Source organism: Ziziphus jujuba, chromosome 5 (genome assembly GCF_031755915.1).
Source record: "Ziziphus jujuba cultivar Dongzao chromosome 5, ASM3175591v1".
NCBI lineage: Eukaryota > Viridiplantae > Streptophyta > Magnoliopsida > Rosales > Rhamnaceae > Ziziphus > Ziziphus jujuba.
In genome coordinates, this window is record NC_083383.1 from 2,736,274 (window position 1) to 2,987,873 (window position 251,600).

Sequence of the window (251,600 nt, forward strand, 5' to 3'; positions counted from 1 at the left end):
TCAGTTCAAGATGGCCTTCTCTACAGAGTTTTGTCCTCCTGCGTACCGTGAGGCGAGAAGGAGAGAGTTCGAGGAACTGCGACAGGGGAACATGACAGTGACCGAGTACGAGAGGAGATTCCGAGAACTATCAGGATTCTGCATGCACCTAATTCCCGATGATCACACGAAGAAGGTGAGGTTCATAGACGGATTGAAAGAGAGCATCGGCTACACCCTTTCTGGATCAGTACATCCCACCTATCAGTCCGCCAGGGATGCAGCGCTCGAGCTAGAGAGACAGGAGGAGATACACAGACCCTCGAGGCGCAGATCATTCGAAGGTTCGTATAGCGGAGTACCTCGACAAGGGGCAGCTAAGAAGAGCCATAGCTCAGGCTCAGACAGTGATGGGTTAAGCCCACGAGGCAGATTCCAGAGGAGAGATAGTTATCGCATGCCCCAGCCAGCTCGCCATTCGATCAGTGTGGATACAAGCTCGTATCAGCAGTCACGCATTAGTTCTCCGCGGATTTGTCCACTTTGTAGGGGGAATCATTCTGGGCAGTGTCAGATGGATGGTTTATGCTTTCGGTGTGGGCAGCCAGGCCACATAAGGAGGGATTGCCCTTATGGTAGCGGCAGTGTGCTAGAAGCAGGTCGACGGACACAGCATACGGGGATATTTCCAGGACAGAGTTCCTAGGGGAGTCAGCCAGTAGGAGTTTCTTCGGGATCAGTCCAGCCGTCTGCAGGATCGAGTCGAGGTAGAGGAAAGAGACCCCAGCAGACAAGTCAAGGCCGGGTGTTTGCTATGACGCAGCAGGGAGCCAGGACTATGCCGACGATTTCACAGATCAAGTGATGGAAGCAGACCTGATCCTGTTGGATCTATCCGGACTTGAAGTAGTGTTGGGCATGGATTGGTTGGCAAGGAACTACTTAGTCGAGGAAGCGACATGGGAGCCCGAAGAGCAGGTGCGTGATCAGAACCCTTGTTTGTTCCAGTGACGCGCGGAAATTTCGAGGATGAAATTTTTGTAAGGGGGGAAGGCTGTAACACCCCGTCCCAAATCGCACCGGAATCCGTGCACGTTGACCGAGGTTGACCGTTGACCAAAGGGGTCAAAAGTTGACTTTTTGACTCGGTGGGAATTTCGAGATGACTAGGGCACCGTGGCGAAGTGCACGATGCCACGAGTTTGTAGACTGGTAGCACGTCGAAAACGGAGCTACGGTTTGAAAGTTATGGATGAAACAAGTTGCGGTCCAAACTGTCCAAGGGGTGCCGGAGTTGACTTTTTGTTTATGGGGAATTGAGCTTTGACTCATGCATGGTTGTGAAGTGCTCGTCGATACGAGTTCACAAACTAGCGGCACGCTCAAAACGGACATCCGGTTAAAAAGTTATGGACGTTTGAAGTTTATCGGATATTGTATTATTTTAATGTTTTTGGGTCGTGAACAGTGAAATGCCACGTGTCAGCTTCTGAGTGGTCCACGTGGCATGAACAGTGTCATGCAGGGTTTTAATTTTGAAAAACTCTCGGGGAAGAGAGAGAAAGAGAAAGAAGAGAGAGAAAGAGAGAGAGGAGAGAGAAAGAGAGAGAGAGAGAGCCACCGCCGGCCACCGGATTTTGCCACTGTTCCGGCCGAGTTACTGTACATGCGCCGGACAGAAAGCTTGCCCACCTCATTTCCGGCAAAACCTCCAAATTTCACGGCGAACGGCCGCCGGACGCGCCCGGATCGGACGTCCGAAGTTTGGCGGCGATTTTTCCCCTCCACCGCCGGCCACCGCGAATCGGCACTATTCCGGCCGATATACAGTACACGCGCCATACACCCAGCATCCTCTCCTCAAGTCCGGCCTACCCACCAAAAATCACGGCCATCGGACCACCGACGCGCCGGGATCGGAGCGTTTTCCGGCGAGGGGTCGAAAATCTTCAAACGGTGATTTCTCCGCCGTCCGACCTCCGTTTTGCTCACCGTCGGTCCCGTTGGATTGCTCTCCTCACGATCTACAAATCTGCAAAATTTCACAGCAAACGGCCACCGTCGGAAAATACTGTTCCGGCGACGGTTGCCGGTGACGTGGCGGCCCGCCGGAAATTACTGTTCCGGCGAGTACCCCGAAAATTCCGGCCAGCTCCAGTCCGCAGTGTTCGACCTCCTGAACCCAAATCCGACTTCCGTTTCCACCAATTCGCGACGGTTTGGGAGAATTGCAGAGCCGAAACCCGAAAAGCTTCCCGATAAAATTCCGACCCCGTCGGGTACGATCATCGAAAATTAAGACCGGATCTGTGATTAGCATCACTCGAGCTTCGATTCGGTATATAACTCGTAAATTCTAGATATCGTTTGTGTTTTGACCCCCCGGGTACCGGGTATTATTTACCCGAATAAAATATTAATTTATTTGACTGTCTGTGAATTTTGTTCTAGGAGCACCGGTGAGTCGTAGAATTGATCCCGTAGTGGATCATGGGTTAATTGCGTGCTCCAGGTGAGTGACCCACCTTCAAATTAATTTTGGGGAATTTAATTGATGAATATATTATGTGTGAATTAAATATTTGGAATTTAATTTCTATGTGCCAAATATTTATTGGATTTATTGTAGAATTATTTATGAATTTATTGGATTTAAGAAAATGCGAATTCTACAAATTTATGCCGTGTGGAATTATTTTATGGTGTTGAGGATTTTGAAATTGGTGTGGTTTTAATGGTAAATTGGGCACGATTTGATTTTCAAATATTTCAAGGAAAATATTTGGTTATGTTGGTGATTTCAATTTTTATAAAATATGCCCATGAAATATTATGAGATTTGATTATGAGATTTTGAGCATTATTTATGCTATTGGGAAAATGTGGATATTTGAATTGATGGATTTGAAAGTTGGTGGATTTGAAAATCATGGAATTTATGGCATTGATTACAAAGAAATTGTGGGAAAATTCCCGGTTCAAGCGGATGGATTATGCCCGCTATGTTTATGAAAAATGTGAAATTTGTTTTATAATTTAAATTTATGGATTTTATAATTTTTAGATGCACCGTGCACGTACTGGTGTTCTGATTATGTGATATGGTATATGTGATATGGTTAGTGTGCACACGGTTGTGATTAGCGCGCAGGTGGGTGTGAGTAGCGCGCGGTTGATATTATGAGGGTGTCCTGTGGATGCCATCGGAGAGGGCGGCCACCCCCCATTGGCCGGGACACCAGGTTAGCAGCGGCGCTGTGGGACGCCACGCGACCGTATGCCGGTTTCTTTCTATAACCTCCTGTCTGGCGGTACCTTGGGACGCTGGGTACTGTTGGCGCCACTGGTATATAGTGGGTGCATCAAATGATTTTCAGAGCTGTGTTTTAAAAATAAAATGTTAATGAAAAATATAATTGTTACCGCTTCTGGTATTTAATTGATGTCTTGGTTTTCGGGAAATATGAATAAAGGGTTTTGTGAAAATGTTTTAAAAGGGGAACCTTTCCAACTGAGAGCATTGTAAGGGTTTTGAGAGAAATTATTATTTCCAACTAATTATTATTTATATACCTATTACCGTGGTATGATAGTGTAGAGTAGTAGGGTCGCTCACTGAGATGATTAGCATCTCACACTCTTAAATTCCGTTCCTCTAGGTACCAGGTTGTCGGTGTTCACTCGGAGCGGACTCGATCTTCCTCGCTGTATTTGTTCGTGCAGTACCTTGTTCTTCTTTTACTGCAGTTGTAATATTTCTTTCACTCTTGTTGTATTTATTTTGCACTGGATTACTGTATTTATTTTTTTAAGTACTGCAATTTGTGGAACCAATTTGTAGTTTGTGGGAGGAATAAGGGGATATTTTTGAAGTGTGTTTTCAGTGCAGGTAAATTTGTGGTAAGTAAATCCCTTAGGGGAGGTGCTGCCGGATTTTCCGTTGGAAGGTTCGGTGGTATTTCCCTGGGATCAGGGCTGTCTAGGGTTCCGGGGAAGGAATTCTGGACAGGTCCTGACAATATTTCCCACGGTAAATTTTGGAAAACGGTACAGTTGGTTTAATAATTATTTTAGACGCATTCATACAGTATTGGTGTTCTGGTATATGTATATGTGGTTCAGCGCGCAAGTATTGTTATTTCACCCGTGAGTTGCCATTGGACCGTGGGCAGGCAAGTTTGTTATTGGCCTCAGCCGCCTCCCTCCTTGGCTGGGATGATGGTTCAGCAGCGGTACTGTCGGGACGCTGAAGTGCCGTTTGCAAGTTTCTCTCTTTAATCCCCCCGCCAATCGGTGCTCAGGATGCTAGGTATCGGAGGGCATCACCGGTATATGGTGTGGTGCGTCAAGTGTATTTGTCAAATGTAGTTTTCAAATAAAGTTTAAAACCCCAAAGGTGTTCAAAAATTATTTATTATAATTTATTACATTTTAATTATATTGGGGTATGTATTTATTTATTTGTTATTTATCAAATGGTTTAATCCCTTGGTTTTCGGGAAGTATGCACATCGGGTTTTGTGAAATTGTTTTAAAAAGGGAACATTTCAAACGGAATGATCGGTGAGAGTTTTGAGGGAAATTATTATTTCCAACAGTTATTATTATTTATTTATTAATTGTTGGTATTTATTCAATTCCCTTAATTGTTATTATTATTATTATTATCATTAAAAGTGTTCAGTAGTTAGGGTCACTCATTGAGATGATTACCATCTCACGTTTTTAAATTCCGTTCCCTTAGGTGCAAGTGGTGGTAGACGTTCTTCCGGAGCGAACCAATTTTCCGCTGCTATCGTGTTTCGAGAAGTACCTTTGTACTCTTTCATTTCAGTGTATTATTTCTTTCATCCTTGTTGTATTTCTGTTGATTAGCACTTCTTAAAGCTCTGTATACTATTGGGATACTTATGTCTTATTTATGCACTGGACTGTTGCTATTGTTATGAAGTGCTGTAAATTGTGGAACAACTTGTAGTTTTGTGGGAGGAATAAGGGTGTGATAATAGAAGTGTGTTTTCAGTGCAGGTAATTTGTGATAAGTCCATCCCTTAGGGGAGGTTCCGCCGGATTTTTCATTGGAGGGTCCGGTAGGGTTTCCCTGGGATCAGGGCTTGTCTAGGATTCCGGTGAAAAATTTTAGACGGGTCCTGACACAATCAATATGTACAAGAACAGTAGTATTTTTTACTAGTATCCTAGTTACATCTCTGCCTGGTTCTTAATTTTACCAAGCAAGCGATTGACGAGTTTATATAATACACACACACACACACACACATATATATATATATGTATATGTATGTACATGTATGTATATGTATTTCATATTATATAAGTTCAGCTCAGCTCCACTACCCATGTAATTTTTCAACTTTGACCGAGATTGACCGTTAACTGTTGACTTTGACCGTTGACCAAGGGGTCAAAAGTTGACTTTTTGACTTGGATGGAATTCTAGGTTGACTGAGGTACCGTTACGAATTACACGCTGGCACGAGTTCGTAAACTAGTAGCACGTTGAAAATGGAGCTACGGTTTGAAAGTTATGAGTAAAACAAGTTGAGGTCTAAACTGTCCAAGGGGTGCCAGAGTTGACTTTTTATTCATGCAAAGTTGAGCTTTGACTCATGCATGTTTGTAAAGTGCTCGTCGATACGAGTCCCTAGACTAGTGGCACGTCCGATTTGAACATGTGGTTTGAAAGTTATGGACCTGTAGAGTTTTTCAAATATTATATTATTTTAATATTATTTTTTAAAATGTGTAACAATGTGCCACGTGTGACTTAATAAATGTGACCATGTGTCACCATGGTGAGATGTCACATGTCAACCATGTTTAATACCAAATTATTATATTATTGTTATTTTATGTAATAATATTATTTTTAATATTATTTAATTATTTTTAATTTATTTCTTTTTCTTTCTTTTTCTTTTCTTTTTTTTCTTTTTTTCTTTTCCCCCACGTGGGAAAAAAGGGGACCCAACCCCGATCCCTCTTCTTCTTCCTTCTTCTTCTTCTTCTCTTTTCTTTTCTTCTTTCCCTCAGGTCCACTGGCCTTCACCAATTTGGTGAGCTTGGTTGCCAAATTTGGTGGTCGGTCAGATGGCGACGCGCCCAGATCGGGCGGTGGAAGCGGTGGCAGCTGTCCCTTTCTCTCCGGCCAAATCCGCCGTGCTCCGGCGCACCTAAGCTGCACTGACCACACCAACCGGCAGCCTGTCATGCGAGCTTCGTCGAAGTGTGCTCAGGTCGCCGGGGAAGCTATCGACGCGCCGGGAAACCTCCATGGAAGCCGGCGGCAGCAGCTCGTCCGGTCACCGGATTCTTGTCGTTTCCGACCGGATTCTCGGTCCATTTCCCTTAATTTGGACCCTCTGATTCCGATTCTGAGCTCCAATTAACTCAATTCCCGTCGATTTGCAAGATACGAAGGGATCAAAACCCGCTGAAGCTTTCCGACCAAATTCCGGCAACCGCCGGTCGAATTGAGCTCAATGGAGGTCGGTAATGTGATCCTCATCTCACAAGCTTTCCATAGACATATAATTTGTCAATTTTGGTTAACGTTTGTGTTAGACCCCCCCGGTACCGGGTATTATTAATCCGAATAAAATATTAATTTATTTGACTGTGTGTGAATTGTGTTCTAGGAGCACGGGTGAGTCGTGAAATTGATCCCATGGAGGATCTTAGGTTAATTGCGTGCTCCAGGTGAGTGACCCACCTTTAAAAATATCTTGGGGTAATTAATTATATTTATGTGGTGTTAAATTGATATCTGGAAATTATGCTCATGTGGTGAAATTTAAATATAATCGGGAATAAAATATTATTTTATATATATATATTTTTCCATTGATGCTAAATGGAATTTTGGGTTACTAAAAATTTCCCGATTATTATTTTATTGTGATTTAATTGTATTTATTATACATGAGCAAGTATTTTCATTAATTATTTGTGTCTGGATTTTTATATTGTTTTTGGGCATAATTGGTTTAAATATTGTAAGAAAAATATTTGTTTAAATTGGTGGTTTAAATTTTATAATTATGCCCGTAGAATATTATTTGTTGAATCTCGTGTTACGAGAAAAATTATTGTTTTATCGGTATCGATGGTTTCGTACCGGGTATGTTAAAAGAAAATATGTGAGATGGTGAATTTGAAAACTGGTATATTTTCCATGGTGAATTTTTGGAAAATCGGTACGGTAATAATTAATTTAATAATTATTTTAGACGCACTCATACAGTATTGGTGTTCCAGTGTATATGTGGTTAGCGCGTAAGTATTATGTCTCCCATGAGTTGCCATTGGACCGAGAGCAGGCAAGTCTTATATATTGCGCATCAGCCGCCCCCCTCCTTGGCTGGGATGACGGTTTCAGCAGCGGTACTGTCGGGATGCCGAAGTGCCGTATGCAAGTTTCTCTCTTTAATCTCCTGCCAGTCGGTGCTCGGGAAGCTGGGTATCGGAGGGCATCACTGGTATATGGTGTGGTGCGTCAAGTATAAATTTTTGGATGGAAATTTCAATCCCCAAAATGTTCAAAAATTATTTATTATAATTTATTACATTTTATTTATATTTGGGGTATTTATCTATTGTTATTAAATTAATTGATCCCTTGGTTTTCGAAAAATATGAATAACGGGTTTTGTGAAAATGTTTTAAAAGGGGAACATTTCCAACGGAGTGAATAGTGAGGGTTTTGAGAAAAAATATTACTTCAATTGTTATTATTATTTATTTATTTAATTATTGATATTAATTAAATTCTTTTATTTGTTATATTATTAATATTAAAGGTGTACAGTAGATAGGATCACTCACTGAGATGATTAGCATCTCTCGTTTTTAAATTCCGTTCCCCTAGGTTCAGGTTGGGAGACGTTGATTGTCCGGGGCGAGCCCAACGTCTCAGTTCGTTGTCGAAAGTCCAAGAAGTATTTCTTCCCTTTTTCCTCTCCATCTTGTATTACTTCTTATCTGTCATTGTATAAATTCCACATTCATTTGTATAATGCTCTGTATACTATATTGGACATGTAGTTACTATTTATGCACTGAGTTGCTGTTATTCTTTTGGAGTGCTGTAAATTTGTGGAATCAATTTGTAGTATTGTGGGAGGAATAAGGGGATGTATATAGAAGTGTGTTTTCAGTGCAGGAAATTTGTGGTAAGTCCTACCCTTAGGAGAGGTGTTGCCGGATTTTCCGTTGGAAGGTTCGATGTTATTTTCCTGGGATCAGGGCTTGTCTAGGGTTCCAGGGAGGAATCTTGGATGGGTCCTGACAACCTATCCGAGTATTGGATCAGAAAATTAAAGAAACTTGAACTGTACATTGGAAAAGTAGAGTGACGCATATAAATGGTGTGAAAATTGAAAAATGAAAAGAGGTCAAGCTGCCATGGATGTATAAATATTAATGCACCCTTGACTCAGGGTTTGCTATTTATTTCAATTCGACCATGGAGTTATCCTTCTGGGGATCTTCTATTATATTTTAAAATCAAATTATACGGTTATACCAATCCAATTCCTTTTTTATACCCAAAATAATTTTATACATTAACGTGCTCGAAAATATCTGAACTGGTCATTTTGACCAGTAAAGCATTAATCCCCTATTAAAGGAAAAAAAAAACTTAAAACCAAAATTAAAAAAAGGGGGAAAAAAACTTGGTATAGTATTTAATATTGACTATAGCAAACTTTTCATTGGAAGGTAAACAAGAGAATTTTGCTATTTGTCATCCGTTGTAATGATCAATATTAAAATCATTATTGACAGAACAATTGTTAATTGATAATATTTGATTATGCATTAATTTTTTATTATAAAAACTTAATTTTTGAAAAAAATGAATCTTATTGGATATAGTCACTTAATCAGCTAAATGGCCTACTAATGATATAAAATAACCTTTTTTATATATGTGTTTGTATTTCTACCATAAGGATACAAATCAATTTTTTGATAAATTAATTAGCTCGCTGTCAATCAGAATATTACCGCAAAATATAGGTAATTTAAACTTGTTTCACAAGCGCATATAAAATCCTATCCTAGTGTTAATTTCTCTTTTGCCTTTTCAAGTTTCCTTCTTCTACTTTGTTTCAGCTTTGTTTATTTGATAACTACTTTCATGCGAATTGGATTGATTAGGTCCTATTAACTAAAAATAATTAATGTGTTTAGTGATAGAATAAATCCCTTGATATGAATATAAAAAAGGTATTGAAGATGAACGAAATTCGCTGATTACTGGTATATCTAATTAAAACAATAAAGCTGGCCTTCTTAACATGTCATATTTGGAATCTTGTGGCTCATCTGTATGATGTATATTAGAAAGAATAAATGCCTCAAAGATTATGAATAATCAATCTCCTTACCAACTTCTGTTCAATGAAAAAAAATCCCCTTACCAAGTAATCCAGGCAACCGATATTGCCATGGGAGAAAAAGTTCCTTCAATAGCAATCAGTTTCTATTCCCATAATACCCTTCAGCCAACACAACTCACAAATTCTTTAAACCAGAACTTCTTTAACCATTTTTTTTTTTTCAAAAAAATAAAGTAAACTCTAATGATTATTTGAGAAAATTAGATGAAAAGCCATTTGTTATTTTGTCTCCAGAGTCTACAAAATCTATTCCAATGTATAAGATAAATCAAAATTGAAAAGAAAGTTTTAAACAAATTCTAAAAAAATTGATAAGATGAAACTAAATAGTAACATTTTATTTTCAATTCAGAAATTCTAGATTTTTAATATTTAAATCTAGACCTGATTTCGATTTACATTCTGATTTACAATCTCTTTTACCATTGATTTATAGTCCCATGTCTCTTATTTTTTTGTTTTTATTTTTTCTCTCTCACATGATCATTATCATCATCTTCATCAGTGTCCTAATTCACTTGATTGGAATGAGGTTATTGTGAGATGAAACCTTTTTATACTGTGGCAATAACTTTATACTTTGGCAATAACGCCACCCTTGCACTCCTTGTTAGATCAGCCCAAGTTGATTCATATATATATATATATATATATATGGCTTTCTTATCAAGTTTTTGTTTAGAATTCATTCTATTCTATTATTAAAAAAGATGTTTTTTGCTACTCTATTACTAATAAGATAAACCTTTAATAAAAATTGTCCAACATCTTTGTTTTTATTTTTATTTTTTTAATGAATAATTTGTTCAAGACATTTAGAAATGAGAATTTCCTATACATCATGTATAGCAATTAATATAAGAGGACCCACACGAAGTGTGTATGGCTAAAGACGAAATAGTAGACAGTCTACTTAGATATATAATTAACGAAGAGAGTACAAGAGAGCTAACTGTTGGGATAAGGAGAATAGATTAACACTACAGAAGTTAAGCAGTATGCAGTTTGAAGCTGAAGATTACAAACTAAAGGACAGGATAAAAGAAACAGTGGCGAACCTAATACACCTTATTATGATATTGTAGCAAGGTAGAGGGTAATAATTAATTATAAAAGAGAAACCCCCCTACTTAATTTTGTATTTCCGTTCGTTAATGTAAGCCATAAGTTCGTTCTTTTCGTCGAGCGAGATGTAACCGTCATTGTTGGCATCAGCCCGGCGCAAAGCACGATGAGCCCTCCAACCGGGGAATCTGGAACCCAGTTCTTGGAAAACTTTCGCCACCTCTTCCTTGCTCAGCACACCATCCTGGTCTTCATTAAATATTTTCGTCAACTTGGCTGATATCTGATCTTCCGTTAGGGGCGGACAAGGTGCAGGCTTGAACGGCATTTTTTCTTCCCTTTTTTTTTTTTTTTTTTTTTTTGATTATTACTGGGATCGATATATAAAAAGCTGTTGGGTTTAATTTGGATACAGCTTTGTACAATGGGCTTATATTTATAAAGCTGAAGTCTACTTTTTCTCTATCTTAATTCACATATATTTGTGTATTCCAATTTTGACCTTTGTAAAATATCTTGTAAAAAGTCGCTAACTTTTTTAGCTTAGTTTGTAGATTCGCAAATATCATGTGTATAATATGCATATGTATATGTTTTTGAAAAATATTCTCGTTTTCCATATTAACTTCAAATGAATGAAAAATATGCTTTTTTTTAGAAAAAAAAATAAATAAATAAAACATATATTAAATGCATTACCGTGTTATACAAATGAAATATATATATATATATAGATATATATGTATTTTGAAAAAACTAAATAATTTCAATTATTTTTTTCCTTTTTACAATAACATAAAATATATATATATATGTATACAAAAGCTTTATTTATTTATTTTTAATTAGTCCCTATCTTTATTTTTTATTTTTTAAGATATTAAACTATTATTATCTTACTAATAGTTTTATTTCTTGAACGGGGATAATGGTATTAACATAGCTTGATATATATAATAAATATATCTTTTGATAGTTTAAGATTTTAGGATTAATATACTTTAACATAATATCATAAGTCGCAGTCGAGAATATAAAACAGTGACAGTGGATAAGGTATAAGGCTATAAATAATGCTTTTTCATCGAAGTTGTGATGCCGCACAATTCAAGAAGAGGATATGAGGAGTGTTGTTGCAAGTTGGAAAAAAGAAAAAGCGACTAAAACATGGGAAGCCACGTTTGCAAATAGAATCTCAATTTGAAAGGCGTTCGTACGTCATTACCATGAAATCATTTATTTGCTCATCAGCCATAAAGATTGTTCTTATTTATTTTTTGTTTTCATATTGTAGAACTCGGTTCGGTGGTTAATCCAAAAGTACCGTTAAGGTTAAAGTTTCAGAGATTACGCTTTAATGTGGTACTTGGCTAATATTTTTTTGAAGGGGCTCAAGCTTCTGGACGACCTTTACAAACACACGAGCATGTAGATCCAATCTTTGTTTGGAGTTACCAAATAGATTAGTGGACTGTTACATTTTTTTTTTTTTTAAAAAAAAAAATCTTTTGTTATTATCTTTTTTCTTTTTCTTTTTTTCCTTTTTCATTTTTCCCCCCAGCATATGCTTGTGGTTTTACTTTGAACCATGGAAAAAAAAAGTTGCTTTTTGGCTTCATTTTGGAATCTTTTCAATGGTTTGGTCTTGGAAGTTATAAAAGATTTTGAAATTTTTTGTGGAATTGGACCCCAACTTTGTTGGAGTTTATTCGCAGCATCCTTTCCACTCTTTAAATCAAAATTACTTAGGCTTAATTGAAATGATCGGATTGAAATTAAAAAGTGCATTAGCTAGCCAAATTAATGTGGATGTGTGTTATTATATCAAATTATTAATGACACACAATATTACTTTAAATATCAATATTCAATTATGTAGTTATTAAGTATGACTTATTGAGTTTTGAAATAGTCCTTCTAAAGAGAATCCAATGGTAACAAATAATATATATATATATATATATTAAAAAGATCCAAATTAAATTCTGTCGTTCAATACGAAAAATGTTGTTTGTTTTATTTTTAATTTTTTTAAAAAAAATCATAACAAGTATACTGTCAGCCCGAGCCTCTTACCCCTATGACAGATACTATTATTCTAAATGGGAGACAAAATGGTCAAAGAAGGCCCATACTCAGTGCGCTAGTGGGCCTGTTGTAAAGGCCGGGACCATTTGGCATAAAGGCTTAAGAAACCGATTGAGCGGAGGAGAATATCACGGCTTTAAAAATTCCACGTGATTGGTAACTGAGCGTCGTTTTGACCTTTCAAACTCCATAAGTTTTCAGTCCTTTCAGAATAATTCAATGGCAAAGTTTGATTGCTTTCTAAATAGAGGAATTGAGGATAAATTTTTTTCTTTTTTTGGTGAATTAGAGAATTGAGTATAAATCCCTAAAACTCAAAAAGTCCCTTAGTATATTAGTTATTTAATTAATTAAATTTCGGTGGGTAAAATTTTTTAAAGGCCAATGACAAAGGTTATGATTTATAATACGCCCATGATGGCATGATATCTCCTTGCCAAACAACACAGCTCTTTGTCAATAATACGATATTGCGTTAGGAGAAGATTTGTCAAGTCAAGTGCCCAATTTTTATTCTTTTTTTTTTTTTTTCCTCAGTAATTGATAATTGGTAAGATTGAGAAAAATGGAGAAAAAGTTGCTGCAGTGCGGTATAGTAAACAGAAAAATAGAGAAAAAAAAGTTTTAATGGCTGCTGCTGCCGTACAGTAGAAAAAGAAAATAATAATTAAAAAAAAGTATAAAAATTATGGACTGAAAGAGAGAAAAATGGCGGAATTGCATAAGAAATAAAATAAAAAGTTTAGAAAAATAGAAGAATGATATAGGACTTTTTTTAAAATTTTAATAAAGTAAGACCAGTTGGTATTTTGCATTTACAAGAAAGTTTAGTCTGTTAGTATAAGTTAATAGAAAATGATGTGAAAATGTGAAAAAGTATGTGCCAATATTTTAAATGAGATATCAATATTTTATTAATGGGATAGGATTGAGAACAGAATTTTGAAGACAGAAGATCTGTATCTATTTATACACTACACCTTGCTACTTCGTTACATTTACAACATATTTTTATGCGTTGAGAATTTGTATTTTGGAAAGTTATTAGGCTTTTTTTTTTTTTTTTTTTTGGTGATATAGTTTATGTATGCTCTCAAGATAGGATAAATATCTACTAAATACTATTTATTTATGAGTCAAGCTCATATCAAAATAACATAATTGGTTTTATCATTATATTTTCCTTTATTAGAGCCAAAAAAAAAAAAGTAAAAAAAAGAAATGGATGCTAGATGCCAAAAGAAATGGAAATATGTGGATATTAATATAAGTCAAAAATTTTTATCAAATTATTATGAAACAATTTTCTTTTATCTTTATGAAAATTTCGCAATCTTTTTTTTATCTTTTCAATAACTTCTAGTATAAACGAAAAGGAGAGAGAGTGTGATGTCTACTTACAATCTCGTATAGATATAAAGATATATCAATTGAACCAACTACATTGAAGAAATGGAATTTTACTTTAAATATCAAATGAATATGCATGTGAATATTATTAAATATGTTGTATTGATCCAGATAACTTGTAATGCAATTCTTAAACCTAGCTAGTATATAACGTATTGATATAAGTAACATTAATCTTATCCCAGTAGTTTTTTTTTTTTTTTTTTAAAGGAGGGTAATCTTATCCCAGTTGACCCATAGAATATTGTTTTTACGATCGAATTATATTTGGTCTAAATTTAACTTAAGCAGTGTTTCTCAAAAAATTAAAAATAAAAAATAAAAAATTAAACCGGTGTGCTAAATTCTATCTAAAGCAGGAGAAATACAAAAAGTTAAATCGGTGAGAACTGTTCCTTTTTTTCAAACAAATTAAAGTAACAAAATTCTCTCTTATCTGCTTCTTTCTTGTTCATCTTTTTTCTTTTTTCTTTTTTTCTTTTTTCTTTTTTTTAATCTCAAATTTGGATTAGGTAATTGGGAAACACGGACATCAAATACCGGCTCGAATTCCAAATTCAGATTAAATTGAAAGTAAAACGTCAATTAATTAACTAAGAATAATTTGAAAGCCTTAAAAGAGGGCGAGAAAATAATAAAACATCAAACAACATGTATAACATACGTGGTGCGAGGTATAATACAAAATAAAGACGAAATGAAAAGGAAAAAGAGACATCCAGTAGAGCTAACTGGTAACTATGGAGAAAATACTACACAAGTTAGCAGTACTCTCCTAAGCTAAATAAAGATTACAACGTAGAGATTGGGAAATAAAGGAGACAGAAATACATGTAAATTATTTAGAATAATGTAAAAGGGGTTAATTATATAATTATTATTATATATAAAGAGAGAAATCAACCCCCTGAAGCTGGTATCCAGCTAGCTAAACGTTGAATTTTCTTTTTCGAAGGTAATCGCTAAATTTTTTAATCTCGTTCCCGGAGATGTAACCGTCGTTGTTGTCATCGGCTTTTTGCAGAGCACGGAAAGCTCTCCACTGAGGGAACAAAGCCTGTTCTTTGAAATATTTCTCCAGCTCTTCCCAGCTCAGCTTGCCATCGTTGTTTTCATCAATTCTTTTCATCAACGTTGCTTCTACCTGCGCTACGGGTTGCTCAATCAAAGGTAAAACTTTGGAAGTGTCTGACCAATGGAGGCCCACAAAGATAGGCATTTTTTTCCTATGCGATTCTGGTTGGTCTTTATATAAAAAAGCTGTAGTGGGTTTTATTTCGATAGAGGATATTGCTGTCTACATGGACTTATATATAGTGCTAGCTAGCGTATAATTTATTCTTTTTCTTAATTTGCATATGTTAGAGCATCTTAATAATATTGTACATTGCCAAAATGTTTTCGCCACCTTACAAAAAATTAGTCATTTAAAAATATATTTTTAAATGTAAACTTTTCTATCTTATGTGTAATATAGATAACAACTCATATTTTTATTAAAAATGTTTTAGAATATTTTGAATGAGAATCAAAATTACAAAGCTAACATGATGCATAAGCAAATATAGACATTATTTTTTTTTTTTTAAATATTCCTCTCCAAGTTTAATTAAATAATAATTTTTAGGATGGTACTAAGAGAAAAATTTTCCATACGCCTCTTCATACATTATAAATGTATGCCACCTTTATATCAACACTTCTAAAAAAAAAAATAACTTTTTAAATAAGAAAGGCATAAGAGGGGAAGAAGTGACACAACTTTAGCTTCCATTTTTGAAATAATTTATGTCAATAACCTTATAAGACAGGAAAATGGTATACTGTTTTAGAAGCCTTGAGTTTATAAATGAAAAAAAATTCCTTTTTTTAATTTAACATATATAAGTATTTATTCTATTTCTCGAGTAGTGGGTATAATGAGAGGGTCTTAGTCGAGAATATGGAATAACAGTGGATAAGGTATGGGGCCAAGAAAAATGATTTTCATAGAAGTTGCGACTGTGCACAATTCAGGATATGAGTTAATCTTGTTGCAAGTAGGTAAAAAGAAAAAGTCGATTCCAAAACATGGAAAATCAAGTTTGCAAATAAAGGCAACAGATCGTCATTATATTGTTGTTTTATTTGTTGCAATTTATTGCATTTTCTTTGAAACCAAACACCTCCAATGATCCCAAAATGTACTGTTCTTCCGTTAGGACCCTTATACGGCATACTTTTTTTCCCCTTCGATTTATAAAACGCAGTGGGTTTTAATTTGTATAGAGGATATTGCTGTGTACGTGGACTTATATATAGAGCTAGCCAGCTAGCTAGGCTACGTATTCTCTATCTCAATTAATTCACATATATTTTTGGATGTTCCGATTTGAACCCTGTAAAATATCTTCTTCTAAAAAGTCGATTATCTTTTAGAGAAAGAGTTGTTTTAAGGGGACTGTCAATAGTTATATATATTTTGCATATCTTTATAACTATTTATAAAAATAGATATCCTGATCTTCAAGATTCAATCTTCTATCAAATTTTAAACTTTTCAAACATTGAAGTTTTTCAGAAAAACAATGAGACACCTTTTATAGTTTCCATTTTTGAAATATTTTGTGTGTTTTTAAACGGTCTTGAGTTTGTAACCAAAAAAAAAAAAAATTCCCTTTTTAATTTAAAATTTGTTTTGCCATATTTCCCGAGTGGTGGGGACACGAGAGGATCTGAGTCTAGAATATGGAACAGTCACAGTGGATAATGTTAGTAAGGCTGAGAAAAATGCTTTCATTCAAAAAGAAAGAAATTGTGATGCAGCACAATTGAGGAAGAGGAGAATCTTGTTTCGAGTAAGGAAAAAGTAGAGGAAAAGTTGACGGAAGCAACGTGGAAAGCCAATTTGCAAATAGAATCTGAAAATTTCGAAAGCATTACGTCATAGCCATTAATCATTTTTCGTTTTTCCTTTTATTTATTTACTCAACCATAAAGCTTGTTATTATATTATTTTTCCTTTTTTTTCAGAAGGATATCCTTTCATTATTATTATTATTATTATTATTATTATTATTATTATTATTATTATCATCATCCAAATCTGGGGCCGGCTGTACCTTTCAAAATATCTGATAAATATCATATTCGTCATTGAATGAATAAATTTAATAATATATACGCCATGAAGATATAATATCTACAGTTTTTTAATACTTATTTATTTTTGAATGTATCTATTCAATATGACTAAAATGATTTGATTTGTTAAATATTTTAGTCCGTTAAACACTCTCCATTTCTTTTTGTTTAGAAATAATACACAATAAATAATTAATTAGAATATAAAATAAATGAGTTATGGATTTTAATAAATGATTAAACATGTCATTTATACATATTATATAATATATATATGCATATCTACTTCTCAAAATTAATCTGACCTAATCCAGTTAATTGAAATATATAACTATATGTTGCAGTTAGTCTTTGTTTATACATTATACATATTAATTTTGTATTAAAAAAGAAAAAAAGAAAAAAGAAAAAAAGAAAGAGACAATAATAGTACTTGGACAAATTAAACATACCTTTAATTTGAAAATAATTTAAAGACGTTGGGAAGTTGTTAATTGTGATATGTATATAAACATGTTAGGACCAAGCGAATTGGAGAATATATAAATAGTTGGTTGGAAGAGTTGGAAAGCTCAGTTGAAGCTTTAATTTGTTAAGCTAAAAGCGGTTGGCGGAACGGGTTTGTGGTTATACTTCCAATCTTGGAAAAACAAGTTGTATTTTGGTTGGATTTGGGCATCTTTTCCATGGTTTGGTCTTTTGGGGTAACCGAAGGAATTGGACCACGACTTGGTTGGAGTTAATTCGCAGCACCCCTGATCCCTTTCACACATTAAAGCAAAATTATTTAATTAAGCTTCTTTAAACTTCCAGAGTGAAATTAAACCGTATAGCAAGAGTGGTTGATTTTCTACGCACTAAATAATAATCTTAAATTTTTAGGATGCCAAAAGAGATGGGAGTATGTGAATATTAGTCGAAGTCAAATTTTATATCAAATTACTAATGAAACATTTTTTTGTATCATTACAATGATTTTTAATATAGATGAGGAGGAGAGAAAATATGGTGTCTACCTACAATTTGTAGATATGGATTTAAAAAATTTATTAATTGAATCAATTAAATTAGATAAACACAATTTTCAATGAATATGCATATGAATATTAGTAAATATGTTGTATTAATCCGCTATTTTGTAATGTAATTCTTAAACCTGGCTAGTGTATAACATATTAGCCAGCGATATAAGTACATTAATCTTATCCCTTTTTTTTATATATATAAAAAAAGATATTCTTATCCCATTTGGCCCATAGAGCATTGTTTTTACAATCAAATCATATATGGTCTGAATTTAACTTAAGTGGTGCTTCTCAAAAAATAAAAAAATAAAAAAATAAAAAAGATTGTGCTAAATTCTATCTAAAACAAGAGAAACACAAAAAGGAAAATCGGTGAGAGAATTTTTCTTTTTTGTCAGTAACAAAATTCTCTCTCATATCCTCCCTTTTTTTTTTTTTTTTTTTAAATCTCAAATTTGGAGTAGGTAATTGAGAAACACGGACATCAAGTGCCGGCGCGAATTCCAAATTAATAAGATTAGTTGAAAGTAAAACGTCAATTGATTAATTAAGAATAATTGAATTAGATTATATCTCATCTTTACAGTTTAAAGTATTAAATATTTATGTTAAATTTTAATAAATTAAATTATTAGTATATATTATCAAAGAATTGTCCGAATGTCACAAGACCCTATGTCACTCGGGTAGCACCTACATCGTCCAAAGCAAATTCAATTCTAACTTAGACAATCTTGAATCTCAGTGCCGCTCAATCTTTGATGTCGTGCAGGTTCTTGGGTTTGAGATCCAAGTGCGTTTTGGACAATTTTGGATCGTGGTGCCATGGGGCAGTTTGAGATCCCAATGTCATCTGGGCAATTTTCAGATCGCAATACTGTTAGGCTATTTGGGATTCTAATGCTGTTCCGTGAATTGGGATTCCGATGAAATTTTGGCGATCTCGACTCCTAAACACTGGTTTCATTTGGATGATCTGAAGTCCTAGCTATTATCGGTTGACTGTTGGGTATTGATTAGTCCCATCCCATCTAAACCCAATTATATTTGTAGGACTAATTGGTCCAATCTTTATTACTACAAAGCTTATGGGTTGGAATATTATGGTCCAATCCCATACTAACTATTTGCTACCAAACATCAGACAAATTTAGTCCAGTCCAGTTCCAACAACTAAACTGGCCTTAATTGTTTTTTGGGTCTATATAAATTATAATTTGTCCAAAGAGGATTTTAGCATGGAAGCAATTCAAATATAATTTGTCCAAATTTAAAGTGATTTATATGATAGTCCAGACCACCTGTATGAGATATTATTTTTTTTTGGGTCTGGAAATCCTTTTACAACTCATCTTTTAAGGTTTTAAAAGGCCTCTCAATGATTAGGAGAATCCTCTTCCAACCCCTATACCTGCTAGTTCCACTGGCCTGGACCTTTTAGGCCCAACCGAGATATTGTCTGCTTTGGAAACTAGGTGGTAAGCCAAATCCTACAAAAGGTCTCGCAATGGCCCCTACTTACCAGTCCCAGGTCTCCCAATGGCCCCGACCTACCAGTCCCAGGTCTCCCAATGGCCCCTACCTACCAGTACCACTGGCACGGGCTTCCAGGCCCAATCACGATATTATCCGCTTTGGGCCTAGCCCGTACGGTTTTAAATTCCCGCATGGGAAGGCCTCGCAAGAGAAAGGTATCCACACCCACTTATATGGAGTGTTTCGTTCCCTTTTCTAACCGATATGGGACTTAACAATCCACCCCTCTTGGAGCCCAGTGTCCTCGCTGGCACACAGATCCGAATCCGGCTCTGATACCATCTGTGATAGCTCAGACCACCCGCATGCGATATTGTCCTCTTTAGGACAGTCCAGACCACCCGCATGCGAGATATTGTCCTCTTTAGGACAGTCCAGACCACCCGCATGCGATATTGTCCTCTTTGAGACTAGAAAATCCTCTTACAACCCAGCTTTGATACCATCTGTGACAGTCCAGACCACCCGCATGCGATATTGTCCTTTTTTGGACTAGAAAATCATCTTACAACCCAGCCGCATGCGATATTGTCCTCTTTGAGAGTAGGGAATCTTCTTACAACCTAGCTCTGATACCATCTGTGACAGTCCAGACCACCCGCATGCGATATTATCATTTTTGGGACTAGAAAATTCTTTAAGATTTTAAAAGGCCTCTCAATGGTTAGGAGAATCCTCTTCCAACCCCTACACCTACCAGTTCCATTGGCCTGGGCCTTCTAGGCCCAACCGAGATATTATCTGCTTTGGAAGCTAGGTGGTGAGCTAAATCCTACAAAAGGTCTCGCAATGGCCCCTACTTACCAGTCCCACTGGCACCGGTTTCTAGGCCCAATCACGATATTGTCCGCTTTGGGCCTAGCACGTACAGTTTTAAGTTCCCTCATGGGAAGGCCTCGCAAGGGAAATGTATTCATATCCACTTATATGGAGTGTTTCGTTCCTCTTTCCAACTGATATGAGACTTAACAATCCACCCCTCTTAGGGCCTAGCATCCTTGCTGGCACACCGATCCGGGTCCGGCTCTAATACCATCTATGACAGCCCAGACCACCCGCATGGAATATATTGTCCTCTTTGGAAGAGTCTAGACCACCCGCATGCGAGATGTTGTCCTCTTTGGGACAGTCCAGACTACTCGCATGCTATATTGTCCTTTTTGAGACTAGGAAATCCTCTTACAACCCAGCTCTGATACCATTTATGACAGTCCAGACCACCCGCATGCGATATTCTCCTTTTTGGGACTAGAAAATCCTCTTACAACCCAGGAGATCTTACAACCCAGGAGAATCCTCTTACAACCCAGCTCTGTGACAGTCCAGACCACCCATATGCGATATTGTCCTTTTTGGGAGTCTAGACCACCCATATGCGAGACCACTCATATGCGATATTGTCCTTTTTGGGACTCTAGACCACCCATATGCGATATTGTCCTTTTTGGGAGTCCAGACCATCTATAAATCCTCTTACAACCCAGCCCTTTAAAAGGGCTCGGAATGGTCCATATGCGATATTGTCCTTTTTGGGAGTCTAGACCATCTATAAATCCTCTTACAACCCAGCCTTTTAAAAGGGCTCGGAATGGTTAGAGGGAATTCTCTTACAACCCCTACCTACTAGTCCCACTGGGATGGGCTTTCAGGACGGGCTTCCAGACCCAATCACGATATTGTCCGCTTTGGGCCTAGCCCGTATGGTTTTATATTCCCTCATGGGAAAGCCTCGCAAGTAAAAGATATCCACACCCACTTATATGGAGTGTTTCGTTCTCCTTTCCAACCGATGTGGAACTTCACAATTTAAGTAAAGGGCAAAAATAAAATAAAAAAATGATGGTAAAACCATGGTAGCTTATGAATTAAGAGTAACACTGTATTCACTTATCAAATTCGGAACAAGTGAAATAAAATATATTTGTATGGAAGGGAATTCGATAGTAGTAAGCTAAACAAATTTAATGATTCTATTTTTTTATTTTTTTTTAACAGAAAAAAATTAATGATTCTCTGGACATAGACATGTGATCAGTTCTGTATACAAGCTTAAAATTTGCTGCTTGATACGACAGAATAGCGCAATCGGTTATCCAGTTCAAATTAATTGAACTTTCAAACTGGTTTGGTTCCGTGTAAGAAGAAAAATAAATAATAATAATAATAATAATAAAATCTGGGATGAGCCAATTTAAATTGAGAACAACCGATATCCTAAATATATATTCTAAATTAATAAAAAAAAAATCAACACAATTACCCCCATGCTAGGTTGTTTGAATAGAGATGTGCATGCAGAAGATTTTATTCTAATAATAATAATAATAATGATGATGATGATGATAAAAATTAAAAAAATAAAAAAAAATAAAAAGAAAGAAGAAGAAGAAAAAGAACTTAGAGATTTTATCAGCAGTTTGAATTTGAAATCACATTATTAACTAATATTATATATATATATATATATATAATAATAATAATAATAATAATGATGATGATGATGATGATAAAAATTAAAAAATTAAAAAAAAAATAAAAAGAAAGAAGAAGAAGAAAAAGAACTTAGAGATTTTATCAGCAGTTTGAATTTGAAATCACATTATTAACTAATATTATATATATATATATATATATATATATTTGTTTTGACCCACAGTTAGGATGTATTTAACGAAAATGGCTATTGCAAATGATCATAAAAAGCACTAAAAAGTTATATATATATATATATATATAATTACAAACATGCAAAATAGCTTGGGGGAGAATTAAAGGTGCCAACAAAGTCTGTTGCCCATTATTTAAATTGATTTAGAGAGAGATATTAGCTAGTTAGTGAACGGAATAGCCATGTTTGAGAGTATATTTGACAAGATTTTCCAACTCATGATCCAAGTTGATATAGCCTCTGTTTTCATGAACATGGCAAAAGGCTCGTAAAGCTCGCCAAGCCGGAAATTTAGAGCCTAGCTCAGAGAATGCATTTTCAAGGTCCTTCCTGCTGAGGAATCCATCTCCATCGTTGTCAAAGCGCCTAAACATACCTTTCAACTGAGTTTCAGTGTATGGTACATGCACACGGCTGCGCCTGCTAGTTGCTTTAAGTACCTCACGCCAATCGGAAGCCGCATTATAGTTGGGGTCGTAAGTCGACATATATATAGATGATCAATACCAGGAGAGAGGTCGTTCAGGCTACTGAGATTCTTAAACTACTAGCTAGTAGTACTGCGTAATTGGTCCTTGATTTAATTTCCAATCCAAGTAATTGACGACTACTTATATATACATATATATATATATATATATATATAGTGCATATAATTCAGCCTCTTCTTGAAACAAAGTAGTTAAGCTCATCATGAACATTTGAAAAGAAGAGTGGCTCACGCGCAGAGTGTGTTTGTGTGTGTGTGTGTGGAAATTGCAATGTGAAAAGATTAGTCAGTCACGCCGCCATGGACGCTTTGATCATTGACTCACCAAGTTGCTTGCTATTTATGTCAATACAATAGGTAGATTCCATTTCCAAGAACAAGGGGTGTAATTCCATAACCGTGAACAATAAAGTTCAACTTGTTTCAAAAACACATGGTACAAATACAATATAGTCATGATTTCTTCGAGTTTATTATATATATATATATATATATATTCCCACTTTTTCAATCGAACAGTTAATTTATTCGTTTGGTAAAGAGGATTTTTTCTAAAGATTAGTATCCCTCTTCTACTTTGCTTAATTTTCTTTCTTTTTATCTTTCAGAGAGCCAATGGATGCGAATCAGGTTCTATTAACTAAGAAATTATTATTAGCTAGGTTTAATGTTGAATAATACCCGGTTAATTCGTGCTGTAAGATATATACGAATTGTAGAAAGAAAAAATGCCTCCAAGCTTTTGAATAATGTCCATACTAACTTTGTTATTGTTATGATTTTGATCAGCAATCTCTTTTTGACAGAACAATCAACGTAAACAATTTCATTTGCCTGCTCTTCAATAATAATTTTTTTTAAAAATAAAAATTAAAGCGGACCAGTGACCCGTTCCAAATTTACATGGGATCCATTGGGCTTTAAATCAGCCCAAGTTGAAGGCTCAATCCATTAAACTATGGAATGGCCTTTATGACGGCGTTTAATTTTAGGCGCGGCAATAAAAAAAAAAACGTCCCGGTGAACCTCCATTCCTCTACTCGAGCACGCTCTACCCTATCCCAACATAGTTACAGCCGCTCCGTATCAAAATTTCTGAACCCCAATGATAACTTCTATTTTCACGCGCTCAGAAATCGTGTTTGTTAATTTTTGAACAAAAAAAAAAAAAGTTACCATCTAAACAATCGGAGAGTGTAATCTACCCTAGCTAACCGCGAGTGATAATAGTACAGTACGCCTTCACGACCTGAACAAATATCCAAAGTGTATGCAAACGACGTTTGTTTTTCGCTCCCTCCAGTTTCCTGCCCCAGTCTCCATGGAGTCCCCAAAACCCTGCGGCACCTCAAACCCTTTCCTTTCCCTCTCTACTTTCATCCACCAGCACTGCCTCCGAATTGGTTCCGAGTTCACCAACCGACTCGAAGACACCAAACGCTTCGCCGGAAACCTAGCCGGGAATTGGCCGCCGGCGGTCACCAGGCGTTTACGTCTGCCTCGGCCTCCTCCAGCCTTCGCATCTCTGGTTCAGCCCAAGCACGCGTTGGCCGCCACTCTGAGCTCCGACCACGTCGCCAAGACTTTAGCCGGCACGGCTGTCTACACTGTTAGCAATTCGAACAATGAGTTCGTGCTTATTTCTGATCCCAATGGAGCTAAGTCGATTGGATTACTCTGTTTTCGTCAGGAGGATGCCGAAGCCTTTCTTGCTCAAGTTAGTGCCGAATTCCTTTTTGCACTTCATATTGTTTTCTAAAAAGTGAAATTCAAGCTTCTATTCGCCGAAGCACATTGTAGTGCAAATCGTAATTTCTTTGAATTCAGACCGCTGAAAAACATATAATTGGAATTTGGCTCCAGCCACTGAATGTGGCTCTTTTCTTTTCCTTTTTTTTAAATAATTTTTTCCCCATTTTTTGCTGTTCAATTTGAAGTGGCTTTGTATCTGTGTTGGTTTCAGGTCCGGTCAAGGAAAAGAGAATTGCGAAGTCAGGCTAAGGTTGTTCCCATTACTCTCGACCAGGTGAAGTCATTTTGCAAATGCTGGTTCTGAGAAATGGTTGTTCTTTCTTGTTATGTGGGTGTATTTTATCCGAAATATCAGAAAATTGAGATGCCCGAATTGCAAAATATTTGTAAGAGTGAAGATTTTCCCTGAAGTTTTTGGCAGGAAAATAGTTTATTGATGACAAAATGATCTATGATAGATGGCTAAAAATGCTATTAGAGTTTTGCAAATACTGAAGGTTTGTCTTATCATTCCATTCAAACTAATGTAGTGAGCCAAATTAAAATAAATTTGATCATAGAGTCAGGCCATATACTCTAAAGGGGCTTTAGGTTCAAACCTTGCCTAAAACAAAGAATGTATGACTCCTAAAACAAAGAATATTGCTCAGCAGCATGATTTAGAAAGTAGTGGAATGCTTCCTCTTCTAGGTGTGATGAGGAGTGAAGACTGTAATGATGGTTGATATATAAATCTTTACTTATTTCCTTGAATATTTACTGCAAATTTTGATATCAGAGCATATTTATACTAAGTTTGCCCTATAAATTTTAGGTATATATGTTGAAGGTTGAAGGAATTGCATTCCGATTTTTGCCTGATCCAGTCCAAATAAAAAATGCACTAGAGGTTAGCTTCTCCAATAATCCACTATGATGTTTCAGCTGCTTTGTGATTACTGCTTATGGATTTTGTTATAGGCTGCAATTGTTACTTATGCTACAATGAACTATCATGTATGACTTTACAATTTTACAGTTTGTTGTCTGGCACAATTTAGATCGGCTAACAATTGGAATAATTTTTTTCTAGCTCAAAGCCACTGATATCAGAAGTGGATTTGATGGAGTTCCTGTTTTTCAGGTATGATATTTTTTTATGGTAAATCTACCAACCTTGTTTGAAAGCTCTGTCGTCCATCATCATTATATCTTTTCCATTTTCCATCCAACCATTCAAACAGAGTTAGCTTGATTTTCTTCTGTAATCATGTTTTGACAGTTATGTGTAGGTTTTTATTACTAATAGAAACATAATGTATTGTAGACTGCCTGACCAGGGATCACGTAAACTTGCAGGGTGTTAAATTGCCATATTGTTGTCTTAAAACTAGTGCAGGTGCCAGGAATCAGATTGCTGACTAACTCCCTTGTAGGAGTGAATTAATTTGACACTTTATCTGATAAGTTATCTCTGTTAACAGTCGGACCTACTGGTTGCGAAGAAGAAGAACAAGCGTTATTGCCCCATATATTTTACAAAGGTTGGTTTGTTACCTTGAGATTCATGCATATGCTTTCCCAGATATTTAATATGTATTTATGAGTATGTTATTAGCTAGTACTTATTATCTGTTTGGTTCCTACACAGGAAGATATAGAAAAAGAATTGTCGAAGGTCTCTAGGGCATCGAAAGGACCAGGGGTTTCTCAAAATATTATGGTATTCTAACGTGCTATATATTTATATTTCTAAATTTCTTTTAAAAAGTGTTGATATTGAAAACTTTCAAATGGGTAGAGTTGTCATTCCCTAGAAGTTCAGAAGCAGCATTATGAGTTTCAAACTTTACTATCATTATCGTTGGAAGCTCTATGAGCAATAAGTTTATATAGTCAGACATCTTGAGATTGTATTCTTTGATTTATATTTTATAGCATGTCTGATTTCTTCTCATATATTTCTTTTTCTTCTGTTCCTAACATTGTTTTATTCTCGTCATATCTTTATATATTGTGTTAACAGGTTGGTAGTCTAGAAGATGTTTTGAGAAAAATGGAGGTATTGGATCTGGTTACTGCAACAATTCATGTTACTCGAGTATTTTGATGACTGTGTTTAATCGTGAATTATTTTATTTGGATGAAATGCAGAGGAGTGAAAAGAACTTGGGCTGGGAAGATCTGATTTTTGTTCCACCGGGCAAAAGTTTCTCTCAACACATTCAAGATGTGATTAAAGCTTGAAGCGATGGAGCATTGAGTTCAACTGACCATAGCAAAGAGCATTTCGTGTGACACGTTATTGTAGGATTTCTGGGGTTTCTGAAAATGGGCCCAAGATTGGTGTACCACCCAAAACTGGTCGTCTTTTGCGAAATGGATCGGACTGGTGGAAGCCCAGTTGTTTGAAAGGAAGCAGATGAAAGTAAGCCCAAAAGCCTAAGTAAGTAGGGAGGGACCCACTCTCAGTTGGTCTAATTGTAAGAGGTTGACAGAAATTGGAGTTGTGATAGTTTACCATACCATCTATCGGCTGCTATTGTCGTGTAAAACATGCCGTCTAATTATTCTGGATTCGGAAATCCAACCTAAAATAATTTTTTATAATGAAACGGCGAATGATGACTGATTATGAAAAGGAGAAAATTATTAAGATATGGAAATTGGTGGAGCCTCGCCATTCCTTAACGGATAACAATGACATTGCATTTCATGTAAGAAGGTGATGGCCCAACTACGTAGTTGTTGGAGGGCCTGTTTCTCTGCCCGCCTTTCAAGATTCCTGGCGTGGTTACCTAATATTTCTACCGATGTTACCATTCTACCCTTGCCTTGGCTTCGAATTATCATGATGCCATATTATTATTATTATTATTATTCACTAGCTCTTTTTCTACTGGAAGAAGGTAAATAAATATATTAACATGGAACCTTTTTATGTTTAAAATTTTCGGATTGTCACCAGTCCCAACTTCTTGTTTGTGGCATTCTTTTAAAAGAAATCAAGCATTCATGATTCCCACAAAAAAAAAAAAAAAAAAACAAAAAAAAAATAAATTAATAATTATTCAATGCTGTGATCATTAGTGTAAAATCGTTGCAGTCGCTACTATTTTTACTGTTTCGTAGTGTTACCATGGTATATGTCCAAGAAAAAAATATTGTTATGGTAGCTGTTAATACCATTGAAAATATGAGGATTTTGTCATTATTTTCATACAAATATATGATTGATGGCGCAGTCATCAACAGTAATAAATAGATTTTAAGCAGGCAAACGTATTCAAATATAACCCAAAGCCAGCAAAACAAACACGTTTTTATTAAAAGGTCGTGTTTCATTTTTATGGTAGTAAGGAGTTGTGAGGTCGGGAAATTGTATGTTTGACAATTTAAGCTTATACATTGTACAGTTCAAAAACAAAATTAATTTGTAATGAAAGGGGCAATTATGAATTATGAAAGCTGATAAAGGGGTATTATGGGGAAGTAAAGGAACGGCCAAGCCGTATTCATACCAACACTATTAAGAAAGGAAATGAAGTTTTTTTGTCCTCCGACCTTTTTGTCTCGAAGGAAATCCAGAACAAGGAAACGACACTTGGAGCTTTATAAATGGTCTGACTTTCATTGAGTTTTACTCTTTTAATTTCTCTCTCTATGTTCTCTAACCACTAGAGCCAAATCCTTTGCTCAAATATTCTAATCATCATCATTTGTTTGCCCCGTATTAAACTAAAGAGAAATTAGTTAGCGATATATATTATATAATAGACGTACGAGACCCCTAGTTGTGAGGCATACCTAGCTTTTACCTTTTTGTCAAGATGGTTGAAGGATTTGGCTTTCTCCAGAAAATGATGAGGGCCACTCCTTCAAAAGCTTTGGTGATGAGAATCAATTTGGCTTTTCTTGGTTTGTTCATCGTTATCTATGCCGGAGTTCTTCTTCTCCGACCATCTTTGTCAGTCTACCATGAGAACGCAGCCTCTCTTGTTAGGTGCTCTTTGCGCGAATGCCATCACAAGGTAAGGTGAGCCGGAACTTTTTTTTTTTTTTTTTTTTGGCATAAATATATATTTACAAAGAGAGATTAGTATATGTTGTTATTAATAATCTTTGTATTCTTTTTTTCTTAGATTGAAAATGGGGTTAAGATGAAGGCAATCTTGGAGGAGTCCGAATCCAATAATTTGCCAAGGCCTAAGAGAAATGTGAGTAACATAGAATTACCAAGCTTCTTATATGAAATGGGAAAGGGAAAGAAGATTGGGATAGTGCACATGGAAGAAGTAGATGTGAGCCAGTGGATTAATACACAGGGTAAAAACATAGTCCCTATAGAGTTTGAGGAGGTATCAGAGCTTTTCAAATGGGAAGATTTGTTTCCTGAGTGGATCGACGAAGAAGAAGAAAGCGATGTGCCGACATGCCCGGAGATACCAATGCCAGATTTCCAAAAGTACGAGAACATGGACATAGTAGTGGCGAAATTGCCATGTAAAAAGGAGGAAGATGAGGAAGGGTGGAGGAGAGACGTGTACAGGCTGCAAGTTCATATGGTGGTGGCAAATTTGGCAGTGAAGAGAGGAAAGAGGAATACAAAAGTGGCGTTGTGGAGCAAGTGCAGGCCAATGCTGGATCTGTTTAGGTGCAATGACCTGGTAAGAAGAGAAGGTGATTGGTGGTTGTATGAGCCAGATATGGCGAAGTTGGAGCAAAAGGTTTCATTGCCTGTTGGGTCTTGCAAGTTGGCTTTGCCTCTTTGGGGAGAAGGTACGCTTACGCTAGCTTTCCAATTTCTACCCCTCTTCTTTGATTCCCCCACCTCATTTTATTATTATTATTATTATTATTTTTTGTTTGGTTTTTACCCAAGTTGAAATATTGAAATTTCATAAGCGTAATTGTGTGGATCACTGGATTGTGAAGATTATTTTTTCGCCAAATTGTGTAATTTTTTATTTTTTGGAAGTTAAAAAATGATTGAAAATAATGATATACTTAAACGCGCCAGGTAGGGGTCGAACCTACGACTTTCTGCTTAGGAAACAGACGCTCTATCCACTGAGCTACAGGCGCTGGTTGGTGGCTGGTGTTTTTCATTTCGGTTTTTTAAAAAAATTGAATATAATTGTTGTTGCCGTCACGGACCACAATCATAGCTGAAGAAAGTTAAAAGCTTTAGTGTAACTAAGAAGCAACCAAATATGAAAGCCACTTTACAACCGAACCCTCTTAGTTTGGAAAAAACTTTAATATATTTGTTTAAAAGCTACCATGGCCTATTTGTTCTTGCAACAAAATAACAACGTGAGAAACATTTATTTGTATTCCATTACAGGAATAGATGAAATCTACGACCTCTCCAGAATCCAACGCACAACAAAGAAAGTCAAACGAGAAGCCTACGCCACTGTGCTCCACTCCTCCGAAGCTTATGTTTGCGGCGCCATTACGCTGGCCCAAAGCCTCCGCCAAACAGGGACCAAGCGCGACCTTATCCTTCTCCTGGATAAGTCCATCTCTGCTACCAAACGCGACGCCCTTGCAGCAGCCGGGTGGCAGCTCCGATTCATCAAGCGCATCCGAAACCCGAGGGCCGAGAAGAACTCCTACAACGAGTACAACTACAGCAAGTTCCGACTCTGGCAACTCACCGACTACGACAAGGTCGTATTCATCGACGCCGACATCGTTGTTCTCCGAAACCTCGACCTCCTCTTCCATTTCCCTCAGATGACCGCCACAGGCAACGACTTTTCGCTCTTCAACTCCGGCATTATGGTCATCGAGCCCTCCAAGTGCACCTTCCGGATTTTCATGAACCACCGCAAAGACGTGGTTTCGTACAACGGCGGCGACCAGGGATTCCTCAACGAGATGTTCGTGTGGTGGCACCGCCTTCCAAGGAGAGTCAACTTCCTTAAGAATTTCTGGTCAAACAGCTCTGTGGAAGCCAGCGTCAAGAACGAGCTTTTCGGGGCTGACCCGCCTAAAGTCTATGCTATACACTACTTGGGTTGGAAGCCTTGGCTTTGTTACCGAGATTACGATTGCAATTGGGATATAGTGGAAAGTCATGTCTATGCGAGTGACGTGGCTCACCACAGGTGGTGGAAGGTGCATGACGCCATGAATAAGAGCTTGCAGAGTTTTTGTGGGTTGAAGAAAAAGAGGAAGACTGACTTGGATTGGGAAAGAAGGAAGGCTAGAAAGATGGAGTTAGCAAACGGGCATTGGAGGATTAATGTTACTGATCCTAGACGGTCTCATTTGGTGGAGTAAAATTTGCATTTTTTGGCTTCTGTTTCCCTTTCTTTTTTTTCTTTTTTCTTTTTTTTTTTTTAATTAGAATGATACTTGGGATTTTTCTTATTTTCAGTGTCATGATTATTTATGTCCGAATATATGTTACAAGAGATGAGGTGGAGCTCTTGTTTGCCACATCGAATTATGTATTTGCACAAAGATAAGGTGGTCCGAAAAGAGATTTCCTTCTGTTTTTTTAATTTCTTTTTTTTATTTGACACATTCAAAAAATGATTTCTCGAAGAAAAATAAAAGTTCAACGTTCCAATAGTTCTAGCTAGCTAGCTAGCTATAGAGGTATCTCAATCTTGTTATTACATTAAATATATAGTAGATCCTATCGGAAAATGGACATAATAAAAGTTCAAAGTTCCAATAATGCTAGCTAGCCATTGAGGTATCTCAATCTTGTTATTACGTTAATATATACAGTACATCCTATCAGAAAATGGATATGTGTTTGGGGTAGGATATGAAATGAATATGTGGGCCGCACTGCGTCACTTCTAAAGTTCTATATTCCATATAAGACTTTTCAAGTCTTCGGGGTGGTTGAATAAATTATACTTGCTTTAATAAATAGCAAGGGGATTGAATCATGCTCTAAACTTTGGAGTGTATTCAAAGTAACATAATCATAAAAGACAATACTAACAATAATATCGTTTTATAAAGGCAATCACGCTTTTGAAAGAGAAGACTACCTATTACATTATGTCATAAAACATAAAGAAAATTCCTTTTTATAAGTTGCAATATTTTTACAATTAAAATAATTTTATTTTGAAATATATTTTCCACATATAAAATTTTCATAGGATCATGAAAGGAAATCATAGATCATGATTATGAGTTATGGATGTAAGTTCTTTCCTGCCCCAAATTTAGTTTGCAATTTGGATTGACCAAAGCAGAAAAAAAAAAAAGGAAAATTGCAATCATAATAATGCTTTAAAGGAAGTGAAGTTGTATTGCTTCTTAAATTTTCTTTGAAAACATGTGTTCTAAATCAAACCTCATTTTAGAAATATGATGCCTTTAACACTTGAATATCAACATCATTCTAGAAGGAAAGTTACTAGCATTTATATATCAAAAGGCATTTGTTCACCTGAAATTGAAATTGGAAGTGCAAGAGTGCAACAACAGGTAAGAAAATGATTGAATATCGGTGCAAAAGCAAAAGTAAGAGAATGGATGATTGAGAAAAGGGAATTGGTTGGCAAAATCTATTTAGGTACAACAACTACGTCATATAGCTATATACATTTTCTTCTGAAACTACATCACCCATCATAGACAATATGTTTATTTGCAAGTTTTATAATTGGTCCAATCACAGTCGTTTCTTGATGGAATCCATATGCTACAATTATATCTGGAAGTGGGTAGAGAGCTTATTCAACATTAAAATGCGCAATCCATGATTTTGTAAAGAGCTTATTCGACATTAAAATGCGCAATCCATGATTTTGTAGGCATCTAGTTTTTCTAGTTTAATTCACTATTTGATATATTCCAGCTTGAATAAACAAGGTCCTTTGGGAAGGACATTATGGCTTTTCATACAACACAATGAAGCAAAGCATACATGGAGGGGTATTTCTTGGGTTTTTTTGATCCTGTACAATCAAGGACGAGAATCTATGGAATATAAAATAGGTGTTGCGAAGGAGAATAACAGAATAAAATCCCCGAAAAGATCCTATGCCGAAAGGTCTGCAGCCTACTGTTTGTGTAAACGGGCTTACCGAATACATCCATGGTCCGCCTACCTTTTGTCTATATTCAGAAAAGCCTGCTTCATATCAATAGTGGGGTCCAACTTGAACCTTTATTAAATGGCCGGTGAAGTTTAGTTGGCATTAGATGGACCAGCCTCAACTTATGAATATGGTAATGGCCCAAAACCAACCCAAAAAAAAAGTAAAAAAGTACTGAACATCGATATTATTATTATTACTTTGGTAAATAGTTAACAGCGATATCTTTTTATTTTTGCGATGCCCCCTGCATCCCCTGCCCCCCAAGACTCGAACCCAGCGTCCACTGGCCGGGCTGGCGTATGCTAACCACTGAACTCCCATGCGAGTCTAGTGAACAGCTATATCTGGTTATTCGTTATTAACTTGAATTTATTCTTTGTGCTACTATGCATTTATCAAAGAAATTCTAAACCTTTTACTGTTGACATAAACCCCAACAAAGTCTTATCGCGCTGCGTTTTCAGATTTCCAATAATACATATAACGTGGCAACGTCAGAGTGTATCGTGCGGCAATTGGAAACAGCCAAAGAAATCCAAATCAAAATCAGTCCACCATGCACTCCACACAAATCCCAATCCACGCCCTCATACATCGTCTACACAAAATGGAAGAATCATGTCTCATCCCCAAACAACAAATGCACACACACATAAAAAAAAACTGCTTGGGAATTGTAATTCTTCTTCCTGGTTCCTACACACGCACCTGGCCGTACCACCAAACAGGAAGCTCAATCTTCTAAATTTCATCAACGGTCGTGATTCGCCCGTCATGTCATGTCACCTGTCTAACATAATTATATTACCGATTGGGCCCCACCAGCAACGGAATTGTTTCAACAAGGGCTTCATCGGTCATTTTGCCACCGATCATATCTTTGCATGTCCTTTTCTGATTTGGATTTTAGGTTCTTACAACCGTTGGGCTTTAATCCTGGCACGAGCTGTAATTTAAACGCGTCTTCTGCTATTACGTAACTGCCCTTCGCAGTGAGTCCCGTGTCGTAATAATCTTCACGGTCGTGGTAATTATTAAAACTAATTTGCCAGGGACATAACCATCATTTTGGTAGAGAGTTTCTTCCCCACGCTATACAAGGCGGGTACACACGTCACTTGAAATTTATGGCGGGCGGTGACTTTTTCCTATTTTATTTATTTCTTTAACTTTATTTGCAACCAGTCGTGTTTTGCGCCAGCTAAATCATTCGGCTCGTTTTTTGAAAGACAAACACTCAATTTTTTTTAAAAAAAAAAATAATTAATTAACCATGTAGCATTTAAATTTCAGTCTCAAAATAATTAATATACACTTTTATTTTTTATAAAGAAAAACTTTCAATCTATAGACTTCATTGAAGGATGAAAACCACCGTTATACCAGAAATATAAAATGTTCTTTTTTATTAAGGAAAATATAAAATGTTATCATTATTTTATTAACCATGGCTTATGAATAAAAAAGTCAAAGATAAAATTATGGATAAGAATTATATTTTTATATAAAAAGAGAAGGGGGAAAAAAAACGAAAAGGATAGAATCTTACAGGTAGAAGAACGGTAATAAAAATAGAAAAGAAAGGAGAAAAAACAGTGAATAAGAGGTGGACAAAAAGAAAGAGACTAGAGAAGGAAGAGGGGGATGAGAAGAGGGCCAATGACAACGGCCCTGAGTCTCCGGCTGTGGTCAAAACTCAGAACAAGCATGGTCTTCTAAGATTCCTTTTTCCAAATAATAATAATAATAATCAATTTCATCATCACCACAAATTGTTTTCTCCCTATAAAAATAATTACGTAAAAATATTATATATAATATTCAAAACGAAAAAAAGAAAAAAATGAAAAAGGAAGTAAAAAATGTCATCTTGAAATTTGGGAAAGAGAGAGGCAACAGATGGATCTAGTCTGTGTGTGACGAGGTAGGCGCCACTCACGTGTACTCTCCCCGTTATTTTCTCATCCTATTTTTGGAACCAGTTTTTCCCACCTTAATTTTTGTTTCATCTATTTGTACATATATATTTGCTAATTTTTATTGTTGTTTTTTATAATTAATTAATTTATATTTTTTTTGGGTTATATTCCAGCAATCAATAAAATCCGTTCAAATTCACTTGACCTTTTCGTTTCTGGTGAATCCTGGTATGTTCCTCTTTCTCTCTCTGTTTTTATTTTTTGTTTTTCTGTTTTTTTCTTTTTTTCTCTCATCTTTTTCGTTCCGTGGGTTTTCTTTGATTTTTATTTTTAACTGCGCCGAATTTAGTTAGTAGCGGGCTTTAATGAGGGATGTTTAAATCCATGATTAGGAGCTGTGGTTCTTGGTTTTAGATTATAGATTTATTCTGTTTTTCATGGTAGAGCTGTAGAAAGAGAGATTCTGAGAATTTGGATTCAAATATTGGGAGCATAAGTTAATTCTTTAAGTAAGTCTGTTGAACTAGCTGCAAATCCAAAGCTTTTAAGTTTCTGAATAATAATTCGTTTAGCATAGCATGCTTTCATTGTTTGTATTCCTATTCTGGGTGAATCCACTTCAAGTTTTGGAGTATTGTTTATATATATATATATATATATATTTTAAAAAAAAATGGTTTATGCTTTTTCATTGGGTTTTTTACGATCGAAATTCATATAGCCAAGGAGCAATAGAATGTGTCAGCGAATAAGACATTCTCATGAGTATCGGATACTAGTATTGTTGGATTTAAGACCCAAAATCCGCTTGAATGTTTGAAGCTTGACTATATTTTATTGTGCTTGAGTTGATTTAACATTTGATTTCTCATGTATTTGGCTGTAACTTCTATTCCATTCACTATGTTCCTTCTTTTTGAAGAAGGCTAGATACAGAAATCGTTATTGACATTCTCACCTGTTATATAATGTGCACCCATCAATTTCTAATTTAAATTCTGGATTTTCTATCTAAAAATTAAGAAATTTTTGCTTCCATTCCAGCCAAGTAGGTTCTTTTAACAAATAATCGTAAATTTTTTATAGTAGTTATATTGTAAGAACCATCTGAAGTAGACAAGAATTTCCTTCTGATTTATAATTTCCATTTTTGGCTAATCCAATTTTCCTTTACTTGGAGCACAGACACCCTTTCAGACCTTCTTATCGCTTTCTGGGAATGGAGGATGTGAAAGTTGGTGAACAGTTGCCTCCAGAATCCTCTTCATCCTCCCACCATGACATTAATTCTATCAAAGAAGATCCTGTCACAGATGGGAAAGCCAAAACGGATGGTCAGTTGTTAGTGATGGAAAATTCCAGATTGGCAACCGCACAAGATGCTTCTGATGGTCTCTCTGTTGGAGAAAGTCAACAACTTCTTTCAACAGATGGTCCAGCTTCTAGCTCAACAACAATTGAAAATAATATATCCGGGACTCCACGTGCATCTGATAGCCCATCTCAAAAACAAAATCAACTTTTTTCATCTGATGCTCAAGATTTAGCTATCCCAACAACAATCAATCAATCAGAGACACATAATCAGGATATTCTGATGGAAGATTCAAAAACTGGAGTTGTACAGAATAGCTCTGATGGTCAGCATTCTCCAGATGGTGGTCCTCACATTGATGATGTGAATTCACCTTCTATTTCCTCTCCTGTGGTAAGACATTCTAAATTTGATGATCATGTAGTACAATCCAATGATCTTGCTCTTCCTGCCACAAAGATTGCTGGAGTTGCTGTTGGAAGACAAGAAGCTGTTGATTCTCCTAGACAGCTTCTTGGAAAACAAGAATCTATTGATTCTCCCAGACAGCTTCTTGGAAAACAAGAATCTGTTGGTTCTCCTAGACTGGTTGATTCTCCTAGACAGCACATAGTTGATACAACAGCACCATTTGAGTCTGTTAAAGAAGCTGTTTCCAAGTTTGGAGGCATTGTTGATTGGAAAGCCCATAAAATCCAGACTGTGGAGGTATATACTTCGCCCTTGTGTTTATGAGACTCTTTTTCTAAATTCAAATTCCATATGCACAGTTGTGATTTTTGTTGATTGGCAAAGCCATTATTATTATTTTTTTTTTTCCCTTTTTATTGCTTTTTGCTGCCAAAAACTGAAAAAAGCAAGTTACTAGAAGTTAGGCAGTAATTGTGGAAACAAATATTTGATATACTGGTATTCCTTTGACATTTTGCCAACTGCTATTGTTGGATTTAGTGGCAGAACCAGATTGTGGCATTAACGGAGAATAGAAATTCAAGGGTTTTGGGATGTGGATGTGGTTTTGGTAGTAGTCTAAGATTGAGAAAGCAGTTTTCCTGGTGCTGATGGTAGTAGAGAAGACTGCGAGTGGAAAAACTTTCTGGTTTAGGATGGTTGAAACTTTGTAAAATTCTCCTCTAGTTACATAATGAGTTCACTTTAGTTACCAGAAAATGATAAAAATTAATTGATTTTTGGTATTTGCTTTTCATGCCATGCTGCTATAGTACTTGGCCACCTTTACTGGTTTTCACCTGGAGGACAAGACTTTTGGAAAGGAAAAAGAAAACACGAAGACACTTATACAGTTTGTTTATGCTTTTTGATAACTTATATTCATGCATATAGGCTTATGGTCTTGGTGTTGGTTCCTGGATTAAAATATTTGTGGCAGCAGCAGCAGCAGCTGTGCTTTTAGCTATGGAGATGGATGAAGTTATTATTGTTCATATTGGTGGTTCTTTTGGCACGGCATTTGCAGTGATTTTGTGAAGAGGAAAAATATTTGCTTCAGAGACTGGAAAGTCACTGTTTAAGTAGGAATGAAATCCTTTATGCAGAAAATAATGTATTGTCATCTATGTATTGCCTTCTTACATTCCATATACTCAAAAAGCTATGAACATTTTTGTTCTTTTGAATCCATATCTAAACGTGCTTCTGAACCATGCATTATGTTCTTTTTTGATCAAAAAGCTATGAATTTATCCATAGATTTTAAATAAACTGCAAATTCTACGCTGTCTGGACAGAGACGCAAGCTTGTGGAACAAGAACTTGAGAAAGCACAGGAGGAGATGCCCGAGTACAGGAGAAAGTCAGAAACTGCTGAAGATTCAAAAATGCAAGTACTGAAAGAGTTGGACAGCACTAAGAGGCTCATTGAAGAATTGAAGCTCAATCTTGAGAGGGCACAAACAGAAGAGCATCAGGCAAAACAAGACTCAGAACTTGCTAAGCTCAGGGTAGAAGAGATGGAGCAAGGGATTGCTGATGAGTCTAGTGTTGCAGCCAAGGCACAACTTGAGGTTGCTAAGGCCAGACATACAGCTGCAGTCTCAGAGCTGAAATCCGTTAAAGAGGAGTTGGACGCACTACGTAAGGAATATGCTTCTTTGGAGACCGATAGAGATGTTGCTGCAAAGAAAGCTTCAGAGGCCATCGCCGCTGCCAAGGAAGTTGAGAAAACAGTGGAAGATCTGACCATTGAGCTGATTGTCACAAAGGAGTCTTTGGAGTCTGCCCATGCTGCACACTTGGAAGCAGAGGAACAAAGAATTGGAGCAGCAATGGCAAGGGAGCAAGATTTTCTTAATTGGGAGAAGGAACTAAAACAAGCAGAAGAGGAGCTCCAGAATCTCAACCGACAAATTCTTTCGGCTAAGGATCTCAAATCAAAGCTGGACACTGCCTCAGCCTTGCTAGTTGATCTCAAAGCTGAATTAGCTGCTTACATGGAAACGAAGTTGAAAGAGGAAAGTGGGGAAGAAGGACACTCAAAAGGTGACCTAGAGGAACCAGGGAAGAAAACCCATACTGACATACAAGCAGCAGTTGCTTCAGCAAAGAAAGAGCTCGAGGAAGTGAACCTCAACATTGAGAAAGCAACTGCCGAAGTAAATTGCTTAAAGGTGGCTGCCACATCATTAAAATCAGAACTTGAAAGTGAGAAATCAGCTCTTGCCGCCATCAGGCAGAGAGAAGGAATGGCATCCGTGGCGGTTGCATCTCTTGAAGCTGAACTTGAGAGGACTAGGTCAGAAATAGCTGTAGTACAAATGAAGGAGAAAGAAGCCAGAGAGAAGATGGTTGAATTACCCAGCCAATTACAAGAAGCTGCACAGGAGGCTGACCAAGCTAAGTCAGCAGCTCAAATGGCCCGTGAAGAGTTGCGCAAAGTAACAGAAGAAGCGGAGCAGGCGAAGGCTGGAGCAAGTACCATTGAGAGTAGATTACTTGCAGCACAAAAGGAAATAGAGGCTGCCAAGGCTTCAGAAAAGTTGGCATTAGCAGCCATTAAGGCTTTACAAGAGAGTGAATCAACAAAGCCTACTGAAGATGTGGATTCACCCACTACTGGGGTTACACTGTCTTTGGAGGAGTATTATGAGCTCAGCAAACGATCTCACGAGGCAGAGGAGAAGGCCAACATAAGGGTTGCGGCTGCAAATTCCCAGATCGAGATAGCAAAAGAATCCGAATTGAAAAGCTTAGAGAAGTTGGAAGAAGTTAATCAGGAGATGGCTGCAAGAAAAGAAGCGCTAAGAAGTGCAATGGAAAAAGCTGAGAAGGCCAAGGAAGGTAAGTTGGGAGTAGAACAGGAGTTGAGGAAATGGAGGGCAGAACACGAGCAAAAAAGAAAGGCTGGTGGTGAATCTGGTCAAGGTGCTGCTGTAAACACAATCAAGAGCCCAAGGTCCAGTGTTGAGGGGAGGAACGAAGCTATGAAAGTTGACCACCAAGCTCCTGCTCCTACTGCTGCTGTTCCTGCTCAGTATGTTTCAAGCCCGAAAGCTTACGTGCTTGCAAATAACACTGAAACTGATTCATCCCCAGAAGTAAAGTCTGGAAAGAAAAAGAAGAAATCATTGTTCCCACGGTTTTTTATGTTTTTGGCGAGAAAAAAATCACATCCGGCTAAGTAAATGTAAACCCCGTTGGAACAAGTACGTGTCCTTGCGGTTGGTGATTTAAGCTGTTTGTTTTTTTTTCCCCGGCAGTTTCTGTGGCAGTGACTGTAAATGCTGGATATGACCTGACAGAAATTTACTTGATTGTACATGTCCTTGATTGTTTGATGTATACTAAGTTGATTGAATTATAAAATTTTCTCACTAAAAAGGGATTATCATGTTATTGTTGCGGTTGGTTTTGGAACAATAAAGTATGTTCATGATGAAAGCTTCTGCAATGTATAGACTTGGAATGTTGAAAATCATCTTTTGTATTATGGCTTATTCGAGTTTCCCCTATTGAAAGAATTTGGGTTCGAGTTTTGTGTATTTTTCACATTGCTGTGTATGATGAAAAGTTCATCGACGGTTAACCAAAAACCAAAAGAGTGGGGGCTCAACTCAACAAGCCCTAGTGTGCTTTTTGCCATTGCTGCGTGGAGAACACATTCCTTATTATCACTCGTAGGCTGTTTTCAAAATTGATGCCATATTATCTACCATTTTTTGTGGTCATGCACACTTGGAACGAGACATAATTTGATTTTATTACCAGGATTTGAATATTCAAAATCGTAAATATAATCTTCATAATAAATAAATATATATATAAATATAATACAACGAATCGAGTATCTTAGGGATTATTCATTTGTTGAAGCGCACTGAAATCCCGGCTTTAGCTCAGTTGGCAGAGCGGAGGACTGTAGTGTTTGCAGCAGATATCCTTAGGTCGCTGGTTCGAATCCGGCAAGCCGGATTTGTTTTTTTGGCTTGCTTTTATAAACCAAAATTTCTATCCAATTTTGCATGGTAAAAGAACGCTGGTTATATCATATTTAAACATCAAAATGCAAATGCAAAATGAACAAAGTTAACAAGATCCAGTGGCCAGTGATCATTAGTCATAGAATGTTGACCAGTGCATCGGAATATATACCTGCTTCCCTTGAACCAGCTTAAAAAAATTGACCCAAAAAGCAAGTCTAGCAAGATAAGTTTACACTCGACAATGCTATCTGACAGCAGAAAGCAACTTGGATTTTCATTTAAGAAGTAGAGTTAGCAAATGTCTGGATGATGGTTCTGTGCCATGGATCGGACAGGTGGTCCACAAGGTTTTCAACCGGTCCAACATGAGTAACAGAAGCTTGAACAAAGAAGCCGAGCATGGCTACCATTGCAAGGCGTCCTGCAGTAAATAACAGCTAATGAACAGTGAAACAAAGATATGGCCTTGAAGTTTTAAGTATTGAGCAAAGATAAAGAAAGAATCAGACCATTCTTGATCTCTTTAAGCTTCCAGTCATGAGCATTCTCGATATCTTTTGCCAGCCCAAGCGGATTTAGCAATGGACCTCCAGGATATCTGTTGATTATATATGAGTGGTTAACTCTTAAGATCCTACTTTTTGAAAATACATCCGCATGTTTGCTTTATGGCTGCAATACAGCAAAATTATTTAAGAAGAAACGTTTTTTTTTTATCAGTTCCTGTCTTTCAGAATTGCATTTGGTAAGAAGATCTTTGGTGCCAAGCATAAAAATGGAAACTTGATTAATTATTAGGCACCACATAGGACATAGTAGATAATGAGATTTTGTAGATGAATTCCTGGCTTTGTATTGATTTCTTATTTGAAAGTCACGGAAATGTTTGTTCCAGCCATATTGAATTGGGGATGTAAATTCTCAGAGAAAACTTCTTGCATGCAAGCCTTCTGCCAATATAAATAAACAAGCAGAAAAATTACCCAGGTTCTAAACCTTCCAGGGAAGCTTCCAACCCCAAAAAAGATCCTTCTTTGGCTTGAGATCCTGGACTAACGAAATCCATGTATCTCTTGGTTTCAACAAATCTACAAACAAGGAAATGACGAATGCAAATACAGCAGCATGAATATCAAAGTAGAAGCAACAAAAACCAAACACTGCTAAAAAAAAAAAAAAAAACTGCAGAAAAAGAAAGAAGTCATTGGTGAACAAAGGGGTTTTAGGCAACGTACCCCATTAAGAAAAGCTGGACAATGAACAAAGTTTCCGTATTGGCGAAGTCATATTTGACCGCACCTGCTTTGTACCAAATGGGTATATCGCTGATTCCTGTTACACGTAGCAGCTGCAAAGGAAACCGGCAAAATATATCGACCATGAGTTAGTTGACGATACAATGCGTGAATTCGAAAATAGTATACAACTTCTTCGTTTCATTTCTGTATCCACCATCAGAGGCCTTGTATATACCTTCTAATCTACAACATGTGGTAGAGGTTACTTCAAGTTCTGATTCAGGATAATCACAAAAGCTCATTGACAATCTCATGTTTAATCCCCTACTAAGGGAACAAGCTTACTCTGTATTCAAACAATTTTTAGGAAATACTTAATGGACTATTTTAACTAGTTCAGAATGGTAGCAAATAATGGACATTTTTTTTTTTTGGTAGACTGCAGCAAATAAAGATGCGAAGTGGTTTGGAAATACTGACATCTGTAAAAAGAATTCCTGCCACCCCAAGCATAGCGAAGCGAGCATGAACTAACTCAGCCTGTACATACCACCTCAAGCTATCCGGATCCTCTCCAAGACCAAGTGGGTCGAATCCATAATCCCCAGCCAGACTATTCAAAAATATCCATTCCCAAATAAACCAAAAAGGAAAAGAGAAATAAATAACATGTTAAATTAAAAAACAATCATAGGGTAAATGAGAAAAATGTAGTAAAGGAATACCTTCCATCGAGGTGAGGTGGAGGATCAAGACCAGGTAGCCATGTAGGGCGTACCTGCGCTTGAGCCACGAAAGCTCGAGTTTTTCCTGGTTTGGTTGGCCATGGCGTGTTTGTTATTCCAAATGACGACTTGAATCCGTTGTTATTGGTGGACAAAGAACATGGAGGAACAAGGAAACCTCTTCCCACTGCAAAGGCCATTCTTTTACTCTATCAGACGCAGAGACTCCACCAGGTCCACAAATTCCACGTACATATATAACTATAAAAACGCGGGCCTACTTACCCAATTATTTGAAGCCACGCGATCGCAGAGCTTATCAGGGCATTCAGATAAGGAAACCATTATGTATTGTGATCCAACGGTTCCAAACTGCTGCCTGCACCTAGCAGCATAAATGGTTTTCACAGATCTTAATTACCAAACAGGCTCGAGTACCGTTTGATTTGATTACTCTAGTGTTGCGAGTTGCGACAATGAGCTTGTATGCTGAGTGCTATTTGCCTTACTGAGTCAAATTAGCTAATAGCTATTGCCAGCTCATATTTCAGTTTTCAATCAGTTAGTTTAGCTGCTATTGATTAGTTAAGTTAAGCCATTAGTTAGCTTGCTTTATAGAAGCTCTGGTGTAAATCCTCGCACTTCAGTTTTTCTATAGTTCAATCAATCATATAATACAGATCTAAGGTATTCTTGTAAACATTTATTTCTTTTTTACCTCTTTTTCTTTTTCTCTTGGTACTGGTTGATTTCTTGTTCTGGAATATCCTTGATTTTGCACCAGAGCAACTAAGCCCTGGCCACCCATTGCTGATCAAGCAAGTGATTCAACTATAGCTGAGTTTTTTTGGTAAATAACTATAGCTAAGTTCAACAGTACTAGGAATGGAAATATAATTTGAGAAATTCTGCTTCATTAAGATATAATTGTACGAAATTACCATTGGAACAATTAGACTGCTGCAAATGCAACACACAAGTACAAATTAGCCCAAATGGTTCATTACTGGAAATCACTTAGCAACCGTATCTAATTAAACAACAATCTTACGGTATAATTGAGAAGCTTTAAATGAAGCATTCGAAACTTCAAAGTTGAAGCTAAGAGAACTGACAAAGTAAACTAATATCAAGTCTTAAAAATGCTATCGCCTGCTGGATATGCTGAAAGAACTGACTTTCATGGGGGTTGCAATAACCAGAGGTGCCTCAGGAGAGTCAGTGACGGCAAATTTCTCATGCATGAAGCGACTGTCAACAATGGAATCATCCTTGAGGACAATCTTGTAACAGTAGCAGCTTTTCAGGCCCTCCTGATTGTGGTAGCACTCATGGGAACCATTCTTCACCTGTTGGAAGTTCCAAATCACACTGAACTTGCCCACAGTTGCAACCAAATGACGCTCTTGCTTCCCATTCTCCGTCACCTACAATTTTGAACCAAGGGTTTAAAATATTTACACACACATAATTAAATTACACAACTATCATTTTGAGTCAAAAAATAGCCGTGCGGTGCAATGAACCACATAAATAGTAACGAAAAATGGACTCAAAACACTTGATCTGCAAATGGTTAAGAAAGAAATATCTTAGTCTTAAACAGATACATAAGAACTGTATGAAATTGTTATCAATTGATCAATAATATACTCAATCATTAAACTCTTAAACCAAAGGGATCAAACAGCATATTGAGAAACATGATTAAGGTACTTCCAGAGAAGAAGTCTGCCTGAGAAAAAGTCTGCCTGAAAAACTCAAACAGGTATCATAAATAAAGGCCCAACAGTCGACAGAAAAGCATCCCCTACCTTCAACAATTAAAGCATATATATTTTGCATTTGTGGATAACTAAGAGAAAAAAGGAGAACAAAGATATAAATACGAAATAAACATTTTAAACAGCCTAACCCAAAGATACACATGTAAATTATATTTTGGCAATTTAATCATTTAAACAAAAAAAAAAACATATCCAGAACGCTACCAAATCACATTAAGATGAGATGCCAAACGTTTATTTGTCAACGAAAATAAGTCAAGCAAAAGAATAGAAAACACAATGATAAAAAGAAAATCCAAAAAAATAACACCAGATATAATTTTTTTCTAGAGAAAGTGCATTTAGATGGCAAAAACTACAAGGACTTACCCACGAAAATTGAGCATTACGGAACTTGTTATTAGTTCCAGCTAAATGCGAATCCAGAGGAGTCAGCTTCAACAGTCTTGGAGCTGAGATTCTGTTACCCATACGACCAGCAAAACCAGTTTTTGCTTTTCCATCTTTATCAGTGAAGACGGCGCATATAAGTATCAAATAGGTGTCTGTCGTGCCCAGAATCCACTTCCCATCAAATGTAACGTCAACATGGGTAATAGGCGAACCAAGCCCTGGAAAAGCTGTTTTTGCCTGTCTCATAGAATTGATTGAATACAACCTGATCTTTCCGTCAAGCGACCCAACAACAATTGAGCCATCACCAGTGGTCGCAAAGCACTGAAAGTTGGTTCCTCTGGAGAATTGGTGTCCTTGGGTCCAATTCAAAATAGGAGCAGCCGAAGTGGCAAGGTCCTGAACCATCCCATTCCTATCACGCATATCCCATCGACAAAGCCTGTTATCATCCAATCCTAAGAATGTTGACCCTGAAGGATCCAACTGAGCTCCCTTGCTGTCATTTGTAATATCTCTCATCGTAATATCAGTTCCATCCTTCTCAAATTTCCACTCTGTAACAATCTTCCCAGTTTCTATATCTAGGTGATGGAGTCCCGTAGAATGAGGCTTCCCTTCCTTCAATGGACTCATGATGAGCATGTTAGTCTCGGCCCTCATAAGCAAAGCCTTTTTGGGGGTTGAATGTACCAAGCTGGATGTGGGCCTGTAATTTCCATTATCAAAGTTCACACAAACGCCTTTCCCATGTATTCCATGAGTAAAATTCTTGACAACCTGAATGCCAGAGTCACCCACCAAAAAACTATTATCTAAAGCACCCAATGCCAAGCTTTGTATACCTCCATTGGCCGCCTCTTCAAACTCCTCCCTCAGATCCTGATTCGCTCTCAATGGTGTAGCAGAACCAGGACTTTTAACAAAAGAATCATCTGCATCTTCCCAAACCGAATCATCTGCCACTTCTGGCTTCGCCCATGCAACAAAATCCTTCCCATAAACCTTAATTTTGTTGGGCTCTGTTGCCTCAACCCCATAAGTGTTCTCGAATAAACAATCTTGGAATTTGGAAACAAATTGCTTATAATCCTCGTCGTTGAAGAACTTCATTGCCCACACACCTTGGGCAACAAAATCAACGCGACGCTGATCGCCAAAAGTCTTCAACTGCATCTCAGCAGAGACTTTCACTCGAATCTTTGAACTAACCCTTAAAACCCATAAAGAATCTTCTCCTTCCTCCTCCTCATCATCGTCTTCTTCATCACCGTTTCCAATTCGAGAGGTTTTAACAAAAGAGTAAGAAGTAAGTTTTTCGGAGGTTACCCATTTTGCTTTGGGGGTGTTTCCACCGATGTGAAGGTAGAGTTTAACAGCATTTTTGAGACTCGGATTCTGGGATGAAGAGTACTTGAGCTTGAGGGCCTTGAGCTTAGCCTCCACTTCGTCCAGCGACGATGGGGTTTTGGGTCGGCGCTCCGAAGATCTCTGGCGGTTCTCTTCATCATCCTCTTCGAAGTCCTGGTAGTTTTCTTCTTCTACTTCGCTTTGTTGCTCGTTATCTTCCTCATCTGAGTCCGAAATATCAAGATCCTCGCGACTGTGAGCCCCACCCATCCTGCTTCCTTTGCCTTTCTTGCAGAAAACAAGTGCAAAGCCGGATCGCCAAAGAGGAAAGAATGAAAAATGCAAAGGTAGAGAATTTGAGAGATGGAAAGGAAAACTGTGTGTTTGTGAAGAGCGCCAAGTTCGAATTTTGAAATTGGTGCCGTTCGCTGTTTGGAAATTTTCTTCGTTTTTTAAGTACTTTTTAGGGTTTTCGAAAGATGAAGGGTAGGTGGGGTCACGGGCAACCGACTATTACAGGTTTGAGTTAGGCTGAGGGGTGACCCGTGTTGCGCGTATATCCAACGGTCTGCTCCAGTGGATACCGAGAAAACCGGTCAAGTTTAAAATTACGAAAGTGATTAAGACAAAATTGAGATATAAAAATTTCTCATCCTCTTTGATTTTCTTCTAGTTTAGGCCCCCCAAAAAAAAATTGTATATATAAACATACATAAAAGTTAATTTAATATATAAATACTGCATTGAAAATTGTTGTCATGCAGCAACGAAACCCAAAGATATATTACCAAAAGTGAAATTTGAAACTCAAAACATGTTTTTCTGAACATCATGGCTCTAAAAGTCTAAACTCATTTCTAGTTCGCCACCAATTGAAATGGACCATGTAATCATCAACATCATGTGAAATTTTGAGTATTTAGGCCGCGTAAGTTCCTGGCCATACGGATCATAAAGAAACTTCCCTCATCCTTGGTAATTTGCTAGCAACTACACCGCCAATAATCTGTTTTTTTTTTTTAATTTTAAATTAAAATATATGTTCGTCTTTAAATATCTTGAATTGGATCCGGAAAAGTTTTTAGAAATATTTCCTGTAAAGGTGGTTGAATATGGGAGAAAAAAAAAATATATACATATATATATATATATATATTATATATAGAATACCAAAATAAGAATATTAATCACTATGAAACCAACTACTGCCTAGTATTTGTATCCAAATTCCAAACTGCCATTACTGGATAAATCTTTATTCATGCCTTCCATCGAAGTGACCTCAATAACACTAATCCCTGAACAGCCATCCCCTCCACTGTCTCTCATCATATCCCTCACTTTTGCTACATCATCCCACCTTCCCTTACTCGCATAAAGATTTGACATCAAAATATAAAACCCACCACTTTTGCTGTCCAACAAAAATAACTTTTTAGCCAAGTACTCACCCAGCTCCACCTCTTGGTGGATGCAACAGGCATTCAGCAAAGCTCCCCATACAGCAAAATCGGGCTCTACATCCATGCTTCTTATCAATGTTAATGCCTCCTCAAACAAGCCAGCACGACCAAAGAGACCAACCATGCAAGCAAAGTGCTGCAAACCTGGCACCATATTGAATTCTTCCCTCATGATTTGGAAGTATTTTCTTCCTTCATCAACAAGACCTCCATGGGTACAAGCTGCTAAAACTCCCAAGAAACTGATTTTATCAGGTTTTAGCCCTTTTTCCTGCACGTCAGAGAAGCAAGCAAGAGCTTTATGCTCTAATCCATACAAACTATAACCCGAAATCATTGAGTTCCATGTTGCCAAACATGGATCTTTGATGCACTTAAACACCCTTTCAGCATGCTCTATTCTTCCGCATTTGGTGTACATGTCTATAAGAGCAGTCCCAACAAAATCTTCCACCCCAAAATCATGTCTCAAGACAAAGTTATGGAGTCTCTCCCCAAACTGCAAATATCCAAGTTGGCCACACCCAGATAGTAAACTAGCAATCGTAATGGCATCTGGACTATGCCCATATATCTTCATTTGACAGAATAACTCAAAGGCATCACTTGACTTTCCAGCCTGCACGCAGCCAGAAATCAAAGAATTCCAACTGATTATTGGTCTCTCATGCATCTCAGAAAACAGAGAAAAAGCAGCTTCTATAGCATCAAACCTTGAATACATGCTTATCAACCCATTTGTCACCAAATTATCAATGCTCAACCCACTCTTGAACCCATAACCATGGAAAGCAAGTGCAATGCCGAAGTGAGCAGGGTCTCTAATCCCACGAAGGATGCTAACCATAGCGACTGCATCCATTTTCATGTCTAACTGCTGCATTTCTGCAAAAATTCTCATCACAGTGTCCATGTTACCCTTCTCAGCATGGCATGATAAAATTGCCGTTAAGGGAACTAAATTTTTCTGGGGTAGTGACTTGTAAAGCAGTTCTGCTGATACTGAATTTCCACACCTTGAATATTCACAAACTAGTGAAGCAATCACGGAAATATCATCGATGATACCAAGTTTAATGGCATGACAATGGGTGGTTTCTGGATTAGCATTTGCTGAGAGAAGGCTAACCAGGGTCACTGGATTTGCTTTCACACTTTCCACCATCATCTGCTTGAAGACAAGCATCGCCTCATCAAAGAAACCATTTTGTCCATAAGCACCAATCATGGTATTCCAAGAAATCACGCCCTTATCATCTATCTCTTCAAACAAGCATTTTGCGGCATCCAAATCCGCATATTTGCCATACATAGACGTAAGCACATTCTTCACCTCAGAATACAAATAAAGGCCAGCTTTAATTGCAAACCCATGGACAGATTTTCCTTGGAAAATTAATTCATGTCTACCACACGAAGGAACCAAACTAACCAAAGTTGTTTCTTGAGGATTAAAACCCTCTCTACACATTTGAACAAATAATTTTAAAGCGTCAACATCATATCCATTTCGTGAAAATCCACAAATTAATGCGTTCCAAGAGACAACATCTCTCTCGAGCATATCATCGAATAAGCGGTGTGCAACTTGTAAGCATCCGAGTTTCGTATGAAAGTCAAGAAACGCAGTGCTCACATAGACAAAATGGCGAACACCAGATTTTATCAAGAAGGTATGAATCTGATTTGCTTCAATTCTTGATTTGTCCGAGTTAAGAGGTAAGGAAGAAGAAGAAGAAGTAAGAGCTTTAAGAATCCAAGCGAATGTGACATCGTTCGGCTTAACATTAGAACCTAATAAGGCGCGGAAAAGAAGAAGTGCTTGCCTGGAACTTTTGCTTTCAGCGTAATATTTGAAGAGCGAGTGGAAATAACTGAGGTTAGGCTTTGTAGATAGACCAACTGAACAGGCCAAGTTCATAGTCTGGACTTTTAGCGCCAGATTAACCGTTAGGTAATCGGTCCCCACTTACATACAGAGTCTATCTTATAACTTTTTATTGCATACTATAATACATATACATATATACATACATATACATACATATATACATACATATACATACATACATACATATATATATATATATATATATATATATGTCTCAAAGGATCTACCTTATTTATTTATTTATTTTAAATTGAAATCAAAGGATCAGCTTTTAAGTGCTTTCCTTAAAATCAAATGATGTAACTGATAACGTAAAATCTAAATTCTATATTTAGCTTTATTCGTAGTTTGGAATATACGAGAGAAAAATAAAATAAAAAATGAAAAGTGAATATTGATTTTAGGCTTCTTCTTTTTTCCCATATTAAAATCTAATAAATTAGTGACACATGTCTGAAATTAGTGGAAGATGAAGGGACAGATTATATGTGGCGGACAGTGACTTAGTTAATTAACGACACAATGTTGTCTTCAATTGGTGAAAGTTAATTTAGGAAAACATGACTCATAATCATAAACAAGGAAAGAAAAAATCAACGAAGAGCTAGCAAATGAAGAAAAGTAAAACTTTCAATAATATGAAACCTCTCAGAATATTTATTATGGAAAAGCAGTACTAGAAAGAATGGTTTTTCTAGTATTATTGGTGCTAAGAGTATTGGAAGCGGAACCACTATGACCATCTCAAAATTAAGAGATAGAAGTGTTCCATTATTACATACTAGATAAGCGAGCAATAACTATTATATAGGCGGTCACTTTTTCTCCCACACAGCATAGTTTATTCCAGAGTAAGCAAGTTGGTAGTTTGGTGGAAGAAGGTTTCCCAAATCATCTTTTGGCCCAATCTTCACAATGATCTTGTCGTCAATTCCAGCCATATAAAGGTCAGCTTCAGCGGCTAAAATATTGACGCTGCTTGTGGCATTGATGCCGTTTCTTGTCCTAATTGCACTCAAATTTACCAACTCCTCTTTCTTCTTGTCCCCCCATTCAAACAAGTGATCATAGTACTGCACAACAAAAACACAAACAAACATATATGGCATTTATTTTAGCAGTGTTACTAAGACAGAATTATAGAATTATACAAACAAACATTGGTGTGTAAAAGAAAGGTGATGTTGTAAATTACAATAGAAGGAATCCCAGGATGAGTGAGAATGTATGCATATCCCAGCGAGACATTATCAGGTGGAAAAGGACCAGGGAAAACCTCCTGAGGCCCTGTGTCATGGTTGTCAATAAATGTTACAGCGCTGTCTGGTTTTATTCCAATCAAACCAGAAGGCTTGCCGTTAGAGTCCTTCAACCTCCACAGCTGCCCTTCAACAGCTGCATTTAGAATCCCTTTGGTTGTGAAATCAAAAGCAGTAACACCCCCTCCTGCAGCTTCAATCCAATTAGCTATCTCTCTACGATGGGCGTCCAGGTCCGTACCAACTTTTCCATCAGATCCCTTTGGAAAATCAGGCCAGTTTTCGCCAACTGCGAAACTCGGCGATGTCTGCTCCATGTAAACCTTTGTAACGCTAGAAGCATACCCTCTTACGAAATCAAATCTCCATCCCTCGAATCCGATTTCGGTTTTCAACCAGTTCATCCACTCTGATAACTCTTTCTGAACCTGCGGGTTGAGCTGGTCGATGTCAATTGCATATGGAAAGTCCTGACCGCTATCCGGGTTCCCTTTGCCATCGGAACAGATAGGTTCATTTTTACAGATGAAGGAAGGTCCCCAGTCAAGACGCGAATCAGGAGTTCCACCTTCGAAGTTGCATGTCCCATTCTCAACTGCTCTGTGATTTATAACTATATCTGCAACGGCTTTGATTCCTTTCTGCTTCAAAGCACCGATTAGCGACTTCAATTCATCTTGGTTTCCGTATCTGGATGTGAGATCGTATAGCCTTTCCGGTATGTAACCTCCAAAAAGGGGGACACACAAAGTTTCAGTCTAATGAATCACACATATGATGCCACCGGATGAAATATAGAAAGAGATAAAAGTACCAATAAGGATATTGGGTCAAATCCGGAGTTGACTATATCTTATAAAATGTAGAAAGAGACTATGTGACTGTGTCTTAAAGTAAATAAAGAAAAAGAAGTTACAGTTTGCAAGCTATTTAAATCAGCAAAGATATGAACAAAATGTAAAACAGCAGAGGATGCAATACCTTGAGTAGCGTTAAAAGCAGAGCTAGAAGGAGGGGGGAGCCAGACATGAGTAATTCCTGCATTTGCAATGTCAGGAATGGAGTTCTTTAAAGAATTATACCATCCTCCTTTACTATGAGAATCCCAATTGAATCCCTGTCATATTATCAAATCTTGGCAAGTTAGAAAACAAGTATAATTGTTGATTAAAGAGAGTTGATACCATTAGGACTTAGTTAATAGTGCAGGGCATACCTGGAATAGTATGGTAGGAGATGTGAAAGAAGGAAAAAGAGAGATACTGACGCAGAGGCAGAAGAAGTAGAGTGAAGTACGAAACTCCATGTTGTTGGCTGTGATTAGAAATGGGTGCTAGCTTCCAATTTATAAGCATTGTCTTACCAAGAAAACCTAAAAAATGGTGGCTTGGAAAAGTAGTAGACTATTGCATAAGTTTGACTACATGACTCCACATCAAAGATCCAACAGTAGAGTTAGATAAGAGGACGAACATAATGTTAAATTCTACGGGAACAGAAAGCATTATCATGTGAGGAAGAAAAGTCTTCGAGTAAATTAATGCGATTTGTTTGATTCAGTTCAAGATCAAATTTTCTCTTCGGGTGAGCTCATATTTCAAATGATTTTTTTCTTTCATATACTTATCCTGTTATCCATTATCTTGCATGTAGCAAAAATGATTTTGCATCCAAACTTCAACGGTGTAAAAACGTAAACGATAAGAAAATGAATGCTTGACTACGGCCAACTGGAAAAGCAACGATGTTTTTGGTAAGACTAGAAATTACTTCTATATCTCGATACACACACAAGCAAAATTATACATATAGCACTATGCTTAACTAAATGTACAACTCCTTTGGCTAATTACTTTTCGAAACAAAAATCAAATAATAGTTGAAATTCTGCTTTTATCCTTGATGAATAATGACGATAATTGAAACTTATGCAGCACTAAACTTCTGCCTTGACATGCGGGCAAAACACGTAACGTGTAAAAAAAAATTTTTTTAAGAAAAAAAAATAGCAAGCAAGGATGAACATTGAAATTAGATGGTTCGTTTGCCATATTCCAATTAATATCAAAGATCGGAATCAAACTCTACTGCGAAGGAAATTATGGTTGTGCTTAGACTTTTGTGTATACGTGAGTCTAGATACATTACCTATGAAGTAAAGTTATAATAGCAAAAGTCCTTTCCTTCATTTGTTTCACTTTTGAACTTTCAAACCCTTTTTTTTTTTTTTTTCGTTTTTTGCCTGTTCAAACCGACATGTCTTTGTCTAGAAGAAACGAAGTGGTTTGGTCGCAAACCATAAGATTGCTGGTAAAGTGTCACGTTCCGCAGGAAAATGGAGGAATCTTTGAGGCTTATTCGGAATATTCAAGACTCTCTTTAAGAATTCATGATAATTCAAGAGAAATCTAGAGGGGTCCGGAAGATTCTAGAAGCTTTTAGGTAAGAGAATTATAGAAAGTTATAGATGATTCAAGAGAACTCTAGAAGGTTCTAAATGACTCAAGAGATCTCTGAAATGTTCTAGAACACTATAGAACAATCTAGGACTTATGTATTTTTCTAAAACATTTTAGAATTATGTAATAAGATAAATTTCTAGAATAGTCCGTATAAATATCTAGGAGAATTATCTAGAAACTAATCTAGGATAGTGTCATGTGTACAATATCTAGAATGTTGTATCCTCGTACTACATGCCAAACTCTCTATATAAAGGGGGTGAACCCTCATTTATAAATAGAACCAAGAATCCATACATTCACTTGTAAAACTCTCTTCTAAGCAATATACTTTCATTCTTCCAAACTCTCTTTTGCGCTTTAGTCTTTTTTACTTAGTTTTTATTTTTTGTGAGCAAAAAGCTTATTTAGTTGCAATAAAGGATTGGAATAGCAACTAAGACCGCACGGTTTGAAGGGTAAACAAACAAATCCGTGACAAAAGACTGCCCAATTAAAAAGTCCGAGTTAATAGGTCTGGACATTCGTCACCAGTCCATGTTACAAAGTTGGGCTTATGTCTATTTACTCTTGACCCAAATTTCTCATCCCAGCGTTGCATTGCTTTGCAAGGTTCATTTCAGCCGTCAAGCCCCAGCCTAGCAGGGAATTACTTCTAGCATGATATGAAAGTGATCAGCTCTCAAAACTCTCTAGTGCATTGTTTTTGGCTAATACTCAAGTGCTCTGTTTTGAATTTGGTTCATATTAAATTATGAAAATAATAAAGTAAATACATAATTAACTTTTATATTAAGTGTAAATTTAAAACTTGTAACACCATTTTAATCATATTGTTGATTACAAATTTTATGTATTTATTTATTTGATCTCGTTTATTTGATAAAACAGTTGAAAATTCTAATAAAATTGAATTAAAAAATAAAATGACCGCGTGAATACATTGAAATAATAGATTTTTATTAGAGTTTGTGACCCGAATTCTTGTTGACCCGACCCGAAAAGCTCGCGGTGCGACCCATTTGGTGAAACTAAATTTTGGAGAAAAATTTGGGGCTCTGTGGTGGAAGCGGAGGTCTCGGGCCGATATGGACCTGTTCAATTTTAGGGTTTCTTCTGTACTATATATATATCTGTATTTTTGTTCGACCGTCATTGGGGTTTTTTAGGGTATCTCGAAATTTGGCTCACCTTGTACAAATCTTTCGATATTGGATTTGCTTCTCCCTGCCCGTGGTTTTTCCCGTCAAGGGTTTCCACGTTAATTGTGTGTTTGTTCTTCGATTTCTTTGTTTCTGTTGCCATTTGTTTTTCTCCCAATTCCGTAACAATTTTCAATGCTGATTTTGGATTCACAAGAAGTTCTGAGCAAAATAATATATATATATATATATATATATTTTTTTTTTTTGGGTTCATCTAAAAGTTCAGTATGTTAGAGATATAAAAACAGATTTTCATATTATCTTATGCTTACATGTGAAATCCACGTATGAAATCTATATGATTGAATGAGGAATATGGTACACTGAAATAGTAGATTTCTTAAGGAGATATGTATGTATTTTGAGTAAATGGCGGACTAATGTGGAAGTCAAGATGATCAAAGAAGACCATGAAATTGGAAAAATCAACCAAAAAAGAGCTGGCGAAGAACTATTCAACGAAGGCCAAGTACTCTTGGAATAATCTTGAAACTCGCCAGAACATCAATCTGGGAAGTTAGGAAATTGGACCATATACAAGAGATCAAACTTTTACATCTCATGAAAAAACATGATTGCAGTAAAAGGTTAACTTTTGTATAATTACCTCATTTGAGTACAGGTTTGGTTGGATTACAAAATCCATTATTTATACAACCCACAAAACAAAAAAAACAAAAAAAAAAAACAATAAAATTATATTATACATTGTAATCGTCTCAAGGCAATCAATTTTTCTCCCAAACAGCATAGTCTTTTCCAGAGGTAGCAACTTTATAGTTTGGCGGAACAAGGTTTCCCAAATCCATTTTTGGACCAATCTTCACAATGATCTTGTTATCAATCCCAGCCAAATAAAGATCAGCATCAGCAGCTAAAATGTTCACGGTGCTCGTGGTCTGGATGGTGTTTCTTGTCCTAATTGCAGTCAGTTTTGTTAACTCCTCTTTGAGCCCCCAGTCAAAGAAATGATCATAGAACTGCAAAACACAAAAAGCCATAGCTTAAAATCAGGCATTAGCCAAACCGCATTAACAAACAAGGTACTGAAAAAAAAAATAAATAAATAAAAAAAATACAAACAAGGCGATAGTAAATTACTATTGATGGAATGCCAGGATGAGTGAGAATGTATGCATATCCCAGAATGACTTTATCAGATGGGAAAGGCCAAAGCTTTTGAGTAGACCCTGTATCATGATTGTCAATGAATGTGACTGCCCTTGCAGGCTTTATTCCAATCAACCCTGGAGGCTTTCCATTGGAGTCCTTCAACCTCCACAGCTCTCCTTCAACAGCAGCTTGTAGAATCCCTTTCGTAGTGAAGTCAAAAGCAGTAACAGCCCCACCAGCAGCCTCAACCCAATTAGCAAGTGTACCACGGTGAGCGTCCTGGTTAGTATCAGGTTTTCCATTTTGTCCATAAGAAAGAGAGTTCCAATTCTCCCCTACTGCGAAACCCGGAGATGTTTGTTCCATGTAAATTTTGGTAATACTTGGAGCATAACCCTTCACGAAGTCGAATCGCCATCCGTCGAATCCGATTTCGGTTTTCAGCCAATTCATCCACTCAGAAAGCTCTTTCTGTACCTGTGGATTGAGGTGGTCAATGTCAGGGGCCGGTTGAAAATCCTCACCGCTATCTGGGTTTCCATTGCCGTCGGAATAGGCAGTGTCATCTTTGCAGATGAAAGAGGGTCCCCAGTCAAGCTTTCCATCTGGGGTTCCACCTTCAAAGATGCACCATATTCCTCTCCCGTCCTTCTTCTCAGCCGTTCTGTGGTTTATTACAATGTCAGCAAGGGCTTTGATTCCTTTCTCTTTCAAAGCAGCAATTAGAGACTTGAGTTCATCCCGGGAACCATATTTTGATGCGTTGAGATCGTATAGCCTTCCCGGCATGTAACCTCCAAACAATAGACACCATAAAAGTTTCAGTCTAAAAAACACTCAATTCTTCGTATACATGAGAAACAGGAGGGATAAATAAAATTGGGTTATTTTATCACTTTTTTTTTTTTTTTTTTTTAAACTTGTAAGAATTAATTAAACCAAGGTATGCGGAAAACGACCCAGTTACTATGCTATTGGATTGGAGCATTGAAGAAGATAAAGAAGAGGTATTATTTGAGCAGAGAAGGGGGTACCTTGAGGAGCAACAGATTGAGACGGAGGAGGTAGCCAGACATGAGTTATGCCTGCGTTAGCAAGATCAGGAACAGAATTCTTTAGGGAATTATACCATCCTCCTTTGTTACTGGATTCCCAATTGAACCCCTGTCGTATTTTCAAAATCTTCAAAAGTTAGAAGCCGAAACAGTTGTAAAAAAAGAAAGATAGAAATATGACAAACCTGGAATAATATAGCTGGAGAAGTGAAGGAAGGAAAGACAAATATGCAGAGGCAGAACGAATAGAGTAGAGGGAGAAATTCCATGTCGTTGATTGGTCTTTCATTGGAGAGATAGGTGCTTCTTTTATAGGCATACATATAAGCTTTGTTTCGAAGGCGTGACGGCAGGAATTCAACGATCCCATTCAGACTACCATATAAAGAAGTTGAAGCATTGACGATTAGTGCTTGAAGAAAACGTCAGGGAATCACAGTATGAACACTTATTTTGTGTTAGACAAAAACATTAAAAATTATTTATATGGAGAGAGATGAGTCAATGACCCAATTCTACTTTCAGACTCTCTGATTTATACCGTTTGTTTCTTCTTCCTTCTAGGGTGATATGCTCATTTTGATGTTTTTGGTCTTTCCTCTCTATTGGAGATGATAAGCATCTTTTGTTTCCTTATCCATTGCAATAATTTAATATGCATATTGTACTGCAAAAATAAATTTCAAGCGAAAACTTTAATAATGTGAAAATTTAGTGCGGGTTTGGTAACTTTTGCTAAAACAATTTTTATAAACCAAATTTTGAGAAATAAAATTAATAAATTTGATTTCATATTTTTAGAATTTAAGAACATGTATGAATATATTTGAAAATATTTTATGAAAATGAAAATGGTAAAATCATGTTTTGTAATAATTAAATATGATATATATGTATATGGAAAAAAAAAATTTATTATCTAAAATAATAAGCATTATTCATATTTATTTATAATATATATTAAATATGGCACATATTTCTATAAAATAATATTTTTAAATTTAAAATGATAAAAATTATCTATTTTTTATAATATTTTTGTTTCCAAAATTTATCAAAAATATTTTTAGGATGTTTTTCAAAGTTATTTAAGTTTTAAAATATGTTTTTTTTTTTTTTTCATAGTCTGTAATTCAAGAATAACTAACTAATACAATTTTAATCACTTTTCAATTTCTAAAATGAAAAACCATTTTGCAAAACCGAAGGAATAGTTATATAAACGATGGTACATATAAATCTACTGTGTCTTTCTTTTTTTTAATGAAAAGTAAAGGTTGTATTAACCAAGAGGCAAGCTAACTGAAAAAACGAAAAAGCTTGGCAATGGATCAGCAGATAGCAAAAGAGCCTTTTTATAATGTTTACAAAATCCATACAGATAAGGTAAGGGGTTAAGGAACCCTCAAAAGAATTTCTCACAGCCCAATTACAAGCCAAATGAACCAATCTAATAAAAGATCTAGGAATCCAAACAAACGAAATACAATCAAATTGCTGGAAGTCTGACGGAAGATTTTTTGTAATTCTCACCCAGCAGATTTCTATGTATGCAACTCTGTATCCGGAATTCATAAAACTGTGACCATATCAGTTAGTTATCATTCCTATTGAGATTTCTTTCCAAAATGAAGAAAAGAAAATTATTTGAGTTTTGGAACTTCTACTAACCTTCCTATTGTTTTTCTTTATTACGGTTCAGATTCTTGTTTTCCCACCTACTCTTTATTCTATCCAACGTCATATTCATTTTTATGTGTTTCCTTCCTATCCATTTGAAATGATAAAGCTTTTTGTTTTTTTCGGTGATTGCATTAGTGATTTTAAACCCAATAATTTAGTAATGTGAAAGTTTAGAAATACAATACGAAAGCTTGACCATTGCAAGCTGGAAAACAAGAACTCTAGAAAGCGTGGACCTATATAAACGATGATGTATAAATAAATCCACTTTGTCTTTCATTGTATTCGTTTTCAGAGCAATTGAATCTGACAAGGTGGAGTCAAGTCTGATTGAAAGCTTTTCTAAATTCTCACCCAAGATTTCTCGCAACTTTTTTATCCGGAACTCAAAAAGTTGTGACCATTATCAGTTATGACCATCCCATTTTACTTATCATAGATTTCCATCCAGAAATAAAAAGTCCTACAAATTTTGTAACTTTCATTAAAATAATTTTAGGATAAACATAGATTGATTAAATTTTTTTAACAAAATATTGATATCCATTATTTGATAATTTTTAAATAGTTTATTTACTATGTATATAAAACAATATCAATTTAATACTATTAAAAATCAATTTAACACTATTAAAAATCTAATACATAATTTATTATCAAAATTTTAGTAATAAAAATTGATATTTTAGCATTGCTCTTAATTTTATTATCATTATTTATTTATTTATTTTTATCACATATCAGTTTACCTTCCTCTATTTTTTCCATTTTTCTTTTTAATATTTCTCCATATAGGCCCAATAGGACCAAATCGAAGGATTGAGAATTCCTATATGTCGGGCCCAGCCCAATTATAAGAAAATAATTTTCTTTCGGCTTCCAACGAAATGCTTTATCGCCCTCGATGGAAAAAGGATCAAAACAAAAGTGAAATGAAAACGATTAAATGCAACGGAGTCGAATAATCTATTAAAATACACAAATACCGTTCATACGCAATTTTGTCTACTTGCTAGCAGGATGGAAATGGAATTGATGATCGATAATATGCATGAAGACAATTACATATTTTAAGGAAAGCCAGATAATGGGAACAGGTATGGTAAACCATTTTCAACTTTCCCAGTAGAAATTAACGAAGAAGATAATTTTCAGTCCAAGTATATTTTTTAGAGAAACATCTAAAATCCTCTAAAAAGTAACTAAACCCCCCAAACTACCGTGTGCTCACAGCTTCGAAACTGGAGGCTTCGGGAAGATGTCAGGGGTAAATTTTTGTGCAGCACTCAGACTTCCCTTGATCTTCATTGCACCCCTGCATCCAAACCAAATTTACTCAATAATGGAAAACACAAATTGCATAAACACAAAGGGACAGTAGGATGGAAACACAATGTTTTTTTGGAACTTGGATTGGTTTGTCTAACCTCATGAAAGCAATCTGGGGATTCATCTTCCCCAAGGCAACCTTGACGAAATCATCATCTTTGAAGGAAAATGTGGCATCAGCCTTTCCTCCCTCATATGCTCCTGAATCCACAAAACCAAACTCTCAATCCTATTAAACCGAACAAATACAAGTTTTCATTCCACAATTTAAATTACAATCAGGAAAACTTGGACAAAACTTTTTTGGGAAACTAGTGGAACAACAATGCATAAACAATATTGGCCAAGCAATAAGCATTAGGAAGATCCTTAACATTGAAAGAGTCATCCAAGGGGAAAATTACTTGAACCAAAAAAAAAAAAAAAAAAAAAAAAAAAAAAAAAACATTTTTTAACGTGAATGGTTTTGTTTCTCCAGTGGAATATGCTTTTAGAAAATACAGTACTGTCGCAAGAAAGAGACTAGACACAGTTTAAGGTTCTGTTTGCAAGTCACACAAATCCCAAAAAACCCAAAATGTTACCTTCGGAAGAGCTAGCTAGCAGATATACCAGTAAAAAAAAAAAAGACAAATGAGTTTCAAGTTCTCAAAGCAAGCCATTGTCAGTAAATTATTTTTCATCAACAACACCTTCAACTCAAATACATTGTTTCAGCAACTTATCATACTCGTAAAAAGAGATTCCCTTATAAATAAAATTCCATACATTATACAGTGAAGCATTTCAGAATTCCAATATACATCCAAACTTGCCCTTTTAAATCTGATAGCCGAAAACAAAAACCATACACAAGAAAATCGAGAAAGAAAATAGAAATATATAGGACCCCTAACCTTTGAGGACCTCCCCTTTCTTAAGATCAACAGTATAAGTCACCTCATCGAATCCAAGTTTCTGCGGTTCCCGACCAAATAAACAAACCAATAAATAAAAACTAGACATTGGGGTTGGATCGAAACAAAGGACGCAGAGAGGAGTAAAAAATTAAAGAAAAAAAAATTAAATAAGAGTGAAGAGAGAACCTTGGGCGCGATTTTGATCTGATAGACAAGATTAATCTTCTTGCAGAGGTCTTTACCTTCATCGGTAGCGAGATGCTGCTTCATCAGCTCCAGCAATTGGTCCGACTTCAATTGGGCGCTACCCATTTGCTTGGTTGGTGGATTGTGGTCTTTTGCTATGATGCACCGGGATGCGTAGCAAGGAATACCATGCAATTCCAAAATGAAAGGATCGGTGGATAGGAGTCTAGTCTATACGGGGCTTTTCTTATTTATTAGGATTCATTAAATGGAGCAAGAGGTAGATACGAGATTGGAGTAGTTGTTTTCTATTAGATGAGACACGGCGCTGGCGACTTAACTCCTCTGGCACTTCACCTCCTCTGTATGGACAAAAAAGATCAGATACACGCATTCCAATATAATTTCTTTTTCTCTTCTTCTTTGAATTGGATCAGGCTGACGTAACCCCGAATGGCTTACTCCTACTCCATCGTCTATTGAATTCATTCTACTCGCTCTACTTTCACGTAGATGTTTGTTGCAACGACACGTCATCTTACGTGTTGCCCTCAAGATCGCGAGTTTGAATCACCTTCGCCTGAAATAAACCATGGTGTGCGTCTGGGTTGTTCGGGAAGTCATTCGGTTTCTCTATGATATTCATCGGCACTAGGATCCTGATCCCAATCCCAAATGTAATTTATGGGTAGGAGTTGGATTTATCCATCAACTGGCCCAGCCCACTTGCTTCTTCTTCTTCTTTCTTTCTTTTTTTTTGTTTTTTTTGGTTGAATTATTTCTGTGCTGTATCTACGCAGAGGATTGAGGCTGAGCCTTTTTATTTCTTTTTAGATTTTACATCTTTTTCTTTTTCTTTTAGATTTTAGATTTATCTACTAATTGGCCTAGCGCACTTGCTTAAGAATATAGATATAGCAAAGAAAATAATGTTCTTTACTTTCTTTCGGCCCCATAAACTTAATTTGCACTATGTTTACTTTCAATTTTAATGATTGGTGTATCGAATTGGAACTTTTTTTTTTTTTTTTTTTTGGTTGATAAAATATGGAATTGGAACTTGGATTTAGAGGAAGTAACGGTTTTTATCTCGTAATTATCCTTTTGACGCCCATGTCTGCTATCTAACATGAAAATTGTTTGGGTTTTCTTTTTTTTCTTTTTTTTTTAATAAAATAAGTTTTTCCTTTTTTCATAAAACAAACATATAGAAGTTTTATGATGCTTGAAAATCGTGAGACATATTTAAAACTATAATTTCATGCTATAAGCATGAGAGATTTACCACTGTATCAAACTCATTTGAAATATTTTTCTTTGCAGGAAAACATGCAACTTTTGGGCTGATAATTGAATCTGATTTGTGGGCTTCAGTTTTATTTTGTCTGTTCACCCATGAGCTGGAATCCAATTGAAGTCATACTGGGCCATTCTGGGCCAACAAACTTCTAAGCAGGGTCCAAATTAATCTTTAATGGGCTGGATAGGAGCATATATATAATATTTTATATACAGTGAAGCGATATGGCAGCACATCGTGTCCTGTTGTGATTCGCAGATATTTTGTGAATTCAGATACGGCAAACAACACGCTTAGAGCCGAAGGTAAGCGCCAACTTCCTCTTCGGTTCACGATTTCGTCGATCGCAACTGAGATTACCTTGTTGCTCTCCTTCAATTCCTCTTGTTTTTCTCCTCTTGCTTTGTGTGTGTTTGTATGTGTGTCACTATGATATGCTATATGAACTAGCTTCTGCTTGTTGCTTGATAAACGTGTCAAGCTGTTTCTATGTGATTCAGACTGGGAGTGAAGTGAATGTTTAGTTTTGATGTGGGTCGTCTGCTATGCAAACGTTAGTGTGTTTAGGCGGCATTCAATTATATTTCTGCATGAGCTCGTTAACTTTTGTGCTTTACGCTACTGAAAATGCAGGGTAAGGGGGTCGTTGATTTGTATCTCTAGATTTTTAATGGATTTCACTACGGTAGGTTAGAAATCTGATCGGCTAACATTTTGCGCTTATCTAATTAATTAGTTATTATAAAAAGTCAATTTTTTATTTATTTATTACAATTTGATATGCAATGGAAATTATGGAATTACCCCTAAACCATTTGCTTGTGACTTGTCTCCTATTGATCTTCAATTGATGTTCTGTCACTATGTTATCATTGGGTGCTGAATTCCCTCCACAACTTGAATTTGTATCTTTGGACTATTTGTAAGTAACTTCAATTGTATCCCCTCAAGAACTTCAACCGAAGTTACTTCAAATCCTTAGCAAACATGATAGATAATATAAATCGAAGTTACTAGTGCAAGCCTTGGATGCACATACTCCATGATCCATAACTATGCAAGATTAATTTGAAGTTTGGATTCTTTTTACAAATATAAATTCATACTCCATGATCCATAATTATGCAAGATTAATTGAAGTTTGGATTCTTTTTACAAATATAATTTTTTTCTAAATAGAAAGAGGCTTTAATGTTCCTACGTCAATGTTTTGGCATGAGCAGGTAGAAGGTATTAAAATAGGTAGGAAATTGTGTACAAAACACAGTAAAATCTGCATTATACAGACTGTTTCAGAAATTTGTGTTAGCTGTCATGCAAAGGCATAATGTTTATAGCAAGGCATCGATCAATTTTGGAACAAACTCGAACAGGCAGCTTTCTATAGTTTCTAGCTCCCTTCCAGAGAGATTTCGTTTGAGATTATGTCTTATGAAGGGCAGGATTTCTTCCAGCATCAAAACTACCCATTTGGAGTTAATAAAATTTAGCCACAAAAGATATGTAAGGGTCAAAGTGGCAGATGTGAATTCAGAAGAAGTGTCCGACGAAGATGATGATCTGTGTCCGGTTGAGTGCGTTAGAGAATTCAAGACTGATGATGAGTTCTTTAGAATTCTTAATAAGGCCAAAGAGACTGATTCTTTAGTGGTGGTAGATTTTTATCGCACTTCTTGCGGTAGTTGCAAGTACATAGAACAGGGGTTTGCGAAGTTATGCAGGGGATCTGGAGACCAAGAAGCTGCAGTAATCTTCTTAAAGCATAATGTGAGTGGTCTATAAGAGTTCAACTTGTCTGGTTTTGAATTAAATGTATAGACATTTAATTTATACCCTCTTCAACTAATGTTCAGTCAGAAGGACATGAAGGCTTGTCCTTTCCCTTTGTTGATTTTCAAATTTTGCATATTAAACTTTCCTTTATCAACAAGATATCAGATGTTAAGTTTCTAAATACACTGCAGGTGATTGATGAGTACGATGAGCAATCTGAGGTTGCCGAACGACTTCGAATTAAGGTAACATTTCTGGTATGAGCTATTTTTCGTTCTTATTTGCTAAATTGGATTTCTAGTATTAAGGATAAAGGATGTTAAGCGTGCATTCATGGAAGTTCTTTCGATAAGTTGAAAGATTTTCATTTACATTTGTGATCAACCTTAGCTGATACATGATTGAAACAAGAGCTTTTAAATCTATCTACTTGATTTGTTATGTTCTATATATCTTTGCATGGTTTATTAATTTTAGTATTATACAATGAACTTATGTAGACGGTCCCCCTTTTCCATTTCTATAAAAACGGGGTCCTATTGGAAGCCTTCCCAACCAGAGACAAAGAAAGGATTACTGAAGCCATTCGTAAATACACATCTCCTGCGTCTCAAGGTGTGTAAAGTGATGAGGTTCAGTTTTCAAGATTTCGATTCTGTAAAATAATTATAAGGCCCTGACAGAGTGGGCGATGTAATCTGAGTGCTTTAGATTGTGTCACTTTGGTTAATATAATACATAGGTTGTACATTATCCGACAAAAATTTGCGCGCATATTGAAACTTCCAAACTCTCTCTTCTTTTTGTGTTCATTTGCTGTGCAGCTGAGCTTCATGCTGTCTAGTCTTGCATGTAATATATGTTAAATGTCTAGGACATTTATTAATTTGATCAAATAGCTCGCTGTAAATACTGGACTACCTGGTCATAACTAAGTTCTGTCCAAATCAAGAATAGCTTTAATGTTCATGATTATGGTAAAAAATTAAGATGGAATGTAAAAACCTGGGATATCAAATCATTTCCTACTTATGTTTCCTGGAAAGTTTAGGCCTAACACTGGCAAAGTGTGACAGCCTACATGATTTTGGATAATTACACTTTAGCTCCCTTTTATTTCACCCTTGGATTTACTTGCTGATTGTAGAAGAGGTTGACGCATCTTGTGACGCAGGTGATTTCTTGAAAAGACCATTCGGATCAAATTTGTTAAAGCTAATTTCTTGAAAGGACCATTTGGATCAAATTTGTTACAGCTAAGAATGATTAGAAGCAATTATTTCTGTATGAACTGTAAAGCTGCCAAGAAAAGACAAAAACATTTCCATATGTCAAATTTCTTTTTTAGAGATGAAAATCAAATTTTGTCCACCAAGCGCCGAAAGCCGAATTAATTATACAACATCATCCAAGTCAGAATCAGATAGATCAACGGGTTGGATTGGGTGACTGCATGGTAAGGGATCCATAGGATACAAAATAGCAAGCTCTTATAGCAACATCCTGGTGGGGTCCATGAGTGGAAAACAAAAACGAGTATTATATTAAAATGATACCGTATCTCTTAGATGGTGCCTACTTGCCTGATATTATTAAAGAAAAATATAAATTAAATGAAAATTGATTTTTCAATCGGTTTAAGCTTTTGGTATTTGATTTTTTACTTGACTAATCACGGCAGCTACACGTGGCTCTCTCATAGCCTCTAAAAAACTCTAGTAAAGACACGTGATCAGAGCCACGTATTTGATTCTATAGGAAAACAAATAAGGAATTCTTCTAGATGTACAATTTCGAACGCTTAATTAGAAGAGACAGTTGGACGAAAATGGACAAAATGCCATTTTCATATGCCAATTTTATTTGATTCTGAATCCTGTCGTGAAAGTTAAATATTATATATAAGTTTGGATATACGTGGTTTTGAAATATTTTCAACGTCTTTAGAGTGCACTTGAAATTAATTGTACAACTGAAACAGACGAAGGTTAAGCCAAAAAAGGAAAAAGCTGATCAATGTCAAACTTCTTCTACTTGGAAGAAAGATTACAATAGCAAAATGAGAAAATTACTAAAAAAGCAGCCAAATAATTACCGCCATCCCCAATTTAATACTATTAGAATGGGATGGCATAGACATTGTAGAAGAATGGGAAAGAAAGTTGCTTAGCCAAAGGTAACTAAGAATGGGAAAACCAAAAAAAAGAGAGAGAGAGAGAGAGAGAAAAGGGTCAACGTTTGGAGGGGATAGCATTTCCCAAAACAGTAATGCCAATGCTTTTCCTACTAGCTTGAAGATTCTCTCCAAAATCTCGCTGGGAGTCCTTCCTGAGGCACTGGAAATGGGCCATATTGAATCCCACTTTCGGATCCCACTACTTCCCACCTGAAACAATAACACCAACGGAGTTCCGGTTGTTGTTAGCAATTAATTTACGTCACAAAAATTTTCATTTTCTTATTGAAGCTTTCTCTTTCTAAAATTTAATACGACAAAAATCATATTAATTTGATCTAATCAAGTTGATGTATTAAAAAAAAAAAAATCTTATTTTTGATAACGAAGTTGATGTAACTCTTTTTACGTCCGATTACCCCGGCCATGATTGATAAATTAAATAATTAATACGACAGCCACGCAATGATGTGACATATGAAGCTCATGCATAATAAAGTTTACAATGTATTGATGAGGTGTTGTAGTAATTAATATTTAATAAGATGGCAAGTTGTTTTAATTACAAGATTTTGTGTACATCATCATCATTATGAAAGATGCTGCATAAAAATACTGAACTTTTACCAAAAATACAGTACCTGAACTTGGTGACTAAATGGTGCACCATAGTCAGTATTTCCAGTTTGGCAAGTTCATTTCCAGGGCAGGCATGTACTCCACTGCCAAATGGCATAAACGTATTGGGTTTTGGTGGCACCTGAATAAACCATCATTTTGAGAAAATCTCGATCATATTCCTTTTCTTCAGAATCTTAACAAAGACCTTTTAGCTTTTTTTGAATTAAAAACTGGCAAGATAAACTGGAGAAAATAAATTGTTTAGAAACAGTTGCGTATTTAGCCACGACAGAATTTAAGATAGGTCATACATATATATTTACCTCGAATCTTGATGGGTCGAATTTCTGAGGATCGGTGAAAAATTCTGGATTGTGATGAATGTTCCGGAATAAAGGCATTACCTTCCAGCCTTTAGGAATCAGGTACCCTGTTACCAAAGTTTCAACATCAGTCAGTTTTTTTTTTTTTTTTTTTTAAAAAAAACCCATTTAAATTTTTATGGAAAAAAATAAAATTAAAAAAGAAAATAAAAAAACCAAGTACATCTTGATATTGGTAATCCAATATTTTTAACTTACCCTTGTATTCCACATCATCAACTGCCTCTCTAAAAGTGAAAGATATAATGCTCGCCATCCTCAAGCTTTCTAAAACAACCTGATTTAGTAAACAGTTTCATCTGGTTAATTTGACTCTGTTTTGTCAAATATGTATGAAAACAATACATATATAGCTTATTCATATAAATCACACCTTGTAAGATACTGGCATTTTTCTGGTCTGTGTCCAACTCAAAGGCAAGTTGTTTAAATCGTTAAATTTACCAATCTCCTTCTGCTCAGCCTGCAAATTTAACAGTATATATTGTCATTAAACTATAATATTCGGCTAACTACAAAATTTAAACAAAAAGACAAAAAATAAAAATAAAAAAAAATGGAGGGGTATTTGGTTCTAGAACGCGCGGATGATATACGGCCGACTATTCCAACCAGTAATTAGATTTGATCATGAGGTATATATGAATATGAATGTACCTTCACAGCCTCTAGAAGTTTCGGGTGGTCGTGAAGGTACTTGACAATCCAGGTCATGACACTGGCAGTAGTGTCTTGCGCAGCAAAAAGCACTCCGATAATGTTATCCGCCAATTGTTCATCAGTTAGGACTTGGCCTTTCTCGTCCTTGGAATTCAATAAGCAACCTAACAGATCCTTTTCAAGCAACCTCTTTTCCTTCCTCTCTGAAATTATCTCACTCAGAATCTTACTCAGCCTCTTTCTTGCCTATGCAGGTTTTAGTAATAATTAAAAGTTTTAGTGCAACAGAACAAACCGGCTTGGAATTTAGTTAATAATATATGTATACGATAATTATGTACCAAAATTAATTACCAAAAGTGCCTTTTTGTATGGAGTTCCCGGGATGTTTGTAGGGAAAGAATTGTAGCCTCTATCCACTATGCTATAGTTCTTCTTGAGCTCTTCTCTGTAACGCTCTTCCAAATGGCCGAAAATTGCTAGTATGCCCACTTCGAAAGAATACTGCGATGCCTCGATTATAAATGGACAAAGTCAGTCAGAAACAAGGACAAAGACCAATATACAAAGTCAGTCAGCTAGCCCATTTGTTTATATCGATCGGGGAATATAAAATTATGTGATGAACTTTTACTTTAAGAACAAAACAATAAAAAAGGCCAGGTCAGAGTCAGAGGAGTATTTTAGAGCGCAAAGCATCAAATATATATATATATATATATATATATAATATAAAACTAAAATCGGGGCAATCATTTGTGTTAGAAGATGAGGACTAATTGATGAAGCGCCTAATAGTTATATAAACGTACCCTTTTCATTTCATGAAAGGTGCTAATGATTTGGCCGCTGACCCAGGAGTCAGAAGCAGAGACGGCTATGGCTTGGATATCGGAAACGAGATTTCGAATGGCAACGAGGGAGAGAGAACCCTGAACAAGCTTCCTTAATCGGATATGATAATCACCCTGGTGGAAAAACAGTGCGGATGGTCCAATTAAACGTTCTTTGCTTTTTGGGTACGTGGGTTTGAATAAGTGAGCTTGGGTAACCAGCACGAACTTTGCTGCTTCTGGGCTAGCCAGCATAATACACTTGCAACCAAGAATATGGGTCTTGAAAATTTCTCCATACCTATAAACCAAATGATAATAAGAAAAAACAACTCCACCGTATTCAAATTCATGCACTAGCTAGTAGCTACCGAATAAGTAAATAAAAATAAATAATAATAAAAATAGAAAAACAGAAACACGTTTTGGATAATTAATTAAAATTAGAAAGAGGAGAGAGGTAGAGAGACCTTTTCTGCTTTGCAGCAAAAAAGGAGTTAGGGTCTTGAGAATAAAGCTTAAGAGTCTCGCCTATGTAAGGCCAACCCATGGAACCAGGAGGGAGCTTAAGTCGCTTATGGGGTTCTCTGTTGTTTCTTTTAATAAAAATATATGAAAGCAGAGCAAGGAGAAAGATGAAAACATAAAAAACAGTTGAAACCATTTTTTGTCAGAGTCTTCCTCGTGGATCGTGGTAGTGTTAAGTAGTTAGTATATAGATATACTTTGTGAGATGCCGAATTCGACTCATGAAAGCCATAGGGGGAGCACGCGTTTATATAGAGGTCGAAGGCAGCGTCTACAAGATTTCGACAGTAGGAGTAAACAGAGCCGTTAAGTCTTAATACACGGAGAAATTACATGGATATTATTATTATTGTTATTATTAGCCGAAACTAATAAAATTTCCGTTTTATTTCCCCCCTTTTTTTTTTTTTTTTTTTTTTTTTTTTTTTTTTTTTGGTCCTACTTCACTTCCATTATCTTTCTTTCACAACTTTTTTCCTACTTCCTCTCGCCGGGCTCTCATCATTACCTAAGTACGAAACCCAATACTTAGTAATGTTTGTGTTTCGGATTTTGGTTTTTTAATTTTTCTTTTTAATAAATCATTAGTTTGCACTAAATAAGATTTAAAAAAAAAAAATCCAATATTTCTTAATGAACCTGCACCATAGTCCAAAAGCTTTTTTTTATATGTTGCTAATTCTTTTGATTGTTGTTCTTTCAGTGGGTTCATAGATATTGTAATATGGCTGGTCATCGTGAGAGAGAAAAAAAGAAAAAAAAAAAAACTTTGCTTTGAATTGTTCCTCTCTATTCAATGAGATACTTAAATCGATGGTTTTTTTTTTTTTTCTCAGTTTGTCCTTTTTTATTTCTATTTCTTTTTTTTTTCTCTTGGTTAAATGAAAGAAGAATTTAGCAATATATAGTGAGGTACTTTAACATAGAAATTCAATAGGTTCTATGTTCAAAATTCAATAATTTCATCCAAAAAATTAACAATATATATAAGAATCTAAAAAAATCTAAAAAAAAAAAATCTATATGTGAAAGAAAATATTAAAAAATATATATACAAATGAAATAAAAACGTATTTTCTATCCGTTTGAACTTTTATAATAAATGATATTTCAACAATATATAAAAAAGATATCTAGTTACTCACATCATAGAGTCCAATTTTTCTGTATTCTGTGAATAATCAATAACTACGTGCCAAATTACATACCATCGAATGGCAGTTAGTTATTGGTATTTGGCAGTATACGATGAATCGCAGTTTCCAAGCTACATCCATTTTGAGTCCTCACTACATGAACTAAAATCAATGTCCCAAGTTTCTGAGTGATAGCATTTTGCGAATCATGCAATGCATTAGAAGTTTAGAACCAGAAAAATTAAAGAAGGATAAAAAAAAATAGAAGAAAAATATACTAGTGTGTAATTGGATCAGGATCGGAGAGGATCCTGATCTTTATAAATTACTGGCTATATATACCCCGGTTCATATCAACCATGCTTTACTTCATTTTTGTCGGGGCATACCGACTTAACTGAATAACGGATTGATTTAGTTTTTGCTGGTGGTGTTGATAAGTCTTAAAGGCAGTATGGAATAATCCACATGAAATAATATAGCCAATAACAATTTTTTTGTCTGTTTTTATATTCAGGATATTAATATACCCTTTTAAGAAAAAAATGTTGAATTGTCCAAAACCGTGTGTGTCATGCTTCTATATACTATTATTTCTTGATTTTACTAGAATTTAATCCGAAAGACACAAAATACGCTCAACTGCTTGTCACGGATTCGCTTAAGGCATGTGTCCAGAATGTTCAAATCAACCTGAAAATTTGGGTTGAAAAAAGATGAATATTTCTAGGATTTTGTAGGAAAACCGATACGGTAATCAACCTTTATCCGGTAGCGATCCAGAACAGGCAGCAAAAATGACACCACCTTCCTTTCCATTATTTTACTTCCGTGGAAACAACTAGTAATTTCCATGGACTTTTGTCCCTCCTATAACTCATCCACACAACAAAGTACAAATTTGTTAACTGTTTCACTAGTCACTACTAACAAACACGTTATATATATATATTTTTATTAGTTTCCTATGAGGGGTTTAGTTGGTTAGTATGTATCATGTCTTTCAAAAGATTTGCATCTAGACTTGGTAATAAGGAGCATGACTTTACCACAAAATGACAATAATATCTACAATCTATCTGACAACTTATTGCTAAATTAAAGTGTTTAAAACAAAATTCTAAAAATTATTAGATGAGATTGGTTCAGTTAGAAAAGTTATCACACCTATATATAAGAAATTGTGAGATCATATAGCCAAAATCGTAGCCTAGCTGTCAAAAATTATGCTTTTTTATTTTTATTTTTTCAGATTTGAATCTGTATTAAAACGGCGATACCGATAATTAAAAAAAAAAATTATGAAATCATGACTTCAAGATATAGAAAAATAAATGTTACACCACTATTCAATGAACAAATATTTTATAAGGTTGAAATATATAAAGTTGAATCTAGAAGCATTTGGATAATTTTTTAACTACAATATTTAATATTTGTGGAAGTTTATAAAGTTTATACGGACTTAAATCTGCAACCTCCAGTGGTTAATGTGAAATAATTAAGTTTCTAGTGGTTAATAGGAGTAGCTGATTCATTAATTATAATAATCCGTACCAAAAAAGAAAAAAAAGATTCATTAATTATAGTAGGGTGTATCCCTTACGTCAATATTTGGATGGTGGCCGCCACTTTCCGGATTTGCGCCCCACTGGGTGGTTGTGGTGCGGTTATTGACCATATCATGCCTCTTCTCTCACATTTTCCTTTGTCTTTTTCAAATCATTTTTTCCTTCCGTAATAATATTTTAATTAATTGTTTAATTGTTTACGGTTAACATTTCAATAAGCAAGGAATTTTTTTTTTATATACATAATAAAGAGGGATGTTTGGTTCATGTTTTTGCAAAGCATTAAAATCTTTTATTGCAATTTATTTTAATTTTTAAAGTTCATACTCTGTTGATTATTTTTTTTTTAATGTAGATGAATTCTTCATGATTCATCATATGTACAATTATATTCACCAAAAAAATCATATGTGCAATTATTGTAATAACTCAAAAATGCTCATTTTTATTGTGTGGAATTTGAAATATTTATGGCAGAAAAGAAATAAAGAAAAAGAATCTGGCGCAGATATATATGTACATATATGGATAAAGAAAAACAGAATACATTAGATAATTCTTCTTTTTTTAGTTAATTTTTTTTATCCATAAAATTCTCTTAATCAAACAATGGAAATTAAAATAATTTATATTATTTTTTCACGCCGCTAATAGACTTTTAAATTTAGTTTCACAATGGAATTTCTTATGGTATCTATTAGTACTGATATTACAATTCACAAGTCATTACTAGAATGTTAATTTTTTTTAATATAATATGACATAAAGTGGTTTGAAGTTTGATAAATTAACATTTTAGCTTTTCAATGTACTAGCAACGCTTTCAATTTCTTTTTTTTTTCTTTTTTTTCCTATAGTTTAAAATTTGTATCATTAGCTTTGTGATTCCTTAAATCATACTTATATTTGCATTTTTTTTTTTTTGCACCTTGATATTTAAAATTTAGTTTCTTTTTTTTTTTTTAATTTTGATTCGTAAATTATTTTTAATTTAAAATTTACCAATATATTTTAAAGTGTGATGCATTTGATGCAACGTATAAAAGTTTTATAAGATTGTTTAACTTTTTTAATTTTGTTGTTTTCATCTTGCAATGGATGCATTACATATCTCAAAAAATTATATCAAAAATAGTTTTCGAGGGTCAAAGTGTAATAGAAATTGAGAAATGACAAAAAAATATTGAAGGATCAAAGTGCGAATGTGCGCATAATTCACAAACTAACAGATGAATACCCCTTTAAATTTCATACATAAAAGGAAGTCAAGCTACCATTTGATAGCATAAATTTTTAACTAAAAAGATAATAAATTAATTAGCTCTTTTTTTTATTAGCTGAAATTAATTAGCTGGTTAATACAATATATGTACTCTATATATATATATATATATATGTATAAATATACTTTGCTTTTCAAAAGGCTGTGTAAAAAAAATGTCACCCGGCTACCAAAAAGAAAAACTGGCTATAAATGTTACATTAGTGATGGAGATTTATAACGCGGGTGAAAAACCTTTATATAGATGATTATATTATGATTATAGTTTTGTCTTGTAGTGAAGTTAAGTAGATAAGGGAAGGAGAAGCATGAAGTGAAAAATGGAGTGTGGTTTGAAGAGATGAGATGAGAATGAGAATGAGAATGAGAATGAGAATGAGATAGATATTCATATGAAAAGGAACGAAGTGAAGTGGGAATCTAAGTGGGGTCCCAAGAGAAGGTGCAGTGGCATCCAGCTCACCTGTGTCTGTGTATGAAAGAATTCTTAAGATCTCCGACCTTCCAGACTGAGATCGGGCCAGTCGGCTGGTCCTCGCTGATTCTCGTAGGGCCCATCATGTCGGCCCGTACGGATATAAAATTCGGGCGGACGCGGAAATCTCCGGAGACTGGTAAGTCTTTGGGACCTCATCTTTAGTTTCTGTGCAACTCCGTCTCCAATTTCACGCTGTTGTTGTTGAGAGGGCTCGTATGAGGATGAGGCTGTAAAATTCTTCATGTTTTGGAGGGTCTTCCAATATATTCTTGCCCCAGTAGAACGAAAGAATTAAAAAAAAATAAAAAAATTCAATTTCCAGTTTATAAAAAAAATAAAACAAATAATAATAATACCTCACCCTCACCAGGTGCCTGTCACCATCCAAGCTAGCTGGATTTGACACTTGTCGTCATCCCGGTGGTTCCTTTTCGAGAGCCTTCGGATACGAGATGGTGCCCTTCCACGGCTTGCCCTCACTGATTTGACATCTTGCACGTGTGTTGCGTGTGCCTGGTCTCATGCATTTCCAAAACAATACCCCATTTTACAATTTTCTTTTTCTTTTTAATTATTAATTTCGTCTGTTTCTTTCTAGCTAAAAATCTTCATAATATATGAATTTTTCTCTCATGTATTTATATATGGTTTTGATAATAGTAGCCCTATTATGTCTATGAGTTATAATAAATAAAAAAAAAATTCTTTATTATGTCTTTGCGTTTTTCTTGGTTAAAAAATATTTGATTCTTCAATGAGAATTATAGACTGATCATGTAACGTATCTTACAAAATTTTGACGCCCTGATGAGTTATTGTCTATTTTAATTCTCATTATATATGATCTTGTTAAGTGTGAAGGTTAAAAGAGTTTTTTACTTGATGTATTTTTTAATAGATAGTAATGTAAATGCATTATTAAACATATGAATAATTTTTTGTTCAATTTTAAAAAAGAATTCAATTTAAATTTATAAAGTATATTTCTCATCTAACGAGATTTAAATTCGAAAATGCGAGCTTGACTATCGGTAGCATTTGAAGAGTGCCTTAGATTTTGTTTTTTTTTTTTGGTTTTTGTTTTTGTTTTTGTTTTTTTTTTTTTTTTTTTTTTTTTGGGGGGGGAACATGGTCCTAAATGGTTGATAGGAAATAATTGCATCCATCCCAACCATTATAATTTTTAAAAGAAATAGTTCTGTCATCTTCTATCACATAGTCTACAATATAATTCACCTTAGCTATTATTTAAATCGATGTTATGTTTGAGAATTTTACCATAACAATATTCCTTGTTCGTTAGAGGAAAAAGACGCGAGGCAAGTACTTTAATTTCTGTCGGTGAAGCCTTAAAAAGAACTCAGCTAAAGATGATAGAGTTTTCACATATCCATTTTCTCGAAACTCAAAGAGGGATTTGAGCCGCAAGTCTGAACCAAGCTCCATTTAATATCTAGTGGTATCAATGCAAATTTAGACTATCCTGAGCTGTAATCCAAATTAAACACAATTATTTCCTCCTAAAAATTAATCATTCTTCTCTCAAATCTCAACTTTAGTTGTGACTATCCATTTTCATGGCCTAAAAAAGCAACTTTTATGCTTTTCGTTATATTATTATCTCTCCTAGTCTCTCTCTTAAAATTTGTTGACATTCCATTCGTGTTTTCATCTATTTATTATTTCACTTTAAAAAAAAAAAAAAAAAAGAGTGATGTGAAAGCCGTGGGGTTCCATGGCAGTACACTGAATACGATAACCAATGATACCTTGAACCAAATTGATAGACACATATATATATATGGTACATGGTATATATATGAAGGACTGGGTCAATCAAGATTCAAGGTTCGTCAACTTATTATCATTCGACACGATGAAGAGCAAGGACATTATGGAAGCCCCCTTTGTCATAAACACTTTGAATCACACAAATCATCAAGTACGTGTACGGTTTGCCTTTGAAAGAGACTTGATAATAAAATTGATGTCTGAATACATAGCGTTTCTCATTTTTATTACAAGGTTAGGCACCCCATGCAACAAACAATCATATATATAGATATAGAAACCATGAAAGAGACTCGAAACATTAAAAGTGCTTATGAATGAATATTCCACATTTTTTTGGAAACTCTCTTACTTCTCTCTGATCTGATCTCTTTTTCTTCTTCTTTTTTCTTTCGTCCTCAACATCGATCTGTTTCTCTCTCTCTCTCTCTATATATATATATATATATGCAGGTATTCCCTAACTACTAAGATTGATCCTCCATAAGCCATAATCCGCAATCCATAATAACCCATAATATTGAAATGACAAGTGAGTGAGGGCGAGAGAGTACTACCTAGCCTATTAGATTGCCTAGTATACATATGCCAGCTAGAATCTCTAACAAACATATATTCGTCTTCGTTTCTATCATTTTCTTCCACTTCATCACATGCTCAATAATATAGCTATACTCCAGGTTTTGCTAAAAACATAATAATGTTAGCGAAACATATCTATTTTGTTTACTCTTTTTGGGATATGGCAGTCGACCCTTCAACATCAAAATACAATCATCAATTGGAAGAATGTTTGTGTGTACTATTTGTACGATGCTCAATACGTGTCGTTTGATGGATTCTCCCTTTTAATTCATTGTTGGGTTGGTGCTGGATATGGATTCCGGTTTCGCAGTCTCCACATGAGTAGAAAATCTATACAAGATACTCCGAGTGTGAATTATTAGGGCCAGGTGTCCTCTGCTACAAGCTCATAATGTACTACCAGTCCACAATTCACCAACCATATACGTTTAATCAACTTTTATTTCATTTTTTTATTCTGGTTGCTCACTAAGTCAGCATATACGTAATGGAAACGTTTGAGTGCATACATTAATTTTCAAAGGCATTTCAACTTTACAAGTTTTTCCATTTGTGGTGTTTTCTAGCCGTGACTTGAAGTAAAGCACAACTTCTTTTTTTGGATATAAGAGACGAATTTATAATAAAGCCCATGTGGGGACATGGTTCATGGTATGTAGAATATTTGGTTCCAAATTTAATCTTTTTTCGACGGTGCTTTTATGCCAAGCGGCACGCACTCTCTCATGAAACAGGCATCTACAATCAGCTTACTATATCAAAAACAAATAAAATAGTTCATCACAAATTGTGATTTTTGTTGTACGTCCTGCTGTACGTATATATATATATATATATATATATAAGGTGAACATGAACATTAAACCCTGCATCCCTTTTTTTTTTTTTGTGTATTAATATTGATTTTTAAAAACTCTATATACATAATTAATTTAATATATAGTATATAAATGCGGATAAAAAAAAAGAAAAAAAAAAAAAAAAAAACAACTGTAAAGTTTGAAGAATAACAACAATATATTGGAAGCAGCTCCCATGCATCTATGTTCAGTTTAGCTCTCGAATAGGATCGATGATTGGAATTTTGAAACTTTGTGGAAGAACAACTTCCATGCCTTCTCCATTGATTTTTGTGGGGCTAGTTATACACTTCGCATTTGGAATAATTATATGTTTGACTTTTGTGTGTCTGGATTTGGCAATATACAATGAGTTTGATTTAATTTGCCAACAACGAGTGAGTACTTATATAGCTGAATTGACAATCTTAACTTCTTTAGTTTGATATTGGAAGTTTGAATTTAATAACAATATATAAACCTTGCATTGATAAATTTGGAGTGACATTATATTCTTAAAAGTCAGCATAGTATTATATTCTTAAAAGTCAGCATAATTCTTTGTGCACTTTCTTGTAATTTTATTCACACCCAACTCTCGGAGTTTTAATTGCACCGAACAAATAAACTTTATACAATCCTATTAGAAATTTATATTTTTATCCCAACTTAAATTACAATTAAAAATATTTAATAATTAAACATATTTATGAGTGTATGATTAAATATCTCAAATATATTCAGAAACATATGATTAAATATCTTAAATACATTTTAGAAATATGTAATTGAATATCTTTAGCAATGAACATTTCAAATATATAAAGTATGAGATTGTATGTATATATATATATATATTATATTGGTTTAGTTGGAATTTTATAAACTAGAAATATTTTAAATATCAAAAAGATTGTATAAAAATAATTTATATTTTTTATATGTTTATATGATAGTATGCAAAAATGGGACCGTATAAAATTTTGATGAAATGGAAAAGAAAGAATTTCTCTTCAAATAAATATCAATTTCATCGGGAATGTTAATTGTAAATTTCAAAATTTAAAAGATTAGATTTTAATTATTGCAACTTTAAAACGCCTAAATGAATATTCCTTTGTTAATGAAACGACCAACAGATGGTGGACCGCCAAAATCGCAAAATTGCCATTTGACACGGACCTCGCAACTTGGCCTTTCTGTGCAGCCTAATCGCCTACGTGGTCAGCCAGACAAAACCAGAAAAATAACGCAGTTTCTTTATCTCACCCCTTCCTGAAATAACTGTGTTTCAGGCACTCATCTTTCTGCATCCAAATTTAGTACCAAGTTCTGGTCCATCAAATGTTAAATTAATTGCAAGTCCAAAAAAAATGTTATTTATATATATAGAGGGAGCTATGATTTATTGGGATGTTTTAACATAAAATGGTAATGTGATGTCATGATGTATATGATATGGGTGAAACATCAATTAACAATTTAAAGTTAGATTGTAAAATGTCAAAATTTTATATACATATAAACTTTTTCGTGGGTGCACTTAATTAATTTTTGTAATCCATTTTTGTTTGTTTGGGAATGTTTTCGTATAATAATTTTTTATTTACATACAAATTTTCTTTCCATTTTTTTTTTTTTTTGGACATAAAATATAAAAAGTTTTAAAGGCAAGTGATGTACTGATCAGCCGGTTTTATATATATATATATATATATATATGTATATATATATCGGTCACTACCCTTTCTCATTGTCAATTTTGAAATATAATATTTTGTTGGAAATGCAAATCTAAATCCACAACGGTAAAAAAAGTAAAAATCATTTACCATATTTAATTTAAGTGGGTTCTCATACAGATTTCTAATTGATTTTGGATTGAAATTTCATTAGGGCTTGGATAAGTCAGCTCCTTCCAATGCTTTCCAATTCCTTTTGCTTCCTCCTCCTTCAGTTTTACCTCTTCAAACACCATTGCGCATATCATAGCACTCCATCAAATTTGTGTTCATGAATTTATTGTCACAAACAGCAATTTAATAACCAATCTTGCCCCAAAAAAATAGCCAATTAAATATGTGCAAGCAATATAAAAACCTAGCCACAATATATTTAATGGATATTTTTGCAAAGCTATATATATTCAACGAATTGCAATCTCTTCAATTTCTCTACTCTGAAGTTTATGTAAATATATTATAGGAGTGTATCCAACTTAACTAACATATATAATCACATAATATAAAGGATGCGGAAGCAATCGCTTTGGGTTGGATGGAATTTTTTTTTTTAATTTAATTTTTTTTTTTTTGGTCTAGAGGATTCGATGGAATTTGAGCGAGTCAAGCAAGTGCAAATAAGCCAAACAAAAGTCTTGAATTAAAAAAGTTTGTGGACTTTTTCCAAAACGATATTATGCATTCTTTCCAATATGCTTTTCGACAATTTTTTTTTTAAAAAAAAAATTTAATCCCAACCTCTTCAATTTGCCAACCAGATCTTCACCTTCTTCCGGGTCACGGACGCTGCATACATTATTCCTTACTATCTTATAAAGTTCAGGGTTATGTATGGAGAAGAATTCCAGAAAATAAATAAAGGAAAAATATATTCTTCGTGGGAAGAATTAAATATTTTACGTGGTTGAATTGAATATTTTTTTTATTTTTCTATTTTTTGTCAACATATTACAATTTGGAATGGGAGAATTCAACACAATCAAAATTTGAATTTGTATTCTATTTTACCACCGAATCAAACCAATGAATACGTGATTGAGTTGAAGATTGCATATTGAATAAAAACCAAGAAAATGATAAGGGAAAACTAAGGGGGTGGTCGAGGTAAAAAGCAAAAGGGATAAAAAAGCGATTAAAAAAACTTTTTAATAATTTTGTAAGATACGGCAGAAAGTGACGGTGAAGCATAAATAAGAGATGGATGGAAGGAGCAATCGTAAAAAAGAAAAAGATATTCTCTTACATAGCTGTTCTTCATATTTATATAAAAATGTGTTTGTGGTCAAGAGCAGCAAATGGAGCAATATCAAGGTGTAATCATCGCTGAATTGCCAATAAGATGATACGTTATAAGGGACCCAATCGGAAATTTCAATCTCCAAAACATAATCTCCAGCTGGAGAATCTCTAAAAGCACATGAATTATTGTTTAATGTTGAGGTATTTTTGGGAATCTACCACCATATAATGGCTACAGACCATACCATGACCATGACAACTCTTACTGCTTGCACTATTTTTTCCCCAGTACAAAATTGATGGATCATTTTCTAATTGGTCAAACTGGGCTCCATCATTTTTTTTTTTTTTTTTAGTTTCCTTTTTTCTTTCTTTTTCTCTGTCTGTGTTTTTCACTGCTTCCAAGTATCTCAAATGATTCTTAATTACTTCGACAGATTAATGATGTTCCATGCCTTTCAAGCTCTAACTTAACAAATTATTACCACCGTAATATAAAACTTATACCCTAAATTAACGATCCCAATGTCCATCAAGTTCCTTATTTCATTTTTCCTTTTTTCCTTTTGGTTCTTCTCTGATAATATTGTTATGATTTTTGTAAATTTACTTGCTGGATATGAAAGTAAAATTTCAATATTGTTGAAAAAATGCAGCCCTTGTTGGTAATCTAACATGGCAGGCTTTAGTGAGTCAATTGACTGTGGGCATCTGTGCAAAGATAGAAAAGCCTTACTTTCTGTTCCTCGGCCTCCCCTCCACCGTCCCCTTTTTTAGCTTTTTACTCTTCATTCGTCATTTTCGTATACGAGGCCTCTCATCCTTCGCGCCAATTATATCCCCAGCCGCCCTTTCCACAACCTTTCTTTTCTTTCTTTTTTTATTTTTTTTTCAATAAAATAAAATAAAATTTTGGGCCCACTTTTTTTTTTTTGGGTTTAAAAAAAAAACCTAGAGCCCACTTTTTTTTTTTTTTTTTTTTTTTTTTTTTGGGGGTGCTAAAATGGCATCTGTATATTCTCTGTGTTTACATTACAAAATATTCTTACTTTTTCAGATCTAAATTTTGATATGTGACTTTATTTTTCATGTGTTCCTATGGAAAAAAATATTCTTTATAGTAAAAAACAAAAAAATGATAATCAAATTTATAAATATATCTTGAATATAAAAAGATTCGAGATAGCATTTTAGAGCTTTTTTGTGGGGGTCGTATATGAATAGCATTTTCACAAAAAATGTAAAATTTTGATTTTTGTATGCACTCTTTTCTGTATACCTTCCGTATAGAAGCGAATACAGTTGACCCTTAATAACTTCGGTTAATTGGCAACTCCAACTCCAGCAGTCCAGCTTACTTTATTCCTTGCAACTTCCGAACCCAATGACATGTTCAGTGACGTAAGATTCGACCCAATACAGAAGCCCGACAAGCCCAATTTGCATATTAGCAGGGAAAACGAACCACTATAAATTAGGCTTGACACAGACAGAGATAACACTTAAAATGATGAAAACTGATCAATTTTAACGTTGAAATAGCTACCGAATAGAAAATTAGAATAGATTTAAAATATCAATTAGATACACTTAATCAATTTAAAAATTTATTAAGTAATCTTATGTAGAATTTTACACACAGCTTTTTATATAGAATTTTACACAGAGCTTTCTCGTTCGTCAATTTGTTTTGTTATTTTCAATAAATGATTGTTACTTCATCCACCTTTTTCATTTATTCTATTGCTTTTCATCCATTAAACCCTGAGGCTGCATTTGAAGTTGCATCATAAAATATTATTAAAAAAATAATAATAATAAAAAAGACGAAAAAAAAAGAAGAAGTTATATTACCAGATAAAAATATTCAAATAAATGTGATTACACAAAGAAAGAAATTGATTAAAAATTAATCAAAGTATGAAGAACTAAGGTGTTGTAAAACACATTCATAACTAAATCTTCCATTTCTCCTATTGATCATTTAACAATTAACAAGAATTAAATGTCTCATGGGCACCGGGCAGCATGCCAAACAAAAATACCCGGCAAGTATGTGTAACTGTATTCTCACTGAATGGTGAACGAAATTCAGGCTCTTTGTCCATACGAGTTTTCAAGGACTGGGACCGCAGGTCCGTATACCAAACGGCATCGATCACTAAATGAACCAACCAATCGAGACACCACCTCCTTAAAAAACATGGATGCCACCTGAAAACGAAAAATGTAGCTGTAATGCTATGCTTCAACTTGCATTAATCATACAGAAAATTTCCAATATTTAAATTTCAATTCATGCAGGCTATTATCAAAGAATCGAACTTGCAAATTTGATCAGCACCCTGTACCACGAAAGGATTTCCCAAAACTGAACAGGACAGTTACAGGAAATATGTGAGATTATAGCTCATCTAAAGACATTAAAAAAACAAGTTCATGCCATCTTTTTTTCTTTCCATTTTCTAGTGCTCGACATACTCAAAAGGACAAGGTAATGCGTGCAGCAAACTCTGAAACGACTTAAAGTGAATTCAGAAGAAAATAACCTACCTAAACCAAATATTTTCACTAGTCAAACCTGGACAATTACAAAAATTGAGAAATCATGGGAAGAACTATGGTATCAAATCCCAAGGCAAGAAGATGCAGTGGACACAATTTAGGTGGCGGTTGAAGTGACAGCGATTTAAAAGTCTAGTGAGGTAAAAGATAGTTGATTGGCAATGTTAACTAGCGATGGTTTTTTCACGGCTGAAGTGTTTATGCCGCGGCAGATTATAGAGCATGTTGTTGCTTAGAATTAGAAAGGATGCTGAGATATGCTCACAGCCAGACGTGGTGGTATGAACCAGAGGTCCGGTACTGCAGCATAATAGAGGAATGATATGGGAGAATAAATGTTTAATCATGCAGTCCTAGTTCCTCAAAACTTTATAATGTCAGAACAATGCCAGAAATTTTTATTTATTTTTTAAATAGAGAAATAAATTAAGCAAAGAATTGTTACCTGTCGATAAAGTGGTGACTGAAACTTAAAATCTACCAAGAAATAAAGGTTGCATGTCCCTGGAACGGGTCCCGGGTTGAACTCCCAGATGTTTATCAAATGATCAAAAAGTGTACTATCTGACACAGTGGTCTAGAAGCAAAAGAGAAATAAAGATTATGAGAAAGCAGCATCCGCAAAAACATAACAATAACAGAACCGATTATATCATTGAGAACTGAAGCATGGTAAAAAAAAAAAATAATAATAATAATAAATAAAAAATTAAAAAAATTCAAAGGAATCACTTAAAATTCCCAGAGACATTTCAATGTACATAAAACTCAACCTATTGATGATAAGATATGTTGGGTAAATAATGACTCAAAGAAGAGGAAGGGCAGATTTATTAATCGAACAGGCAGTATCAACTTGTACTTTCTCTAATTTCAACCTCAAATGGCTTAAAAAAATTCACAGAGCACCAAAGCCGAAAGCTGTCAAGATAAGTAGAAGTCCCAATTCAAGCAATGAATATATTATAGGTGATAAACACATCATATGCATGCAGTGAGTGTCACTGCTCGATATTAATGTCACTTTTGCACTACTAGGTATCTACCTAAACTAAAGACCACAAAAACCAAATATAGCCTCAAAATAAAAGGTCTTACTTTAATACATTGAAAAGTCAGTAATAATCTTCTGGAGCTTTGCTTCCCAGAAAATGTAATTTCAATCTATAATTCTATATAGAACACTGAAGACCTAAGCCAAATTTGCTCTAACACCAACCACAATGGTACTCACTAATACACAGGCTTATATTACAATCTTATAACCAAAGATCCTGCAACCAATGTAGAAGGAAACATATAGAAGAAACCATAAAAAAAAAAAAAAAAAAAAGAAAAAAAAAAAAAGAAAAAAAAGAGAGTAAAGGATATAAAATTTACCTTCATACGCTTTGGTCTATCTAATTCAACATGGGAGACATAACTTTCAACAAGAAATTTAAACCCAATCTCTAGCTCAGCATCAAACGATCCATCGGGATTATGTCTAAGTACATCAGACCGCTGACACCAGGGAACAAAGCCATGATATAAATCAACCGCAGCAACCACATCAAATAATTGCTCTGGAGAATACCTAAAATACCAAATACCCGATCAAAATCAAACAAATTATCTCGGAAAAGAAAATGAGATGGAAAGGAAAAGGGACAAAGAAAGAAATACCCCAAGACGCGCCTTTCCTCGTAAACTTTGGACAAAACACCGCCTTCTTCGCCATCCCCGCAACCAAGAAACCGCCTCCTTTGAACATTACTAACATCGAAGTAAGCTCCCGACAAAGAACTCACATCCTGATTTGCAGAGCCAATCAATTGACGCACTGATCCGGTCTCGATGCCCGCGATGCCACTGAAAAAGCACCGACTCTGATGCAATTTCTTCGAACGCTCAACCTTGCCGCTGTACCTAACCAGATTTCTGAAACCGCTCCGCCGAGATAACAAGGACAACACCGCCTTCGTGGTGGACGTAAATGGCGGCATTGAAAAGTTTCGAAGGCCTCTGATACTTTTTCGCAGAGGCTCCAAAAAGACGAGATTGACAACAAGAAAATATCCGGGGATTCGGGAATTTTCTGCAATGGGAATAAATCCCAAAAAAAAAAAAAAACCAAAGGGGAGGGTATGCTTGAATGCACCGGAAATGTCTGAGGCTAAATTCACGCGACGACACCAGTGGCTTTGGATTCAACAGTCAATGAATTTGCATTGACCGCTCGACCGAAATTGAAGGATATGCGTGTCGTCCTCGTATTAGATTTAGGGCTTTTTCTTTGTTTTTCTTCTCTCTTCGTTTACGGCAAGCAGAGAAAGGAAATTGAGAAAAGAAACGCAAAAGAAAGCGGTTGTGTTAATGGGTTAAGCGGGTTATTGGAAATGAATGCACGTGATAAATTTGGAAGTTTACAAGATTCTTCCCACCCTACCGGCACTTGACATGAGGCTCTAACTTTTTAATTTTAATTCTAATTTTTCTTTTATGCACAAAACCACATCGAGTTTGAAAATTATACTTCAAAATTTTAACAAGCTTTGTTATTGTGTGTCTCACTTTGCAACACTGCCTAGGTAGGGTCACTAACATAAGGCTTATAACCCTTCTAGGAACTCTCCTTTTTATCTTTTAAAAAAAAAACAAAAAAAAAAATTTACATAAAACCAGAGCAACAAAACGATGATAAATCGGGTAGAACGGGGACCAATATGAAACTCTTCTATTCTGTTTTTCATACCCAACATAAAAGTCCAGGGCAGTATGTATGTTGAGGTTAGGCAATAAAAATCAAGATGGCAGACAAAATTGAAGACATGGTCATATATCCATCTCACCATAGTCGCCTACTCTAAAAGCATGTTTAGAGTTTCTTTTTGATAATAAAAGCATGTTTGGAACTTCATAACCATCGTTTAAGTTGATAATTCATCCAATTCAAATCTTTTTTATGACAATGAAAGCGTACTTTTAATTTCTATTTTATACTTCATTTATCGCAATCACAAATATTTTCCTTTTTATTCAGTATTTCAACCATCATTGTAATAATAAATTCATCATATTCACTTAAAACCTTTCACATATAAATATAAATAATTACCTTTCACATAAAAATATAAATAATTTATCAATTAAATCCAACTTAAAACCTTTCACATATAAATATAAATAATTTATCAATTAAATCCAACTTACTCAATTGGTTGTAATGACAAGTTGAAAGCCATATATTTTAGTAAAACGAACCAAACGCATATTGCATTAACTTCCTCACAATGGCAATTCCAAATTTGACTAACCAAAAAAAGAAGGATAAAGTGAAAATGATGAATTTGCCCCATTATATTATTAATTTTACAATACACAGTCAGGATATTAATTATCATATATGTCTATATACCCTTATCCCTCTTTCTTCGTCTCGCATAAGGCATGCAAAGGTATTTGATGACAAGTCGTCGATCGATATTAGTGCGTATGAAGTCTCTGTCTCTCCCTCTGGTTAGAAGCCACAAAATGTTTTGTCCCCTTTTTTTCTTTTTTTTCTTTTTTTTTCTTTTTTCCCCTTCATAAATCTGCAGGAATACAGTTGTTGCCAGCATCTTCCATTGGGGGAGGTTTGCGGAGTGGAACAACCTAACCAGCGTATGTACCAATTAACACTACAAAAATAAAATATTACAATTTAAGAAACAATGTTGTATACATATATTAGATATACCTGATCATTACTTGAAGAATGGACTACTCGAGTTTTCACCCTTTTTGCACTGCATTTGCCACTTGTCTTCTTTTCTCCTTCAATATCTTCACCAACAAAATTCTGGTCTGAAACTTCTGCAACAATCAAAACAGAGAAATTTAAGAGGCACTAATTAAAGCCTTCTGGGACTCCCTCCTCCTCCTTTCTCAAATTGTCCATAACAGTGGAACAAAACAAAAGACAACAATCCAAAATTCTTAATTTCAGTGGAAAAACCTAAAATAATTAAATAAAAAAATTAAAAAAAAAAAAAAGGAACAAAAGAACAAAAAACACACCAAGTGCAATTGTATTGCACAAATGAGATTGACCAACAAAAAGCTGCTGCTCTGGACTTGAATCAGCTCCAAGCAAAATTGCCTCCTTCCCTTCTGAATCAATTGTTCGAGTTATGGTGGCAAAACGTTCCGGGACAGCACGAGATCCCACATCTTGGTCCTTGCATACGGATCTGTAATGCCGGATCCACCGATTTGAAAGAAGATCAGCATCGCAAGTTTCCTCAGTCTTTTTCAATGTAGATTCAGGTCTTTCAAATTTGATATTCTGCCAGCCCCCACGTCGAAGAACTTTGAACTGGGAAAGATAACAAATGCAAGGGAAAGAACATTTCAATAAAATTTTCTATAAAGAGAAGCCATTAATAAGAAATTGAACTAACTTTTTGGATCAAAGGAATGAGACCTGGCCAGATGGGGCACGGGAATGAGTATATGGACGCCTTGATGATTTTGAATGTGATAATTTCCCCTCTTTTGAGCGCCAACCAAGCAAATCCATGGAATCATATAACTGTTTTACGAAAGATGTTTCCATGGACTTCAGGTACATGCTGTGCTTCTCATTTGTCCACTCAGTAGACGTAAATTCTGAAGCCTCTGGAGTTCGCTGATAGAAAAACAACACTAATCACAACAAATATCTTTTTCACAGAGTTCATCACAGCCTAAAGATAATCCCATAGGATTGGAACCTCTAAACTATTAAGTGAAAGAAAAAAAGGAAGTATATATTTTAATCATATATTTTTTTGTCAATAATAGAATTTCACTTCAAGAATTCTGAACCATATATAAAGAATTTAAAGTTGATTGTTTAGAAAACATAAAATAAAATACAACATCAGAGTTTTTAATATAAGCTTTTAATTTAGTTTTAATAAAATTGTAAAGATCTATATATATATATATATATATATGAACTTCAAAATTAATTCTAATTTACATGATTAAGAGACGAGCAAGAGAAAACATATACGCTATCAAAAAGAGGAAAAAAATAAAAATAAAAATAAAAGTTGAAAAGAACCATGAGTCTCACATGGTTTAAGAGACAAGCAAGTGAAATAAAGACTCCCGCATAACATATACAGATATTTTTGCTGCAGGTACGCTTTTCATAAATACAGGTTTAATTGTCAGAAAGGGAACACATCTTGGTTCCATATTTATTCTGGAAAAAAAGGCTTAAAACAAAACCTTGGTCGCTCCTCCCTTTATTAATTAAACATTCAATGAGAATAAATAGTTGGGGCCACCAAAAAATAAAAATGCTTGATCAATATAATATTATAAATTCACAGTGTCGGTCCTAAACCGGCCCTATGGATCTCGTCCAAACCAGTCGTCAAAAAATTAGCCATTTAAAAAACAAAGAGAAATGGTTTTACTCGGTTGTTTTTGTTCGTATAATTGTTCTGGAAAACTGTCATATTTTTCCCAAAAAAATAAAACAAAAATCCTTAAGAAGGCAGAAAAAACAACAAAGCTGCAGAGTGACAAGGAGAATAATACAAATTAGGAAGAAAAAAAAAATTAAGGAATAGCGGTGAAAATAGATACCTGGAGGGTTGAGGGAAGAGAACTATCTCCGGAAAAGCCAGAAGACTGGGGATCGGGCCGAGAGTGTGTAGCTGTGAAGTCGTCCATGTATGTATGTATACTGTTTAAAAAAAAAAAACCTTCAAAAAAAGAAAAAATAATAAGTTGGGGGGATAGGATGATGATTATGGAAGTGAAAATGGGTAGGAATGAGAGGAAGAGAGGAGGGAGGGGTTGGGGTTGGGTTTGGGGGAATGATATGAATACTTTGGAGGCGGTGTTGGGGACAAAAGAACGTTACAGTTGTCACCGCTTTTACACGTGTCATGGTGCCACGGAGTTGCCACGTCAAAGCTGTGCTTGATTAGAGACAAGGCATAGAAGCAGATATTTATTGGAGCATCCAAAATATCTAATGTCTTTTACTTGTCATAGACGTATTTCACAGTTCTAATTGCCTGGCCGCTGCACTATAACTGTTACCCACCGTTTTAATCTGAACCGCCTATTCCCGCGCTTTTCATTTTCTTTTCTTCTTCTTTTTTTTTTTCAATAAAAGAAAATAATATAATTAAAAATAAAAAACTTTGCTTGCCAATTTGGACTATTATTCCTATTTCTGATCAACTAGTGAATTAATACCCTTTTTAGTATGAATCCACTAGTCTATCCAAAGAAAACAAAAAAAATATCTGAGTCATCTACAAGGTGATAAATATCATGGAGGTCGTTAATATGTATTGACTTATATACATATATATATATATATATATATATATATATATATTTTTAGTAGATATATGACTAAATATGGGGCAAGTATATTTTAGCTTAATAATTTGGAGAATAAAATATATGATCACAAACAAACAAACATAAAAACATTGCCCAGGAATTAAAAAAAAAAAAAAAAAAGGAAAAACAAAGAAGAAAAAAAGAACGCGTTTGTAGAAACATAAAATGTTAACCAATATTTTAACAATTTATAATTCAAAAAAGATAATCAACATTCCTTCAAAGAAAATGTAACAAATACAAGTATTCTTAGTGTTTCAAGTCAAAACATTTAATATATCCAAAGCAAAGAAAAGAAAAAAAAGAATATTATCAACATAAATTGAGTAATATTATTTATATAAAAATACTAGATAATCAATTAAAAGGCTCTCGCTAAGGCCACGTATAAAGTTGGGCCAGTCCTGTATGTTATGAAAACATACATCTAACTTACAAAACTGCATAAGTTGATCCTAAGTTATCGTTGGGATATACAGAGAAAGTTTGTGCCGAAAACAAATGCAAAAATTCAATTTTCCTGCTTCTGCTCACCTTCCGATATCACAGATTCTTGCAAGTCAATTCGACCTGCACCAGGAGGAAGTGAAAATATTGTTAATTGCAAAATTAATAACACTTTGTGAGAAATGGTGAACTTCAGGATATCAGAATTCTCACAAACATGTTAGCAAAGTAATGCTACACCGGATCGAGATCAAAACAAAAGTTAGCCTTACCTAACAATGAAATCAGCGAAGGGGCCTTCACAGATCCATTTGATCTCATGTCTGTACCTGAAAATCACCAAAAATTATATGTCTATCGTAATCAATAATGCAAAGAAGCCAACACCTTCCCACATTACAACACAATCATTTTTTGTTCCTTAATTACAGATCTATGTCAACTGCATTTCACATCAGCAATGGATTATATTTCGTTGTAATTGCCTTCAAAACCTCAAAAATAACCTCCAGCAAAAATATATATACAAAATTAGATTGAGTGCTAGCGTCCAACCAATTTGCAAGTTAAAATTTATCAACTAGACCGAACAATGATTCACATTTTGCATTTAGGCAAAATAATGAAGCGTGGTCATGTTAAAATTTCAAGCTCTAGGGCAGAATGAGATATACGTAAAATTGGAAAGGATAATTGAGGTTTAATTCCAGACATTTACATCCCTCTATTTTTTCTATTATACTTCGACATTAATATAGCTCTATCTTCTTTCAAGCACTTCACATTAGCTCAAATCTGTATCCTTCCTACATTAACTCAAAGTTACTAAATAATATGGCAAACTCTTCATGTATGTAAAACAATTATTATATATGAAAACTGGATGCTATAAAAGACATTTAAGGGCAGAGAATCAAACCTGAATTTTCAAGTGATTTAAGGACATCTGATTTCTTAAAAGTATATCCAATAAAATTTGTATCTTTAGATGTCAACATCTGCAAAATTGAAGGCAAGAAATTATTGACAAAATGTTTGAAAGTAAAGGCAACATAAAAGTATACAACCTAACAAGATTTTCTGAGCAGGCTTTTAACGTAAAATTTAACAACTACAGAAAACAAAATATTACCTTCCTCCAAGGTCCCACTGATGGTATTTCAGATGGTGTTCCCTCTACCTATAGTAGTAAAAGAAGAAACAGAAAAGCTTTAGCATGATTTTTGAAAAATTAGCAAAACAAAAGAGAAAGAACTTCAATGTGGTAGCCTTACTTCAAAAAGGAAAATGTATACATAATAAATGATTCAATAAGAACTTCAAAACTAAAAGCTATCATGCATTTTTCAATTACAAATTTTATGCCAAAAAACAAGGTTTCACAACGCCAATGTACTCACTTCAGGAAACTTCTCAAAATTTTGAGTGTCCAATTCTCCAGTCACAATAGGCTTATATGAAGCTTCTGTTTCATACAGCCTGTCCCACTGAATGCCTTTGAACCATGGATGGGCCTGAGAAAATTTTGGCATATAAGAATACAAACCGAACTGAAAACCAGAAAGAAAAAAGTTCACAACGATTAATCTAGCACTGAGCCATCCTACTGTTAGATTGTCGAAATCTGTAAGTCAGAGCAATTGAGATCAACTAAATGCGTCCATGTCTTGACCACTAAGATAACTCATTTGTTATTTTTCATCAATGAATAGTCCAAGACTATCTTGTAACACATCAAACCAGAAAAAGGGGGAAAAGGTTCTGAAGCTTTATCTGGAACCTGTAAAGAATATTTTTCCTCTTAAAGGTGGTTACCTTTATTTCTTCCACTCCTCGAGTTCCCAGCCTTGTTTCAACATCACATAATAAGCGACGAATCAAATCCTTTGCCTCATCCGATATTTTCGGTTCCTCAGGGAATTTCAGACATGTTCTCCAATTGATTATCTGCATAAGAATTTTTACACATTTAGCAAATGTAAAGGATAAAAGATACTTGTGATATAAATGTTAATCACAACTGTGAAGAATCCACCTTGCGGCATGTCATTCTTGGATCTTCAGAGCAGAAAGGTGGATATCCTACAAGCATCTCATACATTATTGCCCCTAGTGACCACCAATCACACTCAATTCCATACCCTTTCTTGAGCAACACCTCAGGAGCCATATAGTCAAGAGTACCAACAGTTGAATAAGCCTGCAGGACATAGATGTAATTGATAAACAACAGGCAAGAAATGCCACTTAATAGGTACAATATTATATATGTGCTTACACATGCAAAACAAGATATTAAATGAGTAATTAGTAAATACCAATGCACGGCGATTGCGTTTCCATTGTAGCAATTGTTCTTTTGGCATCAACCAAGGGACTTTATCACATCCAGATTGTCCTTCATTTTCACATATGGATTCCTGACTTCCCAACTCCTCATTTTCTAATAGCATTGTTGAATACTTATCATCCAGAGGCTTACACAAGCCAAAATCCGAAAGCTTCAAATGACCATTTCTGTCCAGTATCAGGTTATCTGGTTTTATGTCCCTATAAGCAGAATACTGACAGAGTAAGCCAAAGCTTATTTGTTTTGCTAGGAAAGAAGTCATGTGTGCTAATATTTATTCCAAAGGAAATGCCTAGTTTTGTGCTAGGTCTCTGATTTGAATCCATTAAATTGGAGAAAGAGCAAAAATAATTTTTCTGCCACAAATGTTACCTTGCCTGTCTTGAGTTTACATTAATTGGACAACCAAAATGAAGAAAGACGTTAATAACATCAAATCCAAAATTAACTTGAATATATTAACTAGAATTAGAGTGTTGATTTAAGAAGATGTCTCATAAAAAAATGTAAAAAGTTCTATCGTCTTTATATTGGTGTATTACTGTACACCCAAGGATTGCTCCATAGATATTACAAAGAAGTAGATTGGCAAATTGCAGAGATACAAGCAGGCGAGATTTGGTTTCATGCAGAGGTTAGAAAGCTTTAGGTCAATGAATACAATTTTTGCCAAAAGTTCAGGCTCCAAAATGAAGTCCATGCTTTGGCCTAGGTGACTAGGTTTGTTCACAAAATTGAGCCTTATTCAGCTATTAGACTGAGCCACGAGAATGGCCATGAAAGCTGGGCCTAAACTTCCCCTTCTTTTCCCATCAAATCATCCAGCATAATAACTTAATTCAACTTGGTATCATAACTTCTAGAGACTAAAATAAGAATGAAACATAACGTAATCAACAATTCAGCATACCTATGAACATAATTGTGTTGATGAATTGACTGAATGGCTAGAATACTCTCTGCAATATAAAAGCGTGCAACATCTTCAGAAAGAATATCTTCTCTCATCAGTAATGTCATAATGTCACCACCAGGTAAGTACTCCATGATAAGGTATAAAAAATCAGAATCTTGAAATGAATAGAAAAGTTTCACGATGCAACGGCTATCAACCTCAGCAAGCAAATTCCTCTCAGACCGAACATGCTCAACCTAATTTGTCAAAATATAATGAAGTAGACAGTCAATAAGATACCAAAATAAGTATCAAATGCAAATCAATTTAAAAAAGAAAAAAATGCAAAAATGAAAAAGCAAAAGAAGAAGAAGAAGAAACACTTCCCAACCCACAGATGAATTGTTTACTTATATAGAATAAGAATAAGTATATACTTTTTCTTACCAGCTTATTATTGACTTGACCTATTTTTATGTTTTTCTTACATGGAAAGTACAAATAAAAAGGCATAATTTATTCTAATCACACTCAGACACCCACACAATACATATCATATTAATAATATATATATATATATATATATAGACATATAGATATATATATATATATATATGCTGCATTTTTGTTGTGAGCAAGAGATTCATATGATGCACATAAAAATCAACTTAATGAAACATCAAATTTATCTAATTAATCCACACTTCAGATTTGATCGATAAGTTTAGACCACTGCAAAAACTATGCAATATAAACTGATCATAAACTTAAAGATATTCCATTTGCTAATTGAAATCAACACTTCAAAATATTGATAGATTTTAGAAAAAGGATAAACAAATTCTTTACTCTTAAGTACTCATACGAAGATATTGTAATTAAGCATAAAAGTATCCTTCTATACAACAATGGAAATTATTCATACACTTGAAAGTGATTGGTTACCTGTCCACGGCTAAGCATCTCTGATTTCTTCAATTTCTTCATGGCATAGATCTCTCCTGTACCTTTAGCACGACATAGTCGCACCTGCAATATTACAATATGTAATGAATAAATCTCTTATTATCAATGATAGACATATACTATTTTCTTCACAATATTATTGTAAATAGGAACTTAAGTGATATTCCATCCAGATGCTATTGAACATAATCATAAGTCACTATTCCTGCTAAGTTGATATAAAAAGATACTTAATAGGCTTCATGTCATAAATTAGCAAATATAGATCTACTTGACTGAGGACAAATAAGTCTCAAAAAAAATAAATAAATAAATAAATCTATCATTTGTAGATGCTAATTTGTCGAATAAGGGGCAGTTATAATAGTTCCAGAACAAGTTACATTACAATGTTATAGTATACCTCACCAAATGCACCTTTACCAATTACAGTTAATTGCTCGAAGTCGTCGATCCCAATTTTACGTCTTTGCAGCCTCATGTATTCAGTTTCTCTGCGTTCCAAATTCCTCATCATCTCCTCTTGTTCCTCATTCGATACCTGAGCTTCTTCTGCTTTTCTCTGAAGTGCTCGACGTCTGAAAAAACACACAGCACAAATTTATCTATATCGTAGTTCCTTTAGCTTTTCAAATACTTGATAGCAGAGCGCTTTAGCACAAGATATATGCTTAATCAGATCATAGAAGAGAAAAAGGCAATTTCTCATGAAAATTACAAGCCATATGCCAGAGTTCAAAGTAATATAGGTACGATCACAGATGTGCCCACAAAAAGCATGCCAACATTTTAACAAGAAGATATAAATAAATAAATAAGAGAGATATAGATTCTAAATCAGGAAATGGAAACAAATGCATAACGAACACATTATACTTTGTACAGTCATAAACTAAACTAGCAGGATCATATGCACCAAACATAAGGCCTAGCAATTGTCATAAATGGAACAGCAGCTGCTGCTTCATTCTCAATTGTCATAATATCAATTAAAATAAACAGACGCGTTCCATAAATGGAAAGAAATCGAAGCTTATAATGAATGCAAACTACAATATATAAAGCCAAATCTAATAGAAATTCCGCATATATCAAATTGTCAAATGCACCTCTCTTTGCGGTCCTGCAACCCCTGTAGATAATTCTTGTAGTGATTCTCTATGAACTGCTTCGCAGCAGCAGCTTTCTGTCTTGTTACCGGTGACGAAACCGATACATCTGGACCCGAATCTATGGCTACCCGATCCGGCTTCATGTTCAGAGCTCCAAGCCTCACCGTTCCATCTCTACCTTCCATCGTCAAGCCTCCCTATCAGATCAACCTCTTGGCCTATAAACCACCGAGAAATATTCAATCACTGGAGCATTTCCTTAAAGATCCACCAGCTTTCTTTACAAATGGAATTTCAGAAGCTTCTAATTCACAGTTTCCACTTTCGAGGAGAGATCCAGCCTCCAGGGTCGCAAACTGTTTGCGGAAATGACAGAAAGAAAGAGTGAGCGGGGGGCACGAGAACGAAAGAGGATATGAACTGGCATATATGCGTGTATTTATATCTAACCTATGCAAGCTAGCAAGGCTGTCTTATCTATGATGGTATTCTTTTCTTTGTTTTTTTCCGACTAGTAAACTAATGTTCTGGGTTTGCTTTAGGCTTTCTAGGGAATGGAGTGCAATAGACGCCATCGTTTTGCTCGAATGAGTTGGAATCTTGGAGGCAAATTCATATTTTAATCAATTTTTTTTTTTTATTTCCTGACTTTTGGAGAGAGAAATTGTATGTTGTAGGTGTCTTGGCGAATTGCTAGTCGCTGGTGTCGGCGGAGATCCATAGAAAGGAAAGCTGCATGACTATGAGTACGGTCCCATTAGATGCGTGAAACTTACTCACCCACGCGCCTGTCGGTAATTCAGCTCAGGTCTTTATCGTCAACGTTGTGAATTGGATATTTAAGGGGGGTATTGTTATTGGCCACGCGTTGTGGATGAGGGTGGGCTTTGGGAGTTAATGGACAGTGGGGATCACAGTGCCATGCTAGTTTGTGCTGGACCTGAAGGTTTTGAAATTCTCATTATTCAAGTCATGAAATTACCGTGGCCCCGGTTTTAAGGAAGCTGACACCCAAACGTGCGTTTTACGACCCGCTTGGAGATTTGGGGCCCATTCCGAACCCGGTGCTTTTAAATAGGAATATTGGTTCATCATTCATGCCCCTCCTTTATTGATGTGTAACGTCGTCGTTTTTCATCAAATCATGATACATGACGTTCCATTTATTCTGTTTCGATAAAAGTAGTTTGATTCTAAAACGTTAGTCACGGAATAAAACATTTCTCTTCCTACCCCAAAAAAAAAAAAAAAAAAAAAAAAAAAAAAAGATTGTTTCACCAAATTCTATTCAACTAACCCGCTTCATTATTGGAATTTGATTACATCCTAGAATTAGCAACAATTGTAGGTTGTGGCAGTTAAAATATAAATTGTAGTATAAAAAGATTGAAAAATGATTTGTTTATCCCACATCAATTATAAGACTTTTGAAAGATTCAGATCTTGCAACTTGCGAATTTATTTATGACTTAATTACATGCGACAGACTACTTTATATGGAACCATTGGCTAGATCCAGATGTGTGTTTTTTATTGTTATAAATTGTTTTTCTTTGACAAAGTAAAAAGAAAGAGATACAGAAATGAAGTTCTATATTCTCAATTGTAAACTTTTACAATCTATAAACAATTATGTATACAAAGTTGAATCGAAGAGATTAGGAAAGTATATAAACAGACAAAAGTATAATCTACTTAGGGCACCTTCCTAATACCGTACTAACATTCTTAATTGTTAATTTATGGACGTTTAGCTGGAAAATCACAATCAAATATGTATACATATACACACACACGGAGGTAGGAAGTATGGATAATATTAGACTTTCAGGTTGGAAGGAAATTGATGTTTTTCTGGGACCTTTGAGAGAGGTAAGTATAAGCCCATCTCCAAAATCCTCTACTTAGTAAAAATGTTGATAAGAAGCTAGACTTGTCCAGATTTTTATCCGCTAGTTGCATAATTGTGATTAAGAATGCAAATGCTGCAATTCCACCTGAAATTTTGAAGAGGCTAGAAAAAGGCTCAGGACCAATAGAATCACCATCCGAGTTGATTGGAGTAGAACAGTTACAAGAGTGGAGCATGACTTCCTCTAAATGTTCCACTTGTCCACTCTCAGTTACTTCAAGGACTGCCTTTGAAATATCAATGGCCAAAGCCGAGCCCTTTGGAAAAACCTGAAACAGAAAAAATTAAACCAAAAAAAAAAAAAAAAATTAATATAGATAGCAAAGAGAAGGAAATAATCGAGCTAGGATCTGGAAAATAACAAACTTACAAAGCCAAAACCTCCGAGTTTTAAAAAGTGTCCTGTTTTTATATAGCCTTTGCAGTACTTTGCGAGGAAGACTTTAGCATGGGGTTCAACAAAGAAAGCTGCTGAAATGTGTCCTTTCTCAAAGGCCTGAGGGTAGTCCTCGATTGAGGAAATATTCTTGATGTTGTGTGGCTTAAAATCCATAACATTAACTAAATGTTTTACAATAAAAGAATTTCCATCACACCCAACATTAGCATTTTTCCTGTGCAGCGTATCAATGTCTAAAACCGATGGTTTGACATGGGAGACAGTCATCATGGAGGCTAGGCTTGCTGTGAAAGTAGATGTAACTACTAGAATCACTAACAACCATGGCGCTATCACCAATCTTGCCAAACTGCTCTTAAGTGGTTCCCCTGCATTTTCATGCACATACATAAACATTATGCATTGAACAAAAGTTAAGCTTTACAAGTTTACACACACACACACATATATATATATATATATATATATTATATATAAGAGACATACTATGGGAAAAGAAAAGGATGGTGACAGAAAACCAAAGCATAGCTCCCAAGCCCTTGAATTCAGGGTTCTGAACATGTTCATTTTCTATTAGCCAGACAACAGAGCAGATGGAGAGATGCATAACCATGATGAGCAGCCACATTTTTTGAGTGTAGGCCCTCATAAACATCCAGGTTTCTTTGTCCCTATCTGGTTCTACTTTCACAATCATTACAAGGCCAGAGCTCACATATGGCTGTGAGAAATCAACATACTGACTCCTGTAAGCCATAATTTCTATGTCCCCAACAGCTGCATCCAACTTCTGTTTCATAACAACCAGTACTTACTATAATTTTGGTAAAGGAGAGAGAGAAAAAAAAAAAAAAAAAAAGGAAAACACTTAATTCAATTTTATTTTAAATAGATGAATTAAATAGATTTTCTATGTACCTTGCTATGTACATGTTTCACCAACTCATCGTATGAATCACTAAAGGAGACAAAAAAGTAAGGTAATTGATAAGGGAGACGCCCAACAACAGCTTCAAACACTTCAATCGAAAACCCAGAGATAGAGGTTTGATTCCGATCCTGTTCATAGCTTACTCTCACAAACTGATTGAAGGCACCCCTCGAAGGAACCCCTATCCTCAATGGTGCCTCTCCATTGGCCCAAGTCCACCCCCTGGGCACTGTCTGCCTGCCACCTGGCCAATAGAGTGGACCCATAGTTCCATTCATAGCACCATCGTCGTCCATTCCTAATTTCATTTCGTCATGTTCCACAAAGTACTCTGAGAAACCATATCCAGGAGACCAGAGTGCTAACTGTCTGTAGCTTTTTCCAACCACGTTGATGATTTGAAAGGTCGGTATTTCTGAAAGTACGCCATTCTTGAATCTTATTATGCCACTTAGGCCTTTGAAATCACTGGATAAAATTGTCTTAGCTATTTCTTTAGATGTAACGTTTCCTTTAAATTTCTTCGAGGCTTTAGAAATGGCGCTAACTGCATCATACGCTCGGAGGGCAAAGATACTGGGATTAGTATTCTCTTCCTCAGGATACAGTAATCCATACAGTCGTCTGAATCTGATTTTGAATTGCTTGAAAGCCTTGGTTTTTTCTGGAAAACTGGTTTTAATGCCAATTACACCTTGCATGTTATGCATAACAGAAGAATCAACAGAACCGAGAAAGCTTGAAATCTCATCTGCAATAATCCATACATAACCGTTTTCCATCATACCCATTTGCTTTGCCTTTTCAAAAAGCAGGACAGCTGACTGGAAAGAAAACTGCACAACTATGAAAACCCTGTTGCTCTTGTTCTGCAGCTTCTTGAGTTCTTCTTCAATGGCTGTATGGGGGTCTGAGAGAGAAGACAGGGATGGGAAAGCTGCATGGTGTTCAATCTCTGAGTTAACAACTCGGAGTGAATCGGATAGGTGGGTGATAAATCCAAAACCGGTGGAAAATAAGCTGCTCTGCTCATGGATAGCGGTGACTTTTCGCCATCGGAAATGACCGACCACGACAGCAATGCATTGCATGTGGAAGATGATGTCGTTAGCCATTTGGAAATAAGATGCAGATTGATGTGGCACCGATACTGACTGGCTTGTGGCTGGGGTAATAAGGGATATGTAAGGCAAATTCTTGGTGGTATTATCCACTTCAGAGATTAGAGCTGCTTCCTGGGTGGTGAGCATTCCGATTATCACTTGAACTGCTTTGCTTTTTATGAGATTAATTGCTGCAAGAAAACAGAGAAACTAAGTATTATAGTCTGAGAAATGGCAATATACCTCCAAAATAACTAGATTTTTATGATTCGATCACTGCAATAATAATTAATATTTGAATACATAGATCCTATTAAAATAAAAATAATTTGGACCGAAGTATTTATGGGAAAATGCACCATATCTAATAAAGTGGTGTTGATAGTTCAAACATATATATATATATATATATATTTCTTATAAATGATAGTTCAAATATGTTGGATATGTATTGTCATGCTAGCTGCTGCATACATGAATGGTTCAGTTTTATCATAAGCTATAGTAAAATTTCAATTGTCAGGTAGATATCTGTATTTTTGTTGGTGTAACTAAGTCTAACATCTGGAGTTGACACTGTCTGGCTCCTCACCAAGCCAAGAGACGTTTAGTATGGCCATGCAAGGCTAAAGCATAAAATTGTTATTTTTTTATTTATTATTATTATTTTTTTTTATCTTATAAGAACAAATGTGGTTGCATCTATACATTTGATGACATACATAAATATGTGTGTGCGTGTGTGTGTGAAAAGGCTAAAATATATTCGAGTGAATGAATTAATTACCAGCTGTAACAGGTGAAGTTGAATTTGGTGATGTATCGTGATAGCGCAAACCCAGTTGAGCTGTAGAATTTGAGGGAGAGGTATGTCGGAGCGCAATCTCCATGGCTACTTTCTGTTCCTTTCCCACACGACTGCTGTAATCCATAACACGACCTATTCCCACAACTTCTTTTTGGATGTCCACAACATTATTTGTTGCTTTTGATGGCGCCAACACTACCACTACCAACAAACCCAAAAAGAAAGACAGGCCATTTGACATTTTTGTATGAGGAAGACAATTAACGAGTGCCTTAGTCTTTCAGGCAAATTAACATTATACATCAATCGTCATGTGTGTGTATATATAATATGTATCGTATATGTACCTCCACCGTTTAAATACCACTTGAAAAATATCTTTTATTATTATTATTACTATTATTTTTTTTAATAATATTATTGTTATCAAAATGTTATCCAAATTTTATCAAATAATATAATAATATTTAATTAATTTATTTTTAAATTTATTTATCTATTTAAAAATTTTATTTTTATATTTAAAATACATAAATACATCAATCAATAATATTTTAATATGTATAATTTAGTAAATAAATTTTAAAAAAATATTTTGATATTTATAGCTTTTATTTCTTCTTTCATAATGCAAGTCATATGATATTATTATTCTCCAGGTTTTTTCCTTCGTGACGCAAACTGTATAATATTATTATTTTCCACTTGAAACTACTTATTGCATTGACTAATTGTTTCACATCAGTAACACATATATCTTTTGTTTTTTGCCGTATGAAGAGGTGCAATCTGCCATGATTCTCTCACAATCGGCTTACTTTTCTATCTATATATTTCTACAATTGAAGATGACAAATTAATGCATGTATACCTTGACTTCTAAGGAAAATTTGACTACGCCCGTCGCACAACCTAGATGGTCCGACCATCCAGTGAACGGTGATCTGATTTAAATGTCAAAATCATTTAGTTTGATCCTTTCAGTATCCTTGTATTGGTCGTTTCTTTATTTTTTACTTTCCCTATTCAACTAGCAAGAGAATCCTTGTATTTTGGGCTTGGTCCTCATGATGAAACTTCAACGGAAAAATCAACAGGGACAAAAAGCCGAACAAAATGAGAAAAACTGGTACGAATGGACTAAAATAAATACCATTAGATTATTCAGCTCGGCATTAGGTCTTTATTTTTATCTTTCTTTTGGTTTTAACTAAGAAGTTTTGGATGCTTCTGGGATTACTGTTTCTTTATCTTGAAATTTGGGTTTGACGAAGATTATTAATTATAAAATGGAGATGGATCTCAAAGTAGTTTCTTGACTACATTCAAGGATTGTATAGAGTTGTAAAGATTTTTATCCACGCCTATTGGTTATTGTTCGTTTTCTGGGTTTTTTATTTATTTATTTATTTTCTTTTGCGATGTTGCTGCTTTGCACATGAAAAACAAAACGAGGAGGAATGATTATAAGAGACGAGGGGACTCTGAGGAGGATGAGAGACGCACATCTACAGGAAAAAAAAAAAAAAAGAAAAAAGAAAAAGTATATGTATATATATATATATATATCAAACAGCCATGAAAACCAGTTTGAAGCAGGTAATAATCTCAATTTGAATTTCCATTCTAATATATATATATATATATATATATATAATTGATTATTTATTAGAATATTTTAATTTTAATTTTAATTTTTTTAATTAAAATTTAAAAATATTTTAACGATATAAGTTAATATACATTAAAACTCTAAAACGCAAAATGAATTCTATTGTAGCTCACTGAAAAATAAAGTTTTAATATAAAAACTGGTAAGATATTTTAATAGAAAAATTATATATATATATATATATATATAATATATATATATATATATATAAACAACCATAACAACTAGACTAAACGTGAGTCACTGTTTTTATGAGATCATGTGTAAACCTGCTATGTGTCTGTGTTTTGCTAGATTCTCGGAGTCGGACCACCAGGGCTGGGTATACTCAAGTTTTTCCCACCTTTGATTTGAGACCGCACAAAAATCAAAAAATCAAAAATCAAAAATCAAACTTTCAGGTTGGACCGGAGTTTACTGACTGCCCACTTGCTAGTTTAAATCGAGAACGAAGATTCAGATTCTTTTTCATTTATTTATTTCTTTTGTGATTTACTTTTATATGTGGAAAATGTATTACTTTTATTAATTTCGTTTTATTAATCTATGCTTTCCTGATAGGTAGTGTAGTTGAATCCGCCAATCAGTCACATAAAGACACTCATGACTAATTCGCATAATCACATCCCGGTAGCGACAAAGAAGAAACAAATTAAAAAATATAATATAATATACAAATTATGATAAATCAACTTTTCAAGTCATCCTTATGTTTCAATATTCCAAATGGAATCATTTTCTAGGTATCTTCTTGATCTGTAAGTACAAATTTCGAGGGAAAGTATCCGATGTTGATATTAGATAAGATATTATCTTATTCACATATTATCAAGTCTAGCAAATTGCTATTTAGTTAAGATATTATCTATTTAGTTTGTTTTCCCTTGAGAATGAATGAAATATGAACGGCATAAAATACACATATACTATAAATGTAGTAAACTTTCTCCCAGAAGCCTTTTTTTTTTTTTTTTAAACCGTGGGAGACAAGTCTATATATCATCTTATCTCCGAAGAAATAAATTAAACAACCACAATTAGAACCAACTACTCCACTATTTCGTTCCAAAAAATAAATTAGAAAACTTTAATTGAGGTGTCATTTGTTAACTTATTTAATTTTTTAAAATTATATATAATTTGTTAATTTCAATAGTTTATAAGATATATCATAAAATTGAAGGGGAAAAAAAATATCTATTCATTGTTTATATTTTTTTCCTTCTTAAATTTACAATCAATTGAAATGGTTAATTAACACTTAAAAAGCCGCTCTAATAGAGATGTGTGCTGTAAAAATATACATATTATATTAAATAATATGGACAATAAGAAAATTATTCTTCAATAATAATGTTTAAAGTGAATATCAAACTAATATAAACTATGCATTGTTAAAATAAATATCTACTTTGTTAAATATTGAAAAGTTTTTTTAAAATTATAATTTTCTCTAAAAAGGTATTTTTTCAAAAAAATATATATAATTAATTAGAAAAAAAATTATAATATAATTAACTAATTAATTTTCCATATGTTGCCATTGAAAAAGAGTTTTCAAATTGACTGTGTATTTATCATCTAGATTTAAAAAATATTAATTTCTATAACATATAAATAATAATTCATAATTATTATTAAAGATGTTATAATAAACCATTAAAAAGGTAAGTCAAGTGTATAAAATCTAAAAGAAAAATCAAAAATGAAAAATGAAAACCGAATATGTGAATACACGACACGTAAATTTTCAAGTTCCAAGTATATCAGGAGAAAAAAATGTTTCAAACGAATAAAATTAATTAAAATTAAGAAAATAATGTATGTCACACTACGAACTCGGTGGTTTCTTATTTTTTTAATATTAAATATGAAAAAAGCAAAAATTATTCTCACTAGTCACTAGCCGAAGGCCAAAAAATTCTATAAGGCCTGTCCAAGTTTGAATTTGGACCAGGCCAGTCCAAAAAAATCTAAGCCCCGTTAGTCTATGCCAGCAAATCCAGCATGGAGAAAAGAAACGAAGAGGGGTAGGAGAGCCCACCCGCCTCCAGATGTGTCGTTTTATCTGGTAAAAGGGATTTAAGGAGAGTTGAGACACCGTCTCATTGATTCACTTCTACACTGACAACCATGAATGATAATGCGTTCCTCTTAAACCTCATTCGAGTTCTTCAAAGGACCGTCTAAATCCATGAGCGAAACCTGAGAGGAACAGAGAGACACAGGAGAATCTTAAATTTAAAACCATGGCTTCCATATCTAAACCACCACCAATCTTCAACCTCAACGCATATTCTCTCTCCTCCCCCCGCCAATGTCTTCCCACTTTATCCTTCCCTTTTTGCATTACGGCACCGTCTCGTCTGTGTGCGCTTAAGACTGGTTCCAATGGTAGTAATAGTAGTGGTAGAGTCGAGGGGCCAGAAGCATATGACCAGGATTTGCTCAGAAAGCCGGTCGTCTCGCCAGGGAAGGACTTGGCCGACATTATGGAGGAACAGGAGGAGAGTGAGCGGAAGGGTAATTACGAAGATGTAGAGCAAGACAAATGGGTGGATTGGGAGGACAAGATTTTGGAAGACACCGTGCCTCTTGTTGGCTTTGTTAGGATGATTCTTCACTCTGGCAAGTAAGAATGCTGAATACCCCCAACTCAAATTCGATCATTTCATTCTCTTATGTCAAAATTGGTTATTTGTAATTAATTCAAAGTGGGAATAATTTTACTTAGCATTTCATTCTGACCCTGATATTTTGGGGCTTTTATGGAAATTGCTTTTTTGTGCCTTTAGGAACAAGCATTGATCTGACACTGTTATTGCATATTAAAAACTGTGACAAAATGTGTGAAAATTTACCAAAGATAGAGTTGAGTAAAAATTTTATATTTAAGGATTATCATACCTTTTCTGTGTCTTACATCAACCCTGAATTAAGAACTTAGATATATATATCCATTCACCAATGGCCTTCGTGGCAATTGGTGCTTTGGCTCCTTCCGAAGGTGAAGGTCTTGGGTCCAATCTTGATGGATGCAAATTTCACATATTGTGAGAGATAATTGTGAAATTAGCCATCATTTTTATTATTAATTTGGTGCCATGTCCCATGTGTACTTCTTTTATTCTTTTTAGCCCCCTTAATTGCGCTAGAATACCATTATATTCTCAAACCTCTTACACAATCCAAATTGATAAATCAATCTTATGTGTTTGAGTTTGACTGCTGATTTAGTTCTCTGTTTTCAGATGCTTCGGATGGAATGCATGATAGCGTCTGTCATATCTCTTGCCTCCTTTTATTGGCAATCTGGAGATGTGAGTTTCTGGTGTTTAACTATCCATCCAAGGATTATTAACCTTTTTTTTTTTTTTTTTTTTTTTAAATTAGTTTCTCTCCTTCCCTTTTGTGTCTTTCGTCATCAATGAAGCTTTGGGACTCTCTTGTGAGAGAAGAGACTTGTTTGCAATATGATACACATTATAGGTGTATCATCAAGAGAGAGACTGACGAGCTTCTAGTTATAGTGTTATACCCCACTCCAAAGATGCAAAATTAAACGTGAAATTTGCAATCTTAATGCTAGCAGAGCCCTTCATTTGCATTTCTAATATCTAACCATTTAACTCACTATTTGCTTTGTAACTTATGGCCTCAGAAACAAAAGGAGTCATTTCTAGATGACATCTAGTGGTTGTAGCTGTTTTATAGTATTTTAGGGTGATATATGTATTTTTACTTGCAAGTTGGGATGCCGTTTATCATCGTGTAATATGTGAAATCTTGTTACAGATATGAATCTGGAGATCGTTTAAGTCCTGAGCATGAGAGAACTATTCTTGAAAGGTTGCTTCCCTTTCACCCAGCGTTTGAAAAGAAGATAGGATGTGGAATTGATTATATCACGGTATATCTCTCTCTCTCTGTACCCTGGTTTCACAGTAGCAAAGCCCTAGAATGACGCTTGCATATTCTTTGTCCATATATTTTGAAGTTAATATCAAAACCATTTCTTTGGACCAGAGATAACTTTTGTTTAGCATGTTCTTACATTTTAAAATTGCCAAATAAATGGCTGTGATAAAGCAAAAGTACCCTCCAAGAGGGATTGCATAGCCCATTTGAATTTTTTAGAATCCATATGTATATGTGAAATTTGGAATCAACTAAGTAAATGGATGTTAATTGTAGTGCGTACAATCTTATAACAGAATTTTTAATGTCCTGTCCATTGGATGTTGCCCATTTTGAGGTGTTTAGTGTCTTCTTATCGCAATGTACGATAGAAATGGATGAATAAAATATTGTCATAACCAAGCAGCCTACAACCTGTTCATGGTATCCCTTCAGGAGATATTGGATTTAATCTATTGCTTTGTCATGCAGTAAACTTGGAAATTAATAGTTCCTGTTTCTGCTATTGATAAGGCCTTCTTCTGCAGGAGCTGACAATTTTATACTGGTTCTACTGTATTACCAACAGTAACTTTATACCTAACAATAATTCTTGTTCTTGACTTGGCAATGAAAAGTGAAAATCTCTTTGACCATAAAATATAAGAGATGCATGAAATGGTAGAATCTGAAACCATTCGAAGTGCAACGGTATCTTCTGCATTCAAATTGAATCAGATTTTCAGATGACTCATGATTTCTCTTCATGGACTGACAGGTTGGTTATCATCCTGAGTTTGAAAGATCGCGTTGCTTGTTCATTGTTCAAAAGGATGGAAAGTTAGTTGACTTTTCATATTGGAAATGCATAAAGGGCCTGATCAGAAAAAATTATCCTTTATACGCTGACAGCTTTATTCTCAGACATTTCCGACGGCGTAGGCGAAGTAGATATTGAACTTTTTAAGCCCTGTATTGAAGAGAATGTAATCTTCAATTTTTTCTTTTCTTTCATGTAATATGTGATTTTATAAGAGGTCAAGAGTAACATGTTGGAAACTGGAAATAGATATTTGAAATTCTTTCTGGATTGTAGCCAAGCAACATAAGATTAAAGAAATTTAGTACGAGTGCCGCTTAATGTTAGCTGGATTTTTGGCATTCATATTATTTCCCAAATAGCTAAAGAGTATTCAAAATTTTCATTCATCTCCAGTTCTCTTCACTCTGCACCTCTCTGTTCTTTTTAAGTTTTCGACACGTGTCAGATGTAGTTTTAAGCTGTCTGTGAAACCAGATGTCCTGTAATCCTCATGTGTAGTTTTTTTTCTCATGTTTTTCAGCCTTTGAAAGTTTCTTCATAAGCGTTACTTTCTAGAATGGAAATTATGATAGTACTGGAATTGAACGACTTTATCCTTCAATTAGGACAAGTCTTGGATAAGATTTGGAGCAATCTTGGATGATATTGGGCCGTGCTCTTTTCTGCGACAGGGATATCACCCACTCCAAGCCACTGGCAAGGATCCTCGAGGTCATTCCCATCAACGAATCACAGGCCACCACCGAGGCAACATAGCTGATTAATTAACAAGTAGTACGTGGTCTTATTGTCATCCTCTTCTTGGTCCTTTGAAGTTTAAACCTCACATATGGACATCCTACTGTCATGGGGTGGAGAAAACAGTATCATTGATGCAAAGAAATAATAACATGGCCACAAAGGTAAGTTCAACAGATCTTCACCACGTGTGTCCATTTTTAGAGAGGGTCTTTAAAGAATGATTAGTTAAGAGGCTTCTATAATGATGCAAATATGAGGTGTGATCCATCTCTTTGGTTTGGGTCCGTGAAAGTTAGGACGGCCTATGATCTAATCTAAATCTAATGTTCCACTCCATCCCACTCAATCGCACTCAACCACTGCTATCTGACTATGCTTTGACAAGACCAAACAGGGTATTATATTAGTGACAAATATTATCGCTGCTATGAAACTGGTAAATTAAATAAGGACCCTTTGTCTCAAACCAAAAACCTCAAAGATTTGGTTCGTTCCCATCTCTTGTAGTGGGAAAATGAAGCCATTGGTGGAACGGAAGAGATAAAAATTAGTGGGATTGAATGGATAAACCAAGATAATAATTAATCTTTAATTGTGGAATGCTTTTTAGAAGGAAAATTGTAGCAACCATCAAAATCAAAGAGACATGCAGAGATACTTTAGTTTGCATACTTTGTATAGACGTCTATATGGGGCAGGGCAATATCCTAATGATTTTAGTCCATTTTGCTTTACTTGTAAACTCAGATTGCCGGAGACCATGATAGATATAGTATGGATTAATTTTGTGAGGCAAGACTTGCCTATTATAGGTAAGTTATAGCGGCCTGATTACGCGCACCGGGGATCCTTTTTTATCCAGAAACGACAACTCTAATCTCTGTAAAGCCCAGAAGCTACCCTTCCAGTGCTTTTCTTCATGCGGGGATAGATAGGTATTTGTATTTTGCGTGTATGGTCCTTGGTCCACAAGCAATACCTCATGTCCGCATCTTCCTTTGAAAAGTCCACTGTTCAATATAATTAAAGGTTTGTAGCCTTTTTCACTTTTTCACCGACTTTTTAGCGGATATTGGACGAACAAAATTGGAGAATTCAATGGATTTGATGTGGGTTTTTAATATATATATATATATATATATGTCAAAACAATAATATCATTCTTTTAATATACCTTATCCGGAACTTAATAGCTTGATTGAATACTTTAAAAATAAAAAGGAACTAGCAAATCTATGTCATTGATGTGCTTGAATTAGTTTTGTTTATTAATGATATTGTTAGCTTAGAGCTTTCATCAGCTTCTGGCAGTTTCTTCATCTGCCCAAATGTAATTGACTAATGGTTTTGTTTCAACCAATCTCAACCATACACTTTCCATAATTGCATAGGGTATCGTATAAGGATCATATTATTTTAATGAAATTAATGAAAACAATTTTTATGGGCTTTTGTTCATATTATTTATATTTCACAATCTATAATCTACAATGATGGATGAGAAAGAAGGAGCACATTAAATAAACAGCCGTGCAAAAGATGAAAGTCTCATGGAGGACGGCTTTGAATGAGAGAGAAATCGAAAAACCCGCTGACATTTTGCTTTAAAAAACGCCGAACAGAGTCTTTAGCACGCAATCGTATCATACTACAATAATTAACTTTCCACAGTAAAATCAGTTTCCGCCATGGAAGTACTTCGAGGTGGATTTGACTGAAAAACTTAAGAGCTTTGTTAGTCATTTAATCATTTTATTTGGCATTTTGATTTTTTTTGTTTTTTTTGTTTTTTGGGTACATGTTATTGTTGGTCTTCAAATTATTTTTTTTGGGTCACTTTTTAGCAATTTTGAAATACTTATAGAGATCTTCAATAATTACTTGGTTTTGCAATTTCGTTGGTTTTGTTGTTACAATAAGTGCATGCATGCTTTGAAATTGTTACAAATTAGATAAAAATAAGCAAATATTAAACAGCATACCAAAAATTAAGATTTAGAGACTAAAGTGTTAAAAAAATAAAAAATAAAACCCCACTTGCAAAAACTTAATAATTAAGGGGTATAAGTGTTAAAACATCTGAAACTTTGTTTTTTTTTTTTTAAATTAAAAAAAAGTCTCAGTTCTAGTAATTTTTAAAAGCTGTATATATGTGTAAGAGCATTTCCAAAAGTATTTTTTAAAATAAAAGAACATTTTTAAAAGCTGTATATATGTGTAAGAGCATTTCCAAAAGTATTTTTTAAAATAAAAGAACATTTTTAGGTATATATAAAGAGTAGAACTTTAAATAATAATAATAAAAAATAATATTTTTTTATTGTTGTATTTAATTTTATTATTATTGTTATGTTTATTTCCTCTTTTTTATTTGGATCCTTTCACAATTATTAATAATTTAAAAGCTATAAAAATAGTAATCAAATTAAATTATATAATATTTAATTTATAAAGTATAAAAAGTAAAATCTATTTTTTAGTTTAAAAAATCAGAATAAAAATGGGTTGAAATATATTTTTACAAGCTTGATTTTAAAATAAATAGTTTGAGATGGATAAAGATGCATGCTCTAAGAAAGAAAACATGGTATTGCAAATTTTTTATTTATTTGAAAAGTGGGAGCCTAATTATTTATCGGATGGATTTCGAGTGGACTTTGTTTCTGTTAATTTTAATTTCACCGAAAGCATTTAAAACCTATTCATCATCTTACAATGTTTTATGCAACAATAGTAGTAGAAAAAGGGTAGGTGGTTGGTTGCCGCACGTGATGAGATAACCATCCATGCAATGCAATACAGTGGAAGCGGAGAGCGGCAATGATGTTTTATTTGGTCCCCGGTGGAGGAGGGCAAATGGGGCGGCTCTATTATTGTCTATGTGCCCTTTGCCTTTGTCAAATACGCTTTTAAAGTCCACATAGGCTGGGCTATCCTATATGTCTAATCTATGCATTTAAATCTTCCCTTCTCATTTTCTTTGTTCACATAAAAGTTCTTCTATGGTAAAATTTTCTTTGTTTTACATTCTTATCTTCTTACGGCTGCTATTTTACATCCTTCCTGTTAAGGCTGCTTGTCCTTTTGGTCCTAGTTGCCTCTCCTCGACTAATGACTCCAGTTGACAAACAGGAAAAGGGAAAACAAAAAAAAACATGACAAATTAAAAAAATGGTTTAATTAAATTGAATTAATGAATAGAAGCCCAAGATGACTTGCAAAATGACAAGGGGCACCAACCCCACCCAAAAAGAGTGGGAAATGAATAAAATGATTAAATAAATAAAGAAAATTTGAGAGAGGGTGTAAGTCCTAAAAGACCACTTATATATATATATATATATTTATAAATTTTTAATAAATGATCAAACTTAATTAATACAATTTCATGCTTTAAATTTATTATTATTATTTTTATCACATATTAAAACGTTTATAAAAAATCATAAAAAAATTGATGGTACAAAATTAAACGGATTTGATTTTATCTCAGCTTATCCTACAAAGTAGGTTAAGACATTGAGACAACCTTTTTTTTTTTTTTTTTTCCCTCCTTTTGATGACATTTTTGGAAGGTAATGGACATGTGATGGCTTTGAGAGTTTGCTTACAATGTGATCATGTGGAAATTTAAGGACGATCGACCACTGCTACTCTGAGTGCGTAGAGGATATCATATCCAAATAGTGGACAAAAAGCTGCCCTTCACGAGCTAACCAGCTCAATTCCACGGGACTATCACCCTTTCTCGCTGCTAATTTTATACTTATCCTCTTCTGTCTCTTTGTGATTTTGGACGTTTTTAATTAAAGAAATCTCTCTAAACTTCCATTTTAGCTAGATTCCTGTCTCTTTATTATATGATGTAACAAATATCCTCTCCCAAGTCCCATCCAAAGTCAATGTTCACACTGGATTGAACCACACTTACAAATTGGATAAGGATAAGAACATTTCCTCTTTTTTCCTTGTACAAACAGCAGCATTGCAGTTTTCCTTTTCTTCTTTTTTGGTCCTTCCAAGTTTCATACGTTTGGTAGAGGCGGCATCAAGTATTTTCTCTATACCAAAAGGCTTAAAGGCCATTTCTTTTCTAGTTTAGGAGGTTAAGATAGAATTACCAATACGCCCATTTTGACTCCATATTGAATACATATAGCTAACGTTCTTTAATTTCATTTCACTTATTTTCTGGTTCTGTTTTCAAAATACAAGAAGACCCTTTTTTTTATCTATAAAAGAAATTTTTTTTTAAAAAAATAGATAATAAAAAATGAAAACAAACGCACTTAGCAGCGGAAACATGTATAATTGTTGTTACTAATGTCAACAAAGACAAGAAGAAAAGATTACCCAATAAGCCTCGTGCTTATCCCTTTGACCATGCACTAAACGTGTTCATATTTTGTCTTTGCTTTTTTTTGGTAAAATGGTTCATATTTCATCAACCAAACAGGTACTTAAACCTTCATCCAAAAAGTCAAAAAAAAAAAAATAAATAAATAAAAATTCTTAACCTTCCCAGAAGAAGAAAAAAAAATAAAAAATAAAAAACAAAAACGACGAGGGCATTTTCGGTATGACGGAAGTTCGGGACCAACTCCCTGATTCTGTGGCTCCTCCATTCATCGGTGAAAACATCAGGACGCTTTGTGCTGTTCGCACACTGCATTCACGTGCATTAAACGCTTGCAGAGAAGACATTTTACAAGCGTTTGGACGAAAATGACCCCAACCTCCCCTAACGGACTATTTTTCCACCATGCGCATTGCATGTGCGCGTACAACACCAAAGCGTAATTTTACGTCCAGTCCTTATCCATCGCCACTAACGAGTTAAAATCACGCCCGTTTAATCGGACGCCTGATCCATTACTAACGTGGACGGTGGATATTAACCCACTTTTCGAAATACAATTGGCTAGGTGTCACATCAGAGGTTCCTACCTCATCCTTATTGGTCCACGTCTCAAAGTAGCGGCCGATCCACCTCCCAATTATTTGTATTTTTTAAAAACTCGGAATGGCTTTTAATAATTTTGAGCCCTACTCTCCCCAACTCACTCTCAGTGTCTTAAAAGCCAAAAAAAATAATAATAATAAAAAAAATAAATAAATAAAAGAAAAAGAAAAAGGGAGGCTAGGACAGTCGACACTTGGCGGTTCTTCCAAGCCTGCTAAGCGAAGAAAAAGGAACGCAGCCAAAGAAGCCACCAGAACAAGAAATTCCTCTAACCCAAAAATATCCCCAAAAAAGAAAAATTTAACAAAATTATAATTATAGGTGAAAGCCTCCCTCCTCCCATCTTATGTGTTTGTATCTCTCTGGTTCTTTCTCTTCTCTTTTATAATATATTTATCGAATTTATTTATTTTTATTTTCTTGAATTAGAAATTACAATATTTATGATTTTGAACAATTCGTATGTGTTCATATTTGATGAAACCATCTTTGAAATTTGGATCTGGCCTTACAAACACTGTTTACATTTGTTTGGAGATGAAGAACAGCAACGATGTTGAGTTTCAAATCGTCAAACTGATTATTTGATTCAACTTATTATTGTCAGTTACAGATTTTCTTTGTGTATATATATATATATATATACATATATTATATTAGTTTTTCTCTGTACTGAATATTGGGGGATTCGTATACATAGGCAGCAGAAGAACAAGACTTGTTAGCTTTGGATAAGCTTTTGGGTCCGTTTCTTTTAGATTTCTTGTGAGTAAGAGAAAATGGGGACCAACAACATAAACTTCAAGAGTTTCGTGAACGACCCTCCAACTGACGGAGGCGGCGCCGGAAGACCTCCAGGAAACGATCAACTGATGAGACAGCCGTCGATCTACTCGCTGACTTTCGACGAGTTACAGAACACCATGGGTGGCCTAGGCAAGGACTTCGGCTCCATGAACATGGACGAGCTTCTCAAGAACATTTGGAGCGCCGAAGAGACCCAGACCATGGTATCCGCCGCAGCGACTACTGGTGGACAAGACAGGGGGATTGGTGGTACGCAGCCGCTACAGAGGCAGGGATCGTTGACGCTGCCGAGGACCTTGAGTCAAAAGACGGTGGATGAGGTATGGAAGGACATATTCAAAGATGGGAGTGGCGCTGCCGGAGCTAATATGCCGCAGAGACAGCACACTCTGGGAGAGATGACTTTGGAAGAGTTCTTGGTCAGAGCTGGGGTTGTCAGAGAAGATGCGCAATTGGCCGGAAAGCCACCAACCGATGAGGGTAGCATCTTTTTCGGCGATTTGCCACGTGTTAATAATAATACCACAGGTTTAGGAATCAATTTTCAGCAGACGGGACGGCCTGGTGCAGGATTGATGAACAATCGGATTTCGGAAAATAATAATAACAACAACAATCAGATTGCAGTTCAAGCAACCAATCTGCCATTGAATGTTAATGGTGTCAGATCGAACCAGCAACAGAACCAGCAAAAGCACCATCAACAGCAAATCTTCCCCAAGCAGCCTACCGCTGCTTATCCATCTCAGATGCCTATGGCAAATAGTGCTCAGCTGGGTAGTCCAGCAATGAGGAATGGAATTATGGGGATCTCGGATCAGGGTCTGAATACTGGTTTGGTTCAGGGTTCTGCTCTGCCAGGTGGAGGGATTGGAGTGGTCGGATTAGGCGCCGGGCCTGTCAGTATGGCGGCTGTTTCACCTGCTAACCAGTTGTCTTCTGATGGGGTGAAGAGCAACGGTGATACTTCCTCGGTTTCACCCGTACCTTATGTGTTTAATGGTGGTTTGAGGGGGAGGAAATGCAGTGGAGCTGTGGAGAAGGTTGTGGAAAGGAGACAGAGAAGAATGATTAAAAATAGGGAGTCAGCTGCCAGATCGCGAGCACGAAAGCAGGTGAATATTTGTTTTACTATTTTAACTTGATTTTTTTGTTTTTATGGCTTTCAGAATTTATATTAGTAAATCGCATGTCAGCTTGGTTTCAGTTTCGGTGTGTGTTAGATTAGTTGCCACTTGCAAGGATAGTTTTAGAGCACGCATTTAAATTGAATAGAAAATAGAAAAAGGACCTCAAAGTGAACGTGTCAAGAATTTATCTGTTTGTATAAGTATATAACTATAATATGGTACCACTTGGCTGTATTTTAAGAAAATTCTGCTCCTAGCATATAGAGAAAATTCTGTGCGGGTTAAGTGAAGCTTTTCGACTTAAATTCCAAGGACCCTAGAGAGATTTGTTCCATTCTCTCTCATCATATTAAATGGTTTTCTAACCTAAATCAGTAAATTTTAAGTATTATGTCTGAATTCTCGATAGAGCACTAATTTGCCACCTAAAAGAAAGAAAACCTAATAATACCAGGAATTAAAGAACCTAAGGGTGAGTTGATGTTGTTGTCGCTTTATAAGTTTTGGTAGCCATTAACCTTCTTCTTTTGTCGTCTATTGACGCTCTTGTATCCCAAAACTCTATGAAAGATTAGGCGGCAGAATGGTAATGTGATAGCGATCTGACATGTGGGGAGATGAAAGATTTTGAGAAGTTATAAGGATCCAGTTTATCACAAGGTAATGGAATGTTGTTTCAAGGAACATAGCATCAAGTTGAGTTGTAATCTAAAAATCAAAGACAGATTGAATGACTTATGCACCTCTCGTCTTAATTCTGTTTCTTTTTGCATATATGTTTTTTGGTTAGGGTTTGGGGAGGGGGAGGGGAAGGAACATTAATATTGTCACATAGCATCCTTATAAGTGCTCAATCGTTTTCTCCCATATTCTGTTTTGGGCATGTGCTAGGCATACACTATGGAGTTGGAAGCAGAGGTTGCAAAGTTGAAAGAAGAGAACCAGGAATTGAAGAAAAAGCAGGTAAATTTTCATGCGTACGCTTATATAAATCAGTGATTGCAAATAAGCTTGCGTTCCATTCCTGTGGCTAACACTTTTGTGGTTATCTTTGGTTGCTGCAGGCAGAAATGCTAGAAATGCAGAAGAATCAGGTATTGCTCCGACTTATTATATTCTGTCAGTCCCCCTGAAATATTCAATTTAAATATTTGATTCTTTCAGCTAATATTGCATCCAGATTCAGTTCAATTCAACCATGTCCAATTCTTAATGCTCGCTATCTTAAGCAGATTCTATTTTCCTTATGGTAAATTGGACAACATGTTGGTAACCGAACTCAGCATAGTTTTCGGATTACTTGTTATTGTGTTTGCAAATTTAATATTGCTGTTCCAGTTTGACATTTATCATAACTAAAGGTAAATTCTATTATAATGTAGGCAATGGAGATGATGAATGTGCAGCGGGGAGTAAAGAAACGGTGCTTGAGACGAACGCAGACTGGTCCATGGTGAAGCATTAAGGGATTGTGATTTCTGTGGTTGAAAATTATGGCACTCAGGCTGTAAATATCTTTTAAGGCAAATGCGTTTTTCTGGTGTAGATCAAGAGAGGTTTAGTGTGCTGTAGATTAAACCTTCCTTAATATTTATGATCTCCATTCAGCGTTGCTTCTCCTTTGAACATTACGTGAGTAAAGTTAAGAGAGGAGAAGCAAAATACGGTCTGTGAGATTCTCTTTGATGATATATTTCATAGCTTGTTTAGGTTCCTTCACCATACATAGTCAAACTAATATCGCTTGTGCAGGATGCTTATGTTACCTCACATTTCTATTTTTCTTTGTTTTGCATTGCCCCCTCTTTTTTTTTTTTTTGTCGTTATTATATATATATATATATATAAACTTTTGGCTTTTAAAAAAAAAAAGAATCTACCAATAGAGAATAATATTATATTTCAATTTAACAGCCAATAATAAATTTATTTCGGCTATACTTCGCTTATCTTTTTTCCCCTTTAATGACTTATTTTGATGGTCCGTTTTGTCTCGGACCTAGCTCTCATAGTATGGGGGTGTCAAGAACTTACTAGTGCATCAGTTTCACTGTCCTGCCGGTTGCTTGGGCGAAACAAAATTGGCTCCTGTCCATTGAAAAGGGAATGTTTGTAAGAGACGTAATTTGTAAGACAACGTGATCTTCGCAAAATATGATTGGCAAAATGCAACTTTGAATTGTAACAGGCAGTAGGGACAACATTAATTGTTCCACGCAACAACTTGATAATACAACAATCAGGAGTTTGTAGCTGCTTTAGACCAATCATTGGACTAACTTGAGGCAGGGTTATTCAATCTTCTATACTAATAAAATCACTTGTATTAGTAGAATGATTAATCTTATTCATTAATTAATATTTAGATATTAACAACAATATTACTATAATTATCAAAAAACAATAGTATTACCATAAAAAGTATATGCAATAACCTTTGATAAAAGTGGCAATAAATATTATTAACATACAAGTTAAGAAATACTAATCAATATTAGAGATGGGCAAAATCCAATCCAAAACCGATAAATTCAATCTATTTTTATCAGTTTAGATTGGATTTTTATATAAATTAGATTGAATTAAATTTAAAATATCATAAATTGTTTGAATTTGATTGGTTATTGGGTTGGAAATATAAACTCAATCCAATCCAAATCATATATTATATGATTAAAAATTTACATATATATATATATATATATATTTTATACACTAATTTTTAATTTTTTTTAATATATTCCCAGTTCCCAAATGAAATTGGTGAACCTATCAAAATTGATTGATTTATGATTTACCAAAATTTTAAAGAGGAATTAAGCATTGAATCTTGAGTATTTGAATTTTGATAAATGTATTATTTTACATTATTTGTTTTAATAATTTTAATTTGATTTTGTAGAAATGAGATGATGACTATTACTATTTGCTGCTTGATCAAGAGCATGATATGTATCAGTTGCTACATTTTCTTCTTTATTTTGCATTGAAAAATATTTTTTTCTTTTCTTTTAACATTGATAAATGTTGTTGAATATTATAGATTGCATATTATATTTTATTATATATGAGATTGCTCTACTTATATTTTATATTTGAATAACTACAGTTTATTATTTATATTTTATTTTTGAAAATTTTTTTATTTTTATTATATATTTATAAACTAGTAAATCAATCCAAATCACATCGATCATAAATAGTTTAATTTAATTTAGATTTGAAACTTTTATAATTTAGATTGAATTCTCTATTAGATAAAATGAAAAATATGAATTGAATTATACTTCCATCCAAAACTGAACCAATATTAATCATTCAACTCCAAAATCAATAATCATTTAATAATAAACAAAAAAAACCTCAAATCCAACGAAATACAATTAATTGTCATATTCCGTTGCCGCACGAGGTGCTGCGCTGATGAGACGGATTTAAAAATATATCTAAATTGAACAATAATAATAATAATAACAATAATTAAAGGGACGCTCCAGTAAGAGCATCCAGAGAGAGAAATTTCTGTGAAATGTCATAAATCAGTTAAATAAGTAGGGATTTTCCCATCATTCCACAGGATATCCCAATCGTGTTCCTCAAGATTCCAGAACGGGATAAATGGTGCGTGATAAATTCACCAAGACTCCTGATTCCACAATTTCAATGATTCAGAGCTGCATACTTAATGGTTTTATAGTTTCTTTACCCCTTCTAACTGCTGAGGAAAATAATTCTTTTTTATAGGTTCTTCTGAACCACGGACTAATAGGATTCTGAATCAGAACTTTATCTAATCATCTTCATGTGCTTAAAAATGAGTTCTAGCAGGGATATCCAGGAGTGCATTCCGTGTCCTTCCAGGATATCATCTTCCTGCGATCCCTTCCTCTATATGATCTAGCAACAAGCTGACCACTGACGGGCTTACACAAACCAATGTCAACCACTGAAGTACTCTTTCTCTTTTCAGAAGACGAAGATAGCTCATCCATATAATAGTCGAACAACATTGCCAAACAGCAAACTTGATGAGCTAAGATATAATTTTCATGATCTGAAGGCAACATCTTCAACATATGCAGATTAACCTACATGGTGCAAAAGGAAAATGTCAATTATAGCCAAGAAGGTAAATAAAGAACATAACAGTTGTATTCGAGACAATGAAACATTTTAAAAGGTTATGAAGTAACAATATGCAGGCTATAAACTAGACAACTAATATAGACAAGAATGTTCGGCAGTCAATCGATTTTGGATTGAGATAACATCAATAAACATAACAGACCGTATGATCAGAAGCTTAAACTAAAAGCCATTAAGCAGATAGTGCTTGACTGAGTTGTGATATATGATTTCAGCGCAGTCTAATGGCCTAAAACTAAGGTTATTTTATGTCATCTTATATTTCACATGTTCTAAATAATTTAGACCAACAAGTCACCCTTTGCTGGTTTAGTAAAGATAATTGTTAGTGAGATATCAACTTCTCACCTCTGCTTCTATCGCACGTAGTTCATTGAACCACTCAGAACCATCATCACTATAATGGTTTTCACCCGTTATAGTGCAAAGACTCAACGCAAAAAGAGGAGGCCTCAAAGGATACTCCATGCTGATTTTAATCTGCCATAATAGAAATGATGAGAAATCTTAAGAATAAGAAAAAGAATTTGATGCACAAACACAACATAATTTAACAAAACAACTTTTAGTTACCTTGGCTTCTAACTTCATGGTCCTTTTATCAGTTCCTATATTCCTGGTTAAAACAAGAGAATACACCCTCAATCCATAATCCACCCACAGTTTTCCAGTGACATCTTGAATGGGCACTGGATTTTCTTCCTCTTGTTCAATGTATGCAGGCTCATCCAGACCACCATCAATATCCAGCATAAGATCTGAATCTTCATCATTTTTCTTAAAACTTTGTGATTTTGCCTTACTGATTGGAGGTGTGATACTCTTTGAAATTAAAGCCAGCTGCCTGGAGTGGTCAAGATTAGATTCTTTTAATGGAGTGAGTTTAATATCACTTATAACAGATGTGACTGGAGCTAAAGATGGAAGCTCCCCATCTTCCCTACTTTCTAGATCCTCTTTTGAAGCTATAGATCTTCCAACCAAATCAGCATCTGTAGGTTCTTGAACCTGTTCTTTGTCCATAACAGACAAAGATGAAGCCTGATTAGGAGGGGATCCTACAGGTGACCAACCAAGCAAATTGCACAACGGTCTATGCAAAGCCCATGGAACACTTTCACAAGACAAAGCTGGCCATTTAAGCTTCATAAGTGAATCAAGCTGTTCCCTGTAGCCAATCAAATAATGTAAACTTTTCAACATAGGACATATCTTAACAACCTAACAAGTGTCAAAACTAAAAGAAACAATTCCTCATAAAGAATGCTAGACTAGAGTTAAGTTCCAACAGAAAAGTGAAAGAAACCACCATAACAATAACTATAGTATATCATTAAAAAGTTCCAATAACAGTCTCAGTTAAGCGAAAAAAAACTACAAGAGCTATTAATGTTCAGATTTGACCACATTGTGCTATCCATTTTCTACAGATTTTGTAGATCGTCCTTTATTCAAGACTAAACATACAGACAGTGACTCACACAAGAGCCAGCTGAGCCTTTCTCCGAGATCGGATTCTTTGCACAACTGTCTGTATCCGATTCTGCTGGCGGTATAGAGAAAGGCCAGATATAACAGCATCACTTTTAGCTACATCACTGCTTGGAGTTTCACGCCCACTTAACAGAGGAGACAACTCAGGCAAGAAATCAATTCCCGCCAAATGCTGCGCCCACTTATAAGGACGGGAAGTTCTCCTTTCATCAAATGCAAATGCATCACCAACAAAGAGCTTGGCTGACTGTACCAACCAACGAGATAGGAAATATGTCTCAATATTCTTCAAATTAATTAAAAAAAGGAATATATGAAAGAGTTAACAGAGAGGTGTGAGAGGCACATAAATAAATGAAGACCACCTAATATCCTTATAAAACAAAAATCCATACCTGGTGAGGAAGCTCAAGGCCAGTGTCATCTGGAAATAAGTTGCATAAGATGTTATTCTTGGGACCTTCATGGGATCCTTCAATTCCAACGCATACAACATTCAACTTCAACAAATACTCAAACTTCAGAGTTATAAGTTTTGCAGGCTTGGAATCAGAAACCTCATCATCATATACATGAAGGATTATTCTCAGAGGATGAACTTGATATACTCGAGTCTGGTCAAGGCCTTCTTTGGTTGGAACCCTCTTGGGCCGTTTTCTCCTTCTCTGCCCATCATCTTCCTCATCAGCAGCATCATCATCCATTCTGGAATTCTCTACCACAGTAGAAATGCCTGAACCATGAAACTATATCAGAATTATTTCTTCTTATTTTTTACTTCACCTTTTTTATTCACAGGTAAAATTCAAAGTAAGGAATCATGCCAGCTACCACCTATGGCCCTAAGCAGGTTCGAGTTGAAAGCAAAATGAAACTAATTATATTACTAATCAATAAGGGTCGATATCTGATTGTTAGGTATCTACATAGGCTTGAACACACTAGTAAATAATCAGAAAGTAAACCATATGGTTCAACACAAACACATGGAAACATAAACTTTGTACAATCAGAACAAGCTTCCAATCATATTATTGCAGGTTCAGAACATACAAATAATAAACAGACAAATCCATAAAGTAGCTAGGATAAATGGTTTTGGAATTAATTACCAGTTTCCACATTTGCCTGCTGGTGAGCAAAAGTTTGGGCATCCTTCAGACTTCCTAGTATCTCCAGATCAATTTGTTCTCCAAATGCTTCCTTCTGTGCCAACAACTGTGAGTATACCACATAGAGAGGGGGCGGAAGCAATTCCGCTGAGTGGTGCTGTTTTAGTTTCTTTGTATGCAGAACCCCTAACTGGTTCTGCACAGGCAAAGATGCTTTTTTAAGGGATTTGAGGTGTGAGGGGAGACTTGACAAGAATTTTTTCCTGTTGGCAATGGTCTCCAGAAGACTTTTCTTCTGTCCTTCAAGTTTCTCACGAAGTTTGCAGAGCTCTTTGCGCTGAATTAAACAATTAAGATAATAATAATTAGTACTTCATACTCCATGCATGAATACTAGTGACCAAGCATGAATAATAATACACCATTGCCCTTCTAATTAACTGATCATATAATGAGCATACTCACCTGAAACAGTTCAAAATCGAGCCTCTTCAGCATCAGGTTGTGTGCATTATCATTTGATAATACAGAAGTTTTTATCTCCTCAGGTGCATCTCGGAAAAATTCCTCTTCAGGCACAAGTTCGATATCTGGGTATTTTGACTTGAAGTCTTTGCAGGCTTTTATGGCTTTGAGATAGTGGCTTTTTTCATACATTAGATTGTGAAGTTGCAGAGTTGTGAAGTCCACCGGTGCCTTAGCACGTTCCGTCTCTGCTTTCACACGATCTTCTTCAAGCAAGATGGAACGATTTGCCTGTCAAACAACAATTCAATATAAATATAAAGAAAAGTATACCAAATGAAGATTAATAACAAACTCAAAAGCAACAAGATTTTCATTGAATTCTGTGAACTGTGTTCTAACCCAATGCGCTCAAAACGATTGAAATTCCAGTATATATATATATATATATATATATAGAGAGAGAGAGAGAGAAGGTATATAAATTATAAAAGTGACCTGGCGAAGGGTGACGAAGTGGACGAACATCTGAGTGACGAGTTCTCTGAGCTGGGATTTGGGTTTGGCTTCTTTTTTAATGGAGAGCATCTTGGCGACGATGTCCTCCACGGAAGCCTTGCTCTCTTGAAGCATTTCATATGGCGATTTCTCCACCGGCCGCTCAACCTCTGTCTGCGCATCGTCTTCGACCAGCATCCCCTCCTCTATTTCCTCGTCTTCCAGCATTTTGTGTTTTAGGTTTTCCTTCCCTTCTTCCCCTTTTCTCTCCTCTCTCTCTCTCTCGTCTGTAATCACAAATCACTCTAAAAACTGCAAACTGCAGACTAGATCGTTAAGCGTAGGTTTTCTTGATACGGCGCCGTTGTCTTCCCAAATTACAAATTCACGGCCCTTTGGGCTTTTACCCAGAGTCGCAAAAAGTTGCACTGAAAATTTTTCCAGTGCTCAATAAATTATTTACGCCGTCAAGGAATTCGGCTTCTATTTCCACTGCAAGTGTGGATCGGATCCCAACTTAATTTATAAAATTTGATACTAGTAAGTGAGATTTTACGTTATTATCTGAAAATAAATAAATAAATGAGATTTTATGTAATAATTAACAAAACTGTGTTAGTGTTCTATTTACTTAAAATTACAAAATTCATTAAAAAAAAAGTTCCTTTTTTTACAATAATAAAAAACAAAAATTAAATTGTACCAAAATTTTTTTTAAGCAGTCATACAAGTTGCCATTATTCCATACTTATTATCAAGATTCACATATTCAAACATTTTAAGCATTTTAATGGTATTCGTGTATCAATATGACAAAATGGAAATGGGAAAAATTACATTAACAAATTTTATGTGTTTTTTTAGTACTTTTATATCTGAAAACTAATTATTCTCTTATTAAATTTTAGTTTTTATGCCAAACACTTTAGTTGTTGCAGCATATAATAATTGTTTTTTTGTTTATGTACTTTCTTTACCGAGGAAACATAAAATAAATGATTTAATTATGAAAAATTCCCACCTCAAGATTTTTTTTTAAATAAAAAAAAATACAAATAATAAAAAAAATTGAGTGTAATTTTTAATTAGGAAGGCGGCGTAACTCGGCGTTAACAAAGGAGCATTTTTTTTTTTTTTTTTTTGGGGAAAAAAAATTCATAAAATACGAAGCGGCGTAATATATAAGCAAATCGCACCGTTGAATTTATAATTTATTGTTACGGTGATCAGTGATGGACTCATCGTTGAGGCGGGAGTGAAGAGTACCGTTGGTCCGTTTTCCTGACCTAATTCAAGTATCTCAGGTATTTCACGATTGGAGATGTCCAAACCTGAAAATGAAGGCCCTGCAATTAGAGCTCTCGGTTCTCTCTTCAACCTCACCCAAGTCTTTCTCTGGTCCGTTCTCTTTTTCTGATCATTTTACATGCTCAAATATTTGACTACTTATTGTCGAAGTCCATTAACTTACAACATTCTTATTATTATTATTATTATTTTACAACGATGTGCTTCTTGCTTGCACCTGGCAGGGACGACGGGTCGTTTCAGGAACTGACTGCGAGTCTTGATTTTGTCAGTATATTTGACATTTTTTTATTTTTATTTTTTATGAGTACTTGTTTTCAAAATTTTTTTTTTTTTTGGTTATTTTACAGAAATCAGAAGACGATGTTGAAGATGATGACGGGGCAAAGAGCATTTCCACAGCTTCAGGCTAGTGGTTCATTCTGTTTCTTATGGTATCCCGAGGCGGATTTTACTTAAAAACACTTTCATAATCGATGTGTTGGGTGGTTATGCGCGTGTATTTCAGGTTGCGATGTTTTAGCAGAGGATTTGGAGCTCACTAGACAGATGAATGCGTTGGGGCTTCCTGTCAAATTCCACACAAACAAGGAGGTAATAATTAATAATGACAATGATACCATTTCTCTCAGTTGGTCAAATCAAATTTTGGATTGAAACCCGGCTGATTATTTTTTATTTTGTTCTTATTTTTCCAATGAGGAGGAGGGGCTGGCTAAGTTCCTTGTTATGTCACTATGAGCCAGCATTTGCTCGAGCCAAATGATACGTACTTTGTAATGAACATATTATATTTTAATACATATTTGCTTCTCCTAATTTTATGGCAACTCTTTTGAGCTAATGATTATTGACATCGTTTTGCAGAAGAGGAATGGGAAGACTAAAACCAAAAGAAAGAGTATATGCCAGAAGCATTCAGAGTCCTTGGGTGAAGCACTGGAATCCTCCGAAGTGAGTGTGGAGGAAATTGTATCTCCTAGCATATTTACTGGTAGTACAAGCACTTCTTTATGTTGTATTTCAATGGTGGGCCAAAGCGAAGCATCTTACAATGTTGCAGAGGAGGATGCCAATGATTATCAGTCTTCTTCCCATATGGGAAATAGTTCAGCAAGTTTGACTGGTGAGGTTGCTTGCGATGCTGTCAAGGAACAAAATTTTTCGGGCATCTTCTGTAATGATGGTGAGGATTTCGACTCTGTGCTCAACGATGTTGGGTTTTTTGATGACATGAGAACAGCAGCAAGTTCAACTAATTTGGATGTGGGACCTTCCTCAGGAATTGAGCAGCCATGTGCACCTGACAGTGGTGGAATTAATGACATCAAACCCAAAAGTTCTTTGGGAGATTGGATAGTGTATTGGGATTCTTACTACTCAAGAAACTATTTCTATAATGCCAAAACACATACTTCAACGTGGTATCCACCCCAGGGAATGGAACATCTAGCAATCAGTGACAACACTTATGAGTTGAATGAAGAAATTACTGAATTAGCTGAGATGGATGTCAGCCCTGCTTTAAATTCAACTGATTTATGTAGTTTGCAAAGTAAAGGTGGCTCACTTGAGGAATCTATAAATAATAATTTATCAGTTTGTAAACAGTATGATGAACTGCCAGAGGGGAGTGGATTCACTGCTTGCAATTCTATGTCTGCTATGGTTCCTCTGCCTATTACGCAAAGCATAAGTATGGAGAATTTGGATGAACTTAATGAGACCAACAATTGTTGCGGAGATGGAAGAAATGAATGCTTGTTAATAAACAGTCCAAAGGATATTGCAAGGTAGTTATGTCTTTAAACCTGTGAAGCTGTTTATTTGAATATTCATTCTGCTTCTTTGCGCAATCAATTATTTAATCAACTGGAAGGTTCAATCTAAATCCATTCATTCTCGAAATGGCAGGAATGAAATTAATCAGTTGGTTCCTGATGGGGTCTACCGATGCGATATACATCACAAATATGCAAATACATCTGATGAACAAAATGCCTGTGATCATGGCTGTGAACCGAATAAGAGTAGCTCATATGAGGAAACATATGAAAAATGTGGAGATGACAAAGCAATTCAAATTTCAGATTCAAGCAGGTAGACTTCATTAAATATTGTTTTTATATTGGCTGTTTGAGTTATCATAGTTTCGTTTTTTCAGCTTGTTTTTATACACACACCGAAACAGTTTCTAAGTTTGATAGTTTGTATGTTAGGATTGGAGGTCCTTCAACAAGTACGGTGCATACGCAGCATGAAGGTGTCACAACAAAACGAAAAAAGAAAGGAAGAAGAATAAGAATCCGAGAAAACTTGCCTATTAAAAATGAAGGTTCTTGATTTAGGTTTAGGTGCTCTCAATTTGCACTAATGTGGTATTGATTTGTCACTGCTGTATTTAGTGATTGATTATTCCTGCCAGGTATTTTTGGTGTGTTGTCAGTGTCATAATACTACACCATCAGTATCCTAAATACATAGTTTGTGGTAAATTATATATTTTTTCGATGTTAGCTAGCTAGTAATGTAGGATGCCTACCTTGAGAAAGAAAGAGAAAGATATACTTTACCATAGAGAGTCACTGATTTTTCCTTCTTTCATTTGATTTTGATTTTGATTTTTTTTTCTGCCTTCCAATTTTTATTGGCAGTCCAAGTATGCACTTCTCTTACCTAATGTTCTTTTACTAGAAATTTATTTTTGAGCAAACTCGCTATGACTTTAACTTTGAGCTACTTATTAAGGCAGCTGAGTTTTTGTTTTGTGAGGATTCAAGTGCTTTACGGTGAGAGTCAATAAGACGTCGCAAAATGTAAAATATGTTCTCTTTGTAAGTTGAGCACTTCTGGCCATTCTATCAAGATAAATTTACCTTTTGTTTGTTGCAGAGCTTAAATTGCAAGAGGTGGTACAGTTTTCTGCTGATATTGGTAAATACTGGTATCAGAGGTACCTGTTGTTTTCCAGATATGATAATGGTATAAAAATGGATGAGGAAGGATGGTTTTCTGTGACTCCAGAGTCTATTGCTAGGCATCATGCTGTCCGTTGTAGTGGTGGATTGATAGTTGATTGCTTCACTGGTGTAGGTGGCAATGCCATCCAATTTGCACAGAAGTGAGTTATGTCATGACTAATTTTTCTTATGCTAATGTTTTTCTTAGGTAAACCTGAGGAGCATTACAGCGCTATCAAATTTTACTTCTATGTGACATTGTAGATAGATGATCTTGGAAGTCCAAGTCCTAGAACTAAAATTTCCAAAATTTTATAAAAGTTTCTGAACGTATTATCTTGTACACATATTTTTTAGTTTCTTGATTGAGCAAAACCATTGAAGAGATTAAATTTTTCTGCATCATCATCTCTTGTTTGTTCTCCTCAAGCTTGTCAATGCTACTCATAGATTTGGAACTTTCTTTAAAAACTACAGCTAATAATTTAGAATTGCAACTGTGTAAATGCATTTTGTTCTCTCTAGCTTCAGGTTGATATCCTACTGATATCTCAGAAGCTTGGTAACAACAGGAACTCTTTCCTTGCTTTCTGAGATTGCATGGTAGTTATTTTTAAAAGTTTTTATGCTAGTTTTTAAGATTAAATTCATAAAATTCGAGCTTAAACTTTGCTATTTAACATAATATCTTTCTTTGCTTAAAGAATTACCTGATATTTCAGGTCCAAACATGTAATTGCAATAGACATTGATCCAAAGAAGATTGAGTATGCACAACATAATGCTGCCATCTATGGTGTAAATGACCAAATAGATTTCATTAAGGGGGACTTTTTCGTTTTGGCCCCAAAGTTGAAGGTAAAGCTTCCCTTAATTTGAAAGCAAGTTAAATATTTGGACTTCTATAATCATTACTTCTGTATCTTCCTCTTTTTCTTATTTCTTCTGGGTCATCCTTCTATCCTTTAACTGGGATTTTAAGAGGTGTCGGCTTTCTATTTTCTTTAGTTCCTATATTTCCTTTGGCTGCAGGCAGACACTGTATTCTTGTCACCCCCATGGGGGGGACCTGATTATGCTAAAGTGGAGAAATACGATATGAAAACAATGCTTCAGCCACATGATGGGTATGTCATACTTCATTTAACCTGTACAAGAATTGGCATTGTATAAGTTCTCTCTTTTCCCCCCTCTTTTTAGCTCACTGTTACTTTGCTGTGAACCTTGCAGATATCTTCTGTTTCACACTGCCAGAGAAATTGCTTCCAGAATTGTCATGTTTCTCCCTAGAAACGTTGATCTCAACCAATTGGCAGAGTTGTCTCTATCAGTTAGTCCCCCATGGTCACTAGAGGTAAATTTTTTTGTTTTGCATGTTTAAGTTTCTGATTTTTGTTTTACCTCTAGTGACCATGGGGGACTAACTGATAGAGACAACTCTGTTTAGTACTTATAAATTACAATAATCTTCTTATAAATTACAATAATCTTCTCTCTCTCTCTCTCTTTCAATAATCTTCTTATAAATTACAATAATCTTCTCTCTCTCTCTCTCTCTCTCTCTCTCTCTCTCTCTCTCTCTCTCTCTCTCTCTCTCTCTCTTTCTGGTATTATTGTAATTTATAAGTACTAAACAGATAGAAGAGCCATTTGTTAACAAAGAACCATAATTGCAATTGCATTTGTTACCATCATTATTGTGGGTGAACGTTAGCCAGTCCCCTTATGGATGCTGGATGATGGACATGTACCTATTTTTTATGAGGCATGAAAGAAAATGTGCTAGTTTACTCCCACAATACTAATTTTTTATGTACTTATCAAAATAATGAAGTAGAGAAGTCAGTTTCTAATTTCCATTTCTACTAGTTCATATTTTCATTTTTCTGCATTATCAATGAGTCTTGAAATAAGAACTAAATGGATTTACTCCACTGGAGTAAGCTCTTGTTTTTGCACCATTTAGGATGGAGGTTTCCACTTATTGTAGGTTATTTCTTTTGTTAAATTTTAGTTCTCTTTTTGGGCCTGTCCTTTCTAGAACGAATAACGCTCTAATATTTTTTTATTTTTTACCTTCGTTATGGTTTTTGATCCTGCTCACGAGTAAAAAGTTATCAAGTTCCTTTACTTTTGTTGTTTGATGTGCTCACAATTCCGTTTGAACTATCATTTTAGTTAAAATCATACTCTTCCCATTACCAAATAGTTTTACTCTGCTAATTACCAAGGTCTGTTGTCTCAGGTAGAGAAGAATTTTTTAAATGGCAAGTTAAAGGCCATAACTGCTTACTTCGATGACACCACCATGAAAGGATAATAAGTCCACGTCATTCAGCTGTTGCGAGTGCGTTGATATTTAGTTTGTACAAACTGTTCATGTGACGGGGTAAAGTTCGAACGGTAAAGTAATTTTGGAAAATCAAATTAATTTACACCTTTTTTTTGGGAAATCAAAGTGATTTACACCTTAGTAAGCAAATGTTAAACCTATGTATTATTTGTTTTAAGTTAACCTGTAAAGAGGCCTAGTGTCCTGTAAGTAAAAGTAACAGACCTGATCAATTTACATGTATTTGCTCTACAGTCCTTATTGCAGAAAGGAAGTCGATGAAACAGCTGGCCCTAACTATCCACATATTTTAGCGTTATACTAGAGAACATTAAAATAGGAGATGTGGTTGAATTTAAGTTCTGGCATACAACTACCTTGCTTTAATTTCTACTTCTATATGACTCTTGCATGCGTTTGGGTTTGATGTTTGCTTGATTTGGCCACGTAAATATATATTTATTCTGTTCATTTGTTCATTTATCTTTCTACTAGTTTTTATGGTTGTGTTTCACGAGATTTGTTAATAAGTTAGTAAGCACGGAAGCTTCCCTCTTTGTTGTAGTCTATACCCTAATTTAACGAATTATCGACGTCCTTTTCATGTGAATTGTCATTGATAAGAAAGGTTACAACTTAACATACACCAGCCAGGAAGGTCAGGAAATTGAAAGTTTACCTTCCATATGTGTAGATTTGAATAGCGAACTACCTCCATATCTACTCAATGGAATCAAATCTGGACCATATCAAATTGGGTCAATGCCGTATTAAGTTTCATCAAGCGGATATTCTCACGGAAAGTTTGACATTTTTAATCTCCTAATCAGGTTATCAGACTACTTATTGGACTCGTTTTATAGGTTTGGGGTTCGGAACGAACTTATCTTTCTGAAAAATGAAGCCAAAACATTAAATTTTTTTTTTTTTTTTTTTTTTTTAAACTTTGAGAATCTTATGTTCGTTGAGGCTCAACCTAATCTGAACTACTATTATTTTTTTTTTTTGTCTTTTTTCAATTATAGTTTGATTAGCTCAATGCCTTTCCTAATTTTTGAGTTTGACGGAATCGGGCCCTTGGATTATGGGGTCCGTGTTGGTCAGCTATTTTTCAAACAGTTTGACAAAACACTAAACTATTTTCAAAACAAAAACAAACCGTTAGACCATCAATTTTCAAAAATTATTTTTAAAAAATAAATAAAAAAATAAATTATATTTTGAAATCTTGAATAAATAAAATTATTTTTATTAGATCAAAAATTTGAATTTTATTTTTGATTCAATTTTAAATTCAAAATTATTTAATTATGACTGTGATTATTTTAATTTAAATAAAAAATGGTTACTATTTTCAAATAAAAAATCACGAATATTAAATAGAAAATAACAAATATTTTTATAAAAATAATTATTTCTGAAAAATAATTATGATAATCATGATAATATCAGTATCATAAGTTTTAACAGTAATGTTATTTTAGAACACTAATTTGTAACGATTTTGCAATTTCCAAATTCAATTCATTCAATAAATTTAAAGTTGCAATTGCACTTGAAACTTCGTGGCATAAAGGTGCAATTTAGCCTTAAAAAATAAAAAAAATTTACAAAACAGTAAAACCGGTGTTTTCACTGTTTTGAAAACGAAGAAATACACGCATGTTGTCTTTGTTTCCTCAGTCGCTCGTCTTCCTCCACAGATCTGCATCTGCTTACGTGTCTGAACGATTACAAGGTTTGCTTCCACCAGAGCATTTATATTTCATGCTTAAATTGTCAGACGTATGTTTCCCTTTTGTTTTTACTTTTTTATTTTTTATTTTTTTCTAATGATCTAGTTGCTTTTCCTCCAAAAATAAAAAAGTGTGATAAATTTTATTTTGGTTGAACTTGTAAATGGTAATTAAGGAATGAGAAGCACCACAATATAATTTTTCCACAAGTATTAAAGGCCACTAAAGAAGCAGACCCAACTTTTGAAAATAATTTATGAGCTGCACGTCCCGGTTTGACCGGCATGAGTCCAGGTTGTTTAATTGCCGTGGGTTGGACACAATAATAGCTAAGCTCCTTTCTCGAGAGGGCTTAATTGCTCCTTTCGATGCGTCATTTTATTCTCATTAATAAGGTCCAGAAGAAAATTCTGATTCTCAAGGTTCGTTTCTACGTACATTTTTAATTATATTATCAATTATTATTATTATTTATATATATATACATTTTCAAGCTCATACGAACATTTCTTATTCACCATCTAGCAAAACAGATGGGTTGCTTCAATTTACTCTCGTTAGCTGGGGTAGGGACATACCATACAAGAAATATTAAAGAATCCCTGTGAGTCTGTAATTTACAGTGGGTGAGAGGTGTATGACTGTCCTAACAAATTCCTCTTCCATTACCTTTTATTTTATTTTATTTTGTTTTTGTTGTGGTGAAGATTTCTCTTCCATTACTTGGATGCGAATGATTGGGTATTTTGGTATTTGGACAATGACGATTTTGATTTTTTTTTTTAAATTATTATTTTGGTGGATAGGAAAATGATGAAGTTTGTGTCTGAATACAGAATGAAATTGGACACAAGTTTAGGGGATGCATACGGAAAAGACATTTACTATAGTACCGGGTCCTGCTTTACACATTATATTACAATTATGACTGAATTTGGTACTATACTAATATTTGTTTCCAATCATTGATGGACAAAAATAAAATCAAAATGCACATCATTTAGATTTTCTATACTATAAAACAATACAGTTTTAAAAACATCCCCGTTTGACATTTTTTATACTTCACAGAAAGCTACTTTTGGATTCTAAGGTTGAAAACTGTTTGGATAATTATTTTAAAAAAAACAAAGGTATTTAACAGAGGTCTGTGAGAACAGCATAGATAATTTTTCGAAAAGGTGTTGTGGTGGAGGAAATAGGCGAAATTATTTTATTTTATTAGCTGTTCCCCAAAAAAAAAAAAGAAAAAAAAAGGAAATTTTAAAATGACTACTTAAAAGATTTGACCAAAAGTGACATGCTTTTTTTACTGTTTAAACTTTTTAACCCAAAAACAACAATTCAAAATGGATCTTCATCCATTCAGATATAAAACATCTTACCTTTCTTTTCTTTTTTTTCTTTTTTTTTTTGAGTGAATAACATCTCACTTTTTGAAACTAGTTTCGATCCAACTGTATGACTTCCTATCTACAGAGAAAAAACAAAAAAGAAAAAAGAAGAAAATTTTAGAATGAATAGTTAAAAATTTGACCAAAAGTGGCATGCTTCTTTTACTGTTTAAACGCAAAATCAACCACTGTTCATAACGGATCTTCTTTACCCATTCAAATCTAAAACATCTTAACTTTTTGAAGCTACTTTCGATCCAACTGTATGATTTTCCTATTTAAGGGTAAAATTTTAACATCTCAGACTCACCCTCATGATGTTCTGCCATAATTTTGTCCTGAACTGTAGGATTTATAATCCCTTTTAAAGTTGTTGAATGCCCAAGGACGATATCTAATTTATATAAATCTCCTACGAATCCTTTTGTTTTTAACCTTTTACCGCCACGCACTTTGAAAAGCAGGAAGAAGCACATACTGCCACGTGACCCCGAAGGACCATGCTGTAATTTTACCATTGGTCAAATTGACAGTGATTAAATGGTAACATTAAAAGCAGCAAAAAAAAAAAAAAAATCCCACTTAAACATCACTTGATTAACATCATTACGTTTGACAAAAAGAAAAACATTTTAAAAGAAACAGCATAATCAATTGTCTGTTTCTATGATCCTTTTTCAACCTCGCACAAAGCCAGCCAGGCCCAGCCACTCGGTCAATTTTATTACAAGTGTTGATAAAAATATTTAGTGTTATAAGCGTGCTTGGAATAAGATAATGACAGCGACCTTGACAATTCCCTTATAAACCACCCGCCATTTTACGCAGATTCTCAGCCCCTGAAACGAATCTCAAATCTCACTCCCTTTGTTTTCTTTTTTTTCAAGTTTGTGTGTGTGGGAATGTGATGTGAGTAAGCGCATTGAGAATATGCCGGAGTTAGGTTTTCAGGAGCAGAGCTCATCAGTGAGATCGGCCATCAGAACCCGTGATGCTAGTCCTGACTCCGTGATCTTCACGCTTGAGTCAAACTTCAGTCTCTTTTCTTCCGCGTCTGCCAGCGTCGATCGCTGCTCTTTCGCCTCTGACGCTCACGACCACGACTCCATTGCTTCTGAGATCTCTCTGGTACTTTCCTACTCTTTTTTGTTTTATTCATACTACGTTCTTGTTCTGCTTCACTCTGTGCTTTAGCAGAGACTCGTGGAAAATCGGATTTTAGTAGTGTCTTCTTCTTCTTTTTTTTTTTTTTTTTTCCTGAAAGAAACTGCGATCGAATATGTTTTATAAGTCTGCATGTACGATTTTCTTGTTCCGATGAGCTGTCAATGTGCATGGGTGATCATTTTGAAAGCTGAGTGAATTTATTTTCTATTTTTCACTCAAATTTTTTTTTTTTAAAAAAAACAAAAAAATTTGATTGTGTTTTTCTTTTTCAGTGCTCTGTGTAAAGCTTAGAATGAGTTTGTGAAGTAGCATATCCTTGCTTGAAAAAGTTATGAAAAATTAAATTTAGAAAGGAAATGATGATAGATTTGATTTTTTTTCCAGCGTACGAGTCGGTCACGATAGTGGCTTTGTTTTTTCCTGTATAATTATTATTATTTTATGTTATGTGAAGGATAGAATCTAGTTGATGAATCTGAAGGTGGTAGTGGTAATTTCGTGCAGCATCTAGCAGGACATGATGTTGAACAGCAAGAGAGTTCGAGTGGTCCAGATCCAGATCCAAACAAAGCCACTTTACGCATCAAAAACAAACATAAAAAAGGAGATAAAGCGAAAGGTACAGCCTACATTATTAGCTTGTCACCAAATTATAAGCAGAAATCGACGCCTTTTTTTGCGAATTTTCAAAATTGAATTTTGCACTTTGTCATTTCCTCACTCCCCCCCTTCACTGTTTTTCCTTCAAATTCGATTTTTACGCAGTTCAAAAAGAAGAAAGCGACGGCGATGTAGTTCTTGATTCGGCCCGAAGCTCTTTCTCTCTGGCCCTCAAAGGTATTCAGATTATCTAAGTCAACAATCCGAAACAGATCAATCTCATGTTTTGACTAGAACTCTGTTTGGAGCTCTCACTTTGACCTTCTTTCTCTAGAGTGTCAGGACCGGAGATCCAGATCTGAAGCTTTGCCAAAGAAATTAGACCGCCGACGACCTGCTTCCTTGGATTTGAACAATGTCACTGCATCGTCACCTCGATTGGGAACCATCAAGAAGGTGTCTATGACTTCCCGGAGGTCTGGTACGTTCCCTAGTCCTGGAACACCAAATTATCGGCACGCAAGTGTTGTAATGCAGAAGGGTTGGAGCTCGGAGCGAGTGCCATTGCATACAAATGCTGGCAGGAAACATGCCAATTCTGCATTGTTGCCTTTCAGTAACGGAAGGACGTTGCCTTCCAAATGGGAAGATGCTGAAAGGTGGATTTTCAGTCCGGTGTCTGGTGACGGTGTGAATAGGACTTCGGTTCAACAGCCGCAGAGGAAACCCAAGTCAAAGAGTGGACCACTTGGACCCCCAGGAATTGCATATTATTCTTTGTACTCACCAACGGTGCAGATGTTTGATGGGGCCAGTGTAAGCAATTTCACGGCTGGTTCTCCTTTCTCAGCTGGTGTTATAGCAGCTGATGGATTGGCGATCCGTCCCAGTGGCCATGGTGGAGCCTTTAATGTGCGGACAGAGCCTTGCATGGCCCGTTCAGTTAGTGTGCATGGTTGCTCTGAGACACCGAACCACTCATCATATCCTGCCAATGAAGGTACTAGTTTATGTCCATTTGGTTCCTTTTCTTGGTTAAATATTAGAATTTGTTCAAGTTTTGATTTTCCATTAGATCGTCATCTTGCTTTGGTTTTTATGATTTTGATATCTGGCCATGGATTCTTATACTTGCCCCTGGATGCATTCTTTCATTATTTAATTTTCTTAATTTGGGAATTGCTACATTGATTTTTGAGTTTTGGGTTTGAATGGGTTAAAACTACATATTTCCATAACAACTTAATGCCTAACAGGAAAATTTTGAGTTGATATTTGATGTTGATTCTGAAAATGGAGTTTTTAGTGTCAAGTATAGGAACTATTATACAGTTTGTAGCTGATCTTGGGCTTTTTTGGTTTATCCGTATATAAAGATGAAAAGGTTGATGGTGTCAAGGATGCAGCCACCAACGTGTCTCGTGCAGTTTCAAGAAGGGACATGGCAACCCAGATGAGCCCAGAGGGCAGCACAAACTCTTCTCCGAATATGGGACCTTCTTTGTCTGAATCAACTTCTTCAATCATGCCTGTTGTAGAGTTGCAGAGTGCCCCTACTTCTAAATTAGAAGTCCGGGATGTACAGGTAGATGAACGGGTCACCATGACAAGATGGTCCAAGAAACATAAAGCCCGTTTCCCTGGGAAGGGCTCTGAAATTGTTGATAATTGGAAAAAGAAAGATGCAGATGCTCGATCTCCAGCTTGGGATCTCTCTGAAACAGCAAAGAACATCTCGAAGTATGCATATTTTTACCGTTTTGACATTTATTTATTTATTATTATTTTTTTATGCTTTATGGTTCAGTTAGAAAACAAAACATTGATCCAAATTAACTATGGCGGCAAATGGTGGGTCCTTGAAAGTCTAGTGATTCCTTCCAGAAAAAAGAACTTAATCAAATATGGAATGTTTGTTTACGTGATACCATATTTGCATAAAATTGAGGGGGTTTCTTATCCATTTCACATCCATGTTGCAGTATGAAATATCTTACCATCAAATGATTGTGAAAGAATATTGATGGAAACCGTTTTAATGCTTAAACTATGACAAGTGTCATTTAACTAATTGTGCTAAATATAACCTATTTGCTTAGATCGTCTTAGTTTTTTTAAATTTTGTTTTGTTATATCGCTTGTCATAAAAGCAGCATCTAGTTTTCTGTCCTAATTAATTTCAACTTAACCTCTCCGAAGTGATAAACTAAGATCCCCTGCTTAGATCGTCTTAGTTTTTTTAAATTTTGTTTTGTTATATCGCTTGTCATAAAAGCAGCATCTAGTTTTCTGTCCTAATTAATTTCAACTTAACCTCTCCGAAGTGATAAACTAAGATCCCCTGTTTAGCCATCTAATAAAAGTTTGACTCTTGGTGTTAAAAGCAAACAACTGTCAGCTAAATGGTAAATCCAGTCAAACTTATACGGACACTTATTTGACTGATACAGATGTGTGACCTCTGGGTCTCTTTTTTCCAGAGTTAAAAGGGAAGAAGCTAAAATCACGGCATGGGAGAACCTGCAGAAGGCAAAAGCTGAGGCAGCTATACGGAAATTAGAGGTTCGTTTCTACTTATACATGTCCTCATATGTAGTTATATATCTGCTACGAAAAAAAACAAAAAAATTGTAAGGAGAAGTAGAAGAAAACTACATCATTTTGAAGGGTTCCCAATTTATCTCGTTCTTGTGCTCTGTTTATCTTTAGTGTGAAATGCTTCTGCCTCTTTCATTGCGTCGTGATTTTTTATTTTCAAATAGATTCAAGACTTTCTATGTTTGCAAGATAAGTACTGAAAGGAAATATGACTTCGATATAAGCACATTCCATATGAAAGTTGAAAGCACACAGCAGCCCACCACAGTGCAGATTCTGCTATCTGGACCATGGAGACTAGGTGTCTTCCATATTACACTACCATAGTAATAAATGCATTAATATTGTTGCAGATGAAGCTGGAAAAGAAGAGATCATCTTCTATGGATAAAATAATGAACAAGTTAAGATCAGCTCAGAAGAGAGCTCAAGAAATGAGGAGCTCGGTGTTGGTCAACCAGGCTCATCAAGTTACCAGAACTTCCCACAAAGCTGTGTCATTTCGTAGAACCCGTCAAATGGGTTCTTTGAGTGGATGTTTTACCTGCCATGCATTCTTATAATCAATCCAATCTATGTGGCTCCACTTGACCTAAGGTAGCTTCTCTTTCCTTTATCAGAAATAACCCATGCTTATAAACCACTTGACCTAAGGTAAGATTCTAGTTTGATTGCTTTCGAGTTTCAACAATGTGCAATGTGTGCTGCACAGTATCTTGAATGTAGGCTTGTGCTTAATTAGAAATGCTATTTCAGACTAATTACAATATTTCCGGGTTATGTAAAAAGAATTATAATTATAGAGCTCATGCTGTATTTACACTAATGAAAAGCCAGTTACATATCTTTCCAGGTTAAGTGAAAAGAACATGAAAGACAGAATGGTATGGGGCAGTGAGCGCCTAGGATTTGGACACTAATTCAGTGTCAATTGCAGTTTTTCGAGTCATGAGGACCGGTACTTTCACACCATTTCACATAGTTGTAAGATCCCATTAAGTGATTCTTGGGATTAAGTGACAAATAATGCTTGTACTTATGTAAATCCAGAACTACAGATTTCATAATGTTTCTTTTTTTCTTTTTTTTTTTTTTGTCTTTCCCGCTGTAACAGTTTGTTGGGCAAATGGAGATATCATCATGTGATTGAGCTTCATTAGTTATTAAGACGAAAAGTAATGAGATCATCACTACAGGGGTGTTTTAGGATTAATCTACAAAGTTTGCATTTTTTGCTAAGAAAAGCTATGTGTCAGTCAGCTTTATAATCTTCTCGTTGGATTGGGTCATGAACCCCCGTGAATGAAGGTAAGGATCCCAATCGAGTAACATTGACATAATCTGGAGGAAGATGAGCTGTAATCCCTGGAATTACTAATCCAACCACCCTAAACACTCTCATAAACCAGCTTTCCTTATATTCCGGCCCCTTTATACAAGGGATTATGAAACTCCTGATCAACTCCCAAACAGCGTTTAGACACTTCGGTATGAACCATAACAAAGAGAAATAGTTCTTGTTTGGTTCCTCGGAAACGACCTATAGCAAGATCATTAGAATGCATGTTATGAGTCGAAGTCAACTGCATATGCATGGAGAGAGAGAGAGAGATTCATCACCTTCCCTTGGTAGAAGCTATTGTAGTAGAGGCAGGGTCCAAAGTGCTTAAAAAAGAGAGTTTTGTCATCAAAAGGCACCCTAGGCACCATGTCATTGCAGTAAACGAACCTCATATACCTAACACCGAACTTTTCAAGCTTCTCATTCATGAATTCTCCAAACTGCTTGTCTCCTACCCTTGGTTGTCCAAACGTGTAAACAGCTTCCAATTTCTCCATCAACCATGCCTCCTCATGTATTGCTAGCCCCGCGACAAACAATATCGCCAATGCGCCACCCAAGCTGTGGCCCGTTACTATGAACTTTGCACTCTTGTTCTCTTGTAGTATATCTTTAAGCAATTTTCTGATTTCATAGTAAGCGAACCGTTTTTGGTCACTGTCTTGTTGTTGTTGTATTTCAGAAGGCCAAGAATTGTTTCTCTGTAGGCCGAGAGCTTTTACAAAACCACCATGCATCTTTCCAACGTTTTTGAGCTTGTACCATGATATATCAAAGTCTGTCCTCCATGCATCTGCGTCAAACGGGTCTGTGCCTCTAAATGCTACCACTATCAGTTCAGGGTCAATCTTTTTGTCCTGGAATATGAAAGCTCGTGTTGAAGGTTCGTCCAAGTAACCTGCGTGCATATTGCATTAATTAACCAGCATTAACAGTCTCTCTATTCACAAGTTCATCTTTAAATTAGGACAAAGTGAAAAAGTTGATAAACAAATGTCTCTGTGGGAATAATTGAATAGTAAAAGCCATTACTTTCTCAGGTAATAATCCGAGTTTAATCTTTAATTTCCAATATCAGAAATCAGTTGATAAAACAAATATTTGTTTAAATTACCATGAAACTTGGTAGTCTGAGTTTAACAACACATCAGAAATTTTATGTTGTCTCTTGAGATTTAGCGTGACGGCAATCTATCCAATAGGAAACAGTCGCGTCCCATACTCCTATGTATTTTAGCCGCTATAATAACTTATTTATGTTCATAATTAAACTCCATTTTTTTTATGGAATACTTAAACTACTAAGTTTTCACTATTTTATATATTTATATGATAATCAGATCTAGAGTTATGTTATTTAATAAATTGTGCCCCTGGGTTGTTCTAAAGGAAATGAAAGCATAAAAGGTCATATATGGTTCTGCGTCATGAGTATTTTCATTAAAAAATAAAAATTAAGATTGCGTGTCTGTGTAAATTTAAAATTACAGAGAATTAAAAATTAAGATTGCTTTACACCTTGAACAGACAATCTTTAATATATTAACACTTGTACAGATAATATATAAATTAATTAATATTTGTCGGTTCTACGTTTTTCTCGGAGTTCAGATTTGCTTAATAATTAATTAATTTGGACATAGTATTGCCAAGACTTTTTGCTTATTTTTACGAGCAACCTAGCTAGCTTTGTTAATTAGTAATGTAGTCTTCTAAGGAATACGTGTATATATATATATATATATATATATGTATGTATTATATATATATATATATAAACTATTTCTTATATTCATCAATATATATATATATATATATTTATATAAACTATTTGTTATTAACGTACCGTTCCAGAAGTTGTAGAACCCCAAGAATTGCATCTGCGCACGGTATTAAAAGAGAAAAGACCAATTAGATTTATTAATTATCTTCAACCTGTAGTTAGCTATAGAAACAAAATGGACAATACTTCAACAACAATTTATATCAATAAGATTATCAAAGAAATTCCATTAAGGAGTCTTATCAATTTTCTAGTTCCTAGCTATTTCATCTGCTCTCCTTTTTTTAATAATCATTTTAATTGTCACTTCCTAATTACTTAATTAGCTTGATTTTCATTTAATAAAATGCACAACTTCCAATCATACCATGTTGACTGCAAAATAGGGCTGCTTAATTAATAAGTTACCTTCCAATGATTCTGGACTACGTTCTCAATGAAAGTTTGATTCTCGTATGACAATTTAGAGGCCATAATACACAGCGTGGCTTCGTACTTTTTGTTACCAGCTTTAACTTTGTCATCTAATTCCACTCGGCTGTCAAGATTTCCCACCACCGATACCAACGATAATGGATCTGGCTGCACCTCCTCTCCTGCAACAACCAAACATTTTTTCTTTTTAAATTATAATGAACAGCCTAATATTTCATTCTTCCTTTTTGTTTTCTGTCGGTTTTCATATTCAAACTCGAGCAATTTTTGGATTCAATGATCAAATAGATTAAACTCCATATATATAGATGATAAAATGAACTCATGAATCAATATATATATATATATATATGTACGTGGAAGATATATATATATATATATATATATATAGAGAGAGAGAGAGAGAGAGAGCTAGGTAACTAACCTTTTAAACGTTTTATGAAGAGCATGAGATGGCCGCCGTTGGCTGATACAAGATTGAGCCACAACACAAGCATATGTCCCAGCTGAGCCATGGGGTCTCTCACATAAAGGAGGACCTTTTGCACTACAACAGAAACGAATATTAGCCATCTACGACCAAAGTTTCTTGGCTCCCTCCCTTCTTCTTCCGAGCACTCAATGAAACTTCTTTCCTCCAATTTAGATGAGATTAACAGACGAATGAGCTCCACGAATCCCGCATCCATGGGCTTCAGCACCATATAATCGTTACAAACATTTTCCTTACAAGCCATGGATAATGTCTTGGAAGCAAAGAAGACAATGAAAAGTTGAAATGTTTGAGAGGCTATGTCAACGTCTCAACCAAAACCTTGTAACTATATATATATATATATATAATAAACTAATTAATTAATGGATCAGCTTTGGCTGCCGATTTTGATAATGGAATTGCCACTTAGTGTGGGTAATTAATCAAGTCAAATAGTTAATAATTTGCCTTCACAATCTGGTCGGTTAATTGTACGACTTAGTAGGAACTGGGAGGGAAGTATTTATTCATTTTACAGCTTAATCCCACACGGGTAATGATTGATTATCAACGGTAACAAACACCCTCATTTTTATAAAATAAAAGGTGCTAGTTTTTCTTTTATTCTATTTATTTTGGACAGAATTAATGAAATGTGATTTTTTTTTTTTTTTTTTTAAGTTGCAATACATATTCAGATATCCAATGAATATTTTACTGCATAAGCTATATAATGAGATAAAAGAAAACAAAAAAAAAAATATATATATATATATATATGTTCCGTATTAATTATTAGTGATGTAGAAATAACATGGCACGCGATAAGGAAATCTGAACAAATGGGAATCTTAGAACGGGGAAAGAGGATCAAGGCAGAGGTTTGATATATAATTTTGTCAATCAGCTGGGAGTTAAATATTCCTAGCGTCTTAGCATATACTAACATAAAATAATCAGCTTATTCAAATTCTTTTTGTTCCCAACTTTATAAGTCACCCTAATTTTGGAATAAATTGTAGTCTAAAATGGTGTTATATGTTTTCTTTCTAATTACTTTTTGGCTAATTTTTAAATTTATAATTCAAATCAATATGATTGATCGAAGAAGAAGAAATCTAGCAACCAAGAATACCTAAGCACTGACTAATCAAAGAAGAAAATGAATATTAGGCATTGCTAGTAGTCATAGACAAATTCTGTGGGTCCCAAGCTAATTCTTTTCCAAGTCGCGCGCGTTTTTACCCACATCACACTGTATTTCCAATTTGTGTACAAAACCTCCCCATTAAATTATATTTATATATTTTACTATGGTTGACGAGCAACCTATATATTATTCTTATATATATATATATATATTTTTTTTTTTTTTGATAAACTAGCGAAGATAATTTTACAATGAAAATTTTGGAATTATCAGCCATGATAATTGCCAATTAAGCTATCTCAATGGCATTTAATATTGTAGTTATAAAATATCAATATTATTTCTTATGGTACCAAATCAAGCCATTTAGTTGGTGCAATGAAATTCAATTTTTTATGTAAGGATGTAAAAAATAATAATACAAGAAATAATTGCTTCAAAACATTTGCCTCGAAACATCCTCTTCTCTTCTCTCATACATCTTCTATTTGATGCAAATGCAATCAATTTCTCAATGAAATAATATATCGCTCTCTAACTTTTTTCCTTCTATCCTTTTAGTTAACTTGTCATTTTTTCTTGTTTCTGAAATCATTTTCAACATATCTCTCAATGATATATGCTAATTTTCTAATTTGTGGTCTTTATTATTATTATTATTATTATTATTATTTTGTTTTGGGTAAGATTCCTCATCTTTTCATAGTCTAATCAATAATGAAAACTGAAGATCAAATTTGACTTCTCTGCAGCGACTTAGCTCTCATCTAACTGTTTAGAATGGAAAAAGAATAAAAAGAAAAAAAAATATCTCCTGTCTAATTAGTAAAAGTTTACATCATTACCAAAAAATGTATAAGTTTAAATCTTATAATTGCTCGTATTATCCAAAAAAGTATAATCAACACAACCGGATCAGCTCATTTTCCACTCAACGGCTACCCAGGCTTGCACCCACTAAAAATAGGGTTGGGCTTGGGCTAGGCTAAGCCACACTCTTCCTTCGTCGAGGACAGGCCTGGGAATAATGGGATGGGTAACCGAATGCACTACGTTGCTAGGGCCATATTTCAATGGTGACAATGTTGAATTTATACTTCACTTGTTGAGCAAGGATATTAAAGTGTGTAAAGGCCCATCTCCGGTAATTTATGATTATTATTATTGGGTCAGTAAATTAGAGAGCTCACACATGAAACTAGTGATTTGGCATTGTGTTATCTAGCTTTTCGAACAATTAGCACTCAAACAAAAATAATCAAACCATATGCAGTAATACACTAAATTATTTGCTATATATCTATTTTCTAGGCCTTTCAACATTAGAGCATCATTATTGTACTTATTATATGAGTAGAAAATGACAATCTTGATGCATAGGTGATATAAATATATTGTTCTGTAATAATAATATATAAAGATTTAAAAAATTAAAAAAACAAATATAGATAGCTTTTTTTTTTTTATAGAAAAAAACAACCATAGATAGCTATTATTGACTATTAATGAATTATTATATGTCATCAATTTTTTTCATTTTTTTTTTTAATTTGACTTTCATAGGGAAAAAAAAATCTAGCAAAGTTTTTAGAATACACATCTACTTTGATAATATCTAAATCTCATATTCCACATTCAAAATAAATATTACAGTAGGCGAGTAGTTTAGTTTTGCACCAACGATCCTTACAACCTTTACCTTTGAAACCCATTCACATGTTTATAAAAAGCGTACGGACAAAATTTTTAGGAAAAAAAAGAGAGTTTTCTGAAAATAAAATAATTAGTCCAAATTCATCCCTCCTACCAAAATGGACAAATTTATCATTATAAACGTAAGCATATATATATATATATATATATATATGTATAGTCATTCTCCCGGAGGGTCCCGATTCCAATTCCAATCAGACCAACCAACATGCTACATTGTTTTGTTTTTTAGCAATTCATTTAGTTTTTCTTTTTTGGATTCTTGGGGCCTTGTTCTTTTCCTATCATTTTCGCACTTTCACTTCGTTAAATATTGTTTAATAAAATGATGCAATATTATTTTCTTTTTTAAAAAAAAAAAATGTAAAACACAAAACAAATAATTTCAACCTCAGCAATTACTACCGACGCGGTGCTAATTTTGTCGGCTGATCAAAACTTCCTAGCTAAACAACTCTTTGACGTGGCAATATATATAATTTAATTTTATCAAAATTTGGAATGCTTTATATAAAATCCTTACGGGTAAAACCTTATTTATCCTAAACATAAAAATAAAATAAAGCTTCATCTCTACCTTCCTTTTTGTTTGAAAATAAAGATTTTACCAATTACTCTCTTTTTTTTTAATAGATTAAATCCTGGTAAAAATATTCAAACATCTACTTACAAAACAGTTTTTGAATCAGGCCAAAGTTCCTAGATTCTGCTGATTAACTACCTAAAATTCTCAATCGGTATCCGCTTATCTTGTTTTGATTGCCATTTAGTGGCCGAGAGAAGTTAAAATTCCAATTTTGGGTTTGTCTTTTACAATAGTTATTCACGGCTTCTTCAAAAATAACTTGACCAATCAAAGAAAATCTTCAAGGAAAAATAAAAATGAAAAAGAAAAGAAACCAAAGTTTCATTCAATTGGATACTAATTAACACGTATGGTTAGCGAAATAATTGATGAAAATTGAAGGACAATTCTGAATTCCAAAGAGCAACAATCCGGTGGGAGCATCGTTGTCTCATTTAATTTAAAAGAATTATAGTTTTATAAAAAATAAAAAAATATATATATTATTTTGAATAATTAATTAATCCTTAATCCCCTTGTGATTTACATATTCAAATCGATGCATTGGTGGGTTAAATTAGTTTCTAGAAGACTGAAACTTATAATGAGATTCATGTACTTTTCCCAAGTCAAAAAATATGTTTATATCAAATATTTAAAGTAGGGGTAGAGTGAACTTGTGGGGTGAAAGTCCCATGCCTTAAATTAGAAGGACAAGAGGGCTCCCTTCTACTCAATTGCAGGAAACCTTGAGAATGAGCATGTTCAGACCTTAGGGGACGTATCACATGGGTTTTTTCTGATTTGATTTGTTTGACCAATATCCTTCATTAACTTTTTTCCTCCAACATAGGCATACATATGTATCCAATATTATTATTACCTACACTTTATTTATTATTATTATTATTTTTATTTAATTGTGCCCTGTTATATCTCTCCAAGATTGAATAAAATTTTGATGGAATGGACTAATGATTTTTGTGAAGCACAATTCATGAGACATACACAATTCTCTCATAAGTTCCAGTATTGGGAGGCAACATACCCTTTAGTTTCTATTTAATTATATCCAACATTTGCCCCCATCCAATACGAACACATGACTACCTTTGCTTTTTTCACCTTCCATGGCGCTTCGTTTCTATATCTACTACCCTCTGTAATATATATATATATATAAAATAAAGTTAAATTAGTAAACTGTATTGTGTTTGGATTCTCTCCTTCATGCTAGACCCATATATATATATAATATACATATATATATATCTATATTCCATTTACCCCAAATATGTATGATTAATTTAACAATTTACAGTAACATATATTTGTGTATATATCCACTATATTCTACAACTATAAAACACAAAAACAATTACAAAACATCTTGCTTTTTGCAACGAAATTCATTAATAAACTTGAACTGTCCAAATATGTACCTCGTAGAGACAGCTGCTAATTATTTGCATATATTTATTGAATTTTTAAGAAGCAAATTACTAGCTCTTATATTTATATCTACGTTCGAGACATGTTTTATTCTTTTTAAATTATAAATTGTGAATTTGAAATATGATTTTTTTTAGATTATAAATTGTTGTAATTATATATATATATATATAAAGCAAATCGCATATCATTAAGTGCTTGCTCTTAAAAAAAAAAAAAAAAAATCTAATATTCAACTGTAAACTATATATCCACAAGGATTTGTATTGCGTACGATATTGATTAGGAAAGAAGTGCTAGTATTTTGTATATTTTATGCTCAAGTAAATAAAAAGTTGATCACCGTGATTCTGTCGCATTATAAATTCTCTGACGGCTTTGCAACTAATTTAGCATATGATACCCATGTATATTAGTTTTTATTTTTATTTTTTGTTGAATTAGTTAGACTAGCTAGACATAATAGCTAGCGGTAAATATATATATATATATATATATATATAGAAAAATTGTAGAAACAATTATTTAGTCTTTCAAAACGGAGGCCCAAAGTTAAATACAATCACAGAAGACTTGTCCTAAAGCCCAACACACAAAAATTAAAAACTTTCTTCTTCTTTTTTTTTTTTTTTTCCCCTAGAAAAAACTTAATATTTTTTTGTTATTCGTTCTTTTCTCTTTAAATTCACTGTTTCACGTATAAAGATCTGATATATGTTAATATAAATTGAATTAATAAACTTAATCTTTCTGCGTCCTACTACAGAAATGATCCCTACAATTCGCAATGTTGCTGATTTGTTGCAAGTAATTACACGACACAGCAACTGGTTTCATCAAAAGCTTAAAAAAAGCTTAGACAAATTTTAAACGAGATGAAAATCTTAATCCTTTAGAGAAACTTAAAAATGAAATTTACTTATTAAACTACAATGTGTTTTTTAGTTTATTTGGAAAAATCAAATTTAATTTAAATTTCTTTAAAAAAGCCATATTTAAGGAGTCAATTTGATCAAGCTTATAAAATGAATTTATGAAATTAATTACATGGTGTCTTTTTCATTTATTGGAAAAATCAAATTCAGTTTTAATTTCTTTATGCGGCCATAAGCAAGGAGTCAACTACTATTATAGAGAGTTGAAAAGAACTGGGAGAGAGGGAGAGAGATTGATGGAGTTGGGTTTGGCATTAATGGTGGAAGGGGGGGTGGTAAGAGGAAAAGGTTGACCATTAAGATTGAGTTCACGTGTTAGGATGGTGAGGTAAAACAACGTCATAGTCGCGGTGGCTAATTGTAAAAGCCTCCCACCGCACTATGTCAGATCTTCACGTGGATTTCCCATGTATTCACTATGACTTTGCCCCCACCCTCTCTCCCTCCCTCCTCTCTTTTTCCATGACATGGAAAGCATCCCTCCAACCCCACCCTCCTTAATTTTACTTTAAATTTATTCTTACACACTACCTATCACAAATGACAAACACACCACATAATAATCACGTTATTAACATATATATATATATATATATATGAACGTATTTGATCGTACACTTGTCATCAAGCAGAGACGAAGGCATAGAATTATTAGGTGACAAGAAAAAAAATTTGTCTCAAACAGAAACAGCCTATTCCACACGCAGGTCCATCGACATGATGAGCAGCTGCGTATTGTCTCTAGATTTTTCTGGTGCAAAGAATTTGATTTGTACAGATACAAATAACATAGATAGTTTTGCTTAGCCTGTCATCAACCAACCCACTCTCTAAAGTCTCAAACATTATTTGTTTTTGGGTTTCCAAGGATCCAATGCCAACCTTTATTCTAGTTGTAACCGTTGAAATTTTGTACCATCTTTTCTCTGCAAAATAATACCTAAAAAAGAAGAATAATATAAAACATAAATAGAAGTTTATACTTCATATTCTGTTAACTTCGAATAGATGGTAGATTTTCAGATCCATAGCCACTGTCCATGTCAAATAGAGAATTGTAATTATTTCAATGTCAAATAGAAACATGGATTCTACAAGTTTATGATACATATATATATATATATATAGTTGGACAATATATATACATATAATATATATAACAAGCCATGAATGTTTCTTATCACAACTCCACAAACAATTACCACTAAACAAAATCACAATCAATTTATCGACTAGTACTGCTCTATCTGATCAGATGGAGTTATAAATTAATTAAGCATCTCCAAAATGCTCGACGTTTTGGGGAGCCTGGTATGCTTTTCCCATGGAAGGAAGATAAGTGCCGGTGGACATAGCCACGGGGAATCCAATCCCAGATGGCCTATTAGCCGCAGCCCTCTCAAGTGACTGAACCTGAGTCTTCAAAAATTTGACATAGTGAATAGCCTCGTCCAACATGGAAGCCGTGTCCATTTTAGTACCTCCAGGTACAAGTCTCTGAAGTATCCTAATCCTCTCGCTGATCCTCTCTCTCCTATGCCGCGCGGCTACGCTCTGAGGATCCTTAGATATCTTGACGTTCCTCCTCTTGGGCGGCTTCACCGACTCCGGGTCGATATGTATCGGTTGCATGGCCGCAATCCGGAAAATCATCTCCCTCATCGCCGCCATAGAGTTGCGCTTCGTAGAAAAGGCATTAGGATTTGATAAAAAAGGTTGCGCTGCTGTTGTTGTTGGACTTGGTGATGACGAGGAAGGTTGTTGAACAGGATTGGCATTGGTGAATGATATGGTGGTGGACGGGAGGTTCATGAACGACGGCGAAGCTACATGATGAGGGTGGTTTTCTATGTAGTTTGACACCGTAGTATTGATGCTACTGCTGCCTGTAGTTGCACCAGAAAAATCCGGAGGCAACTCTGCGACGTCGTTGTAGGCTCCGCACAGCTCCGGAAGTTTGTCCATTTGAATCATCATCATCATTTCCATCTGTTCCTCTGACTTTAAGTGCTCCATATCCATTAGCACTAGCTTTATTAGCCTATGTTTATGTGTGTGTGTGTGTATATATATATATATAAAGATTAAGTTATTAGAAATTGAGAGGAAAAGGGAAAAAGGAATGGGGAGAAGTAGTTAAAAGGTGGAGACTAGTACTGAGAAACTACTGATAGGGCAGCAGAGGAGGGATGGGGAAGATAAAAGAAGAGACTGAAGAGTGGTGGACTAGGAGTTTTATCAGAATGGCGTGAATGGAAGGAGAGAAGAAATATACAAAGGGTAAGATAGATAGAAGAAATATTGGAAGAAAAAGTTTTGAATAAAATAGTGATTTCGGGAACAGATAATAAATCAGCAGTCAAGTGGGACGACTATGAATAAGATGTGTTTTTTATTATTATTATTATTACTTTCTCAAACAATAAGTGGCAAGATCTTGTAATATATTAATACAGTGTATAAATGCGTTCGTAATTTTTTGCACTTTTATATTATTGCAAAGTTGTTGGGTTTTTTTTCTCTTTCTTTTTCTTTTTTTAATTGAGAACAATCCCTTTTTAGGTTACAGATAAAAAGTTAAAAAATTCTTATATGATTGTTTTTTGCCTAGAGGCTTGCTAGAAGAAGAAGAGCATCATATTGAAGAATTTTGCTCTCTCTATTTCATATTTTGACATAGACCACTAAACATGTGGGCCCCAGAGTCCTTAAGATAAGTGTAGGGCAGTGGCCCAGATCTAATATTCAAGTCAAGATAACACAACACTGCACTTTCATCATCTTATCTCGAGGAAAATTAAAATCCATCCAAAATTGACAAAAAATTCAGATTTGCTTATTTGGGTTTGTATTAGAAGAGACTATACAAAGTATTTTAAAAGGTAAGCTCATCATTATTAATTAAAAAAATGTAATTCAAGAGATGGATTGGGAATAATATATCTATTTTAATATGATAGAGATTTGGGAGTGACCAAAGAATTGAGGATTGTCTTGGGAGAGATCTACCAACTATTGAAGGCGTGGAATAGGTGCCTTTTGATGGTGCATGAATCATTTTTGGTCATGGAATTTTTTTGGTATAATATTAGATTGAGTGGAAGCGTTGGGGTCTAACTTTTGCCTTAAAATTCACTATCCCTTTAAGGACCCCAAAACCCCACCCACATGCCAGGTGTCAGAAATCCTACCAGACCCCTATAAATGAGATACAAATACAATCTTGGATGAGGGTGGCGATCCGATGCCACCGTATCCATTGAAGATATACACGTGGCAAGTGTTCAATGGGAAACTTGGAGCATGTCAATTTGCAATGAGTGTTTGAGCAACAGAGTAGCTAAACCTCCTCCTCTCACAGTCACAGCTTGGGAGGGAACGCATTTCGAGATGGATCAGGTTTGATGGAACCTGCTTCATGTGCTAGAATTGTTAAGGGTTATCGAACTGGCTACCATTAGGGATGGTACTTTTGTGAAAAGAAGTCATTAAGTTGTTGTTCGAGTTTTAACGCGGTTGTCATTGCTTTGAAAGGTTTTAAATTGGGGTTCTGATTTCATGTCTATAATACAACGAAGACACATTCTTTTTTAAGCCAAAAAAAAAAAGAAAAAAAGAAAAAGAAAAAAGAACTTGCTATGCATCAACTAAAAGCTGCTTAATTTCACTCACTGCTCATCTTCAGCTCTGCCTTCATATTTTGCACTTAATTAACCAATGTCATGTGTGTAAAACATTCAAGCTTAGTGGTGGTAACTATCAATTTCATACCCTGTGAATTTTACGCTATTTTTCGAACAAATTAACATAGAAAGTAGAAACATCTGTAATCTACATATTATACATTATATATATATATATATATATATATAAAGATGATGTTGAAAACTTGATAGGTTTTATATATTAAACAAAATGTTTATAAAAACAGACGATGAGGTTTGGACAATCGAAGGAATGGAAAACGGACTCCTAAATATAAATTATGTATATTTTTATCCAAATTACGCATATGCTCGAATTTAAAATTCTCAGTCCGTAAATATCTTCTATAAGATATATGTAGAACATAACCACAAATGGCGAGTCGTTCCTATAATTAAAGTCTATTTTACTCTTTCATATAGAAAAAGAAACAATTAATTATTTCTTTGATATTTCTAGAAAGTTCAGTTGTAGAACAAAGAATCCGCTAATCTGTCTCTTCATTTCTGGTTTAATGGGAACCATTCTCTAATAGAGCACGAAATTAATACAGAATTAGTCTTTTTCTTTTTTTTTTCTTTGGCTGAAATAATACAGAATTAGTCATGTACATTCATTTGGTTGATTATGTATATGCAACAAAAATAAAAATAAAAATGCAGTTGTCCGATGATTATCACGTTAATATCTGTGTATATGTAATAATGGGTTGCAACTTGCAAGTAAAAGCTGAAAGTGAGGGTATTATTCATATAGAAGTTGGAATTACCGGATAAAGGATGTGAATATATTTATATTATCGGTAAGTATCTACAGCTAGCCACTTTTAGTTTGCTTTCTCTTCTTCAATTTAAAACTCAAATTGTTTTTGCATCGATCCTCAACATCATGATATATATACGTATATGATATACCAAAGCTACATCCTCCTGTGGGCCTGACCTGTTCACATAGGGTGGGCCCTTTTAATGATATGATGTAGACGTCGATAAGGAGACATCTAGGGTAGTGTTTGGTAAGCAGGACGAAGCGAGACAGGATGGGATTGTGTCCCAGGTGTATAAGGACCGCTAAGAGTCAGAGCCTTCATTAAACGACAGTGTTTTCTCTCGCTCTTGTATTTTTTTTTTTTTCCTGTTAATTTTAAATTGGAAACAATTACACACAAGTTTTTATGATTTTAATTCGTCAAAAAATTTCGGACCATATAGCATTCATATATACTAAGATGAAGTTTATATCTCTTCTTTTATTTTCTTAATTTCGCTTTCATGGTAGTTAAAGATTTCCCTGGAATATATGAAATGATGCAGAATAAATGAAGAAATTAATAAATAAATAATGATTATATGCTAGTTGAAAGCGCTGCTGGATGCACCTACAGCACAGCATGTCAAGAAAAAAAAAAAAAAAAGAATTTTGTTTTTTTTTTTTTTTAAAAGAAAAATCATAGCATACCTAATGCAATTTGTGACATCTTTATGTATAAAAATCAAAATCGATTATGATTGGTGTTGCTTTTAAAAACTTAAATTTATATGAGGTTGGCTGATAATCATTTATATACACGCTAACACTAATTAAGGATGTGGGAGCTTGCGTAAAGTTATTATTAATGACAAACGCGTGTGATTAATAACAAAAAGGAAGGTAAATCGGTTAATTAATTATCATCTCCTTTATTAGCATGCAAAAGATCAACGTATGTTTGTATACAAAGATACATGTAGTAAATCGAATATTGTTTAGGTAGATTAGAAGCAAAAGAAAAGCAATTGCCAAATGGGGAAAATGGAAGGATCTGAATGCATGCGTGCAGGGAAATGGTTAATAAAGAAACAGAGAAAATAAAAATGGGGTATTTGGGGCGATGATCGAGAAGACAGTTGTCGTGTGCAGAGAAGTGGGTGAAGATGATATCCGATCAGGACTCAGGAGAATAGAAAGAGAAGAGAGTGAGAGTGAAAAAGATAAAGAGAAAGAGAAAGAGAAAATAAAGGAACATGTGTTGTTGGGTGTTGCCTGCTCTGTTTTCTGCAACACCACTCCAAAACACGAAAAACACTCCGCTCCCTGATTTCAAAGCACTGTCAAGATTGATGACGAAAACTACATCTCTTTCTCTCTCTATTAGTGTATATATTTATGAATTAAATATGTTGTATTATATATATATATATAATAATAATAAAGTTTTATTTTATTTTATTTTATTTTTTTTTTGGGGGGTGAAGAAGATATGAATAAAGAGACATGTTGTGTGTAAGAAGAGGTTCGATTGGATAAAAAGAATCTAAAGGAGAGAGATCTTGTTGTTGGGTGGGTTTTTAACTTTCCATTATCACTGGTAGCAGTACCTTATCTTCTCTTCCCCACAGCACATTTATAGTATTTGTATGCATATTATAATACACCAAACAACCAAACAAATATTTTTTTAATCATTCTTCTTTCTCCTCTTCCTCCTCCCTTCCCCATTGGGAATCGCAGGCAGGCTCGCTCAACAAAATAACTTCCTTTATTTTATTATAATATTTAATATTATATTTTATACTTCGTTGTGTTCAATGAGAAATGGTCCCATCTTTGATATCTCTCTCTCTCTCTCTCTCTCTCTCTCTCTCTCCATGATTTTCATCACTCTCAAACTCCGATCGTTTTCCGATTACCAAATTGCGCAAATAAGACAGTCAAAAGCATCTTTCCAAATTGTCTGGTTTTAATCTTTGGTACGTCCATTTTCACAACGTAAGCAAGTGCCAGTCTTTCATTAATTTTGAAGTAAGGAGTTTGGCCAAGCACGCTTGGTTGTTGGCGATCTTGCTTTGCGAGTGTCTGCCTCATTTTAAGATTGCCGATCTGATGGGCTAAGGTCTCTTCATTAAAAACTTTTAAATTCTGATAATAAATTCGCCGCCTATATGGCGTAGAACATCCTCTCATATAAATATATCATCAGTAGAGGTCTTATAATTTCAACAATATGTGTACAAGTAGTTGATTGATTCAGGTTTTTGTAACCTATACACATTTTATAGTGGCTATTACCAATTGATCCGTACTAGATAGCTAAAGAGTCAACCAAGGAAAACCAGCAAAGAAGGCCAATAGGTTCGACAAAATAATTATGAAATAATTACAAATACAGATTCTCTGATCACCCCAATTTCTGAGTTCATTTGAATTTCCAGTAAGTAGTTGACAAGAAAGGAAGGGTAAGGAAGCGGCACATAGCTCTTCCCGTGGCGGCTAATGAAATGGCAGCCTATCTTACACTTCAGGGAGAACAATCCTGTTTATTGGTGGTCTTCAATAGAGCTCTGAGATGAAATATAAAGAATCTATAACATAATGATTTATTATTATACTCGATATGAAAATTTTCTAATAGTTATAAATAATTGATAAAATGTACGTAGCTTTCCCAGCATACAATTTCATATTGTTGCCCCAGCAGTGGAATATTATTAAAGTTATAATTCCATTTTGCCAATTTTAAAGAACACCAAGAAACATCTCATGGTTTATGACTTGATACTCTGGAATTCGATGGAAGTTAAAATCCAATGGAGGTTAAAATTTTAAAACAAGTACTTTATTTTATTTATTTATTTAAAGTGTGCTTGGTAATGTTTTCATAGCTACAATAAAGTCTTGCCCAGAAAAAAGCAAAAAGAAAAAACACTAAGCAACGGGTTCTACAAGAAACTACGACGTATTCCTTTTATAAAAAATAAAATTAAATAAAATAAGCATTCCAGTGCTTCTCCGATAAGTGCTGTAGGATAAAAAATTAAAATTAAAAAAAAAAGTCAGCGCATTTATTAAAATATCAAAAATACTAAAAATAACTTAAAAAATGCTTTTTAATGCTATAATCGAACATTCTACCGCTTCTGTTTGACACAAGTGCTACCAAAAATTAGTGCTACAGAAAATAAATACCAATAAAAATGCACTACCCAAACAAACCTTTATTTTCCTGTATATTCAATTTCATCCATTCACTTCCCTGACTCTGCCCCAGATTTAAACTCGAGATTTTAAACACCCTACATTAGAAAATATAAAAAGTCCTAAGTTATCCAAAAATCCTTAATATGGAATATGATTATGGACAACTAAATGGACAAAAATATCGTGCATCTTGCATCCGTTTACTGATTTACCTCCAAACTTAAAAGCTGATACGAAAAACACAATAACCCAGCTTCAAAATGGAAAAGCACAACATCCAGCAACATCTCAGGCAGAGTTTCCATTGCAGCCCCCAGCTTGATCACCTTCTAAAAGTTCATTCACACAGAATTCATGCAAGTTTTCGTACATTGTTTTCCATTGCTGAACCATTTGCATGAATCTCTTGCAATCAAGCTTTAGTCTCTCCCTCTCCATTTCAGCAGCGGCAGAACCTTGTTGCTGAAGATATGGATAAACTAGGTTATAAAAAGGTTTTAGGCACTCGGAGAATCACTTTCTTCATGCCCAACAGTTGCATGATTAAAAATATAAGTAAAATCGCACAACAACACAAGCAAGTTAACATACAAGCACCTATACACTCCATATGTGTATGACAACACTGGCACAGAAAAAAAAAACATTAAATGAAGCTATGTTAACCTGAAGTTCTTTGATTTGATTATTAATGACATGAGAACTTTGATAAAACGCATCCATAGATTCACTGCAAGTTGGCTGGAGGCCAATAACAGCCTTAAAATCTGCATCCCCATCTGTGGAATTATCATACTTTTCCAAAGGAGGTGGCAATAATGACCCGTGCCTTCTGGAGGAGACTTGCATATTTGGATTAATATGAAAATTGTTGTAGAATTGTTGCCTAACAACAAGAATATTATTGACAGGACCTGCATAATATAGTGAAAACATTAAAATGCAATACCCCAAATTGGGGAAAGAAGACACAATCCAACAAAAAGATTATGCAAGCAAGATAGCAATAATTCAGATAGCATGAAAAACCTTTTGCATGTTTGAACATGCGAACAATGTTATGAGTCCTAGCATCCCAAACTCGAACCATGCCATCTTCTGAACCAGAGATCAATAAATTTCCAGTTGTACCATAGGCTAAGCAAGTAACTGCGTTGCTGTTAAACAATCAGAGTATCATGTTATGAGTTGAAATATAATAATATTTGTGTACTAGAGATGCATTTTCTGGTAGTCACAACTAAATGAAGGTTCACAGGATAAAAGTATAACAGAAGGTTACCATAATTAATAATTTGCAAGGAAATGCTTGTTAAGACAGACAAACAAACCTGTGATTCGAAAATGCACCAATGATATGCAACCCATAACTGTTGTTAAATGTGCTTTCAGCACTAAGTGCAGCAACATATATCTTGCCATCTCTGCCACCAGCATAAAAGACTCGTTCACCAGGGTCCAATGCTATTGCATTAATTATTGAAGGGAACACAACATTTCTCAATAATTTTCCTTTCGACAAGCTCCAGACCTAAAAACATTCAGCTAAATGAAAACTACCATCCAAGTTTCGATAAAAACAGAAAGCACATAACAGACAATCAGTGATTTTAAAGATATATTACTATTTAAAAAGAAAAATACACAGCAGCATAACACAAATAGACCAACAGAGCCATGCAGACACACACTATAGATAATAGAATGAAGAAAAATATAAGGAACAGTATATCAAACCAATAGAAAAGTTAATGAGAACCATTAAATACTCTTTTTCCAGAAGCCATGTCGCTGAAAGAAACAACAGAAAGGACTAATCCTGACATAAATTTTCGAAAAAAAATTAGAAAAATAAATTCTTGGTACAAAGATTAGTAAGCCAAAGGCTATAATGCACTTGAAACAAAAACCAACATTTTTCAGGAAAAGAAAAATATTTTATGATAGGAATACATCAAATTATCCAAGAGTACAGAAGAAAACATTCAAGTGTATGAAATGAAAGGTTAATATAACAAATTGATGATTAAATGTTATTTAAAACTCTTCTTCATAAATCTTTCATTGAACCACAACAAAAGAAAAGTAAAAGAAAAGCTTTTTAGTTAAAGAACCAGAATATTTGGTACAGTGAGTCCGGCATTCCAGTGACAAATTACTATAGCAAAGAAAAAAGAGTTAAAATGAAGAGGTGGTGGGGGAGAGCGACAGATAGGATTGGATGAATTGGAACAGATGAATAATTTTACACAAGATGGATCACCAAAGTTGTTAATCATAGCCCACTTAATTATCAAAACATGTTGAAAAGAAATTTCATTCCAAACTAGAAGATCGGATGTCCCACGGAGCAAAAATTACCTTAGTTAACAATCAACAAAAAGACAAGAATCCTCATCGTGAAAAACATTCATGGTATTTTCTCAGTAATTAGTATGACGACATTTACCACATGTCTTACAACTTACAGTGATGGCTAACCACCTGAGGTTTTAATTTAATTGGTCATCAAGGCAATATGATCAGTCAGTTAGGACATCAATAAGATACCATATGGAACGTATAATTTACTCATATGGAACGTATAATTTACTAAAGACAGCGCCAAACCTTACACGTTCGATCATGTGAAGCCGACACTATAATTGCATTGACGCTTCCATAGCCGGCAACAACATCTGTAACACAAAGCGTATGCTCTGAAAAGCTATGCATATATGGAGTACTTGCTTGTTGTATGCTGTAAGCATCAAATGTCCTGAATCACAAATGGCAGGATATGTTGCATTTTTAGTTAGCAACTTAAAATGGAAGACCGCATAGAAAATTCAAGCTAGACGATAAAAAATAACATACATTAAAAGTGACCAAACTTTAACGCCTCCATCCTCTGATCCGGAAATTAGTAGCGAGTCATCATCAGAAAATACCAAGCATGTAACAGCCCTATAATGAGCATGCCATTTCTTAAGCAGCCTACCACTAACAACCTAAATCACACATATCTAGGTTTAGCATTTCATTAAATACAAAATTCCAAAATTCAATTTATGTTATAAATTCAAAATTAATTTAGAAAAAGAAAAAGTGCAAGCAAGCAATTTCACCTCCCACAAGTAAATACTCCCAGACGATCCACCACCAACGACATACGTGCCTTCACGGTTAGCAGCAAGCGGTTTTATCTGCTCTGCAGGGAAGCTCTTGACTTCAACTTGAGGCTGTCCAGCAAAGTTCAAAACAAAATTATAAAAAAAAAAAAAAAAAAAAAAAAAAGGTGCTTATTAATAGAGGCAATTGTACAAACAGCTTAGATGCAAAAGCAAAAGAGGACCTTAGACCAGGACCAGTAGAGAACAGAGCCTGAAGAGGCCGAAGTATCACGGAGCTGAGACGAGGCAATGAAGCGTCCGCCAACGCATACGAGGCCATGAGGCGGAGAGGCGCAGGACTTGTAACGGAGCTGCTCTGCGCCGGTTTGTAGATTCCAGCAGCCGATACCGCCGTCGATGGAAGACGACGCCACCACCAACTCCATTGCTATCAACTGAATTCGGGAAGGTCTGTAGGACTTTGGGAGCAGCAGCAGAGTTCTTTTTTTTGTTATTTCCGAGCGTTACGAGCGTTCTTCTATCAGTCTGCGTAACTGAAAAGTTTCTATGTCTTTGTTTTTTTATTTTTTTTTTGGTTTTTTGGTTAGGGTTTTATTTCAAATAGCGCAGCGCGTGTAACCGGTTTGAGCAACTTTGCGCGCCGTTAATGCCGCTATTTATTTTATTTTAATTTTTTTATTTCTTTTTAGTAGTGGGGTTTATATATATTTTTTCTTGTTCATAAGGAAAAAAAAAGAAAAATAAAAAGGAAACTATATAATCTAATTCCTATCGTAGAACTCTGAACTCTAAAATATAGAATGTCTGTTTCAAAAGATATATATATTTATATATATATATATATATATAAGGGAATTACTATGAAATGAGATTTCTCACACGGTATGGAGTGAGATGCCGTTACTCTTAACTCCCGTTTGATTTGCACTGTACATTTATTTTGGAAAAAAAAAAAAAGACTTGCTGTTGCTTTGCCTGGGTTAAATGAAACGGAGCGTGGCACCTATTTTCAAAAAAAAAAAAAAAAAAAAAAAACAGAACACGAAACTGCAGAGAAGATAAGCTCCCACACCTCCAGCTCCAGATCCAGAATCCCTAAACCAGCAGCTCAAGCTCACTCTCGTTCTTCTCTGCCGCCAGCGTGCTCCTCTCTGCCGCCCAACGCCTCCAGCAGCCACCCCGCACCTCCAGCAACACAGTCGCTTTCAGGTTCGTTCCTTCTCTTCCTCTCTCATTCTGCGATTTTTGGGTATTACCTCTGCTATATTTTATTTTCTGATTGTAATTTTAATAAGACTATACTAGAGTTGGTTTTATAAATTTGTCCAGGTATGATGCATTATTGTATTTCTGTTCTAAGTAATTGGGATATGGAACTGCATAAAAGTTTTTCTGTCCTGTAGGTTGGGCGTCTCAACTGCATTCAAATATTGTGCATCTCTTGTTAGTAATGTAATGAGGGACGTTTATAAATTTTTTCTGCATGGAATTTTATGAAAATTCTTTTTTATGACCTAGCAATTCTTCAAATATCAAATCTAATCATGGGGACCATGTGGTTTGCATTCTGCTTGTCTTCACATCAACGTTGCTGTTGCAACAATTTTTTTTGAGTTGCATTGCTGCTTATTGTTGTAGTCTTGTGTTGAACAAAATAGTCTTCTGCATCTTGCTTGGTGCAAAATAATGTCGGATTATACATGAATGCAAAAGAATGTTTGATAATTGCTGTGAATATAATTGATGCATTTATTGTACGGTTGTTTTTCCATTTTTGTGAGTATAACAGTTCAAGTACAGAGATCTGTGGGCAAATGGTCTATAAGATGGGTATAAGCTCCTTGTTGATTTTGAATATAGGTCATTTTATAATGTGAAGTGATTGCTGTTAAGTTGGACAATAGTATATAGAAATTTAGGTGTTTCTGTATTTGTATTATATTCTAGCCCCTTCATTTGAGGAGCTAGTTTAATGATTTGGTCCTGGTGTTGCTGGTTATGTTTTCAGTTTAACTATGAAAATTAAACTCAAATTCACCAGCCATGCATGTTATTTGAAATCTAATATTCATTAAATCTCATAATCTTAAATGTACGGTGTATGGTTTTTACGTGAAAGGTAGGAAATAAAAACTTGTTTCTTGTGAATTCAGTCATATACATACATGGATATGCATTTGACAATTGGTGTGACATTTACTGTACGGAATTTTTAATGTCATATTAGTTTGGTTCATATAATTCTATGTGAATGTTTTGGTTCTTGACTATAGTTATTTTCTTTGCTTTTTGGATTTTTCTGCCATTGTATTTCTTGAACAGACATAGAGCTATGTGAATGACATAAGCTAAATTTGGTTGCAGCAATATGTCAGACGACACTGGAACTCATTTGTACACTCCACAAGTTGTAGAACAAAAAAAGCCAAATGTTAAACAAGAATTTCAAACAATTGAAGAGGCTTTTCAATTTTACAATGCATATGCAAGAGAATGTGGATTTAGTGCAAGAATGAGTACTAGTAAGAGAAAAAAAGGAACAAATGAGCTAATATGGAAACAGTTTGTGTGTTTTAAGGAAGGAGAGACAAATGAACATTATCAGAAGAAAGAAAAACATACAGTTCAAAGATCTGGTGAAAGGAATCGAGGATTAGTTCGAGTTGGCTGCAAAGCTAAGATGACAGTGGTTAAGAGTCAAACAGGACCAAATTGGATTGTTAGTCAATTTGTAGAAGAGCATAACCATGCACTTGCTAGTCCAAGCAAGATACATTTGTTAAGATCTCATAGAGTTGTATCAGCTGCAAAAAGAGGTTTGAGCCAACAGTTATCAGAAGCAAATATTCCAATGTGTCAACAAATAAGGGTGCTAGAAATAGAAGCTGGTGGTCCTCAAAATATCGGATGTGTTGAGAAAGATATAAGGACCTATGGACAGAGGGTGAGAGATGAACAAAAAGATAATGATGCAGAATTGTTAATTGAATTTTTTTCTTCTGAGGAAGAAAAAAATCCAACCTTTTACTTTAAGTATGAACTTGATGAAGAAAGCAGGCTTGTTAGATGCTTCTGGGCAGATCCTTTTGCAAGGAGATCGTATCATTTCTTTGGTGATGTAGTAGTGTTTGACACAACTTACAACACGAATAAATACGATATGATATTTGCTCCATTGGCAAGAGTAAACCATCATGGTCAGACTGTTATTTTTGGATGTGCTTTGTTGAGTGGTGAAACAACCGAATCTTTTATTTGGTTATTCAATCAATTGTTGGATGCAATGCCGAGGGGTGCACCTCAGGTGATTATTACGGATCAAGATCCTGCAATGACGAAGGCCATTGCTCAAGTTCTTCCATCAACTTGTCATCGATACTGTATCTGGCATATTTTGAATAAATTTGCGGAGAAGATAAATACAATGGTTTATCGGGATAACTATCATTGGTTCAAAAATATAATTTGTAACTCGGAGACTATTGAAGAGTTTGAGACTAGTTGGGCTGAGTTGTTGAAGAATAGTAATTTGGGAGATAATACATGGTTGCGCCAAATGTATGAAATCCGCAACAAGTGGGTTCCTGTTTATTTTAATCATATATTCAATGCAGGAATGTTGAGCAGTCAAAGAGCAGAAAATTCACATGCATTTTTCAAAAGGTACATCTCAAACAAAAATTCATTGATGGACTTTATTGTACGTTTTAATAGAACTATTAATCATCAAAGACATGATGAGTTAGTTGCAGATCATATTGATGTGAATGAGCAACCAAAGTTGAAAACTATGTGCCCAATGGAGACTCAAATGGTGAAAATTTACACAAAGAGAAATTTTATAATTTTTCAAGGTGAGTTATTTGAAAGTTCTGCGTATTTCTTAAGTTGCACGTTTGAGGATGATGAGTCTATGTTTTATAGTGTACGGAAGGCTAGTAGAAGTTGCTCATCAAGGAATAGACAGCTTAAATATAATAAACTTTCAGATTCTGTGTCATGCAGTTGTAGGCTATTTAACTTTAATGGAATTCCATGTAGACATATATTAGCCTACTTTCGAATTAAACAAGTCATGTTTTTGCCAAGCGAATACATTCTTAGGAGATGGACAAAAAGTGCAAAAATTGGTGAAGTGTGGGATAACAATGGTCAAGAAATGAAAGACCATGACGATATGTCATTGGTGACTAGGCATGCAAGTTTATCTCGAGCTTGTTCTAATTTAATTGATGATGCATCTCTTACAGTTGAGGGTACCAAATTTATTTTAAATGAGATTGAATTGCTACGTGGTAAAATTAAAAAAATGAATGGTGATGGAATGACAATGCCAGAAACAACTAGCAAAAGAAGTACAAAAGAGCTTCCAAGTATTAATAATCCGTCACATGTACGATCAAAAGGATGTGGGAAAAGATTTAAAAATCCAAAAGAGATGTTAGTTTCAAAATCACGCCTTTGTCGAGAATGTGGACTTCGTGGACAGCAACACAATAAGAGGAATTGTCCTCGGTTGCAAGAAAGGTAAATTATGAGATTCTCTCTTAGATATATATATATATATATATATTAAGCAAAAAATAATTTTATATATGTAAGATAATTTTATTTATATAATTTTTCAGCTTTGTAATATATATTTTATTTTTTTTATCATATAGATCTACAATGAATGACCAAGACATCAATTCCAATTCGGCAAGTGAAGATGATGACTTAACTTCTCATGCTGGTAATTTCTTCTATATGACTAGACATAAACTTTTTATTATGCTGGTAATTTGAATCCTCATAATGTTATTTTTATTGTAGGATCAAATTTACATGGTGCAAAAAGATCATAATTGTCATATCGTGGAAGCTGTGTGACCATGAAGATTGATAGGAGATTATGAATATTAATATGAATTTGAAAGCTGGTTGTATGAAAACTATGTGTAATGTATGAGAACTATGTGTAATTTGGTCACTTTGATTATTTAAACATATGCTGGTTTTTGGACCTATGTGTAATGTGTCACATTTTGTAGTTTTTAAAGCAACTTCTGTAGAATTATTCATATTCAAATTATAATTATATTTTTATTATTATATATTGAAATCTGAAAAATATAAAAGTTAGTTCATCTTATTATATAAAAACTGATTTTTCATATACATATATATTGATAGTAAGCATTTGTTTGTGGAAACTAAGTTATATAGCTTTTATATTTTTCGGCTCATAAACTATGTTATGTAATTGTTTGTTTGTTTTTAAAATAAAAGTTGCTATTTGATTGCCAGTGTATGACCGTTCAATAATTTTTACACATATCAAATACAATTTTTACACATTGCTTCAAATTCCTCTAATAATTGTCAAACATACTTTCAAGTACAAATTATTACATATCATTTCTAATAAATCTACATATTCTTATAAAAATAACAAATTGATATGGTAGCTATAACAATGACAGTTAGAAATCTCCAGTCATAGTCGCTTTTCCTTTGATGCTGCTGCTTTTCTGTCAAGATTTTAAGTAGACCCTTGGCAGTATAATTCAACTCCCTTACATTATTATTTAGACTAACCATTTCATTAATCAACATTTCTGTCTCCGTTTTGTTCATGTTTCCATGTGTACGATGTATTTCATCATCCCATACAAACTTTCCACAATATTTACCATCCTGCATAACATTCATATGGTGAATAAATAATTGATCGACTAATTTCATAACACAATATCATATATAATTTTTATATTTACCTTATTATTATAGCATTTCCAAAATTTTCTATTTGGATTTTTTTTCGGAACGAGATATCTGCAATTTCATATAACCACCACAAGCATACTTTTGTTGCTAAGCACTTTCATTTATACTGGATGTTGACATATCATCAAAGTCCAGGTTACCTGCCACTTTATCGAAAAAAGGAAGCCTCAAAGTCATTAAAGTTGCTAACAAAGAGGAGCCTGTGTGATCAACAACCAATGCAGTACAAGTTACCAGCTAATTTTATCAGTCAAGGGGATACCAATTTACATATCATCATGGGGCAAGATTGAAGATCCAGTAGCAAAAAAAAAAAAAAAAAAAAAACAAGAATATAAGTTAAGTAATATAGCGTAAATATGCAACAGATATGACATGGTACTGCATGCCAATATACATCATTCAACTGCAGAACTGATGGGCATTCATTCTCATATCATGCTGCATATTGCTAACTAAAACACACTGGAAGTAAAAAGAGTTAAAAACTAGAGAAAACTTCAAACAAAACTACGAGAAAGTTCAAAAACCGAAGAGATCAGATAATCATTATCATTGAAATACACCATATTACATCAACCATGCAAGTAAAACTGGGCGTCAGAAGCTATCATCACATCTCCCGTCATTCCAGGTGAATCAAATTAACCATAAACAAAAACAGAAAATATGTATCAAAGGAATTAAAGAATTAATAAGAAAACTAAATAGAAATTATTTGCTCAAAAGTAACTGGGGTCAGATAAAAATGTCAATCCGCACCTTGCAACAGTAGTTGAAAAGAAAAAAACATAACCTGCAGAAAAACCCTTTTAGACAAATTAAACAACAATTATAATTAAACTAAAAACATAACCAGCAACACCAGGACCAAATCATTAAACTAGCTCCTCAAATGAAGGGGGTAGAACATAATACAAATACAGAAACACCTAAATTTCTATATACTATTATCCAACTTAACAGCAATCACTTCACATTATAAAATGACCTATATTCAAAATCAACAAGAAGCTTATACCCAACGCATAGACCATTCGCCCATAGATCTCTGTACTTGAACTGTTATACTCACACAGATGGAAAAACAACCATACAATAAATGCATCAATTATATTCACTGCAATTATCAAACATTTTTTTGCATTCATGTATAATCCGACATTATTTTGCACCAAGTAAGCTGCAGAAGACTATTTTGTTCAACACAAGACTACAACAATAAGCAGCAATGCAGCTCAAAAAAAATTGTTGCAACAACAAAGCTGATGTGAAGAGAAGCAGAATGCACAATATTTGAATGCAGTTGAGACGCCCAACCTACAGGACAGAAAAACTTTTATGCAGTTCCATATCTCAATTACTTAGAACAGAAATACAGTAATGCATCATACCTGGACAAATTTATAAAACCAACTCTAGTATAGTCTTATTAAAATTACAATCAGAAAATAAAATATAGCAGAGGTGATACCCAAAAATCGCAGAATGAGAGAGGAAGAGAAGGAACGAACCTGAAAGCGGCTGTGTTGCTAGAGGTGCGAGGTGGCTGCTGGAGGTGTTGGGCGGCAGAGAGGAGCAAGCTGGCGACAGAGAAGAACGAGAGTGAGCTTGAGCTGTTGCTGGTTTAGGGATTCTGGATCTGGAGCTGGTGGTGCGGGAGCTTCTCTTCTCTGCAGTTTCATGTTTTGTTTTTTTTTTTTTTGTTTTTTGAAAATAGGTGCCACGCTCCGTTTCATTTAACCCAAGCAAAGCAACAGCAAGTTTTTTTTTTTTTCAAAATAAATGTACAGTGCAAATCAAACGGGAGTTAAAAGTAATGGCATCTCACTCCATACCGTATGAGAAATCTCACTTCATAGCAATGTAAAATGTATATATATATGATTGGAATATAAAAAGTACACATTTATTTTTTAATTATAATATGTTTATACTAAATTAATAAAAAGGAAATAATTTATTATTCATAGTGAATTTTTTTTTTTTTGGTTAGCCACTTCACCAGGAATGCGTTATAGTCTATATAATGTCCCGTGCTTGATTCTCAATTTTAGGCACGCTTCATTTGCAGGACAAGGCCCTCCGTTTCTATTTGTTATTTTTGGACATAGGAGGCCCCTCCAATGGGTGAAGGCGCCCACTAACAGGATGATGAGTTAGAAAATGAGCCCACTAAATTTCATGGCCCATCTAGCCCAAACATGTCTAATTGTCATCTGCCACACAACCCTTCCCAGAGTATTTTAGTTTAGGTGATCGTTCTGAATTGTAACATCCCCAAGCATTTCTGAATTGACATTCGTAATTACTTTATATTCAGTAGCTTTTTTTTTTTTTATTTGACGTAGACCCTGCAGTCCTACGATTGATTGTTTTTATGATTAAAAAAAAATATATATATATATATATATATATATTTATATATATGTTTTAAAGCTGTCCAAAAAGTGTTAGCAAAAGAAATGTGTAAGAAATGTCAATAAAGTGCATTAGAAAAAAAAAAAAAAAAAAGAAAGAAAGACTAACGAAGTAAACATTTGATTTTTTTTAAAATGCAATATACAAAACTTTTCCTTTTTTAAGATTTCAAGAAAGTATTTTAGGCCGTCCAATACGGCTATTGAGCTACACGCAGACGCCCACCTAAAGGCTAAAGCATCTTTACCGGATGATCCGTATCCACTTTTGAAGCCCATCACCCACTTTTCTTGGACCAAACCAAGAACCCAAAGAAAAGCTTCGGCACACACACGCAAACACACAACACGTGCATGTTGTTCTACTCACGTGCGACTACCCACAAAAGGGACAAAAGCCGAGGGTCATAGGGGTAGCCCCGGGTGTCAAACTAGGGTTAGGGTTTTTGCGTATGAGACAGAAATCATTGCGCGACAAAGATATTCTAATTCTAACCCTATATAATAATATTCTTTGGCGTTTCTTTGTCTCTACAGAGACTTTTAATAGGTGATCTTTCTCAACTTGCTTTCATCTCTGTCTCTTACAGTTTCTCTTTGTTTGGATATTTAATAACCGCATGAAAATACATTACCAATCTGGTCAATAGAAAGATGAAATAACTGGTAGAAATGCCTAGCCCCTAGTCAAACTTTTTTTGTGAAACTTTACCTGTATAGGGATGTTGCTTTTTCTTTTCTTTTTTATTTGGTTGGCAAAGGTGGTTTTGTTTAGCCTCAACTTCAGAATATCTCTCTCTCACTCGCTCACTCTCTCTCTATGGGTATTTCTTTCTTTTTCTGGAACAATGAAAAAGAGCTTGGAATAAGCGAAAGGAGGGAATTGGAGGTAAATAGGAGCTAGGTAGGAAGGAAAAGAAGGGATTCAAAGAGAAGTTTGAATACGTTGATCAGATACTTAAAGTAGGAAAAGGCAAAGGTTTCTGCTCCTCTCTCAGTAGAAGAAGGAGAAGAAGTATAGAAGCCTTGATAGAAACGTTTCAAACCCACATTTTCAGTCAGTTTTCTCTTATATTTCGCTTTCATCGAAAAACCCACTCTTTTGGTTTTTCCTTTTTTATAACCCTTTTTTTTTTTTTTGGAAAAAAAAAAGTTCTCTTCTATCTGAGTATGCATTTGTTTTTTTGCCTTGCACGACTGACAGTTCATAGAAACGAGAAATGGAGATTATAACCATGATCAAAGGATATGATAACCTTCTTTTCGGTAAATCATAGTATACTTTCTTCTTTGACAATTATACCGATGATAATAACAATAATTACCACTGAGCCTAATAGGATTTTGAGCAACGATTTGTCATTTTGGTGTCAGCTGCCCTTTTCCCTCTCAATTTTTATTTTTTTATATTTAATATATTTTCATCGATTTTTGGATTTTAGACGAAATAATCCTGTTCAGACTTGTACGTATCAACCATTAATGGGACTAATCAGAGAAAGCCCTAGAGAAAATTGTCAATGGATCAGTCTGTACAAAACTTCTCATCATTTTGTTTTTCCGTTGTATTTTTTATAAAGAACTAAAAGGTAAATTAGCTACCCATATCCTTATATCCTTCTCTCTCTCTCTCTCTCTCTCTCTCTATCTCTCTCTCTCATGCATTAATGTGACCGAAACATTCAGAACACAAAATCAGAAACTGAAGGAGAAAAGAAGAAGAAGAGAAACAAAGGGGAAAAAGGATAGAAATCCCATGATAGAGAGCATTAAATTGCACCACTCGGAATGGCAAAAAAAGTTAATTAAAAAAAGAAACGATGGTGTTGGCCTTTTTTTTTTTCGCTCTAACCAAAACCCACCTGCGCATTCATGACGGTGAGTAAACAAAGATATCACCGGCACTGAAGTTATATGTACACGGAGTCGCAGACTCAAATCACAGACACTCACACGCACGCACACACATATTTTACCAATGATGTTATCATCATCTGACTGTTCTTCGGACCCAAAACTCACAGGAAAGAAAAAAAAATCAAGCTGGAAAATTTTTTTAAAAAAAAATTAATAATAATAATAAATTGAAAGGCTTTGATATTCTTAAATAGATTTGATTAAAGCTAACTAACATGTGGAGGGAGGCATGAGATTGAGGCCTAGATCATCCTTTTCCAGAACTAAACGAGCCTTGTTGGTCTCCATAGTGGTAGGATTAGAAGCATACTCGGGATGCAATCTTTTCTTGGAATGAAGCGGCACACCGAAGAGCTTGGTTTTGCATCCGTTGCTGCTTGGTTCTTCGAGAATCGTGACTGAACTCTTGGACGTAGTAGAGGGAGAGTTCAAAGCATGAAGCTGAGGAGGAGGAGGAGGAGGATGGTTTTGTTTAGGGTTGTTATTATTAGGATAATACCCAAGGAACTGGTTCAAAGGCTTGTTGTGTAGGGTGGAAGCATTATTATTCGAATTTATGACTGAGGCGGGTGCATTGCAAAGAAGCAAAGAAGGATAAGAATTGCTCGGAGCCACAGGCTTCACATGGTTCTGAACAAAATAAATTATATCATTGTAGAGTTTTCTCATGTGGGCTAGCTCAGACATTAACATGGAGTTGCTCCGCCTCAGCCTTTCGTTGTCCTCCGACAGAGCTGTAACCGAAGTGTTATAGTTACATCCTCCTGCAGCGGGAACTCCTCCTCCGGTGTTTCCTCCCCTGGGCGACGAGAGAGGCGGCGGCGGCGAGTCGCACCAATTATGCTGCTCGTCGGAATCGGAGGGCGAGATGCTAACTCGGCTCGAAAAGGGGAAGAAACTTGGGCCGTTGATACCTAGCGGAGAATGTGGATTGTGGTGGTGGTGGTGGTGGTGGTTAACTGCTACTTGAGGCTGAGCCGTCTTTCTTCTGTGGATCTCACACAGCAAGTGCTTCTCTCCCTTCTTGAAGAATTCGTTCGCAAACTCCCACCTATCCGGTACAATCTTTCTAAAACCCTAGTTTTTTACCCAAACAAAAAATAATAATAAAAATCAGTTAAAAGAGAAAATATATATATATACATAATCCAAATCATAAAAGAAAAGCAGTTTGGTGTGCGGTAAATATATACATAGGTGTTGAGCTGGCGGACAAAGCTGGAGAAGTTGTTGTGCTTGAAATAATTGGGTAAGAGATCGCGAGCGAACTCAGGAGGCCGCCAAACGACGAAGGTAGTGTCGTCTTCACCCCAAGAGACTATATGGTCGGTGGAGGGATCGTCAACCAGCTGGTAAGTCTTTGTTAGGAATGGTGCTGGGACTGATTTATGGGAATCTAACGACAGTAATATGCCTTCGCAATTGTCTAGCATCAAAGCCATTGAAGATGGATGATCGATACAAAACAACAAGCTAAGGAAAAAAAACACTCTATTCTTTTTTTTAGCTTCTTCTCACTATGTCTGAGTCTATGAGTGAGATAGATAGAGAGAGAGAGAGAAAGAAAGAAAAGGAGATCTGAGAAGGACACAGTGGGTTTAAGGAGTGTGGGGTTGAAATGAGAGAGAGAGTGTGTGAATGGTGGTGGATAAAAATGTTGGGGAAGAGGAGTGGCACTGTGGGATGCAGTTGATTTGGTATTATTATTATTTTTTAATAAATAAGAAAAGAAAGGAAGGAGATAATAATAAAATTACATTTTAAAAAATAATAATAATTTTTTCGGTCCTCGGTTATGTAGTGAGAGAGAATATGTGTCTGTCTGTCTAGGACTCTGAAATAAGGGCCTTTCAAGACAAACCCGTGACCTCTCTCTCTTTCTCTCTCTCTCACAACTGACAATTGATCCCGCGCACACCCACTTAAAAATCACGCACAGGGGGGGGATTGTGCAGCCTGCTGCACCCTTGTCCTTCTGAATTTACATTACTACCCTCCGTCCTTTGTTTTTTTTTTTTGTTTTTTTGGCCCTTTTTTTCTCTCCTCTTTTCCTTTTAACTCCATCGAGTAAAAATGGTCAAACATTTCATTACTACTATTCTACAATCCTCAGTAATTTTGTTTTTCACTTTATCTTGCAAAGTTTCTTTCTCATTTTTTTCTTTTTTTTGGTGGATTTGAAAAGCTTCTCTTGGTAGTTATGCTTTTCAAAATAACGTATATTATCAGTAATCTATTAACTAATTTCATTATTTGTACGTAATGTAAATGCCAAGGTATAATTACCTGAAGAAAAGTTAAACCAACTCCTCCTTTTTCTTTTTTTTCTTTTTTTTTTTTTTTAAATGAAAGGACTCCTGCTTTACTATAGTTGCTTAAACAATAAGTAGCTAACATGAAGATTTCCAAATAATATCTTTATTTTCAACATAACCATCATTTTCGTTTGTACGACCCCAAATCAATCAACCAATTTAGCAATAGTGGGTATGTAGTTAAAAAAAAAAAAAAAAAAAAAACAAGGAAAAAAAGGTAATGTATAATTTACCTAATCATTCTGTCTCCATTTTGAAACAGGGTAATTAGCATTTGAATTTTATTAAAGTGTCAGAGAGGATTATGAGTTGAATATTAAAGTGCTGGATCCAATTGGAAGAATCGCATATCTGTAATGAATCAGAAGATGATCACCAATCAATCAAATATTGATTGAAGGAGGCCTTTTTTGGTTTCATTATTATATTTCTAGAAAATAAACACTTCAACTCTTATAATTGACGGGGTTGATTAATTTCAGCTCTTTTTTTTTTTTTTTTTTTGGGTTGGTTTTATTGTTCTTGAAAATTGAAATGAAATGTTATAATATATATTGTATTATATATATTTTGAAAGAAGAAGAATGAAGGGTATTTGTGTCAAAGGCAAAATGAGTTTCTTTTATATTTTTATTTTGGTAAATGTCAAAGGCAAAGTGTTTGATAATATTTGGGCAAAATGTATAAAAATGAGAGGTGATGAAGAGGGGTGGTTCTATTTTTTCACGTCAAACGAGTGTCCTCTTTTCAATTTGTAGTTTAGCATTTGTTGTTTAATAAGGCACCAACCAAACACAATCTCCAATTTCGAATCCCCATCATTTTCTACTATACCTCTCTCTCTCTCTCTCTCTCTCTCTAGCAGATATAAGGTAAAGGATACATCGAACTACGTGATGGGATTTAAAGCCTGTTCTTCGTGACGACATTTCTTCCTTCTATTGCTTCTCTTCCATTTGCTTCTCTCTCTCTCTCTCTCTCTCTACCTTTCTTCTACTTCTTCTTCTTCTTCTTCTCCTTCTTTTTCTCATAATATTCCAAACTTCTATATCATACACCTTGACATGCTCTATCTGCCCGCTACTACCTTTACTCACTAACTTACATTACCTCTCCCTAGCCCCCCCTTTACCCTGCTCTGTTTTGGGCCTCCTAATTTGGCTCTTCTTTCCTATCGGCTCGGCTTCTTTGCTGACGTGTCCAGGTGATTGAATTATTGGCCCCAAAAAGTTTCCATGAATAACTGAAAAGGGTACAAATTTAAAAACATAAAAATTTAAAATTTACAGCTATCTTTTTTTTTTTCTCTCTTTGTACTGTCCCAAGAAATATTCTTTCTTTTCTACCCACACAAAAGGGGAGGAGGAGGCATAGAAGTTCCATACCCTTGAGGTATAAAACAATATATGGCATCTATGAGAGGAACAAATTGAATCTTAGAAAAAAATAAAAAAAATAAATAAATAAATAAAAGGAGGATTTAAATAAGGTGGTCATGGGTCAGATAGATAAATCTGTGTCTCTACAAGTGTCACAATTTGAACAAGATTGCATCAAAATCATTGTAATGAGTAGGAACTGAGGGGGATCCTATAAAAGTAAGAGATGGGGATTCATTTTGTAATTAGTAAGTGACAGAGTGAAGTGACTGTAGGGAGTGTAGGGACATTTAGCAGACCCAAAGTGAAACAATAACAAAAATGATGACTAATAATTTCACTCAGATACTCCAACTGATTATTTTGATCATGTCCATGATTCTCATTATTGGAAAAACAAAGTTAAAACTGTCCCCAGTTCCCCCCCACCCCCACCAATATTATTTCTTACTTTTTACATTTTATAGCTTCTTCATATCCATTTCAGGTTTTATATATATATATATATATATATCTTCATAATTTTTATAATCATAACAATCTCTCAAAAGTTTCCATACCCCATCAAAACCCCCCAAAAAAATATAAAATCTCACATAAATATTATGTACCTTATCTGGAAAGCATGTATGTTCTCCTCAGGGCAGGGGCTGTCACTTGTTTTTTTAATAATATTCAAGTCTCTTTTACTATTTTTGATGGAAAGAGATCCCTTTACTATTGATCACAAAATATGCAACAAATATTATTGAATACGGCTGTGATTAAATTAGTTTCTAAATTTCCAAAAGCAAATCAATAAACTTTTTTTTTTCTTTTTTTTTTTTTGTAAATATGAGTGCATGCCTAGAAAAATTGGCAATACATGCGGTATTCTAGGCCAAAAGATGGAGTTAAAAGGAAGAGGAAATAGTGGCATGGTTAGAAACAGTTACACGTTATGATGCAATGTGTTTTAGTTATAAAAATGAAGAAAATTGCAATAGAAAATTATAGCAAGAAACAGTGTCAGATTCAAGTCCCGATAATCAATTAAAATGGGAAATTCATCCTCTAGCTAGGAAAAGAGAAGAACACCTTCTAAATATTTATTTTTTTCCTTCTCTTCTCTTCTCGTTCTGTTTTTTTCTTTATAATTTCAAGTTTCACACCCTGACCCTCAGTAGCCTGTAGTCTGCACCAATTCAGCGGCTGACATGGAGACAGTCGTCCTTTTAATTTTGGATGTTCTGTGAGTATGCCATTCTCGTGATTCTTCTTTTGTTTTTTGTTTTTTACCTCCCCAACTTGTATTTACTACAAGCACCCGCCCCCTCTTTCATGTTACATGCACATTTCTGGGAACATTTCCATGTAATAATATTGTACATGCGGATAAATATATTCCAATCAAGATAAATTTAAATCAATCATCATTGTTAATTAATCACAAGTTTAACTGAACCTGATCAATCTTCCCTATGAAAATGATAATGTGATCATGATGAATTAATTTGTGGGGCCTATATAGCCAATTGATCATGAAGATGATCATAAGCAGAGCATATATATATATATATATATCTGTGCATATACATGGGTAGGTAAGAAGCATGAATGGCAATTTCATGAAGATTTTATTTTCGAATAGTATGAGCTTCATATATGAGAAAGAGAAAGGAGTAAATGGGTCCACAGAGTATGGAAATCTAGAAAACAAAGGCTGGTTTCATTCACAAGTTGTCAGCAACTCAGACAGATCCTACCGAGCCCACCACCATCACTACCAAAATCACCCAAAACACACACACACACACACACACACACACACACACACACACACAAAAAAAAAAAAAAACTCTCTCTCTTTCTCTCTCAACACGTTGGAGAGCCAAGAAGATTCTATTCTAATTTCTAAAACGCAGTGAAAGTGAAACCAACCCCACCTCCTCGCACATGACCACCGCCGGTACCTTTCAAAATATTGTTTATTTCTACTAAAAAACAAACCTATTTTCTTATTAATCATTATTATATTGTCCCAGTATGAGAATTTCAAGGAGAGACAACTTAAAACACAGAGCGAATACGGATAAAACCCAATATTTTACATCCTAATGACAGATATGGGGTTATAAATATTATTACATTACTATAGAACACACTCTCTTTCTAAAGTGAAAGAATCAAAATCTGTATTCTATACGACAAGCTACAAGGTTCTTTCTTCTGTCTCTTCTCTCACTCTCTTTTGTCTGTTTCACTGTGCTCTCTCCTGCACGAGGAGGAACACCAATTATATTTTATTCTAAGAAAATTATAATGTCATTTTGTGTGTATATATATAATTATATATGTATATTTCATGACTATGCCTATGGAGATAGATAGATAGATGGATAGATAAATAGATCTTTATTTATATACTTTGGGGATGGAGGTTGGGATCGGACTTTGGAATTTGGATTACGGATTGGAAGTGGGTCAAATAGGTTCAAATTCTCTGCTGCAGGTGGTGAAGGAAGGTCGTGTATCCGTGTATTAACTGAGGGACAAAAAAATAAGGGTCACGAGAGATGTGTACATGGAAATAGGTTTATACGTTTGATAATAAATGGACGGGACATGATACCCGTTTGTCTTTCTATTATATGTACTAATATACCCTCAAGGTTTTGTCCTTTGTGTATTACATAGACATCTCGATCCTTCTAATTAATTTATTTCCCAATTTGAGATTCACAAAATCATTAGAGAACAGAGATGAGTTTTTCACCCAAAAAAACAAAAGAAAAGAAATAAGAGCTCAGTTTCACTAAGATCAAGGAGTGTTCAATTGGCTAATTACTCTTTGTATTCATTTCTAACAATAATAACGAAGATCGGTTAGTAATAATGTTACATTCTCTGTAAAAAAATTGGAAAGAGATTTGATGATTTCTTTGTTTGGAAAATGAAATGAAAAAGTTTTTTTTCTTTTTTTTTCATAATTTCAAGTCTATTAATTCAGTGAACAAATGGACTCAATATATGAAACTTGCATAAGAAGACTGGACTATGATTATCAGGGGGGGGGGGGGGGGGGAGGGAGAAAGAAAGGGAAAAAGACTGGTCAATGCTTTCAAGATAACTGTTCCCTATATTTTCGCGGAAAGAAAGAAAAGTGTTATTAAGGAGGGGGTAAAAAATTGACCAAAAGAAAGAGGGTAGTTCGAAACGACCATCATTAACTTTATTAATCTTCACTGATTGCCTCCATCATGTTAGGGTCATGAACTGGGATGTGAGCAAATTAAAAACGGAATCTTGTAATAATATATTACAATTTTTTAAAAATTTCAATGATTTGGTAAAAAAATTCAAGCTTTTACTCATTAATTACTTATCCTTCTTTAATTAAAAAACAAAAACAAAAAAAAAAAAAACATTTTTTTTTTTTATCACGATTGGCAATGAGTACTAATGGGTCCATTGGTAGATAACAAATATTGATTAAATGCATCATGTATTAACTTTTTAAACTAAAAATTTGACATGACAAAGTGAATATCAAATAGGCAATTAAATTGACATTTGACATATGAATCCCTCTAATACTACATTATCATTAATAACATTTTTCATAAAATATACATTTTAATAAGCAGTCCAAAACTGAGAGTGATAAAGAAAAGACTTGCACAGTGCCGAGTATATGGTTTGTAAAAATACTTTAAATAAAATGATCAAATTCCACTTACACTAAATAAACGGATCCATCATTCTTCTTATTGGTCATGTTTTTCCTTTTTCCTTTTTCTTTTATAAATTAGATGAAGGATAAATTCTACAGATAAAACAATTGCACTTACCTTCTATTCTTTTTTGTAGATTTTGGAAAAGCATGTTACCACTTTAGGTGGTACTGACTTTGTGGAAAGGAGTTTTATTGTGCCCCTGATATATCTTGGAGCCATGGACAAATTATTGATCATGGAAATATTCCTTGCTCTACCACTCCTTTTTATCTTTTCTTCCTGATTTTTGGGTTGAATTGTTGTTCATGTTCATTATAACTAATATAGACACAAATTACCGGGCTATCTACTTGGCGCCTCATGTTTTTTTTTTTTTTTTTTTTTGGGGAGGTTCAGAAAAAAAAAAATCAGGATTTTCACTCGAATGTTATAGTCTTCATAAAATCTCCTATATACTAAAATATGATAAAAAATTCTTTTTTAAATATTTTTTTAAGTTGACCGATAACAGAGGCAATTTTTTAAACTTATACTCATTAGTTCTTTCTTAAAAGAAGAAAAAATATATAGATTTATTTGTTATGAATTTGTCAAATCCTCGCTTTCCAACAGAATTATAAGTTAACTATCATATTGTACTATTTTCAAAAAATAAATAAATAAATAAATAAATAAATAAATAAAATTATCATGTTTTCCTCATAAAATAAATTTTAGTGTGATGTCTGAAAATGAACATAAATGATATATTCTAATTAGTACGTTATGGACCCAGATGGAATATCTACACGCATATATATTAGTTGAATGAGTAATTAAATAAGAGAGGGGGATTAATCAATTAAAATGAAATACATTTGAATCAAGGAGATATGGTTTCCATGCAAAAAGTTGAAGGGGCTCTGAAAAAAGACGTTAAAAAGCAGCTTCTTTAAGAATAATCTATCAATAATCTAAGGTCCAAAAGTAAGAAAAATATTATAAACTTGCATTGCATGGCCTTGTTGTTTCTTATCAATCAGCAAAATGAAAGTTAATTTTAGGTCACTTTAGAATTACATTAAAAGAAGAGAACAACAACAAGAGATGTCTTTCCTCCACTATCTTTCTCTCTTTGATCCTTTCTTCTTTTACGCACTTTCCTCATTCTTTCTTCGTTTGCTAAAGATTGAATATTTCAACTTCTACGTTAAAAGGATCCTTCTACAAACGTAAGAAAAGGACTTTAAATTCACTTTTTTATTTTTATTTTTTTATCACATACACATAAGAATATAATGGAATTGACAGTATATTCTACAATTAATTCTTTCACCAAAAAATTGAACAGTAGGAAAATTGTAGATACACACACACATATATATATATATATATATTAAAAGAAAGAAAGGAAGAAAGAAAGGAAGAAAGAAAGAAAGAGAGGGATCAGATAATCTATTTGATGTGATACTGGGCCTAAGAATTCCACTAATAACATACTTTTGATCAGTGCAATGATCAAAGCCATGGCCGACCTCGCATGTCTAAGGGGGAAAAATGGGGCCCAAAAATTTTCAAGTTTTTTAGTACAAAACATGAACACCTATATATGACCTAAACATGATTAACCAAAAAAGTATTAGTCACCGAATGTCAAAAAGAAAAGCAGAGAGAAGTAGGAAGGGGAATTGGAAAAACGGTGGTTTTTTGTGTGAAAAATTTTGGGTTAGATTAAGACTAGCTAGCACCGGGAACATAAAGGCTGTTTGATCACATGCACATCACATTCTTTTTCTACCCCTTCTCTTCTCTTCTTTTGATACTGTGGCTGATGAACGTTAAAGAAAAGGTGTTTTTGCAAAAAAATTTATAAAAAAAAAAAAAAGGGGGTCCCACGTTTCAAGGCTGCTTGCTACTACTAGTTCCTCAATCCAAGGGATTCCGTGGGATGATCAAGCTCTTCAATGGGTCCCTCCTCTCATCCTTACCATCATTTCATGCATATATAGCAAGACCCACCTCCCACGTCCATTACTTACAAAGCCAAAGTGCTTAAAGTGCCATTTTTTTCTGATGACAGCCAATAATGCACGTCTACAGAAATATATTGCCAATCTCTCATCGAAATTCGGTGTTAAAAATTTTTTTACTCATTTCCATAACATTCATCCGACGGTTGCTTTATTATTATGTGGCCATCAGAAAATCATTTGCCTTGTTTGGTTTGATCCGGACTGCCCCGTTTTCTCTGCTAGTTTTTCTATATTTATATATATTTTAAAAAATATATATATATATATATATACACACACATTACATTATGCAAATATTATTGCCACCTAATTATCCACTAAGGAAACCCCTTTTTGGCTACTCAATCATGTCAAACATAAAGTTCGTAAGTGATCCATCTGATACTGATCATTCAATTCAACTAGCACAATAAACTCAGTCCACAAAATTGAACTACTAGTCATCAGTACTGTTAATATTATCCACTTTCCCATTTTCACGCGCTATTAATTTACTGCCACCCGTAATTTTAATTGTCTTCTACATAACAACGTCGTGGTCAAAAATCAAAATCACCCTGTCTTTAAAAAAGTACTCAATTGCCAAGTAAAAGAGCACTTGCTACAAACGTACTCCATTTAATTAACTTAGGATAATTTTTTTATTATTATTTTTGGTGGGAAGTAATTGGGACATATACATAAATTAATTAAGAGGCTTTTATTTATTTGTCTATTTATTTCAGATTGAAATGGTTGACGACATTTTGCATGGGTATATATAGTACTATGATTCAGTTATCTATCTAAACTTATTAGAAAATTGTTTTCAAATTCAGGTGAGCGAGGCATTGGAGGGAATAAGACATTAGTGATGCAACTTTATAGATATAAATAATGGGCAGACTACCCTTGTAAGTTGTATAAAAAGAAAGATCTGAAAGAAAGAGTATATGGACAAGGACGTGAGGTTAAGGGATTATATGGTGGTTTCTAGCTAGGAGGACCACAATAGTGTTGCTAAAAGTGGAGCCAACATCTTATATGTATTACACGCCGGTATGGTTTTGAAAAAAAGCGGAAAAAAAAAAGACAAAAAAAAAAAAGGAGAAGAATAAGCACTTCTCTCACGTCGTTCCAAAGACCATGGATACCTACAAATACATGAGACAACCGTGTATGTTGTTTCGTATACTTCAGACGTAACGTAAAGTTCAGCAGTTTCTTTTTTGTATGTGTGTGGATTATTATTAGCTAGAAATTTCTTACTTGATTAAATGCGACACATTGAGGATGTTTCTTTGTTTCTGTGGGGAACTTATATTGTTGTTATAAGTATACCGGCTGCCGGGACTGCGGGACTATGTATATATATATATATATAGAGAGAGAGAGAGAGAGAGAGAGGAAGAGAGAGAGATACGTGTTTGGGACTTTCATTTTTCTCCACATATCACTGCTAATCTAAATCTATTTCCCAGGAAAGATAAAATATAAGAAACTGGTAATTAATTAATCTAACACTATAGAAACCGGACCATCTAACTAGACAGCTACATTACTTAAAATTTAAAAAGTTAAGTTTTCATTTTGGCTATGAACTATAAATAAATAAATAAATATTTTTTTGAAGCTAAAACATTTATTGATTTTAAAAATAACGAACTATTAAGAAAGTATATTTTAAAAATAAAAACAATTTTGAGTCGGTCTAGTATAGATTAACTCAATTTTTTCTTTTTTTCTTAATTACAACATGGGGAAGGGAGACTTTTATCCATAACAAGATTTGAACATTGGATATACAGCTGTACTAGCGGTTGCACCATGTATAAGTACAAATTAACTTTTAAAGTTGGTAACAACAAATTTTAACTTCTCAGAATAACTATATATTCCCGAAACAAAAAAAAAAAGAAAAAAAAAAGAAAAAAGAAAAAAAAAAAGAAAAAAGAAGAAGAAATAGTTATATATTAATTTACATTTATATAAAAGATAATTATTTATTTATCATTATTATTTGTATCTATTTTTCTCTTTTCACATCAGTTTAACATAATATTTTGTTTTTACCCACATTACAATTGGTATAGGGGACATTCCAAATATCTATTGGAGAATTATTTTTTTAAAGTGGCTGACTATAATTCTAATCTGTTAACAAATTTACATAGTCATTAGAAATGTTGTTAGTGCAAAAAAAAATGGGAAAAAGGGATACAACTTTGACCGTGTATATGTATGAGTCCCAGAAATACTTCCACTAGTGTACATGCAATGCAAGGTGTGGTGAAAAAAAGGCAAGGAGTGGTACAAAGTGGAAGAAAACTATGGAGATCGCTGGCTAAGACCCCACGATAGAAAGAAAAAAAAAAAAAGAAAGTAGAAATACAGCTTTATAGGGAATAAGAGGAGGGTTGGATGATTGAACTCAAGTAAAGCTTCGCTCGCTTCAGCTCCTTTTGAATTTAGATTAAAAGAAATTCTAAAATATAAATAATAAAAATGTAGATTTTTAGATGATTCCTTTTAAGAAAAAAAGAAAGAAAGAAAGAAAGAAAGAAAAAGGCAAAGGGCATAAGTGATGAGTATGACAGGACTTAGTTCGGCTGGGGTTTGCGGTGGGAGGTGGTGGAAGTGGAGGTGGGAATAATAACAATAATAATAATTAATAATAATAGTAATAATAATGGATTGGTAGATAGTTTACAATCATGGGGGAAGCATATTCACTTTCCTCTTTGTCATCACTTTCTAAGGCATGATTAGAAAAAAGTTCACCAATCTTCTCCCTCCCTTCTACTAAATAAAACATTCTCTTCCCTCTACTTTTTTCCGTAACACAATACCAATTACGATAACTTATTTAAAACTTGCTTCCCAAGACATCTACCTTACATTGTATATAAACTAATATAAATATATAATAGATTATTAATCCGGCTGCGTGTTTCTTTGCTTGCCTTCTTGGACTTTGAGATGGGTCTCAAGCTCTTACTGATTTGCGTGCAGACAAGTAGGTAGTGGCTTGGAAGACACATAAAATGGATATTTTATTGCAATGTTTTTTTTTAAAAAATAAAATAAACATTTAATTTTCGAGGAATAAAGCTTGTACCGAGAAAAAGGGAAAAGAAAATCGTTATGGCTTGTTCATCATGTGGCTAGCTATAGGTAATATAGGGGAGAGAGTAGGGAGCCATGGAACATATATAAGAAATACGAATGTTTCAAAACTCCCTAGTTTTCACTGTTGCACCCCATATTGTTTTTAAATAAAAGAAATAATTAAGTCATTCGATGACAAACAGTTTCGTTTTAATTCAAACCGAATCAATAAAAGAAGTACAATAAGTTGTTTCTAGTTTTTGGGGGGGGGGCATAATATGCTATTATTACTCAATTAGAAGGTACACATAATATGATAATATATAGTCCTATTATTGGAATTATAATGCGTATCCAAGAGCTGAAAAAAAGAAAAAAGAAAAAAAAATGAACATTTTTTGGGGATAAGCGGCTTTGAATGGCAAGGTCTAATCTAATTTGAAGGATTGTCCATCAACAGATAAATTTATGATCGAAAGATACCTTAAAAGGTAAAAAGAGTATATCTTTTTCTATCCAAAAAAGCACGAAGGCTGATTTACCAAAAAAGAAAAAAAAAAAAAAGAAAAAAAAAAGCACGGAGGCTGGGTTCTTTTTATTTTATTTATTTTATTCTTTTTTGATGAATACGGAGGCTGATCTCTTGGTCAAACGAAAGCCTACATCAATTGTGTGGAGATAAATTTCTCATATGGAAAATTTGATGAAAAACATTTTTCTTTCATATGTAGCATCCCCATGACGCCATCCCGAGGCTGCCATTTCCCTTTTTGTTTTGTTTTGTTTTGTTTTTTATTTTATTTTATTTTTTGTTTTTATATCATTTTCTTTTTTGAGGGCTACAAGTCTACAGGAAGCGGCAGAAACAACCTACTATTGGGAGCCCACAATGTGTCTACGGACCCTTGGGCTTTACCTGGGTATTCAAAATAAGGTAACGAGAAAAAAGTAATATCTGCACCCTGAAATGTTTATTAAGTTTATTTATTAAATAGTAGATATTAAAATATTATTTATAATATGTTCATATAATTTAAATATAAAAAATAATTTTATAAATTAATAAAAAAATAAAAAAATTAACTAATTAATTAAATATTATCACATTATTTGCTAAATAAATTTGATAGACATTTTGCTATCCGTAGTATAATTGAAAAACCAATTACATATTCCAGTTAGAGTAGCTGTCATCATGCATTCCTCTCGTTCAAATTTATAGCCTAAACCACAGGATAAGATGTTTTTAGGAACCAACCAAAATTTAAGAAAGTTGGTATAGAAGGAGACAGCAAGGCAGAGAAATCAAATCCACGAATGGCCCTTTTACTCCGACCATGAAACTGCAAATTCCCAGTTATTTTTATTTCATGTTCTTCCAACTAAGATAAGAAAAGCCCAAACTCCACCAACCTAATTCCGACCCATCACGCATTTATCACCAGAATCTAGGCCCAAGGGTTGTCCGCCATCATTTTCAAAGTTCATATAAAAGCAAAACCGTAAATATATTACAAAATTCATGCACCAAATACGTATTTAAGATAAAAGGATGACAACATAAGTATCTGATTCCCGACCACGTTTAAAAGTTTCAATATACTAGAGAAATTTGAAAAAAAAAAAAAAAATGGATGAGCGAAGAAACTTTACAAGAGAAGGATGAACAACCCATTTAAAATACAAACTACCAAAGGAGAAAACAAGCAGACAAAATGGAAGCAATTTCATAACAATTTAATAACTGTAACATTAGAGCTTTGATAAGAATATCATATTACATATATACCTCCATCCCGATAAACTTAGATGACTGACAGATAGGACAAAAGCTTAGCTTAATTTCACAATCTTTACACAGGCAGAGATGCTTACAAGGTAATAGAAGCATGCAAACTTCTTTGACTCTGCAAGCCTTACAAGTCATCATCCCTTTCATATCATTATTCTCTCTGGAAAGAAGATGAAAATCAATGGAACGGCCATTGCAGCAAGAAGCCGTATCATCCACCTCACTGTCACCACATCCTTCTTTACTATCTCTACTTTGAGCATATACTTGCTGAAGATTAAACTTGAGAGCAGTGATCATGTTCTCATTATATCTAGCTCGCTGTTGCCAAGCACCTGCTTCAACGGTTAACTGTTCCATTCGATCTTCAAGCTCCATGTTCTTCTTGTTAATGCTCTCCACTTCTGCTTCTTTCTGTCGGAGCTTCTGAAGAACACTTTCTTCCACAATTGAGACAGTTTGAAGCTGGGTGGTCTGGACCTTCTCCAGAATAGTTTGCCGCAATCTGTCACTCTAAAAACAAGAGAAAAGAAATTACAGTTTATTTAATAAGATAAAAACAAACAACAAAGTATGCCGTTGCTTGTTAGTGGAGAAGCCGACATGAGAACACAAAGACTATAAAGGAGAGAAGCCAACAAAAGTCCCAAGAAACCTAAAAAACAAAACAAATCCAGGATTTCTCTGATAAAGCTTTAACAAATCATCTTAAGAAAAGCTTTAACAGGCATCTTAAAATGTATGTTAGATAGAAAAGAGTATGTAAAGGTGAAACAAAACCCAAGAAAAAAATCAGAACTTCCCAAGGGAGTCAATCACATTAAGCAAAGCTTTCTCAAAGCTTGAAAATACAAAAATGACAGGAAAAATAGTGTGCTTTTCCTTGAAGAAGAAGATCTTCTTATAGGAAGCACTTAGGGAAACAAAACGCTGCATTAGCAGCAACATATTCTGACAAAATCAGACTAATTCTTAACAAATGAAACAACAACACTTTAATCCAAACAAATGCAACATTTGACTAAACTTATTTTGAAACAAAGAAAACAAACTATAACGGTCATAAAAGGAAAACGGAGTTGTTGTCCCAATGGTCTAAAGCAGATTCAAAATTAGACAAGAAGACTCATCTTTTTCTACATCAAGAATTCTCACTTGTCATTCATGATGCTTTAAATGACAAAAAAAGTTTCTATAAATATAGGCAAAGTGCTATTAAAGAGTCAGCAACACATTTCCAAATATAGGCAACTAACAACATACTTATTGAAATCCAGAGATACGGACACATACATCATAAGCCATCGTATCAGTTTCCTAACCTCTAAAATAATATTAGAGTTAAAATATGAAATCAGTCAGTTAGCAAGGTTGACAACAAACTTACGAATCTATTACATTATAGATATGAATAGCTTGGAGGCAATAAGTAAAAACTTGAAATTTAACCTATTTAAACTGAAACCATGGAGCAATTAACTAAAGCAGTAGTTATAACTTATCAAAAACACATACCAGCAAATCATATACCGTATATAACTGTGATTGGCAATTATACTCAGCTGATTATAGTAAACCATAATTTTTAATGCACTAAAATCCTTCTGCAATCAAAAAAACCAGTTCTAGAAAAATATGGAAAGTAGCAAATGAACCCAAATTAAGAAACTAATCTAAATGCTGCGGCTTAAACGTTACAGTGTAGAAAAACAAAACCTGAACTCTGAGGAATCTATCAAACTCGGTGTCCTGTTGCTGTAACTCACGATCAATTTCATCACCAATGAGTGACAACAATGCGGAGTCTCCAGTAGAAGCCATGCGGCTGTTGTCAAGCGACAACCCCAATCCCGTGGAGACCGATCGCGGCTGCAAGAAATCGACGGATGATATCTGCGAATTGTTCTCCAAGAAATCCTGCTCCTTCAATTTTTTCTTCTTTGGTTCTAAACCGTAATTCCATGGCAAATCCATCCCAACATCAGCGCCATCTGCTGCTGCTACCGGACCAGGGGCAAAGCCGACAACATGAACTGAATAACCAACTTTTAGTTAGGCTAATTTGAGATTGCAAAGCATCAAAACGAAATTCTCGCATTACCTGCTTTATATTTCCAATTTAGCAAAAATACCTAGCTATGTTCTTTGTGAGGGAAAGCAACAAAATTTAATTAAAATTTCCCAATTTTCATTGCGTTTTCATACAAAATCTCGGCATCCAAACAAAGCAGTTAGAGAAGAAGACCAAACAAGAAATTGGAAGGAAAGACAGATACTTACAAGGTGGAACATAGGGAGGATGCTGGGACTGATCTTGTAGATTAGTAGGATCATAATAAGCGACCGGCGGGGTTATCTGACCGTCGACTCTGTATAAATTCCTATAAGAAGAAAACAAATTGAGATAATGATGAGAGAATTTCCGAGAGATACGCACGCACATAGAAATATCAAAAAAATGAAATCAAAATTGATAGGGCTGAGGAAAATAAAAAAAAAAATAAAAATAAAAAATCGTTATTGGTATGGAAAAAAAAAAAAGAAAAAAAGAAGAAAAAAAAAAGACCTGAAGGATTTAGATGATTGTTGCTGTTGTTGTTGTTGTTGTTGATGCTGCTGGTGCTGATGGGATTGGTAGTGTTGTTGGAAGTGGTGTTGAGGAAGAGCCATGGGTGATGGAGGGTGAGCTCCAGAAAAGGCGTAGAGCTGCAAAATACTTTATTCCATATGGCACAAAGAACCGGGCGAGGTGGCCTGGTGCCAAGGGCCAATATTCCTTCTATTTTCAATTCGACCCCGTCCTGTTAATTAATTCGTGTCTCAGCTCTTCAATTTAGCAAACTTGTCAAGTGACCCCTCGTCGCCTAATTGTATGTTGGTTGTGGCCGTCATGTTCCGGCCCAGTATTTGCTCGGGCCTCAACAAGAATTTTGGGCCCACTGTTTTGTGTTCTTCTATGGACTATAGACTAATTTTAAAGCCTTTTCCAGCATCCAAGAAAGAAAATTATCTTTTACAAAACCAAAATTGTCCACTGATCCACCGAAGGCAATAATTAATAATTACTTTTAGCCTCTAGTTGGTTCTTGCGGCAAGTAAACGGAAATATTTTTATGCGATAATAATCTTTAAAAAAAAAAAAAAATTTGGTAAAAACGAGATCAATGTCACCTAAAACAAGTTGTTCTTTAAAACTCAGACTTCAAATTCACTGAAGCACCAACTACAGTCTACAGACAATTGGACACTGACAAATGGAATATCAAGCAACTGACTGTACTCTTGTGCCAATTATAAACGACATATTATTATTTTTTTGGAAGATTGATGAACATGGTGTTGCATTTCATAAGAAGTAATTATGTGCTTACCCTACCGATTGAAAAGTAATTATTTGCTTAATTTCATGGATGATTTCTACTTTGGAGTGGATGGAGTATTTTATGGGATGCTGTTAGATTACTATTTTGCATGGTACTCTCCCTTCCAATACATTTCCATAATCCATACATAGCCCCAGCGAATTTCAACTGTCTTTGAGAATGGTTATCAAGTAAAGACAGCGTTTGCCCCAAACAGATGTAAAAGTAAAAAGGAAACTATTTTAGACAGCAAGAGTAAACGGAAATATCCGACGAAAAAAGGTAGAGCCAAAGGAGCCCCACATAAAAATTTTGGCATGGAAAGGTACATGAAAGTTCCTCCATTGGCAATATTGTCCCTGTTGAAAAGAACCCGAGTTCCACATGGTGTTGTTTGTTAGCCATGTGGTAGCTCAAAGGCATATTTTTTTTAATTGATGCCAACATTTTTTGATTAAGAAATGAAAACCAGAACATAATTCTGCAAGACAAAATCATTATAGATATTTGCTTCCATATAATTTAGTGATTCATCTTTGGAACAAAAACATGTGATCTGAATATAAAATGTTGCTTAATCATCAAGCTCGGCTTTAAATATTCAACAAGTAAACCACCGCGAGTCTTTAAACACACACAGTTTTGCCAAATCGTGTTGCACTAATTTAGCGTTATCTAAAAGTTGAAACATTTGGTACACCGCCATGGGTACAAATATGAATGTTTAGTACATTACTGTATAAAAGCTTAATCACAATAACCACAAGACAGTTTTACCTAATGAATCACTAATCATATTACATTATTGAGAATAAATAAATCATTTTCTTACTTTTACATCAAAAGGACAAAATAAAGAAAGGAATAAATAATAAAAAGGAAGGTCATCACCCGCAAGAAATAAATCATCTATGGACTCCAACCTGTAATTCGGGCAATTGGGCAGCCAAAAAAAAAGGTCTAAACCGCGTTCCACATTCTCTGCCCAGAAGAACTCCGCTGAGCTGTCTTTCATATCTTTTCTCTTCAACAAAAAAACCACCCATTAATTTTAAATTTGTAAATGAAGAAAAATGACAAAGAAAGTCTTCGATTTTTTTTTTTTTTTTTTTATTGAATCAGTTTCAGTCGTCGTATGTGCAAGATTTCTTGAGGGAGATTGCAATGTTTAGCTTTTTGGGATCATAAGTTACAGAACACTCAATCCGCTTGTAGAACTTGGGCTTCACCAATTTGCCCAAAACGTAAGCTCTGGATCGGACCACGAAGTTCAATTTCAGAGGCACTGGCAGGGTCGACGTCCCTGTCGAGCTGCTCAGGCTTGCTCCACTTCCATATAAAGGAACTTTATTGCCTACTACTGGTATTGTGAGAGATCTGTGGCTCTTCCTTGATTGATAAAACTTTTTAATCTGAAAAATAAAAATTATAACCAAAAAAAGCTACCCGAATCAGATAAAAGAATCGGAATTGAGATCAAAATGTCAATTCTGGATTTTCTATCATCAGTGGAATGCAAAAAGTATTTGAAACTTACAGTTCCAGAGGCTATCGTAATTTGGGAATAAGATAGATCTAGAGGTGTTGATGTAACATGGACCCCAAAAAATGTGCCCGTGTTTCGGAATGTGAGTTTCACGCTGGCGTTCATGGAGATCATATCAGTAGCCACTCCCGTAAAATCCGAGCCTGCTTGAATCTTGAATTGCTCGAATTTTATGCTCTGCAACAACAACAAAAAAGACAAAACAGTCGCAACCCATTTCACAATTCCCACAAATAAAAAGATATAATATACATTTTTATCAGAAAACAAAAAAAAAAAAAAGAAAAAAAAGCAAGAAAGCGAACCTGGAGAGTGATCTTGGGTTTCATAGGCTTGCTGGCACCCCACAAAATCAACGCAAAGAAAGAGAAGAGAATAAAGAAGCCAACAACAAAAGCGAGGAAATAGCAACGGCGAGGGAGACTTTTGCGACGCTCTTCGACTTCAAGAAGGCCTTCTTCTTCAATGACAGCGCACTCCTTCCACTGCTTTTGAGTCTTACCATGGCCATTCCGAGAGGGATCGTTGGGGGAGATCTTGCGGGATCCGGGTTTGAGAGATCCAGAGAATCTGCTAGAGGAGGACTCCCGAGAGTGGCGGCCCACAGAGGAATGAGAGTGGGGAGGGGAACCCATGGGGCTGAGCACCGGCGTCGAATGGAATGACGTGGTGGTCTTCTCTCCATCGTGGGAATCTCTCGAAGGGCTCTGCACGTAGTACACTGGCCGGCGTGGGGGAGATCTGGTTGGGGAAGACGCTGCGAGGCTCGTCACCTCCGAGTCTGTCTTTGCGTGCATTGTATCGTATTGTATTTCACCAACACTTTCAGCTACTTTCTCTTCAGCGTTTAGATTTTTGGCGATCGATTAGATTTGGGGTTGGGTGGCTTTTGGCTGTCTCTTTCTCTTTTCTCTTGCTAGTCTCTATTGAAGGTCTCTGTGTTTCTAACTGGTGACTTTTATGAAGAGTGGGTGGAGCCCGTCGTGAGTATTTTATTTATTTATTTACATTTAGTAACCAAAAAAAAAAAAAAAATGGAGGGTTAAATTGGGAAAAATGGGACAACTGTAATAGGTTTTGGCGAAAGAGTTTGATTGAGAAATGAGAATGGTGTGGAAGACAAAAGTGCTTTCGTCTTGTGTTGTGTCTCCGTGGCTGCGTGGAGTTTGGGCAGAGGAAGAAGCCAGGAACTACTTGAAGGACACCCTCATAACAGTTGGCACCCATCATTGACTAAACCTTTTCCATGATCCACATTCACTTGAAAAATAAAATTAAATAAAAATGACTTGCAATTATCTGTGAAACTCTGTGGAAGAATCGACAAAAGTTAACAAACTATAACAAAATTACATTAAAAAAAAAAAGTCTCCTTTTTGGGTTTGAAAAAAATTAATTGGAGTTATTTTTTTTTTTAAATTTAAAAAAGAAAAGAAAAGAAAAAAGACTAGGAGCTAACCGTGAAGTGTGTGGAATAGCATACAAAGTCAGCAACTACATATGTCTTATCGCTAAATAAATGTAAAGTTGAAGCAAAAAAAAGTAAGAAATATTGAGAATTCGGAAAAATTTTGTACGAAAGAAGACGGATTGATAAAAATATAATTCCATGGAAGATATAAGCAATTGGATATATTTCTTTTATTTAGAAATGAGGATTATGCTATAAGGTTATAAACTCAGGATTTGAGTCGGCAGTCCCAAAGGGACTCCAATTGGATATATTCGGAACTTGTAAAATGGATACAAAATTGATCATTATGTTTGTTCTTTAAATAACACGGTTATAAGCTCGTTTTAAAAAACCCCCAAAAAATGAAGCTCATTGTAACTATATATTTTACACAAACAAATAGGGCGCCATGGTATCCTAACTTTACGATGAATAAGTACAATATCAATTTGAAACCTTTCAAAAAATAAATAAAAATTGAAAGGGCATATTGGCAAAAAAAAGGGTTTTTCCCATAAATAGCCACCTTACAATTCCATTTTAGAAAAATAGCAAATTTTTTTTTTTTTAAAAACTAGCCACCTTGGGACAAAAATACCCTTGATAAAATTGAAAATTACACAAAAGGTTTTTTTTACACCCTTTCCTTTCTTCTACACAGCCGTTCGTTCGTGGGGGTGGGGTTTCTACAAAACTGTTTGTGGGGTTTCTCTAAACTCTTTGCATCTCATCGCCTCTCACTCTCATTTTTTTGTATTTTCTCATATCTCAAACTAAAATCAGGTAAAAATTTTATCTTTTTTCTTATTAGATGAAAGTAAGGAAATATATGTTTTTTTTGCTTTTTCTCTTTCTCTTTTTTCTTGTAAGTTTTATTAGTTTAGGGTTTTTTAAGCTTTTTATTTGATATGGGTATGCAAGAAATTGATTTATGAGATGTTCTATGTGATTTTAAAGATACTTTAGGTGGCATATGGTTTGAAAATGGGAGAAATTTTGTATAAAACTGAAAAATCGTGAAAAACAGTAAAAACGGAGGAAATTTGGCGAAAAAGATGAATTTCTGCCAATTTCCTCTAGTTTGTCAGTTTTCGCAAATTTCCGCCAAATTTCGGCCAATTTTCCGCCAGTTTTCCGCCATTTTTCCGCCGTTTTTCCGCCAGTAGGAAAAAGCTATATTTGGCCCGAAAAAAAAAACAGAATCAACTTTTTTAATACAGTTAATATGTTTGTTTAATATTATTCAAAATTTTATATATTTATTGATTTAGTTTAACGTTATTCATTTAATTTTGTAGTAAAATGGAAGATGATGACATTGTAATTGCGGTTTTATACAATGGAACATTGGTACAAAATGATAGTGGTGATTGGGAATATCGAAATGGTAAAAATGTAATGGTTTCCGTCGGCAAGAGATGCACAAAATCAGAGTTAGAGGATGAGATTTTCAATTCTATTGAGATAGATCGAAATGAATATTTGCTAAAGCTAAAATGGATATATGGACGATGTGCAGAAAAGTTGGATCCTACAGAAATACGATGTGATAGGGATGTGAAATGCTTTCTTCAAGAAGTGAGGAATGGAGGAATGACAATGATGCGGCCTCCATTGTATGTTGAGGTGATTTCAAAAGTTGAACATGTATGTAGAAATGTTCATCAAACAGCATTTGCTTCGGATAGTGGGAGTAATCTTCATTCTTTTTCTTGTCCTCCAATTGGCGGTCGTCTACCACAAGCTTCCGGTACTGAACCAATTCAGGCTACATCTCAGGAAATTATGGTTCAAGAAACTCAGTTTAGAGATCAAGTTGATGTTCGTGGGGTCTGGACATCATTTAACATTCACGAAGGAGTTGATGTTGGAGGTGACTATGCTGAACGGTTTCCTAATGACGAGGAGTATGAGCAGTTGCATCATATTGATCATGATGAGAATTACAATGCAGCAGGGGATGATGTTGGTCATAATGATGTAGATTTTGATCATGAGTTGCCAGACAATGATAATGATATGCATCCTGAAATGAACAATGAAGGAGTTGATGATGTTAGGGTTCATCGTGCTACAAGTGACCACATATCATCGAGCAACAGAAGTGGTTCTATGGCCATATTTTCGTCAAAGTTCACTGGCTGTGAGAGCATAGTAGTTGGACAATTATTTCGCAACAAACGTGACCTACAGAATAAACTGAGTATCTATTGCATGCGAGAAAATAAGGAGTTCAAGGTGACACGGTCAACTACACAACGGTATGAGGTTGTATGCTTGGAAAATACTTGTAAATGGCGACTACGTGCAACCACATTTAAAAATGGAGAAATATTTGTTGTGAGAATTTTTGATAATGTACACAGTTGCTCGTTAGATATCGTGCATCGAGAACACAAGCAAGCCAGTAGCCGGGTTATCTGGCAATGTATCAAATCTAAATATGAAGGTATTGCACGTGTTTACAAACCCAAAGAAATTCAACATGATTTTTTGCAGAAATATGGGGTGAATATAAGCTACAACAAAGCATGGAGAGGTAAAGAGTATGCACTTAACAGTGTTAGGGGATCTCCAGAGGAGAATTTTGCTAAGTTACCTGCCTACTGTTTTGAGTTAGTGTCGAAGAACCCTGGGACTGTTACACGTATCAAAACAGACGATAATAACAATTTTGTATATTTCTTTATGGCGATTGGAGCAAGCATTAGGGGATTTAAATCCCACATAAGACCCGTATTGGCTGTTGATGCAACTACATTGAAAGGGAAATACAAAGGGTACATGTATATTGCATCGGGCATGGATGGCAATAAGCAAATATATCCTTTGGCTTTCGGCATTGGAGATGGAGAGAACGAGCAAGCATATACACGGTTTTTCCAAAACTTGAAGGATGCCATCGGAGATTTTCCAGATTTGGTGTTTGTGAGTGATAGACACCCCGCTATTGAAAAGGCATTACGCAAAGTTTTTCCCAATGCATACCATGCGTTGTGCACGTACCATATAAGCAGAAATATTAAAGCAAATGGACATGCGAAAGATGAATCAATAATACAATGTTTCATGCTCGCAGCTAGTGCATATTTGGTTGAAGATTTTGAGTTTTATATGGGGCAAATTGAGGCAAAAAGCAGTAGGGCTGCCCAGTACATTCGATCATGTGACCCTACAAGGTGGGCACGTTCTCTTTGTCCATGTAGAAGGTACACTATCATGACCACCAATATTGCAGAAAGCTTGAATGGCATTCTGCTAGATGCTAGAGAGATGCCAATAGTAGCATTAATAGAGCACATACGGGATTTACTACAAAGGTGGTTTTATGAGCGACGTACTGCAGGTGCAAAATTGACAAAGCCTGTGACTGACCATATGGAAGAGCAACTCAAACTACGAAATTTGGAGTCCATCGGACTACGTGTGAAAGCCATTAATATGCATGAATTTCTTGTGGAAGGTGGGAGTTTGAGGGGTACAGTTAATCTCCAATCAAAAACATGCTCATGCAAAGTCTTCGATCTTGATCAATATCTTTGTGATCATTGTATTGCCGCTTGCAGAGACCGAAAAATTGCTCCTTATGGCATGTGTTCTCATTACTACACCGCGGATGCATATCGTGCAGCTTATGCTGAGTCCATTTATCCTTTGTTAGATGAAAAACAGTGGCATGTCCCGGATGACGTGGCAAGTCGCATTGTTCTTCCACCAAGATGGACACGTAGGCGAGCTGGTAGACCGAGGATGCAACGCATACCATCCGAAGGTGAAGATGTTATTGGACGTAGATGTAGCCGATGCGGTGGTGTTGGACATTATAGGCAGAGATGTATGAATCCATTGTCTTATGCTTCGAATTAGAAAGTTTTAATTTAGTGTTATGGTTTAATATGTTTTGATAATTATTTCATATGTTTTTTTTTTTTGAATTTAATCCTAAATGAAAAGATGCTTTCTGGAATTGATTTTCAATCTTTAGTTTACATATCATTTTATGAAATGTCCAAATGATTTTGAAAATAAAAACAAACATATATCAATTTTATTTTTATTTAAAATGGTTATTGATTTTAAATGTCACTACATTTTTTGTTAATTCCATCTTCATCTTATATAATATTTGTCTCCACTCCCAATTTTTTTTACCCTACTATTAACTTATATAATCTATTAGAAATTGATTTTCCAAGTGGAGGAAATTAGTTTCTAATAGGAGTAAAAATTATTCAACGATTTCCGCTTGGAGGAAATGTTTTCCAACAGGAGGAAAACTATTTCCGCTTGGAGGAAAATTCTTCCACCTGGCGGAAATTTATCAAGAGGCTTCAATTTTTCTTCATATGGGATTTCCGACTGGATGAACGTTTTTCCTCCAGTAGGAAAAATTTTCCGCCTATAGGAAATATTTCCGACAAGCGGAAAATTTTTTAAAATTTGCAATTGAGCTCTTAAGGCGTTTGTGCATAACGGAATTCTAATAAATAAACATGACACATTTCCTATAAGGTCAATTACTTATCCTTACATCAATACCACATTGTTATCTTTGTTAAATGAACATTATAAGCCACCATTATATTTACAATTAAAAGTCAAATATAATAAATAATATGCATCTATAAACATGACAAAAGGAAAGAAAAAAGCATCACCACGCAGCTCATATGCTAAGTTCTTTGTTGTAAACCTCATATGCATACTTCTTCCTAAAGAACTCCATGTTATCTTGTGTGAATGTCAATGGTAATCTAGCATGTAAGAATTCGATGGTCTTGAGTGTAAATATGCCACAGTCACCACTACAAAAACAAACAATTATTATAACATATATTAGTATTATTAGAACCATATTCAATAGTTAATATTTATTCAACAAACATGTAAGTATTAAGAGGTTTTACCCGTTACTTTGCTGAGGGGTATTTTGTGCCAATTCACATGTAAACTCGTCAACGGAGTCTACAAGATCCGGCCGCTGCTCATAAAAGGATGCAGACCGCAGTAAATATGGTAACATTATGCATAATTTCTGGAAATAAATTTGTCCCTTGTATCGATTACCAGCCTTATCTGAATCATATACAGTCATGCGACGCTCTTTTAAGTCCACGTGCCCTACCACCCAATGTATGTTGCGCTTGTTTAGTGGAATCAACAACTGTCAATACATTACAGAATTTCAGTTAGCACAATAAATAAAGGAAGGCACATGAATAAATGAATAGTTAACATTACACAATTTGGACATGTATATATTACATGATTTACGTATTTCCATGGCTTGGACTCCTTCATTCGAATCCCCAGCACATATTCTTGCATTGCGTATGAGAATTGGAACTTAGATGGATTGTCGATGAACTTTCCATGACATTGCTCAATGTATACCTACAACGAAATAATTTATTAGTTATCTAAAATCACAATAGCCACATATAGGACACCTGGCCGTTACTTACCCAAAATCCTCCATCTAGCACCTCAAAACTAGGATAAAAAATATCAGGAAATTGATTGGCACGTACACGAAATAGGTAAGGCAGGACTTCCATATGCTGCATTGAAAGACGAGTTAATTTTAAATTACATCCATGCAGTTGAACAACTATCTATGGAATTTATCAAATTATAAAATAAAAATCTTGATCGAAAAATACTTACATCGTGATTCAGCCACTTCTCACTGTTTATAAGCAACTGGAAAAAGTCTTTACCCGCAGTCAAAATGTCCATATCAACCTTTGCTGCCCAACCAGACTTCATAAATTTGTCAAAATTTTTTACAAGTCGCGTGGGTACTGGTTTGTATGGGTCGAACTTCAAAGTAGAAGATGCATCAGGTAAAGTGCGCTGTAGTTTTTTCCGCAAGCCTCCGACACTATAAAGAGTTGTAATAGCTGCTGCCGCCTTCCTATCCCTCCTCCCAATATCTATGTTTTGCTTAGCAGCTGCTACCTTTCTTGCACGTCTCCCGGCAGGAAACTTTGATGGAGACACTTTCTCAATAATCGTAATACTTGGTCCTGCATCGTCGTCAACATATGGCTGTGACTGTCTATCAACGGGGGTCGCATCGGGACCATACTCTTCTTTATTTTCATCCCCTTCAACGTCCATCCCATCTCCCAACCCGTCAGCACTAACTCCCACTCCTTGGTGCTTCATTAACTTATCAAGCTTGGTGTCAAAACTTGCAAACTCTCTAAGCATGGCGATTCGTAAATCCTTAACATCTTGCCGTACACTAGCCACTTCGCCTTCAAGGATTGTTAATCTCTCTCTCAAAGGTACCTAAAAGAAATAATAATTATTAATACTTGCAATAATGAAAAAAAGATAAACATTCATACAATTTATTCAAACCTCATCATGGGATGGAGTCGTTGGAGGTTGGGATGGAGTCGATGGTTCAACATGAACATGAGCAGCAACTCCTGCAGTCGATGAAGAAGGCTGGTCTGTCGGCTTATGTCCCTTTCGCCGCCTCCCTCCTTTTCCCATAATTTCCACAGACGCCTCTTTCCGTTTCTTACTTATTCCATTTCTTGTAAGTGGAATACCTTCATCTTTTTCATCATGACTTGCCTGTGGTGGCTTGTCTCGAACAGCAGGTGCAACATTGTATGGAGTACTGTCATGATGTACATCCAATGCCAAGTTGCCGATATATGCATGCTCAACTTCAGTCACATTCATTAAGCCATGAACGGGATACTGTAAAAGACAAAAGGGATTATAATCAAGTGATTAGCAAGTAATACTAATATTCATACAAATACTGCAAAAGTGTATAAATAATATTATTATGTTGGAATGTATATTTATATATATATATATATATATATTTGTACATATAAGTGGAAGAACTCATAGACTTACATCACGATGATCGAAGAGTTCAATGGCCTTCTCAAATCTTGGCACTTGTGGAAAATGCCAATTAAGAATTCGAGGGAATGCCATGTCCGGCAACTTCTTTCCGAATGCTTGACCCAACGAAGGAATTGTCTCAAAACCCCAAATCTGTCAAACAATTAATTAGTAATGAATAAGTAACAAAATACACACCATAAATACAAGTGTAACAAACTTTAAATAATAGTGTAACAAACTTACCATGAAAGCCAAAGGAAACCCACAAAGACTATAACTCTTTGACTTGTTTAAAGCCATGGACTCTCTATGCTCAAAAGCACTCTTCAACGATCTAATGGTGGTAGTATACGATAAAGTACCCCATGGATAGTTATTGAAGTACTCTAAATCGTCCACCATCTCCAAGTGATTATGAGGTGCGGTGGCCATGCTTTCTTTGCCTAGAAGAACCGTCTCTAGGAAATATAATAAAGCCAACTTCAATCTATCATCGTCGGCTTCATCATTGTCTTGACACTGTGCAGTCATGAAAGCTTCGGTTATCTCCGAATTAGTGACCTTTCGCTTTCCGCCAAAATACGTGTCACTAATACGAGTAGAGATGTTAACCTGCCTATTGGGTTCGTAACCAAACTGTAGACCTGTAATTATGGTGAATTCTCTCTGTGTAAATCTAGCACCACGCCCTCCAAAATTGAATACCATAGAGTCCTTGTCGTCACAAACACATTGCCTATACAGCATGCTGTTGACGATGTGGCCACTAAATTGTATCTCGTTGGCCTTCAAAAAGTGGCCAAAGCAGCTATCCTCAAACTTCTTTATTTGGGCTGGAGTCAGTTTGAACTTAATATCCGACACGGCTTTCCAGAAGTTCGATCTACAATTAACCTTTGCCCTCGATATCTCTGAGTCCCAAAACCTTCGTTGGTAATCTGAATCCATTTATCTGCAAATCAAATACAACAAAACATAACAGATGGAGGAAACGTTTTTTCTGACACGAGAAAAGCCTGAAGGACAATTTTTCCGCCTGGAGGAAAAAATTTTCCGCCTGGAGGAAAAGGTTTTCCGCTTGGAGGAAAACATTTCCTCCAGGAGGAAAAGGTTTTCCGCCTGGAGGAAATTCGCCTGGAGGAAAAAATTTCCTCCAGGAGGAAAACATTTTCCGCCTGAAGGAAATTTTATCCTCCAGGAGTAAAAAAATTCCCGCCAGGAGGAAAAAAAGAGAAAATATTTTCCTTGGGGTGGAAAATTTTCCAGAACCAAAATAACATACACCTAACGGGATTTTCAAACCAGCGCATAATACATTATACATTAGTAGTGTACATTATACATTGCTTCGTAAAGATAACCTATAGATATATTATGGTTTCACATTCAAACCTCCCATTAAATTCAAACAAAAACACAACTTCACAATAGTTTTAATTTCACATTTCACATTCTAACCATGCAACACAAACATTTCTGTCACACCAAATAAAACAATATTATAAGCATAGCGCATAATGACAAGGTTCAAAATTGTAAAACTCATTCAATACAGCACAACTAAAGGTTTTCAGATAAGTTCGTTACATTAAAGCAAAATTAGTTTGCAAAATATTTTCTATGTTGTACAGAGAAGCAACTTACATTAATGGGGGACAAACCACCACCAATGCTTCTCTATCTATTTATATATATCTCTCTCTCTTTATCTATCTCTGTGAGTGTATGTGTAATTTTATCAGCTTGCACTTGTAACTCCACGATCGCAAATTTTGTGCTTCAATTTTCTGCTCAGTCCATCAGTTGCTCCTCCAATGCTGAAAGAAATAGAAAATCAATATTAGTAACCATGCAGCAATCAAATTTAGCATATTATATATGTAAGATGTGCATATGAACAAGAGCATATGAGAAATTTGGAAATTTTCCACCAACAGAAAAAAACCACAAGAAGCATAAACCCTTTTAAACAAATATAATCCATACAATTCCATATCATTTGCCTTATTGAATAAGTTGAGCAAATTATCAGGCTGGTTAAGATAAACATTGATAGCTAATCAACCTCCTGTTTGGCATGGAATTATTTCTACCGTTTGCTTTGGCCAAAAACAAAGGAAGAAATAAAGGAAAAAAAAAAAAAGAAAAAGAAAAAAAGTTCAATGCTCAACTGAACATAGTAGAGAAGTACAAATTGCAAACAATTAATGCATATATAGATATGGAGCTGTCTTTCTTATGGAGAATATAATAGCAAAAAAACAATGCAACTGAAAATAAAATTGAAAACGAAAAATTAATGAAAAAGGTGAGGATGGTAATGTGGTGGGAACATTTGTGACATAAAAATTAATTGAAGGTCCAAAAGTTAATGACCAAAAGTTAATGGGACTGAGTTGATAGAAGTAAGAGGCCAGGAAATATGTAATTTTGTAATAAAATGGTCCATACATAAATACATGTATGTAGTTCGTCTCCAAATCGAATGCAACTTGCATGCATTTATGATCTACCTTCCATGGAATGTTCATGTCTTTCATGAGAAGACATATATTGTTGTATTCCAAAATTTGCCTCTCATCCATCACCATCTCAAAGATATTATTTCTACCTAGACAGGAGGCAGATATTTCTCTCTCTTTAATTTCATTTCAAATCCTTGTCTCACTTTCTTTTGGACTCTACTTGCAAATCTTTACCATTTCTCTTATAATATCGTACTATATTGTAAAATTGTTAAATTGGTCTCCCTAGAAAACTGTATATATAACATGATGAAGATATAGCAGTTAAAATTTAGGTAAGATTGGAAAATAACAAGCTCAGACAGACACATATTATTAATATATAGATTATAGATACATGATATAGATATCTCTGATATTTTAATGAATATATATGCATATAATATATAATATCGGTTGGGACCTAGCAAGCAAGATAGATTGCATTGATAGCTAAACCAGATCATATGTCATGTTGAAGATTCATATCAGGATTAAATACTCAAAATGACATAGTTTTGAATCTATCACATGCATAATAATCTTTTGGTTTTGATTGCTCAACAATTTTATTTACTCAACAATTTTATTTATATGTATAAGTGGGTTCATGATAATCTGTGGACAACAGTTTTTCTAAAACAGAGATAATATATATATATATATATATTGGTGTAGAGTGGACAAAAAATGTGATGTTTTTATTAAGAAAGTAAACAAAACCACCAAAATAGTTTGGCAAGATTGTAGTGTGAACTGTGAAAGTCGCTTCAAACACCTTGCTATCCTATACAACTCAACAAATTCCATTTCTAGATGGCTTAGATCTAAGTATAGAAATTATTTTCAAAGAAGCTCAAGACTAACTGATTATTTAGATGTTTCGTATTTATACATGTATTTGCGCATTGCTGATCCATAAAGAATTTGCAATTTGCCAGCATGACAATGTTATCATATATATTATATATACAAATATATATTCTATAATATAGTCATCCAAAAAAATAAAATATTCTAATATATATATATATATATACGCACACACATTTCCTACCATATATGTATGGCTCCCCTGTCTTCTACCACTTGTTTCTTTAGAACTTCAATAATGCACAATTTGCCAGCAGATAATGACATATGGGTACCTAGAGTACTATTTCATCATGCAAGAGTAAGAAAATGTATAAAAAAATGAAAAATAATAATATAAATAAATGTACAAAGCTAGCAACTAATCTATCTAACATCTATATTTTCTGCTCTTGATGACCTTGACACTTTGATGAATATTGGAATCCTATTTATCCATTAAAAAGAAAAACAGAAAACGTAGAGAAAGAATGAGAATCTTTGTTATTACCTTTAGAGGACAAATAATTGCTCAAAATGCCATTCTGCCTTTGGGAAAATGTCACTGTTATAACAGATATATATACATATACGTTACACATAAAAATGGCAACGGCTAGCCCCTGGTGGGAGGACGATGACGGCGAACGGCACTATAGTGGTGTGAGGACGATTACGGCGGCAAACGGTATGGAAGGCGTTGCCTTTTGTGTGTCTCCTCTGTCTCTGGTAGCTCTCAATCGAACGACTCTTGCCCACACAACAATGGACGAGGACGATGCCGGCGAATGGGAGACGAATGTCGATGAAAATGGTGGCCGGGATGGTAATTTTTGAAATTCCCTAGCTGCATTTTCAAAGGGGAAGTAAAAAAAAAAAAATGAAACCAAAAAGGCGTTTTGATAGAGAAAAGAACAAAAAAAAAAAAAATATAGATAAGGGTACTTTAGTCCAAACGGGTAAAATATTGGTTAGTTTTTAAAAAAATAAAAAAATTTGCTATTTTTCTAAAATAGAGTTGTATGGTGGCTATTTATCGAAAAAACCCAAAAACAAAAAGTAAAAAGAACATGAAGGGGCCCACTGGCCCGTTGATTCACAAGGAACACAATCTTCCATCCATTTGTCTGTCTATGCAGAGACTCATGAAAGGCAGAGGGGCTTGAAAGATTTAGGCCTTTCCCCATCCCTCTCTATTATGATCGTGGGTGACCCAGCCCATGTTACCCTTCTACACTCGGAATTCAATTAGGGGGAAGTTACCCCAATATCCCTTTTGAAAGAACTTTGAGGATGTATATCTATCAAATTATGATTTTTTTTTCCTTTAATATCCATTATTTCTTTAAAAACCTTTAAAGGACCTGTATGTCTCTTCTCTCTCTCTTTTGCTGCTTCTTCTTCTTCTTCTTTTTCTTTCAACTCCAAACGCCTTCACTTCCATGGCCTTCATGTTCGTGCTTCTGCAAATGCTAATGCTTCTGCTGACTCTGGCAATGGCAATGGAGCCGTACTAGCTCCAGAGAAGAACCCGTATGTTACTCCTTATGGAAGACGGTATTTCCCTCTAGCTGCCATTGTTGGTCAAGTACTTCCCTTTTACTCTTCCCCCCCCCCCTTCTTCTGGAGAAAACGATGCTTTTTTTTTTTTTGGTTAATTCTGCATTTTCTTATGAAAATGGAATATGGGTTTTGGTATGGTGTTTTTAGTTAAATGGGTCTTAATTATTTGAATTTCTTGAACTCTTTCTAGAGTTTTGGTTATCAGAGAATTTGTAGATTAATTTTGTGTTTGGGTGTGATGGCTTGGTGTTGCTTCTCTAATAGATTGACGTGGTTAAATTATTCCAACGAGATGGATTGGTTGAATAATTAGGATAAGAGGCATTTTAAATTTCAAGGAATGGCCTATTTGATTTTGTACAGCCACTAATGCATATGGAAGAAACAAATTAAATAGGACAAGTATTAAAATATTTTTTAAGTTGCTATAAATAATGTGATTTCACTCTATAAACCAATTAACATTTACTGGTGATTAATTAGTTAATTCTCCACCAATGTCAATTGTGTATACACAATGTCTTGTAGGATGCGATTAAAACTGCTCTCTTACTCGGGGCTATTGACCGTGAAATTGGAGGGATTGCTATCTTTGGAAGTTGAGGAACAGCCAAGATAGTGACGGCTCATGGCCTACATGCAATTTCGCACCCATTGATGTGGTTGTTGGTTCAATTTCAAATGTAGATCCAGCATGTCCAGAGGAGTAAGGCTGCTGAGTTCTTACTGGTTATTTTGTAATATCAGCAATTGATGTAATGCTGTTTATGAATGACCATAAAATGATTGTGTCATGAGTCATCTGTTTTCTACTCTCATGCCAAAGTGATTGAAATGGTAAAGCAGGTTTTGCATCATCTTTCTTACATGACAAGATTAAGAAACTCTTTCTTGGGAGGTCATATGTTTGATTCTCAATTTTAAAATTTTTCATCGCCTTTTAGTTTGCTTTTAGTTTAGTGGTTATTTTGTAATATTAGCAATTGATGTAATACTTTGATAATGTGTGTTTCGACCAAGAATATGGAAAATATAACTTTATTAATGATCATCAACAAAAGAATTCACAAAAAGTTTGAAAAATGTTAGAAAATTTCATCCAAAGTTGATTATTGACCAGGAGAATCTTTTATTTGGCCCGGAAGACATTAGTTGGTTCAGGAAAAAATATGCTGTTGAGTTGTACGTTAATAAATTTTCAATGTAGATTATATGTTTAATGTTATGGCACCCTATAGTAATGTTATCTTAATATGCCGAATCTAGCTTTACTAATGATAACCGTAGACAAAATAAGAGAAAATAAGACCCTCGGTGGTGATAAAAATTCAAACAAAGATGATTACCGATGGTGCATCAGAAATTCTCGATGCCGACGGGTCCATCGGTAATTATCGATACACTTTTGGTAACATCAATTCACATATTTTTGGACTCCAAAGAGTCCGCTAATGTGTGTTTCCGGCAACAACATGCAAAATATACATTCATCAATGACTTTAAACAGAAAAAACCCCAAAAGTTTGGAAAAAGTTCTCAAAGTGGCAAAAAAATTTGATTACCGTAGGATCTTCAGTAATTACCGATGAAACCTACGGTAATCAATTTGTAGTTGCTGGAAAAATTATCGTAGGTTTCATCGCTAATTACCGAAACCCCTATGGTTATCATATTTTACCAATTTTTTGGCCCCCACAAGTCCCCTAATGTGTGTTAAATGCAACAACATGCAAACTGTACATTCTTCAATGATCCTAAAGAGAAAAAACCCCAAAAGGTCTGAAAAAGTTCTCAAATTGGCACAAAAATTTGATTACCGTAGGGCCTTCGGTAATTACTGATGAAACCTATGATAATCAACTTGTGGTTGCTGGAAAAATTACCCTAGGTTTCATCGGTAATTATCGAAACCCCTATGGTTATCACATTTTACCAATTTTTTGGCCCCCACAAGTCTCCTAATGTGTGTTAAATGCAATAACATGCAAAATATACTTTCTTCAATGATCCTAAGGAGAAAAAACCTCAAAAGTTTGGAAAAAGTTTTCAAATTGGCAAAAAAAATTTATTACCATTGGGGATTCGGTAATTACCGATGCAACCTACAGTAATCAATTTGTCCTTGCTGAAAAAATTACCGTAGGTTTTATCAATTGAAACCCTTGTGGTAATTACATAACATTACCGTGGATTCTTTTATTGAGGATCATTAATGAAGTTATACTTAGTATGTTCTTGTTGGAAACATATATTATCGAAGTTGTCGGATTGAATTGTGGTGATTTACTTTGAAAAAATGGTTAAATTGAAATTACCGATAGGATTTCAGTAATTATTAATAGAACCGACAGTAATTTTTCCAGCAAGCATATGGACTTCTAATATGGATTACCGACAGTTTCCTCGGTAATTACCGATGACCCGTCGATCATTAACTTTGGTTGAAATTTTCTAATTTTTTCCAAACTTTTTGTGAATTGTATTGTTGAGGCTCATTAAGAAAGTTAGATTTTGCATGTTCTTGGTGAAAACACACATTATTGAAGTTGTTAAATTAAAAAAAAAAAATGACAAATTGTAATTACCAACGGGGTTTCGATAATTACCGATGCATCATCGGTAATCAACTTTATTTGAAAATTTTTCACTTTTTTCCATTTTTTTGTGGATTCTTTTGTTGAAAATCATTAATAAAGTTATATTTAATATTTCTGTAACAATAAAAAACATACAAAATACACCTACTTTATGTAAAGTTTATATATAATTATTAAGATTAGATAATACAAAAATTGTGCAAATAAAAGAAAAAAAAACCCTAATTTACTTAATTACCGATAGACTATCGGTATTATCGATTTTGTGCCGTCGGTAATTGTCAATTCTTTTGTTTTTCATTTCGAATGATTACAATTCAATACACCTATTTTGATAATGTGTATTTGCAACAAGAATAAATTTCCCACCATAATTCCATAAATACATTAATATCATATTATCATGATTATCGAATACCATCTCTATAACTATAAATAACATATAAAATACTTAACACACAATACTATTTTACCAAAATAATACCACAAATGACTTTTTCAACAAAACAATACCAGAATACTATTGACTTTTTTACCAAATCACACTTCCAAAAATTGGGCTACTAATTACATTCCTACAATTCCATTGAAAAAAAAAAAAAAAAATTCCTGCTCCGCCTCTACTTTCCTTTCCTCTATGAAAACGCATCTCTCACCTCTCATCTTGTAAGCATATGAAAGACATAGGAAAAATTGCATTCACATTATAGCCTGCAGCTAATTCAGCTTCTGCTTCTGGGATATCAAAAGGAGCTCGACTAGTTTTTGCTAGATGAGAAATAAAGAACATAAACAATATAGGAAGCAAGGGAATACCGGACCATATCTGCTTTTAAGGTAAGGATCTTTTTAATTATCATCAAAATTGCGTTTAAATTTTTCTTTCACAAATCATCAAAATTTACAATTATTTTTTAATTATGTATTGCACCATAGAACATGTTGAGTGCAACATTCTATAATTAAGATGCTCAGTTTGAACTTCATGTTTACACTAGTTTCTCTATACATAAGAAAAATGAAAATTTGTGTCCTTCATTTTTTTCCAAATTCAATACAGAAGTATTTCACCTATGCAAACTGAGAGATTAATATATACCACTAATAACTCTCATTTGAAATTAAGAATGCCAGTCATACAACAATGGATATATGCAAACAAATATAACATTAGAATTTATCATTTTTTGTCAAAAAGAAAAACAAAACAAGACCAATATTTCTTTTATACAGGATTTTTTTTTTTTTGGGTCTTTGAAACATTGATTTACACAAGCTTCCAAAGCATAATGCACTTATATTATATAGGCATTAGCCATGAAAACTGAGACAGTTAAATTAATATGCATTTATTGTTGGGAAAATTTCATGGATGAATATATGTAAATATATGTGGACAATTTAATACAAAATAAATAAAAATAAATACAAAATCAATACAGCATTTTAGAACCTGTAGGTCTTTGAAATTGATCTACTTTCTACAAAGGTTGACCGAGGCCTGTGTGATACCACAGTGTCCTTAAGACGTTTTACGCCCACCGGTGCAGGAGTTTTATAGCGAACGTCTCCCAGGATACAACGGCTGCAAAAACTTTCAGATACAGCACCTCTGAAGCTTTTCTCTTCGAACTCTCCGTGTATCTTCACTTTACCACTGTTTCTTTTCTTTTTTTTTTTTTTCTATATTTCTCTTCCAAAATAAAATTGAAAAAGAACGTTTCAGTACGTGCAACCTTCAAACTCTCATAAGGAGTTTTTTCTCCCGTAAAACTCTCTCCCACTATATCAAAAATATTATTTTATTTAAATAAATAAATAAAAATATTATATCAAAACTCAACAACCAAAACCCATATCATTCACACTAGTGGGCCTAGGCCCAACTCTAACAATCCCCCTCAAGAATGATTTGATTTAAAAATACAAACATGACTCTAGTGGTAAAGCTCTACAGTTGGAACCTGCATAGGATAGGTAGATGTTACTCTTTGAACCTTCCCTTAAGAGACTACATTTTCTTTACTGACTTATGGTAGAAGCGATATCTTTGAACCATTTCGTCTTTTGTGTAAATGACAACATAGCCCACACATGATTCCTTCTTGATACACTTCAGTTCTCACTATTGTGTTCATTTTGGCCCTGAACACCTCCCTGGTTCTGCGAGAGTTTCTAAAGAATTGTGCCCTAAACAATTCTCCTTTGAAGCGGCCACTCTTCTCTCTCACATAGGTGATTCCCATTTCTTATATAATCAGCATACCTATGCATAGATTACTAAACACACACTTATAGGAATCATTAAAAGCATACTTTTATGCTTAACCTCTTTTTTTATCACTGTTTCATCATAGGAATGGGCAGAGGATTAACCCCCTACAGTGATCCATACTAGTCTTTACAATTAAGTTGTCCCATTGAACCTAGATCTTGGGATCTCCAGTCAACTAGGTTGGGTTTCCATCGTATTGACTTTATTCACGGGCTTCAATCCCATTCCCCTCGATGACTTCTCAACTAGTTCTCTATTTAACCCTTTGGTTAGCGGATCCACAATGTTATCTTTTGACTTTACATAGTCAATTAAGATAACTCCAGTTGAGATTAATTGTCTAATGGAATTGTGTCTACGACGAATGTGTCTAGACTTTTCATTATACATAATATTCTGTGCCCTGCCAATCGCAGATTGACTATCACAATGTAAACTTATTGCTGCACAGGTTTAGGCCACCTCGGAATGTCCTCTAAAAATTGGCGTAGCCATTCTGCCTCTTCACCACATTTATCCAGAGCAATAAATTCGGATTCCATAGTGGATCGAGCTATCACAGTTTGTTTCGAGGACTTCCATGTCACAGCTGCACCTGCTAATGTGAATACATAGCCACTAGTGGATTTTGAATCCTTTATATCTGATATCCAATTTGCATCACTGTATCCTTCTAATACAGCAGGATATCTTGTATAGTGCAGTCCGTATTCACGAGTATATCGTAGATATCTTAGTACTCTAACGATCCCTTTCCAATGATCTTCATTTGGATTACTCGTGTATCTACTTAGTCTACTTATTGCATAGGCTAAGTCTGGTCTGGTACAACTCATCAAGTACATCAGACTTCCAATCACCCTAGCATATTCTACTTGAGATACACCTTCTCCTTTATTTTTGGATAAGCGTAAACTCATATCTATGGGTGTTCTGGCTATACTAGTATCATCATTACTAAACTTAGCCAGTATTTTATCTACATAATGAGTTTGACTAAGAATGATTCCATTCGAAGTTCTCGTGATTTTCATACCTAAAATCACATCTGCAAGCCCCATATCTTTCATGTCAAATTTAGAATTTAACATTGCTTTTGTAGTTCGGACCATATTGTCGTCACTACCCACTATGAGTATGTCATCTACATACAAACATAGAATAACATATCCATTCTCTGTATCTTTTACATAGATACACTTGTCACATTCATTTATTTTGAACCCATCTTTTAGCATGGCATTATCAAATTTTTGATGCCATTGCTTTGGAGCTTGTTTAAGTCCATATAAGGACTTTACCAATCTACAAACTTTCCTTTCTTGTCCTGGAGTAGTAAAACCCTCAGGTTGCTCCATGTAGATCTCTTCCTCTAGATCTCCATTCAGAAAGGCTGTTTTCACATCCATTTGATGTACTGCAAGATCCTGCAATGCTGCGATTGCCAGTACCATTCTTATGGATTTTATCCTCGTTACTGGAGAATAAGTGTCAAAATAATCAAGGCCTTCCTTTTGCTTGTATCCCTTAATTACAAGCCTTGCCTTGTATTTATCTATTGTTCCATCTGCTTTCATCTTTCTTTTAAAAATCCATTTGTAACCCAAAGGTTTACAACCTGGAGGAAGATCTACCAACTCTCAAGTGTGATTCTGCAGGATGGAATCAATTTCACTTCTAACCGCTTCTTTCCATAAATTCCCTTCAGGAGAATTTATGGCCTCTTGGAAGCTTTGAGGTTCACTTTCTAGCATATAAGTAAGAAAATCCAGACCGTAGGAATTTTCAGTTCTTACTCTCTTGCTACGTCTAAGCTCAACTTCAATTTCTTGTTCTTGATCACTATCATGATTATCATCATAAATAGTATCATAAGTTCGTTTAGACGTACTCGGTCCTTCTTCCACTTTATATGGAAAAATGTGTTCGAAAAATGATGCATTTCTCGATTCCATTATTGTGTTCTTGTGTATATCAGAAATTTCTGACCTATACACGAGAAATCGATATGCATTACTATTCTGTGCATATCCTATGAAGATGCAATCAACAGTTTTGGGACCTATCTTCACCTTCTTAGGTGTAGGTACTACTACTTTAGCTAGACACCCCCACACTCGTAAATATTTGTAGGAGGGTTGTCTTCCCTTCCATACCTCATAAGGTGTCTTTACCTTATCTTTCCGGGGCACCTTATTTAAAAGGTCATTTGCCGATAAAATGGCTTCCCCCCACAAGTTCTGAGGTACTCCAGAACTTATCAACATTGCATTCATCATTTCTTTCAAGGTTCTATTTTTCCGTTCAGCCACACCATTTGATTGTGGCGAATATGGTGGAGTAACTTCATGTATTATGCCATGTTGAGCACAATACTCTCCGAAAGGAGTTACATACTCTCCACCACGATCACTTTTGATCACTTTAACTTTCCTGTTGAGTTGATTCTCAACTTCGGTTTTATAGAGAATAAATTTCTCTATAGCCTCATCCTTGCTTTTAAGCAAGTATACATAGCAGTATTTCGTGCTATCATCAATAAAGGTGATAAAATACTTATTACCACCTCTAGTCGGTGCGAATTTTAAATCACATATATCACTATGTATTAAATCCAAAGGTTCGTTATTTCTATCAATTGTTTGATATGATGACCTCATTAATTTTGCTTCCACACAAGTTTCACACTTATGATTGGAATCAATTTCAAATGTGGGAATATGATTTAAGTTAATTAATCTTCGCAGAGAATTAAAATTAACATGTCCTAGTCTACCATGCCATAAAATGGAAGACTCAAGCAAGTAAACAGAAGAACTACTAGCTTTATTCATATCTTTAGGCTTTACAGTCATTACATTCAGCTTAAATAAACCATTGACTACATAGCCCTTTCCCACAAACATCCCAAATTTAGACAAAATAACCTTGTCTGACTCAAACACTAAGCGAAAACCATGTTTGCTCAGCAACGATCCAGATACCAGATTCTTGCGAATGTCTGGAACATATAATACATTATTCAGAGTCAGTTCTTTCCCCGAGGTCATCTTCAGGATTACTTTGCCCTCACCTTGGATTTCTGAGGTAGCGGAGTTACCCATAAATAGCTTCTCCCCATTCTTCTTTGGTTCGAAGGAAGTGAACATACTCCTATCCGAACACACGTGGCGGGTCGCACCAGTATCTATCCACCACTCTCTAGGATTAGATCCCACCAAGTTCACCTCAGATATCACAGCACTTAGGTCAATATCATCAACCTCTTTAGTGATGTCCTCCATCACTTGTGCCTGGTTCCTCTTTCTTTTTGGTAGCCTACATTCAGTAGCTCTGTGACCCATCTTGTCACAGTTGAAGCACCTGCCTTGAAATTTGGCCTTCTTGGAGATTCCTCCTTTTGGCCCTAGCTTAGAAGCTTTTCCAATTTGCTTATTATTCTTGGAGCCCTGATCATGCTCCACAACATTAGCCTTCAACACGGCCTTCGAAGTTCTCTTATCAGACTTCCTGTTGTCATCTTCTATGCGAAGCTTGCTAATAAGAGCCTCCATATCCATCTCCTTTCTCTTGTGCTTCAGATAATTCCTGAAGTCACTCCAACTCGGAGGTAGTTTCTCAATCATGCAGGCCACTTGCAATGCTTCATTCATTATCATCCCTTCAGCAAGCATTTCCTGAATTAGCACTTGCAACTCATGTACTTGATTCATTATTGGCTTTGCATCCACCATCATGTAATCCAAGAATCGGCCTGTAATAAACTTTCCTGAACCCGCATTCTCGGTCTTGTACTTTCGGTCCAGTGTTTCCCACAGCTCCTTTGCTGATTTTGTGCCACAGTATACACCATACAGGGCATCAGACAGGCCATTCAGGACATAATTCCGACATAAGTAATCGGAATTATTCCACGCATCCACCGCCATGAGAGTCTCCTTATCACTCTCTTTATTACTGGGTGGCGCATCTTCAGTCAAGTACCGCGTAAGTTCCAGGGTGGTCAAATAAAATAGCATCTTCTGCTGCCATCTTTTGAAGTTTGCTCCATTAAACTTCTTAGGTTTCTCTGCATGACTAGCAGACGGAGGCATCTGAATTCCAGAAGTCTGAGTGGGCACAGTCCTGTTGTCTCCACTTGCCATTTCTGTATCATCACAAAAACAGAAATCAATTAGTTGTTATTTTCTATATTAACAAACTAATTATATGCAATTTCCATAAGGAAAACACACAAAAAATGATTTTTAGGGTTTCTGAATACACCACAAAAAATTACTGTATACACCCCAAAAATACCATTCACAGTCACCATTCACCGGCACTGTTCATGCCACGTGTCACCTACTGACGTGGCCGACCAAGGCTGACGTGGCATCCATGCCACGTCATCATGCCGCTGACGTGGCACCGGCCACATAATCAAAGTGATGATGTGGCACCATGCCACGTTATCGCTCGGCATACGTGGCACCATGCCACGTCATCAGCCCGCTGACGTGGCACCAGACCACGTAATCACACTGATGACGTGGACATGCCACGTGGCGATCCTGTTAACACTATTTACGACACGTGTCGCTACTAGAGACAGACACGCGTCACCTGTAGCAGGTCGACACGTGGACTGTCCAGAGCATGAAACATGGCCTTCCGAGAATGAGACACGTGTCATCTGTAGCAGGTCGACACGTGTTCCATCCATTGGGCGACACGTGGCTCATTGTTTTTGCGACACGTGTAAGCCCATTTGCAATTGGACCGGGTCTTTTGGGCCTTGATCTCAATCGGGCCTGGGTTGAACAGTATCCTGTTCTAACCTGGTCTGGGTTTTAGAACTGGGCCTGACCCAATAACATTTAAAAACCGGCCCAGCCTTTCAGAAACAGCCCAAACCCATTTTTTTTCTTCTTCAACCTTCAACCGGGTCATTTTGACCCGGTTTCTCTGGTAAACGGGTCACACAACCCAGCAACAATTTTCCTCCTCTTTTCCACTCTCCTAGTGGCCAAAAAATTACCAAAAATATACCAAAATATTTAAAAATTTATGGGTAATTCAATTTTGGAAAGATTTTTGATCAAAAACAAAAAATTAATAATTACCCATAAATTTTTATACCCACGGGTTTACCAAAATTTTTTTTTTCTCCCTTGTTTCAATGGTGAAACACACATGGAAATATTTAACAGTAAATAATAACATAATAAACAACTTAAATTTCCACATTATATTTACATATATATAAAAATTATAAAACGTCTTAAGATTGTTGGGAAAATTTCATGGATGAATATATGTAAATATATGTGGACAATTTAAAACAAAATAAATAAAAATAAATACAAAATCAATACAGCATTTTAGAACCTGTAGGTCTTTGAAATTGATCTACTTTCTACAAAGGTTGACCGAGGCCTGTGTGATACCACAGTGTCCTTAAGACGTTTTACGCCCACCGGTGCAGGAGTTTTATAACGAACGTCTCCCAGGATACAACGGCTGTAAAAACTTTCAGATACAGCACCTCTAAAGCTTTTCTCTTCGAACTCTCCGTGTATCTTCACTTTACCACTGTTTCTTTTCTTCTTTTTTTTTTTTTCTGTATTTCTCTCCCAAAATAAAATTGAAAAAGAACGTTTCAGTACGTGCAACCTTCAAACTCTCATAAGGAGTTTTTTCTCCCGTAAAACTCTCTCCCACTATATCAAAAATATTATTTTATTTAAATAAATAAATAAAAATATTATATCAAAACTCAACAACCAAAACCCATATCATTCACACTAGTGGGCCTAGGCCCAACTCTAACATTTATAATTAATTCAACATTATAAGTTTTACATGATGTGAAGATGGAATATGCATCTCAATGTCATCAAATACCTCATATAAATCTTACCTCTAATATATACACATATTTATAATATAGAAAGCAAGCAAAAAAGAGTAGCATAGTTACCAGGTCAAGGACATGGCAAAGAGCTTTGATTCCATTTTCATCCATAGAATGGATATGCTCATCCACCCATTTTCTTAGAATCAAATCCAATTCCAGAAACCCACGTTGTCTGCTCTTGTATAGTAGTCTAACCCCATCCCCATCCAAAAAGAAATCAAAACATGATCATCATCACCAAAACCCAATTCCCAGAAATTAAATAAAAAACAGAGCCAAAAAAAGAAAAAGAAAATAATTGATGAATAGGCACCTCTTGCTCTCTTCATCTGAGAGATCGATAGCAAGTGAGTTGAAATTGTTCGAATAGAAACGATAAAACCCAGCATTTACACAACCCAATAATGGCCTGGAACCAAAAACAATAAAAAAAAAAAAAGGAAAAAACCCACAAATTGCAAACCCACCTAAGAAATTTAAAACTTCACTTTTATTTTCGATTTCTATATTATACTTCTTCTTTTTTTTATTTATTTATTTTTATATCTATGCACAAGAAAAAATGAAAAAAAAAGGGGAAGAAACGACATGAATTCCCACCAAAGCAGAGTCTCCATGGGAACAAAAGAGGAAGCTCAACTGCTGTTGCTGCAATGAAGCTGCGATGGATCGCGGCCATCAATTTTAGAAGTCGATCGACAATCATCAACGTCCTTCTCAAACTTGCCGTTTTTATTTTTTCAGAATGTGAGAGAGAGAGGGAGGGAGAGAGAAAATGTGAAAGTCCCTTCAGTCTTTAAACCATTGTCCATGTTCATAAACCAAGAGGTATGACATACGTCAAAATATATGAATATTGGTTAACTTTTTATTAGGTAATGCAGGCCCACTTGTATTGGTGACTTGGGGAGAGATTTAGGTTATTTCTCTTAGTACTGTAAGTTTAGTATTAAGATTTAGCTACATGGTGGAACTGGCTTTGAGGTGACTTAAGCAAGCATGAGAAAAACTCTTAGTTCAAAAAATACACACATTAAGGTAAGCAAGAAATATTAAATCGATAGTTTTGGTATTTGCAGCTACCAATGATGCAACCAGTTAAGTTGGAAAAATAGCTAAATCGGATATTACCAAGGGCAAGAAATCTAGTGGCAAGGGTCCTCGGAGTTCCAGATATTTCTCCATCACTGAAAAATGCTATAAAACGTCGAAGTAATGACAAAGTCACTAGACTTGTATCAAGAAATGTGTAGAACTGCATTGAGATTTAGTAGACGAAGAAAATTAGCCTTTAAGGTTTTTATGCTTATGACATAAGGAGATAACAAAGGCTAACACCCAAAAATAAAGGGAAAAAAATACAAACTCCCAACACAAACATAAATGTGGATGAGCATAGCAAGGTACTTTCCCATCCTGGTAGAAATATAATTATTAATTTGCGGAAATAAACAAAGATTCCACTCTTGAGAACACAAGAGCCCCTTTAAACCATAAAACCTATATTCTTCTCTATCAACCATACACATGGGCAATCTCTTTGAAGATAATTGTGTGAGATGGATATATGGGAAGAGTTAGTGAGAAGCAGAGGAATAGGAAGAGTGGTGAGAAGAAGAAGAAGAAGAGAAAGAGAAGGAGAAAGGAGCAAGTAGTTAGATAAGTCTCCAAACCTACCAGGTTTTGGTTTTAGCCTAAACCAAAGTAATTATTAGAAGAAATAATTCAGGAAACTCAGATTTAAAGTTCATAAATCAACCTACCCACATAGGATGCTAATTTTGGCTAATCGGCTTAACAACAAGATTTATTGCTTCCAAACGAATGGGATGAAAATAGGCAGCATAGCAATGTAAAATAAAAGATTAAATAATACATTTACTATACTATTTTTGTTGCACCATCTGTTTCCATGCATTACTTTTGTCCTTAGTTTGGTCAGCACCATCATGCACTATAAGCAAAACATGGAATAGTGTTCTATTTAAGCCTAGAAGTAGAAGATACGATTCTTAAATATCAAGAAAACACCATACTTAAATCTCTTTATAGGCTAATACATTCATTTGGAGCTTATCCATAAGGAACTAAGTTAATGCCCCACGTAGCAGTTTTAAAACTAGCATACTTAAAGTTTTATTTTTCCTTGAGATCTAAATTTAGTTCTCAAAGAACCATGACGTCCTTATCCTCCTTGATCATTATGAAAAACAAAAGCAAAATTTCCAACCTAAACAAGGATTCAACAAGAAATCTATATGAAAATTGCTCAACTTTCTTTATTATCGTTAGGTTATAAATGGGGGGGGGGGGGGGGGGGGGGGGGATGGGGAAGCTCATAAATATCCATCTTGTTTATTTTGTTTTTTTCCTTTTTATTAATGACATGACATCATACCCACACAAATAAAATGCTCAAACGATTCAAAGTCAACCCCATAATTTATATTTATAATCACCAATTTATCATAGTATTATAGGAATCCATCGCATTCACAAGCTATTTTCGCAGGGAAAAAAATGGCTTAAAATCCCAAAATACCCAGAAATCAAATCATCCAAATAAGATCACGAATAAGTGCAACCACAATCCCCAAAAATAAATAAATAAATAAATAAAAATCCATTCAAATGAAAATTACAATAACCAAACCCATTAACAAAAAATAATCATCTAACACAAATAACATATTCATGATGAATTATTTATTAAAAATAAATAAATAAAGGGTTTGAAACATACCTAGAGAGGTGGATTAGGGTAGATCGAAATGGCGTATTGAGACTGAAGAGAAAGAACAAAACCATTTGGTTGATGCGACCAGGTATGCAAAGGCAGCAACTCCAAGGCCAAGACCGAGAAGGATGTGGTGGAGCTGATTGATGAGCCTCGGATGCTTCCTTCCACCACTCACTCCTCCTATTGAACAACTTTCTGGTTGTCCCAAGCTACTTCGCCATTCTCTCTCACTTTCCATTCCTCTTTTTGTTCGTGCTCCATATTAGGGGAAAAATAGAATAGTTTTTCATCTCCATTTTTTTTTTTAATATTTCAAAAAGGTAATTTAGAAATATTAAATTTTTAATATTTCAAAAAAATAATTTAAAAATATTAAAAAATAAGAGGGTAAAATAAAAAACAAATTGAAATGGAGTGGGCATATTTCATTAATGCTCTTGAAATGGGGATATTGGACGAAATTCCTCTTCAATTAGTATTATTGTTCCCCTTAAAAAATTTCAAGTGTTCTTGTTGCTCCCAACCAATCCCATGTGTGGGCGTCACTTCTTTATGAGGGGAGGAAGCATTGTCCTGAGAGTACCAAAAATTTGGTCTCACACCGGATAGAATCAATTCCAATTCAAAAAAATTGGTTTTGATTAACCTCTGTGTGTTTTTTTTTTTTTTTTTTTTTTCCTCCTCTCTCACAAAAATGTAGCGTTCTTTATCTAAGGGGTGTTCAAAGGCTTTGAAGTATCAATATTTCTCCATAAAAATTCAAATTGTGAATTTCAACTTTTCTTTAATTTTTATTGGACAATGGAGAAAAGACATCAATTTTTAAGAAGGCAATTTTAATTTCCTGAAGTTATAATTTTACTAGTTCATCTGGAAAAATATAAAATAACTCTAACAATTATTACCAAAAAAATAAATAAATAAAACCACTCTAACAAAGAAAACGACAAATTGACAATTCATTCCCAAATGATTTTTGTTAATTACTTATTTGTATTGAATATTTTAGGTAGCAAACAAATGCCCAAGAAAGAAAAAAAAAAAAAAAAGAAAGAAGTGCACATCATTCAAGAGTGTGTCTGAATAAGTTGCCAAAAAGAAGGGAAAAAAATAAATAAATAAATAAAGAAAAATAAAAAGAATAAGGTTGTAAATGCCCAAGAAACATGTGAAACCATGTGAAGCTATTACACTACCCATTCAATAAAAATTGCATTTAAAATCACTGGTCATCTGCAAACTCTTTTCTCATAATTCAACCATTTCGAACACATTAATTCTGCTCAAACAACTTGGAAAAATTACAAAAATCCACCTCAAAAAATCACCATCTGATTCCTATTGAGAACAGCAATAGCATGATACAATATCACGTTTTCCGAGTAATGATCAATCAAATTCAGTAACTTCCTTGCAGTAAAGGTATACTTCGTATTTTACTTCGATGAGGCAAGATGCCTACAGCTTGGACAAAAGAACGCGTAAAATATAGCTACAAGCAAAGGTCCCATGGTTTCCTAATTTTATGCAACCAAAGAAACTGTTTACTGCGGCTCGGTTCCAGAGTTCTGAGGAGAAAAAAGATTGGCTGTATTGTGGCTTATGCATCTCATGAAACCAACACTAGAATAGTAATCATTCTTATAATTTTTAGAACATATATAATCATCGTCTCACAACTATATAATAGTCGTTCTTTTTATAATTTTTGTGCCATGATGTAAATTACATAAAATCTCAAACTTATTTATTTCTTCCTTGGCTAATTTTGTTTTCCCCCAAGATACAATGTTTCAAGAAACTTTGGTTTCCATCGATCGCACTTTCAATGACAGGTCTCTATGGGTATTCAACAACCAAAATTTCGTCCATATTTAACTGATAAATTTTGCAAGCTCACCATCACCAACATATACTGGTCTCAGTTTTTTAAGTACATAATTTATCAAACGGCTGTGAGTCAAGGTTTGTGGCCACTATAGGACTTGCTGTTTATTTTCCTTGTCCGCCCAATGCAGATGGCCACAAAACTACTGTTTCCTTCATTGGGCTTGGACCTTTCTATACTCAACTTGAGGCTCAGAACATTCTGCTCTTCAAACACCAACTTTTCTGGAGCAGCTCTGGCCTCAAATCCATCCATGGGTGTCACACTTGCCACATATGTTGCTTGTGGCTCTCCTGCATTGGTCACTGTCCTTCGAACGCAGTTTTTGAATCTTGGCCATTCGCATTGAATAATGCAATAAAAACAAGGGTAATTAACATCCAAGGATGGAGTGGAACAATTGAAGGAATCAGACCTGAACAATGAGCTTAATACGCTCATGAGTGTAATTGACTGCACATAGGAGATTAATGTAGTCTCTCTCTTCCAGCATCATAAACAAGTCCTGGGTCCAGAGCCTTATTGGGATTGATATTGCCAGCTCCCAAGGCTAGAGGAGTAGCCAATTGGTTACCATAGAGGCAACGTCTTTGATGGGATTTAGAGTGTTGTCCAATGCTTCCGATGTGATCATGATGGCTGATCTGAGAGCTGCTGGGCTGTTAGGAAATTGAGGTCTAGAACTCACTATTACAGCTAAAGTCGAAATTATAAAAATAAAAAAATTATTCTTTATTATAATAGCTTTTCATTTTAGTCAACAAAAATAATTTAATTGATATGGTTAAAAGTGATTTTACCGTCACATATTTTCCATTTAAAATCACTTTTATTATAACCCTTCTATTTTGTATTTTACCGTCATTGTTGAAGATGTTTATGAACCAAACTCTCTGATACCTTTGTTGATTAAAATGGAAAGCTATCATGATGGATTATGAATTTTTCATTTTTATAATTTCGACTTAACTGTATTTGTATGCCACACAATACAATTTCCTAACAGGCTCCACTCAAGGCTGTCACTCCTACCACATGTGGGCCAGCAAATGCACTAGCTATTTGGAACTTGCTGTAGACAAAGCGTTGGTTCAACCAGGCTACTGGTTCATATTCTGCAATTGAACCCGAGACTCATGAACCAGCTGGAGCCATTGCATGAGGCTTCAAGATAGCAACGAAATTGGGTGACGGCCCTCTATTGGAGTAGTCCGGCACACTAAGTGCCGGTTTTTTTTATCAAATTCTATTATATTAAATGCCAAGATTGCTTTTGGGTTCGACTTACTCTTGATGTAGTTTTTAATAGTTTAACCATCCTTGGGATTAAGAGTTAAGACAAGTTGAAGGAAAATTGGTAGCAATATAAAACTCCAAACTAGTGTTGCTGGTAATAAAAACATCTCCAGAAACTTTTGCAAACTCGATATTTCCAATTTAGTGGCCCTATTTGTTGTTTGTTGCACATCGAGGAGTTGAATTTGATGCCATTCACGCACTCTCCCTTCCATCTTGATGGAATTTCGGGCATTCCATCATTCTTTGAAGCTTTCGCTTTCAGGCCAAATTTCAGTGTCCACCAGCCAGATTATCACATTTTCGCCACATTGGCCATATGCCGGAGTTGGAATTGAGGCCAAGAAATTGGGGTGAATAAGTTGTGGCCGCTTTCAATGATAAGTCCTTGAAAGAATAACTGTCAGGACCCATCTGAAATTCCTCACCGGAACCCTAGACAAGCCCTGATCCCAGGAAAACCCTACCGGACCTTCCAACGGAAAATCCGGCAGAACCTCCCCTAAAGGTTGAACTTACCACAAATTTCCTGCACTGAAAACACACTTCTATATACATCCCCTTATTCCTCCCCATTACTTCAATTTAATTCCACAAATGGCAGCACTTCGAAAACAAATTAAATAAAAGGCATATAATGGAATTAATTTAGTAAATAACCAATTAAAATATACCATCATAGATTCTCATCCGCCCACACCATCCACTTAGTGCTACACATGTCAAATACACTTTAAATATCGTTTTATAAATATGCCAATGCGTAACATAGAAAGAAAGATAAAGCAACATCACATTAACAATCAAGAAAAAAAAACTATAACAAACGTTTTAATGATGATGGTATTGATGTAACTTGCCTGAGCGCTATTATATTCCCACACATATATTAATGTAACTTACCTGAGGGCTGTCATATTCCCATACATATATTAATGTAACTTGCCTGAGGGCTATCTCACCTACCCAAATGCTACCATTTGTCCGAGGACTATTATACTTGCCCGATGACTATCTTTTTTGCCCGTAGGCTATGATACTTATCTGGATGTGCCATATGGTAGTAATAATAATAAAAATAATAACAAAATTAAAATTAAAGATCTCATAATAATGTTAATAAAAATAAAAATAATAATCAATAATAACAACTATAACTATAATAATGATAATAACAGAAATTGGAATTACAATAAAAATAATCATTATAATGATAATAACAATCCCAATAACAGTGACAATAATGATTAATAAATAAATACAATTAATAGTAATAAGAATATAATAACATCGATTAAGAATATTAGTAAGAAATTAAATCACAAATAGATAACACAACATAAATACATAAAATCATATCTTAAAATCCATAGCATAAAATGAAATATGCACTCTCGCAATGGAGATACGTACGATACCTTCTAACATACTACGTGATCCATGATTCCAGCTGTCGCTGGCACTTTGCTACCAATACAAATCAGGGTGGTTGCCTATATGGGCCGTCTGATCCTCTGGACTTATAGGCAACATGGTTATGAGGCTAGCTCTACATGGACCACATTTGTTTGCCGCCTCCGTATGGTACGGTATAATATCAAATAATATAACATACAAATATATGTACGAACATATATATAAAAAATACTTGATGCACCATACTATATACCAGTAGTGCTCGAAGGTACCTAGCGTCCCCAGCATCGACTGACAGGAGGTTAAAGAGAGAAACTTGCATACGGTCGCTTAGGCGTCCCGACAGCGCTGCTACTTAAACCATCATCCCGACCATGGAGGGGGGCGGCTTATGGACAATATCAAACTTGCCTGCCCTCGGTCCCATGGCAACTCACGGGAGACATTACAACTTGCGCGCTTATCATAATCACATATACAGTACAGAACACCGGTACGTGTATGGGTGCATCCAAAAAAAAAAAACTATAAATTTCGTAATATTATAAAATATTAAATTTAGATAAAATATAATCCAATTCATATGCTTTTATCAAATACATAAACAATAATAATAAATAATAAATAATCAAATATACGGATATTCTTGATCACAATAATTTAATATAATTATCTTTTTTCTTCTCAAACCTTCAATTCAATTTATAACAAAATTATCATCAAGGCCACATACAATTTCATATACAAGTAAAGATACAAAAATACATTAGAGATATAGCAATACAGTTTATTATAAGACATCCATAACTATCTACGCATATATTCACATATATATATTTAGATTTTCACACATTTAAATATATATACACGGTAAAACTTTTAACAAACAATTTAACAAGCGCAATGTCCAGATACCTATGTATACATACATTTTGATATGCATAAATAAAGGCTTCAACAATACATATATATATACATATATATACCCATTCACACATCTCAATACATATTCACATATCACCATGTATTTATATACATTACTGCACAGGTATATATATATATAATGCATGTATTTATCAATATCCCCATACACATGTATACAGAAAAAAAACACACACACACACACACACATATATATATATATATATATAATATACAATTTAATTTAAATCTCCATTTTTCATATTTAATTTAATAATTTAATAAAAAATTAACAACTTCTCAAATACACATCCATAATTTACAAACAAGATATCAATGCGAAGCTAAGGATATGGAGAATACGATTCTGACCTTCGATTGGCTTGAAACCGCCGGTGGTGGCCGGAATTTTCGTTGGAAGCCGCTGCCGACTTGCCCTTCCTTTGTACGCCATGAAGGAGCTCGAATTGGAGCAAACGAAGGTCACCATTAGCTTCAGAGGATCCAAATTGAGGGAAAGGGATCGAGAACACAGTCGGAAATGGCGGGAATCCGGTGACCGAACGGGCTGCTACCGTCGGCTTCCATGGCGATTTTTCAGTGCGTCACACTTCGACGAAGCTCACATGATGGGCTGCTGGTTGGTGTGGTCGGTGCAGCTTAGGTGCACCGGAACACGACCGATTCGGCCAGAGAGAGAGAGACGGCTGCCGCCGCTTCCACCGCCTGATCTGGCCGGCCACCAAATTTGACAGCCAAGCTCGCCTGCAGCTAGGCTCTGCCTATGGCCGGCGCGTCTGAGCAATGGGTGGCCGGAAATGATGAAGGCCGATGGACCCGAGGGAGAGAAGAAAGAAGAAGAAGGATCGGGGGGGGGGGGGGGGGGGCTCTCCCTTTTTCCCATGTGGGGAGAAGAAAAAAAAGAAAATAAAATAAAAAGAAAAGAAAATAAAATAATAAAATAATATTATTGTATAGAATAATAATAAAATAATATGGTATTTAATCATAATTGACATGTGGCATCTCACTGTTGTGACACATGGCACCTTTTATTAAGTCACATGTGGCACATTGTTCACATATTTAAAAATAATATTAAAATAATACTGTATTTGAAAAATTCTACAGGTCCATAACTTTCAAACCACATGTCCAAATCGGACGTGCTGCTAGTCTATGAACTCGTATCGACGAGTACTTCACAACCATGCATGAGTCAAAGCTCAACTTTGCATGAACAAAAATTCAACTCTGGCATCCCTTGGACAGTTTGGACCTCAACTTGTTTTGCTCATAACTTTCAAACCGTAGCTCCTTTTTCAACGTGCTACTAGTCTATGAACTCGTGACAATGTGTAATTTTTAACGGTACCTTGGTCAATGTAAAATTTCATTAGGAGAAAAAAGTCAACATTTGACCCCTTCTCGGTCAACGATTGTCAGGACCCGTCCAGAATTCCTTCCCCGGAACCCTAGACAGCCCTGATCCCAGGGAAATACCACCGAACCTTCCAACGGAAAATCCGGCAGCACCTCCCCTAAGGGATTTACTTACCACAAATTTACCTGCACTGAAAACACACTTCAAAAATATCCCCTTATTCCTCCCACAAACTACAAATTGGTTCCACAAATTGCAGTACTTAAAAAAAATTAAAAACAGTAATCCAGTACAAAATAAATACAACAAGAGTGAAAGAAATGTTACAACTGCAATAAAAGAATAACAGGGTACTGCCGAACTAAAACAGCGAGGAAGATCAAGTCCGCTCCGAGTGAACACCGACAACCTGGTACCTAGAGGAACGGAATTTAAGAGTGTGAGATGCTAATCATCTCAGTGAGCGACCCTACTACTATACCATATATTATCACAGTAATAAGTATAAATAATAATTATTTGGAAATAATATTTTCTCTCAAAACCCTTACAATTCACTCAGTTGGAAAGGTTCCCCTTTTAAAACAATTTCACAAAACCCTTTATCCATATTCCCCGAAAACCAAAACATCAATTAAATACCAGAAGCGGTAACAATTATATTTTTAATTCCAATTCAGTTTCCAAACATTTTATTTTTAAAACACAGTTCTGAAAATCATTTGATGCACCCACTATATACCAGTGGCGCCAACAGTACCCAGCGTCCCAAGGTACCGCCAGACAGGAGGTTATAGAAAGAAACCGGCATACGGTCGCGTGGCGTCCCACTGCGCCGCTGCTAACCTGGTGTCCCGGCCAATGGGGGGTGGCCACCCTCTCCGATGGCATCCACAGGACACCCTCATAATATCACCTGCGCGCTACTCACACCCACCTGCGCGCTAATCATATCCGTGTGCACAATATCCATATCACATATACCATATCACATAATCAGAACACCAGTACGTGCACGGTGCATCTAAAAATCATAAAATCCACAATTTAAATTATAAAACAAATTTCACATTTTTCATAAACATAGCGGGCATAATCCATCCGCTTGAACCGGGAAATTCTCCACAATTTCCTTATAATTAATACCATAAATCCCATGATTTTCAAATCCACCAACTCCCAAATCCATCAATTCAAATATCCACATTTTTTTCCAAGCATAAATAATTCTCAAAATCTCATAATCAAATCTCATAATATTTCATGGGCATATTTTATAAAAATTGAAATCACCAACATAACCAAATATTTTCCTTGAAATATTTGAAATTCAAATCGTGCCCAATTTACCATTAAAACCACACCAATTTCAAAATCCTCAAAACCATAAAATAATTCCACACGGCATAAATTTGTAGAATTCGCATTTTCTTAAATCCAATAAATTCATAAATAATTCTACAATAAATCCAATAAATATTTGGCACATAGAAATTAAATTCCAAATATTTAATTCACACATAATATATTCATCAATTAAATTCCCCAAAATTAATTTGAAGGTGGGTCACTCACCTGGAGCACGCAATTAACCCATGATCCACTACGGGATCAATTCTACGACTCACCGGTGCTCCTAGAACAAAATTCACAGACAGTCAAATAAATTAATATTTTATTCGGGTAAATAATACCCGGTACCCGGGGGGTCAAAACACAAACGATAACTAAAATTTACGAATTATATACCGAATCGAAGCTCGAGTGATGCTAATCACAGATCCGGTCTTAATTTCCGATGATCGTACCCGACGGGGTTGGAATTTTATCGGGAAGCTTTTCGGGTTTCGGCTCTGCAATTCTCCCAAACCGTCGCGAATTGGTGGAAACGGAAGTCGGATTTGGGTTCAGGAGGTCGAACACTGCGGACTGGAGCTGGCCGGAATTTTCGGGTACTCGCCGGAACAGTAACTTCCGGCGGGCCGCCACGTCACCGGCAACCGTCGCCGGAACAGTAATTTCCGACGGTGGCCGTTTGCTGTGAAATTTTGCAGATTTGTAGATCGTGAGGAGAGCAATCCAACGGGACCGACGGTGAGCAAAACGGAGGTCGGACGGCGGAGAAATCACCGTTTGAAGATTTTCGACCCCTCGCCGGAAAACGCTCCGATCCCGGCGCGTCGGTGGTCCGATGGTCGTGATTTTTGGTGGGTAGGCCGGACTTGAGGAGAGGATGCTGGGTGTATGGCGCGTGTACTGTTTATCGGCCGGAATAGTGCCGATTCGCGGTGGCCGGCGGTGGAGGGGAAAAATCGCCGCCAAACTTCGGACGTCCGATCCGGGCGCGTCCGGCGGCCGTTCGCCGTGAAATTTGGAGGTTTTGCCGGAAATGAGGTGGGCAATCTGGCTGGCCGGCGCGTGTACAGTAACTAGGCCGGAAAAACGTGAAAATGGCCGGCGGCCGGCGGGTCCTCTTTCTCTCTTTCTCTCTCCTCTCTCTCTTTCTCTCTCTTCTCTCTCTTTCTCTCTCTTCCCCGAGAGTTTTTCAAAATTAAAACCCTGTGTGACACTGTTCATGCCACGTGGACCACTCAGAAGCTGACACGTGGCGTTTCACTGTTCACCGACCCAAAAAAAAATATTAAAATAATACGGTATCCGGTAAACTTCAAACGTCCATAACTTTTTAACCGGATGTCCGTTTTGAGCGTGCCGCTAGTCTGTGAACTCGTATCGACGAGCACTTCACAACCATGCATGAGTCAAAGCTCAATTCCCCATAAACAAAAAGTCAACTCCGGCACCCCTTGGACAGTTTGGACCGCAACTTGTTTCGTCCATAACTTTCAAACCGTAGCTCCGTTTTCGACGTGCTACCAGACTACGAACTCGTGGCATCGTGCACTTCGCCACGGTACCCTAGTCAACTCAAAATTCTCACCGAGTCAAAAAGTCAACTTTTGACCCCCTTCGGTCAACGGTCAACGGTCAACCTCGGTCAACGTGCACGGATTCCGGTGCGATTCGGGACGGGGTGTTACAGCCTTCCCCCCTTACAAAAATTTCGTCCTCGAAATTTCCGCACGTCACTGGAACAGATACGGGTACTGCTCACGCATCTGTGCTTCGGGTTCCCACGTTGCTTCCTCGACCAAGTGGTTCCTTGCCAACCAATCCATGCCCAACACTACTTCAAGTCCGGATAGATCCAACAGGATCAGGTCTGTTTCCATCCCTTGATCTGTGAAATCGTCGGGCGTAGTCCTGGCTCCCTGCTGCGTCATAGCAAACACCCGGCCTTGACTTGTCTGCTGGGGTCTCCTTCCTCTACCTCGACTCGATCCTGCAGACGGCTGTACTGATCCCGAAGAAACTCCTACTGGCTGACTCCCCTGGGAACTCTGTCCTGGAAATATCCCCGTATGCTGTGTCCGTCGACCTGCTTCTAGCACACTGCTGCTACCATAAGGGCAATCCCTCCTTATGTGGCCTGGCTGCCCACACCGAAAGCATAAACCATCCATCTGACACTGCCCAGAATGATTCCCCCTACAAAGTGGACAAATCCGCGGAGAACCAATGCGTGACTGCTGATACGAGCTTGCATCCACACTGATCGAATGGCGAGCTGGCTGGGGCATGCGATAACTATCTCTCCTCTGGAATCTGCCTCGTGGGCTTAACCCATCACTGTCTGAGCCTGAGCTATGGCTCTTCTTAGCTGCCCCCTGTCGAGGTACTCCGCTATACGATCCTTCGAATGATCTGCGCCTCGAGGGTCTGTGTATCTCCTCCTGTCTCTCTAGCTCGAGCGCTGCATCCCTGGCGGACTGATAGGTGGGATGTACTGATCCAGAAAGGGTGTAACCGATGCTCTCTTTCAATCCGTCTATGAACCTCACCTTCTTCGTGTGATCGTCGGGAATCAGGTGCATGCAGAATCCTGATAGTTCTCGGAATCTCCTCTCGTACTCGGTCACTGTCATGTTCCCCTGTCGCAGTTCCTCGAACTCTCTCCTTCTCGCCTCACGGTACGCAGGAGGACAAAACTCTATCAATGGCAGTTGTTCATCCCAGCTACCACGAAACTGCATAATGCAAGACCTTAGCAGGTCTTCTAATGTCTGAATTGTGCACTCTGCTTGTCCATCAGATTGCGGGTGAAAAGCGGTGCTGTAGTTAAGTCTTGCTCCTAGTGCATCAGCCAATTTCCGCCATAGTCGTGAAGTAAAGCGCGGATCTCGATCGGAGACGATGGCTAACGGTACTCCATGAAGACTTACAATGCGTTGCACGAACAACTAAGCTAACTTCTCGGGTGAAAAATGTTCTCGTACCGGTAGGAAGTGTGCCGACTTGGTGAGACGATCAATGATTACCCAAATGCCGTTGTACCTTCTAGGTGTGGAAGGAAGCTTGAATACGAAGTCCATATTGAGTTCTTCCCACTTCCACACGGGAATCGGTAAAGGTTGGAGTAGTCCCGAAGGCTTCTATCTTTCTGCTTTCACTTGTTGACAAATCAAACACTTTAATACGAAGTCTGCCACTTCTCTCTTCATACCAATCCACCAATAATACTTAACAAGCGTCCGGTACATCTTGGTACTTCCCGGATGCATCGCATACATCGAGCTATGCGCCTCCTCTAAAATCTCCTTCTTGAGTCCTGGAATATCCGGAACACAAAGTCGTCCTTTATACACGAGGGCTCCATCCCTCCTTATGGAAAATTCCGGATCAAGACCTTCTTGTACCTTGCCCTTAATTGTCCTCAACTTAGGATCTTCCATTTGGGTCTCTACTATACGATCCACCAACACCGGTCGTACCTGGAAGCTAGCCATGAGAACTCCTGAAGGATGCATATGCATTAACACCCCCATCTTCTTCAACTCCACCATGAGAGGTAGTTGGATGACTTGGATGTGAGCAAGGGATCCAGTAGCCTTCCTACTCAAAGCATCTGCCACTACATTCGCCTAATAGTGACTTTAACTTCCCTCTTGTGCAACTTTCCTTCTCATGTCCACTAATTAAGGATAGTCAAATTGGTCCACGAGAACACGATCTACAAGTCTTGGTCATAGTCGAACGCTAACCATAAGGTGCTTCTAAAGCATGCATCCTTAAACCAACAACCAACTCTCGTGACTCGATCAGCACTTTAAAAGGTTAGATTAGAACTTAAGTCTAATTTCCTCAAATACTGGTATCACCAAGTTAAGGTTGAGATTAATTCACTTATCTTCGATTACCCTCCTAGTACTTACAATTATAAAGCCCCTGCTCCTCATTGATTAACCAATAGTCTTAACCTCGACAAACATCAATCTTTCTTTTAACTAAATTCATCAAGGTCATGAATAAAATTCTCAACATCCAAATATCATTCTTGAAAACCCTAAGTTTCCCTTATTTCAAATAAATTCCATGAATCCACACCTCAAGCAATAAGAAATTTAAATCCTAATTCTAGCATCACCACCAATACTATGAACAAATCACTAGATCCTTAACCCAATAAAGTATTCCACACTTCTTAAATTCTAACTCCGTCCCAAAAATCATACTCCTTATCATTGTAAATTATCACCAACAATATCAACCACCTTGAATCGATAAAGCACCACCAATACGAACCTTAAATCTCCAAGGAAATAAGATATCAAGATCTTAGCTTCTAGAATGAAAATAACCATGCTTAAACATCCAACCATGCCTAAGGAATCATCCTCATCTCATTAACCTCATCAACCACCAAGTAGAACTTTAGTCGCTATCCGGATCTTGCTTGATTCTCTAAACGCTGTCGTACCTTCTCTTTGTGAATGATAGTTTAAGCACGAAATCCATATTTACATCTCCCTACTTTTACTTATCGATGACCTAAGTACCTTTATTCGGATCTTGCAACTTCCTTTATCGTGCCAAACCACCATGTCATCCAGTGAGCATTCCATACGTCTTGGTACCCTTGGGGTGTATCGCATACATTGAATCACGTGCTTCCTTTAGGATCTCCTTTTTGAACTCAACGATACCCTGCTTTGGATTCTTAATTGGCGATACTTAACCTTAAGTCGCTTTTGGAAAAACCATAACATAACACAAATAATAAAATATATTTTTCAAATATACCTAACTTGCATAGGCAATTGTTAAAACTCCACATTGAAATTCATATCTTAAAATCCATAGCATAAAATAAAATATGCACGCTTGTAATGGAGGTACGTACGACACCTTCTACATGTTACGTAATCCATGATTCCAACTGTCGCCGACACTCTGCTACCAATACAAACCAGGGTGGTTGCCTATATTGGCCGTCCAATTCCCCGGGCTCGTAGGCAACATGATCATGGGGCTAGCTCTACATGGACCACATTGGTTCGCCGCCTCCATATGGTGCAGTATAATATCAACAATATAACATACAGATACATGTACGAGCACAAACCAAAAATACTTGAATAAAACACCTTTAATTTCAAATACCACTTTGAAAAGCATTTAAATTTTGATAATCGATCGGGAAAATATTTTGACGCCTTGAAATCGATCGACACACATCCTTAGGCAATCATCATTCTTCTCCATGAACGAAACGGATACCATTCACGATGATAAGCTTGACCTTCAAAAAGAAAAGGCATCCTCGACCATCGACTAGGCCATAGGAATTTCCCGTTGGGCTAGATGATCCTCATTGACACCCTCGAAGATTAGAGTTATTCAAACTCGGGCAACGAATTTACTTCGAGACAAACAGAAAGAACGCTTCCACGCGGGTAAAACGAGAGATTAGACACGGATGGGACACACAACAATGCACAGTCCCTTAGGATTACAAGAACCTATGCTCTGATACCAACTGTCAGGACCCGTCCAGAATTCCTTCCCCGGAACCCTAGACAGCCCTGATCCCAGGGAAATACCACCGAACCTTCCAACGGAAAATCCGGCAGCACCTCCCCTAAGGGATTTACTTACCACAAATTTACCTGCACTGAAAACACACTTCAAAAATATCCCCTTATTCCTCCCACAAACTACAAATTGGTTCCACAAATTGCAGTACTTAAAAAAAATTAAAAACAGTAATCCAGTACAAAATAAATACAACAAGAGTGAAAGAAATGTTACAACTGCAATAAAAGAATAACAGGGTACTGCCGAACTAAAACAGCGAGGAAGATCAAGTCCGCTCCGAGTGAACACCGACAACCTGGTACCTAGAGGAACGGAATTTAAGAGTGTGAGATGCTAATCATCTCAGTGAGCGACCCTACTACTATACCATATATTATCACAGTAATAAGTATAAATAATAATTATTTGGAAATAATATTTTCTCTCAAAACCCTTACAATTCACTCAGTTGGAAAGGTTCCCCTTTTAAAACAATTTCACAAAACCCTTTATCCATATTCCCCGAAAACCAAAACATCAATTAAATACCAGAAGCGGTAACAATTATATTTTTAATTCCAATTCAGTTTCCAAACATTTTATTTTTAAAACACAGTTCTGAAAATCATTTGATGCACCCACTATATACCAGTGGCGCCAACAGTACCCAGCGTCCCAAGGTACCGCCAGACAGGAGGTTATAGAAAGAAACCGGCATACGGTCGCGTGGCGTCCCACTGCGCCGCTGCTAACCTGGTGTCCCGGCCAATGGGGGGTGGCCACCCTCTCCGATGGCATCCACAGGACACCCTCATAATATCACCTGCGCGCTACTCACACCCACCTGCGCGCTAATCATATCCGTGTGCACAATATCCATATCACATATACCATATCACATAATCAGAACACCAGTACGTGCACGGTGCATCTAAAAATCATAAAATCCACAATTTAAATTATAAAACAAATTTCACATTTTTCATAAACATAGCGGGCATAATCCATCCGCTTGAACCGGGAAATTCTCCACAATTTCCTTATAATTAATACCATAAATCCCATGATTTTCAAATCCACCAACTCCCAAATCCATCAATTCAAATATCCACATTTTTTTCCAAGCATAAATAATTCTCAAAATCTCATAATCAAATCTCATAATATTTCATGGGCATATTTTATAAAAATTGAAATCACCAACATAACCAAATATTTTCCTTGAAATATTTGAAATTCAAATCGTGCCCAATTTACCATTAAAACCACACCAATTTCAAAATCCTCAAAACCATAAAATAATTCCACACGGCATAAATTTGTAGAATTCGCATTTTCTTAAATCCAATAAATTCATAAATAATTCTACAATAAATCCAATAAATATTTGGCACATAGAAATTAAATTCCAAATATTTAATTCACACATAATATATTCATCAATTAAATTCCCCAAAATTAATTTGAAGGTGGGTCACTCACCTGGAGCACGCAATTAACCCATGATCCACTACGGGATCAATTCTACGACTCACCGGTGCTCCTAGAACAAAATTCACAGACAGTCAAATAAATTAATATTTTATTCGGGTAAATAATACCCGGTACCCGGGGGGTCAAAACACAAACGATAACTAAAATTTACGAATTATATACCGAATCGAAGCTCGAGTGATGCTAATCACAGATCCGGTCTTAATTTCCGATGATCGTACCCGACGGGGTTGGAATTTTATCGGGAAGCTTTTCGGGTTTCGGCTCTGCAATTCTCCCAAACCGTCGCGAATTGGTGGAAACGGAAGTCGGATTTGGGTTCAGGAGGTCGAACACTGCGGACTGGAGCTGGCCGGAATTTTCGGGTACTCGCCGGAACAGTAACTTCCGGCGGGCCGCCACGTCACCGGCAACCGTCGCCGGAACAGTAATTTCCGACGGTGGCCGTTTGCTGTGAAATTTTGCAGATTTGTAGATCGTGAGGAGAGCAATCCAACGGGACCGACGGTGAGCAAAACGGAGGTCGGACGGCGGAGAAATCACCGTTTGAAGATTTTCGACCCCTCGCCGGAAAACGCTCCGATCCCGGCGCGTCGGTGGTCCGATGGTCGTGATTTTTGGTGGGTAGGCCGGACTTGAGGAGAGGATGCTGGGTGTATGGCGCGTGTACTGTTTATCGGCCGGAATAGTGCCGATTCGCGGTGGCCGGCGGTGGAGGGGAAAAATCGCCGCCAAACTTCGGACGTCCGATCCGGGCGCGTCCGGCGGCCGTTCGCCGTGAAATTTGGAGGTTTTGCCGGAAATGAGGTGGGCAATCTGGCTGGCCGGCGCGTGTACAGTAACTAGGCCGGAAAAACGTGAAAATGGCCGGCGGCCGGCGGGTCCTCTTTCTCTCTTTCTCTCTCCTCTCTCTCTTTCTCTCTCTTCTCTCTCTTTCTCTCTCTTCCCCGAGAGTTTTTCAAAATTAAAACCCTGTGTGACACTGTTCATGCCACGTGGACCACTCAGAAGCTGACACGTGGCGTTTCACTGTTCACCGACCCAAAAAAAAATATTAAAATAATACGGTATCCGGTAAACTTCAAACGTCCATAACTTTTTAACCGGATGTCCGTTTTGAGCGTGCCGCTAGTCTGTGAACTCGTATCGACGAGCACTTCACAACCATGCATGAGTCAAAGCTCAATTCCCCATAAACAAAAAGTCAACTCCGGCACCCCTTGGACAGTTTGGACCGCAACTTGTTTCGTCCATAACTTTCAAACCGTAGCTCCGTTTTCGACGTGCTACCAGACTACGAACTCGTGGCATCGTGCACTTCGCCACGGTACCCTAGTCAACTCAAAATTCTCACCGAGTCAAAAAGTCAACTTTTGACCCCCTTCGGTCAACGGTCAACGGTCAACCTCGGTCAACGTGCACGGATTCCGGTGCGATTCGGGACGGGGTGTTACAACGATGGTCAAATCCGGTCAACTTTGGTCAAATTTGAGATATTTCGGGTGTACTTCGAGACGGGGTGTTACAATCTTCCCCCTTTACAAAAATTTCATCCTCGAAATTTTATACGTCACAAAAACGCATTAGAATATTGATTGCGGATTTGTGCCACGAGCTTCTACGTCGTTTTCTCGACTAGATTAATTCATCACGAGAATTTTGACTTGAGAAAATAGTCTGTATTCTTCATTATTCAAAATCTGCACTGGTCACTCCTTACATGACAGGTTGTTGATGTCCTTTTGTAGCTCCGATGCGCGAAATACATTACATGCCTGTGTTAACTTTTCCAAAAATGCTAACTCGTATGTTACAACACCAATTCTTTCGCTAACCTCGTAGAAACCAAGATAATGAGAACTTAGCTCTCTCTGTCAACCAAAGCGTACGACTCTCTTCTACGGAGATGATTTAAAAAAAACTCAATCTCGGACTTTGCATTCAAGATCTTTTCCTTGCACGTCGGCTTAACTAATTGGTCGATCTTGAGCAGCTTTCAACTCTCTCGGATGGCCTTCACCTTATTCATAGTCATCCGTAGGTGTTTGCATCCAATTCACATTGGTCGTCGTGTGGTGCTTCTCCTCACCTACTTCACTCCAATATAGTGGGGTTCGACATTGCCTTCCATATAAAATCTCATACGAAGACACCCCGATGCTCGCTTGGTAGCTAATATTACAACGAACCTTATCAACGACAATTGCTTATTCCTACTTCATTCCGACATTACATAATGCACAGTCTCAGCATAACTTCCAAAGTATGAACTTTTGCACTCTGCTTGTCCATTGGCCTGGGGTGGAAGACAATGCAGTAGTCGAGCCTCGCTCCAGTGTATTTGTTAACCTTCACCATAGTCTTGAAATAAGCACTAATCTCAATTAGACGTAATGGTCATCAACACTTCATGTAGACTCATAATATGTTTTACGAACTGCTCGGCCAACTTACTCTGGTGAAAACCACTCTCGCATAGGTAGGAAGTACTCTAACTTAGTTGGTTGATTATTATCCAAATGTCATTATACCTTTTCGCTGTGGGGAAAACCTTGTATACGAAATCCATGTTGAGTCGCTCCCACTTCCACACAAGGGGATAGACAAGGGTTGAAGCTGCCTTGAACGTTTCTGCTTCCCATTTTCACTTGTTGGCAACTTAAACTTGAGCACCTTGATTCGAATTCTACAACTTCCTTTATCATGCCAAACCACCAATATTACTTAATGAGTGTTCGATACATCCTCATACTTTCGGGGTGTACCGCATACATCGAATCACGTGCTTCCTTTAGGATCTCCCTTTCGAACTCAACGATATCCGACCCTTAAATTCTTGATTGACCAAAACTTGGACCTTAAGTCGATCTTAAAAATACCTTAACACCTTGGGGTTGATTGACACACATCCACACTCAGCAACAGATATCAATTACGGGTGCTCACCTTGTTAAGTCGTTGGCAGCTGATACACAACTTAGATTATCATCCTTTTTCTCCATGAACGAAACAGGCTCCTATAAAATGATATGCTAGGTCGAGTGAATCCTTTATTCACCAATTTTTGCAGTTGATCCTTTAACTCCCTTAACTTTGATAGAGCCATACAATATGGCGGTAAAGAATTAGGTCAATGTCCAAAGCTAGCTTGATGGTGAAATCGATCTTTTTTTTGCAGTCGTAACTCAGGTAACTTCTTTGGAAACATCTTCAAATGATTCCCACTATGAGCACGTCTTCCAACACTCACCATCCACTCGGACATCACTCACATGGGCTAGATACCCTTAACAACCACTCTTCGAGAACTCCCTGGCCGCGAAGGTAAAAAGTAACCTCGGTAAGGACCTCCTAATTCCTCCATGAAGCAACACTTCAAGTAGGTCGAATAGCCTAAACGTTACTTCCTCATGGTAGCCATCCACAAATATAAGATCTGCGGCTACCCAATTCACAACTAGGATTACTTAAGAGCCTAAACAATCCAACTTAATCAGGTTTGCTTCCCTCACCTGATCTTCAAAGAGTATGGTTACTTAAATTCAGACAACTAATTTGTTTCGAGACACGAAAAATAACGTTCTAAGATGGTTAAAACAAGGGAATAGACGCGGATGGGACGAGCAAAAATGCACAGTCTCTTAGGACTACTAGAACCTAGAGCTTTGATACCAACTGTCAGGATCCGTCTAAAATTCCTCACCAGAATCCTAAACAAGCCCTGATCCTAGGGAAACCCTACCGGACCTTCCAATGGAAAATCCAGCAGAACCTCCCCTAAGGGTTAGACTTACCACAAATTTCCTTCACTGAAAACACACTTCTATATACATCCCTTTATTCTTCCCCATTACTTCAATTTAATTCCACAAATGGCGGCACTTCGAAAACAAATTAAATAAAAGCCATATAATGGAATTAATTTAGTAAATAACCAATTAAAATATACCATCCTAGATTCTCGTCCGCCCACATCACACACATAGTGCTACACATGTCAAATACACTTTAAATATCATTTTACAAATATGCCAATGCGTAACATAGAAAGAAAGGTAAAGCAACATCACATTAACAATCAAGAAAAAAAAACTATAACAAACGTTTTAATGATGATGGTATTGATGTAACTTGCTTGAGGGCTATTATATTCCCACACATATATTAATGTAACTTGCCTGAGGGCTGTCATATTCCCATACATATATTAATGTAACTTGCCTGAGGGCTATCTCACCTACCCAAAGGCTACCACTTGTCCGATAACTATTATACTTGCCCGATGACTATCTTTCTTGCCCATAGGCTATGATACTTATCCGAATGTACCATATGGTAGTAATAATAATAAAAATAATAACAAAATTAAAATTAAAGATCTCATAATAATGTTAATAAAAATAAAAATAATAATAATAATCAATAATAACAACTATAACTATAATAATGATCATAATAGAAATTTGAATAACAATAAAAATAATCATTATAATAATAATAACAATCCCATTAATAGTGACAATAATGGTTAAATAAATAAATACAATTAATAGTAATAAGAATATAATAACATCGATTAAGAATATTAGTAAGAAATTAAATCACAAATAGATAACATAACATAAATACATAAAATCATATCTTAAAATCCATAGCATAAAATGAAATATGCACGCTCACAATGAAGATACGTACCATGATTCCAATATGCTACGTGATCCATGATTCCAGCTGTCACCGGCACTTTGCTACCAATACAAACCAGGGTGGTTGCCTATATGGGCCGTCCGATCCTCTGGACTTGTAGGCAACATGGTTATGAGGCTAGCTCTACGTGGACCACATTTGTTCGCTGCCTCCGTATGGTGTAGTATATACAGTATAATATCAAATAATATAACATACAAATATATGTATGAACATATATAAAAAAAAATACTTGATGCACCATACTATATACCAGTAGTGCTCGAAGGTACCCAGCGTCCCCAGCATCGACTGACAGGAGATTAAAGAGAGAAACTTGCATATGGTCGCTTAGGCGTCCCGACAGCGCTGCTGCTTAAACCATCATCCCGACCATGGAGGGGGGCGGCTTATGGACAATATCAAACTTGCCTGCCCTCGGTCCCATGGCAACTCACGGGAGACATTACAACTTGCGCGCTTATCATAATCACATATACAGTACAGAACACCGATACGTGTATGGGTGCATCCAAAAAAAAAAACTATAAATTTCGTAATATTATAAAATATTAAATTTAGATAAAATATAATCCAATTCATATGCTTTTATCAAATACATAAACAATAATAATAAATAATAAATAATCAAATATACGGATATTCTTGATCACAATAATTTAATATAATTATTTTTTTTCTTCTCAAACCTTCAATTCAATTTATAACAAAATTATCATCAAGGCCACATACAATTTCATATACAAGTAAAGATACAAAAATGCATTAGAGATATAGCAATACAGTTTATTATAAGACATCCATAACTATCTACGCATATATTCACATATATATATTTAGATTTTCACACATTTAAATATATATACACGGTAAAACTTTTAACAAACAATTTAACAAGCGCAATGTCCAGATACCTATGTATACATACATTTTGATATGCATAAATAAAGGCTTCAACAATACATATTTATACATATATATATATATATACATATATATACCCATTCACACATCTCAATACATATTCACATATCACCATGTATTTATATACATTACTACACAGGTATATATATATATAATGCATGTATTTATCAATATCCCCATACACATGTATATAGAAAAAAAACACACACATATATATATAATATACAATTTAATTTAAATCTCCATTTTTCATATTTAATTTAATAATTTAATAAAAAATTAACAGCTTCTCAAATACACATCGATAATTTACAAACAAGATATCAATGCGAAGCTAAGGATATGGAGAATACGATTCTGACCTTCGATTGGCTTGAAACCGCCGACGGTGGTCGGAATTTTCGTCGGAAGCCACTGCTGACTTGCCCCTCCTTTGTACGCCATGAAGGAGCTTCAGAGGATCCAAATTAAGGGAAAGGGACCGAGAACACAATCGGAAACGGCGGGAATCCGGTGACCTGACGGGCTCTGCCGCCGGCTTCCATGGCGGTTTCCCGGTGCGTCAACAGCTTCCCCGACGACCAGATCACACTTCGACGAAGCTCACATGATGGGCTGCCGGTTGGTGTGGTCGGTGCAGCTTGGGTTTAGGCCGGAGAGAGAGAGACGGTTGCCGCCGCTTCCACCGCCCGATCTGGGCGCGTCGCCAGCTGACCGGCCACCAAATTTGACAGCCAAGCTCGCTGGCGGCTGGGCTATGCCTATGGCCGGGGCGTCTGAGCAATGGGTGGCTGGAAATGATGAAGGCCGATGGACCCAAGAGAGAGAAGAAAGAAAGGAGAAGAAAGAAGAAGAAGGATGTAGAAGAAGGTTCGGGGGGGGGGGGGGGGGGGCTCCCTTTTTCCCACATGGGGAGAAGAAAAAAAAGAAAAAAAAGAAAGAAAAAGAAATAAAAAGAAAATAAAATAAAATAATTAAATAATATTATTGTATAGAATAATAATAAAATAATATGGTATTTAATCATAGTTGACATGTGGTATCTCACCGTTGTGACACATGGCACCTTTTTATTAAGTCACACGTGGCACACTATTCACATATTTAAAAATAATATTAAAATAATACTGTATTTGAAAAACTCTACAGGTCCATAATTTTTAAACCACATGTTCAAATCGGACGTGCCGCTAGTCTATGAACTCGTATCAATGAGTACTTCACAACCATGCATGAGTCAAAGCTCAAATTTGCATGAACAAAAAGTCAACTCCGGCACCTTTTGGACAGTTTGGACCTCAACTTGTTTTGCTCATAACTTTCAAACCGTAGCTCCGTTTTCAACGTGCTACTAGTCTATGAACTCGTGACAACGTGTAATTTTTAACGGTACCTTTGTCAATGCAAAATTTCATCAGGAGCAAAAAGTCAACATTTGGTCCCTTCTCGGTCAACGACGGTCAAATCCGGTCAACCTTGGTCAAATTTGAGAGATTTTTGGTGTATTTCGGGACGGGATGTTACAATAAATGTAGCCTGGACAGGCTTTTAAGGCCTCAAGCTCCTCTGGCAATAGATTTGTACTGGAACCATTTACAACGTGAGTATAACTATATATGAACTTGATGATTATTTTTATTTATTTATTATTTTTTTTTTAAGGGGAAAAAAAAGACGATCCTCTTTGGTATGACCATTAACAGGTGAAATAACATAAATTTCTGAGTCAATTGATGATAAATTACAGAATTTTATGCAACCAATTATATTTGTGGTTTTTTTTTTTTTTTTTTTTTTTTTTTTCGGCTAATGTAAAAATGTTATAAAACCAAAACCCAGTCACAAAAGCTTACAAGGACTCGACTTAAACCACCCTCCTGGGAAACCAAAGATTCAAAAACAATTATATTTGTGTTGCATTTAGCTATAACTATCCATTGATTAAAAATTTAAAATTACAAACAACCTTGAGAACAAAGAAAACAAATGAAAAGCAAAATATATTTCTTTTCTATTAGTTATGGCAGCCTGTGGTGGTGGAAACTGTCAGGACCCATCTAAAATTTCTCATCGGAACCCTAGACAAGCCCTAATCCCAGGAAAACCCTACCGGACTTTCCAAATCCGGCAGAACCTCCCCTAAGGGTTGGACTTACCACAAATTTTTTGCACTGAAAATACACTTCTATATACATCCCCTTATTCCTCCCACATTACTACAATTTAATTCCACATTTTGCAGCACTCCAAATGAATAATAAGAAATTAGTGCATAATTAATACATAAATGTCCAAGACAATATACAGAGCTTCATAAAGTACTATTAAGTATAGAAATTATGCAACAAGGATGAAAGAAATATTACAATTGAAATAAATGAAGACAAAGATAACTTCTCGAATTACGACAGCGATGGAGATTAGGTTCGCTCCAGAAGAACGTCTACCACTCTTGCACCTAGGGGAACGAAATGTAAAAATATGAGATGCTACTCATCTCAGTGAGTAATCCTATCTATTGTACAATTATAATAGTAACAATAATTATATTACATTTGATTAATTAAGAATAAATAAGTAATAAATAATAATTAATTGAAAATAATAATTTCTCTCAAAACCCTCATCATTCACTCCGTTGGAAAGGTTCCCCTTTTAAAAAATTTTCGCAAAACCCAATCATTTATGCCCCAAAAATCAAGGAATAAATTAGTCAACTAAATATCAAATAAAATATAATAAATCAAGCATCCAAAATTTATAATGATAATAAAATAGGAATAAAAATAAAAATAATAATTTCGTAACAATTACTAAATGATTAATAAATGTCATAAACAAATAATACAAAAAAATATTAATGAACTTAGATTAAGACAATTCAGGAAATAATTAAATAATTAAAATAAATCAATTTACTAAATAATTAAGCAAAGGAAAAATTAAATCAAATTAAAACCCCCATTTAAATAAATAATAAAAACAGCATTAAATATATTCTTAATTTAAATACAATTTCAAAATATTTATTTTGAAATCCAAGTTTTGAAAATCACTTGATGCATCCACTATATATCAGTGGCGCTAACGGTACCCAGCGTTCCGAGGTACCGCCAGACAGGAGGTTAAAGAGAGAAACCGGCATATGGTCGTGTGGCATCCCACCGCACCGCTGCAAACAGGTGTCCCGGCCATGGAGGGGCGGCCTACCCTCATCCGATGGCAACCACAGGATAACCCCATAAATCACCTGAGCGCTACTCACACCTATCGGCGCGCTAATCATATCCATGTGCGCACTAATCACATCCATATACACAGAACACCGATACGTATATGGTGCATCTAAAAAAAATTATAAAACCAATATGTTTATTTTAAATTCTCAAACTCTCATAAATATCATCGGGTTTATTCCATCCAATTAAACCCGTAATTTTCCACATTCTCTTTTTAAATCATCATCAAAATTTATCGCATAAATTCCATCAGTTTCAAATCCACTAGCTCTCAATTCCATCAATTTAAATATTCAAATTTTCCAATGGCATAAATATTTTTAAAATATAATAAATTAAATCACATAATGTTCCATGGGCATAATTATAAAATTTGAAACCACCAACTTAAACCAATATTTTCCTTGAAATATTTAAAAATCAAATCATGCTCAAAAACAATATCAAAATCCAAATACAATTAATTAATGAAAACACCTTACTCACGCATAATAAATACAATTAAATCACAATAATAATAATTGAGAATTTCTTAATAACCCAAACTTTCATTTAGCATCAATGGGTATACATATATATATATATATATAAAATAATATTTTTTTCACAATTATATTTAAATTCCACCACATGAGCATAATTCTAGATATCAAATTAACACTAAATAAATATAATTAATCATCCCAAAATAGTTTTAAAAGACATGAGCATAATTCTAGATATCAAATTAACACCAAATAAATATAATTAATCAACCTAAAATAGTTTTAAAGGTGTGTCACTCACCTTAAGCACGTGTATCAATCAAGATCCTTCGCAGGATCAACTCCACTACCCACACGTGCACCTAAAATATCCACAATACACAAAACTAATTAATTTAATATTTTAATCGGGTAACTCCCAAATGGGTATCCGGGGAGCGAACACAAATGACAACCAAAATTGATGAGTAATATACCGAATCGAAGCTTGAGTGACGAGGATTACGAATCCGGTCTTACTTCCCAGAGATCGGACCTGAGGTTGCCGGAATCTCGCCGGAAAGCTTTCGGGATTCAACTTCTTGATTCTCTCAATCCGTCGAGATTTGAGAAAAGCAGACACCGGATTTGGGTTCAGAGGGTCGGAATTAGTGGGAAAGGAGGGACGGTGCAGCCGGAAACTCACCGGAAAGTCAATTTCCCCAGCGACCCGCCGCGGTCACGGGAACCCGTCACCGCCGGCAGCACATCCGGTGGCCACTGGCCGTGATTTTTGGTGGGAAGGTAGATCTAGTGATGGATAACTCAATGGGACTGGCGGTGAGGCAAACGGTGCCCGAAATAGGGAGAAATCGGAGTTTGAAGGAATTAGTGCCACCACCAAAAAAAGCCTCAATTCGGGCACATCGGCGGTCAGTTGGTCGTGGTTTTTGGCTGGTCGGCCAATTTTCAGGTGGTCTTCAAGGTGGGGTGGCACGTGTGAGGAAAGGGTGGCCGAAAAACGGCTAAGTAGCGGTGGCCGGTCGGTTCTCTCTTTAGCTCTCTCTCTCTTTCCTCGCCCCTTTCTCTCTCCTTCCCCGGCTCGTGCGGTTTTACCTGAATAAAAGCCACCCTTGGGTGATACTGTTCACTCACAGGATTGGTTGAAATTGCGACACGTGGCCCGTACTGTTCACTAAAGCCAGATATATTAAAATATTACGGTAGTCAGAAAACTTCACATATCCATAACTTTTTAACCAAATGTCCAATTTAAGCGTGCTGCTAGTCTATGAACTCGTATCAACGAGTATTTTATAACCATACAAAAGTCAAAACAAAATTCTACAACCATAAAAAGTCAACTCCCGGCACCTTTTGGACAGTTTGAACCTCGACTAGTTTTGCCCATAACTTTCAAAGCGTAGCTCCGTTTTCGACGTGCTACTAGTCTATGAACTCAGGGCATCATGTACTTCGCTACGGTACCGTGGTCAACTAGAAATTTCAACTGGAACAAAAAATCAACTTTTGACCCACTCGGTCAACGGTCAACCTCGATCAGCGTGTAAGAATTCCAATGTAGTTTGGGACGGGATGTTACAGAAACTTCCTTGTAGAATCAATTTGTGTGTTTTATAGCTTTAAGCCTTTAAATTGGATTAATTCAACATGTTAGCATATGCAACGCAAAAGGGGTTCAGGTTTTCGGGGCCAAAAAAAATAAAAAAGAACAGCCATTCAGGTTCGTCGAGAACAAAAATGTCAAGGCCCATTGTTTTCTTCTCTTTGGCCCGCTAAAGAAACTATTTCTTCTTGCTTAGATTCAGAGAAACCTCTACAATTTAGGTCATGACACGACAACACACTTTGAAAATGATATTGAATAAATGGGTTTGGGTTTATTATAAACGGATTTTAATCATAATCGAATCAACCCGTTTAACACGATTATTAATCGTGTCATTTTCGGATTGATCCGTTTAACTCGAAATTAACTTGTTATGACCCATTTATTAAACGTGTCAATTTTAACCCGACACAATTATATACCTATTACAATCCATTTAAATTTAATTTTAAATTATAATTTTATCTATAATATAATATTTAATAACTAAAAAATATTATAAATTAAAAACTTTATAAAAATAATTTTCGATTATTAATTTTTTAAAGACAAAAAATAAATCTTTAATAAAAAAATAAATAGGTTAATTTTCAGATTAATAGGTTAATTTTTGGGTTAATGGGTCAATTTTAAGTTAAAAGGTTAATAAATCAACACGATCCGTTAAAGTAATCCTGTTAAATGGATTGTATCGTGTTTACCTATTTATAAATAGATCGGTCAGTGTTTTAGGTGCATGATACGATTAATAAATGGATCGTGTTCGGATTAAATATTTTAAATACGATTATTAAACAGATTGATATAAATATAACACATAAACACGAATTGACAGGTCTAATAAAAACCACCTAGTAACTTTTTAGTCAACTTTTTAGTCAACTTTTTAGTCTTTTTAGTTTTATTGCATGTTTTCCAAAAATTATTTCTTCCGTACTAATTTCGTCTTGGACTCTTGCGCGCTCTCATTTTTTTTTAACATTCCAATTCACCCCATTATTATTATTATTATTATTATTATTATTATTTTATTTTTGTATTTTAAACCATCCTCCATTGGTGGAAGCCTAGTGTCACGGACTTGTTTGTTTACCCTTCAAGCCGTGCGGCCTTAGTTGCTATTCCGACCATTTGTTGCAACTAAGTAAGCCTTTTGCTCACTAAAAGAAAAAGCTAAGCAAAGAAAGTTAGAGCACAAAGAGAGTTTGGGAGAATGAAAATATATTGCTTGAAAGAGAGCTTTACAAAGGTAGGTTGGATTCTTGAATCCTTGGATATTCGTTCTTGGTTGTTCATTCTACAAATGAGGGTTCACCCCCTTTATATAGAGGGCTTGGCACGTAGTACGAGGATACAACATTCTAGACCTTATACACATGGCAGTATCCTGGATAAGATTCTAGATAATTCTCCTAGATATTTCTATGGACTATTCTAGAAATCCATCTTACTACATGATCCTAGAATGTTCTAGAAATGTACATATGTCCTAGATTGTTCTATAGTATTCTAGAACCTTCCGGAGATCTCTTGAGTCATCTAGAACCTTCTAGACTTCTTTTGAATCATCTATAACTTTCTTGAATTCTCTTACCTAGAAGCTTCTAGAATCTTCCGGACTCCTCCAGATTTCTCTTGAATTATCATGCATTCTCATGGAGAGTCTTGAATATTCCGGATATGCCTCAAGGATTCCTCCATTTTCATGTGGAACGTGACACTCTCCCCCACCTAATTTCGTGACGCCCTCGTCGCGCCTTCTTCCTTGAACCTTTGAATATGATCTTTGAATTGCCAAAGTGCATCAGCAGGTTCCCAACTTGCTTCGCTATCGGGTAGTCCCTTCCATTTCACCAAGTACTCATGACTCGAATGGTTATCCCTTCCACGAACTACTCGATCAGCTAAGATGCTCTCCACATCCTTGTCATAAGTGTTGTATACCCCTATTGGTGCTCGTTTGGACTCCCCTCTTGTATGGTCTTCCTCATCCTTGTAGTATGGCTTTAACAAACTTACATGGAAGACCGGGTGAAGTTTGAGTGTAGGAGGTAACTCCACATTATAAGATACCTTGCCCACCTTCTTGACGATTGGAAATGGTCCCTCATATCGGCGAACAAGGTCTTTGTGTAGCCCTCGGGTAGACTTGTGTTGGGATGAAAGGATTTTGATGAACACCAAGTCTCCCACTTGATACTCCACGTGCCTTCTTTTTGTGGCGGCCCATTTCTTCATTTTCTTGGTTGCTTTTGCAGGTGGTTTTGCATCGGGCTCCAACTCGATGCAATGATCCACCTCCCTCCTTGGTGGAAGTTTCTTAGGTAGTTGTGGTGGCATGACATCTTTGAACTCCTCAAGGACTTGGCTAACCTCCTTCGGTGGCTCCTTGGAAGTAACTTCTTCTTCCTCGCGTAGAGTAGCAAGGAATGTAGGCTCCCCTTTCTTTACTCCTTTCTTGAGTTGCATGGCGGAAAGGCGGTTGGAAGTACTTGGCTTGTGCGTTGTTGGAATCATGCAAGGGCCTCCCTCCATTATGCACACCGTGTTGTAGCGAGGGAGTGGGACCACATTGAATTGCCTAAGGAATTCCATGCCAAGTACAATCTCAAAATCATCCATAGGAGCAATGGAGAAGTTTACGTTACCTTGCCAAGTGCCAAGGTGCAACTCCACGTTACGGGCCACGCCATCTAGCGGTTTAGCCTCCACATTCACAGTTTTCAACCACCCTTGACCTTTGTCGAGTTTGAGGCCAAGCCTTATGGCCTCCTCCTTCCTTATGAAGTTGTGAGATGCGCCGGTGTCTACCATGACTTGGGCATCTTTCCCGTTGATACGTGCCGCCACGTACATTAGGGAGTTTTTCTTCGTATTGTTGGTTGGGATTGGACTAGCCTTCAGTGAGTTGAGGAGTTGTAGACAACCCATTTGTGTGTGCTCTTGAGTTTCCCTCTCTTCGAGCATGGCACTTAAGGACTTCCTCTTCGGACAATCTCTAGCCCAATGGAGACCATCACATAAGAAGCAATTTTCCTTCGGTTTGAATTCGGGCTTGCCTCCTTTCTTCCAATCTCTGTTAGGTAGTGGTGGCCTTCTTGGAAACTCCTTACTTTGGGGAGTTTTATGGAACTTGGCTCCCCCACCTTTAATATAATTATTCTTAGGCTTAGGGTTGGAAGACTCACCTCGCCTATATTCGACAAGCGTTTCGGCCGTAGTGAGGGCAGTGGAAATATCTTGTACTCCCCTTCGTTGAAGCTCTTGGCATGCCCACGGTTGCAACCCATCCATGAAGTTGAAAAGGAGATCATCCTCACTCATGTTGGGAATTTGGAGCATTAACCCAGATAATTGCTCCACATATTCACGGATGGATCGTTGGTGCTTCAACTCCTTCATGCGTTTCCTAGCATCATTCGCCACATTCTCGGGATAGAATTGCTTCTTCAATTCACTCTTTAAATCGTCCCAAGAATTGATAGCGCATATGCCTTTCTTCATTTCTTCATGCTTTCTACGCCACCATACCGCAGCAAGATTAGTAAGATAGAGGGTAGCGGTGTTTACCTTTTGCTTTTCGTCTTGGAAATCCAAGGCCTCGAAGTACCGTTCCATATGCCACATGTAGTTGTCCAACTCCTTTGCATCCCTTCTCCCACTAAACTCCTTGGGCTTGGGAACATCTACCCTTGGAGTAGAGACTATTTGTTGGGTAGTGACGGTGCCACTAGTTGCAGCTCTCTTGCATAACGCCCAATCCTCACGTGTCTCCTCTAAACTCTTCTTAAACTCATCTAATTGAGCTTGCATAAGGGACAAGGTTTCCATTACCTTTGCTTGGAAAGCTTGGCTTTCTTGACGCCACGCCTCGGTGTTGGCCTCGTTGGTGTCTTGCATGGTACCTCTAAGCTCCCCCACTTGGTCACCCACACGACCATCGAGCTCCTCCATGCCTTGCTTCACACGATCAAGCCGCTCCAACATGTCGGCAACAGCCAACTCCATCTTGACCACCTTGGTCTCCATGGCGGTGAGAACGTCCTTCGACTTTGAACGCCCACGTCCCTTCCTTGCAGCTCCGGGGATGACCTCCCTTCTCCTTGCTTCTTCAATCACAACCTCTAATGAAGACATTGTGCTTTAAATGCTAGCTCTAACCAAGTCTCTGATACCACTTGTCACGGACTTGTTTGTTTACCCTTCAAGCTGTGCGGCCTTAGTTGCTATTCCGACCCTTTGTTGCAACTAAATAAGCCTTTTGCTCACTAAAAGAGAAAGCTAAGCAAAGAAAGCTAGAGCACAAAGAGAGTTTGGGAGAATGAAAGTATATTGCTTGAAAGAGAGCTTTACAAAGGTAGCTTGGATTCTTGAATCCTTGGATATTCGTTCTTGGTTGTTCATTCTACAAATGAGGGTTCACCCCCTTTATATAGAGGGCTTGGCACGTAGTACGAGGATACAACATTCTAGACCTTATACACATGGCAGTATCCTGGATAAGATTCTAGATAATTCTCCTAGATATTTCTATGGACTATTCTAGAAATCCATCTTACTACATGATCCTAGAATGTTCTAAAAATGTACATATGTCCTAGATTGTTCTATAGTATTCTAGAACCTTCTGGAGATCTCTTGAGTCATTTAGAACATTCTAGACTTCTCTTGAATCATCTATAACTTTCTAGAATTCTCTTACCTAGAAGCTTCTAGAATCTTCCGGACTCCTCCAGATTTCTCTTGAATTATCATACATTCTCATGGAGAGTCTTGAATATTTCGGATATGCCTCAAGGATTCCTCCATTTTCATGCAGAACGTGACACTAACCATCCCCATCTTAGCTGCTCATCGATGATGTCACGCTCGGGCAAATGGACGTTAGATACTTGGATCTTCACTCGCGGTGGTGGTGGTAATTTAAATGAAAATATATATTTACGCGTAATTATAGAGGTGCTTGCTTTTGGAATTTGGATGTTGACCTCGAGTTTTACGATGAGATAGTTTGGTTTTTTGAATTCTAAAAGAATCATAGTGGACTAGTGGTGAGGAAGAAAGAGCTCGAAATCTCTATGAAATCGTAGTAATTTTTGTTAGAAAACTTAGTGTGTGTATATATATATATATATATATATATAATAAATGCACATTCTAATAGTTTAAGATTTTAAAATTATAATTTAATATGATATTAGAGTTAGAAATTGATATATATTTTATTTAATCTTTGATATCTAAATTTATATTTGTATTTGTGTTGAATTGTTATAAAATTGTAATCTCATACAATTGTCTTATGCAAAAAGAAAATAATAATAATAATAATAAAAGACGAATAAATAAGGACAAAAAATGCATTTTTCATTTCTGAAGCTCTCCACTCACTATTATTGGGAATGGGCTCTGGCACTACACATTTTTCTTCTATCTTACATAATCTGAAACAAAGGTCCAATGGCAATATCAGTATGGAACCCACCATTTATCCACAAAAAAATTATCTTTATAAACTCTCAATAAATAGAGTGTCTTTCTTGTCCAGAATATATGAATAAAGTGTGCCTTTGGTTTACTTGCAACGTGGGTGTTTCTTTCGGAAAATCAATACGCGCAATATATAATCTTTATGCCCTCCGCGTCGAAAGCATACATGGTTACATTTCCATGTCATGGGCAGCCACACTATGTTGGGCCCTATCGGACTGTCGCAACAAAGAGAGTGACAAAAGCAGAAGCCCACATAACAATTTGTATGCGATGCTGCTCCTTGAAATTGAGAAGGTTTGAAGCGTTGTAACCAATAAGGAAAATAAAATAAATAATAAATAAATAAAATAAATAAAAAAATAAAAGAGGAGGCAATTCCAGGTTCAGTGGCCCAAAAATGAAGGTGCCTTTGCTTGGACCCACTTGTCGTGATCGAGCACCCATCGCCCTTCGCGTAAAGAAAACGTATTAAGATTAGGATGTAAATGACGTTTACACGTCTTATATTTGTTTGTTTTGTGAATTCGTATTTTTCGATAACAGTTTGGACTTCCAACTATCAAGTGTGTAAGCAACCTATATTCCAAATTATTCAAAAACCGTAGGTTTTGAGTTGGGATGGAATTAATTTTGTAACGAAAATATCATAGAAAAGATAGCTAAATAATCACAGAATAGCCAAACAGGACAATGATCTATTTAGATTTCTATGTAGTACCCTTATAAAAATGGTAAAAGACTCATAAAAAATACAATGACCATCGTCATTCTGATATGGCGAGGTTACAAAAAACACCCATGGATATGGACTTCATCACCAATTACTTGCATATGTTGGTAGCAAAACTAGTGCCCGCATTTCTGAAACACAAAAAATGTGTTTTACTTTCTTTCAATAGAATGGGGGTTTACTTGTTTACCGAAAACAAAAAAATAGAATGATTTTCTTGCCAATCTTCTAGTTTGTACCTTTTATGTATGCTTTCGAATTTTGCTGGGAGCTGCAAGACTATGTAACAGAACATGAAACCAGCGGTTGAGATCTCAGCTGAGTTAATAAGTGCCATACTCCTTTATCTTTTTCTGTTTAAGTTGAGTATGTGATAATTCGATAATACTCCACTGGAAGATAATTAGTACAAGATATCTTAAACTTCGTTATCCAAAATAATATGATCGTACATATATATATTTTATATATATAATAAAGACAAGAAGCATTTTTCTATAATATATGATCAGCAGGCCATACTCCCACATTCTTAATTATGAAGTATCTTCTCAAACCGTAATAAACTTATATAAGCTAATTGGAAAAAAAAAAAAAATTTACTGATTTATTTATATTTCTTTTTCACCCTTACTTGAGAGCTAAATTAATCACATTCAATCTTTATTCTGCAGTTTCGCCCTTGCCGCAGTAGTACTACTAGTCTACTATGCTCCCAATATAATGCCAATCGATCAAAACCATAACTTTTTGTGGACCCTGTACTTGGTGCTATGAAAAATACCAAAGGAGCTAATTGCGGCTAGTCTTTCTTATCTTAGTAAATAAGAAATGAAGAATGAAAAATATCAAAGGCGCTAATTAATTTCTATTGATGTAGCAGTTAGTGTTTCATATCCAAGTAAACAAGAAATAAAGAATAAAAAGATAAACAGGAAAAAGGATTTGGCGGATAGCTAGACTTAGACAGCCATGTGAATTTTTGCAAAATCATTCATGGATATGTGAGTCACTTTCTAATGCGGCCATCCTTTGTAACATGTTTGGTGCGGGGACCATTTGGAATTAGTAACCTAATTGGCCGTTGTTTGAGGTTAATTCATTGCTTCAAGTTAATATTGCCGTACCTTTTAAAATATGCATAGCTAGCTAGTTTCAGGTCCGTTTAATTACTCATCAAAAAAAAAAAAAAAAAAAAAAGTCCACTCCATTATCCTACATAACATCAGATGATAATATATTCCTGATCCAATTGGCGATTTTAAGGGGAAAAAAAATCTCTCTAACCTGAGAATATACATAATAGAAGAATTTTCAAACCTTTGTCACATCAAATTGTACACAAAGTTCATTTAATTTTCACACACACTTAATAAAGAGATATTATTGTTGTCAGAGATCGATATCAGTTTCTATAATATTTAATTGGTTCTCAAATATCTTCTCCTAATATGGCTGGATGTGTGTGTGAAATAGAGAGAGAGAGATAGGAAAGTTGATTGGTCATCATTATTGTCGAATTATTAGAATATGATTTTTCTCTCTCGTAGTCGTGCCAGGATACAAAAAATTTGGACGGATTAGATAATTGAATAAATATTAATGATGTGATGTCTGAACAATAATATCTATATAGTTGCTATTACGCAATGCAAACTTTTTCTATATATACACTAATTAATAATTAACCAACGTAACCAATTGAGTGAAGTTATACGTAGGCTAATTGCACTTGTGTAATTAAGATTATATTAACTACTATATGATCGTCACCGAACGAATACGGTCATGATCAAGTCACGAGATTAGGTAATCGGTCCAAAATAGTTAAAATTGTAGGATACCCAGAGCACATGCAACAAATAATTGCTATCCTCAAAACACAATGAGTCGAAGAAACATTTTTTGTTTGTTTTAGTTTCCAACATTTTCAATGACATGGCATGATACATACATATATATATATATATATATTCAACAAGCTAACAATGAAAAAAAAAAAAAAAAAAAAAAACCTATTTTTTAAAACTGGATTAATTCCGCCAGCTCCATCACCAACTTTATTTTAATTAAGAGAATGATCCCCATACCATATGCTGGCTAGATACTGAAAAGAACTAATTAATTACTGCTAGCCGTTACTGGCTGTAAGTCGAAGTTTGTGGCCAGTATGGGGCTTTTAACTTGCTGCTTACTTTTCTCATCCACCCAAGTGAGAAAACCAAAAGCTATCACCTCCTTCATCAGTCTTGGACCTTCTATACTGAGCTTGAAGCTAAGTTTCTCATTCTTCTCTTTGAAAACCAACTTGTCCGGAGCCACACTGACTACAAGCTCGTTAAAGGGTGTCACACTTGCCACGTACGTTGCTTCTCCCTCTCCTACGTTGGTGACCGTCCTTCGGAATTCTTGCGTGGTTTTTGCATTTGGGTTGGAGTCATTGGCATTGAAGAATGCGATAAAAGAAGGGTAGTTAAGATCTAACGATGGAGTGGAACAGTTGAAAGGGAATGAGTTCGTAATGACTTTAATCTGATTTTCGCTGTAGTTCAATGCACAAAGTAGATTAATGTAATCTTCAATACCGGCATCATAAACCAGTCCTGGGGTTAAGGCCTTGTTGGGATTGACATGGCCAGCTCCCATGGTTAAAGGATTAGCCGGATCGTTGTCCAAACCGATATCTTTGATGGGACTGTTAGTGTTGTCGGTTGAGTCGGAAGTGGTCATGATGGCAGATCTAATGGCTGCGGGGCTCCATTCAGGGTGCGCACTTTTTAATAGTGCTGCCACTCCTGCTGCATGTGGGCACGCCATTGATGTCCCTGACAATATATTGAATTTACTGTATAGTTTCCGGCCGTTCACTTCAGCGGCCGTAACATTTTCCGGCCAAGAAGCCAAGATTAATGATCCAGGAGCCAAAATGTCAGGTTTCAAAACAGCCGGACAACTCGGGGAAGGCCCTCGGGAAGTGTAACTAGTTGCGCGTGGCGCTGGCTTTGCACCAAGACTTGTAAAGGAAAACGCCAAGCTGGCTTTTGGGTCCGGCTTGCTTTTGATATAGTTTACAATGACCTCACCATCCTTGGGATTTAGAAAAATAGCCGGAAACGAGCTCTGGAGAAACAATTCCAAGTCGGTGTTGTTGGTAATAAAAATGCCTCCGGCGACGTTAGCGTCGCCGACATTTTCAAATTGGTCGTTTAAGGAATCATTTCTGTCTTGGCAAACGACAATCTTGTTCCCAACCTGCTTCAAAATTTTGGAGTTGTTACAGGCATCCAAGAAAACGATGGGAAGCTGAGCAGAAGCTGAATCACGACCGGGGTAAAGAGAGGAGCCAGTGAGCGAAACTCCGGTTTCGAGCTTGACAACTCCTTGAAATTCACGGTCAACGGTGCCGGCGGCGACGGTCAGAACCCAGGGGGTTCCATTGTGCAAGGTGCCGAAGAGAGGGCCTCTGTTTCCAGCAGAAGCGGAGACGAAAACATTCTTGGACAAGGCCGCAAATGTGGCAATAGCAATGGGGTCTTGATGGAAAGGGAGATCATCTAAGCCAAAAGACAAGGACAAGACATCGACACCGTCATCGATGGCCTGGTCGATGGCAGCGATAACATCGGAAGAGGTAGAGCCCTCTTCCCAGATGGCCTTGTACATAGCCACCCGTGCCCGTGGAGCCACACCAGTAGCAGTCCCTGGGGCATAACCAAAATAGGATGCGCCATCCACGTGATTCCCAGCCGCCGTGGATGATGTGTGGGTTCCATGCCCATCCGTGTCCCGTGTGGAATTTATTGCGATGGTCACGTTAGGATTGGCGATTAGCGCTTTGTTAAAGAAGCGGGCCCCAACGAGCTTCTTGTTGCACAATGAGGAGTTGAATTGGGTACCGCCCTCGCACTTACCTTTCCATCTTGATGGGATCTCAGAGAATCCATTGTCGTTGAAGCTTTGGCTTTCGGGCCAAATTCCTGTGTCCACCACCCCAATTATCACATCTTCGCCGTAGTTTGAAATTGGCCATAGGCCGGCGTTGGAGTTGAGGCCTAGAAATTTGGGCGAATGCGTGGTGTCCAATTTAACAGGCATGTCCCTCACCGAAGAAATGTAGCCCGGAGAGGCTTTTAATGCCTCAAGCTCCTCTGGCAACAGACTTGCGCTGAAGCCATTTAGAGCGTGAGTGTAGCTATAGATGAGCTTGGAAGATGGGTATTGGGTTTCGGGGTTAGCTTTTGTGGCAAGTCTAACATTAGATAGAGTGGATAAATACCAGGAATGATGATCAGTGAAAGCTTTGGGCATGGCCAATAAATCCATATGGATTATATAGGTCTCAGATTGTGCTGCGACGATGTGGGTTGTTGTGAGAAAGATAAGACATAAACAAAAAGAAAGATGATTAGCCATATGGCTATTAATTGAGCAATATAGGGTGGGTGGGTGGGTGAGGGGTATTTTTTAGAAGGAATACTGGAAGGTTGGATGTTTATATAAACATAGATATATATATATATATATATATATAGACACAGAGGATTCATAAGTATGTGAACCAGAAGAGATATATTCCTCAAAACGCGTTTATAAAAATTTTCCAACTGGTTCGATAAGGTTGTCTTAGTAGGGGACCCTCTAGGCTTCTAATTTGTGGAGATGCATGCTTGTACTTCAACCTCCCGAAACAGTTTCTGAATCCTGCTCTAGTTGACCTATCCACTCGGTGATAAATTAGTCCATGAAGTAGTTGATCGGCTTATAGTCATTTGCAAGTTTACCTTATCCTCGGTTTACCAATGATTCAAGATTTCTACTCCATCTTCAGTTTGGAAACCGGATAGCCACAATGATCGTACAAGCATCGAAGCCCTTTTCAATGTATGGACCGCAGCACAAACAAGCACCGGCCAAAGAGCACGCCAAGGATAGTGGAAGGGTGTATAGGGCATCTATCTGTGTTTATCGTCTATTTGTGTTTATCGTCAATTGGAAGCAATACGTGTGAATTTATGGTCAAAATTGTGAGACTTTTTCATTACCATTTTGTTTTTCACGTACAGTTTCTTAAATATTACGTGAGAGATCCATCTCAAAAATTTCACAGCTGATTGATAGCTAGCCCTTCGGGCCCACCATTTGCCTGGAATTGTGCAAAAATTAGTCAAACAGCAACTACAATATTTATTCTTCAATATTTTCTTGTGAAGACGCGAATATATATATAAGGTATCCCTTGTGGGCGAATGAATAAACAAACTACATTAAATTGAGAGTAACTTTCATTGCTTGACTATCATATGAATCAATTTTCGTCAAATTCTTCAAGACTTTTGTCCCAGCAATATTTTCGGACATTAATTACGACATAAAGTATGTTAATTTGCTTACCTTTTTCGTTCACGGAGAAAAGTATTTTGTTATTTGTTTTGACTTTGTCAGAGATGTATTTTGCTAAATCTCACGGGAAAAAAGTGTTAGGTACACTACATGGTAGATATTTTCATGATCTATAACAACACAGATTTGGTGTCTTAGGTGTGTTTCCAGCTATCATTGAACTTAACCTCATTGTTTCTTAATTCTAAATGGATAAAGATTTTTGTAATAGCTTGCAATGATCTAATGACTTCATTCTGCGTTTTTAACTTTAAAGAAAATCTGACGTCTGACCCATTCAAATAAGCGGAAAGGAGTTTAGCATCCCATAGAATATATATATATATATATATATATGTACACATACATATATATAGTGGTTAAAGGTCCAAATAATTAACGTGGACCGCTATTGCACTGTGAAACAAAACAAATCAAATTTGATAATATTGGTTGAGGGTCTTGCATTATGTTAATATTGGTTATTTTGGAATCAATAGTTTGGTCATGGGTCGCTTCAATCCTTGTCGTTGTGGGGATTAATATTTAAAAAGATGTATGAAAAGGAATTTTTAGGCGAGGAATGGCTTAAATATATCAACACAAGTAAACGTTTCCATTAGAAAAGCATGAGAAAGGGCAAGTCGATGCTGGTAAAATAAAAAATAAAAAATGAATAAATAAATAACCTTTTAGTAGAACAACCGCAACATGATTTGGGCTTTTACCCAAATTTCCTACACATTATTGGTATTCACAACTGTGTGGCATTCTCCATATGGCAATTATGTGGAAAGATCAATCCTTCTTTCTTTTTCTTAATTTGTTTTTTTTTTCCTCGATAAGTTTTGAGGCAAAAAAATTCAAACATTTTTTCTTTCCTTGTTTTAGTTATAAAATATCATTTTTTGAAGTGATTTTGCATAGAAAAACAAACCTTTAATTTTTAATTCCTCATTATTCCAAATTTCACAAAAGGTTTAAAAAAAGCCATTATATATATTTTGAAAAATAATATTATTTGTTACCGTTGGCACTATCACTAGATGTCATCCACATACTATGTTAATACTTAGTAAGTTGTCAAAAAAAGTCCACTTTTCCTTTTTGGTATTAAAAATCTAATATGGTTAAATAAATAAGTAAATAAATAGCATAGTGCTATTTTTTGTTTTCTTTTTTTCTTTTTTTCATAAGAAGCATAATGCTAGCTGATTTAGAGCAGAGGTTTGCAAGTTGCAAGATGCCTTGCAGCATCCAATAAAACAAAAACAATAATTAATAAAAATAAAGATAAAATACCCATTTTACCTTACTTTTTGATATCCCTATTTTACTTACTTGACTACTCTGATAAAGTCATGCACTTCAATTCACTTTTTACCTTCTGTGATGCAATTATAGCCGTTCGATCCCATGATTGGTCGGTCCACTACATCCATAAGATATGATCGAGAGGGAGGAAGGGAGGGAGCTTTTGTGGAATGGTCTATTGGTCCCTAACGGAACCTTTATTGTTCGATGGATTCATCCCCGTTCGATTATTGCTTCTTTTCTTTTTTCTTTTTTTAATATTTTATGACGTAATTACTCATGCCATGTTCGTGTTTATCCGGGGGTGAATAAATTCTTTGGTCCGGGCAGCTTCAATCCCTCTCGTTGTTACGTATCATATGGCCTTATACCATATACATACTCACAAACTATCCACTACATTTATTATCTTTGCATATAAAAGCATCATTCTATTTATTACATCTAATCACAAAAATAATATGCCTTTACAAAAAAGGGAGTGTCTCATAATCCCATTTACGTATTTTAAGCAAAAATTAAAAAAAAAAAAATCCCATTTACGTATTAATCAAACGGGTTTGTCTTATCCCCAACTTTCCAAAAGGATCATAAAGAAGAGAGAGCATATTTTGACCCATTTTGGTTATTCCCATAAAATAATTAGGATAATTTATCACCACAAAATAACTCACAGTTTAGTAAATGATGACCCCTTTCTGACATTTTGCTCGATAGAAATAAAATAG

At 35.5% G+C, this 251,600-nt stretch overlaps 27 protein-coding genes and 3 non-coding genes across 57 annotated transcripts; 10 read left to right on the forward strand and 20 right to left on the reverse strand.

Annotated features, from left to right (window-relative positions):
• Positions 1 to 23,851: 23,851 nt before the first annotated feature.
• Positions 23,852 to 27,200, forward strand: LOC107419966 (protein TIC 22, chloroplastic). Its single transcript, XM_016028811.4, has 8 exons — positions 23,852 to 24,526; positions 24,773 to 24,835; positions 25,376 to 25,450; positions 25,634 to 25,684; positions 26,025 to 26,084; positions 26,192 to 26,263; positions 26,567 to 26,602; positions 26,695 to 27,200. Exons 1-8 carry the CDS (start codon positions 24,080 to 24,082, stop codon positions 26,785 to 26,787), a joined length of 897 nt encoding a protein of 298 aa, XP_015884297.3. The 5' UTR covers positions 23,852 to 24,079; the 3' UTR covers positions 26,788 to 27,200.
• A 944-nt stretch (positions 27,201 to 28,144) lies between these two features.
• Positions 28,145 to 31,147, forward strand: LOC107419975 (UDP-glucuronate:xylan alpha-glucuronosyltransferase 2). Of its 2 annotated transcripts, none has more exons than XM_016028820.4 (3): positions 28,145 to 28,571; positions 28,683 to 29,319; positions 29,888 to 31,147. In XM_016028820.4, the coding sequence occupies exons 1-3, from the start codon at positions 28,371 to 28,373 to the stop codon at positions 30,829 to 30,831; spliced, it is 1,782 nt and encodes a 593-aa protein (XP_015884306.1). In that variant the 5' UTR covers positions 28,145 to 28,370; the 3' UTR covers positions 30,832 to 31,147. The 2 variants fall into 2 exon arrangements, with proteins under 2 accessions (XP_015884306.1, XP_015884307.1); XM_016028821.4 differs by having other exon boundaries at positions 28,420 to 28,576.
• On the reverse strand, positions 29,553 to 29,625 carry TRNAR-CCU (transfer RNA arginine (anticodon CCU)). The gene has a single exon. It is a non-coding gene; the product is annotated as a tRNA-Arg (tRNA).
• A 3,098-nt stretch (positions 31,148 to 34,245) lies between the features above and the next one.
• LOC107419995 (protein WEAK CHLOROPLAST MOVEMENT UNDER BLUE LIGHT 1) lies at positions 34,246 to 39,707 on the forward strand. Of its 2 annotated transcripts, none has more exons than XM_025075221.3 (4): positions 34,246 to 34,326; positions 34,714 to 34,768; positions 35,726 to 36,563; positions 37,604 to 39,707. In XM_025075221.3, exons 3-4 carry the CDS (start codon positions 35,760 to 35,762, stop codon positions 39,494 to 39,496), a joined length of 2,697 nt encoding a protein of 898 aa, XP_024930989.3. In that variant the 5' UTR covers positions 34,246 to 34,326; positions 34,714 to 34,768; positions 35,726 to 35,759; the 3' UTR covers positions 39,497 to 39,707. The 2 variants fall into 2 exon arrangements, with proteins under 2 accessions (XP_024930989.3, XP_015884333.3); XM_016028847.4 differs by lacking the exon at positions 34,246 to 34,326 and adding an exon at positions 34,343 to 34,545.
• A 489-nt stretch (positions 39,708 to 40,196) lies between these two features.
• Positions 40,197 to 40,283, forward strand: TRNAY-GUA (transfer RNA tyrosine (anticodon GUA)). Its single transcript is given in 2 exon segments — positions 40,197 to 40,233; positions 40,248 to 40,283. It is a non-coding gene; the product is annotated as a tRNA-Tyr (tRNA).
• A 44-nt stretch (positions 40,284 to 40,327) lies between these two features.
• Positions 40,328 to 42,497, reverse strand: LOC107419977 (photosystem I chlorophyll a/b-binding protein 5, chloroplastic). Its single transcript, XM_016028825.4, has 6 exons — positions 42,258 to 42,497; positions 42,013 to 42,145; positions 41,530 to 41,642; positions 41,278 to 41,382; positions 40,804 to 40,892; positions 40,328 to 40,715 (listed from the first exon to the last, which is right to left on the reverse strand). Exons 1-6 carry the CDS (start codon positions 42,455 to 42,457, stop codon positions 40,573 to 40,575), a joined length of 783 nt encoding a protein of 260 aa, XP_015884311.1. The 5' UTR covers positions 42,458 to 42,497; the 3' UTR covers positions 40,328 to 40,572.
• A 648-nt stretch (positions 42,498 to 43,145) lies between these two features.
• LOC107419970 (protein CYPRO4) lies at positions 43,146 to 46,246 on the reverse strand. The gene is made up of 2 exons (XM_016028814.4): positions 44,414 to 46,246; positions 43,146 to 43,684 (listed from the first exon to the last, which is right to left on the reverse strand). The coding sequence occupies exons 1-2, from the start codon at positions 46,055 to 46,057 to the stop codon at positions 43,403 to 43,405; spliced, it is 1,926 nt and encodes a 641-aa protein (XP_015884300.1). The 5' UTR covers positions 46,058 to 46,246; the 3' UTR covers positions 43,146 to 43,402.
• A 728-nt stretch (positions 46,247 to 46,974) lies between these two features.
• Positions 46,975 to 56,864, reverse strand: LOC125422917 (pentatricopeptide repeat-containing protein At2g04860). Its single transcript, XM_048475525.2, is given in 7 exon segments — positions 46,975 to 48,996; positions 50,167 to 50,181; positions 51,773 to 51,786; positions 54,794 to 55,047; positions 55,169 to 55,974; positions 56,215 to 56,344; positions 56,421 to 56,864. Coding segments are annotated over 7 exon segments (3,357 nt in total). The 5' UTR covers positions 56,559 to 56,864; the 3' UTR covers positions 46,975 to 46,996.
• Positions 56,865 to 58,860: 1,996 nt separating this feature from the next.
• On the reverse strand, positions 58,861 to 60,744 carry LOC107419960 (sterol carrier protein 2). Its single transcript, XM_016028803.4, has 4 exons — positions 60,333 to 60,744; positions 60,144 to 60,204; positions 59,346 to 59,448; positions 58,861 to 59,233 (listed from the first exon to the last, which is right to left on the reverse strand). The coding sequence occupies exons 1-4, from the start codon at positions 60,456 to 60,458 to the stop codon at positions 59,146 to 59,148; spliced, it is 378 nt and encodes a 125-aa protein (XP_015884289.3). The 5' UTR covers positions 60,459 to 60,744; the 3' UTR covers positions 58,861 to 59,145.
• Positions 60,745 to 61,463: 719 nt separating this feature from the next.
• Positions 61,464 to 64,217, forward strand: LOC125422915 (thioredoxin-like 4, chloroplastic). 2 transcript variants are annotated; one of them, XM_048475516.2, is made up of 4 exons: positions 61,464 to 61,937; positions 62,856 to 63,399; positions 63,597 to 63,650; positions 63,906 to 64,217. In XM_048475516.2, the coding sequence occupies exons 2-4, from the start codon at positions 62,947 to 62,949 to the stop codon at positions 64,026 to 64,028; spliced, it is 630 nt and encodes a 209-aa protein (XP_048331473.1). In that variant the 5' UTR covers positions 61,464 to 61,937; positions 62,856 to 62,946; the 3' UTR covers positions 64,029 to 64,217. The 2 variants fall into 2 exon arrangements, with proteins under 2 accessions (XP_048331473.1, XP_048331474.1); XM_048475517.2 differs by lacking the exon at positions 61,464 to 61,937 and adding an exon at positions 61,944 to 62,266.
• A 1,176-nt stretch (positions 64,218 to 65,393) lies between these two features.
• LOC107419950 (abscisic acid 8'-hydroxylase CYP707A1) lies at positions 65,394 to 68,874 on the reverse strand. Of its 3 annotated transcripts, none has more exons than XM_060817211.1 (9): positions 68,740 to 68,874; positions 68,058 to 68,379; positions 67,600 to 67,749; positions 67,243 to 67,491; positions 66,959 to 67,048; positions 66,784 to 66,862; positions 66,526 to 66,632; positions 66,223 to 66,341; positions 65,394 to 65,791 (listed from the first exon to the last, which is right to left on the reverse strand). In XM_060817211.1, the coding sequence occupies exons 2-9, from the start codon at positions 68,331 to 68,333 to the stop codon at positions 65,692 to 65,694; spliced, it is 1,170 nt and encodes a 389-aa protein (XP_060673194.1). In that variant the 5' UTR covers positions 68,334 to 68,379; positions 68,740 to 68,874; the 3' UTR covers positions 65,394 to 65,691. The 3 variants fall into 3 exon arrangements, with proteins under 3 accessions (XP_060673194.1, XP_048331472.2, XP_024930223.3); XM_048475515.2 differs by having other exon boundaries at positions 68,549 to 68,856; XM_025074455.3 differs by lacking the exon at positions 65,394 to 65,791 and having other exon boundaries at positions 66,320 to 66,445; positions 68,549 to 68,869.
• Positions 68,875 to 81,103: 12,229 nt separating this feature from the next.
• Positions 81,104 to 84,305, reverse strand: LOC107420001 (uncharacterized). Its single transcript, XM_016028856.4, has 4 exons — positions 83,500 to 84,305; positions 83,215 to 83,410; positions 82,280 to 82,411; positions 81,104 to 81,483 (listed from the first exon to the last, which is right to left on the reverse strand). The coding sequence occupies exons 1-4, from the start codon at positions 83,817 to 83,819 to the stop codon at positions 81,361 to 81,363; spliced, it is 771 nt and encodes a 256-aa protein (XP_015884342.3). The 5' UTR covers positions 83,820 to 84,305; the 3' UTR covers positions 81,104 to 81,360.
• Positions 84,306 to 85,144: 839 nt separating this feature from the next.
• On the reverse strand, positions 85,145 to 87,873 carry LOC107420000 (cold-regulated protein 27). The gene is made up of 5 exons (XM_016028855.4): positions 87,436 to 87,873; positions 86,279 to 86,482; positions 85,873 to 86,170; positions 85,553 to 85,668; positions 85,145 to 85,467 (listed from the first exon to the last, which is right to left on the reverse strand). The coding sequence occupies exons 1-5, from the start codon at positions 87,520 to 87,522 to the stop codon at positions 85,399 to 85,401; spliced, it is 774 nt and encodes a 257-aa protein (XP_015884341.2). The 5' UTR covers positions 87,523 to 87,873; the 3' UTR covers positions 85,145 to 85,398.
• A 631-nt stretch (positions 87,874 to 88,504) lies between these two features.
• Positions 88,505 to 94,663, reverse strand: LOC107420010 (uncharacterized). Its single transcript, XM_016028868.4, has 12 exons — positions 93,977 to 94,663; positions 93,271 to 93,445; positions 92,847 to 92,930; positions 91,917 to 92,158; positions 90,975 to 91,206; positions 90,692 to 90,856; positions 90,472 to 90,603; positions 90,057 to 90,170; positions 89,789 to 89,836; positions 89,576 to 89,654; positions 88,929 to 88,985; positions 88,505 to 88,779 (listed from the first exon to the last, which is right to left on the reverse strand). Exons 1-12 carry the CDS (start codon positions 94,162 to 94,164, stop codon positions 88,721 to 88,723), a joined length of 1,575 nt encoding a protein of 524 aa, XP_015884354.1. The 5' UTR covers positions 94,165 to 94,663; the 3' UTR covers positions 88,505 to 88,720.
• Positions 94,664 to 95,690: 1,027 nt separating this feature from the next.
• On the reverse strand, positions 95,691 to 96,654 carry LOC132799175 (glutamate receptor 3.1-like). Its single transcript, XM_016028793.4, has 2 exons — positions 96,262 to 96,654; positions 95,691 to 96,160 (listed from the first exon to the last, which is right to left on the reverse strand). Exons 1-2 carry the CDS (start codon positions 96,559 to 96,561, stop codon positions 95,807 to 95,809), a joined length of 654 nt encoding a protein of 217 aa, XP_015884279.2. The 5' UTR covers positions 96,562 to 96,654; the 3' UTR covers positions 95,691 to 95,806.
• On the reverse strand, positions 96,647 to 99,374 carry LOC107419949 (glutamate receptor 2.7). The gene is made up of 4 exons (XM_060817027.1): positions 99,113 to 99,374; positions 97,210 to 98,516; positions 96,810 to 97,081; positions 96,647 to 96,659 (listed from the first exon to the last, which is right to left on the reverse strand). Exons 1-4 carry the CDS (start codon positions 99,372 to 99,374, stop codon positions 96,647 to 96,649), a joined length of 1,854 nt encoding a protein of 617 aa, XP_060673010.1.
• A 3,528-nt stretch (positions 99,375 to 102,902) lies between these two features.
• On the forward strand, positions 102,903 to 105,848 carry LOC107419976 (protein DCL homolog, chloroplastic). The gene is made up of 3 exons (XM_048474970.2): positions 102,903 to 103,437; positions 104,601 to 104,715; positions 105,481 to 105,848. Exons 1-3 carry the CDS (start codon positions 103,055 to 103,057, stop codon positions 105,658 to 105,660), a joined length of 678 nt encoding a protein of 225 aa, XP_048330927.1. The 5' UTR covers positions 102,903 to 103,054; the 3' UTR covers positions 105,661 to 105,848.
• A 5,527-nt stretch (positions 105,849 to 111,375) lies between these two features.
• On the forward strand, positions 111,376 to 114,952 carry LOC107420002 (bZIP transcription factor 23). Of its 7 annotated transcripts, none has more exons than XM_060817246.1 (6): positions 111,376 to 111,550; positions 111,930 to 113,151; positions 114,058 to 114,129; positions 114,231 to 114,260; positions 114,331 to 114,415; positions 114,549 to 114,952. In XM_060817246.1, exons 2-6 carry the CDS (start codon positions 112,009 to 112,011, stop codon positions 114,629 to 114,631), a joined length of 1,413 nt encoding a protein of 470 aa, XP_060673229.1. In that variant the 5' UTR covers positions 111,376 to 111,550; positions 111,930 to 112,008; the 3' UTR covers positions 114,632 to 114,952. The 7 variants fall into 7 exon arrangements, 4 of the variants coding, with proteins under 4 accessions (XP_060673229.1, XP_024930392.3, XP_015884345.3 ...); XM_060817247.1 differs by lacking the exon at positions 111,376 to 111,550 and adding an exon at positions 111,580 to 111,594; XR_001581651.4 differs by lacking the exons at positions 111,376 to 111,550; positions 114,331 to 114,415 and adding an exon at positions 113,737 to 113,826 and having other exon boundaries at positions 111,557 to 113,151; positions 114,549 to 114,586.
• A 1,495-nt stretch (positions 114,953 to 116,447) lies between these two features.
• LOC107420007 (THO complex subunit 5B) lies at positions 116,448 to 121,413 on the reverse strand. Its single transcript, XM_016028866.4, has 8 exons — positions 120,882 to 121,413; positions 120,384 to 120,674; positions 119,919 to 120,255; positions 119,202 to 119,539; positions 118,794 to 119,053; positions 117,886 to 118,480; positions 117,661 to 117,792; positions 116,448 to 117,254 (listed from the first exon to the last, which is right to left on the reverse strand). Exons 1-8 carry the CDS (start codon positions 121,107 to 121,109, stop codon positions 116,988 to 116,990), a joined length of 2,448 nt encoding a protein of 815 aa, XP_015884352.3. The 5' UTR covers positions 121,110 to 121,413; the 3' UTR covers positions 116,448 to 116,987.
• Positions 121,414 to 122,010: 597 nt separating this feature from the next.
• Positions 122,011 to 127,960, forward strand: LOC107419946 (uncharacterized). Of its 8 annotated transcripts, XM_016028790.4 has the most exons (13): positions 122,013 to 122,279; positions 122,414 to 122,456; positions 122,540 to 122,597; positions 122,698 to 122,783; positions 123,057 to 123,375; positions 123,472 to 123,982; positions 124,104 to 124,289; positions 124,409 to 124,524; positions 125,082 to 125,310; positions 125,872 to 126,007; positions 126,182 to 126,276; positions 126,380 to 126,503; positions 127,395 to 127,960. In XM_016028790.4, exons 1-13 carry the CDS (start codon positions 122,203 to 122,205, stop codon positions 127,467 to 127,469), a joined length of 2,055 nt encoding a protein of 684 aa, XP_015884276.3. In that variant the 5' UTR covers positions 122,013 to 122,202; the 3' UTR covers positions 127,470 to 127,960. The 8 variants fall into 8 exon arrangements, with proteins under 8 accessions (XP_048331101.2, XP_015884276.3, XP_015884275.3 ...); XM_016028789.4 differs by having other exon boundaries at positions 123,057 to 123,982; XM_048475144.2 differs by lacking the exon at positions 127,395 to 127,960 and having other exon boundaries at positions 122,011 to 122,279; positions 123,057 to 123,982; positions 126,186 to 126,276.
• A 3,333-nt stretch (positions 127,961 to 131,293) lies between these two features.
• Positions 131,294 to 136,065, forward strand: LOC107420005 (uncharacterized). 4 transcript variants are annotated; one of them, XM_048475866.2, is made up of 8 exons: positions 131,294 to 131,739; positions 132,238 to 132,397; positions 132,544 to 132,615; positions 132,713 to 133,378; positions 133,755 to 134,118; positions 134,829 to 134,940; positions 135,330 to 135,573; positions 135,814 to 136,065. In XM_048475866.2, the coding sequence occupies exons 1-7, from the start codon at positions 131,542 to 131,544 to the stop codon at positions 135,537 to 135,539; spliced, it is 1,782 nt and encodes a 593-aa protein (XP_048331823.2). In that variant the 5' UTR covers positions 131,294 to 131,541; the 3' UTR covers positions 135,540 to 135,573; positions 135,814 to 136,065. The 4 variants fall into 4 exon arrangements, with proteins under 4 accessions (XP_048331823.2, XP_024930725.3, XP_024930726.3 ...); XM_025074957.3 differs by having other exon boundaries at positions 131,296 to 131,739; positions 135,830 to 136,065; XM_025074958.3 differs by having other exon boundaries at positions 131,300 to 131,739; positions 134,859 to 134,940; positions 135,830 to 136,065.
• A 44-nt stretch (positions 136,066 to 136,109) lies between these two features.
• LOC107420006 (triacylglycerol lipase OBL1) lies at positions 136,110 to 139,365 on the reverse strand. Its single transcript, XM_016028865.4, has 5 exons — positions 138,961 to 139,365; positions 138,510 to 138,697; positions 138,165 to 138,198; positions 136,597 to 137,216; positions 136,110 to 136,516 (listed from the first exon to the last, which is right to left on the reverse strand). The coding sequence occupies exons 1-5, from the start codon at positions 139,271 to 139,273 to the stop codon at positions 136,229 to 136,231; spliced, it is 1,443 nt and encodes a 480-aa protein (XP_015884351.3). The 5' UTR covers positions 139,274 to 139,365; the 3' UTR covers positions 136,110 to 136,228.
• A 6,527-nt stretch (positions 139,366 to 145,892) lies between these two features.
• On the reverse strand, positions 145,893 to 147,228 carry LOC107419982 (transcription factor HEC2). The gene has a single exon (XM_016028831.4). It carries the CDS (start codon positions 146,846 to 146,848, stop codon positions 146,099 to 146,101), a length of 750 nt encoding a protein of 249 aa, XP_015884317.1. The 5' UTR covers positions 146,849 to 147,228; the 3' UTR covers positions 145,893 to 146,098.
• A 4,201-nt stretch (positions 147,229 to 151,429) lies between these two features.
• LOC107419958 (protein ROOT INITIATION DEFECTIVE 3) lies at positions 151,430 to 156,240 on the reverse strand. Of its 7 annotated transcripts, none has more exons than XR_003056430.3 (10): positions 155,823 to 156,240; positions 155,596 to 155,709; positions 155,345 to 155,478; positions 155,099 to 155,246; positions 153,820 to 154,019; positions 153,518 to 153,645; positions 153,155 to 153,402; positions 152,701 to 152,950; positions 152,504 to 152,583; positions 151,430 to 151,851 (listed from the first exon to the last, which is right to left on the reverse strand). XR_003056430.3 is itself a non-coding variant. In XM_016028801.4 (8 exons), the coding sequence occupies exons 1-8, from the start codon at positions 156,024 to 156,026 to the stop codon at positions 152,777 to 152,779; spliced, it is 1,350 nt and encodes a 449-aa protein (XP_015884287.1). In that variant the 5' UTR covers positions 156,027 to 156,240; the 3' UTR covers positions 152,380 to 152,776. The 7 variants fall into 7 exon arrangements, 1 of the variants encoding a protein (XP_015884287.1); XR_003056429.3 differs by lacking the exon at positions 151,430 to 151,851 and adding an exon at positions 152,228 to 152,309; XR_001581648.4 differs by lacking the exon at positions 152,504 to 152,583.
• A 409-nt stretch (positions 156,241 to 156,649) lies between these two features.
• LOC125423081 (protein FAR1-RELATED SEQUENCE 5) lies at positions 156,650 to 160,691 on the forward strand. The gene is made up of 4 exons (XM_048476350.2): positions 156,650 to 156,810; positions 157,966 to 160,128; positions 160,266 to 160,336; positions 160,417 to 160,691. The coding sequence occupies exons 2-4, from the start codon at positions 157,970 to 157,972 to the stop codon at positions 160,446 to 160,448; spliced, it is 2,262 nt and encodes a 753-aa protein (XP_048332307.2). The 5' UTR covers positions 156,650 to 156,810; positions 157,966 to 157,969; the 3' UTR covers positions 160,449 to 160,691.
• A 1,214-nt stretch (positions 160,692 to 161,905) lies between these two features.
• LOC132803939 (small nucleolar RNA U31b) lies at positions 161,906 to 161,991 on the reverse strand. The gene has a single exon (XR_009639227.1). It is a non-coding gene; the product is annotated as a small nucleolar RNA U31b (small nucleolar RNA).
• A 3,545-nt stretch (positions 161,992 to 165,536) lies between these two features.
• Positions 165,537 to 167,572, reverse strand: LOC107419979 (heat stress transcription factor B-4). The gene is made up of 2 exons (XM_016028827.4): positions 166,901 to 167,572; positions 165,537 to 166,784 (listed from the first exon to the last, which is right to left on the reverse strand). The coding sequence occupies exons 1-2, from the start codon at positions 167,147 to 167,149 to the stop codon at positions 165,918 to 165,920; spliced, it is 1,116 nt and encodes a 371-aa protein (XP_015884313.1). The 5' UTR covers positions 167,150 to 167,572; the 3' UTR covers positions 165,537 to 165,917.
• A 12,353-nt stretch (positions 167,573 to 179,925) lies between these two features.
• LOC107419964 (probable BOI-related E3 ubiquitin-protein ligase 3) lies at positions 179,926 to 182,792 on the reverse strand. The gene is made up of 4 exons (XM_016028809.4): positions 182,575 to 182,792; positions 182,289 to 182,389; positions 181,725 to 182,041; positions 179,926 to 180,521 (listed from the first exon to the last, which is right to left on the reverse strand). The coding sequence occupies exons 1-4, from the start codon at positions 182,676 to 182,678 to the stop codon at positions 179,994 to 179,996; spliced, it is 1,050 nt and encodes a 349-aa protein (XP_015884295.1). The 5' UTR covers positions 182,679 to 182,792; the 3' UTR covers positions 179,926 to 179,993.
• A 1,285-nt stretch (positions 182,793 to 184,077) lies between these two features.
• On the reverse strand, positions 184,078 to 186,062 carry LOC107419955 (uncharacterized). The gene is made up of 3 exons (XM_016028797.4): positions 185,222 to 186,062; positions 184,908 to 185,093; positions 184,078 to 184,782 (listed from the first exon to the last, which is right to left on the reverse strand). The coding sequence occupies exons 1-3, from the start codon at positions 185,711 to 185,713 to the stop codon at positions 184,495 to 184,497; spliced, it is 966 nt and encodes a 321-aa protein (XP_015884283.3). The 5' UTR covers positions 185,714 to 186,062; the 3' UTR covers positions 184,078 to 184,494.
• Positions 186,063 to 246,069: 60,007 nt separating this feature from the next.
• LOC107420011 (subtilisin-like protease SBT3) lies at positions 246,070 to 249,232 on the reverse strand. Its single transcript, XM_016028871.4, has one exon. It carries the CDS (start codon positions 248,590 to 248,592, stop codon positions 246,301 to 246,303), a length of 2,292 nt encoding a protein of 763 aa, XP_015884357.1. The 5' UTR covers positions 248,593 to 249,232; the 3' UTR covers positions 246,070 to 246,300.
• Between the last annotated feature and the right edge of the window lie 2,368 nt (positions 249,233 to 251,600).

What these genes read in the sequence shown, in the direction of transcription:
- LOC107419979 (XM_016028827.4), bottom strand. Translation starts at nt 167,149, where the DNA reads ATGGCTTTGATGCTAGACAATTGCGAAGGCATATTACTGTCGTTAGAT. An exon ending in TCCGCCAGCTCAACACCTAT is followed by an intron (nt 166,785 to 166,900) that starts GTATATATTTAC and finishes GTAAAAAACTAG; the next exon opens with GGTTTTAGAAAGATTGTACC.
- LOC107419949 (XM_060817027.1), bottom strand. Translation starts at nt 99,374, where the DNA reads ATGTCAAATGGCCTGTCTTTCTTTTTGGGTTTGTTGGTAGTGGTAGTG. An exon ending in AACTTCACCTGTTACAGCTG is followed by an intron (nt 98,517 to 99,112) that starts GTAATTAATTCA and finishes GTTTTCTTGCAG; the next exon opens with CAATTAATCTCATAAAAAGC. An exon ending in TGAAACATGTACATAGCAAG is followed by an intron (nt 97,082 to 97,209) that starts GTACATAGAAAA and finishes GTTATGAAACAG; the next exon opens with AAGTTGGATGCAGCTGTTGG.
- LOC107420005 (XM_048475866.2), top strand. Translation starts at nt 131,542, where the DNA reads ATGCCGGAGTTAGGTTTTCAGGAGCAGAGCTCATCAGTGAGATCGGCC. An exon ending in TTGCTTCTGAGATCTCTCTG is followed by an intron (nt 131,740 to 132,237) that starts GTACTTTCCTAC and finishes TGTGAAGGATAG; the next exon opens with AATCTAGTTGATGAATCTGA. An exon ending in AAAAGGAGATAAAGCGAAAG is followed by an intron (nt 132,398 to 132,543) that starts GTACAGCCTACA and finishes ATTTTTACGCAG; the next exon opens with TTCAAAAAGAAGAAAGCGAC.
- LOC107419955 (XM_016028797.4), bottom strand. Translation starts at nt 185,713, where the DNA reads ATGCACGCAAAGACAGACTCGGAGGTGACGAGCCTCGCAGCGTCTTCC. An exon ending in AACCCAAGATCACTCTCCAG is followed by an intron (nt 185,094 to 185,221) that starts GTTCGCTTTCTT and finishes TTGTTGTTGCAG; the next exon opens with AGCATAAAATTCGAGCAATT. An exon ending in TTACGATAGCCTCTGGAACT is followed by an intron (nt 184,783 to 184,907) that starts GTAAGTTTCAAA and finishes TTTATTTTTCAG; the next exon opens with ATTAAAAAGTTTTATCAATC.
- LOC107419975 (XM_016028820.4), top strand. Translation starts at nt 28,371, where the DNA reads ATGGTTGAAGGATTTGGCTTTCTCCAGAAAATGATGAGGGCCACTCCT. An exon ending in TGCGCGAATGCCATCACAAG is followed by an intron (nt 28,572 to 28,682) that starts GTAAGGTGAGCC and finishes TTTTTTTCTTAG; the next exon opens with ATTGAAAATGGGGTTAAGAT. An exon ending in TTTGCCTCTTTGGGGAGAAG is followed by an intron (nt 29,320 to 29,887) that starts GTACGCTTACGC and finishes ATTCCATTACAG; the next exon opens with GAATAGATGAAATCTACGAC.
- LOC125423081 (XM_048476350.2), top strand. Translation starts at nt 157,970, where the DNA reads ATGTCAGACGACACTGGAACTCATTTGTACACTCCACAAGTTGTAGAA. An exon ending in TGTCCTCGGTTGCAAGAAAG is followed by an intron (nt 160,129 to 160,265) that starts GTAAATTATGAG and finishes TTTATCATATAG; the next exon opens with ATCTACAATGAATGACCAAG. An exon ending in TGACTTAACTTCTCATGCTG is followed by an intron (nt 160,337 to 160,416) that starts GTAATTTCTTCT and finishes TTTTTATTGTAG; the next exon opens with GATCAAATTTACATGGTGCA.
- LOC125422915 (XM_048475516.2), top strand. Translation starts at nt 62,947, where the DNA reads ATGCAAAGGCATAATGTTTATAGCAAGGCATCGATCAATTTTGGAACA. An exon ending in TAATCTTCTTAAAGCATAAT is followed by an intron (nt 63,400 to 63,596) that starts GTGAGTGGTCTA and finishes AATACACTGCAG; the next exon opens with GTGATTGATGAGTACGATGA. An exon ending in CCGAACGACTTCGAATTAAG is followed by an intron (nt 63,651 to 63,905) that starts GTAACATTTCTG and finishes GAACTTATGTAG; the next exon opens with ACGGTCCCCCTTTTCCATTT.
- LOC107419946 (XM_016028789.4), top strand. Translation starts at nt 122,203, where the DNA reads ATGTCCAAACCTGAAAATGAAGGCCCTGCAATTAGAGCTCTCGGTTCT. An exon ending in CTCACCCAAGTCTTTCTCTG is followed by an intron (nt 122,280 to 122,413) that starts GTCCGTTCTCTT and finishes TGCACCTGGCAG; the next exon opens with GGACGACGGGTCGTTTCAGG. An exon ending in TGACTGCGAGTCTTGATTTT is followed by an intron (nt 122,457 to 122,539) that starts GTCAGTATATTT and finishes GTTATTTTACAG; the next exon opens with AAATCAGAAGACGATGTTGA.
- LOC107419977 (XM_016028825.4), bottom strand. Translation starts at nt 42,457, where the DNA reads ATGGCCTTTGCAGTGGGAAGAGGTTTCCTTGTTCCTCCATGTTCTTTG. An exon ending in CCACCTCACCTCGATGGAAG is followed by an intron (nt 42,146 to 42,257) that starts GTATTCCTTTAC and finishes ATTTTTGAATAG; the next exon opens with TCTGGCTGGGGATTATGGAT. An exon ending in CTGGAAGGTTTAGAACCTGG is followed by an intron (nt 40,893 to 41,277) that starts GTAATTTTTCTG and finishes TATAATCAACAG; the next exon opens with ATATCCTGGAGGTCCATTGC.
- LOC107419982 (XM_016028831.4), bottom strand. Translation starts at nt 146,848, where the DNA reads ATGGATATGGAGCACTTAAAGTCAGAGGAACAGATGGAAATGATGATG.
- LOC107420000 (XM_016028855.4), bottom strand. Translation starts at nt 87,522, where the DNA reads ATGGACGACTTCACAGCTACACACTCTCGGCCCGATCCCCAGTCTTCT. An exon ending in CTCTTCCCTCAACCCTCCAG is followed by an intron (nt 86,483 to 87,435) that starts GTATCTATTTTC and finishes TTTTTCTATCAG; the next exon opens with CGAACTCCAGAGGCTTCAGA. An exon ending in GTGCAATACAATTGCACTTG is followed by an intron (nt 85,669 to 85,872) that starts GTGTGTTTTTTG and finishes TGATTGTTGCAG; the next exon opens with AAGTTTCAGACCAGAATTTT.
- LOC107420001 (XM_016028856.4), bottom strand. Translation starts at nt 83,819, where the DNA reads ATGCCGCCATTTACGTCCACCACGAAGGCGGTGTTGTCCTTGTTATCT. An exon ending in GAGGAAAGGCGCGTCTTGGG is followed by an intron (nt 83,411 to 83,499) that starts GTATTTCTTTCT and finishes TTGGTATTTTAG; the next exon opens with GTATTCTCCAGAGCAATTAT. An exon ending in AGTCACCACTTTATCGACAG is followed by an intron (nt 81,484 to 82,279) that starts GTAACAATTCTT and finishes TTTCGTTTTCAG; the next exon opens with GTGGCATCCATGTTTTTTAA.
- LOC107420002 (XM_060817246.1), top strand. Translation starts at nt 112,009, where the DNA reads ATGGGGACCAACAACATAAACTTCAAGAGTTTCGTGAACGACCCTCCA. An exon ending in GATCGCGAGCACGAAAGCAG is followed by an intron (nt 113,152 to 114,057) that starts GTGAATATTTGT and finishes GGCATGTGCTAG; the next exon opens with GCATACACTATGGAGTTGGA. An exon ending in TAGAAATGCAGAAGAATCAG is followed by an intron (nt 114,261 to 114,330) that starts GTATTGCTCCGA and finishes TGATTCTTTCAG; the next exon opens with CTAATATTGCATCCAGATTC.
- LOC107420007 (XM_016028866.4), bottom strand. Translation starts at nt 121,109, where the DNA reads ATGCTGGAAGACGAGGAAATAGAGGAGGGGATGCTGGTCGAAGACGAT. An exon ending in TCGATTTTGAACTGTTTCAG is followed by an intron (nt 120,256 to 120,383) that starts GTGAGTATGCTC and finishes TGTTTAATTCAG; the next exon opens with CGCAAAGAGCTCTGCAAACT. An exon ending in TACGTGCGATAGAAGCAGAG is followed by an intron (nt 117,255 to 117,660) that starts GTGAGAAGTTGA and finishes TGCACCATGTAG; the next exon opens with GTTAATCTGCATATGTTGAA.
- LOC107420011 (XM_016028871.4), bottom strand. Translation starts at nt 248,592, where the DNA reads ATGGCTAATCATCTTTCTTTTTGTTTATGTCTTATCTTTCTCACAACA.
- LOC107419995 (XM_025075221.3), top strand. Translation starts at nt 35,760, where the DNA reads ATGGAGGATGTGAAAGTTGGTGAACAGTTGCCTCCAGAATCCTCTTCA. An exon ending in ATAAAATCCAGACTGTGGAG is followed by an intron (nt 36,564 to 37,603) that starts GTATATACTTCG and finishes CTGTCTGGACAG; the next exon opens with AGACGCAAGCTTGTGGAACA.
- LOC107419960 (XM_016028803.4), bottom strand. Translation starts at nt 60,458, where the DNA reads ATGGGTAGCGCCCAATTGAAGTCGGACCAATTGCTGGAGCTGATGAAG. An exon ending in AGATCAAAATCGCGCCCAAG is followed by an intron (nt 60,205 to 60,332) that starts GTTCTCTCTTCA and finishes CGGGAACCGCAG; the next exon opens with AAACTTGGATTCGATGAGGT. An exon ending in CCCCAGATTGCTTTCATGAG is followed by an intron (nt 59,234 to 59,345) that starts GTTAGACAAACC and finishes GTTTGGATGCAG; the next exon opens with GGGTGCAATGAAGATCAAGG.
- LOC107420006 (XM_016028865.4), bottom strand. Translation starts at nt 139,273, where the DNA reads ATGGCTTGTAAGGAAAATGTTTGTAACGATTATATGGTGCTGAAGCCC. An exon ending in CTTCATAAAACGTTTAAAAG is followed by an intron (nt 138,698 to 138,960) that starts GTTAGTTACCTA and finishes TGGTTGTTGCAG; the next exon opens with GAGAGGAGGTGCAGCCAGAT. An exon ending in TAGTCCAGAATCATTGGAAG is followed by an intron (nt 138,199 to 138,509) that starts GTAACTTATTAA and finishes TACCGTGCGCAG; the next exon opens with ATGCAATTCTTGGGGTTCTA.
- LOC107419964 (XM_016028809.4), bottom strand. Translation starts at nt 182,678, where the DNA reads ATGGCTCTTCCTCAACACCACTTCCAACAACACTACCAATCCCATCAG. An exon ending in TCCTCCCTATGTTCCACCTT is followed by an intron (nt 182,042 to 182,288) that starts GTAAGTATCTGT and finishes TTGGTTATTCAG; the next exon opens with TTCATGTTGTCGGCTTTGCC. An exon ending in ATAGATTCCTCAGAGTTCAG is followed by an intron (nt 180,522 to 181,724) that starts GTTTTGTTTTTC and finishes TCTTGTTTTTAG; the next exon opens with AGTGACAGATTGCGGCAAAC.
- LOC107420010 (XM_016028868.4), bottom strand. Translation starts at nt 94,164, where the DNA reads ATGGAAGGTAGAGATGGAACGGTGAGGCTTGGAGCTCTGAACATGAAG. An exon ending in TTGCAGGACCGCAAAGAGAG is followed by an intron (nt 93,446 to 93,976) that starts GTGCATTTGACA and finishes GTGTTTTTTCAG; the next exon opens with ACGTCGAGCACTTCAGAGAA. An exon ending in CAACACAATTATGTTCATAG is followed by an intron (nt 91,207 to 91,916) that starts GTATGCTGAATT and finishes TTCTGCTTATAG; the next exon opens with GGACATAAAACCAGATAACC.
- LOC107419966 (XM_016028811.4), top strand. Translation starts at nt 24,080, where the DNA reads ATGCAAACGACGTTTGTTTTTCGCTCCCTCCAGTTTCCTGCCCCAGTC. An exon ending in ATGGAGTTCCTGTTTTTCAG is followed by an intron (nt 25,685 to 26,024) that starts GTATGATATTTT and finishes CTCTGTTAACAG; the next exon opens with TCGGACCTACTGGTTGCGAA. An exon ending in GGGTTTCTCAAAATATTATG is followed by an intron (nt 26,264 to 26,566) that starts GTATTCTAACGT and finishes TTGTGTTAACAG; the next exon opens with GTTGGTAGTCTAGAAGATGT.
- LOC107419976 (XM_048474970.2), top strand. Translation starts at nt 103,055, where the DNA reads ATGGCTTCCATATCTAAACCACCACCAATCTTCAACCTCAACGCATAT. An exon ending in ATGATTCTTCACTCTGGCAA is followed by an intron (nt 103,438 to 104,600) that starts GTAAGAATGCTG and finishes ATCTTGTTACAG; the next exon opens with ATATGAATCTGGAGATCGTT. An exon ending in GTGGAATTGATTATATCACG is followed by an intron (nt 104,716 to 105,480) that starts GTATATCTCTCT and finishes ATGGACTGACAG; the next exon opens with GTTGGTTATCATCCTGAGTT.
- LOC107419970 (XM_016028814.4), bottom strand. Translation starts at nt 46,057, where the DNA reads ATGGGTGGGGCTCACAGTCGCGAGGATCTTGATATTTCGGACTCAGAT. An exon ending in GTAATGCTCAATTTTCGTGG is followed by an intron (nt 43,685 to 44,413) that starts GTAAGTCCTTGT and finishes TCAAAATTGTAG; the next exon opens with GTGACGGAGAATGGGAAGCA.
- LOC132799175 (XM_016028793.4), bottom strand. Translation starts at nt 96,561, where the DNA reads ATGATGACTGTCTCCCATGTCAAACCATCGGTTTTAGACATTGATACG. An exon ending in AACTCGGAGGTTTTGGCTTT is followed by an intron (nt 96,161 to 96,261) that starts GTAAGTTTGTTA and finishes TTTCTGTTTCAG; the next exon opens with GTTTTTCCAAAGGGCTCGGC.
- LOC107419958 (XM_016028801.4), bottom strand. Translation starts at nt 156,026, where the DNA reads ATGGAGTTGGTGGTGGCGTCGTCTTCCATCGACGGCGGTATCGGCTGC. An exon ending in GGAGTATTTACTTGTGGGAG is followed by an intron (nt 155,479 to 155,595) that starts GTGAAATTGCTT and finishes TGTGTGATTTAG; the next exon opens with GTTGTTAGTGGTAGGCTGCT. An exon ending in GGTGCATTTTCGAATCACAG is followed by an intron (nt 153,646 to 153,819) that starts GTTTGTTTGTCT and finishes ATTGTTTAACAG; the next exon opens with CAACGCAGTTACTTGCTTAG.
- LOC107419950 (XM_048475515.2), bottom strand. Translation starts at nt 68,742, where the DNA reads ATGGTTTCAACTGTTTTTTATGTTTTCATCTTTCTCCTTGCTCTGCTT. An exon ending in AACTTCTAGAGGCTGTGAAG is followed by an intron (nt 67,049 to 67,242) that starts GTACATTCATAT and finishes TTAAATTTGCAG; the next exon opens with GCTGAGCAGAAGGAGATTGG. An exon ending in AAATGCCAGTATCTTACAAG is followed by an intron (nt 66,863 to 66,958) that starts GTGTGATTTATA and finishes TTACTAAATCAG; the next exon opens with GTTGTTTTAGAAAGCTTGAG.